Consider the following 257,375-nt stretch of genomic DNA (forward strand, 5'->3'; position numbering starts at 1 on the left):
GGGTGACTCCGGTTACCCATGTACGCCCTGGCTACTTACGCCGTACAGCTCCCCACCACCGGGCCCACAGGAGGCATTCAATCAGGCGCATGTTGCCACCAGGCAAGTGGTGGAGCGCTCAATTGGCCTTTTAAAGGGTCGATTTAGAGTGCTCCACCGCACTGGTGGTGACTTACAGTATGCGCCTGAAATGGTGTCGAGGATCGTGGGCCTGTGTGTATTTTTCCATAACATTGCTGTGCGGCGTGAGATACCCTTTGATGAGTGGGAGGTTCCATCTGAGCCGCAAGATCCGCCCATGCGCCCATCCCGTGCCCCTGAATGCCGGAGGGGATACCAGCTGCGGGACTCTGTGGCGCAAAGATTCTTCAGGTACATTTTATATAGTTGACCAGAACACACCAATTGTTGTAAAAATCACCCCTTCAAATAAGTACAGTGTGTTAGTTGTCAGTGTTACAAAACGACAATTAGCCAGCCTGCCCTCCTAATGGCAAAGAAATAGTAGATATTTATCATATGTGCTTAGTTTTGGTGGAAGTACAATATAGGTGCTCATTATTATACCTTGTGCAAGGGATCTTATGTGTTTGTTATATCTTCATTATTGTAGTTGATACTATCCCTGATGTCTGGTGAGTACATTGATTTATTCTCTAATGTGGTGGGGACTTTTTTCTGTGTTGATGTATGATTTGTTTGAAGATATATATATATATATATGATATTGGAATTTATTAACATGTTTAAAAATTTCAAGGAGCAGCCAGGCAGGCAGCCAGGCAGCCAGGCAGGCAGCCAGGCAGGCAGGCAGCCAGGCAGGCAGGCAGGCAGCCAGCGCTGGTGTATAATGCTGGACTCAGGATACCTGCAAGTATGTGTATGTGTCTTTTAAACATAAATGTACGCATACACATAGATGCATAGAGTAAGTAATGCGAAGTACAGCTAGGCGTTGCTAAGCTATAGCACGCGTTGCTTGGCGGAGCGAGGCGTTATTGGATTTGCTAAGTGCATACACACTGTGTTTTATATATATCAGATTTGTTCATTGCCATACATCAGCACTACCGTTTTGAATGCATGCGAAGTTGTCACCATTTGTGTTGGCGCAGAGACGCTGTTCATGTAAAGATGAACAATAAAGTTATTAACACAAATAACTGTGATAAACCAATGCCACCACATGATTGGTTGATTGATGCCATTGTTAACATGGCGGAGACACGCAGGGCAGAGCCGTTTTCACCTGCGGAACTGAGGGCTCTGGTCTCCGTCATGGAGACAAGGCTGGGCCGTGCAGGGCCGTTTATAACAAATGGCCAGAAGCGGCGGGCCTATGCTGCGGCAGGGCGCCGGATTTTCGCCCGCACTCGGGTGCGGAGGACCATCGGCCAGCTAGAGAGGCGCTGGTCAGACCTCCGCAGGCGCCAGCCCCAGCTTCTCCAACAGATTAGGAGGGAGATAGCTGATTGTGAGTATTTTAGCTAGGAAATTTCGCACTGACATCATAGCATATATAAACAATAACAATTGTCTCATGATAAGTGGGTGTCCATGGGTTTAAAAGTCCATAGACTGTTATGTGTGCTTCTTCCTGGTTAACATGCAGTCATGTGCCTTTTATATGTAATGACATAGCATTCATGATTCTGATGCATACAATGTGCCAGATCTAATATGTGTTAAACATTGATAAATGCCAGGGTTGTAATGATTGAACAAATTACTAACAATCACATAATAACTTAAATGTCACATTTTGGAGTCCATTAACAGTAAGGAGCTACTTTCAAACATCGTTTGCCAACATTATCACCCTTCCATGTATGTCTTGTTATGGATTAATACATGTGCCCCAATGACCCTACATTGACCATGATTTTGGTTTCTACCACACAGCACGAGCCCGAGCACGACAGGCACGGTAAGAGGCCGAGGCCGAGCCAGGCCGAGGAGGAGGTGCAAGAGCCTGATGAGGAGGTGCCGCCGATGGTGGAGGAGGAGCAAGTGGTGGAGGAGATGGTGGAGGAGGTGGAGGAGATGGTGGAGGAGGAGTATGTGGTGGAGGTGGTGGAGGAGGAGGTGGAAGAGGAGTTGCTGGCGGAGGAGGAGGTGGAGGAGGTGGTGGTGGCGGAGGAGGAGGTGGAGGAGGTGGTGGTGCTGGAGGAGGTGGTGGTGGCGGAGGAGGAGGTGGAGGAGGTGATGGTGGCGGAGGAGGAGGTGGAGGAGGTGATGGTGGCGGAGGAGGTGGCGGAGGAGGTGGCTGAGGAGGCCACGGTTGCCCCGGAGTTGGCCGAATCCGAGGGGGAGGAGGCGTGTGAGGCGGTGGAGGCCCAACAGATCGGTATGTATACATAATGCATCATACATGAAGTAGTTGTACTGGTATTTGTTATGTAGCACTGGTGATGATAAATTTTGTTACAATACTATTAATACAGAACCCAAAGTGGGTAGCTACAGATACAGGTACGGGTTAGATGGGGTGTCCAAGGCATCCCTTTCATCCAGGACACCTCTGAATTACACAGGTTTGTGGGATGGCTTGGAGCTCCATTTTGACTGCCACATAACCGTTGTAGTTAAACAGGATCCTGGAGTAAAGGGATGAGTGTATCATTTGTGGATTAAATTCACCTGCTGCAAGCGTCGATTCTGACCCATCATATAGTGTAATCTATCTTTTTGTTGAATGTTATTTATAAACTATATGATGTATGCTATAAATGGAGTATGGCCCGGCCTACCTTGGAATGGAGTCACAAGTTGCCAGTGTCCCTGGAGCCTCCTCTACCTAAACACCCCCTGTAGTTCAGATTGTTTTTTTGCCCTCACAGAATTGTAGGTTGGTTTAGACTGAATTATGATTTTGAGGATGTGTACTGTGCATTCCTGACATTTGCATAACTCCCATGCCACGAACCATCACTGAACTTAGACTGAGGAGATTGTGACAAGTTCTTATTGACGGAGGCCATGACATGCTTGTCATTGGTTAGTCATGGGTGGGTTGTGAATGAGAAGAAACACTATGACTGTTATGTCTTCTGCAGAGTAAAGGGTAGAGGGACAAAAACACAGTATGTAGTAAATAAGTTTGCATGTATGTATATATGTATGTGTCATATCTATTTATCTATGTGTGTCTCTATCTCTCTACATATATATATATATATATATATATATATATATATATATATATATATATATACACATGTCACCTAGCATTTCTGCAATTTATGTAGCAGTATGTGAAATGTATGCATGAATATCATGACTAATTTTTTCCCCTTTGACATGCCCACAGATGCCACAACACCGGCAGATGAGGGGGTTCGTGGGGCCCTCCTGCGGATGGGCCACCATTTGCGGCTCCTAATAGCCGATCTACAGGACCTCCGAGATTTGCTGCTATAATTGTTTATTTTATCCTTTTCTATTTAATTGTTAAATTTCCAAGACAATAAATGTTTTATGCAAGTTCAAAGTTGTTGGTTTTATTTGCATATTAAACAGTATATGTGTAGATTGTTTATAATATTTTACACAGGGTCTAATACAAACCATTGCACTTCAATTGCTGTAAGGGTTAATGTGTGCAATGCATGTGTTAGGCATGGTTGTAAGGATATATTGGCATCTAATTGATTCCAATTCCAAATAAGCATTTTTGTATGAGGATAGGTAATTGAATAAGTGGGTCATGTGATGTATTGCAGAATAGACATAATAGTGAGTAGTTTTGCGTAAATACACCGCTTCCGTGCGGAAGCACCGCTTGCCACCCGTTTGGATGCGGGATTCCCGTGCATACTCTGTAATACCGTGCAGAATCGGAGTGTTTCCCCCGCACACGCATGGTTTGTATGTCGTCCGTAAACACGCCCTGTTCTTAAAGAGTGAGTCCGTCCGAATGCGGAGGACACGTGGGCGTTTCTACGGACGATAGCCGCACGCGGCAGCACACCGTGGCGTGCGGACCGCACCGTAAGAATTCGGGAATATCCGCACCGATCAGAATAAGGGCCTTTGTGAAGTGGGGACCAGAACAACACATAGAATTTGCCGTTGGTCGCTGAGCACCATATCTGCATCCGAATTGTGCCTCAGAAATAAAGGGGGATATCCGATTACTGTATATTCAGCGTTGTCTACATTTATGTCCTTGCTCCGCTCCTATCCTTCTGCATGTGAGAGTAGACTTGATCACTTTCAGCACAAAACTGCACAAGCCCAGAGCTTGGTGCGAGAGATCCCTCTGAAAGAAGATGGATCGCTGCGTACTCACAACTCTAGGTCGTAGCCTGCCTACTCACTCACGACACTCTACTCAGCCACCTGCAAACACCCAGTTGCTGCTCAGCCACAGAGGCTGGTGCAGCTGAGCTGAGCAGGGCCAGATTAACAATGGGGCGGATAGAGTTGCAGCTACTGGCCTCTACATAGAAATAGGCCCAACATCATGGCAGCATGATGACCACCAGACAGATACCAGCTGGCAGGGGCGGATCCAGGATAAAATGACAGGGGGGGCACCATGATAAAAGAGGGTTTAGGTGGGGGAGGGGCGGTGTTAGTGGTGCCAGTGTACATGCTAAGAGAGCGGCAGAGAGAGGGTGGGAATGGGATTAAAAATAGGCCCTAGCATTTAAAGTGCGCAGGCCCACCATGGCGACAAAAGTGAAGGATGTAGTTGTGCGCGCGCCAAATGGAATGAGCCAAAATTCACATAATGCCACACGGATTGAGCCAAAATTTACATAATAACACATGGATTGAGCCAAATTCATAAAATGCCAAATGGATTGAGACAAAATTCACATAATGCCACATGGATTGAGACAAAATTCACATAATGCCACATGGATTGAGCCAAAATTCACATAATACCACACGGATTGAGCCAGAATTCACATAATGCCACACAGATTAAGCCAAAATTCACAAGACGCTTCATAAACAGGGACATTGTCCACCAAAGGCACGCATTAAACATTTACACCATAATGTCCATTACATGATAAATTACAAGCCATTATGTCCATTATGTATTATGCCAAACACCATAATGCTTATTAAAAATGATGCTACATAAGTGCTGCTTATCTACATGCTCATTGCCAAGGGTTCCATGCTCATTGCCAGAGGTTCCATGCTCGTTGCCATGTGGGATTACATGCTCATTGCCAAGGGGGAATACATGCTCGCGGTAAATGGGGGACAGCCGCCGCCAGGCAGAAGTGATAGCCGCTGACAGTGGCAGAGCCTGGCTGTATTCAGAGCACTGCAGGTCCTGGCTATTTGAAATAATACCCCTTTCACACCAGAAAATGCATTCCCAGGTTGGCTCCTTTTACACCAGCCTAGTCCCTGCATTTTCTGGTGTGAGGGGGAGAGAAAACCACCCCTCCCCCCCTTTAACCAGTTATCTCATTTAACCGGCTATATCTTTGGAACCAACTAACCCATTTACATGAGACAAGTATCATATTGAAGAACTTTTGAGTGGACTTTGAATGATTTTGATCCAGTGAAACTGGAACGTTTGGTTCCAGAGTAATCTGCCCTCAAAGAACATGAAAAGCCATCAAACTACATTTCAAAAATAAAAAAATCGGTTTACACGCAATATCTCTGGAACCGATTGACCGATATGGACCAACCTGGTATCATATTGAAGGCCCAGCGATTTGGAATTGAATAAGATCAAAAAGCTTCTGTGATGCCAGGGAGGCAACTGGCAGCAGTCGGAACCGGGTGGGGGTCGGAATTGACGGGTCCCATATTATCCTATGGGGAAAAAAACGTTACAGCTTTGCCAGGCAATATCTCCGGTTCCCGGGGGGCTAGAGACACTAGGCTGGGCTCGTTGGAAAGTCCTGGTCCTCAGCTACAAAATGAAATGACAGGGGGGGCACGTGCCTGGGTGCCCCCCCCCCCCCTGAATCCGCCACTGCCAGCTGGCCACATGGTTGCCCATAAATCATAAGTATTACATTTACATACCTCTTTTACATATTTATGCAATGTTTGTACTTTATACAGTAGTGCTCATAAGTTTACATACCCTACCAGAATTTGTGATTTTCTGGCCATTTGCCAGAGAATATGAATGATAAGTCACAGACTTTTCTTTCACTCATGGTTAGTGGTTGGGTGAAGCCATTTATTGTCAAACAACTGTATTTACTCTTTTTAAATCATAATTACAACATAAACTACCCAAATGACCCTGATCAAAAGTTTACATACCCCAGTTCTTAATACAGTGTATTGCCCCCTCTAACATCAATGACAGCTTGAAGTCTTTTATGGTAGTTGTGGATGATGCTCTTTATTTTCTCAGATGGTAAAGCTGCCCATTCTTCTTGGCAAAAGGCCTCTAGTTCCTGTACATTCTTGGGCTGTATTGCATGAACTGAATGTTTGAGATCTCCCCAGGAGACTGAGATGGCCACTCCAGAACCTTCATTTTATTCTGCTGTAGCCAAAGACAGGTCGACTTGACTTTGTGTTTTGGATCATTTTCATGTTGGAACGTCCAAGTACGTCCCATGTGCAGCTTCCGGGCTGATGAGTGCAAATTTTCCTCCAGTATTTTCTGATAACATGCTGCATTCATCTTGCCATCAATTTTGACCAAGATTCCAGTGCCTTTGTAGCTCACACATCCCCAAAACATCAGCGATCCACCTCCGTGTTTCACAATAGGAATGGTGTACCTTTCATCATAGGCCTTGTTGACTCCTCTCCAAATGTGGTTGTGGCCGAAAAGTTTAATTTTGGTCTCATCACTCCAAATGACTTTGTTCAAGAAGTTTTGAGGCTTGTCTCTGTGCTGTTTGGAGTATTGTAAGCAGGATGCTTTGTGGCATTTGCGTAGTAATGGCTTTCTTCTGGCGACACGCCCATGCAGCCCATTTTTCTTCAAATGCCTCCTTATTGTGCATCTTGACACAACCACACCACTTTTTTCAGTCCTGTATTTCAGCTGAAGTTATTTGTGGATTTTTCTTTGCATCCTGAACAATTTTCCTGGCAGTTGTGGCTAAAAAGTTTTGTTGGTCTACCTGACCGTGATTTGGTTTCCACAGTATGCCTCATTTTCCACTTCTTAATTAGAGTTTGAACACTGCTGATTGGCATTCTCAATTGCTTGGATATCTTTTTATATCATTTTCCTGTTTTATACAGTTCAATTACCTTTTCCTGCAGATCCTTTGACAGTTCTTTTGCTTTCCCCATGACTCAGAATCCAGACACGTCAGTGCAGCACTGGATGAAAGATGCAAGGGTCGTTTGGATTCGGCCGGCAGCTCACATCCACACTGCCGCAGCGAGAGGGAGAGAGCAGCCAATATAAAACGTCGGGGAAAGTAGAGGGCTCGCGCCTGGAGGCGGTGGAGCCCCCCCCCTGAGCCTGAAAAGACAGTGAGAGGGGACGCGCTGGGGCGCCGGTGCTCCCCACGGAGGGGCTGAGTGGGCTGGGGTGCCCTGAGGGATAGGAGCGGCGGCCATCTTGATGATACACCAGCAACCTCCTGCACATAGAAGCTGGTGCATTCTCCCCCCCAGAACCAGATACCTGGAGCGGTCACCTTCCAGTGGACACAGTAAGTGGGTTTAATCCCCTCACTAAAAACTACCCACTATACAATACCCACTGATCCTGATATAGAGACTGTACCTGCAGTGTGACACTCTCTCCTTGGGATACTGACACAGAATGGCCCTGTAGGGAAGCCTCTTGCCTCTTACCCCTGTCCCCTGGGGTGCTATACCTGCCTGACCCGCCCCTCTGCTGGATTCGCTGTGTTTGGAGTGTGCAGAGATATATAAGATACCCCTGATTCAGTTCCACAGGTTCATCTCCCTGCAAAAGCTCCTCTAAAAGGGAGACATTCCCTACCCTAGTACCACAGCCCTGGTCTCCACACACCATCTTGTGGCCGATATTGAAATTGCAACTCAATTTTAAATTTACATCTTCTCTACTTTACTACTACTATGTGATGCCATGATATCTTCCTTACCCGCAATAAATCCAAGATGACAGCTCTGGATGGACACTGTTAACATACTGCAGGCCATGACTCTCTAGCCACCCGCTAATATGGGGGAGTGTGGCCACTGGTTTCCCTCCGGGCTTCTGTGAATTCTCTCTTGAGTCGGTACTACCAAGTGTCTCTGAAGCTGCCCCCCTGTTTACTCTCAGTGTACGACCGGTCCACTTATGGGGAAGTCTAAGAGAGGCCCACAGACACCTATGTCTAAGCACCCAAGTGACGGCTCTTCCAAACCTACAATTTTTCAATACCTTACCCAGAACTCCGGGACCAATATAGAAGATTCCCAGGCACCTTCAGACTGTTCGCAATCACCTAGAGACCCGCTGCAAATGGACTCCTCTCCTGGTCCCTCCATCCCGCAACACCCTTAGACCACATTGACGGAGGTCCTAGCATATCTCCGCACCTTACCTACTAAGTCAGACCTCCCTTCCAAAAAGGACTTCTTGGATATGGAGCAGAAGCTACGTGAAACGATCAAAATGGAGATCTCATCAGTCCAATCTGAGCTAAACCAAACAACGCAGCGTGTTTCGGAACTGGAAGACCTCATGACGTGGTTCACTATCAGGATAAATTATATGAAACAGCATCCACCCACGCTCAGGAGTTAAAGTCCTTGCAGCGGCGTCTTGATGATTTGGACAACAGGGGGAGGAGAAATAATCTACGCATCAGAGGTCTTACAGAAGACATCCAGGGGCCTGGAATTGTTGACGCTCTCACAAAAATATTTAATGACTTAACAGATGCCGCACCTGACCACACGTTCCTCTTTGACCGTGCCCACCGCGCATTGAGACCAAGGGGTCTTCAACCTGACAAGCCGAGGGATATTATCTGCCGGTTGCACTACCACAGAGAGCGTGAAGAAATCCTGAGTAAAGCCCGCAAACTGGAAGCCATTGAATTTAATGGAGAAAGGGTGCAAATATTCCCAGACTTGTCTTGGAACACTCTCCAACAAAGGCGTCTGCTTAAACCCCTCACGGATCAGCTTAAACAGAAAAACGTCAGATTCCGCTGGGGCTTCCCTTTGAGTATCCAGGCGTCTCATGAAGGTAAATTAATGACTTTACAGACCCCGGAAGACTTAGACCCATTTTGCAAGGCCCTCGATATCCCAAGACCGCATCTCGCTGACTGGCTACATCTGACAAAACATCTAGACCCTCCGTGCCCTCCGTCTGGACGCGCACGATGGCAGACAGTAGGCAAGGGTGCCGGGTTGGCCTCCCCAGCGACGTCAACCCACTCCGACCACGCGACCTGACTTGGAGCCTTTTGAGATGGACTGGTCCTCATCTTACATAAAGGAGGGTGTGTTATACCCACTGCAATGGTGAACTCCCTGCTATTACATTGCAATTTGTGGATGTCTTCTCCTCCTCATGCTCCCCTTGAATGTGGGGGGTCTTCCCGTGGCGTGGACAATGGCCCATAACCAAGAGGCCTAGATGTTGTGGTCCCCTTATACCACAATTATGGAACTCAGGTGTGAGTTGTAATTTCTTGTAACTTTTTTGGGTCACAACTTTCATATAACTTAAGATCGATTACTTGCTCTACTCAAAATGCCTTAGATATTACTTCATGATAATGTTGCAGGAGGACAGGAGCACCTGTTATACCTAGTAACCAGGGACCTCTAATTGTGTTTTTTTCACCTAATGATTACTCTAGGGTTCCTGCCCCGGGCCTCGAGGGACCCCCCTATATGTCATCAGTGCAAAAGAGTTATTGGAGTTGTTTGCTCTTTTTCTGTTTCTTTTTTTTTCCCAGCTTAGAGGGGTTCCCTAATTCAGGCTTTAATAATTTGTCCAATGGGATGTTGTCTGTTCCTGGGCAGACCCTTTACACCAGGGGACTATCGTTCTTCTAAACGAGGGACAGTTGTTGGTAGATTTGTTTATTGTCACAGTACCGACTCTTTGAAATGTTATTGGTTCTATTTATACCTTAAACCACCCCGCGCCCGGTGGGGGATGTGGCCACCGCCCCCAGTTGGGGTGAACCACATTTCTTTTTGGACTATGACGCATCATGCGTGCGTCATTCAGTCCAACAGTGGTTTCATATTGTTCTTGTTGATAGCGCATATTGTTTTGTTTTCTTCTTACATGCAAATGTATTTCTCTTGGCTCTCGTTTCCTTCTCTTTCTCTACCCCTTCCCCTTCCCTCCACTGCCCTAGGACCTCTTTGTAAGTGCATACTGACATCTGCTGATGCTATCCTAGTGGTAGGTGTGCTCCTATTAACTCAGTCATGCCGTTGCCTAATATGAGGTCACTTAAGCTATGCTCCCTGAATGTGAAGGGGCTTAATGTCCCTGAGAAAAGGTCCACTCTGGTCAGAGAACTTCGCACTAATAAGGTTGACGTGGCCTTTATACAGGAAACACATTTCAAACAGGGGGCATCACCAAGGTTGAGTAGTCATTACTATCCACTGGCTTACTCCAATTGTAATTCCTTAGGGAAAACTCTAGGCGTTTCCATGTTATTTTCCCGTCGCCTACACCCCACAGATATATCTCATCATTCTCTAATAGAGGGCCGCTGTCAAGTTTTGCAGTGCACAATTTCTTCACAGAGATACACATTTGTTAATGTCTACTCCCCCAACACTAAGCAGAGACAATTTTTTAGTAGGTTTTTGCGTCTTATTGAACCTTACAGAGAGGGCTGTCTCGTGATTGGAGGAGACTTTAATTGGTCATTAGACCCTCTCCTGGACTGCAATCCAGTACCGAGCTCGCTACGTGGTAAGGACCACCGTAGGGTTAAACAACTCCTGCACGAACACCAGTTGATAGATGTCTGGCGGATTCTTAACCCTACGGTGAAAGACTTTTCATTTTTCTCTGCCCCTCATTCGACATACTCGCGTTTAGACTATTTCCTGGTCGACCATAGGTTCCTGCACAGCTTCACACATAGTGAAATCGGACAGATCACATGGTCTGATCACGCCCCTGTATACGTCACTGTTGGCGTCTCTGCACCCTCTCCACGCCCTTGGAATTGGCGATTTAACGAGCTCTTACTATCTGATGTTAAATGTAAGAAAGACCTATCTGACGCAATCTTGGAATACATTTCTGTTAATGATAACGATCAGACGTCCCCGATAACGATCTGGGAAGCACATAAATGCGTGCTTAGGGGGAAGTGCATTCAATTGGGATCCCAAATAAAAAAGGAGAAAGAGTTGCGGAAGCAGACACTGATAGCTCAGATAAAATCTTTAGAAACATCCCACAAGTCCACACTCTCCCCAGATATATTAAAAGAGCTCACCGATGCTAGAGTCGCACTTAACCAGTTAATGCTAGACAGAACTAAATTTGAGCTTCGGAAATGTAGACATAAATTTTATCTCTGGGGCAACAAACCTAGCTCAATGCTGGCAAGAGCTTTGAGAGCCCAAAGAGCACAATCCTATGTCCAGAGCATCATGGGTACAGATGGGAAACGGGTGCATACCTTCACCCAGATAGCAAAAGCTTTCGAAACCTACTACACACGACTCTATAACTTAAGGGGAGATATTTCCCAATTTGATAGATCCTTACTTAAACAAGAAATTAATGATTATCTAACCTCGGTCCAATTCCCACGGCTCTCAGAGTTAGATTTGGCGACACTTGAGCAACCCTTTTCCATAGAGGAATTAGAGCAGGCCCTCTCCAACACCCCGTCGGGTAAGAGTCCAGGCCCGGACGGCTTTACGATAACCTATTACAAGGCCTTTCGCTCAGCACTCATGCCACTTTTTTTAAAGGCATGTAATGCCATTTCTAAAGAAAAGCTCTTTTCTCCACAAAGCCTTGAGGCTCATATCTCCATAATCCCAAAAGAAGGAAAGGACCCGGCGCAGTGCTCGAGCTATAGGCCTATCTCTCTCTTAAACACTGACTTGAAGCTATTTGCTAAACTCCTTGCACTGAGATTGGGGCATCTTCTCCCTGGGTTGATACATGAGGACCAGGTGGGCTTCGTCACAGGAAGAGAAGCTAAAGATAATACGACCAAAGTGATTGACTTAATCCACTTCACGAGGCTTGGCGGGGCCCACGTGGTCCTTCTGTCTACCGACGCGGAGAAAGCCTTCGATAGGGTAAATTGGACTTTTATGGAGACCCTTCTTGAACATATCGGACTGGGCCCGAGATGTCTCCATCGCATTTTAGCGCTTTATAGTTCTCCCTCAGCACGCATCCGGGTAAATGGTGAACTCTCTGATTCCTTTAGCATTCGAAATGGTACGCGCCAGGGCTGCCCTCTGTCACCCTTAATTTTTGTATTATGTATGGAGGCACTGGCGCGTGCAATACGAATGAATGAAAACATCAAGGGAGTGGAGGTTGGTAGGAGCGAACACAAGCTTGCTCTATACGCTGATGATTTATTGGCCTTCGTCTCTAGTCCTACCACATCCCTGCCGTCCCTCATGAAGGAATTTGAGAGATTCGCATACTTGTCTAACTTTAAAATAAATTACACAAAATCTGCCGCATTAAACGTGTCGGCTCCTGTTGATCAGGTGGAAGCTCTTAAGGGAGCTTTCCCCTTTCATTGGCAGTCAACACATATTAAATACCTAGGGACCTTATTAACCCGAGATAATGCGGACCTTTTTCAACTTAACTTTGTGCCGTTGCTTGCTAGCTTTAAAGCTTCGTTCTCTAAATGGTCTACACTCAAATTGTCCTGGCTGGGAAAGATCAACACGATAAAAATGAATATTCTCCCTAAGATATTGTATTTACTTCAAGCTCTTCCAATCGCGATACCCTCCTCCTTTTTCAGAGAGTTGCAAGGCCTGGTGGGTAAATTTGTGTGGGCCAACCGCAGGCCTAGGCTTTCTCAAAAGATTTTAGTCCAGAGCAAGGAAAGGGGAGGCCTTCAGCTCCCTCATTTTATTAGCTACTATCACTCGGTCCATATTACTAGGGTGGTGGAGATGTCTCGGCCAGTCCAACTTAAACAATGGCCAGCTATTGAAGGCCACTCATCTGGTATATCTCCCCGGGTTATTCCCTGGCTTCGGAAGACCCCGACAGTGCGACATCCGACCTTGACTCCAACGCTCCTGTGTTGGAGTAAGTACAAGCACCTCCAGTACTTTAACCCTGGTACATCACTTCTCACACCATTAGTTAATAACCCTGAATTTCCTCCAGGATTTGGCTTGCGTAATCTCTCTAGCCGATCCCCTGTTGACATGTCTTATCTGGGTCAATTAGTGGACAGGACTGGTTTGCGTTCCTTTGAGGATCTGCACAAGGAGACTGGTCTTCCGACGAGTCTATTTTGGTTCTACCTCCAAATTAGACATTACGTCGCCTCACTGCCCAAGCGCACTCAATCCTGGGAACCGACTCCTTTCGAGTCTCTTTTACTCTCTCAGGAACCCCCAAAGCATTTAATCTCTAAATTTTATCAAACATGCCTAAATTGCCCATCCGGCTGGATGCCCGGTTACACTATGGCTTGGCACAGGGAGTTAGGGCGGGACCTATCGGAAGACCAGTGGTTGCAAATATTTAAATTTATTTCTATCTCCTCCTCATCGGTTCAGACACTGGAGACTCAGTATAAGATATTGTCACGTTGGTATAGATGTCCATCCATACTACATAAATTAAACAATACTATACCTGACCTCTGTTGGAGATGTAGTCAATCATCGGGTACTCCATTACATATATGGTGGGGGTGCCCTGGCATCCAAGAATACTGGCGCCAGGTACATAGAATTGCAGAAAAGATCACTAATTCCTCACTGCCTTTCACCCCAGAGTTTTGGCTGCTCAACCTTACAGATATAGCGATTTCTCGATTTAAGAAATCTTTACTTAAGCATTTATTGAACGCGGCTAGAGCAGTTATCCCATGTCACTGGAGGTCAACGGCACCACCCCCTATATCACACTGGTTCCGTAGAGTAGACCTATACATGTCTATGGAGGACCTGTCTTCTTTCCTGAAAGATCCCTCCCAATCTTTTGTGGCGACATGGCTGAGTTGGATCACTTTTAAGGAGTCAACAGACTACTCTCAGTTAGCTACACCCACGCAGAACCCAGAGACATAATTGTCCGTGGGCATAACCCTTCCCCTCCCCTCTCCGCCTTACTGTCCTTCTTCCTCTCTTTTCCTTTCTCTCTTCTTCTCCTTGTTGTTTCTTAAATATACGATACCTTTTGTATAATTACACAGAATGTCTCTATTTCTGCTAAAATGTGAGAGATAATCCTAGTATTTCTATATTCGTCATGATATCTCTAACTTTGCAATGTCCTCACTCTGGAAATAATGCACATGACGTCTGTAATTGTTTCCTTCTGTTTATTATTGTTTTACCTTGTTCTGACAGTACATTACAATGTAACATTTTGAAGATGTTTGAACTCTTTATCTTAATAAAAATTGTTTGCACAGAAAGATGCAAGGGTCTTTCAGGAGACCAGAAACTCATTAACCTTTTTATACACACACACACTGATTACAAGCAAACAGGACACAAGGGAGGATGGTTACCTTTAGTAGCCATTCAAACTCATTTGTGTCAACTTGTGTGCATAGGCCAAAATGTCCAAGGTATGTAAACTTTTGATCAGGGACATTTGGGTAGTTTCTGTTGTCATTATAATTTAAAAAGAGCAAACACAGTTTGACAATAAATCGCCTCCTGTGTATGACCCTAGTTTAGCACACCTACAGTAGCTAATCAATAATGAAAGATAGACAGGGCAATTGGTCTACTAGATGTTCTTAATAAAAAAAAAAATCTTAATGAAGATGAATTTATCCATTAGGAACACATTATATGTTGCCATATATTAAAATGTGACAAATTACATTCAAATATAAAAGGGTCACACTGAACACTAGATAGGGTGCCATTTGGAACATATAAAGTTCCCACTTTTGAATTGTGTAACCTCTAGCAATTACACTAACATTAGCTAGACCTCATAAATGCAACATTTAAATTATTAAAAACAATTGCAACAGTAATATCACTCTAAACAGCACGGTGCCAATACATTCTGTAAATCACATTACTTTATAAGCTTCACAATTACTACAATATAGCAAAGGCATGAATAAGATTACTTACATGAACCAGATCTGGAAAATTCCCCAAGAACACTATGACATGACCTTAAAAGCTTCTTTATAATTACATGGTGCTTTATCTTAATAATCTTGCACTTAACAACTAATTACCATGTACTTGTCCAAGTCAAACCAGCAACTTGGCGTAGCAGTTTTCTGCCTGTAGGTGCTAAACATTCTGTACATTATTCCCAATGGATATTGCAGTGTCCCCACTATCACTGTTACATGGGCAGCTGACTGGTTACTGGTAGCTGGACATTATACACTTTCTGAAGGAAAGAAAATAGAATTCTCGAAATGTAATAATAAAATGGGTACTACAGTAGTAGTGGTTGTATTGACGGAATGCTTTATGTTATAATCATATAACTTGCTCTGTTCCCGTTCCGATGTACTGTGGGGGTAAAGTTCTTAATGTGACTGCCAGGTGGATGTGTCAATGTAACTTACAGATGGAACCATAACTTTATATACATTGTGCTACAGCACCGGCTGGACAGCCTACATCCAAAGCCTCCTTTCCACATCACAAGCATTAGATCATACCAGTGGTGTAACTATAGGGGGTACAGGGGGGTGCAATTGCTATGGGGCCCGGCAGCTGGGGGGCCCGCGGGCCCAGCAACCTACACCCTGCACCATTCGGACGTTTATATAATTTTCTTTTGGCCTGCGAGAGAGCACGAGCTGTGCAAGCTCACTGCGAATATCTAGCATGGGCGGGCAGCCGTGTGACCACTCTTACTGACAGCGGGTAGAGGCCTGCAAGGGGTCCCTGTCACCGCGGCGCAGACCATGATGCTCTGAGTAGATGTGGCTGGGGTCCAGGTGACTGTCCACTGATGCTGACCGCTGGCAGCAGCCTGTGCGAGGGGGCGGGTCCGGCGAAACGCTGATACCAGGCTACTGCCTGTAAGGGGGAGGGGGGTCCGGGTGACTGATGCTGGGCAGCGGCCAGTGGGGGGCTAAGGTGGACAGCAGCACTTATGTAGGGGCACCAGGCAGTGGGAGGGCCGTGTGATCGCTGACGTCGAGTAGCGGTGCATGCAGGGGGTGGTGTCCGGGTGGCCACTGGCCAGTGGAGGCAGGGTATTCTACAATCTGGGGGACAGTTTAAGATGACCATGGCCTAGATGGGACACACAGTCACTGCAAATGACGCTCTCCTGGTCTGCCAGCACTACCAGAGAGAGCCTGATAGCCAGGAGGTTTCAGAGAAGCAGCTGCAGGTTGAGGTGAGTAAATGTTTATGTTTATAGCTATGTACAGTAATTACCCCACTTGTACTATATATGTCATTTCAAATAATTTATCATATGTATATATGTAATTGGGGAGTGTTGGTGTTGGTTGCTAGAGCGTAACTGCCACCGGGCATCTGACTATCCCATCCCTATCCCCTAGTCTCTCTCTCCCCACCGTCTAGTGTCTCACTATCCCCTCCCCATCACCTAGCATCTCTCTATCCCAGGGGTGGCCAACCGGTCAGAGGTAAAGAGCCGAAAAATATCGGTAGTCAAGCTAAATTAGCCGACATTATGCGCGTGCCGAAGGCGCATGCGCCAAAAAAAGGGGCGTAGTCTATTTTGACCCCTTGGGTGGGTGTGATACAAATATGCCTCCAATAGTGCAGTGCCATATATGCATATGCCCCCAATAGTGCCAGATACACATATGCCCCATATGCAAGGTATGTACCACACGGTGCCAGGTATGCCCCCACAGTGCCAAAAAGCTGGTATGCCCCCACAGTGCCAAAAAGCTGGTATGCCCCCACAGTGCCACAAACTGCTATGCCCCCACAGTGCCACAAACTGCTATGCCCCCACAGTGCCACAAACTGCTATGCCCCCACAGTGCAAATTTCCCAGCAGCAGCATTCACCGTTGTTGTTGCTGCTGCCAGGCAGGGAGAGGACAGTCTGGTGTCCCCCTGCAGTCCTCCTGTCATGTCACCGATGGGAGGAGAGCACAGCACACCGCGCGTCTCCTTCCCCCTCACTTCCCTGTGACTGGGCCGCCCACCAATCAAAGCTCGCTGGCCGGCTCCTGATTGGCTGCTGGCCCACGAGCTCTGATTGGTGGATGGCCCAGTCACAAGGATGCACAGTAAGGGGTAGGAGAGATGCGCAATGCACGCTCTCCTCCCCTCAGAAGGAGAAGGGATTCAGGGAACCGGCAGCAGGGGGGGACTGGGACAGACGGTGGGCGGCGGGCAGCAGTGGGAGCAGGAGCCGCACTTTACAAGGGGGAGAGCCGCATGAGGCTCAAGAGCCACAGGTTGGCCACCACTGCTCTTTCCCCTCCCTACCGCCCTGCGTCTCTGTCCCCTCCTTACTGCCATGTCTCTCTGTCCCCTCCCTACACCCTGCGTCTCTCTATCCCCTCCCTAGCGCCCTGCGTCTCTCTGTCCCCTCCTTACCACCATGCCTCTCTGTCCCCTCCCTACCACCCTGCGTCTCTCTATCCCCTCCCTACTGCCCTGTGTCTCACTGTCACCTTCCTACCACCCTGCATCTCTCTATCCCTTCCCTACCTCTCTGCATCTCTATCGCCTCCCTACCACTTATCATCTATCTCCACCTTTTTGTCCTGCATCTCTCTGTCCCCTCCAGCAGATAAAAACTTGTAGTGCACCACAGTTTAGTGGTAAAGGGGTGACTGCAGTGCGGAGTATGTTTTTTTTTTTTTTTATGAATGGGCCTATGTTGGGTTTTTTTTATTGGGGGGAGGGGGGGGGCTTTCAAGATTTTGTTATAGGGTCCACAAAGCTCTAGTTAAGCCCCTGGATCATACATACCAGTTGTATAGCCTTCATTACATGCACATGGGCAGCGTGACTTGCGAGTCCCTGAGCACCCATACACGAGTGTTTAACAGCATTACAAGGGGAGCTACATGTGCATTATCCTAGGGCACCTGAAACCTTTAAATCAGGCCATGGTCACTCAACTGTTATATATATATAGATATATATATATATCCAGATGATCCTTATAATCCAATAAGGGCACTCATCAAGATAAAAGATCAGTTTTTAATGGTACCTCTTAGAATAATTACAGATGTAGCCGACTTCATCTTTGCAAGGGCTGGCGGCTGCCAGCCGCCAGTTCCCACCAGGGGGCGTGCGCGCATGAGGCGCTCATGCGCCCCGTGGAGCTCCTCAATTCCATCCGTCGGTCCCCATCGCTGCCCCGACACCCCCCCTCCAACCCTGCCCGTCTCCCTGTAGAGGAGATTGCAGGGACCAGCTGCCCAGCCGCGAGAGACTGGTATGCGTGTGCGCATGAGACACACGTGCGTCCCAGTTTAATGGAGTCCCTGTTTGCCAGCACTTACCAGAGGGGGCGTTCTGTCAGGCGCCCAGCAAAGATGACAAGGGCTCCATCTGTACGTCTTACTTTATAGTTGATGTTTCAGCCACTAGAGGGCCTTTATCAAGACACAGCACAGCATACGTCCTCACACCTCCAGAGATCAGTATCCTGAAGCAGAGGTGCAGAGTCTACCTTGCCAGCGGTCTTCCCCAGGGACCCCCTGCATGGAGTTTTACATTTTGCTGCATACGGCAAGCAGGTCATGGCCCTCTGCTCAGGACACCCACAACTAGATGTATTGTGAATCACTGTCTAATTAACAACACCTGTTACTACCTGTTATAGGTTTGTCCAGAGTAGAGTCAGGGTTTCCAATGGCTTTTAGTGGCTAGGCCATAGGCTGGGGGGAATGTAGGGATTACGTTATGAATTCTCTGGAGTACCCTTGTTATGAAGCCTGTGTGTGTGACCTCCCGCTGAAACCTACCATTGCTGTAATCGGGGAACTGCATTGCTGTAACCTAAGAATTGCCAAGCTGTTATCCTGTTATGCGACTGCTGCCCCCCCCCCCCCCCCCACACACACACACACTCACAACGACAGGCAGCAGGAGCTGAGGCAGCAGGGCATGACTTGGAGAATTAAGGTAAGTGCTACTCGGGGGGGGGAGTAGCTTGACATCTCATCCACGAGGAAGGGGGTGTTGCGGTAGACACTGATAACTTATGGGGAGCAGGAACAACTGTTTACTTAACCAACGGGGGGGGGGGGGGAGCAGGATCTGCCGACAACTTGTACTGGGGGGGGGGGGGGGTGCGGAAGAGCAGGCTAATAATCTGCGCAAGCCCTGCACCTGATTCCTGACAGTGGGGGTGGGATGGGGTGTGTGAGGTGGTTTATTTCCAAGGGTGGGTTGCAGAAGCTGGGGTAGGGGGATGGACGGACAGACAGATGCGGAAGGGAACTAATGTGGAAAAAAACAGACTTAGCAGAGTTATTATTAATACGGTCACATTTAACATGCAAAAATAAATTAGGCACAAAGACAAAATTTTAGTTTTAATTAAGATCAAAACAATACACACGTTCCATCTACTTTTTGGGAATTGCTGTGGACTGATATTACTGTAATAATGTGAAAAGATTACAGCAGCAAAATTGCTACAGTATTACAATTAGTTGGAGCAGGGCTGTCTTAACAGCATAGTAAGCCTTGGGCAAAAAAAATGCACTGGAGCCTCTACCCACCCATTCAAAGGAATAAATAATAACTAAAATATATCACCTTATCCATCCCAAGCCATCTCTCCACATGCTTACATAAAAAATGGTGAATGTTTCCAGTCATCCACCAGTCAACATGCTGACATGTACCTTCAAACTGTCCAGATTACAGGGGGGCATTAATGCTACTTGGACACTGTCCCACTAGGGTCTGCAGTGACCTGTGGGGGCGGGCGGTAATGGTTGGGAGTGTCTATGATCACCACTGCTCTGCTCTGTGAACAGGTACAGGGAAGGGAGCCGGGGGCTGCCCAGCTGCTCAGGGAGTACTGGGCAAGCCCTCAAAATGACAAAAAAGTGGGTCGTTCTGCGAGATCCCACCCTCTACCCATACCTCCCAACTGTCCCACTTTCAGAGGGAATGTCCCATTTTTTGGGGACGTTCCCACGTCCCGTGGCAGGGGCAGTTGGGAGTCCGCCGTCACCCGCTGGACATCAGTGAATAGACGCTGTGCACATGCCTCTATGCAACCACAGTGGCAAAACGGGGCGCGGCCTCGTGTGAGTGAGTGATTTGTAGGCCATGCCCCCTTGTCGACAGGCCATGCCCCCAAACTTTGGCTAATTTCCAGCCGAAGGACTTTCTAAAGTTAGGAGGTATGCTCTACCTAAGGCCCCATCCTTTTTCACCAGGTGCCGCAAAGCTACCTTCTAATGTTGGGAGTTATTCTGAGAGGCATTTACTGTCTGGCTGCTGGCTAGGAGGCAGGTATAGAATGCTGCACTCTGATTTGTGGATAGCACAAGCTATCCACCAATCAGCATTTGGATAGCCATCTACTGTCCGACAGTTGTGCCTTTCTTGTGCGGAGCAATGATACACATTTAGGGCCTGATTCAGCAAAGCTCACTAAGCAGCGGTCGTTTGCTGCTTAGTGAGCCCTGAAACGCCTCAGTACTATGTGAGGGGATGGACGTGATCCATGCGGCCGTAGGGGAAAGAAATCACAAGATGGTCGCCGACCATTGAATGATTTCTCTCCCCTTTGGAAATAAAAGTCAGTCTGATCTGACCTTTATTTCCGTCAGTGTCCGTCAAAGAGGGGGAGGGCGATAATGTCATGTGATGTCAACCGCCCGCCCCTGGCAGGCATCAGCCCACCCGCGTTACCAGAAGAACACCCAGCACTTTCATGGGGATGCCCCATGCATGCCCTACTACCCTACCCATGCGAAGGCCTCAGCGAGTGGACGTTCGCACAGGGGGCTGCACATGCACATATAGACGCATGCACAGACCACAAACGATGAGAATGGGGCCGAATTCAGCCCCGTCCGATTAGTATTGAATCACCCATTTAGTGCAAACAAATCTTTACTGTATAAAATATATTGTGCCAGCGCTGGCTGAATAAATTTGCAAGACGGTATTAAAAAATAACAATTTTTAATAAGTACACATATATCATCTCAACAAACAATTTATCTAAAATGCCACAGTGTGCATAAAAAATTATTCTGACGATGATTTTAAAGTCAGCTGGAATCAAATTATAAAAGAAAAACACACATGTAAATTCCCACTGGATGGAATTGATATTACCAATCCACACGTTGAAGGCAATGGAGCTGCGGGGGGGGGGGGGGGAGCTGTGAGGTGCTGTACGCGCATGCGCAACAGCCCTCCCACGGCCCGAGGCCCAGCCAGCCCAGGGGTGAGCGCTGCTGGCCCCTTTTTGATGAGTTTTTGGGCCGGCCAATCCGCCCCTGGCCTGCCCTGTCACCCACCCCTAAACACAAGGGGTTGTAAGCGCAAAATATGTCTCAACCTGCATAACAAAGAATGCCTGAGTATTTTGGTGCATTCAGTATGTGCAAACAACACAACTTACCACTTACCACAATAGGCAAATCGTGTTTATCTACATTTCTAATTCCCTCGTAACAGATGAATTCGGCCCGTTCCACTCGTTGGTGGTCTGCCAATGCGTATCGGGCCTTATTCTGGTTCATTCGCTCGGATGAGTGCACGCACCGTTGCGAATGATCCAAACCCTGCCAGACGAATGGTTAGCCCGCAACACTCATTGGCACACCGAATTCGTTCGCAAGGCTTGTGAACAGATGTTTTACATGGAAGTCCATTTGCATGCCAGTGGGAACCTCCCCCGTCTTTCGATGGTCGCGGACCATCGAATGATAGATAAGGCATCCGCATATGTAAGGGTGGCCCAGACCACTCGTACATATGAGCGAAGAAATCCATCTGGCTATGTCAGCTGTCCGCCTCCTGCACGTGAGTCACGACACATTAGCATGTGTACGCCCAGCATTTTAATGGGAATGCCCATGAAACTTAGGGCATACACATATACTAATGCCTCAGCCCAGCACCCCACGCACCTCTCCACCACCCACTCACAAGGCAGAAATTCCGGTGCGCATGCAAAACATCGGTCCCTGTGTGATTTCGCGTTTGAGCGAATTAACCAGAATAAGGCCCATGGTCTGTTATGTAAGGCCCCCTAGCCATTCGCAGGAATCAGGGCAGACAGCGGCGGGTCGGATGTCACCCATGAGAGCGCCCAGTTTCATGGGCATCCCCATAAAAAAGCTGGGCTATCCCATGGTTACATCGGCATGACAATGTGTTCCAGGGCAGGCGGCTGATGTCACAGGCCATCAACCCCCGCGCCCTGTCTTCGTCCCGGCGGCCGCAAATAAAAGTCAATTTCCACTGACTTTTATTTGCGAATCCAGGAGAAATCCTTCCATGGTCAGGGACCATCAAATGATTTCTCCTGTAGCGGTGGCATCCGAGGGGATGTCTTCGTAACATTCCCTAGCGATGGGACCAGGGGCGAATTTAGGGGTCAGGCCGCCCCTAGGCACAACATATGTGCCCCCCCCCCCTATTTTAATGCAATCATATATGTATATACATTGTTATTTATATATTTCATTAAAATTTTACTGTAGCCCACCTTAATATTTTTTTTAAGCACTCTGGACTGCTCACTGCACGGAGGACCCAGAGGGAGGCACTTTTTTCGTACAGTGATTAGCACAGTGTCTCCGTCAGTCTCTCTCCGGCTCACACACTGTGACTGACTGAGCGCAGGGAGGATCTGCGCGCCGCTCAGCTGCTGGATACACAGTGTGTGTGTAGAGTAGCCAATGGGCGGGAGCCGGCAGCAGTGAGCCTTAACCATTTCCGGACGCGCAGGGGGACCGTCGGACCCAGCCACTAAGCGGTGATGTAATGTGCATGGCAGAGTGGGTGGGCAGTGGCTGGTGACGCGCGGCGCTGCCGCCGACATATGATAATTCATGTCTGCGGCGGCGGTGCTCGTCACTCACTGCTGCCCACCAGCTTTGCCATGCTGCTATTTAACAGAATGTCAGCCTGCCTGCCACCCTAAATTGGTGCCGCCCTGAGGCCGGTGCCTCACGGGCCTAGGCACAAATCCAGCCCTGGATGGGACTCGGCGGAGGGGGGGCACACACACACGAGTGATATTATTACATTTTATTTTAAAAGCGTCACTAGTGGTTTGCAACATATGTTGCACAGAACAATACACAGAACTTAACATTATGATATCTTTCCAATTCAGCTGGATATGATATACCGGCTAATATCACACCAATGTCTCTGTACCCAGCTTTAGGCAGCCCGGGTGAGGATAGCTACCAGCTGCAGTGTTCACTAATTTCAAATGTCCCTTTAACAACCCCCTTCCACAGCACTAATGTTACTATGTAACTAGGCTCATCCATCTCATAGTACAGATAATTAGAGGTGAGATCCTATAACCCTCTCGGATCTCCCATTAGTCCTGCCATGGGAGAGAAATAGCCAGGCAGTGCTTGTTATCTGTAGACCTGTTGCTGCTGGAGGTAGAAAACACATCCCCATTCCTCACCTCCCTAATGAGGCTCGCCGCTCTACTAAGACAGCAGCCCACCCCGTACATCAACATACATTCACCTCCTGCTCCTGTCTCCTAGCAACCAGATCTGCTGCTACCAAAAGGTCACTTGGTATAAGAAGGGGGCGTGGCTCGCCGCGGCACGCCCAGTCTGTGCTGTGCTGGGACTGTGCCAGGACGCTGCGTCAGGGGAACCTCTTTGCTCTGCGCACTGACGTCACCAGCAGTGGAGGGGGGATCGCCCAGCAGCCAGTCCCAGAGCCCAGCGCTGTCTGTGTGTGTTGTTGTTCCTGCTGCTGCTGCTGACCCTCATCATCTACCTGATCCACCACTGCCGCCGCCCGCACTGGATGCATGTCAGACCGCGCGGCCGGCTCTCAGGATCTCTCCCGGGACAGGCAGGGATGGAGCTGCGGGAGAGCTGGGTGTAGATGCTGGATGTGGAGGTGTGAGGAGCTGAACCAGTGCGCAGGTGCCTGCAGGGTGAGTGTCACTTGTTGCTGCTGCTGCTGCTGCTGAGCTCCGTGCCCCTGAGAACTGTGTGTGTGAAATACACCCAGGATTATATTTACTGACACATTATGTAATGACTACATGTCAGTAAGTCAGAGGAACTGCCTATGTTAGTCTCAGGCACTGGAGCACTGCTTGCTTGTTACTGTCACTTCCTTCTGTATCTGATGGGCATAGAGCTAGTACTGGTGTGTTTGTAACAGTTTGGTCAGTATGTATTTCTATTATTGACTAATACTTGTTGCTTTGCCTGTGTGTGTGTGTGTGTGTTTCGTGTGTTCAGCCTGATCTGCTTAGATCACTTTCACTTCTGCACTGCCACTAGACCAGAGTCCTGCTCACTTGTTGCTGCTTGCTTTCTCAGGTTATCCCATCTTATTGGTTACATTTAACTAAAGCAAATTCGCAGTGCAATCATAGAGAAGATAGTAAGATATGTATTTTTGATTTTATTTATGGTAATTGGTGTTTACTATACACAATAGTGTATGCTGCCCCATCACAGCCTGTAAATAACATAATCACTGGAAAATGCTTTTTCAAAACCCCAGATTTATGGGCAGGCTCCTCACTTTTATATTATTTAATACTGGAGATTTGATGGTATTTTACTAACTAAAAACCGGACCCGGACAAGACCCTGGAATACTGGACCGGACAGCAAACTCTGCATTCCAGAGCTTGGGGTGTCCTGTCCGGGGGGCGGTCTTGTCCGGGGGGATACCTGTGATAGCTTTCACCAGGAAAATGGGGAGGGGGAGATTTACAACCTCCTTGTGTGGTCTGGACCATTCCAGTTTTTTCTACATGCTGGACCATACAGGGAGGCTTTATTCTCTCCTTCCTCCTCTACCTGGTGACAGCTGTCACAGGCAGCCCCCTGGCACAGGACATCCCCTGGACTGGACACTCCAACCTCTCGAATGCAGAGTTTAATGTCTGGTCCTGTTTTTACTCATACAGTATTTTATTTACATTGAAAGTAGAATACTTCTTTCAGCATACTGATTTACACCTATGTAATGTTATTCCGATATACTTTTTATTTGTGTGTTGTTCCTTTAATTTATGGTAACTTTCTTTTCCTGATTGCCATTTTTGTTTTGCTTGGCAGTAGTACTATAGGCTACGTTTACAGGAAGTATATCAGAGCTTTCCTGTGCTTTTTGGTTCTATCTAACTATTATCATCAGATTTGTGGCAAGATTCTGAAATCAGAGGTGGTGCAATATGCAAAACATAGCTTGAAATGTCCTCAGTTGTATAAATGACATTCCTATACATATAGAGTAAATTAATATATCTTACATAGTCTGTGGTGATATCAATGTTCTAATTTCTGCATCATAATAATGTTATGATTTTGTGTTGATTCTAGCACACTGCACCTTTCAAAACCCACGCAGTAGCTCTTTCCTGCCTGGGGTGTTGCTCTCTACTTTGATGTTTCTAGCACAGTCAGGTTTGTATTTAAGCACTATGGTACAGACTAGTTTGTGCTAGAAGTATGTCAGCAGTGAGCAACACCCCAGGCAGGAAAGAGGCGTGAGTTTTGAAAGGTGCAGTGCGCTAGAATGAATATTAATGCTCACATGTATCCCTGGCAGTGCCCTTCATTTGGCGAATACCCTATTCACACAAAGCTCCTGGCCTAGGTTATTGCCTGGTCTTGGCTTGTTGTGATGGTGTGCTACCCATAAACTTGACACTTGTTACTCCCAGGTTGTAACCCAGCATCCTGGGATCACGCTAAAGCTGTGTGCACACGGAGCAATATGATCGCTGGCAATATATTGCTAGCAATAATATTGCTCAGTGTCCCGTTTTCATCAGTGACCAGAGATGGTTGCTGATGGAAATGACACACTGCTGGGAGAAGAGGCAGGGGAAGTCACTGTTCGCAGGAGCATGCTCCTGCGACCAGAGAACATTAGGGGCCTGTAAACGGGAGCACGCACCCGGCAATTAATCACTGATGCACACTCCAATCACTGGCAATATGGTCGCTCAGCGACCATATTGCCAGCGATTTTTGCTGTACGCACCTTAAGATGAATAGAGAGATGGATCACTGGCACTTGTAGATGATGATGCAATCAAACAGGTCCAGCTTGCAGTGTAAACCTGGTTTCAAACAGCTGTGACACAGCTTAAAGCCAGGGGGCAGATTTATTAAGTCTGATAAAGTGGAAGGTGACAGCACTCCAGTCAATCAGCTGTGTCTGAAAAACAACAGGAGTTGATTGGCACGTGAGTTACTACCTTCCACTTTATTACTTCACCAGGCTTAATACATCTGCTCCCAGCTTCTTTAACTCAGGTGGGATCCAGGATTTTGGTGTCACGCATATGGCAGGAAATCACCATGCTGAGAGCATTTTTATGAATAAAACCCATGCAGTTCCTCTTCCCTGCCTGGGTTGTCACTGTCTGCTGTAGTGCTTCTAGCACAGTGTAGTCTGTATATCAGCACTGATATGCAAACCAGACCTGTGCTAGAAACACCACAGCCGACAGCGACACTCCAGGCAAGGAAGAGGAACTGCATGGGTTTACAAAGATGGCGGGTTCTGGAATGAACACTAATACTGTATACTGGTCCTTGGATTGTTGTATTGATAAGTATTTTTCTTGTGAATTCTTACAATAGTCTTCTTAGGAAAAATCAGTTCACAGTATTTGGCATATTATTATTATTATAATTTTATTTATAAGGCGCCACAAGTGTTTCGCAGCGCCGTACAAAGGAACAATACAGGGAGACAAAGCTTGGCATAACATTGAATAAATAACAAAAATACAGTACAAATAAAGAGTGCCACAGTTCAATACACATTACAGCTTAAATGTAAGTAGTGAGGACCCAATCAACATACAACTAGAGGCTTGAGGCCAATGATGGAGATGAGTATGCAGACGAAGATGGTCACTGAGTGTTGGAGTATAGGAGAGCTGTGAGTGACATGTGAAGAGAAGTGGGCTTTGACAACAGGAGGGAAGAGGGCCCTACTCGGAGGAGCTTACAATCTAGTAGGCATATGCTGTTAGCCATACTTGTAAGAGTGCTCAGGGCTAAGCAGGACCGTTTTAATGGCAATAAGCAATTAGCAGCTTAAAGCCAGTAACTGGTTGGTAGCAGGCCGGTAGAGAATGCTTTCCAGCAGCTGGGATTTTGGAGGTGATGCTGATTGACTCGCTATGCAGTTTAGTGAGCCTTCTCATGCTGCCCGCGCCGTGGTCCGCACATCCCCACCGCTTTGCGAATGGATGTTTTGCATATACGTCCATTCGCAGGGTAGCATATGGGGCCAAAATCATTAGATTCACCTAGACTTGCAGGGTCCAAGAATGGGATGGGCAGCTGACATCCTGTGACACCAGCAGCCCGCCCTCAGAAGGCGGATGCCCTGCTGCGTTCAAATGGGGATGCCCAGAGTTTTCCTGGGCGCATCCAGTTTTTTGTGGGTTTGCCCAGGAAATGCAGGGCGTTCACATGCAAATGCCCCTTGCCCGCTGCCCTGTGCGAATGCCAGAATGGACCAGAATGAGGGCCTTCGTGTAATTCACAACCAAACCAGCCGAGCATCAATCTCTACTAGCCTCACAAGGAACTCCAGAGACACCAGAAAACCCCTGCTCGAAGGCCCCTAGAACAGCTGCCCAGTAAGCCCATGCATTAAGGTGGCCCTGGATGCAAGCAGAAATCTGTGGTAAGTTGGCTTGATAAACAACCAACCAATCAGCTCCTGCCTGACATTTTTCAAACACAGTCTGTGACATGTCAGCTAGGAGCTGATTGGCTGGCTGTTTATCACTCTCCATTTTATCACTTTTGAAGCTTAGTGAATCTGGAGGTTAAATCATGTTTGCTGAGGGTTTACCGTGGAAGGAAATGGGCTTGAAACTGTATAGCTTTGGGCATTAAAGTTTGAGCCTATTCTGCTGTAGTAAGCACTATGGCTAATTATTCTTCTCCCTGTAGATTGTGTAATTAATAAAATGAAGGTCCTTAATTGTTCGTAACCTGAATCAATATTCTTATTAAACACGATGTGGTCATCTTTGAGACACATCTGTCATCATGTCCAGACCTGTGACTATGGAATACTTGCAGTAAAGGGCACTGATAAGTGTACAGCCAGATGCAGAGTGTGTGTGCTCTAGCATTGCGTGTGTGGTGATAAATTGTATATTACCCCTAAGCATCTTTGCGGTGCTTCCACCCTTATCCGTATATTTAAATTGATACTCCTCACCGCTGGTGGGCATTTCTATCAACCTATATTTTATGCAAATGATATGTATGGTAATTTGCAGCTAGGTCAGATCCTGCATAACCTGCAGTTGTGTTGACACACCCTCAATGAAGTTTGCCTGTACAACAATGTCCCATCACAACCCAGCTCTGTCTCCTCTATCGTAGATGGAGATGGGACTGAAATGTCTATGGCTCAGTATCGCCTGTGCTTGTCTATGATTGGCTGCGGAGCATGTGCACAGTGCAGTACACTCTGATAACAGTGCACTTCGCCTCAGGCCCCTAGAGCTTCATTCAAATGCTTTATACTTGTTCACGCTGAAGCTGGGTATACACTGGCCGATTATATCAACCGTTCAGTAGCAGATCGCCATTTTCAGATATTTCAGCCCGTTGTGCTATGTGCACCTGCAGTCTGTTGACGCTATACGATTTTCAGGCCAAATTGACAGGTATTGGGTTGTTTTAATTTTAATTTATTGCGCTCATACCTCCACAGAATCTGTTGTTTTCGAAGGTATTGGGTTGTTGGCCTGATTATTGTTGATTGTGTAAGATGTACAGTACCAGGCTCTGATGATCAGATGACATGTATAATTACCCTCTGAGGTTGCATGTGCTCCACAAGCTGTCTCCATGTTATTGTTTATTGTCATGTAGAAAATGCAGGGTGTATGGACCACAATTTGCATCTTTAGCCCCTCCTCACGAAGAGCTGTGAATCACGGGAAATTAACGCTGATGCGGAGGGTTGCACACCTTTCCAGGAGGGGGTGTCTTAGCTTTGCGTGTTAAGGGGAAAATGGCGGGCAGCTAACATCTGGTCATGTCAGCTGCCTGTCACTGGGTGGTCACCTGGTGAGCACTCTGTTTGCTGTGACTGCTCACACCTGGCGCATGCACATTTGCAGAAATGCGCAGATGAAAAACATTGCGCTCGCATGCTAATTGTCATCCAAGCATATGAGCCAGACTAACCCCGTTAAGTTTATATACTAGGGACCAGGCCTTTTGGGAACAACCCTTTTTGCAGGCAGCAACCTTCATCAGAAGCGTGTCGGTTCTTCAAAATTCTTTTTAACAAGTCCATAGAGTGTCAGTTCGCAGTGTGCGGTTCTCTAGCTGTTGTGCCACTACCGTACAAGTCGCAGGCGTGAGATACAGGAACTTGTATCTTCAGGACATCTGCCTGCTCTGGAGAAATCTTTCAATTTCCATTGTCATATTAGAGAGCATACATGCCAGAAGGTTTCAGTTGAGAGCTGTTTGTTATCCTCTTGTTTCCGGTTACATATTGCATAATATAAACCAGATCTTGACAAATTTCCTCAAAGAGACAAAGTCAGCAAATCGCAGTTAGTAATATTTCACAGAATATTTTTGTGGCTTTTTTCCCCCTTTATTTGGGGTTAGGTGATGTCTGTATGTAGCTCAAACAAATATTCAGAGTATATGCAAACATACTATATAGTATTATACCCAGCCATGACCATGTGCACATGGAGATTTAGGAGTTTGATAGGCTGCGGATAAAGCAAACTATAAAAGACCAATACAGTCACACTGCATATTATCACAGATGTGCGCAAGGTTGTAGACCGTACACTGGGGGTTATTCTAATCCACTCTTTCTGACAAAATCCTTCTTAGACGGACAAAACCATGTGCACTGCAGGGGGGGCAGATGTAACATGTGCAGAGAGAATTAGATTTGGGTGAGTTATTTTGTTTCTGTGCAGGGTAAATACTGACCTTTATTTTTACACTGCAATATAGATCTCACTTTGAAGTAAAACCCCACCCAAATCTAACTCTCTCTGCACAAGTAACATCTGCCCCACCTGCAGTGCACATGGTTTTGCCCATCTAAGAAGGATTTTGTCAGAAAGAGTGGATTAGAATAAGGCCCACTGAGTAAAATGTACATTGTTGCTGGAGGATTCCCTCCCGCTTCATAAATGCTGTGACTTTCACGTAAGTCAGATCACTAATGATAATCCGGTACTTTCCAGGGCGCCCAGTATGCATTTTGCGTGCTGGGCTATTCTCCGTAGTAAAATCGCATTGCATTGGATCGCACAGAGTCTATACAGGTTGAGTATCCCGTATCCGAATATCTGTTATCCGAATTATTCTGAAAACCAGACATTCCAGAAACTGAAATAAATTTTTTTTTTTGCTAAAAAAACTCACTGGGGACATTTGTAACAGCACTACTGGTGACATGATATGTAACTGGCACTATATATGTGCAAGACAATTATTGCTTGGCATTCAAATTCAATATCTGAGATAGTACACAAATTTTGTTTCATGTTTTGAAACCTTGTTTTTTGAACAAATAAAATATATTTGTGTGTATTTCAGGTGTTTGATGTGTTTATACAGTATGAATGCAAGATATATCAAAATACATAATTGAAATAATATTAAAATATTCCGAAATACGGAATAATCCGTTATCCAAAATTCTCCTGGTCCCGAGCATTTTGGATACGTGATACTCAACCTGTAGTGCCGTGCGCTGCGATGCGATGTCCATAATAAGTGCACAGGAGTGCTTATACAATGAAATATCGCATGGTATCAGAGGGCACCATAGACAGGGTGCGATCCGATATTTCATTGCACAAGCACCCATGCCATGAGATGTTATGGGTGCTTACTATTGAAAGTAGCTATGCCATTTTTTTTGCATCACCTTCACTATCCACGCCACCCTGAAGTGTGGCGAGCGGCGGCGGAATGCATCCTCCGACCTTTTCATTCCCCCCACCATACACATCAGCGTTGAGCTGATTTTATATAGTGTGACGAGAGCAGCGAGCCACCGAGCCCGAAGTGTGGTGAGCGCACGTGGATCACTTTACATGTATTCTGTGTCCCCTCACTGGGATCGCTGCTCTCGCCACGCTTCAGGCTCGGTGGCTCGCTGCACTCGCCACACTATATAGAATCAACTCTGCGCTGACATGGATAGTAGGGGTATGAAAAAGGTCGGAGGACGCGTTCCACCGCCCCTCGCGGGGCTCGTTGCACTCGCCACGCTTCGAGGTGGCATGGATAGTGCTGGTGCTCTAGGAACACATTCACACCTGCTAAATCATACAGCTGACACAGTAATGACGACATGTGTTAACTAATAACTGTAATTTACTTAAATTCATTAATAAAGCATAAATAATTAAGAACATTGATTACAAAAATTAATGAGAATAATTACAATATAAGAACTTTAAAATCAAAAACATTAATGATTAAAGAACAGGAAGCAATGTCCAGTCTCCCTACATATCCCACCGAAAATCCACTGCTGTGGTAAAATGCGGCCTGCATCATTTTTCCGCTTCACAAACTGCGTCTCATCTACCTCCACAATGTGGCCAGGATGTGAATGTTCAAATATTCTCTGTAAAGCGCTAAGGAATATGTGTGCGCTATATAAGAAACTGGTAATAAATAACACCCCTGTGGCACCAAATAAATAAACGATAATAGCAAGTTTTGAGACTGGCTGTTCCCTGGCAGTGCATTGAGCAACTGTTAATAGGTTGACCCTGGAAATTTTTTTTATTATACATTTCAAAATTTGGTGACGCTTAGAAATGAACATAATCAACTATTGATTACTATTAACAACAAATATAATAATCTTTGCTATGTTCCCTGTTTAATGCAGGCAGTTTATTGTGTGTGGTATTTAATTGTCCCTCCTGTGTGTTATACCCTTTTGTGTATAGTGCATCCATTACATTAGAGACCTATTGATTTTATTTCCTGGGAGTCTTCTGATCTTCTCTGTGTAGCTGCTCCTTTCAGAGCATCACTTTTTTTACTCAGTAGTCATTCAGTCTGGGATTCTGCTTCCAAGCAGTGAAGTCAAGAACGCTGCAGAGAATTACCAGGGAATTGTCAGACAGTACGGTTCTGTTCCAGCATAATATTATTTTCTGTGTAGAATATTCCTTATATTTGATTAGTTTGTTTCAGCATAAAACGTAAGCTTAAAGTTTTTCTTTCTCGTAGCAATTTTTGGATGATGGAAGCAATGTTAAGATCCTGAACCTGTAGTATGGATGCTTTCAAGTTCTAGTCAGGCAGTTATGGGGAATATTCAGCTGTATGTGATATGCAGCCAGCCAGGCATTGTGGCCGTGCAGTACTATACGGTGTCGGCTGTATGGTCTGTGAGAGAAAACCATGGAGGTGGGATCGCTGTGCCGTTCCAGAAGGACACCTTGCGTTCCATCACCTACAATTTAATTCCTCCTGATGATAGTGGATTCAGTTAACTCTGTTCCGCAAGTCCTTGCTAGTAAGTGTGACTACATGACGCACTTCTGTTAGCTCTTGAATCCCATGGTTTTAGGTTTGACTAGCCAACTAAAACCGTGGCCGCAACGTGAAGGGTCCCGTTTGGGTTCTAAACAGGACACTTTTACGAATTTCTGGTCGCATACAGTTGCTGCACACACACGGGTTTTCTTTTGTGATGTAACATACAGGGTACATGGGGCTATGATTACAATACGGTTACTACAGTTCACGTTTTTTTATCAGCAAAATTATTCTAAAGTAGCAAAGTTTAAAATAGAAGTGTAATCTACCATGTTGTCCCCCCCTCCCAAAAAACAAGCCCTGCAAACTGACATTTTTCACTTCCTGACGGTTATCTGCTAACTGTCCAGCAAGATAAGGGTGCTTAAGCTGACATTATATTCCCAATCTAAGAATGTACTTCTATGCAGCCGTTTCTCAGATAGGTTGTCTACTTTAAATTACACCAGTAGTGTTCATTCTAGCACCCGCCATCTTTGAAAACCCATGCAGTTCCTCTTCCCTGCCTGGGGTGTCGCTGTCTGCTGAGGTGTTTCTAGCATAGGTCTGGTTTGTATATCAGTGCTGATATACAGACCAAACTGTGCTAGAAGCACTACCGTAGACAGTGACACCCCAGGCAGGGTGCTAGAATGAACACTAAACCAGTGGTTCCCAAATTTGTTTGAATCATGGCACTCTACAGCTCCTGTTTGTCCACATATTTTACAATTGGAAGCACTATTACATTCACCATAAAGCATTTTAATTGGTCCTGGACCACCAACTCAGGGCACTCCTGCAAATGCCTCCAAGCACCCCAGGGTGCCTAGGCACACCAATTTGGAATCACTGGATTACACCCACCCAAGATATTACATCCCGCTGAACACACTGAACGCAGCCAGACCGAAACCAGCCGGGAGCTGGTGGGTGACATCACAGGACGTCAGCGCCCGCCCCCTCTTTCTAGTGACTTTTATTTTCGAAGGCAGGGGAAATAATTTTCTGGTCAGCGGGGCGGTGTTTCAGCACTCAGTCATTTCATTTAGCAATTTTCACTGCTGACCGAGCCAAGCTGAATCAGGCCCAATGTGATATTCTTCAAGTGTGCAGCCCTCTAACCTTCGAGGGAGCCACACAACAGTCAATCCAAGTGAAGTTTTATATACTTCCATATGACCAAACTATGGCCCTCCAGCTGTTGTGAAACTACAAGTCCCATCATGCCTTGCCACAGTTTTACTATTGGGGAACGCTAAAACTCTGTCAAGGCATGCTGGGATGTGTAGTTTCACAACAGCTGGAGGGCCACAGTTTGGGCGTGCCTGATTTAAACCATCTCCTCTGCTACTCAAATCCCATTCTTCTCCCCATCCTTCTCCCTGCTCCCCTATGTATATTCCCCGACCCCCCCCACCCCCACAAAAACACGTTTTGATTTTTTTTTTATGCAATTATCCCTCACATACCACATACCCAGATGTGCCACTAAATAGCCTCACATGCCAGTCATACCCCCACATGCCCTCAGACTTGCACTGCATGCTAAATGTCGCCACATATCACTCATACCTTTACATGTTGTCATACGCAGGTGACCGATAGATATGAGCACAGGTGTACGTCATGGAGGGGTGCGGTGACGTTGATCACTACTTATTTAATTTATTACCAGTTTCTTATATTGCGCACACATATTCCGCAGCGCTGTACAGAGAATATATGAACATTCACATCATTCCCTGCCCCAGTGGAGCTTACACTCTATATGATCATAAAGGAATTAACCCTTTAAAGTCATTTAATGATGAAAATGTTTCTCTTGTTTATGTATTCCAGAGATTGGGATTAGAATCTCTGGAATACAGTAGCACGCATTCGCTATATCTGCAGTTTGAATTCTATATATATTTATATATCCTAAGTACAGAGGTTATTCTAAATAACATGGAAAAAGGATTTGGTCTGACCTTGGCAGATTTTGTCTGGCTTTGGAGCATTTCACAGGTGACCAAACAAATGCTTCCATGTGTTTGCTCAGCCTAGAACACGGAGTGTTTATTGTTCCATCCTCCGTCCACCCACTCATACCTCCACAAGTGCTCAGTGGACATGCAGCCCATTTCTGCTTACAGTGGTTCTAACGAATGCTGCATTCATCAAGACAGCCACATATACCATTAGCGGCGCACTGTACGTGAGATGTAGCACAACACAAGCAAGGCGTAAGTATTGTATCGGCCATAGCTGCCAATAGTGTATTCAATACAGTATATTGTAGCTCTGAAGCTGGATTTCCTAGAAATATGGCATAATGCAGTGTGTGTGGTGGATGAATAAATGCAGATAAAAGATCTGATCAGGTTTGTTCAAGTTAACCAAAACCACTCGAGTTACTGTTTTGTACAAATATACTCAGTAAATGTATACAAAAATGCCTGGTTTATAATATTATTATTATTTTTATAAACCCCTAATGTTAAACCTACTTGAAGGCTTATTAAGCAAACCCCCCCCCCCCCCCTTTCTAGCATAACGGGCAATCTGATAAATGGAGTGTCTGCAACAACAGAAAAGATGGTGCAAGGGTGGGCCAGACCTGCGCTGCTGAATAGAACAATCCCCAGAATAGTTATACAGTATGTACTTGGAGTAAACTCACTTCATGAACTGTATGTGTTTATGTATGTATGTATTTTGTATAATGTAAGGGGAGAACAGATTAAATTAAATATCCGGCTGGATAAATTAAGTACGCAGGATGTCTTCCATTATCATGTCATTATTATTTGTGGTATGATTCAACGCTGGGCTTCGTGCGAACACATCATTAAATGATAGATCTATGCAAGTTAGTATGTTTTACTAATCCCTTTCAGTAGTTTGTAGGGTCCCAGACCTCATTCTTACCACAGCCCTGTACACTCCACTCTGTACCTGTCCTGGAGGTGGATCTATAACATTTTCTGGTGCACACGTGCAGTGGAATAAAATACTAGCTGCAGCAGGAAAGTAAACAATTGCGTTTGCATCCATCTCAACGTGAGCACCATCCATGGTGCAGATCTCCACCTCAAATAGCACAGCAGGGAATATTGAGGAAACCTTCCACGGCTACATAGCATGTTGACTCCAAATACTGTAATCCCAAGCCCTGCCATTTTAAATGACCAAGGGGAACACAAGATTTATTATGTGGTCTACATAATTCTTCTTGCATTTACTGGCCTAAATAATATACACCCTACACTCATCCCCTGCTATACTATAAAAGGTGACGGCCAGGGGTGCTCAATTAGTGAAATTTCAGTTGCTGTGGAACTACCCTGCCAGAGTTTTAGCATTCCCTAGTCGCAAAAATGGTAGCAGGATATACTGGTATGTGTAGTTCCACAACAGCTTGTGGGACGCATTTGAACACCCCTGGTGACGGCTATCATCATAAATGTAGGAGCCAAGCAGCTGCTTGCGCAAGATCAATACAAACTTGTATATGAGTGAATATTGCATGAGCAACAATTGTGTAACACTTTCAAGTCCAACGTCTAGTCAGGCTCAACAGCCCTAGCGCTAGTAGCAGATCCAGCGGTGAGACACTTTAAAATAAGAACATTAACATCGTTCAACATTCAGTGTAGACCATTTTAGACTTAAAAAAGAAAAAATAACATCAATTCATTTAAAGATTTAAACAAGACTGCTTAAATTGACCCCAAAAAAATGTGACTGCAAAAGTTTAAAACCTGCGCCTCTAGTATAATCTTCACGCAGCTATGGTAGTAATCCTACACTTTCTATACACTAGCTAGACTGCCAAGATTTAGTTTTTTGCTCCAGTTGATTCCTCAAAAGCTCCTATCACATTGTGGCCACAGAACGGCGCAGTCACTGGTAATCTGAAATGACACCTTGTTCCCTGCCTGAGCGCCACACACACACAGTAGTGTAACTGTGTCCCGAGGGAGCTACTGCATCACGCTACACTTTCCCTGACGTCTTTTGGGTGTTGCAAGAATGCAATTTGTCTTCTCTTTAGTAAAGACTGCTCATTATGGAACTGGCTACATGTGTTGTTTACAGAGTACTCGCTGGTTTACATTCAGTAGAAAACAAATGTATGCAAGTCATTACTTCTAATGTGTTTTTCATTTAGTATTGTTTACAGGTCAGTAGGTAGCGATGTTCTCAACATACCAATGTGATGGAGCATTGCTGAAGTGGGTTCTGATCATTAATGTAAGGAGGACTTCATCCCTTGCAGTTAATTCTGATCTGTTTCCTGTTTGGTGTATGGAAGGGCAGAGGATGGAACTAAAATATGTTGCCCAGTCTTCCTTTTGCTTCCACAGACAACTTACAGACAGTTAGGAGTGGAGTATAGGGAGTACATTCAGTACCGACAGTCAGAATCCCGGATGATTTTTGTCCATTCCGACAGTACATAGACAGTTGGTATTCAATGTACTAACTATCGGGTGTAGAAAAGTCTGTGTATCGGTGAAAACGGCCAAGGATTGTCAAAAACCGTCTGTGAATTGGGACCGTTTCTGACAAAACAGATCCAACTTTTTATAATGTCGGATCTAAAAACCTTCAATGCTTTTTTTCATGGCAGCATTGAATAGGTAATTGGCAATATTTCCCCGCACAGTTTGAATACCCCCCCCCCCCCCCCCCCCCCCCCCATAGTGTTCATTCTAGCAAAATTTTAAAACCCATGCAGTTACTCTCTCCTGCCTAGGGTGTCACGCTCTGCTTTGGTGTGCTAGAAACATCACCCCAGGCAGGAAAGGGGAACTACACCGGTTTAGAAATTTGGGTACTCTTTACTTAGAACGGCGCCCACGATTTTGATCGTGGGCATTGAATGTACTAAAAAATCGGGTGCGATGCCCGCGATTTCCCATAGGGAACAATGTTAAATGTCTCAATTGACCCGATTTTCCTGTTCAATGCCTCAATTGACCCGATTTTTCCATAGGAAACAATGTTAAATGGCTCACAGAGGGCAAATAGGCACCCTGAAGTGTGAAATGGCCCCCACAATTGTTAACGCCACACCACGATCAACGTGAACCCGAAGTGTGGCGAGCGCAGCGGTACGCGTCCTACGACCTTTTCATACCCCCACTATCCACGTCGGCGTGGAGTTGAGAATAGAAAGTGTGGCGAGCTACCGAGCCCGAAGCGTGGCGAGGGGCCGCGGACAGCTGTGAAGCCCGCGAGGGGACGCGGATACCTGTGAAGGTATCCGCGTCCCCTCGCTGGGCTCGCCACGCTTCGGGCTCGGTGGCTCGCTGTGCTCGCCACACTAATCTATTCTCAACTCCACGCCGACGTGGATAGTGGGGGTATGAAAAAGTCGTAGGACGTGTACCGCCGCCCCTCGCGGGCTCGCTGCGCTTGCCACGCTTCGGGTTGACGTTGATCGTGGGGTGGCGTTAACAATTGTGGGGGCCATTTCACACTTCAGGGTGCCTATTTGGCCTCTGTGGCCCATTAAACATTGTTTCCTATGGAAAAATCGGGTCAATTGAGGCATTGAACAGGAAAATCGGGTCAATTGAGACATTTAACATTGTTCCCTATGGGAAATCGTGGGCATCGCGTCGGTCGCATCGCACCCGATTTTTTTAGTGCATTCAATGCCCGCGATGGCCGCCCTTCTAGGTAAAGAGTACCGAAATTTGCATGGTTCCGGAATGAACACTACGGTATACAGGAAAGTTAAGTTTAAAGGACCATTATATATTCCTTCATCCAGTCTCTTTTCTTTGAAAAGTCCATAAGTGAATTGTGCAGTGTACCACCACTGGTCAGCTTGCTCTGACATCTCTGGTCATGCCACAGGGAACTAGCCTTCCATATTTTAACATGACCTTTCTCGGAGTGGTATAGGAGATCTCCAGTATTTAGGTCAACATCAAATGGGCGACTTTAGGTTGAACGTTTCAAAAGGTCAAATCTTGTGTGTTTGATAATATGTGACCACCAGTATAAAAACATATACACTCACAGGCTCAATTAGCTCATCCTGCTTCTGGCAATGTGTTCTCAATCATAGTTCATGTAGATAGTAAATCAAGCAAATGTTGGTAAAACATGAAAAAAAACTTGTGGGGAACATTGACCTTTCATTTGTTGATTTTTTTTTTTTTTTGTATCTGTCAACCAAATGGTGTTGACCTAGACACTTGGAGGGGGGTGGGGATTTTCTAAGATAGAAATTAGAATCTACTAATTATATATTTAGCACCTTCTAGAAGATAATAGAAAGTATCTGGTTGGTTGCCATAGCAACATCCCATGTTAAGTGGAACTTCCATTTTAGTACATTTCCTCCTGCCTATCTACCACCTGATTACCACTTTTTATGCTGTCGTTTATTGCTCCTATGATCTGACATAGACTCCTAGAAATCACACGTTTGCCTCAGTAGTTTTCCTGACCATTAGTGATTCTAGTCACTTTTTTTATGGAATCTGCATGTTTAGTAATTACTTCAAATATAAAAATTTGTTTTTACTATCTTAGGACCAAGCGTGTCATGTTTACTCATATCTCCTATCCTGTATATACTATTACATGCGGCTCATGCTTAACATGGTACTTTTGCACGTGACTTAGAGTACATGGAGTCCAGTGCCCACAATTACAGCCACCTACCTTGAAGTGCTCCGTACATAATCAGAGGTGGAGACGCTGCTAGTGAGGAGGGCCTATGAGGGAGAAGTCTACCATGGACAGCATTCACACACTGGATAACAGTCACAGGAGGTTTCATTTAGTGGCCGGGAAGTTCTGAGGTGACGCGGTATGGTCCGGAACACCACCAGGCTACACAAGGGGTGACAGCGCTGTTCCGTAATACTGCATGAGCTACTGGCGATAGCTTTGCAGCCACCAGGGCATCTGTCATAAGTTTCTACTTGTTACCTTAACGTCCAACTCAAAGGGCTGTATTGTAATATATTTACATTTCCATAATTTCTGCCTACAGCGTTATTTAGGACATAATAATGTAGATAATGTTCATTGTAAAAACCCTTGTATTCCTAAAAGTGGAACTGGCAGAACTAATAGAGCATTATAGTTTTATTATCGCCGCTCCAGCCAATATAAACATCTTACATCCTGTTTCTCCAGGACTCCGTGGTTGAACTTTAATCTTTTTAAATGTCAGATTCTCTTCCTCATCTTTTTTTTGTTCCACATCCACCTGTACCTGTTCTAGCGGACCGTAAAAGTCCTGCTGTCATATCTGTGAGATGTCTGCTCGTAAGCCTTCATCTGTACTCCTACTGCTTAATGACCTTTTTTTTTTAATTTTTTATTTTAATTGTTAAACTAACAAGCCACAAAATTACATCCATCATGCACACACAGGGATGGCTGCAATTGTGTTGGTTTTGGTGTAACAGGTCATCATCTAGATTGACATGCCCTACCATAGTAGTATAAAATAGTGTGCCCGGTGCATGACGAGCGCAGCGACCCGTGCTAGGGGATGCAGTACACTTAGACAGTGTCCATGTCGACCTATGTCAACATAGACACCTTAAAAAACAAGCAAAACTCATGTTGACCTTCCTGATAGTTCATTAAAAATAAAATAGTTTTTTTTGGGGGGGGGGCATTAGAATTCTAATTTATTGAAAACATTTATCACATACATTTATGTGGACCATTTTCATATCCAAATAGAGGTGGTAATTCAATTTCCAATATCGGCGGGAACTACACATTGGGCCTTATTCTGGTTAGGTCGATGCAACGTACGTACGGTCCGTTTCACCGTACGTTTCACATACGCGGACGGTGAGCGTAAGTCTGCCCCCAAAACATCCGCACACGGACGGTCACAAACACCGACAAAGGGGAGTGGCGTACACTTGAGCGTACGCCACCGTACATGGACGGATCTCCTCTTAGCCACCGATAACTGGCGTACAACAGAACGTACGCCACCGTATACGGACGGGTATCGTCCGTTTTCCCACCGACATCTTGCGTATATCTGAGCGGACGCCACAGTGCAAGTCGATATTGAGTCCAAAAACATCCTTGTTGGTCTTAGATGTGGTTTATGTGTATTTTCCCATATAAAAAAACTGGTATGTTTGTGTTACAGTGAAAAAGTTGACACATGTCGACTTCTGTAAATTGAGTGTCCTGCTTTTTAAAGTATATAAAAACACTTACTGAATGGGTGTAGATGGTTAGAAACCTATGCTGCTTTCCCACTGCCTACCCGGGTAAAGACCCATTTTTTTTAAACGGGTCTTTACCCGGGTAAGAGCCACAAAGACCTTTTCCCACTGCAGCTTTTAAACAGTAAATTACCGTTTAAAAGCAGTTAATGTCCCATTCACACTTACCCGTGTAAACCACAAAGCAACACGTTTAAACTCTCTAGTAAACCTTGCCTGTCATTAAAAACATCACATGCACCAATCATGTTCTTAACCTTTATTATTATTTCTAAATACCGTTTAAAACCCTTTCCCATTGCCAAAAAAACGGCTCTTACACGGTAAAAACACTGCTTTTTACCCGGTTAACAAATACCGGTATTTGTTACCCGGGTAAAGCAACCTGGAGCTTTCCCACTGCAGCTCTAGCCGTTTAAAAAGGCTAAAAAAACAGCATTTTACAGTGTAAAGCCTGCAGTGGGAAAGGGGCATAACTTAGTGTTCATTCTAGCAAACGCTATCTTTGATAACTCATGCAGTTCCTCTTCCCTGCCTGGGGTATCGCTGTCTGCTGTGGTGTTTCTAGCACAGGTCTGGTTTGCATATCAGCGCTGATATACAGACCACGCTAAGCTAGAAGCACTACAGCAGACAGCGACACCCCAAGCAAGGAAGAGGAACTGCATGGGTTTTCAAATATGGCGGGTGCTAGAATGAACACTATAACTACCTTGCCATATATAAGTAGGTCTTAGAATGAATGTTACCTAAAATTAAACCAACCTTTACATGTAGAGAAGTGTTCAAAGATAAGCTTCCAATGTGTTTGAGTGCTGTGTGTGGCTTGCAGGTAGTGAAATCATGGTTTTCACTTAATAGGCTGCAGCATTGCTTATTACATGCAGGTGTATGAGTTTGAGTAGTAATCAGCGTTAATTAGCAGACCCAGGCATCCGCTCTCATATGGTATCTCTAGGGGTGGTCTGGAGCTATCTTTGGTGTCAGCCTGTTTTTGGCCCAAAATGCATGGTGCGTTCGCCGATCAAGCGGATGTAGCAGAGTACATTTTTGGTGCACACCCCCGTGTACGCCCATGTTTACGCCCAGTTTTCCTCATTATTCCGGCCGCTCCCCTAAAACCACCCCCATGCCGCCCACAATGTCCGTACTCTTGCGGACAGGCTTTTTCGCACAGAGACCCGTCCGTGAGTGGTGTGAGGTCGCCGCACCTGCGCATTGCGAAAGCTACGCATGCGCAGATGAAAAAAAAACCCGATCCGCCCGTTTACGGTCCCACCGTAGCGAGCAGAATAAAGCCCATTGTGTCCTGCTGACAGCTACAGTTTTCCCACACACCCCATAGATAAATGAGGTAAAAGTTGTAATGTCAGCACTATCGGATGCGCCCAATGGCCCTCATTCAGGTCCCGAACCATCTCCTTCATACGCTACAAAGTACTGACGGCATCAAACGGTCAGTGATTGGTAGTCTGATGCCATATGGGGGAAGGGAGGGGGTGGTGATGGCCAGGATCTCTGTCAGAAGATGGCTATTGTCTTGCCTCTGAGTATCAAATGTGTCTGCCGCCTTGTGTGACCCAGTGGTTGATGGTGTGGGAGATGATCAGATACTGCATTGTAGGATTAGTAATGTACATTACCATAGAGCTTTTGCTGCTGTTTTCATGTACGCCGGAAAAATATTAACACCTAGCACCAATTAAATCTCCCCATATTGATTGCCCGTCGCTTGCCATACATGTGGACCATTTAAAAATAGGATATTTTGGACGAACATTAAATGGCTGCCGCACTGGCACTATACTTAGAATGGAACTGAGGCCTGAACAGCAATATTCCTTCACACATACAGAAAAAATAAAATGGCTGCCTCGCATGAGCACTATGGAAAAAAAAAAAAAAAAAAACAGAAATGGTCAATATCCGCCCTGTACATGCGCAAGCTGCCGTAAATAGCTTTGTTGGGTACACTAAAGGTGTGTACACATGCTTCGATTTGGCAGCCACCAATATCGATTTGATACCGGTGGCCACCAGGACCAGGCATCTGCTGACGGTGAGGGAGGGATGACTTCATGGGGGCAGAGCGGGGGGGGGGGGGGCATGCTGAGCAGCATGGCCCTTGTTCCGAGATAGTAGAAATAGCCTGTGCTTAACAAACATACTGACTGAGAGAGTTGGCGATAAAAAAAACACAGGAGGATAAACACGTTTTATCGCTTCATATTTCTATCTAATACCAGCTGTTTTTTATCTTTATTCCTGGGACATTTTACATTACATAAAGACTGTGTACGTCCTGCTCCAAATATGATCCAGGAAGTGGTAAAATGATATAATAGAAAATGATATAATAGTTACATCAGGACCATGAATTAATAATCCTGAGAAACCGATTGTCTCTTACAACAAAATACTTATATCTGTATATTTGAAGGACTTACTGTAAGCTAATTATATAAGAAGTCTATTAGAAATCCTAAAGGGCTGCTACATATTGGGGGTGATTCTGGTTGACATCTTAACGCCTCCCGCACAACCGCCCCCCCCCCCCTCGCACAGTGATTTCCCCGCATGCATGCAAATGGATGTTTAGCTTTCCCGTGCGGGGACGAAATCATGAAATCATTCGATGGTCGCCGACCATCGAATGATTTCTACAGCGCTCACAGATCTCAGTGACCTCTCTGGTGTCTTAAATCTGGAGCTTCCCTGCAAGTGTAGCGGGCATGCAGCTGACATCCGCTGATGTCAGCTGCCCCCCCCCCCGGCACCCGCATCACGGGTGCATTACCATGGGAACACCCAGTGTCTTCGCGGGAACGCCTATGAAATGCTGGGCATTCCCATGGGCGCGACCCTCACCACCGCCCCCCCCCCCCCCCCCCCGTTCCATACCACTGCCAGGTGCGAACGGGCCGGTGAATAATCAGTTTGCTGTGACCGCTTGCATAAAAAATATTATGCGCAGTTGCTAAACCTCGCTCCCCTGTGTGAACGCGGAATCAGGCACATTTTCAGTACATTGGGATGGAGCAAAATTAGCCTGTTTATATAGAGTCAAAGTTGTGTTACATTATCTGTCCATTTAAAAATAAAGCTACTATTCCATAAATAGTGCAGCCTGCGGATGAGGGACTGGTTCATATGGAAGGAATATGCTAATCTGTTTCGAGCTGTAAGCTCTTGATCGATCTCGCATAATGGGGTCAGCTGCCCTAAGCTTCAAAAAGTGATAAAGTGGAGAGTGACCAACAACCTGGCAATCGGCTCCTAACTGCATACCTCCCAAGTCAGAGCCGGCGCTACCCGCTCAGCAGAGGATGCAATGCAGGGAGGCGCCAGCCAGTAGAGGCACTCTCCCAGCTGTACATCCCCTGCTGTCCTCTCTCCTCTGTGGCTGCTGCTGTGCCTGTCACGCTTGCTGACAGTCAGCAGCCAACAGAACAGAGTTCCCTCCCGGCACCCTGGTGGTCAGACTCAGAGGGGAGCCGCGGCGGGGACCAAAAGGGCGGAGCTATAAGGAGCAAGACCGATGGAAAAAGAAATCGGAGAGAATGAGCTGCCACCAGCCTGAACTAGGTGAGTAACGTGAGTGTACTGCAACTGGTGTGGGCACATGTACAGGCAGCGCTACTACTGTCAGCAACTAGTGTGGGCATATGTATAGGCAGCACTACTAGTGTCAGCAACTGGTGTGGGCATATTTACAGGCAGCGCTACTAGTGTCGGCAACTGGTGTGGGCATATGTACAGGCAGCGCTACTACTGTCAGCAACTGGTGTGGGCATATGTATAGGCAGCGCTACTAGTGTCGGCAACTGGTGTGGGCATATGTACAGGCAGCACTACTACTGTCAGCAATTGGTGTGGGCATATGTATAGGCAGCGCTACTAGTGTTGGCAACTGGTGTGGGCATATGTATACAGGCAGCACTACTAGTGTCGGAAACTGGTGTGGGCATATGTATAGGCAGCGCTACTGCTGTCAGCAGCTGGTGTCGGCATATGTACAGGCAGCCGCGCTACTACTGTCAGCAACTGGTGTGGGCATTATGTATAGGCAGCACTACTAGTGCCGACAACTAATGTTGGCATATGTATAGGCATCGCTACTCCTGTCGGCAACTGGTGTGGGCGTTATTTATAAGCAGCTCTACTCCTGTCAGCAACTAGTGTGGGCGTTATGTAAAAGCAGTGCTAGTCCCCTCGGTAACTGGTGTGGACGTTACGTATTAGTTGCACTATTACTGTCAGAAACTGGTGTGGGCGTTACGTATAAGCAGCACTACTCCTGTTGGCAATTGGTGTGGGTCTTATGTATAAGAAGTGCTACTACTGTCGGCAACTGGTGTGGGCATTATGTTTAAGTTATGCTACTACTGTCGGCAACTGGTGTGGGCATTATGTATAAGTTGTGATATTACTACTGTCGGTAACTATGGGCATTACGGTGTGCTGCATATTGTGTAAGGGGCATTACGGTGTGCTGCATAATACATAATGGGCATTACTGTGTGTGGTATAATGTGTTATGGGCATTACGATGTTATTAGTACTTGTATATGGCCACGCCCCTTCCTCATGAAGCCACTCTCCTACATTTTGTTGTGCGCCTTCAGAATGCACTCTCCCTATTTTGACTGTGGTGGTGGGGCAGTCACCTGGCATAGGGTACCAAAATGGCTAGTTACGGCACTGGTTCTGTTGTGCTACTGTGTGGTGTAATTTGGAATGGGAGTACTATTGTGTGGCCATGCCCCTTCCTTGTGAGACCACAAGTCTTTCTTTCGGTGTGTGCTGTCCCTTTGTAAAGTTTGGGAGGACGCAGATTTATAGTTTGCAGGAGGGCGCCGAACAACCTAGCACGATTTTCGCAGGACAGTGCCTTTTGGGGGACTGTCCCACTCAGGAACTGGCAGTGTCCCGCGTTGGGGGAGGGTTTGACACCAAAAAAGGTCAACCTATCTTAGGTGGCCGCAACATACCCACCCACTACACAATGGGAGGGTAGCAGGCGGTTTCTGACCGTAACAGGGAATCCCCTGTTGGCCAAGTCTCGTGAGACCCAGACCCAGTCTGTGATTGCTTGGCATGTGCAGCGAAGCACATCCATTCAGAGATGGGCCCACACCGCACACAATCCAAACCTTCTTTTTTTTTTTTTTATACAAACATCTCCTGAGTCCCCGACAGTGACAGCAAGAACACAAATTCTCATCACACGAAGTTGCTCAGACCCTACAACTCTGCCAGCTAGAGTGGAGGGGGCCTGGACTGATGAGGACGCACAATGGACGCCTCTCTTAACCCCTCCCACTACACCTAAGCATCCTGTGCTGCAGATGGTGCTGTGTGCACCCCTGTGCTGTGGTGGGATGTTGGAGAATGACATGATGTCGTGTGCCTTGTCGCATTATCAATATTGTTATTTAATTGATGAAAGAGTGTACGCAACAATCCGTGGAATGGGTGTTATGGTCTGATCTCCATTTCCTCTCCTCTTCCTGCCTGGCAGCCTGTCTACAAGACAAACACCAGCCGAGCTGCTAACTGAGCATTCAGATAACAACACAAGCCTGGCTTTAGCAGTGCCATATGGGTGCCTGCTCATTTCTGAAACAGCGGATTATGCGGCAATAAAGGTCTGTAACTTTTGAGCAATGAAATTAGTAGATGTGTATGGCAGATCTCTTTATTGGTTGTCTGGAATCTTGTGTGTGTGCAGTAAGTATGTGTGATGTTACTGCTGCTGATCTTACTCTACCTCTGGGTGGGCTTCCGGTGTCATCCCAGCTGCCTGTTGCTGATCAAAACTACCCATGATGCTTAGCACACCGTGTTCTTAGAGAGCATTAGAACAGGGCTTGGTATGGGCCGTGGCAGTTTATGCATGTTAAACGGTACTATGATGCATAGCTTAACTTTCAGTGTGTTTCTGATATTTCCGTGTGTGCGCAGAATTATTTAGCCTTTCATGTAAGTCATGAAGTCTATCAAATGAGATGATTTTGGGGAGTATTCAATCTGGGATTTTGAATTCCGGGCCCTTTTTGCTTCTCTAGACTGCAACTCGACATTTGAAATTCAATGTTCCGACTGTCGGAAGTCTGAGGTTTGCTGAAAAGGGGGCGGCAGATTGTCGAGAAATGGCAGAGAATCCGACAATCCGCGGCCCTTTCCGACAAAACAGTCTAATCGGTTTTGTCGGAAACTTCCTTCAATGCGACAGTGACTATTGCCACATTCCGAGATTGAATACCCCACTTTGACATGATCACAGTAGTTTAATTTGTTAAACCTTTTTTTCCCCCCAGCATGTAAAATGTTTATTACACGTGGGTGCTTTTACACATTTAAACAGTAGAGAAGTCATGTGTCTCGTTCACCTGGAGTTTTTGTCTATTTTCTCCTGAATTCGCGTACTAAAATACTAATTATTTTACTAATGACATAAAAGAAACTGTATTGTATAACGCAACAATGGGCCCAGTGAAATACATAAGGGAATGAGTATGCTGAAATGTACATAAGGGAATGTGTAGGCTGAAACACATTCCTTCGGAGGATAATGTATAGTAAATAGTAAAGCTGACCACCCAAGCGCCTCTTTTTTTAGTTACAATACAGTTTTATTATTACTTTGGGATTCCGCCGCTAGGTTTACACTCTGAAGGTCAACAGGCATTAGTTCGGCAGGGCTGAAGTCGAAACGCAAAATAGGTTGATGGGTAGACCAGTGGCGTAACTATAGCACCGCAGCCCCCGTGGTCGCGGGGGAGCGCTGTGCATATGGGGGCGCCGGGGGGGCTGCGGTGCTATAGTAATCCCCCCCCCCCCCCCGGCCCCCATCCCCCACGTGCTTACCTGTCCGCGCATCCCGGCTCCCCGCCTGGCTTCAAGCAATGCTATGGAGTTCTCTGAAACTGTCTGCGGTATGGGGGCGGCCATTTTATCGTGGTCCGTCTGCATAGAATTTATTGAAGCCTGGAGGGGAGCCGGGACGCGCGGACAGGTAAGCATGCGGCAATGGGGGGGAGGGGCACGGGGGGCACGCCGGCCGGGCAGGAGGGGGGGCGCCCCCCCATTAACGGCAGGTGGGCGCCCCAAACAAAGCTACGCCGCTGGGGTAGACACTAGTATTATGTTGACAATGGGAAGGTCGACAGTCAAAAGATAGACATGAGGGTTTTTTTTGCGTTTTTTTTTTTTTTCATGCCAACTTGTGCTGATATGCGGTGTTTCAGACCCTAACATCCACTAGAGCATGGAGGGAGAAAATTATAGTGCCCGAAGCCTCTCTCTGTAGTCGCTCCATTTAAGCCATTGGTGATGGATCGATGTAGCAGTGGGAGCGTAGGTACAATTGTCCGTCTCAAAAAGAAAGTGTTTATGGACCTTACTAATAATATGGTGTATATATCAGGGACAGAAGGTGACTTCCAGAGCTGTCCGATATCTGCCTTAGTGGAAACCAATCTATGTCCGGTTACATAAATATCCTCCTGAGGGAGATGCGTAGCGTAGTGAAACAATGCGATAACAGGATCCTCAGGCACCCTTGTCCCCAGTACTTCGCCTATGAAGGAGAATACCTCAGTCCACAGCGGGCGTAACACTGGACACTCCCAAAATATATGTAGGATAGAACCAATGCACCCACACCCTCTACAGCAGTGGTAGCCAACCCTAGCCCTCGAGAGCTACCAACAGTTCACATTTTCCAGACAACCTAGCTGCTGCACAGCTGAACTTATTAATCACTAACACATTTTAAAAGATACACAGATGGAGCTAATTAGCTCACTTGTGATTCTGCGAGGAGACCTGCAAAACATGCACTGTTGGTAGCTCTTGAGGACTAGGGTTGGCTACCCCAGCTCTACAGCAACATTTTGAAGCCGAAGGCCATATCCTATGTTGCTGCTGAGGAGTGAAGTAGGCCCTGTGGCAGAGTTTCTAAAACATCACAAATTTTGGTTTCATGTTTTAAAACCTTGTTTCATGCACTAATAAAATCTATTTGTGTGTGTTCGATGTGCTTATACAACATAAATGCAAGATACCTCATTCAAATATAAAAATATTCCAAAATACAAAATAATCCGTTATCCAAAAGTCTTCTGGTCCCGAGCATTTTGGATAAGAGATACCCAACCTGTAGCATGATGTCTCTTAATTGGTTAATGTTTGCAGCAGAGTAAAGTGCACTCCATATTACAGTACATGTGAAAATGGGCGATGGAGAGTTTGGCTTCAACATGACTGTGATAAATGAGTCTTGAAGTGTCCCCTATGATGTAAACGTGAAGCAGTTATATACCACCCTCTTTGTAAAGTGATTAATGTTGATCATTACACACAGACATCTGTGGGAAGAGAGTAAATATTTAAACAGAGGTATCGTGCACAACTGCTGCCACCGGTGACAGGAAATAGATTTTCCAGGCGGAAACAATCGCAAGTAAATGCATCGGTCCCTGACATTCATCTTCTTGCTTTATCTGAGAGTGTGCATACAAACTTCTGTAGGTGCAGGTCATGTAGCGCAGGACAGATTCTGCCCTGCCCTGCTTTCTCGTATACCAACACAGACCAGAGAGGCATATGGTTATTAACGTTTCTAGGGGTTTTTTTCTTTCTTTTGCTAAAGGTTTATAAGCAGACTGGCAAACAAGTACCATTCTTATTACTAATGCATTCTCGATTACAATCGATGACATATATGTTTTTTTTTTGTCTTTTACTTATTAGGGGACTGACCATCCCCAAATTAGCAGCTGCAGTTGAGACAGCGACTCGTGAGTACCAAGCGCTCTGGTTTCCAACCAAGTGTTGGATTCTTGTCTTTCGCACCAACCTGAGATGGCGAGCAGAAATGTGCGGAATGGCCGGTACTTGGGCTCATTTCAGCAGTCTGCCCAATAGTTATATTTAGCTGCTTTCTGCATCTAAATGGGTCTATTTGGGCATGAAGTAATGGGCACCCAGTTACTTGCTCAATCGAATATTGCTCCTCCTAAAGTGACAAGAGGTTGGATGTGAGTTTATGCGCAAAAACAATTGAATCGACAACCAAGTGCTTTACAGAAATCATGACCAAAATACAGAGGTGAAGCAGATATTTTGGGACTAAAGCTTCCAAAAGTGAAAATAGGTGGTGTTGTCCAATCAGATTATGTCTCATTCTCTAGGAGGCAATAGAGAAATGATAGGCATAATCTGATTCGTTGCTATAAGCATCAACACTTCTTTTCAGTTTCATAAATTGTGAATAGGGATGTCACCACCTCAGGAGTACTCAACATTTATACATTACATACAGTTGCAAGAAAAAGTATGTGAACCCTTTGGAATGACCTGGATTTCTGCATAAATTGGTCATAAAATGTGTTCTGATCTTCATCTAAGTCACAACAATAGACAAACACAGTCTGCTTAAACTAATACCACACAAACCATTATATGTTCTCATTTTTTACATTGAACACAACATGTAAACATTCACAGTGCAAGGTGGACAAAGTATGTGAACCCCTAGGCTTATGACGTCTCCAAGAGCAAATTGGAGTCAGGAGTCAGCCAACCTGGAGTCCAATTAATGAGACGAGATTGGAGGTGTTGATTAAAGCTGCCCTGCCCTATAAAAAACGCACACCAGTTTTGAGTTTGCTATTCTCAAGAAGCATTGCCTGATGTGAACTATGCCTCGCACAAAATAGCTCTCAGAAGACCTACGACCAGGGCTATTTTTGTGCAGGCTCCAGCAGGAACTGTGGCCCTTATTCTAGTTCACTCTTTCTGACAAAATATTTCTTAGATGGACAAAACCATGTGCACTGCAGGTGTGGCAGGTGTAAAACCCCACCCAAATCTAATTATCTCTGCACAAGTAACACCTGCCTCACCTGCAGTGCACGTGGTTTTGTCCATCTGAGGAATATTTTGTCAGAAACAGTGAACTAGAATAAGGGCCACAGTTCCTGCTGGAGCCTGCACAAAAATAGCCCTGCCTACGACTAACAATTGTTGACTTGCATAAAGCTGGAAAGGGTTACAAAAGTATATCTAAAAGCCTTGACATTCATCCAAAAAGGGTAAGACAAATTGTCTATAAATGGAGAACGTTCAGCACTGCTGCTATTCTCCCGTAGGAGTGGCTGTCCTGTAAAGATGACTGTAAAAGCACAGCTCAGAATGCTCTATGAGATGAAGAAGAATACTACAGTGTCCGCCAAAGACTTACAGAACTCTCTGGTACATACTAACACCACGGAAGAAGCCACTGCTGTCCACCAAAAAATTGCTGCATGTTTGAAGTTTGCAAATTGCACCTCGATGTTCCACAGCACTGCTGGCAAAATATTCTGTGGACAGATGAAACCAAAGTTGAGTTGTTTGAAAGGAACACACAACACTATGTGTGCAGAAAAAAAGGCACAGCACACCAACATCAAACCCTCATCCCAACTGTGAAGTATGGTAGAGGGGGCATCATGGTTTGGTGCTGCTTTGCTAACTCAGATCCTGGGCAGATTGCTATCAGCCAACAGAAAAATGAATTCCCAAGTTTATCCAGACATCTTGCAGGAGAACTTAAGGTCATCTGTCCACCAATTGAAGCTCAACAGAAGATGGGTTGTAACAGGACAAGGACCCAAAGCACAGAAGTAGATCAACAATAGAATAGCTACAACTGGTACAACAGATGAAAATATCCACTTTCTGGAGTGGCCCAGTCCTGACCTCAACCCGGTTTGAGATGCTGTGGGATGACCTCGAGAGAGCATTTCACACCAGACATCCCAAGAATATTACTGAACAGAAACATTTTTTTTTTAAAGAGGAATAGTCCAAAATTCCTCCTGACCATTGTGCAGGTCTGAAATGCAACTAGGGGAAATGTTTGGTTGAGGTTATTGCTACCATATGATGGATAACCATGGATGGATAGTTTAAGCAGACTGTTTGTCTATTGTTGTGACTTAGATGAAGATCAGAACACATTTTATGACCAATTTATGCAGAAATCCAGGTCATTCTTGAAACTGTATGTTGATTTGTGTGTAGAGCAGATTTCAGTGTTTCTCACTTAGGGCGAGATGTACTAAGCCTTGAAAACTGATAACCTGCAGAGTGATAAACAACCAACCAATAAACTCCTACCTGTAATTTTTCAAACCCGGTCTGTAACATGACATTGAGTGATAATTGGCTGGTTGTTTATTACTATCCATTTGAACACGTTCTGAAACTTGATACATCTGGACCACACACTCATTGGTCATGAATCCTCAGCCTCTCAGCCAATTCGCTCCTACTGTCCTTTTTCAAACCCGGTCTGTAACATGATATTGAGGAACTGATTGGCTGGTTGTTTATTACTTTTGAACACTTTTTGAAGCTTGATACATGTGGCCCAAACACTCATTGGTCATGAAGCCTCTCAGGGGTAGATTTATTATAGCGGCGCCTATCGCGCCGCTATAACAGTTCCTGCTTCGCCTCATTAGCGAGGCGAAGCAGGAGGGGACACCGACAAGATCTATTAAGATCTTGCCGCCGGAGTGGGGGAGCGCTAACTCCCCCCTCCGGCGATGTCCCTCCTGGAGACAGCGCATCAGTTAATACTGATGCGTCGTCTCCTCCCCCCGGCCGGCTGACTGCGCATGCGCGGGATCTCGCTAGTCTCGCGAGATCCTAGCGCAGCTCAGCCCCAGCAGCAGGGACAGCGCTGTCCATGCTGTAAGGTATAGGCATCGCCGCCTGCAGCTGGCGAAGTCGACAGCTGCAGGCGGCGGAACGGTCAGCGATGCTGACCGCTCATAAATCTGGCAGGAGGCAGGGGCGCAGTGCAAAATATCGCCCCTGCGCTATGCCTCCTGCCCCACACCGCCGGCGTTAGAGTAAATGCTCGGCGGGTGTGATAGATCAGGGGAAGCGCTATCCCCTGCTATAACGCACGGGGATAGCGCATATTCCCCTGATCGACGTTTAATAAATCTACCCCTCAGTGAGGATTCTTGCTGGGCTAAAGGTAATTATGTAAGTGACCACCACCCATGCCATTTAAATAAATTTTAACATTCATAAAGGCAAACATGGGCCAAAATAAGCCCCCATCCCAGTCTGACTATTGTCAGCTCTGTTTTTTTTAATGTCTGCTAATCAGTACAGGTGAGAGGTATGCGAAGAGATGTGTTGGGATCGTTTGTTTCACAGCAAATAGGTTGACAAGCATTAGGGCATTCGGTCGAAACCACTGGGTCGACAGGCAGCAAGGTCGACATGGGCACGGTCGACAGTCAAAGGGTCAACATGGGGGTTTTCACTGTTTTTTTATTTTTTACCCGAATGTCAACATGGACACAGTTTGAATTTCACAGCATAACCTCGCATTGCTCGCTTCGCTCGCAATGCTTCTGGCACACTATTTTATTCTCCCACCACGCCCTAGTGGATGGTAGGGTATGAAATACCGGCTGTCGGCTCACAAACAGTGAGAAACCCCATGTCGACCTTTTGATGTCAACCTAATGCTTGTGTCGACCTAATGACATGTCGACCTAAACCCATGTTGACCTTGCTGCCTGTCGAACTAGTGATGTCGACCCAATGCTTGTCGACCTAGTTGCTGTAGACCCAATGACTGTATCCCGCAGAGATTACACCACATGCTAATCACACGCCTGCCTATCATCTAAAATATGTTCCCAACTGGAGCTGTTCACTAAATGCTGTGTAACTTTGCCTGCACTGTGTGAAAGAGGTGACATGATGCTAATGCTAGCTGCTGACTTTAGATTTAATCTCTGCTGTATAAGAAACCATAAAGCAGGTCGGAGGAGGACCGAGAACCATGGCCCCAAGAAGTAGGCTCGCTAGGCTGTCTGACGCCTGTTGACCACAATAAGGCAGAACCAATTGTTGTGAGAACCAATTGTTGTGAGAACCAGTGGCCTCACTGACGCATCTTATGTTCTTCCCAAAAAATTGCTGTGTGTAGTGAAAATATGTTAATAAATGTTCTTTTAGAATTCAGTGGGAATGCCTCTAGGAATTTAAGAATACACCTTATAGACAAATTCCATGAGTAGAAGTCTGTAACCATGTGACCTTTATATGGTTACAGATGACATCATGGGTGCATTATTTATTTTTATTTATTTACAGTTTTGTGAAAGAAAAACACGGCCATTAAGAACCATACACTTATCCGATTTGGGCCGATTTCTCCCGATTCCGACGGATCGGGCCAATTTCTTGGATCGGGCCAAGAAATCAGCCCAATTAAGATGTGTTTGGGCTACATATTAAATTTATCGGATAAGACCCATCAGTGGCAGTGTGTTGGGTCCGATCCTAGATGTGTGCCAGCGGCGAAGCACCAATGGCACACACCTATGTGCAGCTGGGTCCGTGAGGTGGCGGCTGAGAGCTAGTAGTGGCAATTGCCGGGAGGCGGGGTGGGGAGCTGCTGCTGAATTTGAAAAAATATTTTGAAAAGATTGGCCAGATGCTGATTGGCTGAGAGAATTCTTTGGACAAGTCCGATGAATGTATGTGGGCCTTAATAGAAATTATTTTCTGTCACATCTAGTGTGAAATTAATTTTAGTATCTTTGCAAACGTCTTTTGTGATTTGTTTCAGCCAGCTATTTCTTTTATGCTTCAAATTAACAGCAAAACATTAAACAAGCGCAAATGCCCTCAATGCTCCTGGAATCCGATTCTCTATGCAATGTTCCACAGTAATGAGCTGCGTTTATCTGTAAATAATGGAAAATTAAATTATCTGCAGTTTACTTTTTCTATGAATAGTCTTTGAGATATTGTATCTGTTGATTTACTAAAAAATGCCAACATTGTTATCAGCGGCTTAATTGATTTTGCAATTCAAAAACTTTCCATAACTGCACGTTAATGATGTGCTCAAATACAGTTGTTTAAAGAATAAATATAAATGTATGCTTTGAAACTGATAACCAGATTTAGGCAGACAGTCAGCAGCGATAGGGATTTTTTTTTTTTCTGCTAGTGGTTCTTTGGCTGGACTTAATAGTACACTACATGGCGAGATTAGTGAGTTCCACCTTATTAAATATGTTAGAGACCCATACGCAATAACGGTTTAATGTTATATATCGTTATTATTATTATTATTATGAACCTCTTTTCAGTAACCTTATATGGACTCCATTAAATAAAGGGCTACGAGGTGAGTTTCTGTTGCAACTGCGTAGAAACTGATTCGGAACCCACCACCGTCGTGGACCAATTTTACCCCCGGAATCATGGATTATTTATGAACCTGCGAACAAAGCTCCATCATTCAGGATATAATTTAACCCTTTTTGGGAAAGTTACTAAGATGGGAGTTCTACTTCACATGGGATGTTGCTATGGGCAACCAATCAGGTTCTTTCTATTATCTTCTGGAAGGTTTTAAATAAATAAGCAGTAACGTAGATTATGATTGGTTGGTTGCCCAAAGCAACATCCCGTGTGAAATTGAGCTCCCATCTTAGTAATACTGCTTTCACATTGCAGAACTGGGTAATGACATGGTATTCTTAAATGGGACTTTAAAACGGGTCTGAGCCTTGAGACCTTTCACATTGCAGGTGAAAACTGTCTTAAAAATCATTTAATACCATTCAAACATTCAACCCGTTTAACCCCCAAGGGACACGTTTCAAGCCATTGAAATAGAGCTGTTCAAACTTCCAAAAAAAAACAGCTTTAAAACGTGTAGGACTCTGCTTTTTAACCGTGTTGAAATACCGGTTAACTTTAACGGTAAATCAACTCTGGCACTTTCACATTGCAGCCCTAAACGTTTTAAAATGGAAAAAAACGGCAATATACCATTTGAAAAGTGCAATGTGAAAGGGGTATAAATTTCCACCTTTGAGTGCCAAGTGAATTTGTTAAAATAGGTGTGAAAATTGACCAAATAAAATATTTATTTATCATAATGACCTGTAATGTTTACCTTTTATATAGGTAATATAATCCCTTTTTTTTTACACCTTTTTATTTGTGTTTATATAACAAATGTGAGCAACACTGGCGTTTTCAGCGGATATTTTGCACATCACTCACAGAGCTGTTGGCACTCAAAGGGTTAATTGAATTGAGCCATATGAATCCAAATTTGATTATTCGTCTACTCTGCCCAACCAAACACGCCAATATATCTGTAGCAATATGAGGGCGTTCTACACTCTGGGTGCCCCCAAGAAAATGTTTGGCGTTTCCATGCGAGGGCGGGCACCTGGCTTCCGAGGGCGGGCGGCTGAGGTCACAGGAAGTCAGCCACCCTCCCAGTTCTCAGACCAGGACACCGCGAGTCTAAATCAGCAGCGACTGACTTTGATCTGTTAGCAACCTGTGAATGGCTGGGTATATTCGCCAGGTGGTGGTGGGCTGACATTCGCATGACTGCCAGGCGATGTTTAAAGGCTCGCTAAGTAGCAAACTACCACTGTTTAGCAAGCCAACCAGAATCAGGATACATTTTTCAGTTAACAGGTAATTGGTCAACACCATATTGTCCAAAGGTTGACCTGACTTTGGCTCTTATAGGAAATGGTAAAGTGGGCCAAGAAAAGCACTTGACCCGCAGCAGGGTGAGTGAAGTAGTACATTAATTGGTAGTCCATTCGCTCAGGTGACGACTTGACCAACAAAAACCTTGACAGCTGCATGATGGTATCTTCATGTGTTGACTTTTCTCAAGTGTCAACATCCCCTGCTCTTGGGAAAATGGGCGTGGCCTCACAAATGTATAACATACTGTATAGTGCTGCCAGTTACACATACTGTATGCCACCACAGTGCTGCCAGTTACACATACTGTATGCCCCCACAGTGCTGCCAGTTACACATACTGTATGCCCCCACAGTGCTGCCAGTTACACATACTGTATAGTGCTGCCAGTTACACATACTGTATGCCCCCACAGTGCTGCCAGTTACACATACTGTATGCCCCCACAGTGCTGCCAGTTACACATACTGTATGCCCCCACAGTGCTGCCAGTTACACATACTGTATGCCACCACAGTGCTGCCAGTTACACATACTGTATGCCCCCACAGTGCTGCCAGTTACACATACTGTATGCCCCCACAGTGCTGCCAGTTACACATAGTGTATAGTGCTGCCAGTTACACATAGTGTATGCCCCCACAGTGCTGCCAGTTACACATACTGTATGCCCCCACAGTGCTGCCAGTTACACATAGTGTATGCCACCACAGTGCTGCCAGTTACACATACTGTATGCCCCCACAGTGCTGCCAGTTACACATACTGTATGCCCCCACAGTGCTGCCAGTTACACATACTGTATGCCCCCACAGTGCTGCCAGTTACACATACTGTATGCCCCCACAGTGCTGCCAGTTACACATACTGTATGCCCCCACAGTGCTGCCAGTTACACATACTGTATGCCCCCACAGTGCTGCCAGTTACACATACTGTATGCCCCCACAGTGCTGCCAGTTACACATACTGCAAACCACCACAGTGCTGCCAGTTACACATACTGTATGCCCCCACAGTGCTGCCAGTTACACATACTGTATAGTGCTGCCAGTTACACATACTGTATGCCCCCACAGTGCTGCCAGTTACACATACTGTATGCCCCCACAGTGCTGCCAGTTACACATACTGTATGCCCCCACAGTGCTGCCAGTTACACATACTGTATGCCACCACAGTGCTGCCAGTTACACATACTGTATGCCCCCACAGTGCTGCAAGTTACACATACTGTATGCCCCCACAGTGCTGCCAGTTACACATACTGCATGCCCCCACAGTGCTGCCAGTTACACATAGTGTATAGTGCTGCCAGTTACACATAGTGTATGCCCCCACAGTGCTGCCAGTTACACATACTGTATGCCCCCACAGTGCTGCCAGTTACACATACTGTATGCCCCCACAGTGCTGCCAGTTACACATACTGTATGCCCCCACAGTGCTGCCAGTTACACATACTGTATGCCCCCACAGTGCTGCAAGTTACACATACTGTATGCCCCCACAGTGCTGCCAGTTACACATACTGCATGCCCCCACAGTGCTGCCAGTTACACATACTGTATGCCCCCACAGTGCTGCCAGTTACACATACTGTATGCCCCCACAGTGCTGCCAGTTACACATACTGTATAGTGCTGCCAGTTACACATAGTGTATGCCCCCACAGTGCTGCCAGTTACACATACTGTATGCCACCACAGTGCTCCCAGTTACACATACTGTATGCCCCCACAGTGCTGCCAGTTACACATACTGTATGCCCCCACAGTGCTGCCAGTTACACATACTGTATGCCCCCACAGTGCTGCCAGTTACACATACTGTATGCCCCCACAGTGCTGCCAGTTACACATACTGTATGCCCCCACAGTGCTGCCAGTTACACATACTGTATGCCACCACAGTGCTGCCAGTTACACATACTGTATGCCCCCACAGTGCTGCCAGTTACACATACTGTATGCCACCACAGTGCTGCCAGTTACACATACTGTATGCCCCCACAGTGCTGCCAGTTACACATACTGTATGCCCCCACAGTGCTGCCAGTTACACATAGTGTATGCCCCCACAGTGCTGCCAGTTACACATAGTGTATGCCCCCACAGTGCTGCCAGTTACACATACTGTATGCCCCCACAGTGCTGCCAGTTACACATACTGTATGCCCCCACAGTGCTGCCAGTTACACATACTGTATGCCCCCACAGTGCTGCCAGTTACACATACTGTATGCCACCACAGTGCTGCCAGTTACACATACTGTATGCCCCCACAGTGCTGCCAGTTACACATAGTGTATAGTGCTGCCAGTTACACATACTGTATGCCCCCACAGTGCTGCCAGTTACACATACTGTATGCCCCCACAGTGCTGCCAGTTACACATACTGTATGCCCCCACAGTGCTGCCAGTTACACATACTGTATGCCCCCACAGTGCTGCAAGTTACACATACTGTATGCCCCCACAGTGCTGCCAGTTACACATACTGCATGCCCCCACAGTGCTGCCAGTTACACATACTGTATGCCCCCACAGTGCTCCCAGTTACACATACTGTATGCCCCCACAGTGCTGCCAGTTACACATACTGTATGCCCCCACAGTGCTGCCAGTTACACATACTGTATGCCCCCACAGTGCTGCCAGTTACACATACTGCATGCCCCCACAGTGCTGCCAGTTACACATACTGCATGCCCCCACAGTGCTGCCAGTTACACATACTGTATGCCACCACAGTGCTGCCAGTTACACATACTGTATGCCCCCACAGTGCTGCCAGTTACACATACTGTATGCCACCACAGTGCTGCCAGTTACACATACTGTATGCCACCACAGTGCTGCCAGTTACACATACTGTATGCCCCCACAGTGCTGCCAGTTACACATACTGTATGCCCCCACAGTGCTGCCAGTTACATACTGTATGCCCCCACAGTGCTGCCAGTTACACATACTGTATGCCACCACAGTGCTGCCAGTTACACATACTGTATGCCACCACAGTGCTGCCAGTTACATACTGTATGCCCCCACAGTGCTGCCAGTTACACATACTGTATGCCACCACAGTGCTGCCAGTAACACATAGTGTATGCCACCACAGTGCTGCCAGTTGCACATACTGTATGCCCCCACAGTGCTGCCAGTTACACATACTGTATGCCCCCACAGTGCTGCCAGTTACACATACTGCATGCCCCCACAGTGCTGCCAGTTACACATACTGTATGCCCCCACAGTGCTGCCAGTTACACATACTGTATGCCCCCACAGTGCTGCCAGTTACATACTGTATGCCCCCACAGTGCTGCCAGTTACACATACTGTATGCCCCCACAGTGCTGCCAGTTACACATACTGCATGCCCCCACAGTGCTGCCAGTTACACATACTGTATGCCCCCACAGTGCTGCCAGTTACACATACTGTATGCCCCCACAGTGCTGCCAGTTACACGTACTGTATGCCCCCACAGTGCTGCCAGTTACACATACTGTATGCCACCACAGTGCTGCCAGTTACACATACTGTATGCCACCACAGTGCTGCCAGTTACACATACTGTATGCCACCACAGTGCTGCCAGTTACACATACTGTATGCCCCCACAGTGCTGCCAGTTACACATACTGTATGCCCCCACAGTGACGTACTGTATGCCCCCACAGTGCTGCCAGTTACACATAGTGTATGCCACCACAGTGCTGCTAGTTACACATAGTGTATGCCCCACAGTGCTGCCAGTTAAACATACTGTATGCCACCACAGTGCTGCCAGTTACACATACTGTATGCCCCCACAGTGCTGCCAGTTACACATACTGTATGCCACCACAGTGCTGCCAGTTACACATACTGTATGCCACCACAGTGCTGGCAGTTACACATACTGTATGCCCCCACAGTGCTGCCAGTTACACATACTGTATGCCCCCACAGTGCTGCCAGTTACACATACTGTATGCCCCCACAGTGCTGCCAGTTACACATACTGTATGCCCCCACAGTGCTGCCAGTTACACATACTGTATGCCCCCATAGTGCTGCCAGTTACACATACTGTATGCCACCATAGTGCTGCCAGTTACACATACTGTATGCCACCACAGTGCTGCCAGTTGCACATACTGTATGCCACCACAGTGCTGCCAGTTACACATACTGTATGCCACCACAGTGCTGCCAGTTACACATACTGTATGCCACCACAGTGCTGCCAGTTACACATACTGTATGCCACCACAGTGCTGCCAGTTACACATACTGTATGCCACCACAGTGCTGCTAGTTACACATACTGTATGCCCCCACAGTGCTGCCAGTTACACATACTGTATGCCCCCACAGTGCTGCCAGTAACACATAGTGTATGCCACCACAGTGCTGCCAGTTGCACATACTGTATGCCCCCACAGTGCTGCCAGTTACACATACTGTATGCCCCCACAGTGCTGCCAGTTACACATACTGTATGCCACCACAGTGCTGGTCAGTGGTTACCGCTGAGTCCTGCAGCTGCCTGTGTGTGAGGGGAAGAGTGCAGCGCACTCCTCTCCATCCCCTTATTCTGGCGTCCTGCTTCTACTGGCGGCTGATTTAAAATTGCGGCCGACTGACGGCCGCGCTTAGGGGTCGGTGCCCAGTACGGTCGCTCCTAAAGAATCTGCCCCATGCCAGCTCTGCATTCGGGGTTGACCTAGTCATTGTTGTCCTTTTATACCACACCCCAAAAAGTGTTTGAAGCACCAGAGCAGAGAACGACACCCGGACAGGAAAGAGGAATTACCTGGGTTGACCTGTGCAAAGTACTAGAATGAAAATGACTTGCATGCATAATGCCTTCTGGGACTGGCATCAGCTTACCTAGAAGGGCGCCCACGATTTTGATCGTGGGCATCGTAAGGTAAAAAAAATCGCATGCGATGCGACCAACGCGATTACCGCGATTTCCCATAGGGAACAATGTTAAATGTCCCAATTGACCCGATTTTCCATAGGGAACAATGTTAAATGGCCCACAGAGGCCAAATAGGCACCCTGAAGTGTGAAATGGCCCCCCCAATTGTTAACGCCACCCCACGATCAACGTCAACCCGAAGCGTGGCGAGCGGCGGCGGTACGCGTCCTACGACCTTTTCATACCCCCACCATCCACGTCGGCGTGGAGTTGAGAATAGAAAGTGTGGCGAGCGCAGCGAGCCACCGAGCCCGAAGCGTGGCGAGCGTAGCGGACACCTTCACAGGTATACGCGTCCCCTCGCGGGCTTCAAAGGTGTCCGCGTCCCCTCGCGGGGCTCGCTGCGCTCGCCACGCTTTCTATTCTCAACTCCACGCCGACGTGGATAGTGGGGGTATGAAAAGGTCGTAGGACGCGTACCGCCGCCCCTCGCGTGCTCGCTGCGCTCGCCACGCTTCGGGTTGACGTTGATCGTGGGGTGGCGTTAACAATTGGGGGGACCATTTCACACTTCAGGGTGCCTATTTGGCCTCTGTGGGCCTTTTAACATTGTTCCCTATAGAAAATCGGGTCAATTGGGACATTTAACATTGTTCCCTATGGGAAATCGCGGTAATCGTGTCGGTCGCATCGCAAGCGATTTTTTTGGTACATGCGATGGCCGCGATGGGCGCCCTTCTAGGTAAAGAGTACCTCAGTTTTTTTATTTACCCTTTAGGATTGGCTTCAGCATATAGCTGGCATATTAAATCAGGCACCTCGTCCATTATGTTTCTTATACTCTCTGGGGGTTATTCTGATTCACTCGGAAAGGCACAATCACTCTCTAATGGACAAAACCATATGCACTGCAGGTGGGGCAGATGTAACATGTGCAGAGAGAGTTAGATTTGGGTGTTTTATTGCTTATGTGCAGGGTAAATACTAGCTGCTTTATTTTTACACTGCAATATAGATATCAGTTTGATGTAAAACCCCACCCAAATTGAACTCTCTCTGCACATGTTACATCAGCCCCACCTGCAGTGCAGCATGGTTTTGTCCATTAAAGAGTGATTGTGCCTTTCTGAGTGAATCAGAATAATCCCCTTTGTGTCTCCCTCTGGTTTTCATATACAATTGGTGCCCATGTCCAGAGCTTTCATACAAACTTTGCTTAGATTACTACAGTATTACAGCTGCTGTTAAACAGAGGATAATAGATGCTTTATCTTTAAATGTTTTCTGTTTCTTTTCCTGTGCAGGGACTAAATCCAACCTCGTAAATGTATGTTTTATCTATGATGGCCGAGCATCATCCTCCACCGCTGGACAGCACTGCGCTGCTGACAACGGAGATCTCTCTACTTCCAGCACCCATGGTTAATGGAGAAGGCGGCCAACAGGTTAGAGTTTTTATGTTGTTTGTGTGCAGTGGCGGTTGTACTTCCTGTCTATAATGGTGATCTGAAAACGCAGAACAAGTGTCATACATTTGGCTTGGTGTAATGCACATTATTATTTATTAACAATTATTTATATAGCGCACCCATATTCCGCAGCGCTTTACAGAGAACATTTGAACATTCACGTCAGTTCCTACCCCAGTGGAGCTTACACTCTATGGACCTTATTCAGGGATCACACGCTAACGATAATTGCGCTTTGCGCATACGCATTTCTACACAAACTGTTGCGTGGGGGGGGGGGGCATGGGGCGGCGGGCTGGTCCATCAGCATACGGGAACATGCAGCTCATGCTAACGAGGCTGTGACGGACATGTGTCGGACGAGCAGCTGACATCACCGGATGTCAGCTGCCCGCCCACTTCCCCCCCAAGCGTGCAAGCATATGTAAGGTTGCTCTGAGTAACCTTACATATGCATGCACCTTCCACATCTTTCGATGGTTGGCCCCTAGTGGCATGAAAATGGATGTTTATGTAAAACATCCATTCACAGCAATTGCGAATGTACGCAACGCGCGAATGGCGGTCTGGTGTACCACTATTTGCAAGGTGGGATCCGGTCCGAGCGTATCAACCAGAATAACCTCCTATATTCTCTATCACTTGTACACACACACACACACATTCATTCATTCATTCCAAGGCTAATTTTGTTGGGAGCCAATTAACCTACCAGTGTATTTTTGGATTGTGGGAGGAAACCAGAATTAACCCACGGGGAGAATATTTAAAATGATTTAAAAGGACATATAAAGTAAAAAGTGGCCTAGTCCGTGATGTCACAGTTCTTAGAGGAATTGAAGGAATATTTACTGCATTGCTGTATCATGGTCCACGAAGGTAGCCTTTAGCTACGTAACCACTATCACAAACCACGCACGATATATCAGAACAATATATTGTACAAATCGAATAAGGTGTACACACAATCAGTCGTTACCGATAGTCGTTCATTGACTAGTCCCATTGTATGTGCTGCAATAGGATTATTCCACGACCGATGCAGTATTACATGCAGCGTGTGATGTCACATCATGCCGTCATACAGCGGATTGTTTAGCGTGTGCGGCGAATGCGTTGTATCGCTGCATCGCTGGGTCATATGGGGTTTACCCAGCTGTACTCTGCCCTCCCATCTCCCTGTGTAATAGGATTGGTTATTTTAGGATGTGTTACTTTGTTTCCCTTTGATCACTCTATATAAGATCACGAGTGGCAGGTTGCCAGATGACAGCAAGGTTGTGCCCTTGCTGCAGAGATGACACATTTCTTCACTCCCTTCATTGTGCTGATAGTGTATTCTGGTTTATGTTCTACTGACTTCACAATCTAATTTGTGGACTGTGAGGGTGACGTGCAAGGGATCACAAACTGCGTGCAATGGAATCAAATTTGGTTTTCTCGATTCAGATTCAGTTCCTTATTGTACATTAAAAGTTAAATAGATCTGGCTGTGTGCGTATGTTACTTCCAATCTCTATCAATGACATGTAACAAGCAGAGCCAGCTGTATCCCTTCTGTGATAGAAAAGGCCAAGTTGTATTAAAGTACAGCTACAGCTGACAATTCAGGTTAAAAAAAAATATATATAGATATAGATATAGATAGATAGATCTATATCATACTTGCCTACTTTTGATTTCACCTCTCCGGGAGAAGCCCAGAGACCCGATTTTACATTGATTTCAATGTAAAAAGCCCCAAACCCCCCCATTTTAAAACCATGCCCCCCCATTGTTAACGCCACCCCACTATTGATGCCAACCCGAAGTGTGGCGAGCGCAGCGGTACGCGTCCTCCGACCTTTTCATACCCCCACTATCCACGTCAGCGTGGAGTTGATTTTATAAAACTCCACGCTCGCCACACTTTATAAAATCAACTCCACGCTGACGTGGATAGTGGGGGTATGAAAAGGTCGGAGGACGTGTACCGCCGCCCCTCGTGGTCTCGCTGCGCTCGCCACGCTTCGGGTTGGCGTCAATAGTGGAGTGGCGTTAACAATGGGGGGGGGGGGCATTAAACATACTTTTTAACCATATTCAATGTGAAATTGGCCATATTGGACAATTTCACATTGTCACCTATGTAAAATCGGGTTGATCGCATCGCGGCCCCTTATTAGTGGCCGCAATGGACGCGATCAACGCGATTTTCTCTTTCACCGGCAAATTAGCTGGTGATTGACAGAAAATCGGGTCCATCGCGTTGATTGTATGCCTTAAGTGCCTTAAATTTAAGGCATACAATCAACGAGATGGGCGCCGTGCTAGGAAACAAGTACCAAATCCACATTCTTGTTGCTTGTGGCCTTCATCTAAGTAAACAAACCATTGCAGTAACTCACACACACAACACAGGTATAGGAGCCTATTTACTATAGGATTGCATATGCAATGCTATCTGGGCGAGATGTTACATTGGCCAGTATCATCCCCCCCATAAAAACCTACGGGGAAATGACTGTGAGCAGGACAAGAGGGAAAGCAGCAGGGGACAGAGATTCCTGCTGCTGTCCCTCCATGTTACATGCAGGGTTACTTGATATTTGCAGTTAACCCTGGAAAATTGGGTTTTTTGGGGAATTAGCCTAAAATATTTAATTGTACATGGGTCCGATAGGGAGGAGAATCAGGTAAGAGGTGCTAAATCTGCCTAGCATCAAGATTATCCCCCAACATTCCCATAGGACAGTAAAAAATCACAGTTAACACTCACAGGGCCAGATTCTCTAAGCTTCAAAAGAGATAAAAGGGAGAGTGATAAACAGCCAGCCCATTAGCTCCTACCCTCCATATCACAGACTGTGTTTGAAAAATGTCAGACAGGAGCTGATTGGCTGGCTGTTTATCACTCTCCATTTTATCACTTTTGAAGCTTCAAGAATCTGGCCCACAATCCTAAAGAGACAACAACTCCAACACATTAAATAGGTAATACACAGAGAAACGCTTTATAGTTAATCTTCATGTTTACTTGTATTGTTCATGTTAGAAAGCATTAAAACATGGTTGATCAAGCTTCTAATACTGTACTTATCATTGTTTCACAGTAATCATGTTGTAACAAACATAATTACTTTTTTTTTCATTAAAAACGTGAATGCAAAAAAAATGCTTAAAAAAAAACAAAACAAAAAAACGGTTTAAATCACCCCCAAAAAATATTTTTTTACCCAACCCTGTGAAGTTCTGTGCTTTTTTCTGACATCGCGGTCCATCCAGATTCACTGTGCTTAGTGCAAACACATACTTTCTCTTGTTCACTACATACCGGCAGAGGGGAGTGACTCCTTTTTCTTCTTGTGTGTCCTGAAGAAGGGCAGCCCCATCCCAAATTGTTGAATTTAAGCATATCGGTTTCACCTTTATTATAATCTGCCAGTCGATCTATCTATACTGTATCTTTGTTACAGGAAGTCTGTTGCGAATCTGACAGTTCATCAGTCCGCACAATCACTGCTCTATCTTACACATTTCTGCATTTATGGGGGTGATATACACATTGCCTTACAGACCATATCTGTGAAAAGCAGCTTCAATGATATGTGATCTGCATTTCACTAACCTTCAGTTTATGTGGAATAATAATAGCTGTGAGGCAGTTTCCCATTCTCTGATAGACTGTGATAATAAATAATGCATTTAACAAAAGGGAGTAAAGATGCAGAAGGGTAATTTAAGGATGTCTTTTGTTTCAGTTTGTATTTAATATTGTCTCTCTTTTTTTGGTGTGTGTTGTTTTTTTTATTTTTTTTAAAGTTATTTCTTTTTTTTAATAGACTTTTCACATTCACCTGATTTATGTCCTGCCAATGCTATGACTGGGTTTCGAGTAGAACACATACTGTACATACATTCCATTGTATGTGTTCTACTACTTGAAATACGCTCATCCTGCTCAGACCATATGCAAGCTCCTTCCTACCAAGCAGGTCCTGTGAAAACAGTCCAGCAAAATTGCTGTGTGGTCCAATCCTAAATGTTCTCAGATTGCACGAAGCATATCCAGCTACATTTTTAAAACCTATTAAAAGTGGCGGCATTGAACACTAAAGGTGCATACACACTGTACAATTTTTTGACCAATTTCGTTGAAAGACATTTCCCTTGAACCCAGTGTCCTGGATAAAAGATGTTGACAGATGAAAGACGAAAGATCTAGCTACAGTTTATAGGCTCTTTTTGAAAGATATCCAAATTGAGCTGCATGCACAGTTGACGAACAGTCTTCATGAACAACTTGCGGGTATGCGCATCATCATTCGTTGTCTGTCATCAATATCTTTCATCAACATCTTTCGTCCAGGACACTGGGTTCAATGGAAATGTCTTTCAACAAAATTGGTCCAAATTTTTTTTACAGTGTGTATGCACCAGAGGAAATTTAATTATTGTGTAATTGCCGTTGCTGCAACGCTATGGGAGAGGAAACACGTTTGAATGAGATCGTCGCCAGCAGTTAAATGTTCCCTAAACTGTCCAGCGGTTGGGTACCTTTAAAATTTTATATGACATGCCACGGATCTGACTGGACTTATTGAAGCCTTTTTGAGAATGTTTTGTTCTTTTTCCTTTGCAAATAACATGTTTGCTTTATAATGATTTCATTCTACTGTGTATATTCATTAAACGTCTTTCACTTTGCATACAGATTGTAACACGAAGTAGCAATTTTTTACACAATATTAGAAAATGAATATAGTGATAAAAATCCTTATTTTTTTTTATTATTTTTTTCAGAGACTAGTATTTGGCATATATGAAAGTAACTGCAACAATCTTTTTGAAAGCTCCACATAGGAAATGCATTATTCATGTCACTTTAGAGTGTAAATACATTCCGTCCTCCATGTAAGAATCTGTCTTGATTTTCGTTACCATACTCTTCTTGCTGGACACTGAGCAGTGCTGTCCCATTTATAGAGAGTGTATAATTCAGTTTTCTGATGTGAGTGATATTGAAGAGTCCTGTAGGTTAGAGGATGTCTTAATTCATCTATTGCAAAGTAGATCTCTCATCTGCTCGCATCGGCAAAACAGGATTCAAAACTGGTCGAAAACAGACTGACAAAAACACATGAATCACCAAGTAATTCGCTGATCCACGTGTTGTTCAACCTTTACGCTTTTTAACAGTCAAGAAACCCTCAATCTAATTGAATAGGTCAGAATTTGACCTAAAAACATAGACAAAGTGCAAATATTTCGACTGGCGTAAAACAAATTACGCTTAATTGAATACCACACAAAGTAGTAATAAGACCCTGCTCACAAGCTATAATATAGTTTGATTGTAAAACTGGATCTACATAATGTATATTGCTCCTGCCAGGTTCCAATGGGGAAAAGAGCTAAGTGGGGTTATAAGCAATGTTCCCTCTAATTTTACGAAGGCTGTGTGCGGCAAAAGATTTTGGCTGTGCAACTTTGGAAGGAAATTTTTATTTTTGGGTGTCACTTCTATATATAACTGGAAAACTACATGATATTAAACATTCAAAACATTTAAACATTCAAAACACAGCACATGATGTAGTTATTGGGTGAAACATACATTAATTTAGTCCACAACTGCAAAAAGGGGACCACTGCTGCTTTGTGCGCTTTGTTGTAAAGTCTGTGCGCATGCTTGGCGAGTTGTGTGCGCGCGCACACGCGCACAGCTTAGAGGTAACACTGGTTATAAGGAGCATTAATGTAATATGTGAGTGCATTGTGGAAATCTGTTACAATGGGGCAGATGTATTAAGCCATAACAAGAGATAAATGCAAGGGTGATAAAGAGAGATAAATGTCCAGTCAATATTTGGTGTAACCACCATTTGCCTTCTAAACCGCATCAATTCACTTGCACACACTTGCAGGGAGGTTGTTCTCTTGCCACAATTTATATAATCGGTTGGCCGCACAGCTGTCTCCTCTAGCCCCATGGCCCCTCATTCTAATTCCCCGTGTGTGCGCACAGGGGAACGATGGTTAGGGCCTGCACATAATTAGTACTGCGCATGTGCAGGCCTTCTGCGTGAGCGCCCTTGCTGACCTGCACTGTGAGGCGATGTGGGGTGGTGTGCCCTCGACCACCGTGAACTAAACATTGAATACCCCCCTTAGAGAAGTAAAAGGCCAGACTATCTTTGAACAATTAATCCGTTAATGTTTCAGATTCTGTGTTTTTGTTGCACTAACTTGAAGTGTTTTTAAAAGAATGGTCCAAATGTTATTTCTTAACTTTTGTTTCTATGGAAACCGATATCCGTGAAACCACCCAGTGGTTCTACTAGGTGCTTTGTCTTTCCATGGCTTTGAGCGCACAGTACTCCAGGCGTTGTGGTTTTTATAAGGTTTGTTTGCGTGAAAGATAGACTTCATCAGTGCCAAATTATAGAATCTGCTTCTCATTCTTTCACTACAGTGCTTTAGATTATCCCTCTGGGTGTATATATATATATATATATATATATATATATATATATATATATATATATATATATATATATATATATATATATATATATATATATTAGGAGTTTCATTCATAATTCTCACCACATGGGTAATATTTAAATGCAATTGCTAGATTCTGCTAATTAGACCAATTAGAATTATTTAGGACCAATGGAAAAGGCAAATAGTGGACAAACAGAAGTGAATTCTTTGCATTACCACATAACTGACCCCAATGATTAAATATCCAAAACACGATTTACTTAACTTGATATTTTTTCACTTTCTCAATGAGAAACTAGGGGTGCCATAAAAAAAAATTCTGATACTCTGGGGTGCTGTGATTAAAAAAAAAAAAAAAAAAGATTGTGAACCACTGCTTTAGGTGAAGGACGATATTCCTCAGTATTTTCTGGATTTTGCATCTAGTCCTAAATGTTATGAATTGTGGAATGTCAACACATGATAAACTACGCAACCACATTCAATTAGGAGAAGCAGTTCTAATGGATGCACATGGAGGTTCCTTTACTGTGGCATCTGATGGACAAGGTTTTTAGAACTTTGTTCATCCAGGTGTTTTCGTATTGACCGCTCCATAGGTGAAACCACTGTGGGGGTGTGGTGTAATGTTGCTCTCACATTATTGTACATATTCAATATTTCAAGTGTCGTTTGTGTCGCCTTGCTCGCCTAGCTTTGGGTCCCAGGTACCTCACAGTGCTTGGCACACTTTCCTGTTCCCAATAGGTGTCCACATGGATATATTTAAAAAATATCCCTAAAAGGTCATGTTGACCTTTCCATGTGTCCACCATAGCTATCTTGACCTCTCACTTGACCTCTCACTTGTGTTGACATTTTGACCATGTTGACCATATGTATGTCAATGTATTGACTGTTTTACAGCACCTAGTTATTGTCTATTAGCCATCCAGCTATGACCATTTTGAATGGATTGCTTGAGTGTAGAAAAGCTTTTTTGTGATGTTACTTCCCTGCTGGATGCTTACTATGGACTAGTGTTGCGCTTGGTAGCTGGGGCAGTGCGCAACCTTGCACACAATGGGCTCAACCCAAGGAAGTTACAAAGATTTGGTACTTAAATGGTAGTCACAGAACGGCATTTTTGGAAGCAGGATGGTGTTTGTAGCTCCAATAAATAAATAGAGAAAACGTTCATAACTCTCATCACAAAGGTAGGATAAAAGAGAAGATGACATCTTGCTGTGTATTCCAGCAAAAGCACTTCCCCCTCTAATGTAGACTTAACCCTTTGCAATTCAAATTTTTTTTTCTGCAATACATTATGTTTTAAATGAATTGTCATTTTTTTCCCCCATTTTTCATTCAAACATGGTCTACATTAAATGTTGATCGATGTTAATGTTCTTTATTTTAAAGTGACTCACCATTGGATCTGCTACTAGCGCTAGGGCTGTTGAGCCTGACTAGACATTGGACCTGAAAGGGTTAAGGCCCATACATACTATAAAATGAATCTGGATATGAAAATCTGGAATTTTGTTTGGAGCAATTGACAATTGGCCATTTAGCCTTGCACCAAATGTTTACTTAACATTTCATTAACAGAATGTCACAGACAAGTTGGGTCCCTAAATGGCATTCAGTGCATTAAATACATTACTAATAGTACTCCCAGTACCAGGACATAATCCCTTTTCAGTGCTGTAGTGATGACTATTAACTATTCCACTGCAGTAATGCCAACCAATAATTACTTGTTAAGAACATTGAAACATTTTCCCAACATTTTTATATATTTTTTAAACCATATTTCTATAGTCCAAGAGCTGGGTTTAACCCAGACTCTGTTTTGGTATTAGAAACGTACATTTGTGCACTGCTGGGCCTTGGGTGAGGGATTGCCTATTTATTGGTCATCAGAATATTTTACTTATTTGGAAGTACTAATTCCTCATAATCCTCATAAGAGCAATGTTGGTTGAGTTTGAGTGCTGCAGGCGCACCCCCTTTAGCATATACTAGTCAAAATGACGGCTCCTGCAATGGTCTTTGAGCTTTGACAGTTTTTACTTTCACTTTGAGCTGTGACCATTTTTAGCCCAAAAACTCTCCACCCTACCCCGTCCCTGTCTGCTCCTACCTCCAATCTCTGTCTTCACTGCTCTCTCTCTCTCTCTCTCTCCCCATATCCAGCAAATTTGGATCAGTGACCCGGCAAAAACTGCTTTCACTTTCTGTTTTGACATCTTTCAGCACACAAAGGAGTCATTTGGCCTGTCGAGTGGCCTCTAGTGGTCAGTGGCGGTACTTCACCTCATGGTGGTGAGGAGTAGTTAGCCTTTTATATATACATAGATGGGGAGAGCTGCTATGGTTAAAATGATTTCTTTCCGTAGACAGTTCTATCTAATCCATGCTCTCTCTTTCATTATACCCCCAAAAAAGATATTCAACATTTACAATAATTTTTCCGCAAATGTATGTTTAATGGCAAGGGACCCTGAATCAGTTTATTAAAAGTACAGCCGTTTATGAATAATGGACTGAACTTCCCTAGTCTCATGCTTTATTCCTATGCCATCAGTATTACGGTGTCTTAAAGACTGGCTGCACAGTCAAGACATTTACACAAACTCTTTGTTTATCACTTCATTGTAAGCATTGGCTGAACACACATAAGTCCTTCTTTCTCCTTTTTATTGCTAATCCTGAATTCCAAAATGGTAGTGAAACATCCTTTCAATATTTGGCTGATCAATAACCGATTTAACTCGGGGATTTGGTGGCACCCTCAAGATGCATCTCTCATTTCAGGAGGCTATAGCCAGATATGGAATTTTGCATGATATTCTATTGTGTGCAGCAAAAAAAAAAAATAAAGCTTGTGGACCTCGACCTCGCACACAATTTTGGATTACTGCTGGTACACTGGAGAGGGCACTGCTAATAAGGGAGATGGCTGCTGGGAGATTTACACACACACACACACACACACACACACACACACACACACACACGAGGGAGAAGAGACCGTTTCAAAGAGTGAGTAATTAAGTTAAATGGAAACTTACTTAATTAGTTACTAGGGTGTTTTTGCAAAGGTGCCAGAGAAGTCCTGTTGATCCTAAGAATAACGATTTTATAAAAAATCTGACTTTCTCTGGGGGTGTGTGTGACTTATCGTGTCTCATTTTCTCTCCCTTAATTGAATAGTACAATGCTGCAGCTGTAGAAAAAAACCTGCCACAATGTTTATCAAATATTCCTTAAGGGGCATACACATGGGGTGGTTTTAAGATGTTTTCTAAGTAATCTGGCTATATTGCGTAGAAATTAAGCACGGATCACGTATACCCATGAGTGATAGCGATGTGTGATCCTGTCTGATTAGAGTTTGACTACATGTAGTCAAAATCTAGTCAATAGCCGTCCCGGGCTAATTTAAACACTACTTAGCACAGATCGGCCAGGAAACACAAGGGTGATTTTTTCCTGGCCTGCATCACTCAGCATGGAGCCCTAGAGCCTAACCCCATAACTTGTCTTAGAGTCCATCACTATATTGGTACCAAGGCCAAGGCCTTCTTGGATGCAGGGCAGAATCCCCTGGATACCTTGTTATGGCACTAACCTCTGATAGAAAAGTCAATATCAAGAATGGGCTACCTTTGGGATTATTCCGACTCATCCCTGTATCACCCGTGGTGGAAAACGATTGCTAATGGCTAGTAGAGAAACGGATGACGAGGCCATTCTTCAAAACTGGAATAACCCAACTGCCACTTTTTTTTTTTTTTTTAAAGAATGAACTGGGTAGTGGTGATTCTCCCCAAAGAATCTAAAACAAAGTTGTTGTTTTTTGGGGTGGGGGGTTCACTTCTTGAATGTTTTCAAATCAATACACAATTTGGCTGTCCATGTGTGCAGGTGTCATCTGACACCAATAAATCGTTAAAAAACTCAATCTGATCCAAACTGAATTAACACTCCAAGACCTGATAACTTTCTGAGATGTACTGTATGAAGCTTTGCTTCTAAATTTGATGGTTTGTTTAAAAAAAAAAAAAAATTTGTTATGTAGCATGTGCTACTATCCTTGGTCTTAAACATTACCATATATATATATAAAGTCAGTTTATAACCATGTGACTAAAGAATATTTTGCCTCTACAAGGACTATCACTGATGACCATCTTTGTCCCAAATAAAGTATAATGTGTGAAATCCCAGGATAGATACAGTAAAACATCACACAGAGAGCAGTGATTCACGCGGGGAAGATCACAGCTGATGATTTTTTTTCTAGCCTAATAGCAAATATTTTTACTTCTGGACAACTTATAGCTTTTTACTATAAAAAGATCAAGCTTTTACAATAAACTAGAAATTGAGAAGTCTATACAACTATGCCATAACTAACGGTGTGTACACACGGGTACAATCAGCATGAGATTTTGACTATTTAGTAAAAATCGCATCAGGATCGCATGCAGATCGCACAGGTTTTTTACCTTGCGCTTGCCACGCTGCGGGAACGGTATTCTATTCTCCCTCTGAGGGGGTTGTGGACCTACATGAGGGAAAATAGCGGGTGGCCGTCGGGCACCGGTCTGTTGGCGTTTTGACAGTCGGGATCCCGGCGTCGGGTAAATGACTGTCGGGACCGCATCCGGCACCCTGTGCGTACACACCATAAAGCCCCATACACACTAGGCGATATTGTTTACAATATCTCCTAGTGTGTACACTCCATATCCTTAATGACTTCCTCCCTCATCCTGCATGTTCACGTGGGAGCAGAGGTCCTCATTTACGATGGTCATGCTGCAGCATGACAATCACTACCCCCATTGTCACTCCCTTTTCCCCCTGGCATCGGCAATTGTGATGCCCCCCGGGCCAGGTCCCCGCTGCTGCTGATATCGGAGTTGACGGCGATCAGTGGTGACGTGTTGACTTGTTAGAATGTCAACATATTGTCCTCTGTAGCCCAGCAGTGACTTGCCTTTTCTAGAGCAGCTCCAGCAGAGTCTTCTAGGTCCTGACAGTCATGTGACCAACTTCCTGGTCACGTGCGTATTTCTTCCCTAATCCAGGGCCGGTGCAAGGCACCGGAGCGCCCCAGGCGAGTCGGGGTGGGGGCGCCCCGGTGCCGGGGGGGTACCTGTCCTGCGGAGTTGTGTATTTCAATCTGGCGGCGGAGGCAGCGGGGGTCCCTGCAGTGCAGTCCATTAGAAATCACGAGCGCTATCCGCCGGGCTATGCGGAAGCGCTTCTAGTGTGAAAACACTGGCAGCACGCTGATTGGCTGAGATCAGCGTGCGCCGTGCTGCCAGAGTTTTCACACTAGAAGCACTTCCGCATAGCCCGGCGGATAGCGCTCGTGATTTCTAATGGACTGCAGGGACCCCCGCTGCCTCCGCCGGCAGATTTAAATACACAGCGCCGCATGACAGGTACCCGGGCGGCACAAAATGCCGCCCTCCAGTGGCCGGCGCCCTAGGCAAATGCCTAGATTTGCCTAGTGGTGGCGCCGGCCCTGTCCTAATCCCTAACCTCTGTCCCCACAGCCTAACCGTAATCTTCCCACCTATAGCCTAAACATGATGACATTTTTAACAATATCGACATTGTGTTGTCGACTTTATAAATGTTAACTTTGTAATTGTCAACCATTTACAATACATTTCTAACTAAATACTTCTTGTGTAGTCTGTTATCATAATTGTTTCTTTTAAGTCCCCCATTCTAGTAATTATCCTGCACACTGTCTAATAACTAGTGAAGATCAGACTCAATTTGATTAAGTGGTACAATAAACTATTCTCGCGCTTCTTTTGCCAGGATACAGCTTCATTCAGGGAAATGAAGTTATGAGCAGCACATTCCTCACTGTTATCCTAAAGCACCGCACTGAGCACTGGGGCTCCGTATCTTATCTTCATCTTTCAGGAACTGGTGAGATCACAGCGCTGCCTAGCCCATTCCCCTTGCCAGCGGGCTAATAAGATGCCCACCCACATATGTCCCTTAGCTCAGTAACATGTTTATGACTCAGTCTATTTGTAATGCACAATTGGTTTACTTGCAAGGTTGAGCTGTAAGAAAATTAATTTAGCGTAAATGTCGGCGCCAGTGCCTTCACGGCAATCTCCTCACGTTGTGCTGCTGTTCCCTATTGTCTGCAGTAGGGGTCAGGTCCCAATATTCCATGATCACTGTTCAATGTTCGTGAGGATGTCTAAGTAGAGGACAATGGTACAGTGTGTGTGTGTGTGTAATATATAAGGGATCAACAGATCCTTTACATTTCAGGTTATAAACCAGATTATTTGTTTATTTTCTTAGTCATTATTAAATATAAATTTTCATATAATGTAAATATAATTTTAGCATCCATAAATGTATATGTAATGCGTCAGCCTGTTATCTGTTGCGCTGCAGACTGTCCTTTTCTGATCCTGTATTCATGGAAGTCCTTTGGTAGCTCTCTGTGTTATCATTAGTGCGCTAGCAGTAGGCTGGCTCTGGGATTTCTCCTGCATCTGATTTACTCGCTGGCCACACATCAGACCAACTTTCCTCCAACCATCCAACTAGTTGCTTGGATGGAAACATTCAGTTAAATTGTTTAAATCAAACAGATTCAACTACAGTACCGTGTCTGAGCAACAGTTTTTGTATTTTTTTCCAGATTTTGGGAGCAAATTTCTGAAGTAAATATTACATTTGCTCCCAAACAGTACCATATTTTTATTCCATCCAAGCAACTAGTTGGATGGTTGGATGAAAGCTGGTCTGATGTGTGGCCCAGCATAACACACAATACAGATGCAAAGGGGGTAGACTGTGATTGATTTGGCTACACCGCAAGAAACATTGCGTGACCCATAGCAACCAAGCAAACTTTTTTCTTTAATTTAGTAAGTGTGCTATTTTAGTAAATGTCCTATTTTCCTCCTACACCAGACCGGGCTCCGATCTGTGCAGTGCTGCCGCTTGAGTTGTATATTAAGAGCAGAATATGGCCGTCCAGTCACCTGCACATACACACTTCTGTTTTGGTCAGGTAATTGGCGATCAGGTCTCCTGATATTTCGGTAGATTGAAAAATCTTTTGACATGAGCAGACGATCAGGATTGGATAAAACCAGACTATGCGATGACATACACAACCTACTAATATTGGACCAACTGATAGGTTGGATTAGATGATCATTTAAAAGTGCGTCCCTCTTTTATATGAAAACCTTTTTTACAAAAAAAAAAATTGGTGTAATGATTTACTACAGTTCCTCTCTCCATTTGTGTTAAGTCATGAAATATTTCCCTTATGTAGACCTAACACCACCCGTCTGCCTGAAGCGGAGATGGGCATGGATTCCTCTCCCCACTACTGAGTGACTGGGATGCGCGAGCGTGTGAGACACTCGTGCCTGCCCATCAGATGGAGCGCCTCTCCGCCAGCTATCGCCAGCTAAGGGAATCTGGCGATTCCCAGCGCTGGCTGAGAGGCGCTCCATCTCTAGGCCCCCATAAAGGTGTAGGAAAATATGTGAATTGAAAATGCTACAGCTGTCTGCTGCTGTAAGGGATTTGTAAGACAGCTTCTCATATTCTCCACTTGGTATTCTACACGGTAAAGATTTATTTTTTGTGTGTGAAGATACTTTTGGTATGTATTGCAATCTAAATGTCACTATCTTATCTGCTGTATGCACATTTCACTCTAAGCTTTCTTTAGATTTCAATTCAAGACATCGGCTTAGATTTTAACAAAGCTGTTTTAGCGAGAATAAAAGCAGGCTCGAAATCTGCTTCAAACAAGGAAATTTAGCGGCCACATAAAGTATTATGACAAGAGAATGAAAAGATACTGACAATAAAACTGAAATTGTGACACTTCCGTAAATGTAAATATACTAAAGGCTCTCTACACTTCTCTCCTCAAACCTTTATCTTCACACATACAGGCATTCAGCGGTGAATTATACAGTCAGGTCCAAATATATTTGAAGACTGACACAATGTTCTTTATTTTGGATCTGTAAGCCACCACAATTGATTTAAAATATTGCAATGGCGACGTGGTGCGGCTTTAATTTAAGATGACTTGAGGCTGAGTAATTTGGGTTGGATTAAGAGTCGAACCAGTGTAAGGGTAGGCAGAGTAGGAAGGCTGAACCGGAGCTTTGGGAGAGGGAAGTTACCAAAATGTTTGCTTTGCCCCGGGAACACACAACCTAGTTTTGGCCCTGTTCAAGGTCTCGGTGAAGAAGCCAGATAGTGGTAGCGGCTACTGCCCGACATCATGTGGTTATTTGGTGTTCGCAATTGGCGACCAAGGGGTCTATTTACTAAGGATATGATAAAACTGTAGCCACTGGATTAACGAAGTGCCAATGTGTTTATATAGAGCTAATAGCTCACATAAATTATAAGCGGTTTTCCTTCGCTGTATCATATGCTGTGGGGGAGGGGGGGGGGGGATGGTGAGCAAATAATGCCCTAGAGCTCGTTAAAGCCACAACAGGTTGATGTAAAGCAGATAGTGAAAAGCAGCTCATTGTGTAATAATGACTCCATTATATCACCAGTCTGAACAGCCGAAATGGCTAGTAAATTGTCGGCACTTATTCTCCTGTGCGTCAAACCAGATAAGGTTCAGAAGAGAATGGTGTGGCCGGTTCCAAAGGCTGCACCCTGACTAGGAATAGCCCGTAATAAAAGTCTTGTATGTGTCGATGTCCTGGGAAATGGGGCGCCGTGCAGTACAACCTTTACGGCTTTGGCGGACACTACTGCTAGGGTGGATCTCGGGAGCACTCCGTCACTTCGCTACTCGATAGTAACCGCTTTACCAGTTGTGGACTTGTGTGTGCTGCGTGAACATCCAGGCTTAACCGCTCTACTGGAATGTGGCACCAATCTTTTTAACGCATTTCACCGCTCACAGGTTGGCTTTTTCAAAAGAGAAATGACCAGGTAGCGTACTGCGCCCAATCGCACTTAAGCCCTTTACACACAGGGTATCTGGTGCCCCATGCTGAGCGATACGGTTTAGCACAGATCGCTCAGCACAAACGATGCACCAGCGATGTGAGCTAAACGATCTGGCACGGCCAGTGTTCTTTGAAGGAAGAACACAGACGATGACTAGATTTTTACTGCATACTGTTTCAAATGCCTAACTTTCCCTACCAGCACCACTATCTTTCCGTTTATCTCTGTACATTGTACCGAACTTGAATCATCTCCTGTTCTATTTTCTGTTGGAGGCCATGCTCTATTTTGATTTTTTTTTTTTTATGCTCGGTGCTGCACCTCCCGTGTAGGCATTTTACATGTTTTTACCCCTCTGGGAGCTTTAGACTTGCACTGTGCTGTGATTTGGGTCCCCACTAGGATCCTTTGGGGAACTTTGTACATGGAGCAGGATGAGTGCCATATGCCTAGACTAGCCTAAATGCTGCCAGCAGTCGTGTTTGTAAGAGCAGCACTTTATTCTTGTACTGATTGATCACTAACTGTGGAGTTACTGTGCCGGCAGAGGATTGGAAAGATTTTGGTTGCAGCTTCATGTCAATGGTCTTGATCTCATAACACAAATGAACTCCCTGATCCCTTACCACTACTCCTAGAACTGTGTGAGGTGAATTTGTTGTGTGTAATTGGGCTTTCCCCATCATTATTGCAATGTAATACATTCATTAAAGAGCTGACCTACAATTGCTGGTTTAGTCACAGTAAACAACTTAGCATTTTTAAAGTTATCCATGGACTATTATAGTGAAGCTGTGTTATTTAATTTTAAACTCTTTTCATTCCAGGTCTTTTCCACAGTATAAACAATAAACACTATTTTTGTAACTACCACCATACGTTATAATTAGGGTGGAGTCGAGAGTTTTAGTACAACTACTGTAATCCTTGCTTTAGAAGTTAATGTCCATACATAGGGCCTTATTCTAGTTCACTCTTAGAGGCAAATGCCTTCTCAGATGGACAAAACCATGTGCACTGTACCTGTTACATCTGGGGGCAGATGTAACAGGTACAGAGCAAGTTAGATTTGGGGTAGTTATTTTGTGTCTGTGCAGGGAAAATACTGACTGCTTTATTTTTACACTGCAATATAGATCTCACTTTGAAGAAAAACCCCACCCAAATCTAATTCTCTCTGCACATGCTACATCTGCCCCACCTGCAGTGCACATGGTTTTGTCCATCTAAGAAGGAATTTGCCTCTAAGAGTGAACTAGAATAAGGCCCACAGTGCAGAACTAATTGGGCATCCTTGTGCATTTGCTAACCTTTGTTCTTGTCAGCAGGCGTGGGTCCGGGGCTTGAGCAGAAAAACCCAGTCACAGCCTACTCTCCTCCAGGCCATGTTGGTCCACACACCCTGCAATGTTGGTAGTTTGGGAAGGCCAATAATAGTGTATTATGTCAGTGTTTGGGACTTCTTATTAGTGACAGCAGTTATCAATAGGCCCTGTCCCTGCCTCCCTGACATACATGCATTTCCGATTCAAAAATGTTAACTATATTGTTTACTTAAACGTCTTTTATCCAGATCAAAGGTTATTCATTAAAATAAATAAAAATTTTGTTAAATTTATTTGGAATCACAAACATTATAGATAAGACTTGACTTGATAAGACTTCAACAGCCCACATTTAATGGGGGAATCAACTTTCCAAACCTAACTAGCTATAATCATGCTGCCTTGTTCCGCCATCTTCAAGACCTCTGATTTTTCACCAATTCGTCCTTGGAAGAGGGATTTCTACAAAACGTGAATTTAGCTCAATTGCTCCATATGCACGACCAAGAAATTCCAGTAGACTTCTACTTCTAATAGTAGAGAAAATCTACTATTGTGGAGCTCTCGGAAACTTTGGCACATTTTGAGACTTAAAAACGGGTTGAATGCCCACAAGTCTTTATTTCTCCCGTTCCTCAAAAATCCTGAATTTCAACAGGGTCAGGGTTCTTATCCGTTTCTTCTTGGGTCAACAAGAGGCATAAATTATATTGCTCAATTAATGGATAATTCCTCTAAACAATTCTAACATTTATTCAAGCAATTGAAAAATTTGAATTCATAGCTCCCTCTACCTTTGCCTACTATCAATCTCAGCATTATATGGGTCAAGTTGTCTGCACCTTTACAGATAGGGATTGGAATATTTACAGTTTCTTATATAGCGCAGCAGATTCCGTTGCGCTTTACAAATGTTGACAACACTGAAAGAACAAACTAGGTAAAACAGACAGACATAGAGGTTGAAGGTCCCTGCTGCAAGCTATATATGCATTGTTACCATCAATACATACCTTTCTCTGATGCTTTACTATTACATAATTTTTTAATTACTTATTGTACTCAGTGATATGTACTGTGTACAAATAATTCAGAGTTTTGTAATTAAAAAACTTTTGAAAAAATAAATAAATCTAATTTAATAGCCTTATCTGAACATTTTTTCCCTCCTATTCTGTCTCTGTTTCACCCTAGTTCATCACAAAGTCCTTTTTATAAGGTAGATATACTACTCTTGGGTGTGTGTGTTGTCGCAATCTGATGTACACTCACCTTGGGTGGTTGATGGCCAAAGGTGTATATCATAGCGTGACTGCACACCCAAGATTGGTAAATCTATTATCAGATGATTAAAGTGAATTGTAGGCGTCTCCTGGCTAAAGAGAACACTGTTTCACTGCAGCTTTTGGTCCCTGCTATACATTTTATTAAATTCTGCTGCTACTCATTACCTTCACTGAACATCTGAATTGTTTTTTTCTCTTCTTAAATTTGAGGCTTCAGGGCAGATGTACTAAGCCTTGGAGAGTTGATAAAGTAGAGCTAAAATACCAACCAACCGGCTCCTAACACATTTTTCAAACCGTCTGTAATGTGTAATTTAGTAACGGATTGTCTGGTACTGGATCCCTCGCCCCTTTATCATTCTGCAGGGCTTAGTACAGTCAGGTCCATAAATATCGACAAAGAAAAAGGGGATACGGATATCCACAAAAAGGCGCTGGTGTGTGAGTTGGTAGCAGTCTAGAAAAGGGGGAGTCAACCCCAATACAATGATGAACAAAGGAAAAGAAGTGGTTGACTGCGCTAAACAATGAAAAATTATATAAACATTTATAATATAATAATCGATTTGAGATGGTCAGGTGTATGGTGAAAAAAAGATTGTACAATTTATTAAAAAACTCTTACATGGATTAAAGTAGAGACAAATAAAAATAACATTAAAAAAATGACACTGATATAGTCACCCTTAGATCGGTAAGAAAAGTCCAGTCCAATTGGTAGGTCCTGTATTTAGAATCCGTTAGTGGAATTGGATGGGTGGATCCACACCTGGAGATTTGGGTTCTCCTGTAATGTTGTGGCAAAGTGAGGGGCCAATTCACTTTGTCTGGGAATGATTTGCTCACAGCCGGATTGGATGTGGTACCAAATAGGTATTGGAGATGGCACTTGTGGGGAGCACTGGAACCTCTGCAATCTGAGCCGGGCTTTCTTAAGGGGGTGGCGTACCTCCAGATGTAGCGGAGCCTCGGATAGATGTGTGGGTAACCAGAGTATTTCACCCACTGTTGGTGTGGGGATGGTTGGTAATCCCGAGGATATCCCAAAACTCCAGGTGAGCAGTGATCGTGAGTTATCCTGAATGAGGTTGTATTCTATAGTCTTAGAATACAAGTAATATGAGAAAAGCTACTCATCACATTCACAAATACATATGTAGTAGTGTCTGTATTTTGACAGACCTAGAAGTTTGGGTTGTATTTTTAGCTAATGTATGGATATTCCACTGATTATTTCATTACCTTCCGTTGTTATAAGTGCTTTAACTAATATAGGATTTTATTTTAATATGCAGCAACATTTAATATAGGTTTGATGGATCTTTAGAGATGTGGGGCCTGTTTGAGGGATGTGTGTAAATTGATGATTTAGATACATCTGTTGTCAGATGCCGTGCCCTTTAAACTGCAGAATATTTCCTAGTGTCTCCTTCATTTTATGGGCTTACCTGGGTCAGTGCCTGGATCATGTGACGCAGATTTACTGGCCTCTGCAAGGTTACATGGCCATACAGAGTGATCCGATGCTGCGTTTTCCAATGCAGCAGCGGATCACACAAGCATGCAGCAGGCGTCTACTGGCCCAGGATGCCTCCTGCCACATTAGCATATTGCGCAGTAGCTGTATCCCTCTGAATAAGGCCCATAGTCTCTGCTCCTAGCCTAGATCAGTCATGTCCAAACTATGGCCCTCCAGCTGTTGTGAAACTACAAGTCCCATCATGCCTTACCACTGTTTTCCATTAGGGAATTCTAAAACTATGGCAAGGCATGTTGGGATGTGTAGTTTCACAACAGCTGGAGGGCAATAGTTTAGGCATGCCTGGCCTAGATGATTAGCATGTCTAGCATAGGAATTCCTCAGTACCCTTTTAATGGTTCATCTACACAAGCAATGAATAACCTGTATTGTAGACTAGACACACTCTTGCATTACTCCCAGTCTGTCTAAGATGTTGCTTTACTATATGTAGGATAACGGTGCAAAGTTTAATGAACAGTACTTTGCACATGTGTAATGGGTGATCGGGGCGTGTTGTCCGTGCTTTGTATGTAAGTGTACTATCCATGCACTCCGCACTCGCCCAAAATGGGCCTTATCTGCAAGACCCATAAATTCCTCCATGTCTAATTACTCTGGCTGTTGGGTGTATGAGAATGTGTCACGTACACAGTAGAGCATCAAACCTGCCTCCTGTATATATAACTGAAGATTCTACCAATATCTGGGTAGGGGCAGACAAGGGTCTACTTTTTTATTATGAATAGTATCCACGAAGGGCACTAACAAGCAGCAAAAGCCTTCTTTTTTTTCTTTTTTTATTTCAGCGTATTCACTTATCGAAAACCTGGCAACGCTCGCTTTCCAGAAAGCTATTTTTAGAAGTACGGAAACCTTGTATCATTAATGGTTATAAAGCACATTGCTGGCTGAGGGTTGCTGCTGACGAGGGAAGTATACCTGCAGCTGATGACTGTAGTCACAGTTCCTGCCATACGCTGAATGATTTGCGTACTTTAAAAAGCCACATTTTTGGATTAAACCATTTTTTCCCCTTAAACTAGCATTGATCTGTACTTGATGTTGAATGCAGAGTGATTGTAGAGCTTGAGACTACTATCAGAATGGAATAATGGGTCCAGAAACACATGGGTACACAATAGTGTCATCCCCTAGTGGTTTCTTAGAACTCTTTGCAACTAATAAACAAATAAAAATAATTATAAACTAGATTTTTTTTTTTTTTTTTTTAAATATCCATGACTTTTCCTTACATTCTTAATTACAAATCCAATTGCCCACAGCCAGATGGATTTTGGTCCCTTTGACCAGGAAAAAGAGGACGGAAAATAATTACATCTGCATATACCTTAGGGCATTAGCCAGCTAAAATGTATTATTCAACCCATTTATTTTGTCTATTCCGCAGATAAACAAATCTGTCTTCTAAGGCCATTTATTGTTTATGGCGGTCAACAAGATGGCGCAATGGGTAAAGTCCCAATGCAGGGATTGTTACCGGCAGTAAGCCCCAGTATTGAATACCTCTGTATGTTGCTAATGTCCTTTGCGAGTTGTGTTTCTTTTGTAAGATATAAACATTTATTCTAGGTATATTTGGGCTGCTATAGCTGTGACTGTGTTTTCTAGTATTTGGAATTTCCACTTCTCCGCAATTATCTCCACAAAAATGGTGACTGTCTTGTCCCTTGAACATATGCCAGCTATCTTTATCAAGAAAAAGCAGCAAAGCCAGACACTGCCTGTCACGTCTCTATAGCTTTTTGGATCTGTTGTGTGTTTTTATATCCATCTTCATATTAACCAGGAAGTGTCTTTATTAACGTGTTTAATTAGCTTAATAGACATTTTTTAATAAGACCGAAGCGTCCCTAGCAAATCACATTTCTGCTACAGTCCGGGGCACTAACGTGCTTTGCTTGTATATTTGTTTATTTACTTACAGTTTATTTTATAGCACATCATATTCCATTGCGCTTTACAATAGGAAACGGTGATAACACAAACTGGGTTGTGACAAACCGACACAGAGGTCGGAGGGCCCTGCTCGCAAGCTTCAAGCAGAACACTCAGCAAGGGTTACCCTATAGATGATAGATAATATCTAGGTCAACAGTCACTAGGTTATTTATTATTTATTAAGTTTCTTATATAGCGCACACATATTCCGCAGTGCTTTACAGAGAATATTTGAACATTCACATCAGTCTCTGTCCCAGTGGAGCTTACAATCTATATTCCCTACCATAGGTGAATCTAGGGGGTGGTCCAGGGGTGCACCGGACCACCAATTTTGAAGCTAAGGGATGGGGCTTTCCAACGAGCCTAGCCCCCTGGGAACCGGAGATACTGCCAGGCAAAGCTGGAACGTTTTCCCTATAGGATAACATGGGACCTGCTAATTCCGACCCCCACCCAGTTCAACGGCTGCCAGTTCCCCCTTCGGCATAACTGAAGCTCGAGGTTGATCTCAGTCAAACCCAAATCGCTGGGCCTTCAATCTGATACCAGGCTGGATCCATATGGGTTTATTGGTTCCAGGGATATTGAGGTTAAACCGTTTTTTTTTTTTCATTTCTTAAATGTAATTTCATGACTGTTTATGTTCTTTGAGGGCAGATTTCTCTGGAACCAAACAGCCCAGTTTCACGGGACCAAAATCATTCGAAGACAACTCAAAAGTTCTTCAATATGATACTGGTCTCATGTAAATGGGTCAGTTGGTTCTGAAGATATAGCTGGTTGGTTAAAAGGGGGTAGGGAGAGGGAAGTGGTTGTCTCTCCCCCTCACACCAGAAAATGCAGGGACTAGGCTGGTGTATAAGGGGTCAGACTGGGAATATCCCTGCATGATCCTTGGACCATATTCCCAGGTAAATCCCTGCATTTTCTGTTGTGAAAGGGGTATTATTTCAAACAGCCATGACCTGCAGTTCTCTGAATACAGCCGGGCAGCCCCCTGCTCTCTGCCCAGCTGTCAATGACTGTCACCCCTGCAGCTTCCGCTTCAATTCTTCTCCCCGCTTTCACCTCAGCCCGCCCCCCCCTTTAATCATATGGTGCTGGCGCCCGGCGTGCTCCCCCGACGTCACGCACAACAACAGCGCGCACAATATTTCAAATGTCCACTCGGCTAGAGGGGACACCAGGAGAGGAGTGGGAGCATGCTCTGCGCTGCGCTCTGCTCCTCTCCCCATAGAAGCAGCTGCACCGCTCTCTCCATCTCTCCCTGCAGCAGCAGCGAAGGCTCATATAAAAATTTACAGTAAGTGGCACTTTTGGGGGCATTGCTTAAGGGACGCTACAAGTTGCGGTATGTGGGGGCATTACGCATAATGTGTGGCTTAATGTGTAAGGGGCATTACGGTGTGCAGCATCATGTATAAGGGGCATTATGTGTGCAGCATCATGTGTAAGGGACATTATGTGTGCAGCATCATGTGTAATGGGTACTATGGTGCGCGACATCATGTGTAATGGGTATTATGATGTGCGGCATCATGTGTAATGGGTACTATGGTGTGTGGCATCATTTGTAATGGGTACTATGGTGCCATCAAGCAAGAACCCCCTAGCAATGAGCACGTAGGTAAGCACCACTTATGTGGCAAATATGTATTGGGCATTACGGTTTGTTATATAGTATGTAATGGGCATCATGATGTGTGGCACAATGTGTAATGGGCATTACGGTATGTGGCTTTATGTGTAATGGGTATTACGGAGTTTGCTAAAATGTGTAATGGGCATTACTGTGTATGGCAGTGGTTCCCAAACTGTGCGCCGCGGCTCCCTGAGGTGCCGCTGTGACAGGGGTGCCGCGTCTGCGTCCAGTGTCCATACTGACAGCGTGGAGTGAGCGCTGTGAGGCAGGGGGATTGCTTGAGCTGCAGCGCTGGGAGTGGGCTGAAAAGTGCTGGGACGGGCCGGGGTTGAGTGCCGGGAGGCAGCGGGGATTGAGCACTGGAGAGGGGGGGGGTGAGCGCTGAGGAGGGGGCGGGTTTGAGCGCCGGGAAGCAGCGGGGATTGAGTGATGGGAGGGGGCAAGGCAGGGTTGAGCGGCGGGGAGTGAGCGCTTGCAGGGGTGAGAGTAGCTGGAGGTAGAGAGGGGAGTGAGTGCCGGGCAGGTGCGCAGAGTGAGCAGCTGGGGGGGAGGTGCGAGCAGTATGAGTCTGAGTCAGCAGAGGGGGTGATGAGGGGTGTAGGGAGGGTACGCAAGCTCCAGAAGTCTTGCAGGTTAGAGGGTACTCCTCCAGCGACGTTCACCTTTATTGTGACGCAGGCAACCCCTTCTCCCCCTCCTCTATGGCTGCATTGCAACCTTTTTCTCCACTGTCACACTTGTGACCTCCTCCTTCATTGGGCTGCTGGCCAAGTGTTGAGGTGAGCCAGCCCGGCAGCCAGTCAGCCAGGGAGTGTGCATGCAGCTGTAAGTATCAGGCTGCAGCTGCCCCATATTTCTGTGTGCTTTGTCAACAGCGCATTTAGCATTGAAAGGGGCAGGCCGGGGGTACATGCAAGAAATACAGCCAGATCAGAGTTTTGCTACTCATTGACAGACATGCTCATAGGTTACACTTATTATTATCCCCCTACTAGCAACCCCCGCCACACACAACAAGGTCTAGAATGGTACGGTCACCATGAAGCCAGGACCCAATTCAGTGCTGGGGGGAAGGGGGTGCCGAAACATACCCCTGCTCCCTGCACCATGTCACCTATCTACACTTCTGTTAGCAGGGGGCTTACCTGTTACCGGGTCAGACGGTGGTGGCTGCAGGAGTGGGAACAGCGGGCAAGTGTCCTGAAGGGGATGAATGAGCTGTAGCAAGAGAAGCTGAAAAAGCGGACCTGATCCAGTAGATTGGTGATGGCTGGCAGGCAATCTACAGGTATGTGAGTTAAATGAGCCCTACACATGTAGCAACTCGCTGAGCGTTCTGAGCAATGCTAGATCACTGAACGCTCAGCATGATCACTCAGCACACAGCGATGTGTTGGCGCTGTGTGCTGAGCGATCTATCAGGGCCAGTGGTCACCGGGGAGAACACTGGCCTGACTAATATCCTGAGTGCAGGTTATTAATCAGCGCCAGTGACCTGGGTCGAGGGGAGGGGGTGATATAGGTGATTCATACATGGAAAGGTTAAAGCTAGCAAGGGGGGGGGGGGGGTCTTGGTGCATGACATTGATAGGTGTTGCATATAGGGAGCTATAGGGCTGTGAGCGTGGGGTGTATGATGTAATAAGTGATTTTATATATATATATATATATATATATAAAGGAAAAGGTCAGGCTTGTAACAGGGGAGGTCTTGGGGCCCGATTCAGACCTCTTTGCTGTGCTCCAAGTTCGCACTTTGGGCAATTATCAGATGACTGCATATGCGCACGGTATGTTGTGCAAACTGTCTGTACTAATACAGCCAGAGAAATGATTGACACCCTGTGACCATAACCATGCATTTTCTAGGAAATGCAGGTGTTCCCTGGCCAATCGGGAGGGTCATGGCCATCAGCAGCGGCCTCCTTCCCACCGCCTTAGCAGTGCTGAGTAACTTGCGAGCAGGGAGACAATCATTCGATGGTGATGGATGTAGTTTGGCGGGGCAGGTGTTAACCTGCTAGCTGGGCTCCAAACTCTTGCAGCTCAGCAAGCAGGTCTGAATCAGGTTCTTCATAGAAAGCCTTGGCTTTTAATGGGTCCTGGTGACCAGGTATGCACTGCATACAGTACATAGCATTGTTTTGACCTAACTAACTAAAAAAGGGACAGTTCGGTAATTATTTTGGCTTAAGGGTGCCTTAAAAAAGTCATGGAGCCCCAAAGGGTGCCTCAGACTGAAAAAGTTTGGGAACCACTGAGTGTATGGTCTAAAGTAGAATACCACACCCTTTTTGTGATGCCATGCCTCCTTCCCATGAGGCCACGCCCCCTTTTTGCTGCACGGCAACGCCGCGCAAAGGTCCCCCTGCTGTTATATCTAGATCTAAGACCACTCATTACCATAATTCTAGATTTGCCTATGTTCCCTACCACATGTACATGCACACACAGACATTCTAGGATTCATTTTGTTGGGAGCCACTGAGCCTACCTGTATATCTTTGGATTGTGGGAGGAAACCGGAGTACCCGGGGGAAACCCACGCAGGTGCGGGTAGAATATACAAATTCCACACCGTTAGGGCCATGGAGGGAATTGAACCCATGACCTCAGCGCTGTGAGGCAGTAGTAGTAGTAGTACGTTTATTTATAAGGCACCGCAAAGTGTCCGCAGCGCCGTACATAGCAAACAAAAAAACAAATTACAAGGTAACGTTCAGGGTGTGTTGAAAAATACAGTATAAATAGGGGTATAGCTGGTAGAAATAAAATCAGCATCAGTTCAGAAGTAGGTGTCAAAATTGTCGAGGAGACTGAAGATGAAGTAGAGGAAGGGAAGAACAGGACAGGAGGACAGGTGAGGTAAAGAGGTAGGGTGAGTACGTGAGGCAGGAGGACCCTACTCATAAGAGTTAACATACTAAAAATAGGTAGGTGGACGAACGAAAAACAACAGGATAAGTAGGAACGGAGGCAGGATAGGAGGATCAAAAGAGGTTAGGAGGAGGGATAGGCTAGTCAAAAAAAGTGGGTTTTTGAGGGAGCGCTTGAAGGAGGTAAGGGAATCAGAAAGCCTGATGGGTGGCGGGAGGTTGTTCCAGTGCAGGGGGGCAGCGCGAGAGAAGTCTTGGACACGGGAGTGGGAGGAGGTGATTAGGTGAGAGGTTAGTCGGCCGTCAGCGGTGGAGCGAAGAGGACGGGAGGGAGTGTGGATAGAGATCAGTGAAGAGAGTTAAGGAGCGGTGGAGGAGGAGAGAGCCTTGTAGGTGGTGGTGAGGAGTTTAAAGAGAACTCGGAAAGGAATGGGGAGCCAGTGAAGAGATAGACAGAGGGGGGAGGCGGAGGTGCACCAGGTGAGGCAGCCATATTGGGTCTGCTACAAAGGTGACCATGTGTGAGATCATCCATACAAGGAAATAAGACCTATACGGGTAACTGAAACATGTAATATGATATGCATTGCCTAGATAGATCCACGTATTTTAAATCTTGCCCATAATAACTATAAACTTTAAGAAAGAACTTGAATAGGTTCACAATAAGGTTAAAAGAGCAGCTGGACTAAATGTGTATGTGTACAGTCAACGAAATAAAAAAACATGGTACTTGTGTATTAGCTGGGTGCCCGGTACGTAGTTAGCGTAGCCATGCTGTCAGAATCAGCGTAGTGTTCCTGCGGCCAGCGTAGTTAGCGTCTCTGTCAGAATCAGCGTAGTGTTCCCGCATAGCGTAGTCAGTAAGAAGTAGCGTAGTGTGGAAGGTGAAGTGACAGTGTAATGGCTGCAGCACCCCCACTAGTGGCGAGCGCATGCGTTACGCGTCCTCACGACCTGTTCATACCCCCACTATTGACGTGGACGTGGTGTTGTTTTTAAATAGTGTGGTGAGCCCCGCGAGGGGACGCGGATTACTTCGCATGTGTTCCACATCCCCTCGCGGGGCTCACTGTGCTCACCACACTTTATAAAATCATCTCCACGCCGACGTGGATATTGGGGGTATGAATAGGTCGGGAGGAAGCATGATGCAGCGCTCGCCACGCTTCAGGCTGCCATGGATAGTGGGGTTATGAAAATGCCTCCTTTATTGTGCATAGGACGCACTTGTGCCGGCATACCCTATTTATGCATGAGGCGCACGTGCTAATAATTACTGAGACGCAGGAGCGTCTCAGACGCACCTGCATCTCAGACAGCTGGAGCGCCTCTCCGCCGGTGTCCGCCAGCGCAGGGGATCTGACGGTTACCGGCGCTGTGTGAGAGGTGCTCACTAGACTTGGCATGGACGCCGGGGACAGAGCCATGGACGCCACCTTGGGGACAGAGCCGAGCTGCCGTGGAGTGACTCGGCTAACTACGCTAAGCAGCCGTTGGGCTGCCGCAGAGTCACTACGCTAACTACGCTAGGCAGCTGTTGGACTAAGCTGACAGCGTAGCTAGCCTTCGTCTGCGTACGTATGCTAATTGGGCACCCGGCTAATACACAAGTACCAAAACTCTTAAAACAGACACTGAATAGATAAAATAAATAAATTTAAGAAAGAAATACTCTTTACATCCACATGTGAAAAAGCACCATCAATGAATACAAAATAAATAATAATTACCATAAAGGTTAACAAAATCCTTTTGGCGTTGATTCAAAAAAGTGTGTTTCAAAAGTATTTTTGAAACATGGGAGAGTTTCACATCTAGCACCAAAGGAAATGTTTTTGACACCACACTGTGGTAAAAAAACACATGTCCCTCTGTAATCATCCAATAACATTTTTTGTGTATTACTAATATTTAATTATGATTGTTTTATTGTACTTTGAGAACATTGCTATTATGACTATAATTGGACATTTTAGATCCATTGCAGTCCCTGACACCTAACTGTACTGTACATTTCTTATTCATGTTATCGCCTGCTGAAGCTTTAATAGAAGTAATTGTAAATGTATTTATTTATTTACAGTTTCTTATATAGCGCATCAGATTCCGTTGCGTTTACAATTGTAAACCGAGATAAAACAAACTGGGGAACAACAGACAGATTTGGAGGTAGGAGGGCCCTGCTGCAAGCTTATAATCTATAGGGACATAGGAGGGAAACACAAGGACAAGCACCAGTAATAGCTTGTAGAAAATAAAAATAAAAAATCATTTCCAGACTCCGTTAACACCGATTATATGGATTAAATCCTCTTTCTGGGAAGTTAATTCCCTTGTTGTTCCCCAACTGTTGAGATTCTATGTTGTCCTTCCTTTAAACGTGAGTTGGACAACTTGGGTTGGAGAAATTCACATTACACTGACAACAATACACATAAGGGGGTATTCAATTAGTGTTGCTTTTTTTTCCGACATTTGAAATATCTGCAATTTTCATAGATTTTTGGTCAAATTTACAGTTGACCTATTCAATTAAAGTGAAGATTTTTCAACTGTCAAAACACGTGGATCGGCCAATCAACGAAAGCACAATTTTGTTTAATTGAATACCCCCAATAGAAGTAAAAAGCATGAAAACAGATCTCCTTAGTAGCAATAACTGCAGGCCACCTGGTCACAAGCCCTGGAATCCCAGTTGGAAATTCAGGAATCCGCAAATAGTTCTGGATAGCCAATCTGCCAACAAGGGGGGGTACTTGTGATCTGTCACTTGCGAGGAGTCATCTTGCCCATCGAAAAAGCAGCTGAGGCAGCCAACTGGAGTAGGTTACATTGACAGGGTGTGCAATAAGCAGAACTAGGTATAAAATGGCAGTATCAAAACAATGGTAAAAACCATAAAAAAGGTAATAAAAAAAGTAACAATTAAAAGCAATGAAATAAGTGTCACAAGCTGCACAATTTAGCCAGCACCTAGCGTTTCCCTCACCCAAGTGTTCAGCCTTGTCATATCCAGCTGTTTTATGAGTGTAACGGGGCAACACTATAAGGCTGCCTTGGGGCCCACTCTCTTCCATTGATGGAGGCCACAATGTTGGAAAATCAACTTCCCTGCTGTTATTTATTGAATAAAATAGTATTAATGGTTAGAACATTAATTTGTAATTCTGCCTGTTCATGGAAACCCCACTTCTAAAATCCAAATTCCATCTAACTTATCAGTCTTTTTCATAAAAATTATATATTGTTTGTGCTTCGGCACAGTGATTTTTATAGTTCTCAATGTAAGTGTGTGTGTGGGGGGGGAATAGCACAATACGGTGACACAGCAGCAGGCAGGATGGCAGCCGCCCCGGCGCTGCACAGGCAGGAGGGGGACAGGGCGGCCGCTGCGCAGAGGGACGGAGGGCTACAGCACACATGTATCCACAAAAGGGAGGGCCGGGTGTCCCAGGCAGCAGTGTGCGTTGAGCAACAACTATGAAAAGGTGAATTGGCAGGTATTTCGCTTTTCAACAAACAGAGATCATTGAATATGGCAAATATAATTTTCGGCGAAAAAAATTGCTGTTTCGCCAAAAAACAGCCATGTTCACTGAAAAAACAAAAAACAAAACGGTGAATCAAGAGCATTGAATACTGCCCATAATCTGTCTTCAGGCTATATTCAAACACTAGATACCTAGACTAGGGTTTGGGTACTCCTACCATTGACTTAGTTGCTCTTGGCGGCTGTAGTTGGCTCCATTGACGTCTTCCAAGTCCCAGCCGTAGTGAGTCCCTCAGTATTGGGTCAGACCTCCGATCCTTGGCGTTACAGTAGTTGTTTCTCTGCAAACACTTTCTTATGGGAATCCCTTGTTCTCTCCATAAGAAAAGTATAGAGTTTATTATAGTTATGTTGTTAATACAGAACAAACTGGTAACTGACTGGAACAGTTATTCTGATCACAATGAACACAAGATGAAATACGTTGCTGCTGATGTGATTGTGTTTGTCAGGCATCATCTTTCATGTGTTTTACCAATAGCACAAGTACTGTAATAATAGCCTGTTTTCTGTGAATTGGTGTCAGTGATATTAAACTTTCTTATTGATCTTACTTCAATTCTTATTGATCTTGGTAGCTACTGTTCAGATATAGGTCACTGCAGCTTGAAAACACAGTTCACATCGCAGGCTGGACCAGGGTTAGTGGCAGGTTTTCCTTCTGCTCGCGCTTGGAGATTACATAATTTCCAAGTGCCTGAGAACCGTCTCTCCATAGGCTTTTAACGGGATCTGGGTCGGATGACCCGGGTCATCCATTTACACTAGTGATTTATATGGGGCCTCCTCTGGTCTGATCCTGGTAACTACCCAGGTCATATTCCTGGGTCACTGGACACAGATTATTTTTCAAGGTCCCTTTTTCCACTGAGCAATGACCGTGTAGACCTGGCAGTAACCTGGGTTATTGCGGCAGTGGAAAAGGGCCTTGAAAAGTGATACGTGGCCTATAAATGTCAATTCACATAACTTGTAGTCTGTTGCTCCCTTGATGATCGTTAAGGGAAGCACCCATATTTACATGCTTTTTCTCTCATCCGTTTCCCAACAGTTAACATATCTGGATGTGCAAGAGACCTTTTTGTTATTTTTGAACTCATTATGATGCTATCAAAGACACAACTGATAAACCAATGGCTTCTCTGGTCATCCCTTTATTCCTGCATGAGTTATAATGTGTTTAATCCACATTGCTCAAACTGAAGATAACAACTTGATCACTTTATTCACCTTTCCTTAGGTCAGACCATCATGAACGATGCTTCCTGTCTCCTATTTCTGCCTAACCATTGTTTGATGGCCTTCATCTGCAGCCTACTTTACTGCCTCCAATTCCCTAAATTCCAGAAACTATTACTTTAAAGGCATTTACTCTACTCCATCCTACTATTTCTAATTTTCTCTCGATCTATCTGCTGTCCCTAAGGGCACCGTCTCCACTCCATTCTGATCCCTTCTTCTCAAGTCCAAGACCCCCCCCCAGGAGCTCCAACCCTCTCTATGTGAGACTTTCGACCATTCTACTGTACCTCTCCTCCATATTCTCCACCGTTTTCTCACCATGTCCTTTAATTTTCTCCTGTTCAGCCAACTGTTCTTCACTCCCTTTAGCATGTAAGCTGTTATGTTATACTCAGCACTATCCTTGCTTGCAGTGCCTTGCCCCTAGTCACAATTGAAGGGTAAGTATACTAGGCTCCCGTGTACCGGCTGAGTTGCAACTTGATCTAATTAACCTTTGTCGTCCTCCATGTAAAAGCATGTGGGGAGTCTTGCTGGGACCTATAGTTCAACCTGTAAACCACAATATTCATTTTTTGTTTTACATGTAATTGCTATGAAGTCACCACCAACAGCCCATGAGTGGTAGGCATAGCACCAAGCTTCATTCTGGGCCCTTGAGTGGGTGCTGATTTGTTGCTATGGATGCAGGAACCACTATAAGCATATCCTCAGGAAGGTAATGCCACAGCCGGACTAGTGGAGCCTGGTGCTGGTTTAAAAAAAATACGGGGGACCCCTACGTCAGATTTTTTTATCTTTATTTCTGCAACCAGGACCTGTCCAGGAGCCCAGTGCTGGTTCTTTAAATACAGTGGGACCTTAGGATCCCAGGAGCCTGGGGCTGGATTTGCTTAGGAGCGTGAACCCCACGCAGTTGTTTTTTTATTTTTTTAACTCTTTACACAAAGAAGCGATGCATGGATCTGACTCGAAGAACGCTGCCCAAAAGCACTTCTATTTAAAAGTGCTTTTTGAGCCGATTCAGTGTTAGCAGAAAGGAATCTTGGTTACTTTCCATGTTGTAGTGGTGCCTATGGAAAGTCTGAATGTAGGCAATGGTCTATTAATTTGTACATGTGTGTTCTACCTTTATTTTCATTCGCTGCCGTGTTTTGTGTTTTTTTTAAATTACCAAGATGCATTTGATGTCCGGGAATGCCATCTCGAATGAACTCAAATGATGGTGAATTTACCCCTGACTCTTCATGCTCACCCTTTGTTGGTTGTGGACTCATTGAGCGCTGAACCCACTTTCAGTGACGTGCCTCAGTTACAAGTTGAGGAACTGAGGGGTCTATATATACTAAGCTACTGAGATAAAGTACCAGATAATCTGCTGCCTAACTGCCATGTTACATGCTATATTTGAAAATGACAAGAGCTGATTGGTTGGTTATTTTTCCAAGGATTAGTTCCCAACCCTTGTCTCTAGTCTGTGTCCAACCTAATTTTTTCAGTTTATTTTATTGTATTGTCCAGAGATATGTCATTAAAATTTTCCATACCACTGATTTTTCATGTTTCACTGTTACTAGCTACAAACTTTGGGGCACCTCCAAAAATAAAGGCCAATAATGGTCACAAAAAGATTTTTTTTGTTATTGCTATTATCAAAAAAAAGTTTACTATGTAAGAATTAAGAGTAGGTTGATGATGATTATTATTATTAGTAGTAGTAGTCTGATTTAATAGTTTGGAATGCTTGGGATTGGATTCAGAATAGACAAAAGTGATCTGTAGTAAATAGAATACATTCAGAATGGACAGGTTACTCGTGAAGTAACTCAAGGCTTCTTACTTGCACCAGTTCTCCCTACTTCATTTATTGGTGATCTTACTGATGGTATTGAAGAAGTCTGCATGTTTTCTTTTGTATTTTGTCTCAAAAAAAGACCCAAACCTATGTAACAAAGAGAAATAATTTGTGGCAAATTAGGTTTAATACAATTTCATGTACTAGGTAGGATCTAACAACTGACTCGGTGGTGACTTTTTAAGACTGGATGACAATATAGTAAAATAACACGGAAGGCCAGTCAGGTACTAGGTTGAATGGGAAGATACACTTTTAGCAGAAAGAGATGTGCCCATTAGCAAGAACTTCTAGGGGTCGGTCACAGTGTAAAATAAGCTGGCCATACATTAGGCAATTTACATGCGTTTTTCCTGCGTTTGCAGCGATCAATCGCATGAAAAGCATCCAACTTGCATGTGATTGACAGCAGGTCTGATGCGATGTGCAGTCTGTGTGCTTCGCACTGGAGTCTGTCCGTTGGATCACATCTGAGGGGGCAGGCTTGACTGGGATCGCATGTCATATATCATATGCGAAAGGGCCGCATACAACTGACTCCAAGGGTGATTGCGGGTGACTTCTCCACTCGGAGACGTCACACTAGTGTATTGGGGCCTAATTGTGTACAAAAACCCACAAGTCCAGGGCGAGATTGGGCTGTGAGGATAATTGAATTATCACAATACAATACAGCACGAAAACACACATTGCCTACATCGCAAAACATACTTTTAAAACCAATGTGCCTCAATTTGTGTAACTTGGAGCTGAGATGGTTGACTGGGATTGTGTCGATGTTTTTTTTATGGATAAAGATGGACAGACTAGATGGGCTAAGTGATTTTAATCTGCTATCAGATTCTGACTGTATTTTTAAAGTGACAATCATTTGTAATGCAAAACGAACCTGGGAAACCGCTAGCAGCAGGTTTTGATCCTGGTCCATCATCAGGTTCAAATAAAGGAAACCCTTAACTTGTGAAGCAAATATCACATTTTCCATCATTTCCAAATGCAACAAATGTTGACCAATCCCTTACCTGCCTGGGTATTGCACAGAACCTCAGCAGCTGATCCAGTGATCGGAATAGTATAAGAGAATTTTTGTTGCTCCACTGCTAAGGAGTGCAGGACAGCAGCAGCATCCCTTTCTGGCTGCTAGCTGATAAAGCTGAGTTCCTGTTGCCATGACAGCCGTCCTATGCCCTGCTTTTGAGTTAGATGCAGGAAGATGGGAAAAGATGGGACTTTTATTTTGGAATCTGCACTAAATATAAAATGTGGCATTACAAGGGGGCATTTGAATGCTTGATTTCTCTTAAATCCTAACCTTCTGCTGGCTGACGTTGGATAATCCAGAAACAGATGCTGCCGCAGCTATTTGTTGATTTAGTTTCCATGGAAACCTGATACATTCGTCTACAGTAGGAAGCTCCCTGCACATTGGCTGATTTGATAGGAAGCGAGTCTTGAGGTAGGTATTGATGACTGCACTGATAATTGGTCATACCTTTTAACATTCAGCTTCCTCATGCATTTATCCATGGACTGCGAGATAAAGGTCCACAAAAATCTGATGCTATCTAATATCTGGAGGTAGGTTAGGTTGCCTTGTTCAGCAGAAAAGAGCCTGATGACCTAGACGTCAGTGCTGCTTATCTCACTGTATAGTGAATGGAACAGATTGGACTCTAGAGCCTCCCTGCAGCCTTTGTCAGCGTGCTAACGCCTCTTGAATGAGCAACATCAAAGGATGCGAGCAACAGTAAGTGGAAGTGTTAAGGGGTTTTTGTTTTGCCGATGTTTTGTTAGATCGTGCATCTTGCCAGATTACATGGCTGATGGGTTTTGGTATCTAATGTGCAGCACAAAGGGACAAGAAGGGGGGGAGTCTTTGTGGACGATCCCAAGGCATAGTCTGGTTCAAGGCATGTGTTCAGTGTTCCAGAGTGAGCCTTGGGTGGGATTAATCTAGCCATTGTGTCTCGTGCATCCCCGCAGCGCTTTCAGTAGGGTCTGACAAATGGCAAAGTGATGTGTCTTAATGAATCACTAAAATACCAGCTCCGGCTGTCTTCGCAACCCGCTAGAGATGTCTGCACAACACGAGCAGGATGTTCTGGCTAAGGAAGGGTTAAAGCAGTATGTGGGGTCTAATAAGCTTGGGTAACTGCTTAATGTAGTACATTATAATGTTCAGTTGTATTTTAAGTAAGTTGACGGTGCGTTATAAAGCAGTAAAATGTTCTTGCTTTGTGGAGTTTTAATAAAACTTTTAAAATGTATATAAAAAAAATGTAATCTGATTACATATTCTTTTGAAGACTTCATTATTATGAAGTAGTGCTTAAAGTGGACCCCTTTACAGTAGACAGTCAGCTGATCAATTCACTAATAACTCGTGACATCACTTTCTTCCTCGTATCTCAGTGATGTCACTTGAACTGATTGGCTGGCTTCTCTACATGGACAGGTACAGTTTAAATCTTCGAACATATTCTGATTTTCGCAAACACACACTGGAACATTTAATCTGAATTGGGCAAATTATGTTAATAATATACTTTGGAGTGATTGCAGGTCTTTCTCCACTTGTTGGAGACCTCATTTCAACTGGGAAAGAAGACAAATAATTATAATGAAAAATCCATTTGTTTTATTATTACAATGTCTTGCTTTCATTTCACAGAAAGGCAAAAGGTGAATGTCCCCGCTATTGTTATTTGACCACAGTGACGGACATACTGAAGGGGCGGAGTTTTCCCATGCATGTGTTTTTTTTATGGGGGTGGGCTCGTCTGTAACGAAATTGAAATTCCCAGTTTACATGGTGATGCTGGGACTGGGTGTAATGCAATGTTTTTGTCACTTGTTTGTCTTATTGCTTTTGTTGTGCGGGGGCTGAGAGCATCATAGACAAAGCAACTCATGTTGTGTTAATGTTTATTCACATAGCTGTCCACATGAGAGAAAAATTACTTGAATATGGTATTTTATTTTTACTGGGTATATATAGTTATTTATAACAATGAAATAAAAAATACAAGTATATTGTGAACTACGGGTCACAGGTCAAGCTGCCTTATATACTTTTTTTTTTATTATTATTATTTATTTTATTTATAAATGTAAGTCCCTTGAAGGGGACCCCTGTGGTATCACACCCTGGTAAGACTCCCGTCTGCTTTTACCTGAACTTATCCTGCCAACCATAAGCCCGCCCATCCACAAATGTACAAATGTTTAGTCATTTTAGCAAGGTGTTTCATTCATTATTTTAATTTGTAATGTACGTGTATGGTAGATGCTATTAATAACAGCCATTGAATTCTCAGACCACAGCATTGTGTTGTGTGCAATTCAAGGTTAAGCGATGAGTCACTTCTTCTCTTAATGCACATCTGCGCTGCAGTTTCTCCAGAGGACAGATCCTCTCATTATTATTCATTTGTTATATTAAAACAACTTAGTTCTGTTAACGTTGGCAATTTTCAGGGAAAATTATAACTTTACAAGTCGTTTTCATTAGAAAAAATTGAGGATGGAAATTAAATTGACCGTTACATACGTAATAGGAGATGCCATGTTTGATTACCTTTTAGACTAATGACACCAATCCATAAACAATTTATATATGAGCCAACTAAGGAATGAAATAAACTAAAGGTATGGGGGGGGGGGGGGACAGGATTAAATTCCATAGTTTTGAAAAGATTTAATATTGAAGTACAAATAAGATGATCTCATGCAGTGATTGGCAACCTGTACACTTCAGTGATAGTATTGGGGGGTCGTCAGGGTGCTGCAGGGCTAACATAATACTAACGTAGCAGGATGAGTTAAGAAGCCCACTGCAGACTTCTATGATCCGATGATGAGTCTGAGACTACAACATCGGATGAACTGTGTGACAATCGCTGAGCAGCCATCCGGTTTCTCAAGTTGTCTGGTATAATCAAGCACTTGGAACCAAGGACACAGCCACTGGCTTTGGCTCACCCAGAAATTGTGGCAGACGTGGTTATTTCCTGCCCCCAGATATCAGCAGCATGTCAATCATGCAGCAGTTAGGGCACTGCGAGCAACATGGCCGCCCCAGCTCTGCACATGTGCTGTTGAGCCCATGGGGGAAATTTACTAAGATGTGAATTCTACTTCATAGGTGATGTTGCTATGGGCAACCAATCAGATCCCGTCTACTATGTTCTAGAGCTGGGGTAGCCAACCCTAGTCCTCGAGAGCTACCAACAGTGCATGTTTTGCAGGTCTCCTCACAGAATCACAAGTGAGCTAATTAGCTCCATCTGTGTATCTTTTAAAATGTGTCAGTGATTAATGAGTGCAGCTGTGCAGCAGCTAGGTTGTCTAGAAAATGTGAACTGTTGGTAGCTCTTGAGGGCTAGGGTTGGCTACCACTGTTCTAGAGGGTGCTAAATAAATAAGTAGATTCTGATTGGTTGCCCATAGCAACATCACATGTGAAGTAGAATTCCCATCTTAGTAAATTTCTCCCCATGTGTTATTCGCAAAACATCAGAAATTTACGTAAATATCAAAATTATGCAAATATCTGAATTAAACCCAGTACACTTATTAGTAACACATTTAAATGGTAATAGACAGCTATCTGTATTAATATACCAGCAGCCAAGGCCTGATTAAAGGTTCCAGGTGCTGTAGCACAATGTACATAATGTAATGGTAACATCAGTAAGGGACATTGGCACAGCCATCTGGCAGTCACCTTAAGAACTTTACCCCCCCACAGTACAATCAGCCTAATGGTTAATCAGGCACTGTCAGCATGCAAGCTAGATCAAGTCTAAAAAGAAAGTACCTAGACTGCTCGGTGGGTCGCAAGTTTTACCCATGAAAGTGTTTTTGAGACACAGGGCCAGATTCTCTAAGCTTCAAAAGTGATAAAACAGCCAGCCAATCAGTTCCTACCTGCCTTGTCACAGACTGTGTTTGAAAAATGTCAGACAGGAGCTGATTGGGTGGCTGTTTATCACTCTCCATTTTATCACTTTTGAAGCTTAGAGAATCTGGCCCACAATTACAATGTTCTAAATCCATCTCACTTTGCAAATTTGACAAAAGAGTATCATGAGATGACAAATTATATAGTGATCAACAAACACTTTCCTGGCTACAATTAGTATTGTCAGATATTGTTTCATGTTGTTCCTAACTGACAGCGGATATATTTACTGATAAGAAACCAACTGCTTGCTGTAAGAATGAGGTAGTATAAAGGGATGGGGGCTGATCACATGACTTAGCCTGCCTATGGTAAGGCAGTGGTATGCCTGTGTTGGACTTTACTTATAAGTCTTTGGACATAAGCACTTTTGTTACAGTCTTCCCACTTTCACTCCGTTATAGTTTTTGTTGGTTGGTGATTGATTGTCAGCTGTTTTGGGAGGAAAAATTGCAGCTCACCAATTTGGGTACAATAATTAAATGTTGGGCGCTATACCTTCTTTGACTGCATAATTGGCTATCCTACCCTGACAGGGTCAGCGTCACCATCCAGTTGGGTTGGTAGACAAGTTAGAAGGTTGAGTTGATACCTCTTTGGTTTTTTTTATAGTCTAGTTGTGCACCATTGCGGTATCCACCTACAATGCATGTCGTTGCTTATTATTGTGCATTATTCGGGTTCTGTTTGTCCCAGAATGTCAATTTGGTGCAAGAAGATTTTGGTGCCAAACACCTCCCTTGTAACAGTGTTCATATGCCCAGCGTGTTCTATTTCACACGATTTAGTCACTATGTACAGTTCAAAGAAGTGATCCAGGAGCTATTGTGGTATATTGTGAGTGGCTAAGAAATGAATGGAGCTCTGGTAGGAATTTGTAGTGTAGCAGGGCGATGTAATAGAGACACTGGCCTGGTTCAGGGGTGGGGGTGCAGGAGTGTTCTGTGCTGCGTCTTGGGTAGCAGCAGATCTGTGAAGGTATGCACATTTTTTGTAATCTGAGATGCCATCCTGCACCTTCTCATGGGCCTGAAGTTAAACCAACACATCACCAAAGTGACTCAGAATGCCCATCGCCACAAAGGTGCTGAGGCCAGAGAATCTCAAGTAAACCCCCATAAAGGATGCAACCCATCTGATTTTAAATAGCAGTATCCCCCCCCCAAACATCTGCATATTGTCACTCAAGCTGCTGGATCGCAGATACATTGCACAAGTGTATGCATAGTCCCAAAACCATTGGTCATTTGTGACTATATTTTGTCTGAATCAGGCCCACAGTCCATTTACAGAGCAATACAATTAAACAACTTGCACTATACAGCTCTAAAAACTAGACAGTCTGGGGTTGTTTCCAGTATAGCAGACACCACAGGATAATGTTCAACTGCCATAGTAAATTCCAACCCATCACTGGTATCTCTACTTGAAAGTGCTCTCCTTACTGGTCTTCCCTTGATTGGTGCTGCTGGGGTGGTTAACTATATTGAAACGCCTTAAGTGGAAAGTAGAACTCCCCCACCACCACCTTCACCATTTCCAGTGGTCACTGGGACTAAATAAACACCTCTCATAGATCCACATCATATACAACCGTATTTTCTTCTTTTTTTAATCCAGTTAAAAAATATCCCCTAAAAATGAACCAACAAATGTTGATGTTGAAAATCCGGATATCTCAGCAGAGAAGAGCCTTCTGGGAGGTTTAAGACGTTCATTTTGAAAGCTACCGATTGCTATTTATAAAGAACATGTGTGTTTAATACCACAGTTCAAAAGGGATGGTAAGGATAAGTAATTGTACCAGAGAGCTATTTGTGTGAATAACGTACATACTCACCATGACAATACTGTTCTCCTGTAGCGAGGGTCAACTAGTGCAACATTGAAAACAGATGGATATATTTCTTTATTTCACGTTATCACACACACAATAGATGACATTTAAAGTGCACCTATCACCAGTAATGCTTCTCAGACTGTCACGTTTACCATTTATTCCAGAAATAATAACTTTTTCCTGGTTTGTCCTAACATTGCATATAAATAAGAGAGGAGGTAGATTCAGTTGCCAGCCGAGCAGTTTCCAAAAAAAAAAAAAAACTTCAGAGCTAGAGATTTTTTTTTTTAAGTTATATTTTTATTTGTTTTAAATAGTGTCGTTTTATAGCAATAAAGTGTTATTTATGTTATACATTCACTGGTTCTGTACAGCATGAGTTTGTGTTGCAACTAGGTCCTTGAGAAATGATGACCTGGCTTCTAATGGAGTTGGGTATAATATGTTGCCACCATAATGTCTACATGTCAAAAATGATAACAGAGAACATCTATATCTACAATGTCGACACTGACACTGTGAAAGTCAACAGACAGGATCTGAACACTTCAGTTTTTGCTTTAACCCCTTCAGCGGCACTCCCAAGAATTTTCCGGGCTATGCTAAAGTGCCCAGTTTGGCAAACCCAATAAATAATCGCAATTGCCACACTGTCTGTCTCATAATGTAAGGCAGCACTGCTGAGCTGAGTGCTGTACTCCGCTTCAGCCGCTGCCTGGCTCTGGCTGCCCAGCCCCGCCTCCTTCCCCCCAGCTAACATCACGCCGCTCACAGCTGGGTTGCCTGGGGCAGGGCCGGGCAGCGGTTTATAAAGTGCTCAGCGGCGCTACTTCTGTGTCTACTGTCTGTTTTTGTTATTATAATTGTAATGAGACACACAAATATGTTTTGAATGATAGCTGCTTTTAGAAAACGCATAGTCTCTCCTATATTTGTCTTAACCAACTCCCGATCTTGTTCTAGTCCTTCTAGATCCAATTGTTCCCATATAAGCAGTATTAGTTTGGGGGTAATCATTAGTTTGACACGTCACACAGTAGTGTATGGCCATCTTTAGTCTGGTACACCAATTCTACTTGGTAAGAAATCTCCCGTTTTTTTAAAGCGGCAATCATTTACACTTCAAAATCAAACTGGTTTTACCGGGTTCAGTTCGATTTACCGACAATCAAAATATTGACAAGCATTGGCAGACAAAATACCAACATGTTCAAAATGCCGAAATTCATTATGCCGACATTGAAAAAATGCTGACTCAGCCAATATGTTGACACTTAAAACGTCAACATGTTTTCTTTTGAGTGTATGGGTGAGATTTAATAGGATGAGAGATTCAGAAATTGAGAGATTTGGGAAGAAATCTTCAGTTTTTTTAAAGCGGCAATCATTTACACAGCAAAATCAAACTGGTTTTGCAGTGTAAATAATTGCCGCTTTAAAAAAACTGGAGATTTCTTCCCAAATCTCTCACTTTCTGAAACTCTCATCCTATTAAATCTCACCCTATATGTTGACATGGACACTGAATAAGTGTTCTGCGTCCCCTCGTATGGCTAACTGCACTCGCCATGCTTGTGGCTATTAAATCTGACTCTATGCCCACTTGGATCGTGAAGTAAGAACAAGTCGGTTTCAAATTTAAAAAAAACCATGAAAACCGCATGTCGACTTTTTGACATGGCATAATTAATGTCGGCATTTAGAATGTGTCTGACAATGGTTGTCTGTATTTTGACCGTCGGTAAATTGACTGCTTCCCTTTTACATTTCTTGTGCACCATTCTCATACAGTTCTGATATATCAACTGATTGCGTCTACAGTACAATGCAAGTCATATATTCTAATTACTAGAATCGCTCATTTGGCAAAGCAATTGAGTAGCTCTGTTATGCCCAACGTCTTTATTCAGTGTCACATGACCTTATTCACTTGTATGTTGGGTGACCCAGCGTCACAGGATGGCACCAAAGGTGGTTTTTCATACTTTAGTATCCAAATGGGCATCGAGTGAGAATACAATAGTGTGCCAAGTTCAGCGAGACACCGTGCCCGAAGCATGGCAAGCACAGTGATCGTCACGAGGGGACGCGGTGCACTTTTATGTCCGTGTTGTCCTAAAGCTTGTGTCGATCTCTTCTCATTGACAACCTAGGGTATGTCAACCATTCCTAAGTGTCGACTTATTCACTGTCGACCATTAGTGGTCAACGATGTTGAGGTAGGAGCAGATCCGGACTGGGGGTGCAGTGAGGTACATTGCAGAAGCTGTCCTTTTTCCAGGCTTTATAAAATCTTCTCTGGTAGAAAAAAAATGATGCCTAAAGGTGCACACACACTGAGCGTTTAGAGCTCAAAATCGCCTTTTGTGTATGGGCCTTTAAAGTTGATAACATTCCCGGAGCTGGTAGCATTCCTAAATATATTTGTAAAAGATCCCATACATGTGGCAAGTCCCCATTGTGATGTAACAAATAACCCAGCTGGATAGGGACAAGCCCCCTTTCCCGGTAGGGTCCTGATTCCCAAAGTGGGAGGGGGGGGTGTTTGGATGTGTGTGGAAGCGTTTTGTTTTAAACAGTGTATCCAATAAGTTAAATTCTGATTAGTTTTTGAATTCCCATATATATTTGTGAATGATCTTTTGCAAAAGCCTTTTAGGTTTTGTGGTACTTAATACAGACAGTTGTTGTAGGTGAGGGCAGATGTTCTATTCCTTTCTATCTGAGCTGATGTGCTGATGTCAGAACACACAGAACTCGTTTACTCGAGTTAGTCACATTTCAATTAGGAGATGCTATAACAGTACTTATCATACTTGCCTAGCAGCTGTTTACCAATTATTTTCCTCATGCTGAAAGCCTTTTTGTAATCCCTTTATCCGCTTGCAGTGAATTTTGGACAAAAGCATGACACAAACTTAGCTTCTAATTGACATTCATCACGCTCAGCTGTTCTATGGCTTTGTTCCATTGAAATAACATAAGTTCATTATAAAAGTTTACCACACACAGATAAGGTATACAAGTGTCATTTTGCTGTGGAACTATTTGTGGGTTTTGTTTTTTTGTACTATTTATTGACTCTTCTGATATTTCTGTTTTACCGGAGCTCCTGCATTAAAGTGCTGATGTCATATCTGTGCTTCCTCAAAACTGTGACACCTGCACTGCATATACTAAGATCTAGCAACACAGATAATATTCAGGATCAGGGGTAATAGCGCTGCAAGACTGTGCTTGACTTCTTGCTGGTATCTGCCTGTCACATAGTTGCCTACCCTTCTGCATTCTGCAGGAGACTCCCTGAAATAGTAACAATCTCCCGCTCTCTCCCTGAAGAGCCTAGAAATCTCCCTGATTTCTCCTAACCCACCTTATGCAGTGAAGCAGAGCTGTGGCATTTGTACACCTGGACTAACTAAAGGGCCATACACACAGAGATATTTGTGTCAGAGATTCATGACGAGAGATCTCAAATCTCTCACAGAAAGAGTTTCAGGGGAATAAAAAAGTATTAAAATGTAAATAATGGGTTGGAGTAAAGCCTGGGGGAGTGTCATCTTGTCTATATAATCCTCCAGACAGTCTACATTAGTGCAATAGTGTGTGTGTGTGTGTGTGTGTGTGTGTGTGTGTGTGGAGGGAGGGGGGGGGGGGGCATGGGTCATTTTAAAAGTCTTGCATTTAAATAATAAAAAATAATGTAATAAAATGGCTTGTTTTTCCCCCACCGAGCATGACCAACCCCGGGCTCTAGGACTGGTCCTGGTTCACAAAAATGTGGGGGACAAAAGGAGTAGGGGTCCCCCATATTTTGGAAACCAGCACCGGGCTCAAACAGCCATAAGGGTAATGGATACAAAAGAAAAGTAGACCACCCGGGCTCCAAATAAAGGGTGCAGCTCTTATCCTAGGGAAAGACACCAACTTCCCAAATATCTCATCCAAGTCCCTGAAGAGGGACACAGAGAGCACTCACCAATTTGTAAAAAAAACTATTTTTTTAGTTTTATTTGCCAAAGTGAAAAAGTGATGTTCCAAAGTGATGCTATAAGTCCAAAAAAAAAATTCCAACGTTTCGGTCCAACCTTTAGGACCTTTGTCAAGGAAGCGGTCAGCCAGGATAAGGACATCAAAGTAGCCAAATGAAGTCACCAGTATTTAGGTCTAAGTGCTGCACCAGCAATCAGTGATTTGATTGCTGGTGCAGCACGTTGGAATTGCTTACGGATGTCTAGCATCAAGGGACTTGGATGATATGTTTGGCACACACAGGCTGCTATAGATGTGTGCGAGTGCAGGTACACTAACCCCCTACTTTCCAAATATGATACACAAACAACAATATTGGAAAAAAGCGTGGGAGCGGTTTTTAGCCATCAGGGTAATGCCACAGCCGGGGGACAAATATTATGTAAGGTCCTGCAGCCAAAGCATTACCTCTGTGACTGGTCTGCCGGGGCCGTGTCCCTGGGGGAGAGGGGACCATCCCAATAAATTAGTTCACCCCCCCCTCCTCCTCCTGGGCGACACCGGCCCGTGCTAAAGCCAGAGGCTGTCCCTGGCACCCCAAGGGCAGTGGGCGCCAAGCTGATAATTGATAAAATCATTGGTGGCAAGCGGCCTTATAAATAAATATTGGTGGCCAGTGCCCTTATAAATAAACATTTGTGGCCAGTGTAATTATGTCCCTCCCCCTCCCAAATGTGTAATCACTACTCCCCCCCCCCCACCCCCCCTCCTTTCTAACCGTTGGTGACACAGTGTAAAAAAAATACTTACCAACTCCGGAGTCTTCCAGCGTCGCGTCCTCTCACTGCAGCTTCCATCCGACCAGGGTGACTTCAGTGCGGCTTCTTGTGGCGTGCTCCGGCGTCTTCAGTCAGTGACAGTCGCTCAGATGGCCCTGCTCATCCCCGCGCCACACATGCGGGAGATGCGCAGGAGCATCTGTGTGACTGCACTGAATTTACCGGTGGGTCCGTTCTGAATCCTGCGCAGATTCAGAACGGCGGGGGCACGCATGTAAATCGCTGTGTGGGCTACACACACAGCGATTTACATGTGTTTTTCTGAGTGATTTAGTAAAATTGATGAGCTGTGGCATGCTTCACTGCGTGGTGAGCTGCTGTACGCGTCACTGCTGCGTGGTGAGCTGCTGTCCGCGTCACTGCATGATGTATAGTCGTTCTCCACACAGTACATCAATTTGTGTGTGAACTCAAATTGTATACAATGCACTTAACTTCATGGTAATGGCTGTACTGTAGTTACGGATTGCCTAGGCCTGCAGGAGTTACAGTTCTGCTGTAGCACAGGAATGGAAACTTTGTAGAGAGATGTCTCATGTAAAATTACAGCGTTTCGCTGTTTTGTCTTGTCAATATCACATAAAGTCTGAATAGATTGGTGACTTCATTTGTCTGTGTTTTTTTATTTCAGGTTATTCTGGTCCAGGTCAACCCAGGAGAAGCATTTACAATAAGACGAGAAGATGGGCAGTTTCAGTGCATTACAGGTCAGATCCCTGGATAGTATTTGTATTAAAAAGCATACAAATGTATTGGCCACTGGGCCTAATTCAGACTTGAAGCCAATTTTTTCTCTAATGGACAAAACCACATGCACTGCAGGTGGGGCAGATGTAACGTGCAGAGAGTTAGATTTGGGTGAGCTATTTTGTTTCTGTGCAGGGTAAATACCAGGGTTGCCGACCCTCCCGGAATTTCCTCGAGTCTCCCGAAAATCGTCGGGTCTCAGAGGAGGGGGCGGAGCTAAAACGGCACAATCGCGTCATTTTAGCCCCGCCCCCTCCACGGAGATCCGTGAATTACCTGCTTTACCAGCATTAGTGATGTCACTCACAAGCCCCGCCCCCTGAGTGGCTGCTGAATCTCTCCTCTCCGGGCTTCTCCCGGAGAGGAGAATCTTAAAGTCGGCAACCCTGGTAAATAGTGACTGTTTTATTTTTATACTTCAATTTAGATTTCAGTTTAAATTCACCTTATTCAAACCTAAATCACGTGCACATGTTGCATCTGCTCCTCATGCAGTGCAGCATGTTTATGTCCACGTGCTTTGCGGTCAAGTCTGAATTAGGCCTACAACTGGTCCCCTGATGCAGGAATATCCAACCCCATGTACTGATGTATATAAAATGTATGTAGCTATGCATTCATATAAATAAGATAGTCATTTGTAATTATTTAGTTCAAACCAAGTCACACTGGTGTTCTTTTTATTTTTTTATCTCCTTGTGTCAAAAATTCACTGTAACAAATATTTGTCATTATTTACTCAGCAAAAAAATTAGATGTGAAAAAGGGCATCTCTAGGATATAGTAGAACCTTTACTTGTTCAGCCATTTTCCTATTGTAGAGTCACTTTGTTTCACATGTTGACAGTCGTCTAGATGCCTCAGTTATGCTTTTGGAAACATCATATGGTTTGAACTTTGGATGAATTTGCCGGCAAACTCACTAGTGGGAAGATTTATCAATTGCTATCCATGTTCTCTATTTATAAATAATCTTCCCTGCTGCAGAACGCTGGACAATTGTTTGTATAATGCTTTATAAGTTGTAACCTTCTGCTGGCTGAGCATCAGAAAGTAGTACTTAAGTGAGATTATTGCAGATGTCTTCTGGACAATCTTGAATACTCCAGAGTGAACTGCCAATAGTTCTGTCCTTGGTGGGGATTCTTAATGGGCAAAACCACAGATGTAACACGTGCAGAGAAAGTTAGATTTGGGTGAGGTGTGTTCAAACTGAAATCTAACATGCTGGCCACACACCAGACCAACTTTCCTCCAACCATCCAACTAGTTGCTTGGATGGTACACAGTTAAGTTGCGAGGACATTCATAAAAATAAGGTAGATGGAAATACATTTACTAAGGAGAAAGTCCTAACAGACCTTTTGAAGACTGAAAGTGGATAAATCAATGGGGCCAGATGGAATGCATCCAAGGATACTAAAAGAACTAAAAGATGTGCTGGTAGCGCCATTAAACAGATTTATTCAACCAGTCATTAGATACAGGTGCATTTCCAGAGGACTGGAAAAGAGCAAATGTAGTTCCACTGCACAAAAGCGAAAGCAAAGAAGAAGCAAGTAACTACAGACCAGTGAGCCTTACATCATTAGTAGGGAAATTAATGGAAACACTATTAACCCCTTCCCGACATTTGACGTATATATACGTCATGGTCGGGAAGTACTTCCCGACACATGACGTATATATACGTCATGACTTTAAATTGCCACCCCGTCTCGAGACGAGGTGGCAGAGGGACAATGTCTGCTGTCCCTGACAGCAGACATCCTCCCTCATTGCCCAGGGGGGGCAGCGATGCCTCCCGTCTTGGGCGATCGCTGCTATTGGCTGTTAAAAAGTGAATAGCCAAAAGTAGCGTTGAAATGCATTGAGTGTAAAATGTAGACTCTGCTGCCCCCTAGCGTCCAAAAAAAATAAAGGCGGTTTAAATAATGATTTAAAAATAAAGAATAGATATGGTCTTTGTTAGTTATTAACTATTTTGAGTGATATCATTATTTGTCTCACAAGCAGAAAATGGAACATTTTGCAAATAGCAAAATGTTCAATTTTTTCACGACACTTTGGTATTTTTCCCCCAAAAAACAAACTGTATCGACCAAATTTCACCACTAATTTAAAGTACAATGTGTCACGGGAAAACAATCTCAAAATCACTGGGATAAGTAAAAGCAAAAAAAAGTTATACCCACTTAAGTGATACATGTCAGATTTGAAAAAAATGGCTCTGTCAGGAAGGCAAAAACTGGCTGCGTCAGGAAGGGGTTAAAAGAAAGAATAGTGAAATGCCTTAAATTAAACAGCTTACAGGATCCAAAACAAAATTGTTTTACTGCAGGGAGATCATGCCAAACAAATCTTATTGCCTTTTTTTTTTACCAAAATAATAGATGTAAGGCATTTGACACTGTCCCACATCGCAGACTGCTAAATAAACTTGAAAGTGTGGGATTGGATTATAAAACAATTAAATGGATAAGAACCTGGTTGCAGGATAGGAAACGGACAGTTGTAGTAAATGGAGTGCATTCTATGGAGGGACATGTTACCAGTGGAGTACCCCAGTGTTATTTAATATCTTTATTAGTGATATTGCAAATGGTATTGAAGGGAAAGTATGCCTTTTTGCAGATGACACAAAGATATGCAACAGAGTAGACACACCAGGAGGGGTAAATCAAATGACTGATGATCTAGGCAAACTTGAGAATTGGTCAAGAGCATGGCAACTACAGTTTAATGCTAAAAAATGCAAAATTATGCACTTGGGACTCAAAAACCCAAAAGCTCAATATAGTATCAAGGGTACTATAATGGAAACTACTGAGGAGGAAAGGGATCTAGGTGTCCCTATTTCAAGTGACTTAAAGGCAGGAAAGCAATGAGGAAGGCTAGTCAGATGCTTGGTTGCATAGGGAGAGGAATCATAGCAGAAAAAAAGAAGAAGTAATAATGCCACTTTATAAGTCATTGGTACGGCCTCATCTGGAATACTGTGTCCAGTTCTGGAGACCATATCTTCAGAAGGATATAAATACATTAGAGACTGTACAAAGAAGGGCAACTAAAATGGTGCATGGCCTACATCACAAAACTTACCTGGATAGACTAAAAGATCTTAACATGTATAGTTTGGAGCAGAGAAGGGAAAGGGGGGACATGATAGAAATCTTCAAATATATCAAGGGTTTTAACATAGTACAGGAGGGAAATTTTCTTCAAAGGAAAAGAAGTAATAGAACATGAGGACATGCACTGAAACTGGAGGGAGGTAGGTTCAGGGGAAATGTTCGAAAAAATTACTTCACAGAACGGGTAGTGGATAAGTGGAATAGCCTCCCATCAGAGCTGGTAGAGACTAAGACAGTAGAACAATTTAAACATGCTTGGGATAGGCATATGAATATCCTTACAAAGAAAAAAGGATCAAAAAGGGTTGAGATTACCTGAAGGATAAAAAAGGGGCAGACTAGATGGGCCAAATGGTTCTTATCTGCCGTCAAATTCTATGTTTCTGTGTTTCTATGGATGGGAGCAAATGCAATATTTACTTTAAAAATTTGCTCCCAAAGTCTGGGACAAAAACTGTCGCTCAGACTCGGTACTGTAATTTAATCTGTTTGATTTGAAACAATTTGACTGAATGTTTTTATCCTTTTTCCTGGGTTTGTGAGCAAATTTCTGATTGTCCTTTGCTCCCATCCAGTACCATATTTTTATTCCATCCAAGCAACTGGTTGGATGGTTGGAGGAAAGTTGGTCTGATGTGTGGCCAGCATTTGAATAAAGCAGTCAATATTTACCCTGCACAGAAACAAAATAACTCATCCAAATGTAACTCTCTCTGCACATGTTACTTCTACCCCACCTGCAGTGCACATGATTTTGTCCATTAAAGAAGGCGTGCTTTTGCATGCCAGCCAGAAGCGCCCCCCCCCCATACATATTTGTAAGAATGTATGCACTTATTAGCAGCCTCTGTTGATCTAGAAGCTGCTATAGCTTGAAAACTGCAACTTTTTTTTTTTTAGCTGTTAAACCCGGCATCAATTTACATATAGATCTTCCATCTGGCCATACCGAGTTTTCCCCTTTTTAATAATCATCTATTTCAAAAGCAAGCTGTAAAATTAGCTGTGTTTTTTTATTTTTTTAATGATCCGTATACATGAATTCTATGGGGTAGAGCAGGCATGTCCAACCTGCGGCCCTCCAGCTGTTGTTAAACTACACATCCCAGCATGCCTTGCCATAGTTTTAGCATTCCCTAATATCAAAACTGTGGCAAGGCCTTCTGGGATGTGTAGTTTCACAACCGCTGGAGGGCCGCAGGTTGGACATGCCTGGGGTAGAGCTTTCTCAAAGTTTTCATCAGTTAAGAGAGGACTCTGCTCTTTCAGAGGAGCGTACCCCTGAGTCAATGGGTGTCAGAAAGAGGGAGATAAAGTACTTTAAAAGCTTTCTCCCCATTTACTGTGTTTTGATCTAGTTCCTGGAGGGGGATTGTTTACAGCAGGGGTTCTCAAACTCGGTCCTCTGGAGAAGTGGGGTTTAAAGAGATAATCACACCCTCAGCTTGATTATTCCATCTTGAAAATGTTTAGTAAATACGTTTATTTTTATAAAATTACAAAGACTATACAGCGTGGGTTAGTTCCCACTATTAGCAAGTACCTCTGTCTGAATGCTAGAGACAAACATGCTGTTGCCAGTATCATCAAATTAAGATAACACATGTAAAACACACATAATCAAGTTCAATCAATTAAAAACTCATCAAACCCTTTTTTTAAACTTTGTTATTTTAAACCTTTATATTTGTATTGCAAATGGGATCTTCTATGCATAGATGCCGATTTTATGTTTTTGCTGGTGGGTGCTCATGCCAAAAATATAGAGGAGTGGCTTCATGGGGAAGGGGTGTGGCCACAAAATAATACCAATTTATATTACGGAGCACAGTTGTCTCCAAAATTCAAATGACGGCAACAGAGTTCCACATACATAAATGCCCCCACAGTGCAGGTACATAAATGCCCCCCACAGTGCAGGTACATAAATGCCCCCACAGTGCAGGTACATAAATGCCCCCACAGTGCAGTCCTCCGCAGAGAGAATACACTCTTCCCGGCATACTGTTTCCCAGGTGGCGGGTCCGGCAATGTGGGTGCTGCAGCCGCAAATTAGCAAGTTAATATGGCGGCCCAGCAGCAGTACTCAGGCCCGTGGGTGCTTGGGCCCTTGGGCACCCACAGAATCGGCACCTGTGCTTTTATGTGTAATCTGATAGAAAACTCTTGTCTTTTTAATCAGCGAGAAATGAAATAACCTACCATTTAGTGATTTAAAAAGGGGCACACCATACGGTGAGATATTGGCTATGGCTGATTTTCACTATGCGATTTCCCCTTGAAGTGTATGGAGACATTCATAAATGATTCTCCACCAGTTAAACATTCTTCCATCCTTCCAACTCCACACTGACGGCTACCCATGGAAACGGGGTTGTCCGTACCATACGCTCCAGTTGCAGTATCGGAGTACTAGTAAAATTAACTTCTGGAGTACCTTTTATAGAATTACAATACAGTTACCAGTGTGATTATTTTATCTAGTATCAAAAGCAAATCAAAAACCATTTGTGAGTCTCCTTGGTCTGTGTGTAAAAGTGAATGTGTGTAAGTTAATTTGAAATCCGCACAGACCTATTAGAGAAAGGTGGAGAAATGCCATCCTCATTGCTAAGCTATTAGAAGACCTGCTGAGTTGGTTTTCTTTACTGTTCATGGTTATTAAGGAGAAAGATCATTACAAAGTGACTAATGTTGTACTGAAGGGCTAGCAGTAATGGCGTACTGTACTTGCAGTGTATAATGTAATGAAGAGACATTATGGAGATTGTGTAGCAGGGTTATCTAATGTGCTGCAAATCGTTGTCTCCTTTAATCAGCCTTTCCGTATGCCACAATGCATCCTGCACTGCCCCCATGGCCAGCCCCTTATGAGTCTCAGAAATGTGAATAGTTCTGTGTTGTGAATATATAATAATGTAGATATCTGTGTACAGGCCAGAGATACGTGAGCGGTTTCCAATCGATACATTAAGCATTATATCTCGTAAGGGCCTGCTGGGTTTGTTACTGACTTCAGTATGTGATACCCACAATTGGAAGCGCAATGATCTTGTTTGTTTTGGGTTACCTTGCACAAGTATCAGCCAATTAACGTCATGGGAGGGGCTTAGTGGAAAGTGTAGGTGCCTCTGATATTAAAACATTTCATGCAGTTTTAAGCAGCCATTTTTATGTCTGCACGTGCATCACAATTTCCAGTGCTCCGAAACGCAGGACAGAATTAGAAAGTGGCTGTGCTTATGTAGGATGCCATATGATAGAGAATCAGTACCTGCTATAGGGCTGCGACTTATGGCACATCTAAAGATGTGCCTTAGCGGAAAGCACAAAGATACGACAATATATCGGTCGGCTGTACACACTGAACAAAAGGTTGTGCGATATCCCATTCGCGGGCCCATGCTGTCACTACCTAAAAGGGGCAGACTAGATGGGCCAAGTGGTTCTTATCTGCCGTCAAATTCTATGTTTCTATGTTTACCTGCATCGTCCCTTTAGACATGCAGCAGAGCCGATAGGACAACCTAGCAAACAACAAGCATGATCCGATATAGCACTTCGATCTGCATTGGAACCTATATATCACAGGTTCTCAAAGTCGGTCCTCAGGACCCCAGACAGTGCATGTTTTGCAGGTCACCTCACAGAATCCAGTGAAATAATTAGCTCCACCTGTGGATCTTTTAAAATGTGCCAGTCAGTAATCGGTGCACCTGTGGGGTGACCTGGAAAACGTGAACTGTGTGGGGTACTAGGGATCGAGTTTGAGTACCATTGCTATTATATTATACATACCTCCCGACATTTGAGTGCTGCGAGGAGGGACAGTGCGCACAGTGAAATTTTGGAGGCATGGCCTAGCAGGAAGGGGCGTGGCCTGTACTTATGACGCTACTGCGAGGGTACACCCCTGTTTGCCCCCAGCCCCCCCGGCTACAGGAATAAACACTGTGCGCAATTCACAGGTGACAGGGGGAGACTCACAACTGCCCCCCCCCCTCGTGCAGCGGGAGACTGCTGGCCCGGGCCGGTAAGACGGAACATCCCCAAAAAAAGGGACGTTCCTGCAAAAAGCGTGACAGTTGGGAGATATGTATTATATCATTTCGAATGTGTACCCAGCCTAAACAGTCAAATTTCTAGTCTGGGGATTCGGGGATGTAAAATACTAATTAAAATTAAACTGCCAGTTCTTTGTCTTGTATTTCACCCATTAGTTTAAATAAAGCTAGAAATGTCAATAACCGTAACTGTGTGCCTGTACATATATGCAGTCTATGTATCTTCTACAGTTACATACCATTCCTGCAATGTGAATATAACTCCATTTAGTCTGACTATCTTTTTATAGCTCCCAGTGCAGGAAATGGATATTTCTGCGTGTGCACTGTCAGAGATATGCAGAATATTTTCTTCAATCCTCATGTTTTTACTAAAATAGAAATATCCCCTCTATTACAGCGAATTGAGTTGGGATGATATGAATGGGCTCCCATTTGTAGCTGAATAATCCATTCATGAAAATCTGTGTTGTGCACAAATCATGAATGGAGATGACTCATTCAGGGCACAGACCCAAGCCTCAGCTATGAGCCATTAAGCGCTGCTTGACATCACAAGGAAAGCCATGTTATAGATGGTTTGGCTGGGAGGAAATTGCTACACGTCTAGAGGAGTGGAGGGAAGAAAATAATGCATGCAAATCAGGATGAGTCATTTGTAATTAAAGCCCAAGGCTGAAGAAAAAAGAGTAATAAACCATTTTTATATGAATAGGAGGTGACATATTTTAACTACAGTGCTTTCAATAAAATCAAACGAGGGCACTAATTTCATTTTGTGTTCCCTGTGATAAGCTGGGTGTGGACAAATGCTGGATTTTATTTAGATCTTTCTGATGGAATGGTTAATTAATAATTTGACTAGGAAAGGCAGTAGGATCCTCCCGCTGTGTGTCTAGATGCCTTCATAATGCTCTAATGATCCGCTGTGATCCTATGAATATGAGTTGGTAATGAATTCTGTTTGAGTCTGTCCATTTAAGCCATTATGTAACAGGAGGACGTGCTGCAACTTGTAGTCCAACGGCAGCTACAGAGCTATAGATTAGCTAACAATTCTTTATTTTAAAAGGCTACAATCTGCTGTAGCTACTAGCGCGTCCCTTTAAAACGGAGCCTGTGTCCGGTTCAATATTTGTTTTTTATTTGCATATTGCATAGTGCAGACAGCCAGAGTCCGCTTCTCAGCTGTCAGTACGCAAAGCAAGCAATAATTGTATCTGGGTAATGGCTGTAGAAGAGGAAAAAAAACAGCTAGGGAGATCCGGACAGGATAACCATAAATAAATCCAATAGGCTTCAATAAGAAGTGGGGGCACTCACCAAGGCAATTTTTAGTCAGCATTTATTGTACATAATCACAGCATCATAGTCAATGTTTTGACCCGCTAGGGGTCTTTGTCCAGACATCACATGACCAAAGCAGTGGCCTAACTATAGTCCCGCAGACCCCGCGATGGCGGGGAGGCGCTGAGTAGGTGAGGGCGCCGGGGGTATGCGGGGCTATTGCTGCACAGCACTGCCAGTGGGACCTGCTTACCTCCCACCCCGCCCTGCTCGCTGCCGTCGCTGGGACCCGGAGATCTACTTTTCTGATCCGTCCCGGTGCTGCTAGTGTCCTCTTCTGCTCTGCCTTAATGAAAAATGACCTTCACAAAATGTCCCGGGAGCGGGGCCAGGCAGGGCTGGGGGAGGGGGGGGTGCTGCTTTTTTTAAAGTTACGCCACTGGACCAAAGATACAGCAGGCAAGCAGAGATGATACTGACACATGCTTCCCACAGTCTATATCATGGGTCCTCAAACTGCGGCCCTCCAGATGTTGTGAAACTACAAATCCCAGCATGCCTTGCCACAGTTTTAACACTCCCTTATAGCAAAACTGGCAAGGCATGCTGGGATTTGTAGTTTCACAACATCTGGAGGGCCGCAGTTTGAGGACCCATGGTCTATATATACCCCATGCAATTACTCAAACATAATACACCTGCGAACGCCTGTCATTCATTGGTGCATTCAGTGGAATGCATACAGCAAACCGTTTATAAGCCCATAACTGGCCGATGCACATAACCAATAGCACCAATTGGTGCTGTATATAGCGTATAGGCAAACACCACACTAATAAAGAAAGAAAACTTACATGAAATGATGAAAAATGTCCGGAGCTTTTTATAGAAGCCTACCAGTGTATAACAGGACACCCGTTCCATATTCTATTCTATTGTATTCTCTGCAATCTGATTTGGCCAAATCTGAACAATTCTATTCAAATCTGATACAGACACAGCCAAAAATATAGATAAAAATAAAATAAAATAAAAATGAACAGGTAAATTGCAGTAAAGATTTCTCTACAAAGTACTAAATCAAGGAACTGCTCAACGTTCAACGTTCCATCCCTAGTCAAATTCATAATTTCTCTGATCTTTCTGAAGTTTTGTCTTTTTTTCTCTAGTAGTTAGAAGTTATATAGTTATATATTATATATAAATCCGATAGGTTTTACTTCCACATCTAGCGGAATAATTTGTAAAGAATGTACAGTACTGTAACATGCTTTGTAAGAAGGGGGGGGGGGGGGCGTTCTAAAAGAGCTTCAGAATTCTTGTTTCCATAAGTTATTAAGCTTCCCAATCGCATATCAAACATCTAAACAATGTAATCCCAGGACAGTGTACAGATGTGTCCTCGTACATCTTTGCTATTTTTTTTTTAATTTGGCAGTACATGCAAAACTTGGATTAGCTGTTTTTCTAAATGTAGCAAGTAGTTGGATTCTAAAACATTTTTTTTGCAGCATTACAAATTGTATAAAGTAATATATAGGTCAACCACTAATAGTCAACAGTGATTAGTTTGACACCTGAAAATAGGGCAGTATGAATGGTGTAATGGTTAGCGTTACTGCCTCACTGAGGTCATGGGTTCTATTCCCACCATGGCCCTAACCGTAAAGTATGTATATTCTCCCCGTGCTTGCGTGGGATTTCTCCGGGTACTCCGGTTTCCTCCCACATTCCAAAAATATACTGGTAGGTTATTTGGCTTCCAACAAAAATTAATCCTAGAATGTCTGTGTGTGTGTGCATGTGGGGCAGGGACTGATGTGAATGTTCAAATATTCTCTGTACAGCGCTGCGGAATATGTGTGCGCTATATAAGAAACTGTTAATAAATAATAAATAAAATAGTTGACACACAGGAATAGATCTACAAGGGTTTGTCTGGATTTTTTTTTTTCAATTGATGTGGACATAGAGGAAGAATGAAATAGCGCAGTGCTACGCGAGGAGCCACGGTTCACTTATACACGTCCACATGGGCACAAAAACCATGAGAAACCCATGTACATTTTTTCCTGTTTCGACCATGTCTATGTAGGCCATTTGCTTGTGTCGACCTTGTGTAATTGTCGACCTAATGTTCCATGCTCAAAAATGTGTTCCGTGCTAATAGGAAGGTTCCGCTGCCTGTTACGTCCAGGGCCAATCATTTTGTCAGGAAAATATAAATGTCATTTGAATAGTTTAGGCTGGTAATCACGCTTCCGCGATGATGGGCCTATTTTTATATGAAGGCCCAGAGCTGTATCCCTATCCATCCCATGCTTAATCTGGCCCTGATTATGTTGCTGTCTAGATATAGAAAGGAATATGTCTTACAAGTGTTATCCTGGGTACACACTGGGCGATGCCCTCAGACGGTAATATAGTTAACTATATCGGCGGTGCCGTGGGAGAACTATATAGGGCATACACACTAGCCGATATCGGTCGCTTTATATATAGTCCAGTGTGTACATTCAATATCGTTAACAATGCACATGGCCGCGGGTCGTTAAGACCCCCTCTGTCATCTACATGCAGCTCAATCTGACAATATAGTCAGTGACTGCATGTACGGAGCAGGGTTAGGGATGACCATCGACCATCGCTGATTCCAAATCATTGATGGTTTATGGCCGATGTTGAGTACTTCTGCCATCAGTGGGGGGGGGGACAACCAGATGGTTTCCCTCTATCGATGGCACAGCAAAACCGATGTTCTCTTTTATGTTTTTCAACGCATCGGGACACTGAGCATAGCTCCGCCCCAACACCCATTAAGCTCCACCCCATGTTCTTATTGGTCCACGGGCCAGACAGTCAAAGAAAATGGATGACTATCGGAAGGTAAAACTGTTGATGGTCATCCATCACATAGTTTGTTACTATTGATGGCTGTTTGCGGTATAGCCATCAATGACCATGCCTAAGCAGGGCGGGTGATGTTACTAACCAATATCATGGTCGATATCGGCCAGTGTGTACGGTCAGTATTGTTCTCCCGTGGCACCGACATAGGTTTCACATGTCACAAGGGCCCTGCGTTATGTGCATCTCATTACGCTGGTTAAAGCACACAGGGGCAATGGGGATAAGCGAGCTACAGTATGAGCGATGTACACAGCAGGTCAGACTCGAGCATCGAGCTGGTTTACAAAATGGCTGTTGAGCGTGAACCAGGGCTTTGTGGAGGCCCACATCGATGGAGCAAGCAATGGCATAGGTTTTTTCTGTATCCGTGCAAAGCTGTACGTGCGTCTCATTACGCTAGTGAAAACACACACAGGCTATGGGGCTCCTGCTGTTTAAAATATGAACAGTAGCATACCTCCCAACTGTCACGATTACAGCGGGACAGTCCCGATTTTCGGGTCCTGTCCCGCTGTCCCACCCGCGGCAGGCATTGTCCCGCTGGGGGGGGGGGGGTTGGCAGTTGGGAGACCCCCCAATCTAATAGAATAGACGCTGTGCGCATGCACACAGCGTCTATTCTCGTATAAAAATGAGGTTGCGGCTAATTAGCATAAGCCGCACCCTCATTTGCATATGCCCCACCCCCTTTCCGCGTGAGTGTCCCTATTTCTTCGGCACGAAAGTTGGGAGGTATGCAGTAGCATACAGTAGTACCTACAGTAATAGCAGCATTACAGTACAGAATGTGCATACAGAATGTTACGCTACAGTACAATGTACAGTATTCCAGCAATGCTGTATGATGTAACATAAATACAGTACATACAGTACACTGGGGAGTGTACTGTATTACACACTGATTTATCATTCAAATTACCATAAGCTGCTTATGAGTTAGTGCTGTACTACTGATTTTGCATGGCAGACCCTCATACAGTTAGTTATGGAAACAGGTATTTTCCTGTGTGCATAATTCTATTGAATGTAAGGTTCTTATATGTATGAATGTTAAAAAAAATTAAAAAAAATGTCAAGAAGAAAAGAAAATGCATTTGCACTTTGGTTATCGATTCCGGGACTCAGAGCATGTGGCGAGGCGGCACACTGCAGCACTTGGCCATAGCACCTGGTGATACAGACACGTGCTCATGTGCATATTTAAGCAGTGATCCATTGCCATCAGTTGCTTTAACACGGTCGTTTGCATCTGTATACACTATTTTTATTTATTGATTTTATTTTTTATTTTTTTTTATTTCTTCTCTCCGTCTGACCATTGGTCTGTGTGTACAGTATGCAGTTGTCACAGGCCATTTGCCAGAGTTTGTACTGTATTATACATCCACTGCTATTTGCTCTGCAGTATAGGATTAGTGGAGCATTAGCCACCCAGTGGTGCAGAGGTGTATTGCATGCAGGTTATGTTGTCGTGCCTCAACATGCTTGTCCATGCACCGAGAAACTGCAATAATCAGGGAGGCTCCATCTGTAATTTTCACAATTTGGTGGCCTAGAAACCCATACACACTAGATGAGAATGTAAAATATCACTCAGAAGGGACCTTCTACATTCTCTAGTGTGTACATTGAACATCATTAATGACACAAGCTCCTGCGCATCGTTAACCCCCCCCGTCTGCTGAACATGCGGGTTGATATGGTCTATAAACGATAACATCCAGTGTGTATGCTGCATGACGTTTGCCAGGCATTCACACTATATAGCAATTGGAACCAACAAAGCAGCTGAGCCTTTGCTGGGATAAAATTACTAAACGCGTGTGTGGATGCTAGCTGCGAATGCGTGGACCAGGGGTGGTTTAACAGAGGAGTGCAGTGTACAGCCTCCTCCATTCGGGCCCCCTCTTCTCTCCCGGCTGCAGTGCCCCACAGCACAATCAATTTTGAGCCCTGACTCTACTGCGCATGACCTCCGAAAAAATGGCACTGCAGCCATTTTTGGACGATTCCGGCAGTGCTGATGCCTTCATCGTGGGACTTTTGAAGGGGTATTAAAAAAATGAGTGCGTTGTGGGCCCCCTGGGACTCAGGGCACTGTGCACATTACACCATTTATACATAGACCACTGGCGTGTACCCCTTTAACCTTTCACTGGCAGCGGTAGGCTGTATGTGAGAAATCCCTGCTCAGCAAGGTCTTCTCCGGGATTTCTAGAGCAGTCTCCGCTTGTTAAATTGCAGCAGTATAATATTAGGTAGCCTACATAATAATTAATACCGCAGGGGCTTGTTAACAAGACACCTTTGTGTCTGTCTTTGGTTTTATTTGCAATATGATATATTATTACCGGGTTAATCATCTATAGAAATTAAATATTGAATAATTGATCTCTGTATCTCCTGTATAATAGGATGTATAGACTTCACTTAATGACACATGTCCGGGTGTCTAATTTATGTTGTGCTGAGAATAATAATGCATTTCTACTCTGATGAATGGTTTAACAAAATACCAGAAGCTGGTTCGTCTCATGGAAATGGCAATGTCTAAGGAAATGTTACTTCTCCGCTGAGTCATGTACGGTAGCATTGGAAGTTAAAAATAGGCAATATATATGGTAATTTGGGGACTCTACCTGATTAATCTTGTGTATTATGTGCAATTAGCAAAATGAGCTAATTAAGTTATACTCAGACTGTAATTTAGATTATGCAGCAGTCTTTGTCATCTTTTGCACTTTACTGTATGTTGCTATTTATCCCGCACTGAACCAAGTTGGGACTTGGTCAGTTTTGATCCATTGCTGATCTGGCAGTGGTTGTAGGACTGGTAGTTCTGGGCTTGTTAACCGAGGTATAGTAAGGGACTTGTCTTGGGAACTGACTTTTCACAGGTCCACTTATTACTGACTGATTGGCTGGTAAGTGTTCAGTGACTTACATTATGCTAAGGGCAGACGCTGGCCAACCTGCAGTACTGGGTAGGCTGTATTGGCAATACATACTGTAGGCTAAATTTCAGTGTCAGCTGATTGCATGCCAGGGCTGTATTCTTATCACAGTCTGTGCTGTCCTGTTCTCCACTGCTGCCTGTGAAGATGAAGCATTGTTTCCCTCCTGTGTATATTGCATTGAGAGAGAGAGAGAGAGAGAGAGAGAGAGTATAATATAACTAGTAAACCCTCTCAAAGCAAATGCTTCGAAAGCTGCTACCTTGTGATTGCCTCTGTGTTTGTGCATATGTGAGAGAAAAAGAGATGAAGTTTCACACACTGCCAAAAGATGGCAGTGTTTCGGAGACACACAAACAGACACTAGACATAGATAGATAGACACCAGAGCCGGCGCTAGCCGCTCAGCAGAGGATGCAGTGCAGGGAGGCGCCGGGCAGGAGAGGCGCTCCCGTGCTGCATCCTCCTAGCTATCTCATCTCTGCCGAGTGCTGTCTTGCTGTTGCTGTCGGTGTGCGCTGCCCCCACCTGACAGTGTGTATGACAGGCAGCGCGCCGGAAGCTTTAGCTGATCTATCCCTCCCAGCAACGAGCGCCTCCCATGCCCGTCCGCACAGGTTGGCAATTATTTCTGCATCCTCTCCCTGCTGCTGAGTTTCATCTCCTGCTACTAAACACGGAACTCTTCCCCCTACACTCCGTTTACAAGCCCTCCCCCTCTCTACAAGCTGCTGCTGTACAGGGAGCCCGACAATGACCACAGAAAGACTTAACCCTCAAGCATCCTGCTTTTCTTCTACAGTAAGCTTCTATTCAAAAGTGTGTTCATTTAATTTTTTTTATGTGCATGTATGTATGAATTGTATGTGTATATATGTACTGTATGTATGTGTATGTATGTGTGTGTGTGTGTGTGTGTGTGTGTGTGTGTGTGTATGTATCTTTTTATATTATATAGATACATACACTTATTCACTGTATATATCCTGCATTATTCTGCTATCTGTTGCACCCCAACTTCCTAATCTCACACCATTGACGCCCCCTTGTGTTCTCTACCTCTCTCCCTGCCACCCCTGTGCCCCCATTCTCGTGGTCTTCAACCCGGCTGCCGTGGTCTTCAACCCGGCTGTGTTGTCTCTCTCCCCTTCTCCCTCTATCCCACTACTTGGCAGCTACCTTTCTCCCACCCAGTGGCAGCTGTGTGTCTGTGTCGGCGTCCATTTGACTGTGTCAGCATCCATATGTCAGCATCCTTGTGTCTGTGCTGTGTGTCTGTTCCTGTCTGTGTGCCAGCATCCATGTGTCAGGGTATAGCATTGTATCAGCATCAGTGTGTCTGTGTGTCAACGTCATTGTGTCTGTGCATCATAATCAATGTATCAGCTTTTCAGCATCTGTTTGGGAATCAGCATCTGTGTCAGTTTGTCAGTGTCTGCCTGTGTGTCAGCATCTGTGTTTCTGTGTGTGTTCATGTTTGTATGCCAGTGTGCATTTCTCAGTGCCTGTGTCACAGCATCCATGTATCAATGTCTGTGTGTCAGCGTGTACATGTCAGTGTAAGCATATGTCTGCATGTCTGTGTGTTAGAGTCCAGCTCCTGTGTCCATGTGTGACAATGGCTATCTGCTTGTCAGCTTCTGTGTGCAAGTGTGACAGGAGCTGTCTGTGTGTCAGTCTCCACATACATCTATGTGTGTGAGTCAGAGTTTGTATGTCAGAAAACATGTTAGCATCCATGTTTATGTAAGCAGCTGTCTGTGTATTACCATTTATATGTGTGTGCGTGTCGGCGGCTATCTGTGTGCCAACGTCCCTATCCCAGTCTGCCTGATCGCCCCTGTCATCTTAAGGACATGCCCCCAGGGACCCAGTAGTTTTTTTCTTTTATGTTTCTTTGTTTTGTGATTGAGGATTTGGAACCCCCCCCCCCCCCCCCCCCCCCCCTCTCCTACCTTCTCTTTCCTCCCTGTGGCACCTGTGTGATAAACAGGCAGCAGTGACAGGCTTTATTCTGTAGGGGCACTACTAGTGTGGGCATTATGTGTAAGGGCCACTACTGATTTGGGCATTATGTGTATATAAATGACACTACTACTATAGATGTGTATAACTTGCACTTCTACTGTAGACATTATGGGACACTGCTGTGGACATTATTTGTATAAACATCACTACTACTACTGTGGGCATTTTGGGTATAAGTGGCACAACTACTATGTGCTATTTGTGTATAAGAGGCACTAGACTTATGTCCGGTATAAGGGCACTACTGTAGACATTATTTATAACTAACACTACAGTGGATATTGTATATAAATTGCACTACAGTGTGTTATACATGTGTACTACTGTGTGTTGTAATGTAAATTAGGCACTACTGTATGACACTGTAAGGGGCATTACCGCAAGACATAATGTGAATAAGGGTAAATACAGTGTGTTTTAACGTAAATAAAATTGTGGTACAGTACTGTTTGGCATCATTTGAATTGGAGCTACTATTCTGTGGGCAAAACCTTTCCTTGTAAGAACACATCCGTTTTCTGGTGCACACCTTCAGCTTGCTCTGTGCTTTTATTAGCTATGGTAGAGAGGGCGCAAATTTATAGTTTGCAGGTAGGCGCCAAACACCCTAGCACCGGCCCTGATAGACACCTTTTTTTTCTTCATATTTTCTTAAGGGTGTGTTAATTGTCACCATGCTGCTGTAACTGGCAACAAACTTGTGCAGACATAAAGTAATACAAACTTAAAGAAATGACACTGGAATGAAACCTCTGCTGAAGTAGGAATGTCACTCCGTTATCTGAATATATAATGTCCTTCCTTGCTGAACTTAGGGTTCATTTCCATTGGTCTGTTGACTAAAGGGAGAACAGAGAAGAAATAATGGATAAAGTCTAGCACAAAGGTGGGGACATGGAGACCCCCAGGCAACCATTGGGTATGTAGGAATGCCAAGTGTTTACTGTCAGGGAGGGCAAAGACCAAGTTTGTTTTTCTCACAAATGATTTTTGAGCTATTGACAGGCAAAATGAATTCCTCAGTGTAAGACCTTAGGAGGTGTTTAAACAAATTACACTTTTAAACACAAACAATACAATTTCTAAAAATAACAATTCAGCATGAAGAAAGGTCTTCATTCACTTACATTCTTATTACCTACAGCAAAGACATAGAAGTGGCAAAATATTAAGTGGGTTTATTTAGAATCTGATTGGTTGTCCATAGGAACATCCCATCTTCAATGGAACCATTTTAGTAAATAATCCCCTAATAATATATATATATATATATATATATATATATATATATATATATATATATATATATATATATATAGTAACAAAGACATACATAGAGGTAGGAGGGCCCTGCTTGCAAGTTCTATCTATATTTCATTATTACTCCATAAATTTGGGGGTGTTTTAGGCCTTTAACAATTAGTATGGTTTTAATATTGAAATATAGGGAGAGTGTCATTATAAAGCAAACCCAGAAACACAATTTGATACTGAGCGCTGATTGAATACTATTCTGCACTGCAGCTGTTGCCAAAAAAGGGGGATTACCTAAACCCTTTCAGGATGTGAACAAGGAAAAAGAAAAGTGGAACAGCGCTGTGCTGAATAGAAATGTTATTTATTTAAAATGTACACAATATTATGGCCAACAATTAGACAGACAAGACTTAAAACATTTATTAAAATGTATTTGCTCCCCATGTCTTTCAAAACTGGTTAGTAGATGCATGCAATTATGGTGGATTTATCCTTTGTTGTAACCAGTAACCAGTTAGTTACCATACAGTTAGTATGGTTAGTTTCAAATTCACAGTTCCCACTTAATGTACTACACCTCCTGAGGAAGCCGCTGAAGGATATTAAGGCGGAGAAGCGCGTAGAGGACAAGGGGACACAGTGGGCTGCCTTCAGACAGAGCCAGGGATTCTATCTTGGATAAGACCGTTCACAGGACTGCACCAGCGGTCGGAGAAGTTCGCTGGTAACTGCAAGACGGATCCCCCTCTTGTGATATCTCTGTAACTCGCTGAAGTATAACCACTTTTAAATGTGCACATGAAGTGGGAACTGTGAATTTTAAACTGGTTACAACAAAGGTAAATTTTAAATAAAGTTTCTATTCAGCACAGCGCTGTTCCACTTTTCTTTTTTAGTATCATTATAGGTTGTGTACCCAATAGGCACAGTGGCCATGAGCTGTATCTTGTACAGATGCCTCACAGTAAAATAGGGGCAGGGAAGGTAAAGATGTTTAGAGCCCTAAATAAAGGGTCATAGTGGGGCAATTGAAGAAGTAAGGAAGTGCTTGCATACCGTCGGCTGCCCCCTCGCTTCGCAGCGCAGGATAGCCATTGTCTGTGTTGCTGCAGCTTCGTATGATGCTAAGCCCCCCCCCCCCCCCCCCAAAAAAAAACAAAAAAAAACAGTTTGGACATGCCTGTAGGCTTTTTACTTAAAATGTGGTAACAACTGCAGTCGCGATGCATGCGCAGAATGCCACAAAGTGCAGGGCTAGCTGAATTAGCCTCTTAAGCAGGTTTTCATTCATTTTGGACTCTAGAGCAGCTGATGATGTGCAAAACTGGGCAGATCATTTATAGCGTCCCCGTCTGGGATGCTTGGTATTCTAGATTTGTATAAATCATTATAGGTCATCATTTCCTTGGATTTAGACCAATCATGTCATCCTTGTATTCCAATGCCATCATAATTATTACCAACTAAGCAATTTGTTCTTTAATACGGTTTACTGATCCTTCTAACTCATGATTAGGATGGATCTTTAAAAAAAAAAAAAAATCCCTTCTGTGTAGACTTTCTACTCAGGTTCTCAAATTAGGTCCTCAGGACCCCACCCGGTGCATGTTTTGCAGGTCTCCTCACAGAATCAAGTGAACTAATTAGCTCCACCTGCGGATCTTTTAAAATGTGTCAGTGAGTAATGAGTGCACCTGGCGGGTGACCTGGAAAACAGGAACTTTGTGGGGTCCTGAGGACCAAGTTTGAGAACTACTGCCTTAATGTACCAATAAGTGAAAAGAGTGGAGAAGCCACCCATAGCAACCAATCAGCTTGTTCCTATCATTTTATAGATTGTACATTATAAATGCTACCTCAAAGCTAATTGGTTGCTACAGGTAACTTTCCACAGGTCCACTTAGTTAACTTCCTCCCTGTCTCCTTCAGTTATGTCTTGTACCATGGTCACCATCAGATTTTGTAAGAGATATAGAGGGAGGTGTATGTACTAAGCTTTGGGGAGTGCTACTCAGTCAGCCCCTAACCTGTAACATGGCAATTAGAAGCTGATTTGGCAGGTAGTCAGAGGTATTTATAATGTAGTGTTCATTCTAGCAACCTGCACCTTTCAATACTCATGCAGTTCCTCTTACCTGCCTGTGGTGTCTTTCAAATTGTGGCCTGTATCATAGTACAGACCAGACTGTACTAAAAGCACAAAAGCAGATAGTGACGCCTCAAGCAGGAGAGAGGAACTTGGGTTTTTAAAGGTGCAGGGTGCTAGAATGAACACTATAATGGGTGCATTGTGTGTGTGGTGCACACAGGCCCACACCACACACACATTGCACCCATTTTTTATTACTTACCCTCAAAGGGTCCTGGGACAACTGCAACAGTTCAGCGGAAATCACGGTGCCCTCTAATGCTCAGACTCCATAGCGCTGTGCAGCTCTGCTGCCGGCAGAGAGGGAGGGACCTGAAGAGAGGAGCCTGTACACTGGCCTCCTCTTCTCTTAAAACACCCCTGCCGCAAGTTTATTGCGGCATACACATGGGGCGATTGTAGCACTATTTCTAAGCGACCTCACTAGAACGCTGGAGATGCATGCTGAGCGATATGTTCTAAGCAATATCACTTAGCAAGAGGCACCCGTCGCCCTGTATGTATGGGGCTTTATTATCTCCACTTTTTCACTCTGCAAGGTTTAGTACAGCTTCCTACTAATGTTTTATGTCCGCACGTGAACCATTTTGTTCTGGATTTGTAATATTAGTTAGATGTTTAGGATCTAAAATCAGGAACCGAACCATGTCTGATGGCATGTCCTACTCCATTCCAGACAACCATTTTTTCCCCCAAAGCCTCAATCCAGCTTTTTCCTTTTTTATGATGATCCAACACTTTCAATTTCTATTACGACATATATTTTATTGATGCAGCAGCTGCTCAGCAGAGCTTGTGTATGTCATTATTGTCTCTCTCTATTGAAGAGAAGGGAATATATATAGTCATGCATTTGTTAAACCACCCCAACATCTGTCTAAACAACAATATACATTATTCCCAACGCTAACTTTAGCTTTTCATATTTGGGTATGAAATGTTTTAAATATTTTATTCCATTTCCTTGTAAAAGGCTTTTGTGCATTTTATTTTCTACTGTGTGTGTTTACTTTTAATCCTCCCAACAGCTGCGGGGTCAAGGTTTGACAGCCCCGTTCTGCAGTAATTACACAAGCAGGCTGATTAGCGGGTTTAATGTGCTCATTTTTAGGCAGAGCTTTCTTTAGTTTTCGTTAGTCATTACTTAGCCATCTAGCAACACCGTATAAATAGAAAGCAGCACTGCCAAATGCGTGTCTTTGCCACCCAATTTGACTTTTTCAGAGTGGACAAAACAAGTGTGTAAGAGTCTGAGGCAGTACACAGGGAGTCAGTGGTGCCGGATCTGCGTGGTATCTCTGCGATAGGCTGCATTTTGTGATACAATAGTGATTTCTAGAATGATCGTCCGATAACTGCTCGTGCGGTGAATCAGACCCCATGTGTGAAGAAGCCTGTAGTGTATCATCCTTTTTATCAATCACTTGCCCCTCATGTCATGCCTTCTTAGGTCTCCTTCTCTGCTCCATCTGTCTCTCACACCTCACCTTATGCTTGATCTCTGCCAGCGTGATCTTCCCAAGGTTGCCACCTAGATGGTGACCATGGCAACAGGTAAGTGCACAGATAGCACAGACAGGCCAAGGGCAGCACTTGCTGGCTCAGGCTGTTGCGTGCTCTGTGCGCATGCAGTGGCACCGTTTGGGTCTTTCTAAGTGGGTTGAAGCCAAAGCTAGCTGCCAAGGCAATAAGTGGGTACTTGTGAATTATCCGGGCTGCCGATTTTGTCCTTAAGTTTAGTTAACTTAAGGACACCCGACCGACGCGATGCCCGCGATTTACCCCCAAATCGCGGGCGTCGCGGCCGTTATAAGGGGCCGCGACGGGACCGACGCGATGCCCGCGATTTCCCTTAGACAGTAATGTTAAAAGACGCGATGGACCCGATTTCCCATAGACAGCAATGTTAAAATTATTACAGTAATGTTAAATGATGTGCAAAATAAAATGACAATGTGAAATGGGCCAATATGGCCATTTCACATTGGATATGTTTTAAAAAAAAAATGTTTCATGGCCCCCCCACCACCGTTAACGCCACCCCGCTATTGACGCCAACCCGAAGCGTGGGGAGCGCAGCGGTACGTGTCCTCCGACCTTTTCATACCCCTACTATCCACGTCGGCGTGGAGTTGAGAATAGAAAGTGTGGCGAGCGCAGCGAGCCACCGAGCCCGAAGCGTGACAAGCGCAGCGGATACCTTCACAGGTATACGCGTCCCCTCGCGGGCTTCACAGGTGTCCGCGTCCCCTCGCAGGGCTCGCTGCGCTCGCCACACTTTCTATTCTCAACTGCACGCCGACGTGGATAGCAGGGGTATGAAAAGGTCGGAGGACGCGTACCGCTGCCCCTCGCGGGCTCGCTGCGCTCGCCACGCTTCGGGTTGGCGTCAATAGCGGGGTGGCGTTAACGGTGGTGGGGGGCCATGAAACATTTTTTTTTAAAACATATCCAATGTGAAATGGCATATTGGCCCATTTCACATTGTCATTTTATTTTGCACATCATTTAACATTACTGTAATAATTTTAACATTGCTGTCTATGGGAAATCGGGTCCATCGCGTCTGTTAACATTACTGTCTATAGGAAATCGCGGGCATCGCGTCGGTCGCGTTGTGGCCCCTTATAATGGCCGCGACCAACGCGATGCCCGCGATTTTTCGGGCGCGATGAAAAAATCGGCAGCCTGGATAACTCACAAGTACCAATAAGTGTCTGGGTAGGGGGCTATAGGCTGTGTCTGCTGGTTTGTGACTTATGTAAGCGTTCCAACTTTACTCATTAGTGGCAATTGGAAGGAGCCGCCAGCAGGGGGAGCTCACCTGCGGTTTAGTTACACTGCACATGTCAGTGACAGACTTCATAGTGCATTATATAATAGATTCTGATAGTTATGTTTGATACATGTTACTTCTGTCTGGGATGCCCAAGAAACATGCTGCAAAACGGAATTGGGGGGGGGGGGGGGGGGGGGATATATTACATCTGTTTATATTTATTTATATATGTGCGCAGTGTAAATATACATAGCTTACAAGAACCATTGCAATATCAAACAATAAAACAAGTGAACCCTGATGTCTGTGTATTTTGGGATGGTAATATCTACATAAGTATAATTGAACAATGTGTGTGTATGGATGGTCCACAATAAATCTCTAACGCTTTAACCAATGGTCTGCAAACTTTGCACACTACCATATCATCTTAAGGGACAATCTAGTTCAAAGATGGGTTTAATCGGGCGAGCCCTTAAGGGTGTTTTCATAAGGGTCCATGCAATTTCTGTTCCTTTCATGCATTGTGATAGGTCGTTGGAAAGCTTTCTGAATACGACACAATAAACAGACCCCCTTAAATGGACCATTAAAGGCTTATAAGGGGGGGGGGGGGGAGGCTACAGGAGGGGGGGTGACGGGTAGTGCGCCACTGGTGCTCCACTGGAGGCACCACTGGTGCGCACCTAATGCAAAGTAGTATGCCCGGAAATTTTCAGGGACAACCCGCTGCGGCAGCGCAGCTGAGCCCGTAAAATTTCCGGGCATACCACCCAAGGGGAGTAGTCCGTGGTCAGGATATTTTATGAAGAGGTGGAATTCAATGTCCGAAAAGGGGGCATGCCAGCGAAAACGGCTGTGGATATCTGGCCGTGAACTCGACGATCCACGGCCGTTTCCGACAAAACAGATCCAACTGGTTTTTTAAAGTAGGATCTGTTTTGTCGAGCTCTGCCTCCAGTGCTGCATTGAATAGGCGGCAGCAGCTATTGCCAACAGGGAATTGAATACCGCCCTAAATTTAGTATCTTTAAATAAATTATATTTGGTAAAGACGAATAGGTTTATTTTTTGACTGAGCTTCTGGTGTTTAGGGATCGGAAGTAATACAGATAAGTAGATTTATGTTATGCAATCCTGAATGATGGTAAAAAAAACCTCATGACTCAATTGTTATTTAATATTCATCTAATATTCATGGATTTCATGCCTGGAACAAAGCCTGGCTCTTATGTAACCGTACAGTGTGCATGGCCAGAGAATAGTCATCTGCCACCTTTATTCATAGTAATATGCAGTAAGCCTGTGTCATGAATGTGAAAGGATAGAAGCGGCCTCCTGTCCCGTGAAGGGAGCAGACCTGTGTGTGTGTGAGAGACATATAAGACCTGTGCTGCACATCCATATGTGTGTGTGTGCAACAGCAGTAACTGTAGTACTAGTAGCCATCCACTGTGTGCCGTCTGCGTCAGCAGCTGGCTGCGGGCTGCTTGCGTCAGCGCTGCGTGTCACAGTGTGGGCGGGTGTTCTCCGATGCTGTCTCCCTGCAGGGCCGGCGTACAGCCGGTGACTCATCGCTGTTTACAGGAGCCTGATGCTAAGTATAGAGCAATTCACGACCAGCACATCTGCAGGGAATACTATCTGCCGCTAACTAAATATAGCGGCTGAGAGGGAAGCGCTCCTTGCGCAGGCACAGCAATGACAGCATGGCTGAGTGTGTAGTAAACCGGCATCTTTATTCCTAAATGCGTGGAAAGTGAAGAAATTGGGTCTGATTCATCTTTTACTAAAATTAGCAGCAAGCAGGGCCAGTCCTTGGGATCCTCCTGGCTGTACCAAATGGACTGTCATATTCACTGTCATGGGGACGCACATCAGTCAGGTTACAAGTATGCCATACCCTCCAACATGACCCATTCCATTATGTACAAAATGCCCTGCTCCTGCCTTTCCTCTTGCAGTAGGATTGCTGTCAGCTGTGTTGAAGAACCCTTCTTATCAGTTATCTAGTTCCACACAGGTGATGGCAATACTACATTAAGAGGGAAGTCCAGGAGCAGAGCATTTTGTACCTAATGGAATGCGTCATGTTGGATGGTATGGTATGGGCGATGTATTGCACGCATAAGTTGTGCTTACAGGAGCCCCTAAACCACATTTTAATTTGCACCTCTTTGGAGACAGAAGAATAACTTATTTTTTGGGGGGAGAATTGTCGCTCTTTAGGGTGACGATGTTGGCGTTCTAGCTGGGCCATTGCAGGTCCCGTCATCGATTCTCCCCTATTTCAATTTACCCCTAAGAGTAGGGCCAGATTAACAATGGGGGCAGATAGAGCATGATTATCACCCCCTCGACACATGGTTGGTCATAACTCATAAGTATTAAAATTGCATTCCTGTCTACACATTTATACAATTTTGATACTTTTATATTTGAAGGGAGACACTAATAGTGTATGAGCGCTACATGGCATTGGCCTCACCTCCTCCACTTTTCACAACAGGCCCTTGAACATTTTCAGCTCCAGGCCCAGGTCTTAATAAGGTCCTGCGTAAGGCGGTTTATTCAGTTGACAACGTTGTGTGGAAGCGGCATGATAACACTGGTAGCATACCGGTTTCCCTGGTTTCACACCCAAATTTTCATGAATGATTTGCACGATACCAATATCATTGTGCAGATACCAATATCATTGTGCATGCAAATCCACTATATCTTTAATGGTGTACGCTTCCACAGATCCTGATCCAATCTGAGGATATCGTCCGTGCCTGCATGTTTGGCTGGGATCCTGGTGATGTCACTGAAATATATCATTTATTTTATTGCCCAGTGTGTATGAGCTTGACAGTAGTGGCATAACAGTTTCCTTGATTTTCACCGCAATATCACATGTGTGTGTAAGAAGCCCCCTTTAGTCTGCATTTGGAGTGTGCCTTGTTACTTTATATCCAAATATAAATCCCAAACTATAATGAAGCACTTGTTGTTAAGCCTCAATGTGTTCCTGCAGCTCTGTGCATTGTATTCTGAAGCTTACTGCTAAAATGCAGTCACACTGATCACTTATTGGCAACAAATGTATCCCCCAAACACACAGTGCACAGCCACTATATTATGTGAGATGTTTATGAATGTGCCTTGGTGACCTCTCTCTGGCTGTAGATCAATGATAGAAAAGTGGTTGGGGGACTTGTGTACTAGCACGGCGCCCACGATAATAAGTCGCCCGATTTTTTTTTTTATCGCATCGCAAGGCCATACACCCGATGGCATGCGATGCGATTTTGACCCATATACGATATTAAATTGTATAAGTACCCTAATGGGTGCTTACAATGCTTAAATGCACCCCCACGCCATCCCCCAAGTATAAACGTGAACCCGAAGCGTGGAGAGTGCAGCGAGCCCGCGAGGGGCGGCGGTACGCATCCTACGACCTTTTCATACCCCCACTATCCACATCGGCGTGGAGTTGATCTTATAAAGTGTGGCGAACCACTGAGCCTGAAGCGTGGCGAGCGGACGCGGATACCTGTGAAGGTATCCGCGTCCCCTCGTGGGGCTCGCTGCGCTCGCCACGCTTCGGGCTCAGTGGCTTGCTGCGCTCGCCACACTTTATGAAATCAACTCCACGCCAACGTGGATAGTGGGGTTAAGAAAAGGTCGTAAGACGCATACCGCCGCCCCTCGCGGGCTCGCTGCGCTCGCCACGCTTCGGGTTCATGTTTATACTTGGGGGGTGGCGTGGGGGTGCATTTAAGCATTGTAAGCACCCATTAGGGTGCTTATACAATTTATAATCGCATCCCATCGCATTGTATGGCATTGTATGCCATATACAATGCCATACAATTTTAAAATTGTATGATATTGTAGAACATCGGATGATATCGCATCGCATGCGATATGGTCTGCGATGCGATGTCCCCGTGCTAGTAGACAAGTACCGTGGTTGGTTTATTCCCGCTGGTCTCTCACTATGGACCAGGCTGCATTGGATATTTTGTTGTGGTTCCCTGGACATGTAGGTGACCACGCAGAGTCCTCATGTTTTTTTGCACACTCCATTGTATCTGGTGGGAAATCCGTCTTTGTTCTTCCACGGGTTATGCAAACAAGACTGCTGGGCTTGGATTTGGGGCAAGAGTTAAATGTGCTGGAAACAGTTCACTCTAAGGGCAGTATTCAATGAGAAATATTCTCTGTGTTTTATGGCGAGTTTGTGCTTTTCTCGCATTGGACGGAGACTTTTGCTCTCAAAAAGCGAGCAACCCTATTCAACGTGCACTTCTCGCCGTCTTTCTAAGTGATTTTCGCCATGTCTCTCCATGTAGCAATTCTCCATCTTTTCATGGAGAAGTGGAATGTGAACTTTTACAATAAAAGGTTTTTTGTTTTCATTTTGGTGTCAAAAAATCAGGAATTTTAATCTGTGAAAGGGCATGCTATTTTTATTCATGTGCTTATAGCACATGAATATATATTTAGGTACTTGTTTCCTAGCACGGCCACAATCGCGGGCATCGTGTACCTTTAAGTTAAGGTACACGATGCCCGCGATGGACCCGATTTCCTTTGAAATCAGGTCCATTTTGCCGGCAAAGGAAAAATCGCGGGCATCGCGTCGGTCGGGACCATTATCATTGGCCCCGACGCGACCAACGCGATGCCCCCGATTTTGCCATAGGCTTCAATGTTAAAATATTTTTTAACATTGAAATCGGGAGCATCGCGTCGGTCTTGTGCCATTATAATGGCACAAAATGAGATGGACTTGATTAAGTCCATCTCACATAGTAAAAAAATGTGAAATGGGCCAATATGACCCTTTTCACATTCTATATGGCCCCGTCGTCACCCCAGAATTTACGTGAACCCGAAGCGTGGCGAGCGGCGGCGGTGCGCGTCCTCCGACCTTTTCATTCCCCTACTATCCACGTCGGCGTGGAGTTGAGAATATAAAGTGTGGCGAGCGCAGCGAGGCGAGCGGACGCGTATACCTGTGAAGTTTTACGCGTCCCCTCGCGGGGCTCGGTGGCTCGCTGCGCTCGCCACACTTTATATTCTCAACTCCACGCCGACATGGATAGTAGGGGAATGAAAAGGTCGGAGGACACGCACCGCCGCCCCTCGCGGGCTTGCTGCGCTCGCCACACTTCGGGTTGGCGTCAATCGTTGGGTGGGGTTTACGGTATAAAATTGGGGGTCTAGGGAATATTTTACATTGAATCCAATGTAAAATCGGGTCCCAGGGACCCTATTCACATTTGATTCAATTAAAAAATCGGGTCGGTCGCATCGCATGCGACCAAATCGCATGCGACGCGACCGACGCAATTTTTCCGACACGACCACCCCGATGGAAATCGGTGTGGCCGTGCTAAGAAACAAGTACCTATATTTAATTTTAAAAAAATAGATTTTTTTTTTTTTACACAGAGCAGCCAGCAGGGGGCTGGGAGCCGAGTCACTCATTAGATATTCATATATTCACTGCACCCGATCATTACATATGCACAATTGGGTGCAGTGAATACCGGCCCCCTGTTGGCTCTCCCGGGAGGGCAGCCTGTGCTGCCTGGCACCCGGGGAGCCCACCTCCCCCCCACATACGTTCTGGGGCATGCAGGGAGACTTCTATCTCCCTGCCTGCCACCGTCCTCGGGCTCCCTGCGGCGTCACCTCATACGCGAGGGGCGGCGAGTATCAGTCACATTGAATAGTGTATAAAGTGCCGTGACGGAGAATCTCCAAACATGAAGAATCTCCGCAAAAAAAACGCTCGCCTTGCACAGAGAATAATCACATTGAATACTGCCCTAAGATGTCTGATTTACAGCATCCAACCAGCAGCCAACCACAAAGAGCTATACAAACAAGGGACACCCCCTCTTCTGCTCATCAATAGTATTTGATGAGCAGAAGACAGTACAGTGCCATTGCTAGCCAAAAGAACCCAGGTTGGAGGGGGTGTCCCCTTGTTTGTATAGCCCTACAGTGGTTTTGGCTTCTGGTCTAGCGCTCGCTCTTTAACTTCAGGGGTGCAACTGTGGTAGAACTGCTCTTGGATAATCAGTGCATCCCAGGTAGTGGCACCAGATCTCACCTCCCACTTCAACGAGTACTGCTCCAGCTGGGTGTTGAACTGGTCATGGGTGTAGTTAGGGCTCTTAAGCCCCATACACCCGGGAGGACTGCAGCCCCATGCTGAGCGATGCACCGGCGATGTGTGCGGATCAGGGTTTTGTCTATGCTTATAGGCAAAACCCTGTGATCCTAGCAGAATAATACCGAGCATACAATGTCTGTCTCTGCTAGTGATGGTGAGGCATAGGACCGCACTTCTCCATTGCTGGGGAGCATATACAAGGAGTGATTTTGTGCTTTATTTCTAAGCGATCTAGTCAGATTGTTTAGAAATAGGGGTAACATCGCCCTGTATGTATGCCCCATTAGTCAGGTACCAGATATTTACCCGTGGGACTCAGGAGTGAGGAAGCAGTGCTTAAGGATACCTTACGACTCAGCGACCACTCCATATTAAGCCTCCAGTACATCTCCATGGAGAGGGGCCACTGGGGCTTGGATTTACATCAGCTTCTAAAACAAATAAGTGGTGGTGTTGACAATAGCAACCAATCGGATTATGCCTATTATTTTCTTTCTTTCTAAAATGTAAAAAAAATAATGATTTCTAGATGGTTGCTATGGGCAACACCACCACTTATCTGTTTTGGAAGCTTTAATAAATCTATTCCTATTGCTGCTTTTTTCATGGTGTTAACAAGTCCTCTCAAACACATAGAAATGTCCATCAATGTCTCCATCACTGTCCTCAAATCTTGCAAACTGTATGAGACCTGATCTCAGAATAGCAGTTGGCGATGGTTCTCCGGGCATCACCACGATGTACAATATCTGAAAGTTGCGCTTACATTGGTTAAAGACACAAATATAGGTTATTTTGTTCACTGTTTCTCCACTTTTTACCTTCTGCTTCCATCCCCATTGTATGCTATACAGTCTTCTATACCTCCTCTGGTTGTACACCCGGGCAGCAGCAACCTATGCAGTGTGCCCAAGATGGCTACTGCAGAGGATTCCTCCATTGGTAGTATCTACTCGTATAGGGTTTCACATATTATTACACACGTGCCCATTTCCCATATATGCCTTGGGCCTGTGTATGGCTTATCTCCCACAGCATATCCGTCGTACTGCACCCAAAATGGCTGCCTCACCTGGGACACTTGTGTATAGAATAAAATACATCTAAATAAATAACATTTACATTAGGACACTACCCCCAGCTTTATTTTGTGTCATATATTCTGGTTGTTACCAGTGTCTCACTGGTACCTTCTCTTGGGTGGAATATATAACCCCTTGAGGTTATTGCCCAAAATGTCAGCACCAACCCTGCAGTATGCTTATTGTACTCTCAAGAGAAAATATTTCTGGATGTATTTCCGTTTCATATAGTTCTAATGTCTTTGTATAAGATACCATGGGGGTGATTCAGATCCACTCATAGCGGGCTGAATTCGGTCCCCCGGCCAGTGGCTGGGGTCTGCGCATGCTGAGTGAGTGCCTTCGTTTCATAATTGCCAGGTCATGCACTCCAGTATGGGAGGGTGGAAGCAGGGGAACGCCCAGCATTTTATGGGCGCGCCCATAGAAAACACAGGGCGGACACAGGCGTAAGTACCTGATGCAGCTTCTGATCCCTTATTGTCACACTCGATTACTGCGATCGGTTGATGAAGGACTACTAACAGTACTCAGAATTTCCCTGAATTCATCTGGGGGTTGAGCTTTCAGCGCTGTGGCTCCAACTCTATGGAACTCACTTCCCTGTTCAATTCGAGAAGCTTCCACTCCAAAAATAGACTCAAGACTTAACCCAAGCATTTCACTAATGTCCCTTGTTAGGTTTGCTTTGGATTTTGTTCTGTAAAAGGCTAATGCACTCACCTTGAGTCCTATTAGGAGAAAAATGCAATATAAATAACATTATTATTATTATTATTATATGGAACTGGACAATTTGCGGCCAGGATAAAAGTCAGTTTAGAGTGACTTTTTTTCTACGAAAGGGAAATAAATGAATCGAGGGTGAGCGACCGTCAAATGATTTTTCTCCTGTGTGGCCACGAGTGGATGTGCAAGCATACGTATACACCCGCATGCTAATGCGGTGATTTGTGCCGTGGGGCGGCATGTACCATGTTTTTGATGTGTATATAACTAGAACTAGTGCTATATAAATTAAAATTATTAAGTTATTATTAGTCTGAAAAAGGAACCAGTGCATGTGGGTGGGAAATATAGATTGTAAGCTTTATAAGGGCAGTGACTGATGAGAATGGCCAAATATTCCCTGTAAAGTGCTGCTGAATGTGTCACGCTACATAAAGAACATGATGTGAATAAAATAAGGGGCCTATTCTTCAATGTGAATGGGTGTGCTGTATGTGATAACATTGCTTTCTCCATGTAATCAACCTTCACCATTGCTGCATAGCCAAAGATATCACTGATGTCCCTCTGTGGCAAGCTATGCCTATTTGGAGATTGACTGCTGGCACCAATGCCAATTCAAAGGATGGTATTAGCCTACTGAGTCCTTCCCTTTTCTATTGCAGGAGATCAGGAATTCAAAGCGAACTGACGTTGCGTAAACATTTTATTCTGTTTGTCATTTTGTTGTTTTAAGTTTTGGCATTTAAAAAAAAAAAAAAACATTTAAAAGGCAAAGAGGTGTGTGTGCAGGAGGACCAATCAGAAGCCTCAGTGTCATGATTATGGCTTGTTATTTTACTTCTCTGACCTCCTGGCTTTTGAAAGTAACTGAGAAGAACATTACAGCTCATTACTAACATTTATATGTATGAACATTAAAGGTACCCATACATGGTACAATTATTGTACGCAATTTGGACTAGATCACATCGCATACATTTTGCAATGCAATGAGATGCAATCTAGTACAAAAAGTATGCGCAGCACATAGTGGGGCAGATGTATTAAACCTTAACAAGAGATAAATGCAAGGGTGATAAGGAGAGATAAACGTCCAGCCAATCAGCTCCTTACTGATTTTTTTTCAAACACAGGCTGTAACATGGCAGTTAGCAGGTGATTGGCTGGACGTTTATCTCTCCTTATCACCCTTGCATTTATCTCTTGTTAAAGCTTTATACATCTGCCCCATTGTTTGAACTGTGCGATGATATATGTGCAGGAGTGCGCATCTCATCGCACCTAGCAATTGTACCGTGTATGGGCACCTTAAGTTGTATTCCAGACATTCAGTTTCAATTTCATATTGATACATTCTTTCCTGCTATGATTGCAGTGGAATTACAGAGAAATCTAGTATCTAATGCAGGGGTTCCCAAACTTTTTGAATCATGGCACCCCAAAGCACCAGAATTTTTTTCCCGGCACCCCTAGGCTAAAGGGTTTTCATTGAGAAAGTCAGAAACAAATATTAAGTTAAATAAATTGTGTTTATAACTCATCCTTCGTATCAGTTATGTGGTTATGGACAGGGTTTACTACTGTCTGTCCCCAATCTGACTGTTATATTGGACATAGATATCTTGAATTGGTCCTGGACCACCAACTCAAGGCACCCCTGCAAGTCCCCCAAGGCACACCAGGGTGCCACGGCACACAGTTTGGGAACCACTGATCTAATGTAATAGATTGCTATCATTGCTTGTGTTGTGTTCTATAATAATGTTAAATCAGTTTTTTATTAGTGTGCATATTTATTTAATAGGTGTATGTATCTATGTTTGTGTGTGTGTGTGTGTGTGTGCACGTGCAGAAGCTTCATAGTATGAATGCAGACACTGGGTGATTTGCATGTGTGCTCCTGTGTACACAATACTACGACTCACCCTTATTACAGAATGTCATGTGACCTGGTCATGTGGTATACAGGCTCGCTTTCCTTTACCCAGAATTGCCTGCTAACGTGTGTGTCCTGCATATCCTGGACCTGTGTTTGTGCCACACTTGTTTACAGCTACAGACATGAGTGGTAAGGACTGCAGAATATGTATGCACCAATACATATGCAAGAACCACGTGTGTGGGATTGATTTAGGAAAGCACTGCACATCTACATGCACCATATGTTAGTAGGAATATATGCAGCATTGTCTTATGTGTCATTTTTATTTGTTTCTTGTTATTGCTATTTTTTTTTATTTAAATTTTTTACTGTGGACATAATATTGTCTCAGAACTTGCACCTGTGGATAAGGAGATATTGCACATTCTGCTGGGGTGCTATGACAATGCAGCAAGACACCAGCTGTTAGTCAGTGATCAGGAGCCATTATTGGTACAGGATGTGCTGCTGAGTGCTGCTTATTTTTATACTGAATCTTCTGACTCACTCATCCGATTGCTGAATCACTCAGCCCTTTACTGATGTGCATTTAAATAGTAAAAAAAAATGACATTGTTTTCATCTTGTCTGCAGTATGGAGTTAACAAATTCAGTTAAATGTCAGGTCTCACCCCTGGGCACTGCAAGGCAGCTGTTATGCCATCATTATGACAGGTCCTGTGTAACCCTTTTAGTGCCTTCATCCCTAAGCAGGTTGCTGTTGAGAATATTTCATGTTGCATCCACATTTGATTCTAGACAGATACCGAGGTTTAGACCATATGTTGACGCATTTTGTATGTGTTCATATTCACGTGTATATAATACCTGACTTCAGATCATGGTAATTTTATAGTATCATTTTGCTTGTATGTTTGTTTTTTTTGCAGTCTCCCTATTTCATAGTATTGATTTATTACTTCATTATTTTTTTTTAACTCTGAACCTTTATATCTGTGCGGGGTATTTTAGGATATTTTGCAGCACAAGTGCCCACTGTGGCTTTTGGTAGACTGTTCCACGTATCTGATGCTGTTCCTGTAAAACAAGAAAAAGCGTTTTTACCCATCCAGCTTAAGAACACTAAAGAGGAGATTATTTAAGTTTTGGGGAGAGATAAAACCTGGTTACCCACCAGATGATATGTCATGTGGGGGATTGGAGCGATTATATGGGGCACGTCATTTAGTGTGTACCCACTATATCGTTGACTTTGTGCTCTCCCGCATGTATGGCGATGGAAGACATCGCTAGCGAGGGCAGTGCTAGAACTCGTATAGTGTGTAGAAGTTGCTTACAGCACCCAATCAGTTTATTTAATTTTTTTTCTAGAAAGTCAAAAGCTGATTGGTTACTATAGGCAATTTCTCCACTTTATTTCTGTCCTAGGTTTGATTAATTTAATTTAATTGCTTTAAAGTTTTATACAACATTATGCACATCATTGACATCATCATCATCATTTTGATTGAGAGCTTTGTCCCATATCTTATGTGATCTGTTTGTAAGTAAAACCATATCTATGATCTTCTTTTACAGGTCCTGCCCAGGTCCCTATGATGTCCCCAAATGGTTCAGTCCCCCCAATCTATGTGCCTCCAGGATATGCTCAGCAGGTATCTACAATGGACGTGCCAATTTTGTTTTGCAAAAATATTGAAAGATTTATGAGTTCATGAAAAAGCAAAACAAATAAAATAACTTCTTTGCAAATAACTGAAAAAGCAGGAAGCCAGCGGCTCAGTTGTACGGAAACCGATGCTGAGCCAGCTGCATAGGTGCAGGGCCCTGATTTGTCACACATTCTGAAACATATTTGTCAATGGGGCACCTCTGTTAGCCCAGGACTTTATCCGTTGCTGCAATTGAAACAAGCTGTTCGGGGCCGGAGCAGGCATCACACGCCTGCCCTTCATATCCCTAGGCACACTTGCGTTTTCCCTCGCACTCCCAACTTGCATACCACCAGCGATTTAAAAAAAAAAAAAAAAAAAAGTAGCAAGATTTTATCGCATACATACTTTGAGTCATATGCATGCACAGTCTACTGAATTCACAGCCTTGCGATCAGATCTGAAAAACTCCCATGGTTTTGTACAGGTTGAGTATCCCGTATCCAAAATGCTCGGGACCAGGAGAATTTTGGATAAAGGATTATTCCGTATTTCGGAATATTTTAATATTTCAATGATGTATTTTGAAGTATCTTGCATTTATGCTGTATAAACACATAATATACACACAAATATATTTTATTACCACATAAAATACACACAAACATATTTTAATTGTTCAAAAAACAAGGTTTCAAAACGTGAAACAAAATGTGTGTACTATCTCAGCACTGAATTTGAATGCCAAGCAATCATTGTCTTGCACATATATAGTGCCAGTTACATATCATGTCCCTAGTGATGCTGTTACATATGTCCCCAGTGAGTTTTTAGCAAAAAAAAAAATTTTTTTCACTTTCTGGATTGTCCATAATTCGGATAACGGATATTCGGATACGGGATACTCGACCTGTATTACCAAGCATGCTGAGCACTGCATTGAGCGAACAGCTCTAAAGCTATGCAGTTGGATTGTATTCCAATGATTGGGCCAATAATTGTATAGTTTTGTGTATGCTGTACTGCTGCAGTGGTGTAAAGGTGCCCATACATGGTGCGATGAACTCTGTGCTTTTAGTACTAGATTGCATAGCATCTAGTACAAAAAGCATACGATGTGCTACAGCACCGTACTTTTTGTACTAGATACAATGCAATCTAATACTAAAAGCACAGGCTGCACAGACTTTATGTGCTGTGCGATGGGATGCCCATGGGAGCGCGCATCACATTGCACAGCACAATTGTACCGTTTATGGGCACTTTAACAGCGGTGCAACTATAGCACCGCAGCCCCCGCCACCGCGGGGGGGGTGTGTGCTGTGCATGTGGGGGCGCCGGGGGCTGCGGTGCTATAGTTAAACCCCCCCAATCCCCCGCAGACTTACCTCTTCAGTTCTCTGAAACTGTCTGCTGTATGGGGGCGGCCATTTTGTGGTGGTCCTCAGCAGAAGAACGGAGCTGACGGGACCAGCGCGATAGGTAAGGCTGTGGAGGATTGGGGGGGGTTTGCATGGGTGGCAGGGCAGGGGGGTAGATGTGCTTGGCGGGGCAGCGGAGGGGGGGGGGGCCCTAACGGCGGGGGGGGGGGGGGGGGGGCAAAATGTAGCTACGCCACTGCACCTTAACACTCATGCAACAGCCATGATATGGAGGTCACACTTCACCACAGACACTGAGCTATTTGTGTATACAGGAATGGAAGGAGGCTGACAGGAAGACAAGCAGGGAACACATTGCTTTGCTGATCAGAAGTGTCTACCCAGTTTAAGACATACTTTGCTTTCAAGTCTTTGGCAATGCTGGCTATAAAATTGAACATTCATAGATCACTCTAATAGGCCCTATACACATAGCGATGTGTGTAAGGTGACCTAGCTATGCTAAGTCGGGTACTGCTGAACCTCTGTCGCTCAGCACACAGAGCTGACAGCCCACACACACAACGCGAGCTGTCAGCACTGTGTGCTGAGCAAGCTGATAGCGCTAGTGTTCTCTGGTGGAGAACACTGGCGACCAGCGAGATTAGTGGACACTGTCCATCAATTTCGGACAGAGACGCGCATTGCTGTCGCTATAGCCCCTACACACATACACTGATGTAGGGGCATTTTGTAAGCGACTTTGCCAAACTAAGCAAAGTCGCTTTTTTCCTGTTTTCCAAGCAATCTTTTTAGATTGCTCAGAAATTAAGCACATATCGCTCTGTGTGTACACCCCATAGCTATGCGTGGTAGCACACATCGCTAAGCACATATCTCAACGTGGGTATGCCCCTTAACCCATTATAGTTTTACATAGATGGTATGTAGGAAGCAATGGTTTTGTTGACAAATCAGTAGGAATAGGTTTTTGTCTTAGTCCGCTTTTTTTTTGTAAAAGCCGCAGACTTACAAGCATCTGTGAGAATCACGCAAGTCTGTTCGACATTTTAAATTGGCAATCATTTAGTAGCCAGGTTGGTTTTGCCTTTTAAACGATTACCACTATAAAACCTTAGGCAGACTCTCCTGATTCTGGTTAATGCCTTAAAACTTTGTTCAGGCGATATGTAAGGATATTTAAGACTTGCTAAATATTCTGTTATTTGGACAGAAGGTTGCTTTGCTAGGCATATACAGGGCTGTTCGAAGAAAAAGATACAAGCATACAAATTCTGACCTCACTCCCAATCGTGCTGGAAGTGTTGAAATAATTGGGACAAAAGTGAGACCAGACAGGGCAGCTCACATTGGAGCCTGGTGATTCTATTCTATCGCTACGCACCGCCAGAAGGGGGCACATGTGCACGAGACGCTTGCTCCGCCTAAGCTGCCTGCACCCCCCACTCGCCCTGCCCGTCTCCCTGAAGCGGAGACGGGCAGGGAATCTGCGCCCCGCCACCTTGCTGATGTAGACACGCAAGCGTGTGAGGCGCTGGCGTGCCCCTGTCAGATGGCGCTCCTGTCCGCCAGCCTGCACCAGCTCAGGAGATCTGGCGATAGTTCAGACTGGCTTACAGGCGCTCCATCTGCATATGGAAGTGGTGTCCCTTATTGTAGACTAAATGGGCTGGTACTGAATCCTTTTATTAAAAATAAATGTAAAATTACAATTTAGAAAACCAGTGTAAAAACTCACCAGCTCAGAACTTAAAATATTCCTTCTGTCACCAGGTGAACAACTGCAAGAAAAAAGCTTTATTTACAAAGTTTTGGCTTTTCGAAGCTGCCGCTTCCAGTCAGGCTGGTGATAGTTGAAAATATTACTCAGTCAGTGTGAAGCACACCTGGCTTTACACCGACTGTGAGTTCCGTTTTAAATTTCCTCATCCAAACCACCGGGAAGCCACAGGTTACCTAAATAAAGCCCAAAGGCTTGAATCGGGTTCACCCTTAACCCTTTGAGTGCCAATATCTCTGTGAGAGATGTGCAAAATATTGGCTGAAATTGCCCGCGTCGCTCACTTTTGCTATATAAATCCAAATAAAAAATGTTGTAAACATTACAGGTCATTATGATGAATAAAAATGTTTCCTTGGCAATTTTCACACAAATGTTAACAAATTCACTTGGCACTCAATTTTCACTCAAATGGTTAATAATGGGTCAAAATAAACTAATGTATATCCCAAGAACTGAATTAAATGGCGAGGATTGCTTGTTTTCGGCTATCCCCGCTGTTTAACCCCCTTGCCAGCCGCATTGAATACAGCCCTATATTATTGAATTCAGATGTCTGAAAATGAATATTGTATGTAGTCGGCAGTAGAGTTTCATAAATTAGGGTCGTAGTTTGATAGTCTATTGCTCACAAGTTTGAGCAATACAAACACATTGAAACCTGTTAAACTATACTAAGAAAAATACAAAATTTGAATTCAATATTTCATGCCGTTTCCAAATTATGGATATGTAAAGTTCTAAAAAATCTGTCAAAAACGCACAACCAGCATATTTTGAAATTGCCATAGCAGCTTTCCTAATTAAGTCAGAGAGGTATGAGTGGTGTAATCTCACTGTGTTTTCCTATGAGATACAACAGAATATGCTTTGTGAGGAAAAAAGTTTTTTCCAAATTCAACTCTGAAATTTTTGATGATGATTATCTCAAATAGTGTGTTGACAAAAATATTCCCGAAATAGTCTATACTGACGTTCAATGTTTGTGAAAATGAAGTGGGAGCATAATGGGTTCATAGTTAAAAATTATTTTAAAGCACAGTAGTTTATTCAAAAAAAGCCAGGTGTATTGCAAGTAGTAATAGGGATTAATATATTTGATGGCTTTATTACGTTAATGATATAAATCAATTTAAAGATAAAATACTTTATATTCGTTGGTCAAAAATGTTTGCTGAATACAGTTTGACAATGCCTTAGTGGTTTTTAAAGTGTCATCAGGAGCAATGTTCCCTCTAATTTTACAAAGGCTGTGTGCGGCAAAAGATTTTGGCTGTGCAACTTTGGAAGGAAATTCACATTTTTGTGCGTCACTTATATATAAATGGAAAATGATGTTCAGCATTTGTGTTAACTTTACTTCAAAATGATATTAAACATTTAAACATTCAAAACACAGCACACAATGTAGTTAATGGGTGAAACACACATTAATTGAGTCCACAACTGCAAAAAGGGACCACTGCTGCTTTGTGCGCTCTGTTGTAATGTCTGTGCGCACGCTCGTCGCGTTGTGTGCGCGCGCGCACAGCTTAGAGCAGTGATTTTCAACCTTTTTACCTTGCGGCACACTAAATAAGACTTTAAAATTGCCAAGGCACACCCTAAGATCCCCACAGGGCAAAACACATTAACCACCACAGGAAAAAAAGAAAACCTATTGGCCCCCTCATTAAAAACAATCGCACTGATCCCCATAGGTAACAAAAATAAAATACATTGTCCCTTTACATGAAAAGAAGAGACCAAAAAATAACAGAACTGGTGGTGGCTGTAAATGGGTTTGGGCATCTGTAGATGTGGGGGCACACTTGAGAACAGCTCAAGGCACACTAGTGTGGCACGGCACAGTGGTTGAAAAACACTGGCTTAGAGGGAACACTGATCAGGAGTCTTCCAGTTTCATACGGTAGGAGAACAATTTCCTTCACTAGAACAATTGCACAAAATAAAATAAGTCCTACCACCATTATGCACAATTGGGTGTGGTATGGGACTCCGACAGTCGGGATCCCGACAGTCATTATGCCGACGTTGGGATCCCGACTGCCCGGAGTCAGACAGCATGGCGAGTGCAAAAAAGCCCCTTGCGGGCTCGCTACGCGAGCCACCTATTCTATTCTCCCTCTATGGGGGTCGTGGACCCCCACGAGGGAAAATAGCGAGTGGCCGTCGGTCACCCGGCTGCCGGCGTTTTGATAGTCGGGATGCCGACGTCGGGTAAATGACTGTCGGGATCCCGACTGTCGGGAACCCATCCGGCACCCGCACAATTGACTTTATACATCTTATATTGAATTAGGTCATATTCTGTTTTGAGTCATTCCTCTGACATATGTTCTGAAATAGAAAATAATTATGCAATAAAAGTTCCACTCTCTTCTGACTGCCGCCCTGTACCTTCAACCTTTGCTTTCTCTACATAGGCAGTTAGTTAATCTTTAATTATGGAGAGGCTGATAGTGTACACCAGCATAAGTGACACCATGCAAATAAAGAGCGGTTCTATTAGTAATTTACCAAAATGCTAATGTATGCATGGGTAGCATTTCCATATTTGCCTAGTATTCATATTGTCCACATATCCAATTGTGGCTGGAGACACAGCTCACATGGCCAAGATGGCGTCTGTGGATCTGAATGGGTCAATCCCTTGTGCTGCAAGGGATTTCCATATGAACTATTATATTACATGTACTGTAAATGTATGTCTAATGTTTTTTAACATGTTCTATTTAGTGAGCTGAGTGTGTTTTGTGAATGATGGGTACATCTGTGAATGCATGGACTAGGCACTTAGGTATTGAGAGTTGAAAACTGATTGTTCGTGGAACATTCTCACACAATAAAAACTATGGCAATTATCCTGACCTAGTGGGTCTCTATGTAAGATTTACAGAGGCGCACAGGAGACGACAGATGCTTGCTCTATAGTACCAAACACTGCTAATCAGAATTCTCAGAACACATTCTGCAGTCTAACATAAAGCAAAAATTGGGTGTTTAGCATCATTTTAGGCCAAAAATATTTACCCACCAAACGTGTCCAGATTACCTTTATTGAGGTAAAAAAACAAAAACTCTCAGCCCACACCACCAAATAAACAATAAAAATAAGGACAGTGCGCGCCTAATGCCTACTACACGTCACACACCCATTACATGCCGTAATGCCCATTATGCCACAACGTAATACTGATTACATATACCACACGCCATTACATATACTACACGCCGTAGTGCATATTACATTTTATACCACATAAATGCCGCTTACCTACATGCTCGTTGCTATGGGTTGTGTATTTGATGCCAGAGGTTGCATGCTTGATGCCAGGGGCTGACTGGTCCGGACTGGGCTTTAATTTACTACATTTTTTCTTCTCTCTTCCAGGTGATTGAAGACAATGGTGTGAGGAGGGTAGTCGTGGTTCCACAGCCCCCAGAGTTCCACACAAGTGGTCATGCGGTCATACACCGACCGCCACTGCCAGGTTTTATACCCCTTCCTGCTATGATGCCACCTCCTCCTCGTCACATTTACTCTCCCATCAGTGCAGCAGGAGACATGGCCTCACAGTACACCCCTCAGTATCACCCTTCACAGGTATATGGAGATCTAGGTAAGTATTGTAGCCAATATACACGACATACTTACTTGTGATTGCCTTTCATATGATATCTGAAGCTGATGTGTGTGGGCACAGAGATACCAGAGATAGATTACAGATGAGGTAATGTTCCATTGCTGCAAACCACTGGCCACATAGCATATTTATCAACCAGGAGTATCTAAGGTTGTATGAAATATGGTTGGATGCATAAAAAAGTACATTTCATGGTCATAAAGTTCAGGGGCAGATGTATTAAGCCGGGAGAAGTGATAAAGTGCAAGGTGGTACGGCACCAGCCAATCAGCTGTGTTTTTGCTAAAATGACAGTGAGGAGTTGATTGGCTGGTGCGTTATTATCTTGCATTTGATCTCCACTTTATCACTGTTCCAGGCTTAATACCGTACATCCGTAACACATCAATAACACAAATCAGACCATCAGACCAAATTTTTTTTAGAGATTGTGTGATATAGAAGTATTACACTGTCTACATCAGGCAAGCCAAACCCCTGGGCCGCCTGTGGCCCAAAACGCATCATTTTTGTGGCCCGACAGAACTTTCCTAATCCGTGTCCACTCTTAGTTCCTACACTGCCCAGGCTCCTCCTTCGCGTCCCTGTCCTGTCCCATTCCGAATGCTCTACCTCACTGACCTGGTGAGGGCTCTAACACAGAACAGAAGCAACGGGAACATGTGAACGTGGCAGGGACTGGGAATGTGTTGAGTGATGTGTACGGAGTCCCCTGGTGCTGAGTAGGGCACTGTAGTTTGTTTATGGAGGCTAATTGGAGATAAATAGTGGATAATAGCCTGCTCTCTGTACCGTGATATGGAATGATACAAAGTTTCTGGTTTCCTGGTATCAGGGATCGGCACCCAGGAAGTCACAGACAGCCAACACTATAGAGGATATAATGAGGTGCACAGTATTAGTAGCGCTCCTCTTACTGCTGCAGCTCTCTCCCATAGAGCTACATGTAATTCCTGAGTATAACCCACTGATCACGGTGCAGGGGTCACTGATGCTGGAGGTACAAGGAGATTCACAGTATTAGCAGAACTCCTCTTGCTGCCATACAAAATTGCATATAAGACTTTTTCTTATTGCCCACATAATCTTAGACCTTGATTATGTGGGCCAGCTGGGGTTTTGGGTTGGACATGACTGCTCAGGATAGACAGTCATGCATTAATTTGACTGGTTCAAAAAGGTCGATATGACCGTAATTATCGTTTATTTATATGGCGCCACAAGGGTTCCACAGCGCCTGACAATACATAGATAATCAAAGTAACAAAACAAGAAAATACTGATTTACAGTACAAAAGCAAATTAGGACAAGTACATGCTAAATAGGAGACAATTGCAGCAGCGGGCACTGAGGCAATTATAACAGTGGCAGAGATATATTCTTAGAAAAGCCCATGAGGAGAGAGGGCCCTGCTCATTAGAGCTTACATTCTAAAGGTACGGGGCAGACAAATTGGGGTGACACAGCAGGTATAGAAATGAGCATAAACAGAGGGTTAGGATGAGAAATGGTAGGGGTCAAGGGTCGACGCAAGGTTTTACTTAGTTTTTTGGGTGTTGTTATGGCCAGAATGCATCTTGGTCACGAAGCAATGCAACTAAAGCTCCATACACACGCTCAGCAACCATATCCCTAGCGATATAGGTTTAAATCGCCTCGTGTGTACAAGGCTTTAGACACATGAGGAGACGTTGCTGATTTTATTTGATATGACACTTGTATATTGCGAGTGACTGAGGCTGTATATGGAGCAGGACAAGCTACAGCTGCTACACTGTAGCACTTCCTGTACAAATTCAGAGACTCTGTTGCATACAGATATACACGTGTCCTATGGAAATAATCAGCACAGTCTCCTCATTCATCCTAGTCATCAAAAAGACTCAGTCGCTAGAAGATTCTCACGTGACCTGGCATGCTAGGAGGGACTGTTTGACGTGACTGTGGAAAAAGATGTTCGAGGTCACATCTGTATCTACTGTAAGCACAATCTGGGGTAACGTGAGCTCTCTTCACAGGCAAGATTAATATTCCCAACAAAAAACACACAAGAATTAGCAGCGCTCAAATTAGTGAGTGAGTCAATGTGATAAAATGTTCACAATTTAATATTAAAAAATGAATACATATAGAACACTACATGAATAAACACTTTAGCATAAAATTATAACACGTGTGTCATTGTGTGAGCTAAGAATTCTAAAAATTAATCAATGGCTGGATGATCAGATCTCACGTGGATGGATAAACCCCAGTTGGGGATATTAAACATCCTAGCATCTGATGTGTGTGACCTCTAGCATGTATATACATCACATTTCAAAACTTACAAACTAAACCTGAAATAAAGACTCGGAGACTTAGGTTTGGCAGAAATTGTAAGCTGATTTATTTTAGCACTTTTAAGCTAGATTAATTTATTAATAATTAATTAATTAATGGTGGCCCAGAAAGAACGGCTAATTAACTAAGCTCCACCCACACAATCTTCATACGTAATCAAGCCTACCCTAACAAGTGGTATCCGCTCGACCTACTGCATTGACTACCCACCCATCTGATGGGTTCGCTGCCCCCCGAGCGGGAGATCGAGCGAAGGCCTAAGCCAATGAGAGGCGAGCGCACCGAAAAGCAAACATATACATAGCGTCATCATTTGAATAAGAACTAATTCTATTCACCTGCCGTTCTTTCCCGCCTATCAGCCAACGCGATTAACACCCACCCAACCATAATAACACAAGGGAGGGAGGGCGGGAAAACTTTCAGGAAAGAGAGAAATACTCCTCCCTTTCCTGCCCTGATATCCCAGCTAACACTGCCCTTCCCTAAGTCCTTATTGGACCACGGAGTCACATGCTTCCCTAGGTCACACAACAGTCTTGGATGTTTAACCCACTCCATGCCTATTGCAGACATTACGTTATTCAAATCTGTCCTGCACTGTCCACAATGCGATGGTCCCAATGAAGATTAATATTCCCTATCATATTCTACATGGACAGTTAATATTGCAAAATTTTGAAAAACATGGAGAACCCCCCCCCCCCAAAAAAAAAATCTTATAGACTATGTTGTATTGAACTATTGACCATGTCAACCTTTTAAACCTGATGACCTTAAGCACTGTCTTCCTTTTACCCGTTGACCCTTTAACCCTGTCGTCTTAATACATGTTGATCATATGGGGTCGACCAATTGGCTGTCCACGGTTGACCTTTACATTGGAACCCGGCAAATCATGGATCTTTAACATGTAAAATTTCCCTGATGCATCTACGATCATTAGCGCCTGCCAAATCTGTGTTTTGGAGAATCTGGTAACTGTGGTGCAGAAGTATAGCCTGCATAGTGTACAGAACGTTGACATTTTTTTTTTTCAGTTGTACCAAATTTTAAGTATAATTGTTTAAAATGTATAAATTTTTAGCATAAAGAGTTGTTTGTTCAGTAGTTGGACCAATGTCTTTCACCTGCTTATATTTTAGATGCACTTTCTACACATGGGAGGTCTGGTCTCAGAGATGAAAGGTCCAGTAAAATACACGAACGCCTGCAGAAAAAGTTAAAAGACCGCCATGGTGCTCAGAAGGACAAGTTGAACAGTCCCCCGTTCTCACCCAAGAAGAGTTCATCTCCAGTCAACGAATCAAATGGAATAATCAAAGGACAGAATAGTCTGGCTGTAAACACAGGGCAGTCCAAGAATAAACAGAAAGGGAAGATTTCCTCCCATGTAGAAGTAGAGTCACAAGGTAAATGATATAGTAATGTCAGTAAGTGCAGGACAGTCATCTAACATGGCTAAATATTTTGGAATAAACATCTTCTTACTTACATATCACAGAGATCTATTGGGACAATCCAAGAGCCCATGGAGATAACATTATGGGGGGGATTCAGTTAAGGGTGATGGGCTCTGTATTGTGAGTATGCGTGACTGTATGTACACTTATAGTATAGCCAGTGCAAGATCGGGCTGCAAGGGGAGTGAGTTTGGCTGTTGCCAGTATTTATATCCTACTTCAAGCAGCAACTCACCCCATTTGCTCCTAATTGATTAAACCTCCATCTTTCAATCCGCAGTTAAGTCCCAAAGAATAGCCTGTTCCCATAGGTGGCATATCTCCTTTTCCAGCTCTGATAGGTTATCTTACAGCCCTGCTTCAAATGCTGTCATTTTCCTATTTGTGTATATTTAAATGAGTGGGCGTGCTTCTCCTTTTTTATTGTTGGTCATTATGATTTTGTGGAGCTTGGATGGATTGGGTTATCTTCCAATTTTATCTTTTGTCTTTTGCCTTCGATACTGGAGGACATTTTGTAATGCAGCAAGTATCCAATGGACCACATCTACCTTGTCCCACTTCCTGTGGCTAGTTAAATATGTATTCCACTGTGCTGTAAAGGTGCCCATACACTAGTAAGATTTATCTGCAGATCTGGCTGGTTGGAACAAAAACATGGTTATGGATGAGTGACAGTTTGTCAGTTTTCCAGCATTTCCAAGCAAATGGTCAACTGTCATTTCCTCTCATCCATAACCATGTTTTTGTTCCAACCAGACAGATCTGCAGATAAATCTGCGTGTGTATGGCCCCCTTAAGACATTGTCACCTTTTTGAGGTGAAGTACTGCCAGTGACCACTAGAGGCCACTCAACGGACCAAATTACTCCTTATTAAAACCAAAATTGATGGGTGAAATTCAACAGGATGAGAGATGGAGTGAGAGATTTGGTAGGAAATACACTGCAGAATTAAACTGGTTTTGCAGTGTAAATGATTGCCGCTCAAAAAAAAATTCTTCCCAAATCTTTCACTTTCTGAATCTCTCATCCTATTAAATTTCACCCCATATGTTTAAAAATTCCTGGATATGGAGAGAGGGAGCTGAGAATACAAAGATTGGTGGTAGGATCAGATAGGGACTAAGCTGTAATTATGGGATCTTCCCTATATCCTCCTTATATTTAATTCCTGTCAGTGTAATGGAGGGGGAGGGGTGTTGCAAACTAGGCACAGTCCAAGTCCAAGTTTTATCAAAGTATGAATTTCCCTGTAAGTTGGACTTAAGAGCCGCAGTCCCATTATTTTCACGGCTCTGTATTTTTTGTCTTATTTTTGGTTTCCTTCAGTAGCCTGTCTACCTGTGCGCTCTGCTACCATATTAGAACGTAAAGCTTTAGCATACGTGAGATGTTCTATATTTGTTTTATAACATTACAGACAGGATATAATTATGCCGCAATGCTTTCTAAAGAAAGATGCATAATATATATTTCACCCCCTATTAGAAACATTGACAGCTAACTTTATTTTTATTTTAGAAAAGGATGAAGAAACAAAAGCATTAGAAGCCCAACTCTCCAACATTTCCATGCCGCTGGTGAGTACTGTAGATGCTCTGCATAGATAAGCAATAATAATAATACAGGTCATCTCCGCATAGAACCTTATTACTGATTCTGATCCAACAACGATGTGATGGTCTAGCCTCTAAACTTAAGTACAAGTTGCAGTCTATAAAAAAAATTCTTAAATAATGACAGATCGAAAACTTTTTTTTGTTAATAGACCAAATATCTTTGCAGAACTTAAAGTGTGTCCCGTTCTTCTGTGTTTGTGCTTCTGCTTCTCTTACTGGGATTACTGATGGGAAGTGGACTCTTTATAGGAAAAAATCTATGATCAGGTCTGCATCTCGGATATGTTTGTAAACAGGGCTTTCACTAAGGGCGGAATTCAATCCCCGCGCCTATTTATGACAGGGGAAATATCGACGGCCGCCTATTCAATACTGTACTTTCCGAGGAATTCCGACAAAACGGATCCGACATTAAAACCAGTCGGATCTATTTTGTCGAAAACGGCCATGAATGGTCAATGGCCACCTGTACATGTGATGGGGAATATAGATTGTAAACTCCACTGGGGCAGGGACTGAAGGTTCAACTATAATCTGTAAAGCGCTGCAGAATATATGTGCGCTATATAAGAAACTGTTAATAAATAATAAATAAAATAGTAATGGCCGGATCTTGACAATCCACGTCCGATTTTCGCTGACATGCCCCCTTTTTCGACAATGGACCGGCGGAACAATGAATTACGCCTGTTGATATACTGTAGAGCCAGGTGAAAAAGGGCCAGAATTCCAACTGTCAGAATGTTCCGACAGTCGGAATCCAGAATTTAATACCCCCTATTGCTGCTTTCACACCGCAAAACCTGCTTAGACCCGGTATTTAAAACGTTTGTTAAAACGGGTAAGAGCAAGTTTAACCCCTTTCACGCCGCATGCAAATACCGGGTCTAAAGCAGGTTTTTGGTGTGAAAGCAGCATGATGAGAGGCAGGGAGGAGATAATCCCTGGACTCCAGTCACAAGCTGTGGGATGCTGGAAGGGTAAGGCTAGGGTAGGGGGTCTGAGCATAAGATGGTCCCGCTCTGTGCGGACCCAGCGCAGTGCATATTTAATGAGCAGGACCGCTCATTACATATGTACATATGTAATGAGCAGGACCGCTCATTAGATATGCACTGCGCTGGTTCCAGCGGGACCAATAGTGCTCACTGCTGCCTGGGTACCGTTTCAGACTCGTTCAGACAGCACAAAAAAAATGGGTCTGAAACGGGTAGGACCATGCTTTTTTACTGTTTTAAAATACCAGTTATTTTAAAACGGTAAATTCACACTGGACCTTTCAGACCGCACATATTACCGTTTTGAAACGGTAAAAAACAGCAAACAAGGGTAATAAGTGTGGTCTGAAAGGGGTATAAGTGTGCAAGCAGGGCAGTCATGCGTGGCTTTGAGGGCAGTGCACCCCATGATCCCTGCAGTGCTGTTCTTTCCAGTAGCTGGCAGCCCCGCCCTCACACAGCATGATGTCATATGCTTGGGTGCATCGCTGGTTCAAGGCACTTAACCCTGTTATGGTGCTGTTGTGAAAGGATCCATCTTTAGAAAAATAAAAATGCATTTTCACATTCGATTTGCGTAGACAGCCAATGGCAGAGAAGGGAAATGCCATTAGATAATAAGTAAGACTTACATAATTTTTTACCAAACTGTTGCATGATTTGCAGGTTGCTTGGAATCAATATGGAAACTGTTACTTATTGTTGACTAGTCCACTGTTAAACAGCAGCCAATTTCCCACGCAAAGTGATGGCAACCGCCTTGTGGTTTGTACTAAACTTCATAAGAAGGCTGCACATACATTCCTTTAGGCTTCTTATTATATAATACAGAGTTCTGATGATTACACTGCAAACCGTGACACACAGATGAAAGATCTGGATGTCACTTCATTACTGGATAAGGGCAAATTGCTTGTTTCTCATTTTTTGCAGAGATGAAAAGGAACTGTTCTAAGCCATGACATCTGCACTGGTTTCTCTGAGTGCCTGAGGTCTAGCAAATCCCTTTATCTAAGAAGCTCTCTCTGATACAATAACATCGGCAATAGGAAAGTGACATATACAAAAATAGGCTTATACAGTAGTTTAGGGTCTGAAAGCCATTTAGAACAAGTGTACAAGACAGATGAGTCCAAACCTGACTGCTGTGTGGTGTGCAACCAAACCTGACTGCTGCTCTGTGTGCAACCAAACCTGACTGCTGTGTGGTGTAGGCTGGGTATTCCATATGATACCTCTTTGTTTTACCACATGATGCACACAATGGCACCCAAGCTTATAATGTTCCCTTGTGTAGGTTTAGTTACATGCATCGCCTGATCTTTGCAACCCAATATGTGGCATTACTTTTGTGTCACGTTTACGCCTGCATTTATATACAGTAGAACAGTGTGTGTAGTAATTTGTGTATCCTGTTTGTACACAGTATAATATAATGAGCTATATAAGAAATAGCTTAAAAAAGCGATAAAGCGGTGATTAATTAAAATCCAGCCAATCAGCTCCTTACTGTTATGTTACAGGCTGGGTTTGGAAAATGACAGATAACAGCTGATTGGCTGGTTGTTTATCACTCTCCACTTTATCACTTTTTGAAGCTTGATACATCTGGCCCTTAATATAATATAGCTGCAGCACTTATGAATCAGATGGAGGGGTTATCATGCAAGCAGCCAATCAGTACTTGTGATAGAAATACTTCCTAACATAACAACCATTGGTGGATGCTGCCCGTTGACTGCAGGGCTTACCAAACATTGCAACAATGTTGTTTGTAATATATGTGCTGTTACTGTCATGCTTAGGTCTGTATGTGGATCGGGGTTTGAGTATCTGACTGGAATGGATTCATGACACAGTTCCTCCTCATGTAATACGTATACTAACTAGTGCCGGGTAGTTGGTGGAAACCCAAGGCAGAGGTGCAGAGCCTAACACGCTGTTGGTTTTCACCAAAGACTCAGAAGGGAGTTTTGGCTTAGCTGCACCCGATGTGCAGGTTGCAGCACTCTGTCTGGGTCTCCCAGTACTGGTGCCAGAATATAACTGGCAAATGGAATAATAGGAACCAGGGTGTTACTGGGTATCGGAGTGGAACCAATGGTACAGGATATTGATCTGGAACCAATGGTACAGGATATTGATCTGGAACCAGTGGTACAGGATGTTGGTTTGGAACAAACACAAATTTGCGGACTGGACCTGATGATACAGGGTATCGTGCTCAAACTGATGGTACAGGGTATCGATCTGAAACCGATGATACAGTATATTGGATGGAACAGATTATGGAGGCAGAAGTGCAGTGAGATGGGACTCTGCATTGGAGATGCTAAATAGGATAAATATCTACAGAATCGTGCAGCTAGGCTATGGACAAAGTTGTTCTGGGCAATGATCCATGAAGCTTCCTTTATACCACTGGCTGTCCAGTTGATTCGTTTGACAGTGTCATGTGATCGCTGGCTGACTTCTGGATAGTGTTTAGCTGAGCACTTGATCCAGACGGTCAGGACTGCACTAATCACTGATTCCAGAGGGAACTCTGGGCCTAAGTCAGACCTGATCTCAAAGCATCTTTTTTTTCCTCAAATGGACAAAACCATGTGCACTGCAGGTGGGGCAGATGTAATGTGCAGAGAGATTTAGAATTCGGTGAGGTACAGTATGTTCAAACTGAAATCTAAATTGCCCAGAAACAAAATAGCTCACCCAAATCTAAATCTCTCTGCACATGTTATATATGCCTTACCTGCAGTGCATCATGGTTTTGCCCATTTGAGGAAAAAAATGTTCTGGTATTAAAGAAACGGTTAACCCATTGCCAAAGTTGCTGTGAGCAATCCAGCGGCACTCACAGCGACTGTTCTTTTAAGTTTAAACTGTGAGCAGCGCTGGCATATACTTATGGATATTTTGAGAATCTCTCACAGCAACGTTAGCACCCAAAGGGTTAATAAAAAGGTTTCCTTGGACATTTTCACACCTATTTTAACAAATGTCCTTGGCACTCAAAGGGTTAAAAGAAAAAACCCCATGGCATTGAGCACACTGCAGAGAGAAGAGCATACACAATACATTGACATGATCGCTGCAGTTCAGGTCCAGCACTGCCAGCTGGACTGCATACACTCCTATAATCGGACGTATGAAGGCTTCACAGACAGAGAAACACTAGGATCATTATTAGTTTGGAAAAAAGATGTAACAATTAGTAACACAGTTACTGCTGCAGATTTTATGCTGAACAGACTTCTCCGATAAATCTGGATATCAAACCCGGCAAGAAAGATGGCAGAGGGAAGTCAAAATCAGATGGGTAGATTAGAATCGTGACATGCTGGCTGCATGTGATCAGCAATGTGGATAACCACTGCTAATTCACCAGTATTCGGCTTCACGTCTCCTTGTCTACGTGCAATAAAGTTTGGTATGTACAGTATTTAATGCCTAAATTCATGCATGTAGCCCAAAACTGTAAGGTGGGGTTCGGCTTGGAACATGGGCGTGCCTGAGATTGCATACCACGACCAGAAGTGAGTGAATCTGGCTGAGTGGGGCCTGTAATATTAGACCGCTGGCGTCTGTCGCCCCCTTGTACTGGCACATTGTGATTGAAGTTACCAGGGGTGATGGCTAAGCGGACAGTTGATTGAGAGAACTGTTTACACTGATGCATTTATTATATAACCGGGATGAATACAGCCATGACTGGAAGCAATTTCAGCTGGAATATGGAAGTCGCTGGTTTGGCGAGTTTTTTTATTTTAATTTATTGTAGCAGGTATTTATGGAGCCACAGACACAAGTTGAGTTTCCTATCCTGAGGTTCTGAGTGTATCCTGCTGTCGATATGCTTCTTCTGTTTATCGAGCTTCCGAGTAGCCCTATTTTTACACTGCACAAGCGCAGGAAGTGAGACGCCGGAGCCAATGCAGCTGCAGTTAGAACCGTACTTGCAGGCTGAGGCATGCCCTGAAATGTTTGCTGCAGGCCTGTGCTTTTTCACCACGTACCGTAACCAGTCAGTGACCGCCACCACAAGACCATCACAGCAGGGCGACTTAGACACATACAGTTGGTTATTAAATGGTTTAACTGCGCAGAAATCAGGCCCACAATGATATATACAATACTTGTACTAATATATAATAGCAATCTCATAGCATGCATAAAATATATATATATATATTGAGAGCAATAAACAGGTCCATTAAGTTCAACTTACTATATGTTATCATTGTGGTGATGCAGAGGAAGGCTGCTGGTTCCAAAGACTTATGCAGGCATTGATTATGTATGATGACATACACATAGACTTTCATATACATTAATAGAGTGAGCAAAATAAATGTTATAACGAGATGGGGGGGTACGAGGGGGGTACGAGGCCTGCGTATGTGAGTTCAGAAAAGAAAATCACGTTTATTACGTTGTATACTCTGCAATGGTCACAGTCCTTGTAGGCTTAGCACAGAATATTTATGTTTATTATCACTAATTCTTAAAAGAGCTCTTACATAGAACAAATGTAGATCTAGTACAAACTCTTTACATGGAGCAGTTATACACCTTATATACTTGTTAGTAGGCAGGGCCGGCGCCACCACTAGGCAGCCTTAGGCATTTGCCTAGGGCGCCGGCCACTGGAGGGCAGCAGTTTGGAGCTGCCCCCCACCCCTGGATGGAGGTGAGCAGCGCTGGTTGCAGCCACACCTCCCCCACACCCCCTGGAGCGACCCGGGCCCGCCGCATCACCCGGCAAGCCCCCCCCTGCCGCAAGGCCAGCGCCGCATCGCAAGGCACTACCCCCCCCCCCACGTGGAGCAACACAGGTGAGTGCCGGGGCGACCCCCCTGGGGAGCGGGTGAGCGATTGAGCGCCGGGGCGCCCCCCCTCCCCCGCCTGGGGCGCTCTGGTGCCTAGCCCCGGCCCTGTTAGTAGGGTTTAAAACAGCAGATTTTCAATCTATCATGCTTGTGAATCAACCTGGACCAGATTCATTTAACTCTTAGGTGTCCTCTTTGTACTACAGGTAAAGTGATGTAGAAGTGAGCCCCCTAGTGGTGAAAAAGTATAATTAATGTGATCATAGTGTTCCCTCTAAGCTTCTTTTGCAGGGTGCCGCACCCTGCCCTTTTTAAAACCTCAAAATGCACCCTGCCCTTTTTGTGTGTGGCACTGTGCACCCTTACACTGCTCCCCACTGCGCTGACATGCCGCAAAGAACTTTCGGTGTATGCCATCATGTGTAATGATTTTGGTGGGTGGTATAATGTCTAAGAGGCATTACAGTGTTTGCCATAATGTGTAATTGTCATTACGACAGAATATGTAATGGGCATAGCAGAGAATGATCATGTTTAATGGGCATACACCTAGTGCAGTGTTACATTTTATATATATATGTTTTTTTTTTCTAATGTAAATTTCTAATATAAAATCTGCCCTCCTGATTGGAAAAAGGGCCCTGTCTGGTCGCATGAAGTAACTTGGAGAGGCATGGTAGTTGAGATATGGGACTGTAATTAGAAAGAGAGTTAGGAACAGCATTGTGTTTTTTTTTCAGAATGGGAGTAATAAGTGCATGCTTGGACAGAGAAGGAAAGATACCAGTAGAGAGAGAGAGGTTACAGATTTTAGTTAAGTTTGGGATAAGCACAGGAGACAGAGCTTTACTGACTTGTAAGGTATAGGATCAAGAGGAGAGGTAGTGAAGTATTAGGAAGAGAAGTGTGGATACTTCATTCTCACTTGTGGGGTCAAATGACGAGAAGGTGCCAAAGGGCTCAGGAAAGGAAGTGAGCAAGTCACTGGCCGAGGAAGAGCGTGTGATTTCATCTTGGACTTTATCAATCTTGTCCTTGAAGGAAGCAAGTTCTTGTGCACTGATAGGGATACGGTCATTGGGTCACCAGCAAGTTGTTAGACAGTCATTCGGTCGACATGGGTTAGGTCGGCAGGGTCATTAGGTCGACATGGGTTAGGTCAACAGTGAAAATGTCGACATGGGGTTTTTCACAGTTTTTTTGAGTCGACGTGCTGGCAGCCGGTATTCCATGCCCTACCATCCACTAGGGCATGATGGGAGAATAAAATAGTGTGCGTAGCATAGCGAGGCACTGAGCCCGAAGCATGGCATGTGCAGTGAGCCATGCGAGGAGACGCGGTGCACTTTAACCTGTGTCCATGTCGACTGTGTCGACATCCAGGTAAAAAAAAAAAACAGTGAAACCCCATGTCAACCTTTTTACTGTCGACCTAACACATGTCGACCTAATGACCCTGTTGACCTAATGAGGATGCCACTAAGACTATTATCCACTCATGGATCATATCCAGGCTGGACTACTGCAATCTCCTCCTAACTGGTATCCCTGACAAATGCCTGTCTCCACTGCAATCTATCCTCAATGCTGCAGCCCAGCTCATCTTCCTCACCAAACGCACTACCTCCACCTCCCCTCTCCTACAAGCCCATCACTGGCTTCCCTTCCTTTTCAGAATTCAATTCAAACTTCTCACACTCACTTACGAAGCCGTCACCCACTCCTCTCCCATTTACATCTCTGACCTTATATCCCTTTAAACTCCTACTCGTCTCCTTCCCTAAACTAACACTTGTGGGCTCTCCTGCTGACTTATTACCTCCTCCCACTCCTACCTCCAAAAGTTTTCACGTGCTGCTCCCTTAAGGTGCCCATACACTAGTAAGATTTATCTTCAGATCTGGCTGGTTGGAACAAAAAACATGGTTATGGATGAGTGACAGTTTGTTAGTTTTCCAGCATTTCCAAGCAAATGGTCAACTGTCATTTGCTCTCATCCATAACCATGTTTTTGTTCCAACCAGACAGATCTGCAGTTAAATCTGCATGTGTATGGCCACCTTTACTCTGGAATTCTCTACCTCTCCCCTTCAGAGACTCCACTTCTACACAGAACTTCAAACGGGCTCTTAAGACCCACTTCATCACCAAACCCAGCAAACTGTCCTCCTAACCTTCTGTTCCTTGCCCTGTCTACCGCCCCCCATGCATGTCGACCTAATGGTGTTGACGTAATGACTGTCTAACAACTTGCTGGTGACCAACTGATCCACACTGATATTATCTGGAGGAGGAGGGAGGGTAAATAAGTGATTTAAATTTATTAAAAAGTTTTTGGGTTTGTGGCATGTGAAGAGATGAGAGATCAGAAATAGTGATAGGACTTAAATGTGAGGAAGTCACTTGGATTCTGAGGTTTACACCACTGATGTTCTAATCTATGTGATTTTGTATGGTGTTTTGTTAATTTAGAGTACCACGGTTGGCATCTAAGCCTACATGGATTGTGAGGAGTACCTGCAGCAACTCCATCAAGGGCTGTTGATAGAATCTAGTACAGGTGGGATAAAGGTATCTCAGGACAGGCAAGTGTAGAAATTGGGGAAAGCAGTTGTTGCAGAGAGGTAGAACGTTTCTAAAAATCAATAGTGTTTGTATTTTTGCAGGTTTCAGTAGGCTTGCGTGATTTAGATTTTACTGAGTTTTGAGTAATGGAGGAGATTGAGAAAGTGATAATGTGATCAGAGAGAGGGAACGGAGTGTTAGTGAATTCACAAACAGAGCATAGCCTGGTGGATACAAGATAAAGGCAGTGACCCTCCTTATGAGTAGAGGAGTCAGACCATTGGGTGAGGCCAAGAGAGCAGGTTACAGAAAGGCATTTGGAGGCATAAGGACAAAGTGGGCTGTCAGTAGCGATATTGAAATCACCCATGATGACTGTGGAGATGTCAGAAAATAAAAAAATGAGGGATGAGAGGTGAAAACTCCTGATAGGGTGAACTTTAAATGATGTGAATGTGAGTTATAGAACCAGTAATATTCCGACACCCCTTCCATTACGGGTATCAGGCCTGTGTGTAAAGTGGAAATTACCATGTTGACAGTGCTGCAGGGGAGGCTGTGTCTGATTGTGTGAGACAAGTTTACGTAATAGCCAGCAAATTGAAGTTACCAGAGATGAAGAGGTCCTGAACCGATGTTAATTTGTTGCAAACAGAGCGTGCATTCAATAAGGCACATTTTAGTAACTTGGAGGGTGATGGCAGAGATGTGATATTTATGAACTTAGCTAAATTCAGCATGGATGGTGTAATGGATAGCATTACTGCCTCACAGCACTGAGGTCATGGGTTCAATTCCCACCATGGCTCTATCTGTGCGGAGTTTGTATATTCTCCCCGTGCTTGCGTGGGTTTCCTCCAGGTACTCCGGTTTCCTCCCACAATTCCAAAATAAACTGGTAGGCTAATTGGCTCCCAACTAAATTAACCCTAGAATGGCTGTGTGTGCGTGTACATGTGGTAGGGACTATAGATGGTAAGCTCCACTGGGGCAGGGACTGATGTGAATGTTCATATATTCTCTGTAAAGTGCTGCGGAATATGTGTGCGCTATATAAATAACTGGTAATAAATAAATGTATTGTTTTGACTCAGCTGAATGTGAGTGGGGCAGGTGGCTAGGGCCTGGATACATCACCAGCTAATAAAAGCAGAAGAGCTAAATAAATGTTGGTGGAGGTTTGTGAATGTTTGGTGTGGTGGCAAGTTGTGGATGTGAAAGTACATGTTGAGAAGCAAGTAAAAACCTCATGAGTGTTAAGAAGAGGGGAGTGAAGAATGGAAGTGGCAATGTGCACAGAGGGGATAGTTGTAGGGGTAGTGTAGGATGAGTACATTTTGAAAATATTTCCATTGGAATTTATTGCACACTATTGCTGCTTTCCTACAGCTTAGGACAATAGATCTTATTTAACTGAACAAAGAGAGATTTATCAAATCAGATAAAGTACCAACTGATCAGATTCTGGGGTAGATGTATGAAGCAGTGATAAGGGAGAAGTGGTCCATGGCAACCAATCAGCACTGCAGTAACATCTATAATTTGCATAATATAAAATTATACATTGCAGCTGATTGGTTGCCATGGGCCACTTCTCTTCTGGCTCACTTCCCCTCCCTTATCACTTCTTAATACATCTACCCCTCTGTCACAGCCTGTAAACTGACAGAATCTGATTAACTGGTGCTTTCTCTCTCACCAAGATTTGCTAAATCTCAACCCAGGGCTGTTTAGAGCATTCTAGTGCCCACATATTATTTAGGCAACAGAATCTCCAGAGAAAATGAATTCTCCACCTTTGTCCTTGCTGACATATAAAGCCTGGGCATTGTCTCTTCATAATGCCTGTACCATGATATGTCACCTGTGCATACATACAGCAGGCGGCACACTGGTATTTATCCATCTCCTTTACTATCACATTTTATACTACCAGGGGATATCATGTGAAGGGTAATGTGTTAAGAAGTCGCCTATTAAAACCAATCCGCTTTCTGGAAACATTTATTACGTCCACTGCATTAAATAATAGGCCGTATCTGATTGGTAGCCATGGGCAAGTTCTCCACGGTTTCCACTGCTTGATACTGTACATCAACACCTAATTCACCAATGGATTTTGTGAGAGGAATGGAAAGTTGCAATGTATGCATACACACATATCATTTTGAAAGATGGGGTACACTTGTGTATATATATAATTGCATGAATAAAGTGCATGTATTTTAGGGCAGTTCTGCATGCGTAAAGCGAGTGCTCAGCTTTAAGGGTTATTGCATTGTAATCTTAGCATTTCTGTCACCGTTGAATGTATACTGTGTGTGTCATTGCAGGTATCTGACATTCAATCAAGATCGGTGATACTTTCCTGGTCGCCACCTTCCCGCCTGATCAGCGAGGACAGTGATGGGAGAAGCACCCCTGAACTTTACACCTATGACATATTGTTATCAAGCAGTGGGAAGGATGGCAAATTCAAGGTTGCATATAGGTTTGTGCACATTGAAAAAGCCGTTATTGGAACACCTTATTTTTATTAGACTGCCTTTTCCTTAAATATAAGTCTTTAAGTTATTCTTGGTTTTTCAGACATAACTGCATTGATTTAGGACAAAGATCACATTTGTGGCCCTTTACCACCTATACATCTTCAGAACACCAGGGGGGATTTGCTCTTTTACCTAAAAGCACATATTTTCATATAGTGTATGCATGTTTATTTCTATTTGCCTTACACGTGTACAATGTGATTACCGGACTTTACTACTAAATAGCTATTACTTCCTTAAGTCCAATCCTCAGCACTACCGCTGCTGAGATTTTTATTCCACCGATGATGTTGCAGAGGGGGCTGGGCCTGATTATAACTGGCTGATGTAGGTTATTGGTCGTCCTGTGGAACCAATGTAAACATTGGGAAGAATGCAGCTGTCCCTGAAATGAGGCATCAGTTCTGACCAGTATACCCCACAGCCAGTGACTTTAGTGCAGTCCCAGTCTCACATTATATAGCCAAATGCTGTTTACAATTAAATAAATTTGAATTAATCTTAAAAACATAGTGTTTTTACATATTTAGGAACTGGGTTTGGAATAAAGGGTTAACACTATAATGTTACGAAGGTGGGTTTCTTTTTTACGTTTTATTTACTGGACTTAGATCTAAACCATAGTCCATTGGGTTCAGTTTAGTCAAGCAACTCACTTGAAAGACAGAAGCCATTTGTTTCCCCAAGGCAACCTCTTTAATTCTCCAGATCATGTCCATTACTAGAATAGTCATTGGTGGGCCCTGGTCAGATGCCCTCTCCAATAATGGCTATACTCATGATTTTGAAGCCAAAAGCATGGACACCAAGAGCCACCTTGACCAATTCTTGCGTCTTTCATTATTTCCAGTTACATGTGAAAAACAAATGCTGAATAGCTTCCCTCCATAATTCAAGCAAAGCTAGAACTGTCCAGTACATGCTCCTCATTGTCTTTGGATCCATGTGTTGTAACACAAGTTTTGGCCAGTAGAGGGAGCTATGACACAGCCTTCACTGGTTCATATTTTCAAGATTTGCTGATTCCTAATCCCATCCTTAATAATATGCTCTGCTGCATATCTAACAGCAAGCCCCCTAAATCATATTATTGTGCCTCCAGATGGAGGGTGCTACAGTGCTCTGGGACAGTGTTCGCTGTTTATCAGGCATTTGGATTCCATAATTTTAACTTTTTATTAACAGTTTATTAGTTCATGTACTGCTTTTCTTAAACCTCAGTCAGTGCCTATATTATATCATTTAACCTAGCTGCCCCAGTAAAACTATAATACCATGATGAGGATCAGATATACCTTTGAGCCTTAATTGTGGCCCCAGCTCCTTTCTGCTTTCCACGATTGTTATAGCTTGGAATGCTTGCTGATATCATTCTAGATCAGTCTCTATTAAATGTATTCTTTATCCTTATTGTATGGTTTTAACTTTTTTTTTTACATGTGGCGTGTATCAGTTTGCTTATAGCTGCCACAATATAATTCCGTAAGAGTTTTGTAAACTGACCAAAGTGACTGAAATGCTTACTTACATGTCCATTATACTTGTGTTTCTAGCGGAGAGAAGACCAGTGTCACTGTGGATGAATTGAGACCTGCTACAGATTACCACGCCAGGTCAGAGTCATGTGTCCCGCATCTCATTCTATTGGGGGAGATTTTTCTGTTCTTGGAGATGGATATATTCGAGACGTTGCCCATAGCAACCAATCAACATATAACTGTCACTTTACACACTGATATATATATATATATATATATATATTGTCCAGAAGTGAGCAGCACTGTCCTCAACCAGCCTTAATTAGAGTGGGGTGCCCTCCATACCCATCAGGGTCATCAATCCATACTTGCAGATGGCGGCACTCATCCAAAGAATTCTTATAGGCAGTAGTAGGATCAACGTTTCAAACCCATTTATTGTCGGTTCTTCATCAGGATATACCTGATGAAGAACCGACAATAAATGGGTTCGAAACGTTGATCCTACTACTGCCTATGAGAATTCTTTGGGTGAGTGCCGCCGTCTGCAAGTATATATATATATATATATATATATATATATATATATATATATATATATATAAAGACCAGGGTACGGCACTCCAGTTGACCACGGTGTAATGAGCCGGTGCCTTCACAGCAGTATAATTTGCTAAATGTAGATTCGAAGGTGCGGCACTCTCAGCTGCTTTTTGAAGAACGTGAAGCAAGAACCGATGGCTTTACAACGTTTCAAATTTTATTTCATTTGTCGTCAGGATACAATATACAACACACTAACCTTTATTTATACCCCACACCACGAGGAAGACACTCCAGATGGGTTGGGACAAACACCCGCCCATCCGTCGTGTTGTGGCTGACGTCATCAAGACGTTCAGCAAGAAAAGCGTCCCTTCACCATGGAAACCCCAATAAAAACAAAATATCACGGGAAACAGCCTGTAGAAAGAAAAACAGAGTAGCATAAGTAATAAATATATGTAAAACATATAATGCAATCAATATAGTATGCAGAAAGTTTATAAACAGAATGATAATACATGAATTCATCTAAAAGCTGCAAACGACAATTGTTCATTTAACCCCCGAGGGAACATGACATCTAGTCGGTGTATCCACCGCGTTTCTTTTTGTAGCAAGAGACGGGATCTATCCCCACCTCTTTTTGAGGGGGGGACCCCATCAATCATTCTATATCTCAAACTGGACAACGGATGTTTTTTCTCACAGAAATGTCGAGCTACAGGTTGTTCGCTCCTGCCACTCTCAATCGCCAACCTAATGGCATATCGATGTTGGGTCATCCGTTCTTTGAACTTACAATCAGTTTTCCCTATGTAGCTCAAACCACAAGGGCAAATAATTTGATACACCACGTGGGTGGAATTACACGTGAATTTCTGTTCAATTTTGAAGGATTTACCGGAATGTGGATGCGCAAACGTGTCACCTGTCAAGAGGAATTGGCAGGTGACACACGTGCATTTAAAACATCCCATCCTTTGATCTTTAAGCCAGGTGGTAGGTTTGTCAGTTTTGATGGCAATATCGGTTTTTACAAGCAACTGCTTGAGATTGCGGCCCCTGGAAAAACAGGGCATCAAACGCTGAGTGGCAAAGGGCAGAGTTTTGTCACTCTGAAGAATTGGCCAGTTGTTTTTAACAGTGGAAGTGATGGCATGGGAAGATACATTAAATCGAGTTGCCCAAGGGAGAGTATTGGGTCGACTATTCGTTTTGTTGGAATTATGCAATAAAGTATTGCGATCTAATTTAAGGATACGCTCTTTGCATTTCTGTAGCTCCGGTTTTTTGTATCCACGCTCCAATAGATTGGAGATGAAAACATCCAATTGTTGTGTACAGACTGTATCATCGCTATTGATACGTCTGTAGCGTATCATTTGCGAATAGGGCAGGCTATTGATGAGTTTTTTGGGGTGACAGCTTTGAGGCTGTAGCATCGTGTTGCGGTCTGTACTTTTAATGTATACACTAGTGACCCATTCCTCGTTGAGGCGGTCAATTTTTACATCCAAGAAGTGTGAACTGTGCGAATCAATCTCAAACGTAAATTTGATCGCATTGTTAGTACAGTTGTGTGATTCAATAATCTCTTTAAGTAACAGTTGATCTCCCTGCCACAACACAAATACATCATCAATGAATCTGGTAAATAATAATGCATGTGCAGAAAAAGTCAAATTGGAGAAAAAAACATCAAATTCAATGGAAAACATAAATATATTAGCATATGACGGGGCTACTGCAGAACCCATGGAACAACCTTGTAACTGTAAATAAAATTCATTATTATACAGAAAAACGTTATTGTATAAAATTAAATCCATTAATAACAGAATAAACTCAATTTTCGATTGGGAAAAATCACTGTTGGTTTGCAAGAAATGTTTCAATGCCGCTAAACCTAAGGAATGCGGGATGACTGTGTAAAGGTTAATGACATCTATAGTGGCCAACCAGCACTTATCGGTTACCTTCATAAATGGTTGGAGTTTATTCAGGAACGCTGTAGTGTCAAGTAGAAAAGATTTTTGCTGTTTAATAAGGGGCTGCAGTAGGTCATCTACATATGTTGCTGCTGGTTGTAGGAGCGATTCTTGTGCGGCCACGATCGGGCGACCTGGTGGGGGATTTACCCCTTTATGCACCTTAGGTAAGGTGTAAAATATGGGAATTTTTGGTGCTTTTGGAAGAAGAATGTCCTTTGTTTTTTCGGAGATAAGATGTTGATCCACTCCTAGTTGTAGAATTTCACTCAATTGTTTCTTGCAAGCAGCAGTCGGGTTGGAATGTAGTTTTCTGTATGTGGTTACGTCCGATAATTGGCGCATCACTTCTTTGTCATAGTCCCCAATATCCTGCAACACCACTGCGCCCCCCTTGTCTGCCATGCGGATGATCAGATCTTTATTAGACATCAATGTTTTCAATGCATGTCTCTCATTCACTGTCAGGTTAGGGTGCAGGGGTTTGCGTTTCTGTAGAATTTTGTCGACATCATGGTCAACCTTCTGACCAAATGATTTGATGGACGCATTTATAGAGTAAGGTTCAAAGGTAGACGGTTCCTTAAATTTCATTAATGCTGCAGGTGTGGGCAAAGACTGTGTCATGTTGACCGTGTCGACCGGATTTGTATGAAAAAACTCTTTGAGTTTTACCTTACGAAGCAATTCAGATTTCTCTATTCTCCATTGGAAATCATCGAAGGTCACAGTAGGAATAAAAGATAGTCCTCTATTAAGAAGAAGTTCTTCACTGTGTGACAGCTCGTAGGAGGAGAGATTGAAGATCAATGCCTTATCACCGGCGGGCGACCTTGTTGTCTTCTGCCGGTCGCATTGCCGCCCTCGTCGGGTGTACCTCCTCTTGCGGTTGTGGCGGCTCTTGCTCGTGTACCTCTCATTCTCCCCCCTAAAGGGAGTTGACCAGGGACTGGTCTCTCTACGTCGCTGTTGCCACTTTGCGAGTCTTGGGATGTATCAGTATCAAAGCGATTGGTGGTATACTTTGCTCGTGGTTTTCTACGGAAGAAAGGTTTTTTAGGCGCTTCTGAGGAATTTCCTGATAACCAACGATACACGTTATGTCGATCATAGTCGGCTTGTACTTTTCCAAGTTTATCTTTCTTGAATTGTACTAATTCTCTTTTGTACACAATTAATTGTTGTTTCAATCGGTCTAGCCAGTCAGTGTCCAAGTCTGTAGAGAGGGTTGCCAGGTTGACATCCTCAAATTTGGCAATTTTTTCACGGGTAATTTTCAGTTCCTTGTTTGACTGCTCGATAACAAGTATAATTAAATCAAATGAACAACGGTTCATAATGCCTACCCATCGTTTACAAAACGAGGGATCGAACCGTCCAATGGTCGGGCAATTCCTGACCCGAAACCCCCTCGGTATTAGCTTCAGCTTGAAATAATCGCTGAGTGTTACAGCATGCAAATCAAAGTCAATTTCTTTCTTTTTTAAAAATACCTGATGATCAGGGTATATCCTGATGAAGAACCGACAATAAATGGGTTCGAAACGTTGATCCTACTACTGCCTATGAGAATTCTTTGGGTGGGTGCCGCCGTCTGCAAGTATATATATATATATATATATATATATATATATATATATATATATATATATATATATTAGACATATCACCCAGGTTTGAGAATCTCCCTCCATGATAGATCAGGCAGTGTTCATTCCAATGTATGAGAGAGCATTTTATAATCCATTGCGTGTGAGAAAAAGATATAAGAAATGTACATTGCAAATGAATAGAAGTTCAATTTATGTTCGGACTAGTAAGAGTCAAGCATCGAAGTGTTGGCCAATGTTTTCCACAATACATCAGTGGTCAAGAAGACGTTTGAGAACATGCGGTCTTTTAAAAATTCGAAAATTGGGGCAGATGTATTAAGCCTTGTGAAGAGATAAAGTGGAAGGTGATAACGCTCCAGCCAATAAGCTGTGTTTGAAAAATGACAGTTAGGAGGTGATTGGCTGGTGCATTATCACCTTCCATTTTATCTCCACTTTATCTCTTAAACAGGCTTAATACATCTGCCCCATTGAAGGATGATGTGACTGGTGTGTAAGGCAGTCCACTCCGCACTTACAAATTGTAACCAGCCGCACCACAGCTCCCATACGAAGTACAGCAGTACTGACCACACACAGCCCTCAACAGCACATAGTGTTACATTTCTTGTTATATATAGAAATTATCATTATTCATGAGATAAAAGCCAAAACCTCATAGGGTCGCAGAGAAGGGAATCTGTCCAAAATGCTTTCATATCAAAGGAATATAGGTCAAACAGCCATGAGTATTTAAAAACAGAACATTGTGTTATAAAGTCACATTGCATATTCTTTGTAAAAGATACTTTTTTGAGAAATGTAATCTGACATTGGGTTTGTAGCCAGAACAAACACTGTAGTGGGATTACTGGGTAATATTATTTTTAGTTGTAGAACCGGTCATTATTTATTACATTACAAGCTGCGGGGTTTGTGCAAGGCAAGCCCTCGGTTTACTTCAGAGGAAGGCTGCGCCTGGCCTTCGGACGTGAGGTCTGCAGACTGCTCATACATTATACAAGAGCTCCACACTGCCAGGTGGAGGTGCCACAGGAGGGTTTAAGGATGAGTAATAATGGCACTCCTTATAGTGCATAGTTGTCTCCCCTCCTCCATTCTGCAGGAGACTCTCTGAAATAGCAGCAATCTCCCTCTCTCCCTGATTATTCTAGCAATCTCCCTTATTTCACCTAACCCACATAATGCAGCGGTTATAGTGCTGAGAGAAAAAAAGGAATGCGAGAGAGATACATTTACATTACAGGGGAAACGGTCATTAGTTCTACAAGCATTGGGTCGACATGTATTTAGGGCGACATGACTGTAGGTCGACATGGGTTAGATCAACAGGGTCATAGGTCGAAACAAGCATTAGGTCAACATGGGGGTAGGGTTTTTCACATTTTTCTCGAGCCAACATGTGCCAACAGGCGGTGTTTCATATCCTACTATCCACTAGGGCGTGGTGGGAGAATAATATAGCGTGCCGAGCGTAGCAAGGCACCGTGCCCAAAGCATGGCGAGCGGATGCGGTGCTACGTTTCAGTGTACATGTCGACTGTGTTGATATTCAGGACAAAAAAGTTGTGAAAAACCCCATGTCGACCTTTTGACTGTCGATTTACCCCCCATGTCGATCTAATGCTTGTGTTGACCTAATGATCCTGTCGAACTACAGTCATGTCGACCTTAATGCATGTCAACCTAATGGTGTCGACCTAATGTTTGTCAACCAACATGCTGAAGACCTAATGACCCCATACCCCATTACAGTATAGTATCTCTTACTGACTGCTTTGGGGCTCATCTACATTTGGATATACCGTAATTCATTTTAAAAAATCCCTCTCAGATGTAGCAGTACACACCCACCCTTTTAGGGGCCACGTTCTCAATCTCTTTTCACAGTCTCTCCATATATGGAACAAGACACGCCCTTTGGGTGTAGCATGACACGCCCCCTCAATGGGGCACTGTGCAAAATTCTGCTACCAACTTTAATCTCCCTGAAACCAGTTTTCAAATGTAGGCAAGTATGTTTTAGTGTTTTAACCTCGTTAAGTGCCAACGTTGCAGTGAAAGATCCTCAAAATATTCGTTAAAAATGTTTATATTGAACTAAATTTCAATGAATTGACATGGCTGTATTTGTATTTATTTATACTAAAAGAACAGTCGCTGTGAGCGACGCTGGCGTTTTTAGCGGATATTTTAAGGATCTCTAACAGCAACGTTGGCACTCAAAGGGTTAAGCACCTTCTAACATTGGCACCCTAGGCAATTGAATATATGGTACTTATGTAGTATCTGGGCTGCCGATTTCTAAATCGGGTCGGATCGGGAGATCGCATCGCATCGCATGCGACCATGCGATGCGATGCGATGCGATGACCCGATTTTTCCATAGGAATCAATGTTAAAATGGACTGAGTCCATTTTAACATGGAATTCAATGGGAAAAATGGGTCCTTTTCATACCCCTACTATCCAAGTGGGCATGGAGTTGGATATAAACCTGTGGCGAGCGTAGCGAGCCACCGAGCCCGAAGCGTGGCGAGCGAAGCGAGCCCCGCGAGGGGACGAATACCGTCCCCTCGCGGGGCTCGCTTCGCTCGCCACGCTTCGGGCTCGGTGGCTCGCTACGCTCGCCACAGGTTTATATCCAACTCCATGCCCACTTGGATAGTAGGGGTATGAAAAGGACCCATTTTTCCATAGGAATCATTTTAACATTGATTCCTATGGAAAAATCGGGTCATCGCATCCGATATCGGATGCGATGCGATGCGATGCGATGCGATATCGCATCGCATCGCATCTGATTGTATGCCTTAACTTAAGGCATACAATCAAAAAATCGGCAGCCCAGATACTACATAAGTACCGAATATATTAATTGCATCAGTGGCGTAACTATAGCACCGCAGCCCCCGCGATCGCAGGGCTGCAGTGCTATAGTTACGTTACACCCCGCCGCCCTGCCGCACCAACCCCCGCAAACCCCCCCATCCCCAGTCTTTACCTGTGTTCAGTATGCGCTGGTCCCGGCTCCCTTCTTCTGCTGAGGACCACCACAAAATGGCTGCCCCCATATAGCACACAGTTCTCTGAAACTGTCTGCTGTATGGGGGCGGACATTTTGTGGTGGTCCTCATAGCAGAAGAAGGGAGTCGGGACCAGCGCGTACTGAACCTAGGTAAGACTGCGGGGGTTGGTGCGGCGGGCAGCGGGCGGAGGGGCGGGTGAGTGACTGGGCGCCCTCCCTTTATCGGCGGGGGGGCGCCCAAAATGTAGTTACGCCGCTGATTTGCATTTTAGTGCTAGCCCTGCAAATTAGTTTGGTCTTAAAATATTTTTATTTTGGCCTGCTGTTCCTGTGTGCGGCTATTTGCAGTTTGACCGGTGCACTATAGATGGCGCTAGTGTACACCAACAGTACTCTGTGCAACCCTGAATATTAGTTTGAAATAAAACCGTGCATTCCCAGAGCCATCCGTTTCATGTTCTTTAATTATGGGACTTGATGATTGGTGTCTTCTATTTTCAGTTTACTATTTTCTCATTCCTTTAAAGCTGGCATCTACATTATGGGCCTAATTAAGATCTGATCACAGGGCAAATGGACAAAACCATGCTGCACTGGTGGGGCAGATGTAACATGTGCGGATAGATTTGGGTGAGGTGTGTTCAAACTGAAATATAAATTGCAGTCTAAGAATAAAGCAGCCAGTATTTACCCTGCACAGAAACAATCTAACTCACCCAAATCTAACTCTCTCTGCACATTTGCCCCACCTGCCGTGCAGCATGCTTATGGCCATTTGCTAACAAAATGTTCCCCGCAATCTGGTCTTAGTTTAGTTTGTATCCAAGATCTTGGATAGGTTGTCGCATTTGACTTTTCAGGCAGCATTCATAGAAGTCACCTGCTTCCGCTGGGCCCACACATAACAGGAAAGTGCTGAGAGTGATCTGATTTTATATCTCGCATAGACTCATAAGGTCACTGTCTATATGGGACTTCCCAAGATTCTGTTGCCCTGAAAATGGGTTGCTTATTGCTTACCATTCCTGAAGAGCAATTAAAAGACCTCTGTATCTCTTTTCATGGATTCTTCAGGTATTCCAACCCAAACTGTCTTTTTATTGCACAAATTAAGTAATGTGTTGGCATTCAACAAATGTGTTGATGCAGTTGTTCATGTGCTGTATTGACGAATCATGTCATTGTTCGTTTACGGCCTGCACTGACACAACAGAAGACATTCAGCCAGATGTATCAAGCTTCAAAAAGTGATAAAGTGGAGAAGGATAAACAGCCAATCCGCTCCTACCTGCCATTTTTCAAACCCAGCCTGTAACATGAGCTGATTGGCTGGTTGTTAATCACTCTCCATTTTATCACTTTGTAAAGCTTGATACGTCTTGCCCATTTTTGTATTCGGTCTGCTTCTATGGCTAATGATATAAGATGAGATTGCCATTTTCCTGGGTTTTATTAGACCAGCAGACTGTGGGCAACAAAGTTTTGTGAAACTATTTGATAACTTTTCTTTTCACAACAAGGTGTATTTTTTATAGAAGCTACCAGCGTTGTCTAAAATACCTTCCATTGTCATTCTAGATCACTCAGTAACAATTGTAACCCCACATATGCTACAATTAGTGCGGCGCACATTCCTATTTACACACATAATAACCATCCCACAGGTTGTGACTAATTCCACCTACTCCTGGTACATAGCTCTGTGCTCACAGTCTCTTAGCCTATTAATACTCTCCGCTATTGCTCAGTTTGCTGACACCTGATGCATCTTACTTTACTGTTCTACATGCATTGTGTCCCTGAATAGATATGGAACCGCGCAACGGTATTTTTATCTAATGGAAGTTAAATATATATACCCCTAGGTGCTCGGGAGCACGTGTGGCTACCGACTATCTGAATAAGGCCCGTTCCACCTGTGCCTAATGTCCTAACGATAAGTTGATGAATAATATGAATTTTGCATTAACTTTTGAATTCCCTTTTGTGTTTATTTTTCTGTAGAGTACAAGCAGAATTAAACTGTGTTAAAGGCGACCCCTCGACCTCTGTAAGCTTTACCACATTGAGCTGTGAACCTGAAACGCCCAACGCTCCACGGATCACAAACAGAACCAAAAATTCACTTTCCCTCCAATGGAAGGTGAGTTCTGACATGGGACCTCTGGTGGGCCATCTGTGGTAAACGCTAAGCGGAATTTATGTTGTTATTCTGGCAATCCCATTGGACACTGCAGGTTGTTTTTTTTTACTTCCTTATGTCTGTACCCGCTTGGTAAGGCACACAATAATGAGGTCAGGCAAAGGTGGGGACAGCCCAATAACATATACCAATAAAAATACCAAACCAATTTTTCTTTTCAAATACTTTTTATTCAAAGAATAAAAGATTTGTTTTTTGTTCAAATATTAAAACCTGGGTGAAAGTCTTTTATACGTTGTAAACAAGGCTCTTCACTATATGCCCTCTGGCACTAGCATATTTCTCTCTGTGTTCTGTGTCCTCGTACAGTATGTGCGGCATCTGTCCCTTTCCAGCTATCACTGATGATATCAGCAGGCATCATGTGACCCTTCCTGGCCAATTAAAACAGTTTTAAACAGCCAGAGAGCAACTCGGTAAAAACTCAGGTCAATTGCATGGTTAGCAACCCGGGAAAACAGTCCCGGGTTGGTGCCTTTCAGACATAACAAAATCCCGGGTTGATGCGCATTCATTGGGATTTTAGAGTATGTCTGAAAGGAGTATGCGTGGACATTTCTACTTCTCCATGTTTTGTGTTTATATCTTATTGCTATTCCTTTTTTGTTTACTGCCACAAATGCCACCACATAAACTGATTTAAATCCAATAACCATTGAGCATTTTCATTTACCTGTCTGTCTTCCAAGCGGAGGTCGGAGCCTAGGATAAGCTCAGCCATATTTCTGCAGCTGTGAATTCTAGAGAAAATTACTCTGATTTCATGTTTTCTTTTTGTTATGTTTGGTTGGCTGTTATCAACCTCAGCTGCTTTATCGTGAAGCGAGTACAGTTACCACAGCCGGTGACTGGTGCATGATGTAGCCTTCTGCAGTATTACAGATTAAATACACTGTAAATAAATAAGAAAAATGATGTCAAACCAGTGAATTGTACTAATGGCAGATTTGCAATAATCATTACAGTGGAAATCCTCTTTATGTGCCACCTGTTCTTTTTTGTTTTTCTGTTTTGTTTTATTTGGGCCCCAGGATACGCTTCCCTATCATTTCCTCTGAGCATGTACATATGATAGTAAATAATGACTCTCTATCCCAGCTCTCTGTGATGCCGGTCATGGTGCCCCTGCCTAGAAGCAGATAATTCAGTCCTTTCTTTTCACACCTACTTTGTATCGGATACCAGGCAACATGTTCAAACAATCTGCTTGCATTGTTTTTGTTTTTATGCAATTAGCTGGAAGTGCTGTGTTCTTGTCTGTAAATTATAACAGTGGTTGTTATCTGTGTTAACAATAGCACGCTGTGCTTGTTATACTCCGAGGGACGCCTTTGCAGTAAGGCTGTGTGGATGAGATTCAAGCAGGTTCTGTTATTACATTCAAGATCGTTCATCCTGTGTTTAAACAAATGGATATTGGTGTTTAAAGGGCTACGCTAGTCCAACATATTCATGCACCTGAATATATAAAATGTATACTACTGCATATATTTCTTTTAGGCTGCCCGGTGACTGACTAATCTGAGCTGCATTCTGTAATGGATGAATGGGAGGGCTCTGTTACATGATTATTAACTGTGATCTCTATTTTGCATTTTATGGTTGGAGAAGTTGTAATTAGTTAAGGCCCTGGCTCAGATTTTGTGTCCCACCTAGAGGCCTTAAGGGGCTTACACACGGGGCCACACTGCTGTGCGAACTGAGCAGTGTAGATCTCTCAGATCGCTCAGCACACAAGGATGTGTCAGCGCTGTGTGCTGAGCCATCAGTCAGAGCCAGTGTTCTCCAGTGAGAACACTTGCCCTTACTAGATTTATCCAACATGCAGGATATTAATCGCTGGTCGATAGCAATGCAAATCGCTATCACTATGGCCTCCACACACAGAGCGAGGTAGGTGCATTTTCTAAGGGATCTAGTGGGATCGCTTAGAAAATGCCCTGAATCTGCCCCATTACATTGCTCAACTTCTTTATATGATTCTGGACAGTTAGCAGCTGAAGGTGTATGAATCCTTGAAGCGAGACCAACTATCAACCAACAAGCTATTAACTGTCATTTTTTAACAATTATAAAAATGATCCAGTACTCGATGCCCCAGCGCTATGATTTAAGATTATGGGCCAGATGTACTAAGCTTCAAAAGTGATAAAATGGAGAGTGATAAACAACCAACCAAACCGCTCCTGCCTGACATTTTTCAAACACAGACTGTATCATGGCAGGAGAAGGCAGGTACCGGGTGCTCTTACGCAGAATGCGTGTGGCAATAAGTTTTTTATTTAACAATTTTGTCAAATCCTAACTCCAACAGTGAAGAAATCACAGAATGCATTTAATTAGGATCCAATTTTCAGTATTGCAACAATAAACCTTGCACAAAAGTATTTGGGGTGGTTACGTTTCTTATTTTTCTTCCAGGGTTTTTTTTTTTTTTTTAAACAAAAACTTTATCAATATTTGTGGGCATATGTAATAGTGTCCGAATAGTGTCCGAACTTGCTACACATGCGGGATGCCAATTTTTTAAATGGCAATTATTTACAAGGCAAAACCATCCCTTGTAAATGATTGCTGCTTTTAAAAATGTCAGGCACCCCGCATGTCCAGCGAACTCGGATGCTCTTATGTATGGTCCTTAGTTTCCAGGAATCGGAGCCCTTATTTTTATAGGTAACACCAAAAAAGCTAAAAAAAAAAAACATAGAAAATAGAATTTTTGATAAGAAATGTCTATTTCATACACCATCTTTATACACATGATAATGTTACAAAAATATTCCAGAAATTGTTTCCAGCAAAGAGAAATACTATTGTTACTGTGTATATATACTTAGTTCAGGGTTGCCGACTTTGTTATTCTCCTCTCCGGGAGAAGCCCGGAGAGGAGAGTTTCCGCAGCCGTTTAGGGGCGGGGCTTAAGCGTGACATCACTAAGCCCCGCCCCATGATGCTAAACCAGTAAATTTACGGATCTCCGTGGAGGGGGCGGGGCTAAAATGACGCGAGTGTGTCATTTTAGCTCCGCCCCCTCCTCTGAGACCCGAGGATTGCGGCATTTTAATGCCGCGATCCGGGGGACAGCGGGGGTGCCCCCTGAATCCGCAGTGTTGCAAGTAAGGTGGTACGGGGTGGTACGGAGTACCTGTAAGAAATATGTTGCAGGTACGCAGTACCACTTACCCCTGATCCACTGTCAATTCTATTTTTATTTTAAGTTTAAATATAATGCATCCGTAGCCCGCCCACCAAGCATTATGATTGGTGCTGTATGCAGCTATCAGCTACTGTTGATTTAGCCTGTCACACCAACAGGCATCAGCAGCTACAACAGCATGAAGAGCAGGCTCCACAATTGTAAGCACAAGCTGCCCGTCACTCCCCAAAGCAAGAGCCAACCCACCCCCTGACATTCCCTGTTTCTCATTCCTTGTCTCCTGATGCCAAGCCACTATTGTCATTTAGTCACTCCTCTAGCTTTGTGTGACCACGCCCCCTCATGACACATGACCACGCCCATTTTTGGTGGAGGCTATTAGTACCACCAAGAAAAAAATTCTACTTGCACCACTGTGAATCCGTGAGGGTTGCCCACCCTTCCGGGGGCCGGGAGGGGGGACCCGATTTTCGGGAGACTCACGGAAATTCCGGGAGGGTCGGCAACCCTGACTTAGTTTAGTATCTTTTGCTACCGTTTTTAAGGCTAAGGCAATTTTAATTTATGTAAGTATTTTCTCTTAGTACAATTTAATATGAATTGTTTAGTTATGTGTTCTATTTATTGTATTTGCAGGCATCCTGTGATAATGGTTCAAAGATACACAGCTATCTCCTGGAGTGGGATGAAGTAAGTCAGACGCAGTGTTGATACTACATGATAAACTTACATAAGATTGCTTGGTAGTCAGAGGAATCTGGATCAAGTAGTTAGTTAGAAAAATAATCTGTTGCTCTCTTACTAAAGATTGGTAAAAAGTGATCAGGCACATTGCAAATGATTCGTACTAATGAGTGATGTAGAAATGGTCAATTCTTGAGAACAAAATTAAGGCAAAAAGAATACCAGTGACCTTGTTACCCATATACATAATATATACTTGTGTAGATACAGAGTTAAAAAAAAATAGATATCATTTTGCATTGGGTATAATTTAGGTAGCCCGCAGTTTTTATACTGCTGTCCGTCAATGCAATACCAGGAATCCCAATTTAAGCTCTGTGTGCTATATATTTGTAGTTTTTCGGTGCATAAAAAAGTGGACATTGCGGAGACTTACATTTTACTCCCCACGTTTTCTTATGTTTTTGCAAGGGATAAATGTACAACTTCTAAGACATATTAACACGTATTGATTTGGTGTATTCCATTTACCTTTGGGAACTCAAGTTAAACTAAGTTTTTTGTTTTTTATGTATTGGGGCTAGTCCTAAAGCCCATTATAATGAGATTTAGCGGATTCTGTTGGAGACTGTGCATCTGGTGGAGACCGTAACTGAAAGACTTGAATGTTATTTGTCCTGATAAAACATGCAAAGACTTCCAGAGTGACATAGCAAGTAGTGACTGATGCATCAACAATGTGGCGGAACCAGCAAGTGGTGGGCCCATGTCCAACAGTATGTTTTTGGACTCCTGTACCCACACCTACCCCATAATAAAAAAGAAAAAACATCTAATGTTCTATAGAATTTGCAGCACGCTTCACTGCTGTTCCAGTGAGTCGTGCACATATACCTCTGGGTGACATCATCCACCAATCATCCTCCACTCACCAATTCTCTCACTGGGCCTTAACAGGAGCTCTTACATAATCGCGCCTGGTGACTGTCCCATAAAAAAATACAGGGAAATATGGGAGGAATGGGAAAGAACAGGAGGGAATGGGAGGCAAATGTAAGGAGGGGACAGGCAGAGATGGGAGGAATACAGGAAGATATCAGGGATAGAAAACTTGTGTAAAATTCATTGAAGCTAGTTGTAGTCACATTCATTAATTATTATTAATATGAAAGCCTGTTGCTGGGCCACACATCAGACCAACTTTCCTCTAACCATCCAACTAGTTGGTTGGTTGGACTCAAAATCTGGTACTTTATGGGGGTTAAATGCCAATAAGCAATTTGCTCACAAACTTGAAAAAGATTGGACAAAAACATTTAGTGAAATTATTTAAATCAATAACATTTAGTGAAATTTTTTAAATGAAATTATTTAAATCAAAACAGTACATTGAGTGACAGTTGTTGTCCATTTTCCAATTTGAGAAACAAATGACTTGATTACAAATTACATTTGCTCCCATCCAGTACCAGGTTTTTATTCCATCCAACCAACTAGTTGGAAGGTTGGAGGAAAGTTGGTCTGATGTGTGGCCAGCATATGTTTCATTATGCAAGAAAACAAATTGTTCACATATCACTGCAGAGCCATAGAAGTTAACTGGCAAACTCAGGCCCTGTCTGGTCTTAGGTTTTTTTTCCTACAGTATGTTTTTTATGGTATTATGCCTACCACCTTGGATGGATAGCTGTTGCATTTATCTATTACCATTATGGTGTGCACACACAGTGAGATTCCCTTTCTATTCGAGTGCTATGCAATCTTTGCTAATGCTGTACTATGTACATACACTGCATTACATTTGCACTATATAGTCATTGCTGCCCTGTCTATCTGGGTTTCGATTTGTGTCACGGGAGCGCGCATCGGGATCGCAAAGTAAAAAACCTGTGTGATCTGGATGCAATCTGTATACGCTCTGCATGTGATTTTGACTATATAGTCAAAATCTAATGTCAAATCTCACTGTGTGTACACAGCATTACTAAAGTAATTGTTCTTGATATTTCCTCTGTATACTTTATGCTATCTTTGAGTCTTCGCCTGTGGAGCCAATACTACTATAGTCTTCGCCTGTCTCCTGTTTGAATACCATTCTTTCAAGACACCCAAGTTACTTTTCAAATCTATCAATCCTCAGAGAGAGATAGGGCCAGATGCACTAAGCTTCAAAAGTCATAAAATGGAGAGTGATAAACAACCGTCCAATCAACTCCTACCTGCCATGTCACAGACTGTGTTTGAAAAATGTCAGGCAGGAGCTGATTGGTTGGTTGTTTATCACTCTCCATTTTATCACTTTTGAAGATTAGTGCATCTCACCCACAAAGAGATATTGGACAGTGATAAAGTACCAACGAATCGGCTTCTAACTCATTTTTCAAATCCAGCCTGTAATATGACCGTTAGATGCTGATTGGTTAGTACTTTCTCTCCAAGATTTGATACAGCTGCCCCTATCTACTATATAGTCTAATGTGTATTGTGGAGATGTCTGTCTCTTCAACAAGGATTTACTTCGTATGTTTACGTCAAATTTTCTGTTTTTACAACACCTTTTTTACGTTTTCTTCAGGGAAAAGGATGTGAAGAGTTTTGCCAGTGTTACTATGGGCTTCAGAAACAGTTTAGGGTAACTAAGCTGTCGCCAGCGATGGGGTACACATTCAGACTTGCTGCAAAAAATGACATGGGTATGAGGTAAGAGGTTTTCATTTGTGGAATCAATTTAGCTTCTCCTGCATTTCGTTATAAAGTATTGTTTGGAAACCAACAAGCACATCTGATCTTTTCTGTGTTGTGTTCTGTCAGTGGTTTTAGTGAAGAAGTCCTGTTTTACACCTCAGGCAGCGCTCCGACTGTTCCAGCAAGTCCAACACTTGTTAAAGCGGGGATTAGTTGGTTATCGGTGCAGTGGACTAAACCCTCAGGTACACCGTCCGATGAAGGAATTTCTTATATTTTGGAAATGGAAGACGAAACCTCGGTATGTGCTGTAAACAGACTGATTTTACATACTCGGTAATCGATTACTTTACCTTTCATCATCTTGTCAATACCATTGCACATTGCCTAGTTTGCCAGCGGCACATAAAATTTTATCCAAGAGTTTATTGAATTAAATATCAGAAATTCCTAGAAGCTAATGGAGCAGAGTCATAAAAGAAATGTAATATCAATCAGCCAATCAGCTCCTACCTGTAATTTTTCAAATCCAACCTGTACATTTTCAGCAAGACAACGATCCAAAACTTACTACTAATTCAACTGTGGTGTACTAATAGGGCATGCAATGACCTTAACAGTCCCCAGACTTGAATTTTGTTGAAAATCTGTGGGGAAATCGCAAACATGCAGCTCTTGAAGACTTGGGAACTTCTAAGGGGGTATGCAATCTGGGATCACGGCTGTCGATCCCCGCCGGCAGCCGTGATCCTGGTCCGTTTGCGGTCAGATTCAATGGCCTGTTTGCGGTCAGATTCAATGTCCTGCCTGCCAATGGGCGCAAAGGGGGCGTGGCCGTGAACACCGCCGTGGATTGTCGATCTGCGGCCTGGATCATGACAATCCACGGCCGTTATCAGCAGTACGTGCCCCACAGCTTCTGAAGTCGGGCCCGTTCTGCTGTGATCCCGCATCTATGCTGTCGTTAACTACAGCATTGAATAAGGAGCCGCCTCTATTTCCCACGGCGGAAATAGCGGCGGCACATTGAATACCCCTTAACTTTGAGGGGTTTATTTACAAAGATGGGAGTTCTATTAAAGATGGGATGTTGCCCATAGCAACCAATCAGGTTATACTTCTTATTTATTTAGCACCTTCTGGAAGATAATAAATAGAATCTGATTGGTTGCCCATAGCAACATCCCATCTTCAATAGAACTCCCATCTTAGTAAATAAAACCCTGAGTTACAAGAGTTCTGGGAGGAATGAGGAGGAAACTATGTGTACGCTTACTGTACTTTTTTATGTGACATCCTTATTGCATACTCTATTGCAGGCATGGCCAAACTATGGCCCTCCAGCTGTTGTGAAACTACAAGTCCCATCATGCCTTGCCACAGTGTTGCTATTAGAGAATGCTAAAACTCTGGCAAGGTATGCTGGGATGTGTAGTTTCACAACAGCTGGAGGGCCATAGTTTGGACATGCCTTCTCTATTGTGTCATTGGTACTCGTTTTGTGTTGCTTTACACAGTAAAAACATAAAAAACACAGAATACAAAGTTTCCTGGCCGGGTACAGGAAATCTTTCAAGCCTGCAAATGGAGAGTATTGACCGGCAGAATATGCCATACATAATGTTTTATTTATTTATTTACATTTGTTAAATTGATGATAATTTTTGTGCACTAAAATGTTTGGCAATTTCATATATGTGTAGTTATAAGGCAGAGGATGTTACTTCTTTTTGTGCACTGCAGTGGTTCCCAAACTTTCTCGAAACATGCACCCTTAGGCCAGAAGTTTCTTATTGAGAAATTACAGTATTATAAAAACAGGTAAATTGTGCTTTGCCTGTTGGGTGGGGTGGTAGGGTTGCATTTTTGTTTGTCCATATATTTTATGATAAGCAAAACCACTGCTGGTGGCTACAAATCACAGTGAACATAAATTAGATTTGGTCATGTACCATCGGTTCCCAGCTCTGGTCCTCAAGTTCCCCCAACAGTGCGCAGTTTCCAGGTCTCCTCACAGAATCACAAGTGAAATAATTAGCTCCACCTGTGTCTGAATAATGAGTGCACCTGTTCACCTGCCTGGTGACCTGGAAATGTCCACTGTTGGGGGTCCTTGAGGACCAGTGTTGGAACCAATGTCGTGGACCATCAACCATTGGCACCCATGATAGTGGCCCACGGCACCCAGTTTGGAAAGCACTGGCCTAGTGGTTCAATGAACATCCAGTTGGATCACATGTACTCAAAAGTTTGATTATGAGAGTGACCATGTTTTTGTAGCTCACCTGTATGTTGGATGGTTATTGTATAAAGGGTAGACACCAAATGATCGACTTGCACAAGGACGACATAGACAAAAGATCAACACATGAAAAAGGTTGACATGGAAATTTAAAAGATTGGCTTTAGTTTTTTTTATGGTTTTTGGGTGTCAATATGTGGATTTCAGCACGTGGATTCCAAATGAGTGTACTGCCTTTGCACCCTTGGCCCGTTTTGCTTACCATGCTACGGGCAAGGTGCCGCTACCACTGTGCTCGGCACACTTTACCGTTTCCAATCACAGTCCAAAAAAGACAACGTATATTTCCTCGTTGCCCATTTGACCATGTCGCCCATATGAATGTCGACCAGATACCATGCTGTATTGCCACAAGCGCTACCCTAGGGTACAGATGTGTAAAATGAATTGTTTTGCAGGCATAGCTTTCCTGTAAGCGGCCGGGGACATTGACATTGTTCATTTCTTTTTGTCACAGATTTTTATTTAGTAGTTTATACAATATGACTTTAAATGATAGGCTAGTGCCATTATATTTGGATGAGTTCATGTAGATTACTATTGCAGGGCATCAGCCATTATAGCATAGACGAACATATATGGAACACAAAATATTATTAAATGATGTGGTATTTTTATCAAACTTTGTCATGTGTGTGGTAATGTAGGTTGTGTCTTCTGTTACATGCTAACATTAAACATGCTCAGGGCATTCCATGATCTCTAACATGTCACTGACACCATCTGCTAATTTCTGTGAACATGTAAAACAGGCCCCACCCATCACATTATATTTTGTTGCTAGAAGACGTTTTGGTCACTTATTTAAACAGGCTACCCGATTGGACGGACTGATAAAATACCCGTTTCGCTGGAAAAACACACAGGGGTGTATTCAGTGCTTTCTGCGAGCTGTGACATCTCTTTCACAGCACGCTGACCCCCCTGCATACACTGCTTCCCCCTTGCTAGGTTTTTGGAGTGAGGGGTAACGGCGTATTTGGCTGCTAAAACAGCGAGGCTCATGGCTAAATGCAGCAGTCGCCCTGCATTAGCCCCAAGCCTCACTGTTTGGGGGAATCAGAGGACAGCGAGAATTTCCTCGGCGCATTGAATAAGGTGAGCGGCCGGCATGGGGGTTAAATGGCAAAGATCGCTTGTTTTCGGCAATCCCTGCCATTTATCCCCCTCTCCGGCCGCGTTGATTACATCCCAGAGGTTCAGTGAAATGTGTTTTGTGTTTTTTGTCCGGCTGACGCTTTTCATTGATAACGAGGCTGCTTTCTGGGATTTTGCTTGGCCCGTCTGACAAATCCGTGGTAAGCATGCGCTTATCAGAACCAAGTAGATCGCCCCAAGCGAGCCTACTACCCACGATCAGTGATTGAGGATATTTAGAATATCAGCATTTATTTTACGTCCTATATGGAGAAGGCCCAACAGGCTCTTATATCACACAGTTATTTGCTCTCTGCATGGTTCATAATTTCAGCACCGAGGTAACAAAAGAAGTTTTACATGTGACAGATGTAGGATGACATTGCAATTGCATTCAGTAATAATTACCTTCTTCCTTGCAACAAATTGCTGTAAAGCTAATTGGAAAATCAAATTATGGCGCTGAAATGTTACATGTTAATTTCGGTCAGTAATGTCTGTACTTTTAATACATGTTTGGTCTGAGGTAGTGCATCCATGAACCCCTGCCAGTAGTCTAGTAATGGTAATGCTTTTGCTGTTTCCCATAATAAATGCCTACATTTGGTGACAGAGGGCCAGATGCACTAAGCTTCAAAAGTGATGAAATGGAGAGTGATAAACAGCCAGCCAATCAGCTCCTACCTGCCATGTCACAGTCTGTGTTTGAAAATGTCAGGCAGGAGCTGATTGGTTGGTTGTTTTTCACTCTCCATTTCATCACTTTTGAAGCTTAGTGCATCTGGCCGAGAAGCTCTTAATTCTGCTGGTTTAAGTACAATAGAATTATTTTGGAAAGGGAAGGAATACACATTATGTCCTGTTTTATCTATATAGCAAATTCAGCTGGCTGACAATTTGGGTTCTTTTAGTTTTCCATATGCATTTACACCACCCATAATAATGGTGTTTTATGTTCACAGGGCTACGGCTTTAAGCCAAAATATAATGGTGATGACCTCATATTCACAGTGAGGAACCTGAGGCGCAGCACAAAATATAAGTTTAGGGTAAGTCCGTCCCTCCTAACCTTTCCCAATACCTGTCCTCCAAACTCAGGAGAGTTTATGTCTCTGTGAAAGTCTAAGAAACAAAGAAAATGTGTCTAAAATGCTCCCATATATACTGGCATGATAATCAGAACATTGTTAGGCTACTTTATGGACTTCCGTTCTTGCTTCGTTAAATAATCTCATTAGTTATAGTTGTGAATATAACTATAACTCTATATACTTTTTAGTTTAAATACACTAATAGATGTCATCACTGAAGTGTTAGCCCACTGCTATGAGATGAGGGGATTGTGGATACATGTGTAGGCAGACATCATCTTATGCAGATCTTACATGTCAGCTATGATACACATGGTGTTTCCCATCCTTTACTGTGATTTTAGGTTATTGCATACAACTCAGAAGGAAAGAGCAGTCCAAGTGAGGTGGTGGAGTTTTTGACCTGTCCAGATAAGCCAGGTCCACCGCCAAAGCCTACTGTCAAAGGAAAGGTCCACGCTCAAAGTGTCCGAATAGTTTGGGGTGAGTGTTCCATGCTGTCTGTGTAATAAGAGAGCCTCCATTGCTGTGCTGGTAATAGTGCTGTGTACATAGGGATAACATGATAACAGCCAGGGATATTCAGTGCTGCTTTCTCCTGCAGGTATTCTACAACCTGACGGTAGGCCCCTATACGCCCTGCACATTTAGCTTGGGACTCCTACAATAAAGGAAGGAGTTTTGGGGACAGTAGAGACAAGAGCCTTATATACCCACAATGGCCTTGGTTGGTGATATTATGTGCATAACTAAAGGTCCATACACACTGGGCGACTATGCCCAGCGTGTATGGACAGCAATGATAACGTTCATCGCTGGAGGGAAAGCTGCTCAGTGCATATACACTGAGCCACTTTCCCACTGCCCGGCGCCGACGGAGGGGGGCGGACGGCTTTGCATAGTGCAGCGCTATGCAAAGCAGTCCACAAAGCCGCTCACCTGCTGGTAATACAAGCAGATGAACGGCTTTCCTGGCGATGATGCGGGTGCGCTCATCACTGAGCCGTACACACTGGGCGGCTTTGAGCTGCTCAAGTTTGAGCGCCTTTCAGCTCAAAATCACCCAGGGCAAAGTCTACTTGATCCCTTATTTTTTCTTTTTGATTGTTAGTTTGATATGTTCTACCTTGTGCAGGCATTGTAAGTAGAGCATGCCAGTGCCTGACAGTGGGTGTAGAGGCAGCAATAGAAATGAAGAGATGGGGTTGGGTCTGTTGGGTAGATAAATAAAGCTTCTAGTAAATATATTGTTCAGCTGTGCTAAGGAAAGGACGTTGGGAAATTGGAAACATTACATCCCTGGTAGGAATAGGGTGCGCGATTCTACGATGATGTATTTGCAGGTTACATGAAATGTATGTTTGAATTTTTTTTTATTCAGATGCACCAAAAGATAACGGAGGAGCAACAATTACTAAATACGTTGTGGAGGTGTCAGAAGGACGCAATGGTATTTATCTCATCACAATTTCATCATTTCTTTTTCCATGTTATGTTCACTGCTCTGAATATGGTAAACATCTTAGCATCAGCCATGAATGCAAACACTTCACCTGAATGTATTAATCCCCGAAGCAGCGCCTCTGTGACTCCCCTCTAGTTGTCAGACTAAAGGCGAGTGTACGATGTGCACGATAACTATATAACATTACTATTTTAATATCATCTAGTGTATACGCAATATATTGTTACCGATTTGTGCGCCGCAGGACATTAACGCCCCCCCCCCCCCCCCCCCGTCGTCTGAGTACGCAGTCAAACTTTGCCTATGTCATCAGCGACTGCATGTTCAGCTTCACACGCTGCAACTCTTAGTTGCAACAAAAAAAACACAAGTTTTTTCTACTTTCATTTTTTGGGGATCAAATCTTGTAAGTGAAGTGACCACCATCAGTAGAACCATATACCCTTGTAGGCTCGCGTCACTCGCCATGCTTAGGGTGAGCTGTCTCGCTTTGTTCCACTTCACTCATCACGGGTTATTATTCTCAGTCATAATCCGTGTGGATAGTAAATTAAACAGATGTTTTGGGAACACATGTAAAAGAAAAAGTGTCATTCTTTGTCATGTTGACCTTTTATACTTGTAAACTTTTCATCTGATGTCACTTTTGTACATGTCAATCTAATGCAAGTCAAACGTGACCTAGACACAGGTCTGAATGACCCCCATAGTCACACAATTTACCAAACATATTGATTAATTGCAAGGTCTCATTGCTGCACTGATTACCAATTTTAGAATGCTGCTGCTCCCCATATTATTCCATACAGGGCTCCTAAAAAATGGTATCCAGATTATAGACAGACAGGGGTACATTTGCCAAGATGGGAGTTCTATTGAAGATGGTATATTGCTTATAGCTGGGGTAGCCAACCCTCGTCCTCGAGAGCTACCAACAGTGCATGTTTTGCAGGTCTCCTCACAGAATCACAAGTGAGCTAATTAGCTCCATCTGTGGATCTTTTAAAATGTGTCAGTGATTAATGAGTGCAGCTGTGCAGCAGCTAGGTTGTCTGGAAAATGTGAACTGTTGGTAGCTCTCGAGGGCTAGGGTTGGCTACCACTGGCTTATAGCAACCAATCAGATTCCACATCTCATTTAATTAGCACCTTTTAGAACATCTTCAATAGAACTCCCGTTCGCTGGGCTGCGAATCTGCAGCCTGAGCAATTATGGAATGGCCGTGCATGTGCCCGGTATGCTGGCTAGCCTTCGCTTGCTGCTCGCAGGCTGTTTGACGGCATGCCACCGGCATTTTCTCTGGCATTGGGAGAGAGGGCTGCTGATGACATCAGTGGGTTCCTTCTCCCCACGGCCTTGGCTGATTATTCAGAATTTTTGTCTCCAAATGCTCTCAGTATGCCGCCGCTAGTCCCTGCTTTATCTGTGTATGTATATGTAAAGCTTGCAATTAATAGGACAGCCTAATTAAAATCATTTCCACCCTTCTTGTACTTTATATAGTATAATAATTTGTGCCATGCTTTACAGTGTCTGTATAGCTTCCATGCTTTTGTGTGCTGTCTGTTGTAGTTGACCCACAGTATCTCAGTACCTCATTTCATTGTAATGTGCTGCCAGCTCATCTGAAGCTATTCATTGCATATGATCCATTCACTTCCACGCTTGTCTCTGTTAATTAATGCGTACAGTACATATTATGTGAGTTAGTCTATCGGTGCTGATCATTGTGCTTACGATTGAGTGTATTAAACAGATTCCAGGAAGCTTTGATGTTTTGTTTTAGACCAATTGAAAAACCGCTTCAGTCATTTTAGGAAAGCATCATAAATATCAGGAAAACAGTGGTTGATAATGGACACCAATCTAATCTTTACAGAGAGCAAGTGGGACATTGTGTACAGCGGCACAGCGAGGGAGCATCTGTGTGACCACCTGAGCCCAGGCGGCTCCTATCGGTTTCATGTTTACTGTGTCAATGAAAGCGGACAGAGCCCGGTAATGATTCCTAAGTTCACTGGTTTATTTATTGAAATAGAGGATACACTGCTTTCTTAGTATCTTCGGTTCCAAATGTTTCCTGTAACTGTGGAAATGTTGGGCAATACTGTACATCATGGAATGATCCGGAATCATACACTGTTAGGGCTGGGTTTGAGAATCACTGGGAAATGTTTTCCTCGTATGTCCACAAGTTATTTTATCAGTTTATATGGCACCATCATAATGCTTAGCGTGGGAAGCAATTCTGTTGGGTACATTCATAATAGTAGGCACTCAAGGAATAATTAGATGCATACGTTGCATGCTATAATATATACAGGGGTGTTAAGGGGTGTGTGGTTGCTTGCAGAATCATAATGAATGGGTGTTTGGGGGGCCCATTGATCCTGTTCTGATGTGGATAACTAAACTGTTAAAATCATTGTTCAGCGATGTACTATCACAAGAAGAGAAGCGAGCGCACTCTATTAGCTTTTCCATTTCCTTCTTAAATAAAAGCTAAGTGCAAACGTTCATATTTGCTCTTAACAGCTGCCAGACATGAGCAGCAGCATGTAAAGGATTTGCATACATCTGTCACATATCCTTAGCATCTTTGTTATGCTTGAGAACAATGTTTCGGTTGAAGCGAAACCTACCTCCAACATGACTCTTTCCAGGAGAAACAGAATGCCCTTCATTTATGATTGCCGTCACCTGTGTAGAGTCAGTACATTTAGAAGAAAGGTGTTACACTTAGGTGATGGCAATCATGCGGGAAGTCTAGGAACAGAGCATTTTGCTCCTCCTGGAGTTGGTCATGTTGGGATCTTTGCAGCAATTCCTAAAGAAACACCAAAGTTGTAGCATTTCTCACCAAACACAGAAACAGGACACATTTAGATTGCTCTTTGCTTAGGCTTAAGGGCCTGATTCAGACCTGCTCGCTAAGCTGTGTCTATTTGGAGCCTATGGAGCAGGTTAACGCTGCCCCCTCGAATTCCGGCCCAGACCACCACGCAAATCCCCTCATCTACGCTGCAAGCGGATGTATATTCTTACTTGCATGCACCCTGACCGAAGGAAAAATCATTTGCCATGCTTCTTCCTCTGTTTGCTGCTGAAAGTATTGCCAGGACTTACAGTACTTTCCAGTTGACCGGTCTTCTGCGAATTGGGGGCGGGCACTGACATCATGTAATGTCATACGCCCATCCGAGCAGGCAGTGGCAAGCCTGCATTCGCAGGGGCACTTCCAACGTTTCTGTTGGCATGCCTACCCTTTTTGTGGGCATGCCCATGAAACGTTGGGTGTCCACCCCGGAACACCCCCCCCCTGCCTGTCAATCAGGCAGCGAGCGCCCCGGCAAATGATAATTTTTGCCGAAGGTGCTCGCTGCGGGATCTGCATATTGTGCATTAATGTGCATGCGCAGTTCCTGACCATCAGGGATGGGGCCGAATTCGGACCTGTATGAACAGGCCTGAATCAGCCCCTAAGTTTCTCTAGAAATTGTGCAGGCCATGTATTCTAGCCTTTCCATAGTCCCTGATCTACATGGGAAAGGTTTTGGTTGAATAAGACAATTGCCCAAAAATGTTTATGTAAGCCTAAATTGGACAACATTCCTGTTTGTGAAGTTCTAGTATATGTGTGTAGTATATGTGCAGTATACATGTAGTAGTTGGATATTTGTCATTTGCAGTGTTCTGTTTTTCTCACTCTCCAGTCTTCAGACACTTTGGTAGTGCAGACCCCAGCTGTATTCCCTGGTCCTTGCCAGCCTCCAAGACTCCAAGGCAGACCACGGGCAAGAGAAGTGCAATTACGATGGGGTAATGTTTATAATGTACACAATGTCTTTTTGCTTTTTTTACCCTATTACATACTTTTGCTTCAATTTTGCATTTTAATTCCCTAATAGTGTACTGAGTAGAGAAGAGCATTTCAGAATTACTTGGTTCTTATTGCCAAAATTAGCGCAAAAATCTTTTTTTTTATGATCGCTATCGGCTGTCACATGTTTTGGGTAGCCAATAAGATGCCTCTTTGAGTTCTGTTTAAATCCGAACCCGTAAATCTCTAGTACTTAGTACTCATTAGTACATTGACATATTTGTTAAGGAAAACTCCTATGGCTTGGCAACAGATGTGTCCTCTTACACTATTACCGCAATAGCACAAAACAACCTCCTCACACGCCAAATCCTGTACGACTCGGCCTGCACCGAATGTCTTATTTTGCTGGGCTCAATCACACCAGATGTTTAGCGGTGCATGGCGGATTGAGTCTTTGAGATTTATAGATGTGTCCACTGACTCCAAGTTTATGAGAAGGGATACAATGTGTCCTTATATATCATGGCTGCATTCATGCCAAACAGCGCACCAGGTCCCATGAGATTCTGCTAGTGCCTTCTGGTACGCACACCAGGTGACTCTGGTGATTAATCTGATATGCAGCACTTCTGTACCTGTGTGCAACTGAGTCTCTCTATCTATATACGAAGTTCTACAATGTAGCAGCCACATTTTTTTTTTCTATTACAAATTCTGTTGTACTCAGTATAAATACTCAGTCACAGACACAATACACAAGTGTCATATATCAATGAATGAAAGCGGGTACATCTGTAAAAATGCCTACTGCTACCACCTGGCAGCTCCTTCGATAGGCACTTCACCCTGCATGGCATATTGAGGGTAAATATATGAAGACACACCTGTAGGTTTCCATTAGCTTGATGTGGTGCCAGATGGGCTGTGAAAAGGATCATGTGTTCTGAAAATGCAGTTCGGTAAAGCCACTTGTACTTGGCTAGTATCTAAAAGCTAATTGCCATGTATTTTCTTCCCACCATTCACTTATTTATTTTATGTGTTACTCACAGCGCCCCCTCTGGCAGACGGTGGGTCTCCAGTCACCTGCTACAACCTGGAGATGACTACTTGTGAAGGTGAACAGAGAGATGTATACCAAGGAAGTGAATTAGAGCACATTGTATGCAGTCTACTCCCAGGGAAAGTGTACAGCTTCCGAATACGTGCAGCTAACAAAACTGGGGTACGTCCGCGTCTTTCAGCGTTGATACAGTACTTCTACTTTACTTCATTATGAGAATCAATGTAGAAATATCAGTACATTAAATCAGCCGCTATTTTGAAGTTGCTTCTCCCCCCCCCCCCAACCAGGCACACTAGAAGGACAAGGGAGGTCCCGCCTAGTTTGTCAGTCCTGAACCCCACAATTTCTGATGACAGCCCTGCATACCAACCTTTTACTAGCGAACCCAGACAGTGTGCTGTGACCTGTGTGCTGGATTCAGCAAAGCTCAAATATCCTTTATTGGATCTGTGGTGAATACCATTGGCACATCAGAGATTGATTGAGACCCAGAGTAGAGGCACGGAGTACATGTATGGGCTGCATCCGCTAATCTGTCGTTGTGAGTTGTGACAAGGCGGGTTATTCTGGTTTTCTCCCCCACCTGCAGTGCACATGGTTTTGTCCATTTGAGAAGGAATTTGCCAGAAGGAGTGAACCAGAATAACCCCCAACGTCTTTTATATCACAAGAGAAAAGCCCAGAGCTAAAAAGAAATCAAGCCTTTTGTTTTTTTTAGGTGTTTGTGTGGGCGATTGTTATGTGGGGAAGGGGCTGACGTCCAGCCTGAGTATGGGGAATTGTTTCAGATGACTTTATCTTTGGAGGGTGAGAGTTTTTCATATGCCCTTAAAGCAAAATAGAATTTGCCCCCAGTTTCTGGGCATACACCTTAATTGGGGCCCATTACCTTAATTTTCTTAAACATGGCAACAACAAAACTTACACTTTCAAAAGTGTAAAGCTGGGCATACACTATACCATCATCTGGCAGATCATCGGCCAAATGTGGCTGGATGCGATGATAATCGGAGTGGATTAGGGCCAATAACAATCGACAATTTGCTCCTCAACACTGGAAACCGGACAAAAACGATTGTTCATACAAATTGGTAAATCTAGGGGGAGCCACGAGACATGATGCATTCTCCATGTCATCTCTAACGACATCCCCCATTGGCCCTGCTGCAAGAATGATGTTGCTAGCGACTGGAGGCAGCACGATTATCATGGGTTCACTGCTAGTTGATGTTCCCGTTATGTCACTCCGAGTTGTGGGATCAGATTACATATTGTCTAGTCTCTAAGTCTAATGTGTACCCAGCTTTAGAGAACAATTTCTAGGCTTTGCTTTAAACTCCAGATTTAAATGCCCGTATGTACAAGCTATTAAGCAGAGTGGTGCCAATATGCTATTCTTTTCAGTGAATCATCTGTTGGTTAGTTTGTGATACAGTAAAATGGGTTTTCATGTACTTCCTTGTTTATTTTCTAAAGTGCTTACATTTAATTATGAAGATTTTGTTTTTATTCCTTAGTTTGGACCATTTTCTGAAAAGTGTGAAGTCACAATGGCGGCAGGACCACCAGATCAGTGCAGACCCCCTCAGATAACCTGCAGATCAGCAACATGTGCCCTAATACACTGGGAGGTGAGATATACAAACTACTGACAACATGTGTGCTGGCTGTATTGTATTATAGCAGCTATCAGTATTGAGTCCATATTTGAATATAGAACTCTCCTGAAACTGTATAACAACTGTCTATATTTGGAGACATATACTTTACTAAATAAAAACAATGGGCATGACCCAGCGGAGAATTAAGGTATCAGACCAACCCTTCTGCACATTAATATTGGCTGCTCCACCCCCTACGGTCTTCCGGGCAATTCTACATGCCCTTCAGCTACTTCCTCTTTTGATCTCCAGACTGCACTTGTGTCCTCCACCAAGACTTCCCTGATGGATTATGGGGTATGTAGTTCTTGTTGCAACCACAGAGTCTGTGTCGGTTGCAGATAAATTGATGCACTGGGAATCTCCAGTGCAGGGGATCTGCTGTGCTTCCCCCCGTGAGTTGCTCCCCTAGACACATGTCTGACTAATGGGAAATCCACCACTGGCATGACTCAGGTTTCATGTGGCCTTTCATGATAACACTGATTTACTAGGTCTTTGTCTTACTTCGGGGTTTACTCCGGGTACTCCAGTTTCCTCCCACAATCCAAAAATATACTGGTAGTTTAACTGGCTTCCAACAACATTAACCCTAGAATGTCTGTGTGTGTGTGTGTACATGTGGTAGGGAATATAGATTGTAAGCTCCACTGGGGCAGGGACTGATGTGAATGTTCAAATATTCTATGTAAAGCGCTGCGGAATATGTGTGCGCTAGATAAGAAACTGTTGATAAATAAATACAATGATATGTTATTCTGGTTTTTAAATCATCACATTAAAAAATGCCCATCTGATGTCACCCTTAGTTGTATTTCTGTGAGCTCTGTAGTAAACTTTTGAAATCTAAGCCCTGGTCCTTGCACCTTCTACCGGTTTGTTCTGTTTTGTTTTTACTGATCTGCTTATTTTGTTGAGCAGCATTTTCGAATTATCACTGATTTATGTGAAACCAGCTTATTCTCGCCTCCCCGAGGGAATTCGCTGCATCAGACGTTTTCACTTACTAGCTTGAGAATATTATTTTTGTACTCAGTATGAGATAATAAAATAAGTCACATGGGGAGGGGGAGATTCAGCTAAGCGCATCATCCCATGGGACCCTTACGGGATGCTCTGGCACTAAAACATTGCTTATTTGGCAAACTAAAATAAGCAATGTTAGCATTACTGTAATATCATGAGCACCAGGAGCAAATCGCACAGACCTCCGATGGGACTTTGCACTTAATTGTGCCCCATGTAGTTTACAGCTGCTATTTTTCCTGTATGTGTTTGTATCCACCTATAAAATGATTTGCGTTTAAATGAGAAGTTTCCACATGCCACTTATTAATATGTCTGATATTTCTTACCAAGTGTGCAAAGGTACAGGGAGTCACTAATTTACTTCATTAAATTCTTCACTTCTGGGATTCTATTGTTTACATTCAGGGGGGAATTCAATCCTCCGCCGCTATTTCCGATGGGGGAAATAGCAAAACCAACCAGACTTTAAAAGCAGTCAGGCTTGTTTTGCTGAGAACGGGCGTGAATTGTCGAGCTCACGGACAGATCTCAACGATCCAGGACCGTTTCTCACGGCCACGCCCCCTTTACGGTACTCAGCAGGCGGGACAATGAGATGTAGTTGAACGGGCAGAGAATGGGACCTAGTCATGACTGTTGGGCCCGCCCAACAGTCGTGACCCAGGATTGAATAACACTAAATGTTTCTAAATACCCAGATAGTGCCATCTTGTTATGAAAACCTTCCGTTTTTAAACCACAATTATCGTCATTGGCAATACAGGTACACACAAAAGAAGTGCACAGTGCTCTATAGTGTAATTACTTTATAGAGGTAATTCTGTTTTACCCAAGGGGACACTGGGGTTTAGAGCACCTTAATAGGAGCTTGGGCTCTTTCAAATGTATTTTATAAAGTCCAGTATCTACCACATCTATAGTGCATGCACAACTTTTCAGCTAAGGAAATATAGCTTTGTACAGATATAGTATGCTGGATAATCCAGCATGGCAGATTGGATGCCCACATACATTTTACAATTATCCAGCCAATCTGGCAATATCGGAAGTATCAGCCAGATAATTGTAGCGTGTATGCTTAGTTTTCGGGACACTCAGCTGCTGAGTCAGTGCATCAAAACACTGTGTTTGCAAGTCTCGAATGACCATGGAGTTTTACAATCCCCATTACGGCATCAATTCAAGAGTATTAGTGAACAAATAAGGTCTCCTACCAACCTGTAAGAGCTGCCCAGTCCATGTAGGAACTCAATAGTAAAGTATTAGCATATAAACATTTTTGTAGGGTATGTATATTTTGTGGCCTTATATGGCTTTTCAGTACCTTTTACATAGATTATTATTATTACTCTGTTTTTATTTATCATATAGGCCCCAAACAACAACGGTGCAGAGATAACGGAATACCGGGTGGAGTGGGGCGGCATGGAGGGCTGTATGCAGATCTGCTACTGTGGGCCTGGTTTCACCTATGAAATGAAAGGCCTTTCACCAGCCATTGTCTACTACTGCAGGGTGCAGGTAAGTCATCACATTTAAGCGTACATCCAAATAGCTCCTTTTTTAAAATAATCTTGTGTTTTATATTGTTTGTACTTTATGCCTGCAGGCTGTGAATGTTGCTGGTTCAGGCCTTTTCAGTGATGTTGTGGCTTGTATGACTCCTGCTTCTGCACCGGCAGCAGTGACCAACCTCTGGGGAATGAAGGAAGACGAAGTAGACAGCCCGCATTACTCTCCTTCCACCTGCCTTGCTATACAGTGGGAGAAACCATGTGACCATGGCTCAGAGATTGCTGGCTACAGTATAGACTATGGAGACAAGCAGACCATCACAGTGGGGAAGACCTTGAGCTACATTATCGAACACTTACAGCCAGACACTACATACAGGTATATGTCACCAAACACAATATTGATGGTCTGAGCTTTGCTAAACTCTTAATTGTATTGAACACTGCCGCTGAGGGTTAGCTACAACATCCTGTCCTATGTTGGCATTACTTTAATGATTGACAGTCTTCTGTTGACACGAGTATTCATTTGTTTGTTGCTAGAATACGGGTTCAAGCCCTTAACGGTCTGGGAGCTGGTCCCTTCAACCATTCTGTAAAACTGAAAACCAAACCCCTCCCCCCGGAACCACCCCGCCTGGAATGTGCTGTGTACGGTCACCAAAGCCTTAAGCTAAAGTGGGGAGATGGTGCAACCAGAGCTATTTCTACAGACTCCATTCAGTATCAGCTTCAGATGGAGGACAAGAGTGAAAGGTGAGCAGTAATCTACCACATTCATACTACAGAATATCATTGCAATTTACGGTGCTGATGAAAATGGCAATTGAATATGAAAGTTCAAAGTATGTGGACTTTTTTATTTTTTTTATTTATTTTTTGAGGCAGCAGCAACTTGGATAAATATATCAGGCATCCAATCAGGTGCCTCCATTCTGCATGCCAGTCCCACCCCCTTTCTGACTTCCAACAGATAGCAGTGAACAGAGGTCTTACTGTGGTGGGCTCCACCATATTCGGAGTATATTTCACATAAGGGGTGGCCAAACCTGTCCTCAAGATCTACCAACAGTTCATGACTTTTCAGGCAACCTGTGGATCTATAGTAGGAATGAATGCAGCATGTTTGAAAATGTGACCGTTAGTAATGACTACAAATGTGCACCAGCTAGGTGATATGGAAAACGTGGACCGTTGGTAGAACTTGAGGACCAGTTTGGCCACCTCTGATAGACTTAGTAAGTAATGACAATAATCGATTATATAAATCTGTAAGGCCAGGGCCTCCATATGTGGGTGCTGTGGGTACAGCTGTCCCAGGCTCGGCCTCTCTGACAGAGAAGGAAGGGCCCGGGCAACTCATTTTGCCCACGCACCCCTGCCACTGCCTCCGCTGTGCTGCCTGCGCTCTCAGTGCGCTGAACGAAGCCCTGCAGAGTCCCGGAGGCTTCTTCACTTCCAGACGCTGGCAGCCAATCACAGCTCGTGTACCGCTGGTAGCCGTTCTGATTGGCTAACAGTACGCAAGCTCTGATTGGCTCACCAGCCGTGCCACATTTTAATAGGCATCCGGAGGCAAAGGAGCCGGCACTCCGGGAGCAGGGCTACGCTAACCCACAGCGTACTGAGCAGGAGGCAGCACAGCGGATGGGGGTTGGGACCCGGAGCCTCGCATGTGCCTAAAAGCTGCGTATTATAATAGGCCCCACCTCCTTACAACTTTCCCTGGCAGCTGCCTCTGCCAGCCAACACTGCGATGCACAGGACTGTTCCTGAGTTTTGTCAATGTATGTTATCTCATGCATACACTTTCATATTTATATATTCAAATTTCATGGCTGATTTACTATTCTTTATAAGTCTTCTGTGAAATGTGGGTGTTTTTGTCTTTCAGGTTTATATCCTTATACAAAGGACCATGTCATACATACAAAGTGCAAAGACTGAATGAGTCCACGGCTTATAGATTCCGCATTCAGGCATGTAATGAGGCCGGCGAGGGACCTTTTTCTCCAGAATATGTTTTCACAACTCCCAAATCACTTCCTCCCGCCCTGAAAGGTACGTGTATCATTACATATTGCAGAGAAACACATAGCTAAGGGATTTTAGATTGCAAATTTGCATATTCTCTAAAATTACCTTAACTCTTTCAGTGCCAACATCTCTGTGAGAGATGTGCAAAATATCTGCTGAAAGTGCCAGCGTCGCTCACATTTGTTATATAAATTCAAATAAAAAAAAAATGTAAAAAAAAAATTATATTTCCTATATAAGGTAAACATAACAGGACATTATGTTGAATAAAAATGTTTGCTTGGCAATTTTCACACCTATTTCGACGAATTCCCTTGGCACTCCAATGGGTTAACTCCCAGAGCCAAACAAGAGAGTATTGCTGGCCCCTGTTGTACGCAGATCCGTTTTATTCCCCCTGCATTTGGGGAATGGGATTTGGTATGATAAATCCTGATGGTGGCAATACCAGAATTAATGCTAGTTTTGGTGAATAAATCGTATCATTTGGTGAATCTACCATATAATACGAAGGAGGTGCTTATTTTAAGATTATTTCTGGATTAGGAAGAGCTGAGTATTTATGTCCAGAACCTCAAACCGTAAAGGTAGCCATTTTATCTATGTTCCAAAAATGACCCAAACCTCTCATCTTGACATGGTTGGAAGTACTGGGGTGTGCAGTTGGGGTCAAACCTTGTTGCATGTGGCCACCCACTAGTGTCTAGCTGTAAAATCTACATCCCCGCGGTAGTAATTCCCATGTGTGGAGTGACTGTAAAACAACAACAGTCTCTTATAATGTGAAAAAGAAATCTGATATCCACAGCGCAAATATATTTCTGCCCAGGGTAACACCAAAAAGCTCCCACCACAAAGAGCTTAAACATAAACCAAAGACAATAGATACATATAAGTGCACCCACTGGCGAAACAAAATAAAACATACACAATATTGGAGAGGATGACCAAAAGATCAGAATATCAATCTGAAAGACCATAGTGCAATAATGTCTGGTAATTGGAAACTGAATTAGATTATTCAGGCCACTCACATATGAGAGATCACAATTGCGCATATAATGGGTCTTTATTTTCTTCATCCAAGGTTAATCCACAGTATCCTAAAACTTGATAAAAAAACAAATAGTGCAATATTGTATAGTATAAAACATATAACAATTTATTAGTGCACTCACAATAATAAAAAGGATAAAAGCATATCACCCATAATGGATAATGGATCCCAGATCACGACTAGTCCATCTAAGACAGGAGTAAAGATTCACTTTAAGCACCTGACAGTCAGGAGTCCCGTCCGGTCCATTCGGTGATGATGAATTTGTTTCAGATTGATATTCTGATCTTTTGGTCATCCTCTCAAATATTGTGTATGTTTTTTATTTTGCTTCGCCAGTGGGTGCACCTATACAGTATGTATCTATTCTCTTATAATGGCAAAGTATTAAAAAAATCTTTGTAATCTTAAAACTAAAAGTTTTTTTCTTTCCCGCCTGTTCTCTTCCAAGCTCCACGAATAGACCGGATAAATGAGCACACCTGTGAAGTCACCTGGGAATCTTTGCCTCCAATGAAGGGTGATCCAGTAATCTACATTCTACAGATAATGGTCGGAAAAGATTCAGATTTTAAACAGGTATTCTGTGCGCCTCTTCATCAGACCTATCCTTCAGCTTTATTGATAGCAATCTAGCCCGCTCTAACATGATAACATTCAATGAATAAACTTTACAGATTTTTACCTTTGCCAAATTATTTCTAAGCATAAATGACCCATTATGAGAATACAGCCTGCTTCTTATGCCAATGCCGCAGCCGCCCACTTGCAGTGCCTTGCTGCATTTCCATCTCAGAAACAATACCTGTACCATCCTTATGACAGGTGTGGTTTCTCAGTCTGGGTGGCCTTCCGTTTTACCAGCAACTCTCTAGGTATGCCCACTGAAAATCAAAGACCGTGGGCCGGATTAAAATGTTTTTGCGCAGGCAGCCACTTAAAGGCGCCCAATGGAGCTATTCAAATGTAGCTCCGTTCGGGTGCGATGGATGCCAGCACCTTCATTTTGGCTCGCACCACCTGAGAGTGGCGAGCTGACATTATTGTACAGTATCACTATTTCAGCAGTGCATCGCAACTTTGGTAACGTGTGTGTATCATATACAATAAGTGAGTTCAAGTGCGTAGACATAGTAAAATAAATGACTGACTATTAGTTGTGCCAGTGGTTTACCTCTTCAGTTTAATACTTTATTTTTGACAACCCCAAAGCTCCTCCTACCCTTGTGTCCCGCTCCATCCTCCTCCTCCCTCCCTGCACAATCTGCCTCTTACCGAGTCCCTGGCTGCATGTTCCTCTATTTATCAGGGTTTTTATTGTTAATTTTTTGTATGTACTGTAAAGTACAGTGGCAGGTTATAAAAACCAGCTTGGTAATAACTTGGCGGTGTCTGTCTGGAAAATATGTTGATTGTCGAAAAACTCACAGATCCACGTGTTTTAGTCGATAATGCGACTGTTTTTTTTTTTTTTTGCGGCTGCAGATTCAACTTTAAACACAGTAAAATCTGTATCGTAGGAAAAGCCGTCCGAAAATGGCCACGTTGAGTTTGCACAAAATTGAATACCCCCCCATAAGGTGGTACCCTATTAGCGGCAAATTTTTAGGCCCAAAACAAAAGACTAATATGATTGAAACCCGATGGTCACTACCGGACTATCTAGGCGGGGTTTTTTTCAGCTGGAAATGTTTCATTTTAGCCCAAAAATACTTATGAGGCCGCAGACGTATGGGTTGATCGCAGAAAAAAAGTTATTGGTGACTTGGTTTTGCCTGCCTCACAAAATCCAGCATTGGGGCTGATAGGATAGCTCATGGCAAATTAATCAGCCACTGTAAATTAGCACAGCTAATTGGATTTCCCCCTACTTGTGTCTGTCAGGTAGATGTGTGTTGAACTGATCCTCCCTCTCCTTTTTCCCTCTGCCAGTACGTAACATGCTGGGATTTTTACCTTGAGGCAGCCATACTTGTTTACGGTCTAGAGAGGTTTTTGGAATTTATATAATCTGTAGGCTATGACTATAAGAAATGACTGTCCAATGCATGATTAAAAGCTGCTTATATTTAAACAGGAAACTGAAGGAGTTAAAAAATAGAGGCATGCGCAACAACAAAATTGTTACAAATGCTAGTTGCGCTGTGTAATGGCCTGTAATGACTATTAAGTAACGTCAATGTTCCAAATGTAAACCTCATTCAATTAGCTTAATTAAGACAGAAGCATTAACTTCCTTTCTTGAAATTGATATTGATATATTAATTAGACTTTAATTAAAAGATCACACTCATGATGTAATGTTTTACGAAAATGTTTCCGCACTCTGTGGTTACAGAGATGTTTTTCATTGTAGGTTGTAATTAAATTTAATACTTACCCAGACTTTTATTTCCGATCTAAGACTGATAGGCGTGGAAAGCAGATATAGATTTTTGGGGTCTTCTTTTTTGTTTATTGTATTAAAAGTTTATAAATATCACACTGCTGACTGTATTAATGTAATAAAGCAAACCGTGAAATAAATTAAAATGTATGACATCCGGAAAAATTATAAATATGTACTAACCATACAAGAAAGTTTTCAATGGCTATGCTACAATACTTATTGAGGATATAGAGAAAAAGAATAAAAGTGGCAGAATTGTAGCCATTGGATATCTCAGTGGTATGCAAGGTACTGGAATCGGTACTGGAGCGTTAAGCCGCCGAGGTTTATTGGCCATTCCAGTGATCTGACGGCTTCTGTATATAGAGACCATGAATGAATGAAGTCTGGTAATAAAATAGGGCCCTTGCAACTAGTCTCACATATCATAAACCTTGACAAAAGAAAGTCTGCAACAATTATTCAACTTAATACATAGTCATTTTAATACAAGCATGAGAACATGCTTTGGTACTATGTGCACTTGAACCTTTAATGAGTGAGCTAAATGTGTTCTCACTTCATATTGCTTTTAAAGACTCTGAGTCTATGTACTAAGCCATGGACAGAGATAAGCTACCAGCCAACCAGCTCCCAACTGTCATTATACATACACAGCATGTAACATGACAGTTAGGTGCTGGTTGGCTTGTACTTGATCTCAGTCCACTTTAACTCTCCCCAAGGCTTAGTACATAAATCCCTCAATCAATTGTGGTTTAGACCGTAATCCTTTTTACCTTTTCTCATTCTAGGCATACAAGGGACCCAATACATTGCACCGATGCTCCGCCCTTCATTTAAACTGTGAATATCGATTCCGCGTATGTGCCATTCGCCAGTGCCAAGATGCTGCCGGACCTCAAGACTTAACGGGTCCTTATAGTGCCACAGTCCTGTTCATCTCACATAGGATTGAGTCACAGACCAACACCAGCAAAGACATTACTGAGCCCACAAGGACAACACGGACGCTCAGCGACGAGCAGTGCGCTGCCGTCATCCTTGTGCTGTTTGCCACCTTCTCCATCCTAATTGCCTTCATTATCCAATACTTTGTCATAAAGTGAAAGAGAACCGAGTAGCTTTTACCCTAAACCCCATACTTTATTTTTTTACTTTACATCTTACACAGAAGAATAACTTTTTTTTTTTTTTCGTTTCCCAAATTGTCTTGCTTTTAAAGAATGTGTTGGCATCTAGTAGAGCTTCAGGACTACTGTAGTAGGTCATGCTATCTCCTCTGTCAACCACAATGCTTGAACCATTATATGGTCCTAAATAATGAAGGCACAAGCTGCACAGACCTCGGTTCTTACTAATGCTATCTGATGCACACATCCAACGCTCCTCCATTGTTCTACGGTTAAATGATTGAATTTGTGCAAGGGTGACAGATTGAGATATATTTCAGAGTGACCTTAAGTGCTGCAAAATAATAAACTATTGAAAGGGGGTGTAAGGAAAATTTTACTTCTACCTCCACCGTGTCTTAATTCTACCCTGTTGCAGATCTTTCTGGGGGGGGGTAGCAGGGTAATGGCTAGGCTTACCAAATTATCCCTTTTTAAACAGGGACACACGGATTACAGAACCTGTGTAATTTATTGAGTGTCCCGGTTTAAAGGGATTGTGTGCTATGCCTAGTAATAACTAATCTGAATATGGACATTCTTCATTGGAGGTTCAACTCAGGCAGTAAATAAAACTGGAATTTATAGAATAGTATATCAGAATCAGAATCACCAGTAAATGGTGGAAAAAAAAACTAGGAAAATCAAGATTTACTTTTTTTTTTTTGAAAGATTTACTATAGATATGATGGCACAACTGGTTGAATTTAAATAATAAAAACATCCAGTAGAGAAATATATATATAGTTATACATAGATATGTATATGCCTTGCAGATGTGGTATAGGAGTTGTCCTTTTTTTTTTAATTAAGCAGGTTTATGTTTATTTGCTTTTTAGTTTGAGGTGCCAGCGAGAGGAAGAGGCACCGTTTTGAGCAAAACTAGATGTAGGGACTTTCTGCTGATTGAAGGTGGTACTCCTGTGGTAGGCGGAAGCATTAGTGATAAGTATTAAAGTAACTTCGTTGGATCTGTTGGATTGGGGACCTTCCACCAAATGGTACAGGGTGTTTATTTGTTATTACACTGTTGGATTTCACTAGGCAAGTCACAAGGTTACTAGGGAGCCAATCATAATACTTTGGTGGACAACGCCCTGTCTTCCTATCTGACTTCCTTGCTGTAGCATTCTTGCTGGTGGTATTGCGTTCTGCCAGAGAGCAAAGGGCCAGTGGTGAAACTAAACATTGCTGATTTACCTTTTAGGCCAGTAACCGGATTTAGCAGTATCTAGTGAATAATCATAAAAAAAAGTCCCTGTGCAATTGGTTTAATGGTCCTTTTTTAATCATTGACTGGCGCAGAGGGCAAAAGGGTGAAATTTGCAAGCCAATCTAATGCTAACTTACATTTGTTTAGTTTACGAAATCAATGCAAACATCTAGGGTTAGAAATACATATACCCTGCAGACCAGTTTTCAGAAGTGTTTACAGTTCTCTTTTGGGAAATGCAGCTGATCTTTAATGAACTCTGTTCTCCCGCGACTTGACAGGAGACACCTACAGGCTGCAAGGAGATACTGCATGTCACCAAGGCAAATAGAGATTACTGCTCACCGGCAAATAAAGGGAGTACCATCACTGTAAGCAGCATAAAGACCTAACTACACTTGTTTGTTTTTTCTTTCATTTCAAAAATGTTCTACGTCACCTCTTTGCCTGGACTCCCTGTGGTACTTAGTCTTAGTCTCCCTGGGGAGTTTGGGGGTTAACACTTCAGATTATTCTTTAGAAATTCAGGTATGTCTCAGCACTTTCCTCTAAATAATGTTTAAGTGGACTGGTTACCACTAGTCTTACAGTCGTTCTGCCTTGGCGGCTGTACTGCTCTTCTTGTCACTGCTAAGCATTTAGCAAAGCCTTTTTACCTTGTCTTTCTGGCTTCATTTACTTTTTTTTTTTGTATTCTATTTTTGTTCTATCTCTCACCAAAATCTAAAGGCAAAATGTTGTAATTTGCACCAGAAATCTTTTTTTAAGCTGCTTTATTTCTTGGAGATAAAAAACTAATGTTTAATGTGATGTTTGTCTAGGATCTGTACCAAATTGCATGTAGTCAGTGTTGCATTGAAGCACTTTGCAGTTCTCGCCTGTTCTGTGAGCTCTCGTATGTTGGTTCTTGAATGACCAGATTGAAGTATGGCATTGAATGCGTCTTTGCAGGGAGTAATGAATTGCCAGCTTATACAAAACATATTCTCCATTTTAGGATAAAAATCTTCTTGTGCTTACTATGTTTCTGCACACATTTTCTTTTTATTTAAAACATTTGTCAAAACGTAGTCAATTGCTAATATTTTAGTTTTTTGGGGGGATTAGTATTTTAATGACCGAAAGCACTACTATCGGTGTAACGAAGCGGATATTTAGTGCTATGAAGATCTTTTCAAGAAATCTTTCTACAGTAGTAACGGGCATGTATTGTAATTGTTTGTGTCAAATAATGTATATGTAGATTCCTTTTGTTTTGTTTTTTGTTACAGCAGATGTTTAAATTAGGTCTTCTAGTGGTAACAATGCTCTGTCCTTTTGAATTGTGATGTGTGTTTATTTTATTTTGTTTTTCTTTGTCTCCTTTTTATGTATCGGTTAATACTTCTGACAGCAAAATTCTATATAATATAATATGATATGAATATATTTTTTTCTAGCGCCTTCTGTATGTGCCATGTTCGGCCAGTATAAATGAGTTTGTGTGTATTTGCCCAGAAATTTCCACACGGTTGAATGTTTAAAGTTAGTGTCACGCCGGAGATAATCCGTAAGTGACCTTGTTTTTTCATAGCAAAATTCAAGATGAATTCCTATTTTTGATAGTAAATGTCATTTAATAGTGTATTTGCCACTGAGTCGCGAAGCAGATTTCTGCAGTGGAAAGGTAATTTAAAAAAAATATCAAAAACAAAAAAATAAAATTTTTAAGGTAACCTTAATTTTACCTCATACACTGTACATTCCAAAAAAAAAAAATTAAAAATAAACATAGAAAACGCTAAACTTTTTAAAATCTTATAGGTACACTACCAAACATATCAATTCTACAATGTTGACCTTCATGAAAAGGAAAAAAAAAAAAGGTGTAATCACGTACAAAATATACATAAACTATGTAGCAAAATTCTATACGATCCGTGGAAAATAAAAGTTGTATCATTCTTTCTCTGTGTGTACTAGTTGTTATTCCTCATTAATAGAATTGTTTCATTAAAGTCCTTATGTCAACTGCAATTTACACTACAATGTAAGTGGACATAAATTTTGCTGATATCTCTCCACAGTTTATTTACTTATTTTCTTGCTATAAAATATAAATTAACAGACTAAAAAACTGCACCACTGGCGGCTATATAGTTTTTCATGTTGGACCGTTATAATAGTCTTGTACTGTGTTAATGTGGCCAACTTTTATTCTCTTATTATTAGTTGACTAGATAGATAGATAGATAGATAGATAGATAGATAGATAGATCCAGCACTCCCAACCATCTGCTTTATGTTACTTACTCCGGTGCCTTCCCAAGGGGTGTTAGCCCATATGTGCACTAGCACCTGACACTTTAAAATCCATCCTGATGAAAAGACTTTAAAGCCTTGAAACGTTGTCGCCTATTATGGATTTGTTTATGCTTTAATTGAACTACATCACAAGTCCGTTTGGAGTTCCACCTGGTCTTTTCTCGTCCAGTGGGGAAGGAAGGAATCATACTATACACACGCGCGCGCAAGTCCCAGCATGATAGCACCTTGTGATACATGTATGTTATAGGGTGTGCATTTCAAGATCCCCCCATATACTCCTGCATCCCATGCAATCCACTTGTGTGAAGAAACCAAACCATACAGCCAGGGCCAAAGTTTTTGAGAATGACACAAATATTAATAATCACAATTTCTGCTGCATCCTTTTCTGATGGTAATTTGCATATATTGCAGAATGTCATGAAGAGTGATCAGATCCCTAAGTCCCTCTTTGCCATGACAATAAGCTTCCTGAAAACATTTCTAATGAATTTCAGGCCTGCCGCAGAAGGACCGGCTGACATCATGTCAGTGATTCTCTGTGTAACACAGGTGAGTGCATTAACCAGGAGTCTATAGATCGCTCTGACTGGAAGCCTCAGAAGGAGTTCAATATCACAGAAAGGAGGAGGTGTCTCTTCCCAAACGTTCCTCTAAAAACCATCACTGTGGGGACTATGTTCTCTCTCATGAACAACTGCTTTCTGAGAGGAAGAATGTTTCACATGGATACTTTGTGGCTTCCATGGATATAAAGGACACCTACCGCCTAATTGATCTTCAAGACATCTTAAAAGGTTCTTTAGGTGTTGCTCAGGGAAAAGGGGAAGGGGATGAGGCCAAGGGCACAGGACTAATTTGCTATGGGGTTAGAAGGTTTTCTCCAATCAACGTATAAATTATAGTATATAGTATTGTTGCGGAGGTGCTCCCAGGGAGTAAGGTAAGTACAATTGAAAAGGGTTGATACTCAAGAGAGAGCATCAAAAAAAGAAACTCCCGGGTGGGGCACAACCTTCTAAAAGAAGGTTGTGCCCCACCCGGGAGTTTCTTTTTTTGATGCTCTCTCTTGAGTATCAACCCTTTTCAAAGGTTCTTTAGGTGTCGTGATCTAAGAGAAAAGCCTACTGTGCCATCCCATAAAGGAGATGTTTGCAAATAATGATAGACGTATAAAGTATAGAGAGTTCTAAAGGTGGCCATACACGTTACAATTATTGTATACAATATCGCATCTCATCGCATATCGGTTTTGCGATGAGATCAGATGAGATGTGCAGCACATTCTTTTTGTACTAGATCTCATCTCATCTGATCTCATCGCAAAACCGATATGCGATGAGATGCGATATTGTATACAATATTGTATACAACAATTGTAACGTGTATGGGCACCTTTAAGTTCTGCTAACGCAGGATACAATATAGAGGATTGATGGGCAGACAAAATGCCGGGATACGGTCACTAGGTCTACAAGCATTAGGTTGACACCACTAGGTCGATGTGACTGAAGGTCCACATGCAGGAAGGTCGACATGGGTTAGGTCGACACAAGCATTAGGTTGGCATGGGGTGGTCGACATGGGGATTTTCACTCTTTTTTTTTTTTTAAGCCGACAGGCGTTATTTAATGCCCCAACATCCACTAGGCCGGGAAGCGGTCATCTATTAGAATTAACTTAGGTCTACAGTCATTAGGTCGACCCCACTAGGTCGACTGGCAGGAAGGTCGACCTGACTTAAGGTCGACCTGACTTAAGGTCGAATTTGCATAAAGGTCGACGTGAGGCAGGTCGACTGGTCATAAGGTCGACATGGGGTTTTTCACTGTTTTTTGAGCCGACATGTGCCGACAGCCGGTATTTCATGCCCTACCATCCACTAGGGCGTGGAGGAGGTCATTAAAGCTGTGGCGAGCGAAGCGAGCCACCGTGCCCGAAACATTGCGAGCGATGCGAGGGTCCGATTCTCATTGCCAACTGTGTCCATGTTGACTGTGTCGACATTCGGGTAAAAAAACAGTGAAAAACCCATGTCGACCTTATGACCAGTCGACCTTCCTCATGTCGACCTTTATGCAAATTCGACCTTAAGTCATGTCGACCTTGGCCCATGTCGACCTTAAGTCAGGTCGACCTTCCTGCCAGTCGACCTAGTGGGGTCGACCTAATGACTGTAGACCTAAGTGTGGTCTGACAGATGTACCGATTCCCACTAGGCCATGGATCTTCAAACTGTGGCCCTCCGGATGTTGTGAAACTACAAATCCCAGCATGCCTTGCCACAGTTTTAACACTCCCTTATAGCAAAACTGTGGCAAGGCATGCTGGGATTTGTAGTTTCACAACATCTGGAGGGCCACAGTTTGAAGACCCATGCACTAGGCCGTGGTGGGAGAATAAAATAGTGTACCGAGCGCAGCAAGGAAATACGTTTCAGTGTCCTTGTCGACTGTGTCGAAATTTGGGACAAAAAAACGTGAAAAACCCATGTCAACCTTTTGACTGTCAACCTAATGCTTGTGTCGACCTAACTCAAGTCGACCTTCCTTCTAGTGGTGTCGACCTAATGCTTGTCGCCCTAGTTTCTGTCAATCCAATGATCTGTACCCAATCAAGCAAACATCGGTCACTGATGGAGACTATGGTCTATCACTAAATGCTAATAATGCAATTTGAAGTATTTTATTAATGTCACCTCTAGAACTTCAAACATGATGGTAAAGCCATAGAGACAATAGATAAACCAGAAAAAGCATGGATTTTCAGACCGAGAAATTTCCTAAGATGGGAGTTCTATTTCACATGGGATGTTGTTATGGGCAACCAATCAGATACTATCTATTATCTTCTAGAAGGTGCTAAATAAGTAGATTCTGATACGTTTTCCCATAGCAACATCCCATGTGAAAAAGAACTCCCATCTTAGTAAATTCCTCCCTAGGTCTCTCCATTGCCTCAAGTATTAAAATGATAGGGAGCAGAAGACACTAATACCGCTTTCAGACCTCACTCTAGACCCGGGTTATTGCCGTGTTCTTGCGGCCCCAACACGGGTGAAGGTGCTGTCTGAAAAGGCCACCACGGGTCGAGCAACACGGGTGTTCAACCCTGGTATTGACCAGGGTTGAACACGGCTATGACCCGTGTCAAGTGCAGTGTGAACGGGTGCCTGGGTCGAGCGACCCGTGTCCCGTTCACAGTATGGAGGAGGCAGCACTGTCAGCTCCAAGTACTGCCTCCTCCCGAGCCCCCGATGACGCGCCGCCGCCCAGCTCCGCCCCATGTGACGTCACCGACTCGGCAATATGCCGTGTCGGTGTCAGAACTTTCAGACCGCAATGCTGTGTTGCTCTGGGGATGGGACCCGTGTCCTAATCCCGTGTGCGACACGGCATTTGCGGTCTGAAAGTAGTATTAGCATGGCATGTTCGCTCTCAGGGAGGACTTGCTAAGTGATCTCACATGTCTGTGCCTAAAGGTGTGGAATTTCATATAAAGGTCAAGTCTCCCCGGATATCTCTTATCTGAAATATTCCAAAAACACGCCTTTCTTTCATACTTACCAAGTCCCCTGATGTTAGCGATCTTCTTCACTGGTCCCAGGAGAGCATTGCGCGGGCACGCCAGTGATGTCACCAGCGCGCCTGCAGACTCGCTCAATGCATCCCTGGGACTGCTGGAGAAGATCCTGAAGACTGCCGGGGGATGCCCTGGGACCATCAGGGTGTCCCTGAAGTACACCCTGCTTTTACAGGTGTCCCCAACATTTACTATTGGTCGTTGGGGGCAACACCGTTCATATTTCCACTTGCACCAATCCTGATCCTTCCTGTTCTCCCTGTCTGTGTGCCCACACCTGCCTGTGACCGATCCCCCAGTCAGTCCCACACAGAGCACTGACCAAGGGCTGTCGCTCACAAACCATTCTACTATAGTGGTTTCAGCTTGTACTGGTGCGTGACTCCTGTTTACTACATTTCTTTATGAACCCCAACAGGCTACCAGTTCTCAGACTTGCAGATGTTGTTGATACTGGAGAATAAAGTATAAATAAAAACAAGGCAAGATTTGGAACTAAAACTTGTTCCCATCTGAGCCTGATCATCAATGCACCCCATGGGACTCTTGGAATCTGGGTGTCAGCTCTGGCATGGTCAGTAATATAAGCAGAAGCAGATCTCATCTGGTATTTTCACATACGTTCTAGCTGAGCTATGATAATGCTAAACAGGGAAAGCAAATAGAGATCACCTGTGCAGAGCATAAGCTACCTGTGCAGAGTTTGTATATTCTCCACGTGCTTGCATGGGTTTCCTCCAAGTACTCCGGTTTCCTCCCACAATCCAAAAATATACTGGTAGGTCAATTGGCTTCACCCAAAATTAACCCTAGAATATCTGGGTGTGTGTGTACATGTGGTAGGGAATATAGGGTGTTATTCTGATTCACTCTGAAAGGCACAATCACTCTCTAATAGAAAAAAAAAAACATATGCACTGCAGGTGGGGCAGATGTAACATGTGCAGAGAGTTAGATGTGGGTGTTTTATTGTTTCTGTGCAGGGTAAATACTGGCTGCTTTATTTTTACACTGCAATTTAGATTTCAGTTTGAAGTACACCCCCCACCCAAATCTAACTCTCTCTGCACATGTTATATCAGCCCCACCTGCAGTGCACATGGTTTTGTCCATTAGAGAGTGATTGTGCCTTTCCAAATGAATCAGAATAAGCCCATAGACTGTAAGCTCCACTGGGGCAGGGACTGATGTGATTATTCAAATATTCTCTGTAAAGCGCTGTGGAACATGTATATAAGAAACTTAATAAATAATATGTTATGTCACTGTCAGTCCTCAGTGTAAAAACAGGGTGCCAGACGGGGTCCCGACAGTCATTTAACCGACGTCGGGATCCCGACTGTTAAAACACAGACACGGGTTCTCAACGGCCACCGGCTACTCTCCCTCGTGGGGGTCCACGACCCCCATAGAGGGAGAATAGAATAGGTGGCGAGCGTAGCGAGCCACCGTGCCCGCAAGGGGCTTTGTTGCGCTTGCCATGCTGTCTGGGTCCGGACAGTCAGGATCCCAACGTCGGTATAATGACTGTAGGGATCCCAACGTCGGGCTAATGACTGTCGGAACCCTATACCACACCCGTAAATACAAGGAGCGCAATTATAGTGGGTGCAGGGAATTACATTACTATGGGCCTGGAGGATTAGGGGGCTTACCTCTTCTGCACCCAGCTCACATCCAGCACCTGACCAACAAGTGACGGACTGGCCATAGTGGTGCTTGGAGGGAGAGATGGAAGGTGAACATGCAACAGCTCACAGCCACATGTATAAAGACATTGTTATTTCCCACATTAGTGGCCGTGCTGCCGAATGACCAGGTGCACAGTTCCCACTTCCTCTCTAGCAGCCCCACCTCCTCACACACTGGGTTTACATGCAGCTATCAGTATCTTAATGATTTAACTGATATCAGGAAGAGGTATAATTAATGATGCATAATACTGTAGTTGCTCATCCTCCTGGATCCTGCGGGAGACTCCTGTTTGAAGCACTTATCTCCTGCTGCCCTGCATTATAAATCAAATCTCCTCATGCTTTGGATTCTTCACTGCAGCCAGGGTTTCACCAAGGAATTTCTGGGCAAGGACAGTGATTTGCTGCAGACACTGGCCTGGATTCTGTCCAGACACATCAGTTTTTGCTGTTGTCTCTCAGCAAAACCTTCAGTTCATAGGCAGTAGAGAATATACTATAGCTTGCCTGAGTGGTTTTTGTTAACATAGGGGGTTATTCTTATTCACTCGGAAAGGCACAATCACTCTCTAGTGGACAAAACCATGCTGCACTGCAGGTGGGGCAGATGTAACCTGTGCAGAGAGAGTTATATGTGGTTGGGGGGGTGGGGTGTACTTCAAACTGATATGTATATTGCAGTGTAAAAACTCTCTCTGCACATGTTACATCAGCCCCACCTGCAGTGCACATGGTTTTGTCCATTACAGAGTGATTGTGCCTTTCCAGGTGAATCAAAATAACCCTCATAGTGTTAGTGGGGGAATTCTGGGCATGTATCTGATGTCACCGGTGATCGCTAGCATACAAAAACATGGCATCTGTGTTACTACTGCATAGCCATTGACCTACTCAATCAGATGGTAATTGACATATAGGCTGCATACAGGTATGCAACTGAGAATGAGTTGCTGTCTCTTTATTTTTGGACAACAGCGTCACTGGCTGAGCTGTGGTGCAAAGAAAACGTGCACTTGCAGCTGCATTGGTATCCATATCTGAATCAGACCCAGAGTCTGCTTGGCAAGGTTAATGGGTGGAAGAAACAGCTAGGTCATAAACAAGTGTGTGGTGGTTTAGTGGTTGCTAAAAGAGACTGGGGGTCATTGAGAGTTGGAAGCATTTTGCGCCATGAGCACAGGTGTGATGCATTTAGCTGGCAGAGCTGGATGTATCCCAAGAAGTTCTAGGAGAGGACAAAGCTACAGTATATGCACCAGTTTGGTGTGAGTAAAAACAAGTACTGTAGTATATGCACTATTCCTTTGCTTAAAGTCGATAAAATAGGGGTATTAATAAATAATAAAGTATATCCAATCATGTAAAAGACAACTAAATGCATATGAAAATATAAAAAGTACTAATTCATTTCAATTAAATACAGGCATCTCCTACCACCCAAATGGCACTCATTTTTCATGACCGAACAATTGCAAATAGATATGTATATACATCACAGCAGCCGCCACCGCCGCATTAGTATATAATAGTATCAGTGGGAGGGTTTAAGATGCTCTCAGCCAATCAGAAGTAGCTGCGTGCCACTTCCTACAAGGACTTTTTTTTAAAGATATTTCTCACCATTTGACTGATTCTTCAATGTGCCCTAAATGTGGCCATTCTAATGCAAATTTGTACCACTGTTTGTGGGAATGTTCAGCTATTCAGAGATTTTGGCTGACAGTCTGACAATTTACAATAGACCATTTGGTAAATGACTTACTATTAACACCTGAATGGGCGGGTGTGGTATAAATCCCAGACGGTCGGGATTCCGGCAGTCATTAGTCAGACGTCGGAATCCCGACTGCACAGCGGGGGGAGCGCAATGAAGCCCCTTGCGGGCACTGTGGTGAGCTGTGCTCGCCACCTATTTTATTCTCCCTCTATTGGGGTCATGGACCCCCACGAGGGACTAGTCGGGATTCCGACTGTCGGGGAGCCGTCCGGTACCCGAATGGGCCACTTTGGGATTTTTGCCAGCCACTCCAAAGGTTTCGGACAGTTGTAAGAAGCTGTTGCTGTATGTTTCCTCGGTGGCGAGGAAATGTATATTGCAGCAGTGGATATCTACCACCCCTCCATCACTACTTATGTTTAAATAAAAATTGTTCCAAATATTTAAACTAGAATGGACTGAAACAACCCCCCATAAGGAAACCAATACAAAACTTTTTTGTAAGGTGTGGGAAAGTTTTATAGACACATCGCCAGCGGAAACCAAAAGACAAATACATAAATGCTTTCACACGACTCTCTGGTATGAGACCAGACTACTTTTACAAGATCCACCAATTGATGATTAATAACGTGGGGGAGTCTCTCCGGACACGCGTACCAGTACTAATTTTCAGCAGGAACCAGCATTAACTCAGTTCCTGAACCTCTAATTAAATATGACATCATCAGGAACTGAAAATATACTTTCCATAAGACAAGTTGTATTTTAAAGTCACCTGTGAGTGCTTTTGTTTCTAAATACAATATATAGATCTATCTATCTCTCCCTCTCACTATTATATATATATTTTTTATTTATTTAATTGATCCGCCCCCAGACCTGGAGTTCCTGGACCTATTTTTCCATAAAAATAGTACTGCGCGTAGCCCTTCCCTTTCCCCCTTCCTCGTATTTTCTCTTCCCCTTCTCCATTTTGTTTTAATTTTACCCCTTTCTCTTTTTTCCCTTTTTCCTTCTCCCTTTTTTAAATGTTTATGAACGCCCAGTTGTGCACTTTGATAAAAGGTTACCTCTATCTTTTCTCTTCATAATAAAGTAAATAAGAAAAAAAACAATTAAAGTGGAGTGAGGAATAGAGGGGGGAAAAAAGGGACACAGACACATTAGAATTTGTATCTGTACTCCTGTTTATTGAAGATTGTTTATACAAGACCTAGGTATATAGGAAATGACTGTTTGATTATACATCTAGACAACTTATCTCTTATATGCTCATTATTTTATATTTATTATTGCTGATAATTCATAACTATTCAAACCTCCTTTTTCTTTTTGTTATTTTAGTTGATTGATTGTATGGAAAGAGAAAAATTGAAAATGTATGCATTGTAAACTGTTATTCAATGATACCTTTTATTGTTATATTTCATTCTTTGCAATAAAAAAAACAATAAAAAGAAAAGAAGTAGCTGCGTAAAGTCGCAATCATCGCTAATATTTTGCCACAAGGGTGGATCAGTGGCAAATGTTCTGCGCCTTTGCATGATAATTGTTTGGGTGAACACGTCATTGCTGTTGGCCAATGATTGATGCGTTCTACATTTCCTGTTCCATGTCCACATCATGCGCATGAGGAGTACAATAAATAATCGCTTTTAATATACCCAGCATCATCCCTGGTCCTCAGTTTTCATAGGTCCCCAGCAGGTGACTTCAGCTGTGCCAGCTTGATTCCCTGAGATGAAGCAATCAGACAGTTAATACGCAGTTTGTTATACAATCCGGCCCGCAATATGTTCTAACCACGTCAGGGCAGACTGAAGATTCACACCACCACCATGCAGGAAGGATTTAATTTAACTGAATGCTTTCATTATAACAGATTGCTTCCTTTGGCATATTTCCTTACTTTAAAGAAAACAATATTTGTTTGGAATAAGGGCCAGTCCCCAGTGGCTGCCACCAGATACAGCTGCAATTACATGAGTTCAGCAGAATATGAGGAATTTCTAATCCTTTTTAGATTATATTTTATTATAGTTTCAGCCTTGTGTTGCCTTTCTTGGTCATACAATGATCAGGAACTGCAACCAGGACAATGCTGGGACTTGTAGTTCACAAACTCTTAAGAGCCATAACGTACCATGCTCTGTGTAAGGCAGTACCAGTCTAATCATCTCACACAGCATATGTGTATGTATAAGGGGTGTGGAGTGCTCATGTCTAACCTCTGCACAGATCTTCATCACTGAGAGGGAGGAGAAAACACAAGAGGCAGTGATTCTGCTGATTTTCATAGACCAAGATGTTCCTGGCTGACTGATGTCCTGAAGAGATGTACCACAATGAGCGGCTCTAGCAGGGTGAAGACTTCCAGCTCCCTGAGGCTTGTGATTGTCCTTCCACTGCTATCCAGGCATACATTGCTATCCAGGCTTGATTAGAACATTGAGCAAAGTGTGAGAAGTGTGGTCTGGCTGGACCTCTCCTGTACTCTGTGATGGAGAATAACTCCAGCTTGATCACTGAGGAGGAAGACCATCTCCCACCTTGCACAGAGAGCTTGTGCTCCTTTTTCACTATACAAATTCTCATCCCCATGACTGTGATCAGCCTACTGATCATGGTGTCCGGGATAATAGGAAACACTATCACCATCCTCATCATCAGGACATACAAAGAGATGAAGACTACCACAAACTTCTACCTGTCCAGCATGGCCATGTCTGACATCATCATCCTTCTATGCTTGCCTTTCGACTTATACCGCCTGTGGATGTCCAACTCTTGGATCTTTGGTGGGTTCCTCTGTAAGTTCCTGAGCCTGATCAGTGAAGGTTGCACCTACTCCACCATCCTGCACATGACAGCCCTGAGCATCGAGAGGTTCTTGGCCATATGCTTCCCTCTGAGAGCCAAAGTCTTCATTACCAAGAGGAGGGTGAAGACAGTCATTGTCCTACTGTGGGTTGTTGCCCTGCTGTCAGCTGCCCCCTTTTATACTGTGCTTGACAATGTGAAGGTGAACGACACCGGCCTATGGGAGTGCAGGTACAATGCTGAGTCTTGGATCCTCAAAATCATGATGTGGGTGACCACCATCTACTTCTTCTGCCCTATGTCCTGCATGGTTGTCCTCTATGGCTTCATTAGCAAAAAGCTTTGGAAAAGCAAAAATACCCTGCGAGGTCCTAATGCTAAGAACAGGGAGAAATGTCACCGTCAGACGGTCAAGATTCTGGGTAAGTGTCCAAAAAAACTCTGCAAATTCATAGACACAGATAGCTAAGCATGTGTGTTATTCTGTTTCATTGGTTTATATCTACAACCTTCCCGGCAGCTGACTTATTTATATTCATGATTTTTACCCAATCCCTTCATATTACTAGGGTGCAGTAATGCTTCATATTAATAGGGTGCAGTAATGCTTCTTACTTTAAAAATAAAATAAATAAAAACGTTCCTGCTGTACAGCAACTCTGACATTGTAACCTTATATATAATATGTTTGTTAGTTATTACAACATTTAGATTTGTAATAAATATGGTATATTAAAATTACTTTTAAAAAAACATAATGCAGTGTATCACAATATGTATAGGAGCATGATTGAAAGTAGTAAATACAGGTGAGCACCACAAATATGGCAGCCATGTGCTTCTTCCCGGTGGACACGTGGCTCCTGCAGCATATTATAAAACACACTGAACACATAAGAAGTCAAATAAAAAAAAATAACAAACTAAAATGCAATATTAAGAAAAAATCAATCAGCACACTGCCACCACTTGGGAGCCCGGACATGAGGAGCATGTCCGAGACCAAGTAAAAACATGGCCCTGCAGCATATTATAATGTTAGCCAAGCACCACAGATGTCTTGTTGTACTGTAGAATACTGTACTACTAGGTTACATTTCCCACCCGGAGAACAGCTCTGTGGGGCTACAGATTTCTACCTCCCTGACAGAAGATGGACAAAGGATAATAATGTCTATATACTGGATAATGAGACCTTGAAGTGTAGAACAACAAGATATGATCAGACACCACAGAGATATATGCATAGTTGCAGGAGACTCCCTGAAATAGCAGCAATCTCCCTCTCTCCCTCATTAGTCTACCAATCTCCCTCATGTCACCTAGCCCACATTATACTGTTACATTTTTGGGGAAAAAAGGAATGAGAGAAAGATACATTACACTGAATCATCAGCACCATTTCCCAGCACTTTACCAAGTATAGTATCTCTTACTAACTGCTCTGGGGCTCATCTACATTTGGATATAACTCATTTAAAAGATTCCTCTCAAATGTAGCAGTACACACCCACGCTTCTAGGTGCCTCGTTCACAATCTGCTTTCACAATCTCTCCATATATGGAACTAGACACGCCCCCTCAATGGGGCGCCTTGCAAAATTCTATTACCAACTATAATCTCAATGAGACTAGTTTTCAAATGTAGGCAAGAATGGATATATGCTGGCTTTGATCCATGTAAACTGTACAATAAGCCATTAAAATGTATCTGGGGTACAGCATTGTCCAGTAAGGCTGCTGCAGTGCCTCAGAGTATTAATAATCTAGTTTGTGATCTCAAACACTTACATACCTCCAAACTGTCCCACTAAACGCGGGAACGTCCCGGTTTTTGGGGACATTCCCGTGTCCCTCCTGCGGCCAGCGGTGTCTCACTCCGGGGGGGGGGGGGGGGGGCAGTTGGGAATCCCCCCAATCTGACAGAATAGACGCTGCGTCTATTCAGAGGTGCAGCGGGCGAAAACGGACAGTTTTCGGACAGTGTCCCTATTCTTGATAGGGTAAAGTTGGGAGGTATGCACTTACCCCCAACCGCCCCGGCTTGGAAGAGACCGTTACCTTTATGGAGGGAGAAGGAGGTGGTGGTGGTGGGGGAGGGGGGGTATTAGTTGGAGCACTTTCTCTATCACCACAGAGCAGTGGGGGAATTAATGCACAGCATCTGTGCCAGTATTGTGAAGCTCTTGTGTTTTTTATTTTTTTTTAACTATAAACCAAAAAATTGTATCCAGTAAAATGATATTATTATATAGAGTCTATCCCTGAAAAGGGTACGGATCATTGGATAGATAGCAACTAGGTCAACAAGCATTAGGTCAACATGCATGAACGTCGACATGGGGTTAGGTCGACACAAGCATTACGTCGACACAAGCATTAGGCCGACGGGATACTGTCATTAGTTCTACAGCATGATGGTCGACAAGCATTGGGTCGATACCATTAGGGCGACACGGGGAAAGGTCAACATGGGTCTAGGTCGACTGGGGTCAAGGTCGACAGGTCATTAGGTCGACACAAGCATTCGGTCGACATGGGCAAGGTCAACAGTCAAAAGGTCGACAAGGGATTTTCACTGTTTCTTGAGCCGACATGTGCCGACAGGTGGTATTTCATGCCCTACCATCTACTAGGGCATGGTGGGAGAATAAAATAGTGTGCCGAGTGTAGCGAGGCACCGTGCCCGAAGCATGGGGAGTGGACGCGGTGCACTTTAACCTGTGTCCATATCGACTGTGTCGACATTCAAAAAACTGTGAAAAAACCTATGTCAACCTTTTGACTGTCAAAAGGTCAACATGGGGTTTTTCACTTTTTTGACCCGAATGTCGACACAACGACATGGACACCATGCTTTGGGCACAGTGCCTCGCTACGCTTGGCACACTATTATATTCTCCTGCCACGCCCTAGCGGATGGAAGAATATGAAATACCGCCTGTCGGCACATGTCAGCTCAAGAAAAATTGAAAAACCCCATGTCGACCTTTTGACTGTCGACCTTCCTCATGTCAAACTAATACTTTTGTCGACCTTATGACCCTGACGACCTATCCCCATGTCGACCTTCATGCATGTCGACCTAGTGGTGTCAACCTAATGCTTGTAGACCCTGAAAACATAAAGATAGACAAAATGTGTTTCAGGGATGTTATGTAGCCAGCAGATTACCTGTTGTGTAGGATAGCAGTCCCCACATAGGATAAGCAGAAACATATACAGTAGAAATGTAGGGCCATGCAGATAACACACACACATTACAAAAGCCATCACATATACTGTAACTTATGGTGGACTGGAGATGAAGCTGATGCCTAGTATTTATGTGTCCACATTACTGGCACAGCTAAGGCTGTAACCAAAGGCGTAACTACCATAGGTGCAAGGGGTGCAGCTGCTATGGGGCCCAGAGCTGAAGGGGGCCCATCTCTACTGTCTAAGTAATATGTTTTACATACATTTATCACCATCAGATGCTAAATGGGGGCCCTTACAAACTTTTGCTATGGGGCCTAAAAATATCTAGTTACGCCCCTGGCTGTAACCGTTATATATCCACAGTGGGGGACATTTATCCCATTATTAATGTGAATGTGATCAATCATTTTCACAAAATTCCCCTATGTGAATGATAAAAGCACCTGTTTTCTAGAAGCACACACCCTATGGACGAGGGGCCCTATAGTATACTAATCAGACCTGTGCATATTTCCATATTTCTCCTACATGCAGCGTTTCTTAGGGTTGCTCTGACTGGGAGACTTTTTTTTTTTTTTTTTTTTTTTACAATTTCTATATAGAGAATTTCTTTTGTTGAAGCTTCAACAAGGGATATCATGCGTATACATCACAATATACAGAGTTATGAAGAATAACAATGGAGCCAAAACAAAAAGTTCCACCAAAGCTTCGAGAGACCCTCTTCCCTCAACTCCTGAAAGGGTTAGAGTGGGTGGGTTCTCCTCATCGAAGCTTGGAGAGACCCTCAGTGGGATTCCTTCTACCTTGCTGCTCAGGGTCGCCCTAACTTCCTCAGGTTTAGCTGAAGCATCCAGATAGAGGACCTCAGCTCTCCCCAAAAGGAGAGAGCCTTGACATGTGGGAAGATGGCAGCCCATAAGGGTTGTACCTACAGCCCATCAAAAATTTGACCACTACAAACGAAAAACCGAAAACATGAAAAGTGACAAACATGAGAGGAAAATAAATAAATAAAGATGGTCAGGGTGGGGGTGTGAGAAGTTGAGGAGTATACGTATTTTATACCACAGGTTTATAAAAACATTTATCCCTTGGAGACATTAAAGAAAATACAGATGGAGCGCCTCTCAGCCAGAATGCCGCCGATGATGACATGGTGCTGCATCGGACTGGGACGCGCATGGGATGGGAACTCTGCCCGTCTTTGCTTCAGGGAGACGGGCAGGGTTAAGGGGGGAGCGAGAGGCAGGGACCGGCGGCGAAGCGGCAGGGAGCCGGGAGCGTGCGCTTCACCTTCCAGCAGCTGGTGGGGGCTATCGGTTGGCGATCCGACCACCAGACCCCTACTGAAAGAGCAGCGCTCCATCTAATGCACATGTAGCTCAAGGAGACATGCTGTAACCTAAAGCAAAAATGAGTTAGGTATTATATGTCGATGGGAGGCTATTGACATGAAAATAATATTGGTAATAAACAAGTCATCGTATAGACGCTGATGTAATGTTAACATATAATCCCTGGTGGCCCATCAGTCACTTACCTGGTCCCAGTGGCGGCATCGGCTTCTTGGTCCCAGTAGTTATCCCTACTGTATGCCTAACCCCCCCTCTAGTGCAGTGGTTCTAAACCTCGGTCCTCAGGACTCCCTAATTAGCTCCACCTGTGGATCTTTTAAAATGTGTCAGTGAATAATGAGTGCACCTGTGCACCAGCCGGGTGACCTGGAAAACGTGAACTGTGTAGGGTCCTGAGGACCGAGGTTGAGGAACCACTGGCCTAATGGCTAACACTAACCTCCTCGTAGAGCCTAACCAAGCCATCGGTCTCATATCATTATCCTAACCTCCTCCTAATGCCTAGAACCCTTCCCTTTGGGCATAATAGGTGGATGGCTCTATTGGCTGCCAGCGGTAAAACATTTAAGCACGGCCCTTTAGTCCAATTGGAGAAAGAGCACTATATATATAAAGTGTATTGTTTTTGTTAGTAAACAAAACATTCTCCTCATTAGTAGTTATAATCATGTATAGTCATGTGCAATTAGCTGTACCAGATAAATAACTTGTTACTGTGTCTATATAAAACCCTTTGCAAATAATAGAAGCAAGATGATTAGGGGCGGGTACTTGAACAATGTGGACCTGGCTGATATGCCAGCAAACATATATTATTGTCCATAAATACCACAAGGATTTCATGAACAATGAAACTGTCATTTGTTAGGACCAGTGGCGGCTCCTACCTCGGCAGAGGAGAGGGGCTACCACGAAGGGTGCCACCGCTGCTGGTCCCCGCAAGTCGACACTGCTGCCGCCACCATCTGCTTGTCCCGAATCCTGATCACCGTTGCAGGACCACCGCATGCGTAGTAGCCTCCTCAGTACTGCGCATGCGCTGGCCCCAGCATCTATGGGGCTGCGTCGGGAGCAGACCCGTAGAATGGTATACGGTCCTGGGTCCGGCGCATGCACAGTATTGTCAGCGGTACTGCCCATGCGCAGAACCCATTTTTTAGGGGCTGCCCCACAGTTGTGCATAGAGAGGCATCCCGAAGGGAGGGAACACCTCCCAATGGGACTGCCTTGGTGACTGGCAGGTCGGACTTCCAATAGAAAGTCACTGCCAGTCACAGTGGCTGATTCTACATGGGGGGGGGGGGGGGGGGGGGCTGAAGACCATTGGTGAAAAAACGCCACTGGTTAGGACCTTCATTACACTTCACCGAGAGGTAAAATTTGGGGGGAGTGGCCTAATTGGGGGGTGTTGTCTGTCTGGTATTCATCATGCTGCCATGATGGTGGGCCTATTTATATGTGAGGGCCTGGAGCTGCATCTCCATTCACCCCATTGTTAATCTGGCATGCGTGTTTGTATGTATTTGCCCTTGATGATGAAAGAAGAAACGGTTTCTCTGCTCTCTCAGCCTTACACCAGAGAGAGTCCTGGTAACTATTTGCCTTTGGTGGTTTTCCACTCTCCGTAATCTCTGTAACATATGAAATATGTCATTGCTAATACCCTGCTTCTGCAAGTGATGACTCTTCTCCCCTTTTTGTTTTGAAGTGGTTGTTGTCCTGGCTTTCATCCTCTGCTGGCTGCCGTTTCATATTGGCAGAATTATTTTTGCGAACACGGAAGACTACAAGATGATGGTACTATCGCAGTATTTCAACCTGGTCGCCATGCAGCTATTTTACCTCAATGCCTCCATCAACCCGATCCTGTACAACCTAATCTCTAAGAAATACAGAACTGCGGCCTATAAGCTCCTCCGGCTGGGCAGGCTTGATGAGAGAGCCTATAATGTCATTATGGATGAGACTGGAGGTCACACGGAGATTAGTACATGCATCCAGAAGGATTATATCACACACATCTGATGCTGCACAATCAGGAAGGAAGCCGGTAATGGTGTGATCCTCACTTGGACCACTCATCTTCTCGGCTACCAAACATGAAAATCCTGTGTGTAATGTTGAGGAAATCTCCTGCTCTATCACATAGGGGGTTATTCTAGTCCATTCTTTCTGACAAAATCCTTCTTAGATGGACAAAACCATGTGCACTGCAGGTGGGGCAGATGTAACTTGTGCAGAGAGAATTAGATTTGGGTGGGGTTTTTCTTCAAAGTGAGATCTATATTGAAGTGTAAAATCATGCAGTCAGTATTTTCCCTGCACAGAAACAAAATAACTCACCCAAATCTAATTCTCTCTGCACATTTTACATCTGCCCCCCTGCAGTGCACATGGTTTTGTCCATCTAAGAAGGATTTTGTCAGAAAGAATGAACTAGAATAAACCCCATAGAGACCATTCAGTGTACTGTTTGTATACAGCACATACCTTAATATATATTATGGTACTTATGTAATATCTGGGCTCCCGTTTTTCTTATGAGACCGCGTCCCCTTGCGGGGCTCGCTGCGCTCGCCACGCTTCGGGCACGGTGGCTCGCTGCGCTCGCCACACTATATAAAATCAACTCCATGCGTAGTTGGATAGTAGGGGTATGAAAAAATCGGGTGCATTTAACATGGGAGCCCAGATAATACATAAGTACCTATATTATTTATAGTATACTTTCACTTCCACATTCCATAAGGGACTGTACAATTTATTATTATTATTATTATTATTGTTGTTTATTTATATGGTGCTACAAGGGTTCCGCAGCTGGGTCGCTGACGTCAGTCAAGTTCGGGGCAGTGGTCGCATCATTGGGGGAAGTGGGAAGAGGCAGCCCATGGAGCGGAAGCCGTTCCCAATCGCTACCTCCTCCATAGTGTGAATGGGACCCGGGTCACTCAACCCAAGTTACCCATTCACACTGCACAGCAACACAGGCGTGTTCAACCCTGTCATGACCAGGGTTGAAATGCCGGGTTGCTCGACTTGGGAAACATAGCTGTGGCGCTTTCAGACCGCAGATCAACCTAGTTTAACACGGCAATTACCTGGGTTGATTTGGCTGTCTGAAATGTTTTTTTTTTTTTACCGTACTGTGGTGGGGGAAGTTGTGATTCCCCCTGCATGTCGCTGCCCTGCTTAGCATAGCAGCGCGGAATAGACACTGTCAGCATACACACAGTTTCTATTCAAGGAGGCATAGGGACAAGGGGCATGGCCAGCAGCTCACAGAGTGGGGTTTTGCTCTCTGCTGACTATTTAGTAGTCAGCCCTGCATTGTCAAATGCACCAGTGGGAAGTCCAACGGCTCATGACAAAAATCCAAACTGTTCTCCTTAATCAGGAGAACTGGGCTTTATGGTATTAAGTTATACCCCTTTCATACAGAAAAAGAAATACCCGGGTGAAGCAGTTCCACCCGGGAATTTTATTAAATACACGGGTCCTTTTTCTGTGTGAAAGGACACACCCGTGTCGTAAATCCCGTGTCTCCGACCCTGGAATTGACCAGGGTCGAGGACACGGGATTTATGACCCGTGTTGACCCTTTCACACAGAAGAAATACCCGTGTTATACCCCTTTCAGACAGAAAAGTCTGAAAATCCTGGCAAATACACGGCATTTCAAATGCCGTGTCATTTTGCTGGGAGCTTTAGCCTGACCCCCCTTCACACAGAAGAACAAATTACCGGGTTGAAAATTTCTACCTGGTAATTTGCTGAATAACACGGGTATTTCTTCTGTGTGAAAGGGTCAACACGGGTCATAAATCCCGTGTCCTCGACACTGGTCAATTCCAGGGTCGGAAACACTGGATTTACGACACGGGTGTGCCCTTTCACACAGAAAAAGGACCCGTGTATTTAATGAAATTCCCGGGTGGAACTGCTTCACCCGGGTATTTCATTTTCTGTGTGAAAGGGGTATAATTCAGCAAATTACCGGGTAGAAGTTTTCAACCAGGTAATTTGTCAGGCTGCTCCCGGCAAAATGAAACGGCATTTGAAATGCTGTGTATTTGCCGGGATTTTCAGACATTTCTGTCTAAAAGGGGTATAATTTGTAAGGGCTGCATGTACTAATGGGAATATTAAGTATATATATATATGTATATATATATATATATATATATATATATATATATATATATATATAAATAAAAATAAATTCAGGGTTTTACCGCATTTCCCATATATGTACTAAGCCAGGATTCAGTGTGGAGGGTAATGACAACACTGTATAATGCAATCATTTTATTAAAAACAATAGCACTTGCACAAAAAAAGAAATAAAAAGTGTGTTAGCCCTCCAAATAACTACACAACCTGTACTATTCTTGTAGTCTTATTGCTAAAAGCATAGGCGTGTGGAGGGCTAACACAAATACAAGCTGAATATGTGAAAATGCTGTTGGTTAATACTTTGTCAATCTAGCACTCTCCAAGGCTTTGCACACCTTCGCCTCTATCCATTGATACTATACGGCCACTGGGAGATGGTAAACTGAACACATGTGACTAATATACCAAGCCGGGCTAAATAATAAGTAGTCACTGAACTAAAATATTAAAGCCACTAAATCAGGGTTGCCGACTTTGAAAAAATCCTCTCCGGGAGAAGCCCGGAGAGGAATCTTGCATTACTCGTTTTGGGGGCGGGGCTTAACTGTGACGTCATTAAGCCCCGCCCCCATTACAAGAAATAGCCGCAATAACAGTTATCCATGGAGGGGGCGGGGCTAAAACGTCACGATTGTGCCGTTTTAGCTCCGCCCCCTCCCCTGAGACCCGCGGATTGCGGCATATAAATGCAGCGATAGGGGGGCTCAGTGGGGGTCCCCCTGATTCCGGGAGTATTGCCCACCCTTCCGGGGGCCGGGAGGAAGGACCCGATTTTCGGGAGACTCCCGCAAATTCCGGGAGGGTCGGCAACCCTGCACTAAATCCTATAACTGAACCACACAACAAGCTTCCTACATAGTAATAAGCCTGCCCAACAGAGGACAGATATATTTGGGGTCACCTGATGTACATATAATGGTGCTTCTGTTTGAATACCTTCTGTAAAGAAAACTTACCATGTTTGGGGTGTGGCCTAGTGATATGGGCATGTCCTAACCTACGAGGCCATGCCCCCCATTTTCGGCAGTGAGCTGCTGGCTATGTCCCCAGCCCCTCAGGGGCTTTCTTTACAAAGAGTGGATAAATCATTTGATGGTGAGCACAACCATCGAGTGATTTATCTCCTATTCAGACGTATGCGAAAGGATGGGTATGTGAATGCACCCACACACATGCTAGTGAGCAGATTCAGCTGGTGGGGGGAGGGGGACGCGTTCCGCAGAGCGTTGGGTTGCATTTACCTGTAAGGCTAGGCTGCAAATATACGCAGCAGGTCTGAATCAGGCCTCAATTCTACTGATACGCCCACTAGTGTCACAGCTCATCAGAGAGAGAACAGAGAGAGAGGGGGGCGGAACTCGAATAAAAACTCAGCAGTCTGGTGTTATACCCAAGGTACAGTATAACCCAAGGTATAACACCGGACTGCTGTGTTTTTATTCTAGTGCCGCCGTCCCCCCACTGCATATATATAAATATATATATATGTATATATATATATATATATATATATATATATAGATATAAATATATATCTATATATATATATATATATATATATATATGCAAATATTTATATCTATGAGCATAGAGTTGGCATATTTACCGTTATTTATATTGCCCGTAACTTACTAACCATGTAAAAATAATCACCCCCTGTACACTTTTCCTTATGCCCATCTCCCGGGTATGGGTTATAGGGTCGACTGTATGAAGGTCAACATAAATTAAGTCGACCACTAAATGTCCACAGGACTTAGGTCGACACAAGAAATAGATTGACATGGCTAAGGTCGACAGTCAAAAGGTCAACATGAGGTTTTTTTATCCTGAGTGTCGACGTAAGTCAACATGGACTCGCCATGTTTCAGGCACATTATTCTATTCTCCCTCCAAGCCCCAGTTAGTCGTAGGGTATGAAATGCTGCCTGTCAGCGCAAGTCGGCTTATAAAAACTGTGAACTCGTCGACCTTCCGACCCTAATGCCGACCTTCCGACCCTGTCCATGTCAACCTATTTAAAGTGTCGACCTAAGCCCTGTCGACCTTTAGTGGAATTCGCTAGGAGATCAAAAGGATAACAAATGAAGGGTTAAACCCGGGTCACCCTGTGTATAATGGGCGACCCAGGTCTAGTGTGAAATTTAAATAACTATATTTATATAATGAAACAACATATAAACATGGTAAACATTTGACATTTATTGCTTAAAAAAACGCTGCTTGTACGATTTTCTTTTATAAGAGTGATCTTCACAGTCACGCATAAAACAGTAGTCAGCCATCATATTCCTGTCCTATCTACCCTGGTACCTTTCCTCCATCACTTTTATGTCTTGGTGAAATCTCTCACCTTGCTCCTCACTATAGTTGCCTAAAGTAACTGCGAATCTGTGCAAGTGACTGTGAAGAGTGGACTTTTATGCTCATATTTGCACCTAAGTAACTAAAGGGTATATGCAATATCTCAAAAACTAGCGCCAATATGGGAAAACTAATAGCATATTTGGAATCAGTACCATCAAATTACCCATAATTCATTCAAATATCCTTGACTATAGAATTTTTTTTTTTTTGTTGGACAGTGATATTTTATGATATCTCAGACAATGGAAGTTGCCTCTAGCTGGTACATGTTCCCCACACTGAGCACTTCATTATAGGGCAATGTCTGTGTGTATATATCCATGGTATTTGTACATATATTATTGTTAGCAGTATTTTATCATTTATGTTTTGTCTTTATTTAAAATGTCAAGTAAGAGGGCTAACATGATGTCATATAGCAAAGTGCTTTATCCTACTGTTACTTTATGCATATATTACAATGTAGCAACACACGTTCTATGTGCAGTGTTTATTAATGTGTGATACTGTACATTACATATAGGTTCTCTGTATTTAAAATTCATGTTTATACTGTATATCTATCCCAGCTCCAATCCATAACCACTAAGACTGTACATACGTATACATTTACATAATAAAAGTACACCTACTAACTTCTGCTCTTATTTCTATTTATCTGTGAATATCTGCATATATATATGACACATGCAGCAGTTTGTGCTCTTATCACAGTTATTATGACTTTGGTAATAAAGTGCGTTGGTCAGAGGCGTAAGATCATCACAGTCGCATGAAGGCAAGTGGTCATTTGGTGCCCCTCTTCCCTTAAAGAAGGCGTGATAATGGCCAGTGGGTCTGGGTACGACTCACAAGATTCAGTGGTCTGCAGCGTGAATCAGATGCCCCCTATTGCTGGTAGTACCAGGACTCCTGGGACGGAGCCGATTAACTCTACACTGCAGCAGCAGGTAAGCTGCAAAGCTCCATTTGAAGAGTTGCGGTCACACTTGGATCCTGCTGTGAACCACACAGGTGCTGCTATATATGTTGTGGAAGTCGAGTTACACACACGCCATTTTAGGATAGTATGGCCGCCATTTTGGTTCGCAGAGTTGCGCAAATAAAGTTTCCATACCCGAGTATGTGTGACAAAGTGGACCAGAAGAGTAGCCGCCATACTATCACACATAAATTCATAATAACACACTCACACTAAATGAAATATAGTTAAAGGTTTAGAACGCCACACATAGCTTAGTTAGCCCTACACACATCTGTCTGTATCATGTTTAGTATCGTTCCGTTCCGTTCATTGTGCGAAGTATTCCGGTCATTGCGAATATTTCGCAATATACACGGCTCGATAGTTATGGACATAATCCATATTCCAGGGACAGTTTCTGTTGAAAGTATGTAACAAAGGAATCTAGATGAAACCGGTTTTTATCACTGCTGATGCCGAAACCATCAAACAAAGGACTCTTAAAGTTCACTCCCCTGGACCTAGCCAAACCAGGTGTATCATCTTACCCCCCCAATCACAGCTGACCTGACATACGACCTCTGACCAATGAGAACGGCCTTTGACCTCCCCTTTCTGACCCTATAAGATAGGCGACCCAGAGCAGCCACGGTCTCTTCGGCACATCTACCTTTCCCTGACTTTCTACCGGGCTATAGTTCATCCCTGAACTATAGCGAGCTCTGACCGGACTGCGCTTCGCATAATTGATGAGACGGTAACGGTTGCATACACGGTATTTATTCTTATATTGTTGGCTGATTGTGTCTTGTATCTGTATTCTTTCCCCCTAGCAGAGCCTGTTTAGTATTCATTGTTAGTATATTGTATCACTTGTTATACCTGTTTATTCTTATTTCTGTAACCCCCTTTTGTCCATTAGGGACTTAAATACAACCTTTTTACGGAGTTCTTATCTCCTTATTTCTATACAGTGGTCGTGTCTGTTTATTCGCATAATAGCGATAAGGTATATTACGGACACTGTCCTTTAAGGTATATTCGCAGATTAGAGACAAAGTACTGCAAAGGAATCTCTGATTAAGGTATTGGTTCTTGGTGTACATAATACAATAAAAGGTACGCTACGCTGCGCTACGTTTTGTTCGCACGTAGTTAGGTATAAAGGGTACGTTGGTTGCGGACTTATTACGTAACCTGCGCTTTTCACTTATTGTCTCTCTGGTCATATTTAATCGCCATTAACAATTGGGGGCTCGTCCGTCCGCTCCACATTCCAGAACTCAGTACCAGGCGTGCGACCCGACCTATACCAGCAAAAGGGTGGAAGTATTATCCATTGCTGGATAGGCCAGGTCCGCGGCGGTGCGGGGTTTGGGAAGTGCTAGCGTTGAACCCGGAGTACAATAAGTGAAAGCCACATGTTTAAAGCATATCACATCTAAGTGTTTAGTAAACTGTACTTCTGCCTGCCACAAGTAGTTTAACGGGGTATAGTGTCTTGAGTTGCTTGTTTATTACAGTATATGTACCACGTGCGATAAGGTTCGCACACGTGGAGTCTGTGTTTATTATAGTACATAGAGGATCCCCTCTGTGCAAAACTATAACTTTTATTGTTAGTTACTGCAAAACCAGGGACTCCGCCACGTGGCGATAAGTTCTGGGCCTTTTACAGTAACGTAAAGCGTCTATTGTGTACTACGCAAGGTGCGCGCGCACGTGCCCACATCGGGAAATTTTCGCATCTTTGTACGTGATTTACGGATTAAGTGTGGGATTTATTTCGCATCTTGATACGTAACTTTCGGACGGAGTTAAGGGATTTATTCCACATTTAGGCGCAATTACTGCGTATAGCGAAACCCAAGCGCAACCTTGCAAACACACTATAGAACACGTGGGTGGCCGATTCATCGGCGGCCTGTGAACAACGCACGTACACACGTGGCTGTTCATTGGTACTGCACATGCAGCACACATAGGAACTCAAAGGTGAACAGTATTAAACCACTAGCCTTATTTAAACAGTATAGTAATATACTGCGAATGGGGCGGTGATTAATAAAAGAAAATAAGTTTTTCTTTTTGTTCATTTTTTTTTAAGCAAGCAACTCAAGCATTATTTTAATAGATTCCTATAGCGTATTATAAGGGATTTATACCTGCATAAGTATCTAGTGAAAAGCTACCGGCCTGGGAAGATTTTCTGTACAGAAATATTTCAAAAATAAGCAAAAGACCAAGGTGTAACTAGCGCCCAGTGTGAAAAATAACTGAGGCGAACGGGTGTGTGACGGCACGACTCAAGCGCAGTGTAGTCCAGTGTAGGACAGTCCAGTTAGGACAGGGTGTACGTGCCGACGTACACATAGGAACTGCCCCTTCAGTGGAATTGATCCGCTAGGAGGGTACAAGAAGATACATCGGAACGCAGTTGTTTCCGATTAGCTACTTTAGAAAAATCCGGTTTCTGGGGGCACAGGAAAACAAGTTTGTTGTGCCCTGGAGAGATTGGCCGCGCCTTGTAGGTCAACTAGAAGTTCGCTGCTAGTTGAGAGCTTGGCGATTGAGTATCATTGCCTCGTAGCCTTCGCACCCGCTTGATTGTGGGACTGTTCTAGGTCGCTGAGAAGTGAGTGGTTGGGGAGCTCTCAGACAAGTAATAACCCACCGGTATCTATTAAGCTGTGAACGTTTATTCCTGTAATTATGGGTAATAACGGGTCACGCTGTGATAACATGCATGTTAGGGAGGAAGCAAGCCGGCCAAAAGGATCGGCGGCTTTTATTATGTGCAGGAAGCACGGTGAACTCGCAGTTGTTTACCAAAATAAATGGAGAAAAATGACACAAGGCAGCAAGTTAGAATTTCCCAGTGTTGGTAGCTCCGATCCAGAAATCTTATCGGCAGTAAAAGATGAAATATGCCTACTCTCCAGTCGTAAGGAGAGAGTGAAGCATATAGATATTCTTAAATTGTGGCAGAAGGAAGGACAGGAACAATGGGGAATCAGAGGTCTGGCAATACCAGATGCAATCAGCCACAATAAAAATGCAACCGCTGCCGAAATAGAATCAGCTCCCCCACCCCCATATGTGCCGAAGGGGTTAATGACTCATAAGAAAGACATGAGTAATAATGTATCCGTTGCTAACTTGTACCCTGTCTTATCCCCTTATAAGGAAACCCGAGAGGAAAACAAGCAGCTGTTGGCACTGGCCGTCTCCCATGCAATTAACATGATTGAGGGAAAAGCTCAACCCGCTGTTGAGGCCCCAGCACAGGAGGAGGAGACGGCTGATGCCAACAGCGTAGTATTGGACTCAGGTAAGGATGCACTACACAGCACAGACACGGACGACTCCCAAGCAGGTCCCAGTAATGCGGATGTGGTACAAACATACCCTGTTCGCACACTGGAGGTTCCCTATGGTAAGGCAGACAGAGAGGGTGTGATACCTACCAGAAAGATGACCATGCTAAACCCATGGACACGGCTAGAGCTGCGGTCCATCATTTCAGATTTCCCTGATCCTAGGAAAGATCTGGCTCTGAGCCGGAAATTTGTAAGGGATCTGGGAAACTCTGATGAGCCCACCAACAAGGATTGGAGAATCATGTTGAGGGCCTGTCTCCCCACTCACATAGACATCCCGAAATTCATTCAGGATAGTGGATTGAAAGTGGACAAGGAGATAAATTATGAGATCAACCAGGAAAATATACGCCTGATTAACTTACAGTTGGGAGTATATTTTCCTGCGACAGTGGAATATAGCAGGATGTTTACCATCAAACAAAAGGATGGCGAATCTGCTGCTGATTATTTCGCGAAGGCCTTGCTAGCGGTATCAAGATACACTGGTGTCTCCGAGCCTAAGGACGACCCCCACCTGAGGGAAATGATTGTCTCTGTGCTGGTGGAAGGGCTTAGCGAAAACCTGAGAGCCAGAGTCCAAACTTCTTTTCCAAATTGGCGTGGAATGACAGTGGATGCCCTACGGGAATCCGCTGTAGACCACGACCGTAACATCAAGAAACGCAGAGAACTGCAAACTGACAAACTGATGATGGTTAGCATCCAAGCCCTTTCAAATGCCCCAAATAAAGCTGCATACCAATGAAACACCAGGGACACCGGTAGAAAGACCATTATTTGCTACAACTGCAATAAGGAGGGACACATTGCAGCACAATGTAGGTCAGGAAACCCCAGGAGTTACAAAACACATAGGCGAGAATGGGAATCTCACAAAGGTGAGACACGGAGATACCCAGCCCCTAGACAATGGGAAGAGACAGACAGGTCACGCAACATGCCTCCTCCCCATCTGATGGCTGACACTGTGCTAAGGGCAACCCAGGTCAGACAATAGGAAACAGGTCATACCTGTATCCTACAGCCAGTTAGACTAACACAACACCTTAGAGAGGAACCTCAAGTGAAAGTTGATATAGCTGGAGTAAGGCAAACCTTTTTGGTTGATACAGGGGCGGCCAGATCTGTTCTCAACACTCCTCTTCACTTGGGTTTCACTAACAAATCAGTAGCAGCAATTGGGGTAACAGGAAAAATACAACATTACCCACTAACGAAACCAGCGGAGGTTACAATCGGGCCTCTGCATACCAAACACTCTTTCCTGTTGGCTGCAGCGGCCCCGACTAACCTCCTGTGTAGAGATTTACTATGTAAAATGGGATGTGTCATCTATTGCACTCCTGATGGGGTATTCCTAGACACTCCTAAAAATCTTACACAAGAAGTGCAAGATATGCTGGACAGTCCTCAGAGGCTAATGTTGTATTCCACTGTTGTAGAATCAAATCCATCTAGGGTAGCTGAAATTACAGCACAAATACCGGGTTCCCTTTGGACTAAAGATGGACAGGATGCTGGGCTGATGGCAAATGTAGCTCCAGTAGAGATCCGCTTAAAAGAAGGCAGGATAGCCCCAAAAATACCGCAATACCCTTTAAAACCTGAAGTTGAGCTAGGAATATTCCCAGTGATCCAACGATTGCTCCAACAGGAAATCCTAGTTAGAACTTCCAGCACGGCCAATAGTCCCATCTTTCCTGTGAAAAAGAGCGGGGGGAGGGGCTACAGACTAGTGCAGGATTTAAGAGGGGTAAACAAAGTAGTTGAGAGCCAATTCCCCGTAGTGCCAAACCCAGCTGTCATCCTAATGCAAATCCCACCTCACTGTACTCATTTCACAGTCATTGATTTGTGTTCAGCGTTCTTCTCCGTCCCTTTGCACCCTGACAGCCAGTATCTGTTCGCCTTTACTTACAGAGGAGTACAGTATACCTGGACACGACTCCCCCAGGGATTCATAGACAGCCCCAGCATCTTCTCCCAGGCCTTGCATGATTGTTTACAATCCTTTCAACCCATGAGTGGTTCGATACTGATACAATATGTCGATGACTTATTGTTGTGTTCTGAGTCACTGGAGTCATCAGTGGACGACACTAGACAACTACTGATGCATCTCTCAGAGACAGGACATAAAGTATCAAAGGATAAGCTGCAATTATGCCAGACCAGGGTTAAGTATCTGGGCCACTGCCTTACCCAAGGGCTGAGACACCTCACCGACGACAGAATCCAAGCGATTCAGAACATGGTACTGCCACAGACCCAGCATCAGATCCGTACGTTCCTAGGCATGTGTGGATACTGTCGCAATTGGATCCCAGGATTCTCTATTCTGGCATTTCCACTGCAAGAGATGGTTTCCTCAACTAAGCCAGATCGGGTCTCTCATACTGAGGAATCTGAACTGGCTTTCGAGGAACTAAACAAAGGCCCCAGCACTGGGAATGCCAGATTATGGGAAACCCTTTGAACTGTACGGAACTGAATCAGGTGGGTGTGCGGCAGGAGTACTTGTACAAAAACATGGTGATGCCAACCGACCAATAGCGTACTACAGTGGCCAGCTGGACACAGTAGCACGCTCACTCCCAACTTGCTTACGAAGTGTGGCTGCAATAGCACAACTAGTAAGTAAGAGTGAGGACGTAGTGTTGGGACACGATTTAACTGTTCATGCTCCCCATGCTGTCTCTGCCCTCCTAAATTCTGCCCAAACACGTCATGTGTCCTCAGCACGGTTCACTAAGTGGGAACTGGCGCTGATGGCCCCAGTAAATATTACCATCAAAAGATGCAACACACTAAACCCAGCCACATTCCTTCCTCATGTGCCCTCCAAGGCACAAAGGGTGGAGGGTGATGGGAATGTTGCTGAAAATGGTAAAGCAGAGTTTAGTGAGGGTGAGGACAAACATGATTGCATGACCTACCTGAATCAGACCTTCACAGCACGTCCTGACATAAGCGACAGCCCATTAAGTGAGGTAGACATAACCTTATTCACAGATGGTAGCTGTCATAGACAGACGGACACGGGAGAGCTGTGCACAGGCTACGCAGTAGTAGATGGAGAAGGTATTGTGGAAGCTGAACCCTTGGGACCACCTCACTCAGCACAAGTAGCGGAACTGGTGGCATTGACCAGAGCATGTGAACTGGCCCAAGGAAAATCAGTTAACATATATACCGACTCCAGATATGCTTTCGGAGTAGTGCATGATTTTGGAGCCCTATGGCGCCTCCGAAATTTCATGACGGCAGCTGGCACACCAGTGGCGCATGCGACATACATTAGGAGACTTCTGGGAGCTATTCAGCTTCCAGACAGAGTGGCTGTTATCAAGTGCAAAGCTCACACATCAGAGAAGGACCCGGTGTCACTTGGTAACAGCCGCGCTGATGAGGCAGCAAAAAGGGCCGCATGCCCTGTAAATATTTTCACCCGTCCTACCAACCTTTGTACACTGAACATGGTATCCACATCCAAACTGATAGACATGCAGAATTTGTGTTCCCCACAGGAAAGAGCAGTATGGAAGTCGAAGGGATGTGGCCAAGAGTCCACCGGACTTTGGAGAGATGGACACGGGAAACCAGTGGCCCCCAGAGCATACCTTCCTAGTCTAGCCGAGGCGGCCCATGGGCTGACACATCTTGGGAAGGAAGGTATGTGCAAGCTGGTAAAGGCCTACTGGTGTGCACCAGGGTTCGCTTCTCAAGCAGGTAGAGTGGCAATGTCATGCCTCACCTGTTTGAGGAAGAACGTTGGAAAAGCCATCCCAACAGAGCCATCCCACATCCCTCCTACAGAAGGCCCTTTCCAGGTAATACAAATCGATTTCATACAGTTACCACCCTGTAGAAACTTGAAATATGTACTAGTTTGTGTTGACATGTTTTCCAGCTGGGTGGAGGCTTTCCCCGCCGCCTCCAACACTGCTACCTTTACAGCAAAGAAAATATGTCAGGAGTTTGTCTGTAGATATGGTATCCCAAAGGTCATTGAGAGTGACAGAGGCACTCATTTCACAGGAGAGGTCTTCCAAATCATGTGTAAACTCCTGGGGATTAATAGTAAACTTCATACTCCATATCGTCCCCAGGCGAGCGCCAAAGTTGAGAGAATGAATGGTACTATTAAGAACAAATTGGGTAAAGTTATGGCTGAAACAGGGTTGTTATGGCCAGAGGCACTGCCTATTGTGTTGTATAGCATTAGGACCACTCCCAGGACTCCGCTCAACTTGTCCCCCTTCGAAATATTGTTTGGTCGGCAGCCACACATCATGATAGACCCACAGGATGATCTCAAATGTAACAATGAGCTAACTGTACAGTATATCCTAAAGCTAAACAAACAGCTAAGGGAGCAACAAAAGCAGCTGAATTTACTGAACCCTGATATGCCTACAGAGAATTGTCATAATCTTAAACCAGGAGACTTTGTTATGATCCGAAATTTTTTACGTTCAGGTTGTTTGATAGACCGTTGGGAAGGACCGTACCAAGTTTTGTTGACCAGCACTACATCGATTAAAGTCGCAGAGAGAGAGACTTGGATACATTCGTCCCACTGCAAGAAAGCCAGTAACCCAGAGTCCCAGTGTGCAGAGAGCGAAAGAGAAGAAGTGTCGCTAGAAGCATTGTTTCGGGAACACTGAGAAGCAGCCAAGGTCGAGCAACCTGAGCGAACAAAGGTCTAAGAGCAGAGCAAAATAAAAGTCCCCTGGTAGAGATGATGGAAGGACTCCAAGCAACAGGTTCACAGTTATGCATATATGTCTTTGTTTTCTTTCTGTGTTCTTTTCTTCATCCAAAGATACTCGGTGGCTGCCACATTCTAGAGCGATCGGAGCGGAGTTCTGACAGTGTAATAATGAACCCAGATATGGGTGAGGTAGAATCCCTAAACCAGCTTGACACTTTGCCCATGACAGGAGAAGGTAAAAGGTATGAGGAAAACGTAGTTCAAGGGCTATGTGATGAGTTATTGTCTGGTGAGTACTGTGTCTGTAGATATTGTCAACCTAAAATGGAAGAAGAATGCATCCAGCGATGTCAGTCGACAAGTAAGGCAACTACCGGCCGACATCCCTTGAGTGATTACCACTCACTAGTGGGTAAGGTTTTAAACCAAACAGAATGCTGGGTGTGTTCACAAGTGCTACATAAAAGGAGTAATGTAGGCCTAGTCCCATATCCGCTTAATATTTCAGAGATAAGCGTATTAAATAAGGGGAGGCCATTGGATAAGAGATACCTGTATACCAGGTCCCCTAGTCTTAGATTACACCCATACCAAGTGGATAAATCCCTGGTATGTATGAACTTCTCGAGTTCCAGAGCGATTGGTACTTGGGAAGTGACATGGCATAACCAGACAATAACTTACTCCCAGCGTCCAGATGGAGAGCCTATTGATAAGGAATTGTTGTTAAAGATCCGAACCAGTGGGAGACACTATAAATATGTTTACACGGTGAAGAAAAGTAAAATGATGGCCGGCAGAGTATCAGCCGGCTACTGTAATGTAACCCTACAGCCAGAGATCTGTGAGGAACAAGTCAGGGAACAGGGGACGGGGATGTTCTTATGGATAATGTGTGACAAGTTTATGAAATACTCTGTCCCTTATTTTCTCCCTGACGATGTTTATTATATTTGTGGTAGGAGGGCGTACAAATGGCTCTCCATGAACTACGTTGGTATTTGTTATTTAGGCAGAGTGTTACCTGAAGTGATGACCCTCACACATGATGAGATGGTGAGCATACACAGAGGTATTTCTCCTCCTTACACTCATACCCATTATGACCAAATCCATAAAAGGGATTTAACAATCAAGAAAGAACCCCTAGCTTCTGAAATGATACACGAGTCGTTCGGTATCCAACTCCTCATTGCTTTAGATATCACCCATACCGCCAGAGGAGTCATAAATTTTAAATATATACAAGCATTAGCCAGCTTGGTAGATAACATCACTGAGATTTATGATGACACCTTTAGATACACTGGGAAGGAGTTGCAAGCATATAAAAGAGAGCTAGTCCAACATCGGATGGTATTGAACTATCTGACAGCTATGACAGGAGGATATTGTGTCACCCTCTCTACACAGTTTGGGGTGAAATGTTGTACATATATCACCAACAATACTGAAGACCCAGAAGAAATCATCGATCATCGGATGGATGAGATTCTTCAGCTTAAATGGGAATTTAGAAGGGAACATAATATCAGCCTGGCAGAAATAGGTAACAAAGTTAGTGAATGGACCTCCTGGTTGAATCCAATGCACTGGTTCTCTGGTTTAGGAGAATGGGCGCAAGGGATCATAGCTAGCATAGGAAAACTCCTTCTCTGTATCGGTGGTGCCATCATAGTCTTTGTGCTATTGTTCAAATGTTTAAAGGTGGTGACCCGGGGAAAGGCAAAACGTACCGAAATCTTGAGTGTAAGAACGAGAGATACAGAGGAAGACCGGGGTTTGGTATATGACCCTAGAATCGAAACCACCTCCCTTTAAAGAAACCATATTTGTGAACGTGTATATGTTGTAACCACCCCTGTTTTTATTTTTATCCCAAAATTGTACATTATCCTTCGTGACCCTGAGTAGATTGTTCGATAAATGCGGCCCATCGTTTATCCGTGATCCCGGATCGGCCAAGAGCAGATGGTTTACTCCCCTTATATGTTTAATTCATGGATCCCAATTTCTTTGTTAGGATTATGAATTTCTGTATTGTCGTGTGAAATGTTTTGTATTGTAACAGTTTTATATTTACTGTTAAAGGGTGGACTGTGGAAGTCGAGTTACACACACGCCATTTTAGGATAGTATGGCCGCCATTTTGGTTCGCAGAGTTGCGCAAATAAAGTTTCCATACCCGAGTATGTGTGACAAAGTGGACCAGAAGAGTAGCCGCCATACTATCACACATAAATTCATAATAACACACTCACACTAAATGAAATATAGTTAAAGGTTTAGAACGCCACACATAGCTTAGTTAGCCCTACACACATCTGTCTGTATCATGTTTAGTATCGTTCCGTTCCGTTCATTGTGCGAAGTATTCCGGTCATTGCGAATATTTCGCAATATACACGGCTCGATAGTTATGGACATAATCCATATTCCAGGGACAGTTTCTGTTGAAAGTATGTAACAAAGGAATCTAGATGAAACCGGTTCTTATCACTGCTGACGCCGAAACCATCAAACAAAGGACTCTTAAAGTTCACTCCCCTGGACCTAGCCAAACCAGGTGTATCATCTTACCCCCCCAATCACAGCTGACCTGACATACGACCTCTGACCAATGAGAACGGCCTTTGACCTCCCCTTTCTGACCCTATAAGATAGGCGACCCAGAGCAGCCACGGTCTCTTCGGCACATCTACCTTTCCCTGACTTTCTACCGGGCTTTCTACCCTGAACGATAGCGAGCTCTGACCGGACTGCGCTTCGCATAATTGATGAGACGGTAACGGTTGCATACACGGTATTTATTCTTATTATATTGTTGGCTGATTGTGTCTTGTATCTGTATTCTTTCCCCCTAGCAGAGCCTGTTTAGTATTCATTGTTAGTATATTGTATCACTTGTTATACCTGTTTATTCTTATTTCTGTAACCCCCTTTTGTCCATTAGGGACTTAAATACAACCTTTTTACGGAGTTCTTATCTCCTTATTTCTATACAGTGGTCGTGTCTGTTTATTCGCATAATAGCGATAAGGTATATTACGGACACTGTCCTTTAAGGTATATTCGCAGATTAGAGACAAAGTACTGCGAAGGAATCTCTGATTAAGGTATTGGTTCTTGGTGTACATAATACAATAAAAGGTACGCTACGCTGCGCTACGTTTTGTTCGCACGTAGTTAGGTATAAAGGGTACGTTGGTTGCGGACTTATTACGTAACCTGCGCTTTTCACTTATTGTCTCTCTGGTCATATTTAATCGCCATTAACAATGTGCAGGTGCCCCTTTAGATCTTGGAGCCCGGAGGCAGGCGACTCCATGGTCCAGTGGAGTAAGTTCATTTCAGTTGCCCGGAGGCAAGATAAATATTGGTGTGTCCCCCGCATACATGCTCACACACCACATTATATAAATATATGTATGTATGTATGTAATGTTTAAAATAAAGAGAGCATGGTATTTTCCTGTTAGGAGGGGGAGGCAGCCACAGAAGCGATATCGACGGCTTTCAATGAACTGATTCAAACTTGCAGGGGAGGAGAGGTGCCCCCTTGGGAGCAGGAGCCCGGCGGCAGATGACCCCATTGCCTCGCAGAGTTATGCCTCTGCCATGGCCTATGGGAGTTACACCCCTGGCATTGACTTACGGTACACTAACACGACACCTGCATCTTCTGACTATACAGCAAGTTCTCTACTCATGAAGAACCATTTCTAAGTATCCACTGCCGTAACTCTCAGGTCAGTTTATTATCGGGAACCACAATTCTCCCAATAATCAATAGGCCTGTTATACCCATTTTACACCAGAGCCGTGACCCGGATTATTGCCGCTCCAGTCCGGGACGGGGCTTGGTGTAAAAGTGGGAAAAAAAATAACTCCTCGGGTCCTGTTACCCGGTGTCCGACCCTGCAAATGTTCAGGGTCGGACACGGGGCTTCCCCGGAGTCAGGGACCATGTAAATGGGTAACCCGGGTCATCCGACCCAGGGACCCATTTCCTCCAATCAGGGAGCCAACCCCCCCCCCCCCTTCACTTATTGCCCTATTATACCATCTTTTTGCAGATTCCACTGCATTTAAACAAGAATTAAGAGCAACCTACTTTGCCTTTCAAGTGGTGCAACATCATCTACTGTATATACAGTATGCAATATCATTGGGATAATTAGTAGTGAATACCGATTTTAATTGGTATCCCCGGGTGGTTATACGCAGGGCTATTTTTCAGCAGGCTCCAGCAGGAACTGAGGCCCTTATTCTAGTTCACTCTTTCTGACAAAATATTTCTTAGATGGACAAAACCATGTGCACTGCAGGTGAGGCAGGTGTAAAACCCCACCCAAATCTAATTATCTCTGCACAAGTAACACCTGCCTCACCTGCAGTGCACATGGTTTTGTCCATCTAATAAATATTTTGTCAGAAAGAGTGAACTATAATAAGGGCCTCAATTCCTGCTGGAGCCTGCTGAAAAATAGCCCTGGTTATACGTATGTCTATATTTATGCCATTTTGCTAAGTTTATATATGTTTATGTTTTTTATGTCTTTTTCTGTTTTATTCTGTCTTTTTATTATTAATAAATTGAGATTTTTTTTTTTGTGTCACCAGGTGTTAAAGTGAGGGGGAACAGGGTGGAACAGAGTTCCACCCATAGGCGAATCTAGAATTATGGTAATGGATGGTCCCAGATCTAGACATAATAGCAGGGGGACCTTTGCGCGGCATAGCTGCGCTGCAAAAAGGGGTGTGGTCTCATGGAAAGGAGGTGTGGCATCACAAAAAGGGGTGTGGTATTACACTTTAGACCAGGCGTGGGGAACCTTTTTTGTGCCAAGGGCCGTTTGTATGGGGAAAAAAATCCTTCGGGGGCCATATGTAAAAATTTCTCTTAAAAATTGTCCTGCTGCAGCCGCCCCACGCTCTGGCGGTTGGTGCTGAATAGGACTGACAGTCCCTGGCTGCGAGAATTCCCCTGTTCTTGATTCCCAGCAAAGCTGCCAGGCGGGTAGGAGGGCCACTCAGACCGGCTATGGGGGCCGCATACGGCCCCCTGGCCTGAGGTTCCCCACCCCTGCTTTAGACCATACACAGTAATGCTCATTACACATTTTAGCAAACTCCGTAATACCCATTACACATAAAGCCCCACGCCGTAATGGCAATTACACATAAGGCCACACACCATAATGCCCATTACACATTGTGCCACACATCATGATGCCCATTACATACTATATAACAAACCGTAATGCCCATTACATATTTGCCACATAAGTGCTGCTTACCTACATGCTCATTGCTAGGGGGTTCTTGCTTGATGGCACCATAGTACCCATTACACATAATGCCGCACACCATAGTACCCATTACACATGATGCTGCACACATAATGCCCCTTACACATGATGCTGCACACTATGGGCCTTATTCTAATCCACTCTTTCTGACAAAATCCTTCTTAGATGGGCAAAACCATGTGCACTGCAGGTGGGGCAGATGTTACTTGTGCAGAGATAATTAGATTTGGGTGGGGTTTTACTTCAAAGTGAGATCTATATTGCAGTGTAAAAATAAAGCAGCCAGTATTTACCCTGCACAGAAACAAAATGACTCACCCAAATCTAATTCTCTCTGCACATGTTACATCTGCCCCCCCTGCAGTGCACATGGTTTTGTCCATCTAAGAAGGATTTTGTCAGAAAGAGTGGATTAGAATAACCCCCCATAATGCCCCTTACACATGATGCTGCACACCGTAATGCTCCTTACACATTAAGCCACACATTATGCGTAATGCCCCCACATACCGCCACTTGTAGCGTCCCTTAAGCAATGCCCCCAAAAGTGCTGTCTAATAGCTTCTGCTATATAGTCTTTTTTGTCCTGTATGACTAGTCCTCCTCCCTTGTCCGCCGGCTTCAGGACAAGGAGGAGTCTTTGGTCAATCTCTGCAATGTTGCTTTTTCCCATTTGTTAAGATTAGATGTCTTCCCATTATTTTTTCCTTCTTTGGAGCTTTGGCATAATACTTTAAAGTCCCAGTTACCCAGTAGCGTATTTTGTGTAAAGAATATCATACCTACCTGTTAAAGGAACTGCTATGTGAACACGAGACAGAACTTAAAAGTAAGTGAGGTTTCATTAGCCCACTAACTACATCCGTCTCCTGATCTCCTGCTCACAAGCAAGTTTCAATCTATGCGCTGGTTATCCCTTCCCTGTTGTGTCTATTAACTACTGTAAATGTGGTGTAATGTGTATACGATAGTGCTATTATGTGGTATAATTTTAATTGGAGTTACTATTGTGTGACTACACCACTTCCTTGTGGGACCACTATCCTTTTATGGGGCACAAATTTATAGTTTGAAGGGGGTGCCAAATGCCCTGGCACAGGCTCCGGGGGGAGGTCAGTGTATGAGGAGATGAGTTCTCCAACCTCTCCAGGTCCACTTTAAGCCCTATGTGTCACTGTTTCATATGTATTATTATGTATAATTATGTATAATTCCCAAACTATGACTAGTGGCCAATCTGCACAATTATTAAGGCCATTATTTGCCCCTAGTATTTGTAGCATATAAAAAAAACCCACATATTTCACGTTACGTGCCGTACTAAATTAACTGAGCAGTCTACCAGCAATAATCTAACAACCCATTACATTTTTTAAATGTTTACTTTCTCATTACTCCCTCATTTGTGTTTGTCCCCATACAAATATTTGCCGGATTGGGTTAGCGATAGTGTAACCAAACACACAGGTTCAGAAGTGGCAGCTGAATCCTAGCACCTCTTGGATCTTTTACCAGAGAAATATGTACAATGCGTTTCAGTGTACACTATGGAGATAAATCCCAGCAACGTGCGCCGTGTGTCTATTATGCTGCTGTTTGCCTAAAAGTCTACAAATACAGTGCTCTACAGCCAGGAATTCTGGGTGTAACAACACTGAGAGCGACACCCCACAATTACATTTGTCGTCATATCAGTGATACAGAAACCTCACAGGCCCAGCTAATCTGTCTACAAACCAAGAACAAAAGATCTATGTGTACCATCATAAATGGTAACATTTTGTGTTTACTGACCTTATGTTACATATTTTGCATGGCACAGTGTTAGAAGTAAGAAAAACATTTTCCTCAACATTATTAACTGTACACACTGGGAGAATAGAATGTAAGCTTCCGCGCAGGGCCCTCATACCTTTTTGACAATCTGTAAATACCACTGTCTTCAATTGTAAAGTGCAGCAGAATATGCTGTGCTATATAAGAAACTGTTAATAGATAATACCAAGTTGGCACTTGGGGGGGGGTTATTCTGATTCACTCGGGAAGGCCCAATCACTCTCTAATGGACAAAACCATATGCACTGCAGGTAGGGCTGATGTAACATGTGCAGAGAGAGTTAGATTTGGGTGTTTTATTGTTTCTGTGCAGGGTAAATACTGGCTGCTTTATTTTTCACTGCAATATAGATATCAGTTTGAAGTACACCCCCCACCCAAATCTAACTCACTTCGCACATGTTACATCAGCCTCACCTGCAGTGCACATGGTCTTGTCCATTAGAGAATGATTGTGCCTTTCGAGTGAATCAGAATAAACTCCTCGATGCGAAACGCATCACTGCCAGATATACTCTTTTTTCACCTTTGAAAAAGCCAGTATAGCTGGGGAAATGCGTCAGGTGTGCCAACTTACCAGCCTTTCCTTGGTCTGTGCCATTCCATTGGATCCATTTCCATCAGTTCCAGCTAAATTGTCCCAGACCAGACCTAAGATGGCAAGCCCCCACAGGATCTTCTAAAAAACATATACCTATGGGCATCAGGCTCCTCCCTTCCAAAAGAAAATATCCACTCCAGGAACTCATTGCTCACAATAAGTAGTAATTGAGAATCTACACTAGTAAGTGTATGAGATTCACATCTGAGGATATTGTCAACCATCATTCACAGGTCACCCCAGGAATGGGACTTCCCATTAACACCATTGACAAGGCTGCTTCATTATTTTTACGGTACCACTCATGCCTTCTCACTTGTACAATCATCTTTTATGCCTTATATCATATTTATACAATTTTATTATGTACTTATGTAATATCTGGACGCCCACTAAGCACTTTGCTTAGTGTGGTATTCTCCGTAGTACCCACTCCTGCCACATAACTCCCATTCTATACCCCCTTCACTGGCTACCTGTAAAATGGAGAATTGTTTTAAAGATTGACTTACTCACTTGCAAGGCCCTACATGACCAGGGCCCAAGGTACCTGCAGCAGCTGCTGATTCCTTACTGTCCTACTCGATTACTACAATCCGTTGAAGGACAACTAACAGTACCCAGAATTTCCCTGAATTCATCTGGGGGTCGAGCTTTTAACTTTGTTGCTCCAACTCTGTGGAGGCTTCTCGCACAATGCGAGAAGCCTCCACTGTAGAATCCTTTAAAAATAGACTAAAAACCTACCTATTTACTAAATATTTTACTGATATCTGTTAAGCTTGTTTTGTATTTTGAGCTGTAAATACAATGGTAAAGCACTTTGAGTCCTATTGGGATTAAAGTGCTATCTCATTGTACCTTATGTAAAATCGCCTGCGATTGCACGCAATTTTTTAGGGTACGATGGCATTAACTATACTACAATTTGTACACACCCTCCCCCACTATCCACGCCACCTCTAACACTTTTCAGCGCAGCATTCCCCCAGTAGCTATACCCAACCTCTAACCCTTTTCAGTGCAGCGTTCCCCCACTATCCACGCCACCCCAAAGCGTGACCAGTGGCGGCGGAACGCGTCCTCCTGACCTTTTCATACCCCCACTATCCACGTCGGCATGGAGTCAATTTTATATAGTGTGGCGAGCGCATGAGGGGACGCTGAAAACATGTAAAGTAATCCGCGTCCCCTCGCGGGGCTCGCTGCGCTCGCCACATTTCGGGGTCGGTGGCTCGCTGCGCTCGCCACTCTATGTAAAGTTAACTCCACGCAGATGTGGATAGTGGGGGTATGAAAAGGTCAGGAGGACGCGTTCCACCGCCGCTCGCCGCGCTTCGGGGTGACATGGATAGTGGGGTGGTTTTAGGAACACATTCACAGCAGCCATACAACACAGTATGAGACAGTAATGTGGGCACATGTTAACGTCAAACTGTAAATTTAGTGAATAATGATTCAGATAATTAAAGATAACAAAGATAATCATTAAATATAAGAAGAATCATGAAAACATTAAGACAATAATGATAACAAGAATAAATACAATATTATGAACAATAATAATAATGGATGTCAAAAAATGCAGTTACTGACAGGGCACTGCAGTACCCTTTGGCAGGAGGGTTAGTGCATGCAAAATCCTTTCAAATGGGTTGTCTGCACCCACACTTCTCCTCCTCCACATAAACTCCTGCAGATATGAATTTATGAATACTATAAGGCTATACACAGAGCGCTGTATGTGAGACACCTTTGTTGTTGTTGTTGTTGTTACTAGATGAATTTAAGTGCTGTCTATGTTTTTTATTGCGCCATTTTGCGGCCCCCCACATCCGCTCACATTCTGTGCCCCAGATTCAGGGTCCACGAAATGATATCTATGATTAACCCTATAGTGTACATAGCCGGCCTGCTGTAGTTCCTGCGTATTATACGCCAGTGACGTGCGGTGGGGGCTGTGAACGGAGAGGCACTTTCACAGCCCCCACCACCCTCTGCCCCCCCCACACACCTGGCTGCCGCCGACACTGCCCCCCTCCAGCAGCAGCCAGCGCACCCGTAACCTGCTACCAACTCCCTCCCCAACCGCTGACCCTCCTGCACCTGTCCACAGCAACTATCCGCCGCCTCCACCTCCATCCCCGCCCGCCGGAAAAAATATTTACTCACCGGCAGGGGACTCACCAGGCATACAGGAAGGGAGCCGGGGCACAGGTCACAGGGGAGGGGGGAGCAAACGAGGCACTGTCAGAACCTTAAATGACAGGGGCTGCTGTGATTGGACAGCAGCTGGAACAGCTGTCCAATCACAGCAGCCCCTGTCAATTAGGCACTTCTAGAAGTGCCGCTTTTGATGTTATTTTTAATGGGCTTTTTTAGCCCACTGCTTAGCCCCGCCCCAAGCCCCGCCCCCCGCTTCATCCCCTTGCAGTTCTGTTTGGGAGGCACGCTTATCGTGCCTCCCAAACTAGGATAAATAGTTCAAACTAGTAAAATAATATAAAGAAAATACTTATGACACAGAATATGTGTCATAGGTATATTCTTTGTATTATTTTAAAGCAAAATGACAGGGGAAGCACTGCCTCCCCTGCCTCCCCTGACTGCACGTCCCTGTTATACGCCCTCCAGCAGTCACTATATATAATGGACCCAGGGGCGACAGTCTCGGTGATGGCAGCCATGAGGGTTGTGGCATCTCTCCTTTCTACGGCTGGGAGGAAGCAGGCCCCTGTCTCCCTGCATATGCCACGAATACCCATTGCTGGGGCAGTATCCTCCCGACGTCGTACTTCCTTTTCGCAAACAGAGTCTCATTAACCTCCATGATCAATCCAGGGCCTCCTATTTGGGTCTGCGGCTGTGACAGCAGATCCACGGTGCAGGTCTCCCTCATGAGGGCGTTGTACTGCACCGTCGTCTTAATCTACATATTCAGCTCACGCTGGAAGTAATCCACACTGGTAAGCTCCTGTGCCCAGGAGTACAGAAACCGGACCAAATGGACAAAACCATATGCACTGCAGGTGGGGCTGATGTAACATGTGCAGAGAGAGTTAGATTTGGGTGTTTTATTGTTTCTGTGCAGGGTAAATACTGGCTGCTTTATTTTTTACTGCAATATAGATATCAGTTTGAAGTACACCCCCCCCACCCAAATCTAACTCACTTCGCACATGTTACATCAGCCCCACCTGCAGTGCACATGGTCTTGTCCATTAGAGAATGATTGTGCCTTTCGAGTGAATCAGAATAAACTCCTTGATGTGAAACGCATCACTGCCAGATATACTCTTTTTTCACCTTTGAAAAAGCCAGTATAGCTGGGGAAATGCGTCAGGTGTGCCAACTTACCAGCCTTTCCTTGGTCTGTGTCATTCCATTGGATCCATTTCCATCAGTTCCAGCTAAATTGTCCCAGACCAGACCTAAGATGGCAAGCCCCCACAGGATCTTCTAAAAACCATATACCTATGGGCATCAGGCTCCTCCCTTCCAAAAGAAAATATCCACTCCAGGAACTCATTGCTCACAATAAGTAGTAATTGAGAATCTACACTAGTAAGTGTATGAGATTCACATCTGAGGATATTGTCAACCATCATTCACAGGTCACCCCAGGAATGGGACTTCCCATTAACACCATTGAGAAAGACTGCTTCATTATGTTTACGGTACCACTCATGCCTTCTCACTTGTACAATCATCTTTTATGCCTTATATCATATTTATACAATTTTATTATGTACTTATGTAATATCTGGACGCCCACTAAGCACTTTGCTTAGTGTGGTATTCTCCGTAGTACCCACTCCTGCCACATAACTCCCATTCTATACCCCCTTCACTGGCTACCTGTAAAATGGAGAATTGTTTTAAAGATTGACTTACTCACTTTCAAGGCCCTACATGACCAGGGCCCAAGGTACCTGCAGCAGCTGCTGATTCCTTACTGTCCTACTCGATTACTACAATCCGTTGAAGGACAACTAACAGTACCCAGAATTTCCCTGAATTCATCTGGGGGTCGAGCTTTCAACTTTGTTGCTCCAACTCTGTGGAGGCTTCTCGCACAATGCGAGAAGCCTCCACTGTAGAATCCTTTAAAAATAGACTAAAAACCTACCTATTTACTAAATATTTTACTGATATCTGTTAAGCTTGTTTTGTATTTTGAGCTGTAAATACAATGGTAAAGCACTTTGAGTCCTATTGGGATTAAAGTGCTATCTCATTGTACCTTATGTAAAATCGCCTGCGATTGCACGCAATTTTTTAGGGTACGATGGCATTAACTATACTACAATTTGTACACACCCTCCCCCACTATCCACGCCACCTCTAACACTTTTCAGCGCAGCATTCCCCCAGTAGCTATACCCAACCTCTAACCCTTTTCAGTGCAGCGTTCCCCCACTATCCACGCCACCCCAAAGCGTGACCAGTGGCGGCGGAACGCGTCCTCCTGACCTTTTCATACCCCCACTATCCACGTCGGCATGGAGTCAATTTTATATAGTGTGGCGAGCGCATGAGGGGACGCTGAAAACATGTAAAGTAATCCGCGTCCCCTCGCGGGGCTCGCTGCGCTCGCCACATTTCGGGGTCGGTGGCTCGCTGCGCTCGCCACTCTATGTAAAGTTAACTCCACGCAGATGTGGATAGTGGGGGTATGAAAAGGTCAGGAGGACGCGTTCCACCGCCGCTCGCCGCGCTTCGGGGTGACATGGATAGTGGGGTGGTTTTAGGAACACATTCACAGCAGCCATACAACACAGTATGAGACAGTAATGTGGGCACATGTTAACGTCAAACTGTAAATTTAGTGAATAATGATTCAGATAATTAAAGATAACAAAGATAATCATTAAATATAAGAAGAATCATGAAAACATTAAGACAATAATGATAACAAGAATAAATACAATATTATGAACAATAATAATAATGGATGTCAAAAAATGCAGTTACTGACAGGGCACTGCAGTACCCTTTGGCAGGAGGGTTAGTGCATGCAAAATCCTTTCAAATGGGTTGTCTGCACCCACACTTCTCCTCCTCCACATAAACTCCTGCAGATATGAATTTATGAATACTATAAGGCTATACACAGAGCGCTGTATGTGAGACACCTTTGTTGTTGTTGTTGTTACTAGATGAATTTAAGTGCTGTCTATGTTTTTTATTGCGCCATTTTGCGGCCCCCCACATCCGCTCACATTCTGTGCCCCAGATTCAGGGTCCACGAAATGATATCTATGATTAACCCTATAGTGTACATAGCCGGCCTGCTGTAGTTCCTGCGTATTATACGCCAGTGACGTGCGGTGGGGGCTGTGAACGGAGAGGCACTTTCACAGCCCCCACCACCCTCTGCCCCCCCCCACACACCTGGCTGCCGCCGACACTGCCCCCCTCCAGCAGCAGCCAGCGCACCCGTAACCTGCTACCAACTCCCTCCCCAACCGCTGACCCTCCTGCACCTGTCCACAGCAACTATCCGCCGCCTCCACCTCCATCCCCGCCCGCCGGAAAAAATATTTACTCACCGGCAGGGGACTCACCAGGCATACAGGAAGGGAGCCGGGGCACAGGTCACAGGGGAGGGGGGAGCAAACGAGGCACTGTCAGAACCTTAAATGACAGGGGCTGCTGTGATTGGACAGCAGCTGGAACAGCTGTCCAATCACAGCAGCCCCTGTCAATTAGGCACTTCTAGAAGTGCCGCTTTTGATGTTATTTTTAATGGGCTTTTTTAGCCCACTGCTTAGCCCCGCCCCAAGCCCCGCCCCCCGCTTCATCCCCTTGCAGTTCTGTTTGGGAGGCACGCTTATCGTGCCTCCCAAACTAGGATAAATAGTTCAAACTAGTAAAATAATATAAAGAAAATACTTATGACACAGAATATGTGTCATAGGTATATTCTTTGTATTATTTTAAAGCAAAATGACAGGGGAAGCACTGCCTCCCCTGCCTCCCCTGACTGCACGTCCCTGTTATACGCCCTCCAGCAGTCACTATATATAATGGACCCAGGGGCGACAGTCTCGGTGATGGCAGCCATGAGGGTTGTGGCATCTCTCCTTTCTACGGCTGGGAGGAAGCAGGCCCCTGTCTCCCTGCATATGCCACGAATACCCATTGCTGGGGCAGTATCCTCCCGACGTCGTACTTCCTTTTCGCAAACAGAGTCTCATTAACCTCCATGATCAATCCAGGGCCTCCTATTTGGGTCTGCGGCTGTGACAGCAGATCCACGGTGCAGGTCTCCCTCATGAGGGCGTTGTACTGCACCGTCGTCTTAATCTACATATTCAGCTCACGCTGGAAGTAATCCACACTGGTAAGCTCCTGTGCCCAGGAGTACAGAAACCGGACCAAATGGACAAAACCATATGCACTGCAGGTGGGGCTGATGTAACATGTGCAGAGAGAGTTAGATTTGGGTGTTTTATTGTTTCTGTGCAGGGTAAATACTGGCTGCTTTATTTTTTACTGCAATATAGATATCAGTTTGAAGTACACCCCCCCACCCAAATCTAACTCACTTCGCACATGTTACATCAGCCCCACCTGCAGTGCACATGGTCTTGTCCATTAGAGAATGATTGTGCCTTTCGAGTGAATCAGAATAAACTCCTTGATGTGAAACGCATCACTGCCAGATATACTCTTTTTTCACCTTTGAAAAAGCCAGTATAGCTGGGGAAATGCGTCAGGTGTGCCAACTTACCAGCCTTTCCTTGGTCTGTGTCATTCCATTGGATCCATTTTCATCAGTTCAAGCTAAATTGTCCCAGACCAGACCTAAGATGGCAAGCCCCCACAGGATCTTCTAAAAACCATATACCTATGGGCATCAGGCTCCTCCCTTCCAAAAGAAAATATCCACTCCAGGAACTCATTGCTCACAATAAGTAGTAATTGAGAATCTACACTAGTAAGTGTATGAGATTCACATCTGAGGATATTGTCAACCATCATTCACAGGTCACCCCAGGAATGGGACTTCCCATTAACACCATTGAGAAAGACTGCTTCATTATTGTTACGGTACCACTCATGCCTTCTCACTTGTACAATCATCTTTTATGCCTTATATCATATTTATACAATTTTATTATGTACTTATGTAATATCTGGACGCCCACTAAGCACTTTGCTTAGTGTGGTATTCTCCGTAGTACCCACTCCTGCCACATAACTCCCATTCTATACCCCCTTCACTGGCTACCTGTAAAATGGAGAATTGTTTTAAAGATTGACTTACTCACTTTCAAGGCCCTACATGACCAGGGCCCAAGGTACCTGCAGCAGCTGCTGATTCCTTACTGTCCTACTCGATTACTACAATCCGTTGAAGGACAACTAACAGTACCCAGAATTTCCCTGAATTCATCTGGGGGTCGAGCTTTCAACTTTGTTGCTCCAACTCTGTGGAGGCTTCTCGCACAATGCGAGAAGCCTCCACTGTAGAATCCTTTAAAAATAGACTAAAAACCTACCTATTTACTAAATATTTTACTGATATCTGTTAAGCTTGTTTTGTATTTTGAGCTGTAAATACAATGGTAAAGCACTTTGAGTCCTATTGGGATTAAAGTGCTATCTCATTGTACCTTATGTAAAATCGCCTGCGATTGCACGCAATTTTTTAGGGTACGATGGCATTAACTATACTACAATTTGTACACACCCTCCCCCACTATCCACGCCATCTCTAACACTTTTCAGCGCAGCATTCCCCCAGTAGCTATACCCAACCTCTAACCCTTTTCAGTGCAGCGTTCCCCCACTATCCACGCCACCCCAAAGCGTGACCAGTGGCGGCGGAACGCGTCCTCCTGACCTTTTCATACCCCCACTATCCACGTCGGCATGGAGTCAATTTTATATAGTGTGGCGAGCGCATGAGGGGACGCTGAAAACATGTAAAGTAATCCGCGTCCCTTCGCGGGGCTCGCTGCGCTCGCCACATTTCGGGGTCGGTGGCTCGCTGCGCTCGCCACTCTATGTAAAGTTAACTCCATGCAGATGTGGATAGTGGGGGTATGAAAAGGTCAGGAGGACGCGTTCCACCGCCGCTCGCCGCGCTTCGGGGTGACATGGATAGTGGGGTGGTTTTAGGAACACATTCACAGCAGCCATACAACACAGTATGAGACAGTAATGTGGGCACATGTTAACGTCAAACTGTAAATTTAGTGAATAATGATTCAGATAATTAAAGATAACAAAGATAATCATTAAATATAAGAAGAATCATGAAAACATTAAGACAATAATGATAACAAGAATAAATACAATATTATGAACAATAATAATAATGGATGTCAAAAAATGCAGTTACTGACAGGGCACTGCAGTACCCTTTGGCAGGAGGGTTAGTGCATGCAAAATCCTTTCAAATGGGTTGTCTGCACCCACACTTCTCCTCCTCCACATAAACTCCTGCAGATATGAATTTATGAATACTATAAGGCTATACACAGAGCGCTGTATGTGAGACACCTTTGTTGTTGTTGTTGTTACTAGATGAATTTAAGTGCTGTCTATGTTTTTTATTGCGCCATTTTGCGGCCCCCCACATCCGCTCACATTCTGTGCCCCAGATTCAGGGTCCACGAAATGATATCTATGATTAACCCTATAGTGTACATAGCCGGCCTGCTGTAGTTCCTGCGTATTATACGCCAGTGACGTGCAGTGGGGGCTGTGAACGGAGAGGCACTTTCACAGCCCCCACCACCCTCTGCCCCCCCCACACACCTGGCTGCCGCCGACACTGCCCCCCTCCAGCAGCAGCCAGCGCACCCGTAACCTGCTACCAACTCCCTCCCCAACCGCTGACCCTCCTGCACCTGTCCACAGCAACTATCCGCCGCCTCCACCTCCATCCCCGCCCGCCGGAAAAAATATTTACTCACCGGCAGGGGACTCACCAGGCATACAGGAAGGGAGCCGGGGCACAGGTCACAGGGGAGGGGGGAGCAAACGAGGCACTGTCAGAACCTTAAATGACAGGGGCTGCTGTGATTGGACAGCAGCTGGAACAGCTGTCCAATCACAGCAGCCCCTGTCAATTAGGCACTTCTAGAAGTGCCGCTTTTGATGTTATTTTTAATGGGCTTTTTTAGCCCACTGCTTAGCCCCGCCCCAAGCCCCGCCCCCTGCTTCATCCCCTTGCAGTTCTGTTTGGGAGGCACGCTTATCGTGCCTCCCAAACTAGGATAAATAGTTCAAACTAGTAAAATAATATAAAGAAAATACTTATGACACAGAATATGTGTCATAGGTATATTCTTTGTATTATTTTAAAGCAAAATGACAGGGGAAGCACTGCCTCCCCTGCCTCCCCTGACTGCACGTCCCTGTTATACGCCCTCCAGCAGTCACTATATATAATGGACCCAGGGGCGACAGTCTCGGTGATGGCAGCCATGAGGGTTGTGGCATCTCTCCTTTCTACGGCTGGGAGGAAGCAGGCCCCTGTCTCCCTGCATATGCCACGAATACCCATTGCTGGGGCAGTATCCTCCCGACGTCGTACTTCCTTTTCGCAAACAGAGTCTCATTAACCTCCATGATCAATCCAGGGCCTCCTATTTGGGTCTGCGGCTGTGACAGCAGATCCACGGTGCAGGTCTCCCTCATGAGGGCGTTGTACTGCACCGTCGTCTTAATCTACATATTCAGCTCACGCTGGAAGTACTCCACACTGGTAAGCTCCTGTGCCCAGGAGTACAGAAACCGGACCAGGGTCAGGAACGGCAGCAGGCATCCAGGGTGCCAAAGGGCTGCTCGTACAGTCTGCGTAACGGGCAGCAAATGTTTTCCTTGTAAAAAGACCAACGCCTCCTCCTCTGATGTCGGCAGGGTGAACAACGACATCTGCTCACCTGCCATACCTGCGCTGTGAACACCAGTCACTGTAACAGTGGAAGAGCTCTGAGTAACATCCATCTTTGACACCTTTTCACCTCTGGGAGAACTTACACAACTTCTGACTGACTACGCTATTTACGTAGCGTAAGCTTATTCACAAAGCATAGCTACGGTACTTTATATGCATACATCAGTACTGTATGCATATAAAGTACTGGGATCGCATTGCATGGATCGCATGGCACTAAAACGGGACATGCGATGCAATTTCCTTCCGCAAGCGTACGTATGTAAATTGGGCGCCCGGCTACTACATAACTACCTTTTATTATTAAGTATTATTTTATTATCCCTTGGTATTTCATTTGAATTTAACTTCTCCTCAAATTAGCGCTGTGTATTTCTCTTACTTTTCCTTTCCTTTCATATCCTTAAGTGGGAACGACTCTCCCATTAAACATAGCAGCTTGAAAAGTTTGACCCATAACAGCACCTTCTGATCCCCTGGGGGATTTCTGTTGGTCTTTTTGGGACACAGAATCTAGCAGTAGGGTGGAACACACAGGCTGGGTGTAATGCATATACAGTTGTGCTGATAAGTTTACATACCCTAGCAGAATTTGTGATTTTCTGGCCATTTGTCAGAGAATATGAATGATAACTTACAAACTTTTCTTTCACTCATGGTTAGTGGTTGGGTGAAGCCATTTCGGGGGAAATTTACTAAAAAAATTAGTGGAAAAAATTTACAAAAAAAAAAATTAGTGGAAAAAAATCGTATTTTCATATGAAAATACAATTTTTTTTGGTGTATACGTATTTTTGGCATTTACTATGCCAAAAAAAGTATTTTTGTATTCATAATGATGGGGCATTCGTATTTGTATTTACAAATACGAATGTCTACACCATCGATAGAATACGACAGGAATCACCATTCAAAAGAATGGTGGTTCCTGATTTACTAAGCAGCCGTATTGATAATACGGCTGCTAATTGGCGTGAAACAGCCATGAAAATACGGCAGGAAAATACACCTTATTTTCCTGTCGTATTTGCTTTAAGCCTGCACGGATCAGTCAGATCCGTGCAGGCTTTAGTGTAAAAAAAAAATAGAAAAATAAATAAATAAAAATGGCGTGGGGTCCCCCCCCCACAGCCATAACCAGCACCATGCTGAAAGAGCCGGGGCCGGTAATTAAAAATCAGGGAACCCGACAAATAGGGGTTCCCCGATTTTTAACAACCAGCCCCATGCTCCGGATCTGGGGCTGGATCCCAAAATAAGGGGGACAAAATGACTAGGGGTCCCCCGTATTTTAAGAACCTTTGTGAAAAAAAAAAGATGAAAAACTATTGTTTAATACTGTGGAACTATGAGTCCCAGCAAGCCTCCCCCACAAGCTGGGACTTGGAGAACCACAAGTCCCAGCCTGCGGGGCATTAAAGGGCCCGCTGGCACTTGTAGTTCCACAGTAATAAAAATAGTAAAATAAACACACACACTGACACAATAGAAGAACAATGATATTATGCTAATTGTAACAGGTGCCAGTACTGCCAGCAGAAATTGTGGGGCCCGGGACTGTCAAAAAAGGCAGGGCCCTTTCTCCTTCTTGAACCCCTGGCTTGCCCGGTAAGACTTCCGGTGTCGGCAGCACTGGTCGCATTGCTCAACCTCTAAATTCTTTCGAAGGGAAATGTGAACTTTGTTTATGACAAATTATACTTCAGAGACTCCAGTCGTAGGCCCCCTTTCTGTCTGGGTCCGGGACTGGAGTGCTCACAGACCCCCCTTTATGGCTTCCCTGACAAGTGCAAT

General features: G+C 43.9%; 2 protein-coding genes across 6 annotated transcripts; both read left to right on the top strand.

Moving 5' to 3' along the window:
* Positions 1 to 23,887: 23,887 nt before the first annotated feature.
* FNDC3A (fibronectin type III domain containing 3A) lies at positions 23,888 to 207,576 on the top strand. Of its 5 annotated transcripts, none has more exons than XM_083169659.1 (26): positions 23,888 to 24,162; positions 62,760 to 62,900; positions 107,910 to 107,985; positions 142,040 to 142,116; positions 148,670 to 148,898; positions 152,412 to 152,678; positions 154,253 to 154,311; positions 165,076 to 165,233; positions 166,845 to 166,904; positions 175,949 to 176,087; positions 179,941 to 179,994; positions 182,564 to 182,688; positions 182,800 to 182,974; positions 187,075 to 187,161; positions 187,548 to 187,686; positions 188,585 to 188,653; positions 190,549 to 190,667; positions 192,383 to 192,488; positions 193,545 to 193,717; positions 195,076 to 195,189; positions 197,620 to 197,769; positions 197,858 to 198,141; positions 198,306 to 198,518; positions 199,657 to 199,823; positions 201,308 to 201,435; positions 204,040 to 207,576. In XM_083169659.1, the coding sequence occupies exons 2-26, from the start codon at positions 62,781 to 62,783 to the stop codon at positions 204,352 to 204,354; spliced, it is 3,603 nt and encodes a 1,200-aa protein (XP_083025785.1). In that variant the 5' UTR covers positions 23,888 to 24,162; positions 62,760 to 62,780; the 3' UTR covers positions 204,355 to 207,576. The 5 variants fall into 5 exon arrangements, with proteins under 5 accessions (XP_083025785.1, XP_083025786.1, XP_083025790.1 ...); XM_083169660.1 differs by lacking the exon at positions 23,888 to 24,162 and adding an exon at positions 46,613 to 46,628; XM_083169664.1 differs by lacking the exons at positions 23,888 to 24,162; positions 62,760 to 62,900 and adding an exon at positions 96,955 to 97,120.
* A 9,689-nt stretch (positions 207,577 to 217,265) lies between these two features.
* Positions 217,266 to 224,410, top strand: MLNR (motilin receptor). Its single transcript, XM_083171297.1, has 2 exons — positions 217,266 to 218,175; positions 224,021 to 224,410. Exons 1-2 carry the CDS (start codon positions 217,434 to 217,436, stop codon positions 224,335 to 224,337), a joined length of 1,059 nt encoding a protein of 352 aa, XP_083027423.1. The 5' UTR covers positions 217,266 to 217,433; the 3' UTR covers positions 224,338 to 224,410.
* Positions 224,411 to 257,375: the final 32,965 nt, after the last annotated feature.

The sequence above is a fragment of the Crinia signifera genome, chromosome 2, assembly GCF_055691185.1.
Source record: "Crinia signifera chromosome 2, ASM5569118v1, whole genome shotgun sequence".
In the NCBI taxonomy this organism is placed as follows: domain Eukaryota; kingdom Metazoa; phylum Chordata; class Amphibia; order Anura; family Myobatrachidae; genus Crinia; species Crinia signifera.

Excerpts from the sequence above, each read along its gene's own strand:
- MLNR (XM_083171297.1), top strand. The coding sequence starts at position 217,434 with ATGGAGAATAACTCCAGCTTGATCACTGAGGAGGAAGACCATCTCCCA. Across the intron at positions 218,176-224,020 it reads TCAGACGGTCAAGATTCTGG|TGGTTGTTGTCCTGGCTTTC; the intron begins GTAAGTGTCCAA and ends TTTGTTTTGAAG.
- FNDC3A (XM_083169659.1), top strand. The coding sequence starts at position 62,781 with ATGTATGTTTTATCTATGATGGCCGAGCATCATCCTCCACCGCTGGAC. Across the intron at positions 182,689-182,799 it reads AAAAATGACATGGGTATGAG|TGGTTTTAGTGAAGAAGTCC; the intron begins GTAAGAGGTTTT and ends GTGTTCTGTCAG. Across the intron at positions 182,975-187,074 it reads AAATGGAAGACGAAACCTCG|GGCTACGGCTTTAAGCCAAA; the intron begins GTATGTGCTGTA and ends TTATGTTCACAG.